This window comes from Eptesicus fuscus, chromosome 10 (assembly GCF_027574615.1).
Source record: "Eptesicus fuscus isolate TK198812 chromosome 10, DD_ASM_mEF_20220401, whole genome shotgun sequence".
NCBI lineage: Eukaryota > Metazoa > Chordata > Mammalia > Chiroptera > Vespertilionidae > Eptesicus > Eptesicus fuscus.
In genome coordinates this window covers 89,655,513-89,899,305 of record NC_072482.1, presented here as the reverse complement: position 1 = coordinate 89,899,305, position 243,793 = coordinate 89,655,513, and the positions used below count along the sequence as shown (strand labels likewise).

Here is a 243,793-nt window from a genome sequence, read left to right as displayed (position 1 = left end):
CGGGACAGCAAGCCTAGAGCTCGGCAGTGGCCAAAAGAAACACAATCTGCTGCCCGTCCCTTGGGCTGTACTGTGGGTGTCGCATGCTCTTCCCTGGAGCGTGAGCTGTCCTTTTAGCAATGGCTGTCAGATAGAGCTAGTTATTTGTGGTTTCCAGGGCAGAAGTCTGAACCCTGGTGCATATCCCAGACAGCAGTATCGATCTGACTCACCGTACTTTCCAGATTCTTATTACTGTCTTTCCCATTCTCCAAATTCCTGAACCCAGTTGCCCACAGTACCCCCTGCCCAGGCCAATCATGTCTTTTAAACTCTAAACTGCCCCGTGGTGAGGGGAAAACACAGCATGTTCCCTGCACCCAACAGCAACAGTAGCTGCAAAGGCTCAGCTGCCCATTAGTGGCACTTCAAATGAGAATAAAAAGAGATTTCTAAAATTATTTGAGACTCCTGGGCCAACATTCCAGCCATCTGGTATTCTCTGCCCATGTCAAATGTAGTAGTACCTTAACATGATTACAAACGACATCTGATGAATAATGTAAAACCCTCCACTGTAGTATTGTTTGGATTTAGCTGGTATTATATCATCTACAGTCCTAATTTTTTTGTTTGTTTTTATTTTTTTAAAAGAAAATCTAAGTATAAACATTAAAAAGAACCCACTGACCCATTAGCTACAGTCCAAAAATATTACTACTAATAGTTTGGTAAAGCAAAATTAGCTGCCCTGAATAAATTTTCCTTTTCAGGCATAATCTCTGCTACATAAGATTGTCTATCATTCAATATCCAACAATAGGCATCTGGATTAGTGCTGTTTTGTCTACTGTGGATACAGAAGTTGATATGAAATGTGATCTTCATTTAAATGAATAATCACCAGGCCTTAGGCATCAATGACTACTTACAAAAAAAAACAAAAAAAAACTGAATATGTTTGTTGGTTTTGCATGTTAACCCAGTCAAATCAAATCCAGAACAGAAGTACTACATTCAGTTGTCTGATAAACAAGCATTGCAATTTCAAAAATATATATATTATACTATATAAGGTGCTTATTAAACAAAACAACAACAAAGGAATTATGTACTAAACATATTCTGAATGATGACACATAAAACTGCCCCCAAATTTAGATGCGCATGTATGGAAACATCTTTTTTCTTTTTTTTTTTCCTGACCCTCCCTGGTTCCCAGTCCTTTGGCGGCCACTGGCTGGGCAATTAGAAACGAGGGAAATCCACTCTGTGGAACAGGCATTCCCGGAGGAGCCCTGGGAGCTTGGCTGGGTCATTGGCCCACACATCACCTCCCGCTGGGGGTGGGGTTCAAATGACAGACAGGGAGGTCACCGGCAGAAACCAAACTTGCTTTTTAGCTGAGAAGAGGAAACCCGTAAGTGCTCTCTACAAGCAAGAGTCCTGGGGAAGGCTGCCCTTGGCTGGTGTGAGACTTCCTTTTCTTCATCTCCAGGTCAGTGGATTCCTGGGGCTCAAGTCTAGTCTCCCTCTCCTGGCTTGTGGAGTTTAAGGACATGAGCTCTAGGGGCAGTTCCCCCCTCCCCAGGCCAAGCCCTTCTGTTTGGATGATCTCTTAGTAAGCAAGGGCAAGTATAGTCTGAGCAAGCCCAGGCGCCTGAAGAGGGGGTGCTCCTCTCCTCGCCCCCCCACCACACACACATACCCACGGCGGCTTCAGAGTGTGCTGGGCTAACTGTAGGCACGCCGCTGCCCACTGCTGCTGCTTCCAATCAGGGCCATGCGGTTAAGTACAGAAAAGGAGGCCAGCCCCCCGAGTCCCAGGGCAGCCACAGCGCAGTGTGGCAAGGCCACTCGGAGCCTCCCAGTGTCATCCAGTGTCCACCCTGCTCTCCTCGCTGTGCTCTGGTCCCGACAATCGTGCACAGGTGCTCATGTAGCCCAGTGCCCCGGGGCTTCAAGTGTCACTAGGGTGCCCACTCCTTTAAAGTGATTTTGGTCAGCGGCTGGGCACTACCCACAACTAGTTCCACCTTCCATGTAAATTACACACCAGGGAGAGCCAAGGAGAGCGCCCTCGGCGGGAAGTGTGAGACCACAGCACAGCAGGTGAGTCCTGCGGGGAGAGGGCTCTCTTTTATAAAACAAAAGGAAAAAAACAAGAATGTACCCCTCACGGGGGCCCTGGAGGTGACTTAGCTGGGAGAACTTGCTGTTTTCCACGGGGCCAGGGGAAGCAAGGATCCACCGGGACCCAGGACTGGACGGAGTGCTCTCGGAAGCCAATGGGAGAGCACTCAGCCAGTACGGAGGTGCGGTGTCTGAAGTGGACAACTAGGGCGTCTTCCTTCCCTGTGCGCATCTTGTATTCCTATAGGGGAAATGAATAGACAACCACGGAACAGGCAGCTACAGCCAAGAAACAGAGCAAAAGCTTGAAGGTGTTTAATAAAAAGATACATGACTATAGGAATACAAGAGGATGCTCTAATAAACCCTCCACCTAGCTCTCGCCAAGTCGGCAGTTACAGGAGCCACTTGCCATTCTCTCCTGTGGCTTAGATTCCTTAGAAAGTGCTTCGCAGAGGCGCCACGTCCACTCCCCAGGCCTGGCTCTTGGTAAGTAGCTTCAATGCACACTCATCTGCGCCCCAGCTCGGAGCCCGAGTTCAGTCACGACCAGCTCCGGGCATCCTCACGCTTAGCCACGTAGCAAAGGGAGAAGGAGAGCTCTCACCAAGAGGTTAGCCCTGGATCCCTTTGGCTGTTCCCAAAAGAAGGCGCGCCACTAAGGACTGAGCAAGCAGACGCGGGCCACTCAGAGTAGGAAGCCGTGGTTCTGGGTGCAAGCCGGAGTGTGTTCAGGAGCAGAATTTTGCTATGGGTGGTGTATGACGTGGGGAGAATGCTGCGGGGATTCTCAGACACTTGGGGGGTGGGGAGCTCTCAGACCGTGTTGGGGAAACCCTCTGCCTCCCCACTGATGTAATACGTTGGCAGGGAATGTGGTAAAGTTGGGCCCGTAGTGGCCATCTGGCCCTGGTGCGGCTCCTCCATGGGGGCGCCCCCGCGGTTGGCCGGGGCGTGCAGGCGGTGGGCATCCAGCATCTCCAGCAGCAGGTCGTAGAGGGGCACCACATTCTTGCACTTCATGTTGTACAGATGCTCCATGCCTTTGTTACTGCAGGGGCCGGGAGGGACACAGAGAGAGGATGCGTCAGACCATCGCAAACCCCAGGCCCTGACACTCCCAGACAGCAACAGTTTGAACACTTCAAACACATGTGCCAATCGTTCTTCCTGTTTAAAGAGCCATTTTAGGGTTTGCTGTGCTGTGCAGGCAGCTTCCTCCCATGGACTCAAATGAGGTTCTATTCCCTTCTAGCTGCAATACAGCTCAACAGAGAACTGATGAGAGAGATATACAGCCCAGTCAGAGGGACTTTTTTTAAATGTGGAAGACAGTTCAAGAAGGTCTCTTGCTTAAAAGGGCTTTCCACTTAACTCAGAATAGCATCTACATGTCTTTTCAAGCTCTACAAGATGTAACTGAAGTGGCTGCCCCCACCTCTCAGCGCACCCCCTGCCTCTCTCCCCGCACTGGGTTCGTGCTGTCCGCTGAAGAAACTAAGCGCGTTTCTTTCCAGACTCAGGGTCTCTGCACTTGCTGTCCTGCTGCCCCAAGTGCACGTACCCGACCTTCCAATCCACCTCCCCAGAAAGGCCACGGCCTCAGCCCCTGCAGCCCAGCCACCCCCTGTGATGTAACTCTATGTTCCTACCTGAAATTCTTCTTTTCGTGTATGTCTGTATTATTTATCCTTGACTCCCCATGCACACACACTCATCAACATACACACTGCAAGTTCCATGAGGGGCAGCAATTTGCCCATCCTATAGGCCTACAACTGTGCCAAGAATGTGGTAAATGTCCGGAAACTAGGGAGTCGATGGACGTAGGGAAATGCAGGTACATAGCATTTCTCCTTTACCACGCTCTCCTCTGTCCTCCTCCACCAGTCCCACTCTGCTCTGTCTCCACCACATTACCAGGAAAAACATAGAACAGCTATTATCTATCTTGAAATTTTAAAAACTAGCATGAGTAGGCAGGACCCAGAGTATGTTCTAGAATATATTTGCATTTTTAGCAGGGGAAAGGTCAGCACCAGTTGGAGACCTGCCCTGCCATGAAAACACAGCACCCAAGCTATTCGGGCCTTACAACACAACCACTGAAATCATGGGTTTAAGTGGCATCTGCTTGTTTTGTTGTTGCTGTTTGTTTTACTTCAAATTCCCTTAAAGTGAAATGTCCTCTAGCCCATGCAACCTAATGAATCACATTTAGAGTTAGATGAAAAATAGTGTCAAATTCTCTGAGTAAAAATATATGGCTGGGTCCAAGCTTAACAATACAGAGTTCTGAGATTTGAATAGATGGTAATAATGAGGAACCAAAATATTAGTGTGCATGTGTGTATGAGAGAGAGAGAGAGAGAGGAGAGAGAGAGAGAGAGAGAGAGAGAGAGAGAGAGAGAACCAGTGAAGGGGAGAAAGAGAATGCTCAAAGCTTTCAGCAGAATAGCAACTTCTCTTCACACAATTCAAACAGCTCTGGAGATCTCTTGCTACTGTTCCCTGATCCTTCCCTCATCCACACCTTTCTAGCAACACCAGCCAAGGCCAGCACATTCAGTGCAGGTTTATCTGGTATTAATTAATTAGGTTTGCTAATGCTGAAAAGCTATCAATAGATTTGAAAATTCAGTAATTCCTACCAATAAATAAAAATCTCCATCTACAATACAGGGTTGCTACAACACCTTTGAAATTCCTAGCTCAGACTGAAAACTAATACATTTCTTCAAGGAGAAGGTAGGAAATTTGGTAGAAGATTATGTTATTCTGGCACATCCCCCCACACACACACTCTATGTAATATTCATCCAAGAAAACAGATGGTCAGAAACCAAGATGGCGACATAGGTAAACACCTAAACTGCTGCCTCGCCCAACAATATCAAAACTACAACTAAAAGACAAAACGGACACCATCCAGAACCACAGGAAAGCTGGCCGAGTGGAAATTCTACAACTAGAAGAAAAGAGGAAAGCTCATTGAGACTCAGAAGACCTGCAAAAGGCTGAGGTATAGAGACATGCACGCGGAGAGGACGGGCGGCTGTGAGCACAGGCGGCTGAGTGTGTGGCTGGCTTTCTAAAGTGGGAGGGAGACGGAAGCTCCTGACTGCACTGAACTCCAGTCCCAGGTGAGACTCTGGGAAACCAGACTCATTCGGGGGGGGGGGGGGGAATCTGGACTGTCAGAAAAAGAGAAAGCACTCTAAGACTCGGGAGCTGTGGAAGGCAGAGGTCCGGAGGCGCGCTCACAGAGAGAGGACTGACTGCTGAGTGCACAGGCGGCTGAGTGCACGGCTGGCTTTCTAAAGCGGGAGGGAGACGGAAGCTCCTGACTGCGCTGAACTCCAGTTCCGGGCAAGTTTCTGGGAAACCTGACTCATTCGGGGAGAAACTGGACTGTCTGGCAGCGGGTGAAACTCGAGGGCGGCTTTCTCTCAGAGGTGCTTGCAGCGATTACCAAGGGACACTGAGACCCAGGGGCCTCATAGGGCAGGGCTGACGGGAAACCAAGGCTGTCTGCTCCACCCTGAAACTCCGCCCCATCCAAGCTGAGCACAGAGGCTTTTGCAATTTTGCAAGTCTTGTCTCATAAGAGTGTCTCCAGCATAGAGTTCTTCCAGCGTAGACATAGCTGATCCTCACAGCCAATTGGCCTGGAGGTCAATTCCTCCCAGTGATACCAACAACAATCAAGACTTAACTACAACAAGGCTGAGCACACAGTCCACAAAGGGGTGCACCAAGAGAGTCCACCTCAGGTAACTGGGGAGGCTGAGCCACTGTGCCCTATAGGACACCTAGCACACAAAGCTACTCTATCAACTCAGGGAAGCAGCGAAAATGAGGAGACAAAGAAACAGATCACAAATAAAAGAAATGGAGGAAAGCAAATGACTGGATATAGAGTTCAAAACCACAGTTGTAAGGTTTTTCAAGAATTTCCTAGAAAAGGCCAATAAATTTAGTGAGACCCTCAAGGATATGAAAAAGGACCAACTAGAAATTAAACATACACTGACTGAAATAAAAAATATTATACAGAGAGAGACCTAACAGCAGACTAGAGGACTGCAAGAATCTAGTCAAAGATTTGAAATACAAAGAAGCAAAAAACACCCAACCGGAAAAGCAAAAAGAAAAAAGAATCCAAAAATTTGAAGATAGTGTAAGGAGCCTCTGGGACAACCTCAAGCATACCAACATCCGAATTATGGGGGTGCCAGAAGAAAAGAGAGAGCAAGATACTGAAAACCTATTTGAAGAAATAATGACCGAAAACTTCTCCCACCTGGTGAAAGAAATAGACTTATAAGTCCAGGAAGCACACAGAACCCCAAACAAAAGGAATCCAAAGAGGACCACACCAAGACACATCATAATTAAAATACCAAGAGCAAAAGACAACGAGAGAATATTAAAAGCAGCAAGAGAAAAACAGTTAATTACCTACAAGGGAGCATCCATACGATAGTCAGCTGATTTCTCAACAGAAACTATGCAGGCCAGATGGGAGTGGCAAGAAATATTCAAAGTGATGAATAGCAAGAACCTACAACCAAGATTACTCTACCCAGCAAAGCTATCATTCAGAATTGAAGGTCAAATAAAGAGCTTCACAGATAAGAAAAAGCTAAAGGAGTTCATCACCACCAAACCAGTATAATATGAAATGCTGAAAGGTATTCTTTAAGAAGAGGAGGAAGAAGAAAAAGGTAAAGATAAAAATTATGAACAACAAATACATGTCTAGCAACAAGTGAATCTAAAATTCAAGTGAATAAAAAATCTGATGAACAGAATAAACTGGTGAATATAATAGGATCAGGGGCATAGAAAGGGAGTGGACTGACAATTCTTGGGGGGAAAGGGGTGAGGGAGGTGCAGGAAGAGACTGGACAAAAAGCGTACACCTATGGATGAGGATAGTGGGGAGGAAGTAAGGGCAGAGGGTGGGGTGGGAACCGGGTGGAGGGGAGCTATGGCGGGGGGGGGGGGGGTAGAGAAAGAGGAACAATTATAATAATCTGAACAATAAAGATTTATTAAATTTTAAAAAAGAAAGAAAGAAAACAGATGGCAAAGGTTTGGAAATGTGTATTCCAAATGCAGTCACCTAGTCTACCTAGCCAAGATGAGTCCTTCACCTGTTACACAGGGATTTGGGGGAAATTCCTGAAAACAGGGACTGCAATCACTCTCTCCCAAACTTCGTCAAGTGGAAGCTATTATTTGGAAATTTCAAATTCATAGAGTAGGGGAAATACTCAAGTAATTTGTTCTTTTATTTATTCACTTAGTAATAATGCTGTGAGCATACACGACATAAAAGACTTCATATAGGGCACTGTGGAGGATACAAAAAAAAGAAAGATATATTTATTTTCTCAAGAAGCTAATAATTTGTAAAGATGTCTCCAGGGAAGTGGCACTCAGGACTTTAATGGACAAACTTCTTGTCATCTGATGCAGTCTCAAGGTTCAAAAGCCCCTTAAAATTTAACCTGTCCCTTTTCAGGCACTCAGCCCTTCCCTCATAGCCACTAAGAAAAGGAATCTCTTTCTCATTCCTGAGGTTCTGCTGTCAGCCCAAGGTCACACATGGCTACTTGTCCCCCTACTGTCATCACTTCACCTCATTTCTATGGAGTGAAAAATCCACCACTTTCTTCATCTCTTCCCTGCAGGCCGAGATGTTGTTGTTGTTGTTTGTTTGTTTGTTTGTTTTTCCATGAGAATAGTATCCAGTAAGCCTCTGGCCAGCCAATTTACATGCCTATTTAGGATGGAAATGAGGCTACTTTCACCTTGTATAACTGAGAGGCCCTTTTTCCTCAGGTAAGACCCTTCCTCAGGTCTAGTAGAAAATATTTATTACATAGTTACAATGGGCCAAGCCCTATGCTAGGTGGTATTGGGTACACAGGGTACGCAAGATGGATAGTGATAGCTGCCTCACAGCATTACAGTCTAATGGGGAAGAAAGATAATACAATGGTCAATGACAACCAGGAAGAACAGATTAAGTCCTACCTAGGCCTTAAGGGTCAGAAGATGGTGGCCAGAGGAGTGATATCTAAGCTATGATAGGTTAGCATTCTCTTTGGAAATATGCACTCCCTGCACCATGTGTCCATGATCTTGACTTTGGGCTCCATCATGTGACTTGCTTGGCCAATAGAATGTTAGTAGGTGTGACTTAATTAAAAGATTAACATGCACTTGTTCAACCTGGCTGGCTTTCTTATGCCTCTGCCATTTCTAAGAAAATAGTATGTCCAGCTAACCTGTGGGAATAGGAGGCTAAGGAACAGAGGCACCTGGCCAACCTGCAGGCCTGAAGCCTGAAGCCATCTCCCAGCTGTGCCCAGCCTCAATCAGCTGCCTCACAGATGCGTGAGCACAGCAGAGATAAACAGAGATGCCCAGACAATATGCAGCCCGAAGTTGACTCCCCCATGACTCACAGACAGTTGTTTATGGCTACAGCTCGGACTGTGAGGACGCCCTACAGAGTGAAGTAAGGACTAGGCAGTGGTTCTCAACCTTTCTAATGCCGCTACCCTTTAATACAGTTCCTCATGTTGTGGTGACCCCCAACCATAAAATTATTTTCGTTGCTACTTCATAACTGTAATTTTGCTACTGTTATGAATCGTAATGTAAATATCTGTAAATAATTTTATGGTTGGGGGTCACCACAACATAAGGAACTGTATTAAAGGGTCGCGGCATTAGAAAGGTTGAGAACCACTGGTAGAGCATAAAAGAGTAGCATAAGTAAAATAAAGAGATTTCTACTTTTATCTAAAAGCAATGGGAAGCCATTGCATGGTTTTAAGTAAGGAAATGACATGACCAGATTTGCTATTAGGATGGTCACTCTCCATCATGGAGAATGAATTTGAAAAGATCAAGAGTGGAGGCGGGGAGAAGTGTGAGGTGGCTGGTGAAGAAACTCAGAAGGAAATGATGGTAGATTGGAATAGGGTAATGGCAGTGGAGGTGACAAGAAGAGATTTGAGAAGGATGGAGGAGTCAACATTGACCCTCCATGACGCATCTGGGCACAGAGTCTCTTGTTTTGGATTTCTCAGTGAAGTAAGGAGAGTATGACGCAGGAACCACAGTGGACATGCCCAGTGCCTTCAGAGGATGGGTGCCCTCAAAGACTTCCCTTGATCAGGTGGGACAACGTGAATGACCAAAATCGCCCTCTTTCCCCGACATGCACACTGCGCACTCTCCCCCTTGTAAGACCTTGCACATGCTTCAGATTGAACGTAAATATCACTCTCTCTGTGAAGCCTTCTCTTACACTTGCCATATGCCCCAAACAGGTTTGAAGCCGCCTTCTTCTATCCTCCCAAAGCATTTATGCTTATTACATGCCAGAAACTGTTCCAAGTGTGCTGTCCACATCCAGGTACCAGGCCTTTGTGGGGAAATCTGTAGTGTATATTTGGGGGTTTGTTTTCTTTATGTCTGTCCTGTGGGGAACCAGGGGTGCCTCACCTCATGTGCCTGATGTGGGAGAGGATGAGGAGGAGCTGGGCCAGGCGCCGGTGCTGCTGCTGCAGAGTCAGGCCTGACTTGGCCATCAGATGGATCAAGGTGTCCGTGATCTTGTCCAGGACTCGGTGGATATGGTCCTTCTCTTCCAGAGACTTCAAAGTGCTGGACAGAAATGTGTACACTCCTGAACGTGCAGAGGGAGAGAGAGAGAGTGAGAAAGAGAGAGAAACTCAAACCAGGATGAAGCCCAGGAGTTTGATGGTGTGCGTGGGATATAATGCTGAGTCAGCACCTTTCCCTCACACAGCCAGGGGGAAGTTTGAACCCATTTGATCCTAGCAACTATATAAAATTCCTACTGTGAGCCAGTTTCCAAGGTTTGTCATTAAGAGTCCCCGGAGAGGCACTATTAGCCTTGGGGACACGATGGTTCCTCTAGCCACCCATCTCTAACAGCTTTGACCCCAACACAAACTATGCCATTCATACTGACCATGACCCTGTGAGAAGGGCATCCCTTTTCTAATGAAGAAACCAAGGGCAGAGAGATGCACTAACCGAGATAACTCAATAGGACAGAGCAAAGCTGAGAATGAAGCCCAACAAGCTGATGCCACTTCTTCTCATTATAATGCAGATGCTCAGGAGACAGGTGACCTTTTGATTTGCTAAGTGATTTACAGATAATATTTCCAGGTACCACCTAACTTACTGTTACATTTCAGGTCAGGTTTAGGGCCCCACTGCTTTTCATCCTCAGATGAAAGGTTTATGATGGGTGGTGTAGAGGACTGTGGCAAATGCTGTTTTTCACTGCCAGGCGTGTTTTTCTTCCCCCTCTCGCCTTTCTTCTGGCACTAGATCCTCCTCCCCGCACATGGACTCATCCAATCAGGCCAATCTAGTCTTTTGGACTCATAGCCCTGCCTCACAACATCCACATACAACTCCAGAATTGTATGTGGATGTTGTGAGACAGAAATTCTTTCCTCTAGGGTTGCTGAACTGTGAGGACGAGAATATGGGACTTTTATGTAGTGGCATCTTCCTATAACACATGGAGCTCCTGTCTGCAGAATAGAACATTCCAACAACATGCAGAGGTGAGAGTTGGAGGAAGGAGAGGGGATCCTGGTTCCAGTTATATAGTCCTGCTTCTTGTATTTTTTTATTTGACCTTGGAGCTTTCATAGTATCCTTTCTAACACATGAATCCATAAAGTCCTTTTATGCTTAAGGCAGTAAATCACTTAGCAAATCAAAAGGTCACCTGTCTCCTGAGCATCTGCATTATAATGAGAAGAAGTGAGTCACCTGCAAAGGAAAGAACCCTGACTATTCAACTAAGTTGTGAGTTCAGCCCACGGACCAGAAGAAGGAGGTTGGTAAAGAGCTGGGATGTATGTGATCGGGAGGAGGTCAGGATGGGTCAGTCTTATCTTGGGACCACAGGATAGATTTTCTATCAAGTAAATAAGCTCCAGAATAAGCTTCATTCTTCATAATGATAGCATCTTGCAAGAAGTAGATGTGCTATTTTCTCCTGATGATATGTAGTTAGCATATTTTTTGGTCTTATTTCTATTCAGCCCCATGGCCTCTCATAAATAGATTTCTTTTTCCCCTCCCCATCCTCCCTAGTACCTTCAAGTTAAGCCTCCCAAATTCATCATCCCCGGACTTTGTACTGATAATGTGGGGATGAGTTATGGCTCACACAGCAGCTGGAGGTTGGGAATGGGAAAAACATTTACACAGAGGAACTCATAGTAAACAGAGTTGTAACTGCCCAGAATGGAAAATGGCTAAGCTTTAAACAAATGCAACAACAACAAAACCAGAATGGTCAGGATCTTGGCTTACATGCAGATGAATAGAATAATGTAGCTTTTGGTACCGAGAGGCACTTTGATCCAAAGCAAAGAGAACACAGAATGAGTAAGCAGCAGACACGCAGTGGGATAGGAAGGAAATTGCTGGATTACTTCACTTATGTTCCATGCAGACTGTTGATAGAGAAAGAATGTGTCCATTAAAAAAAAAAAAAAAAAAAAAAACAGGCAGATGTCCAGTAGCCTTGAGATTGGCCCAGATGTAACGGATGGCAGGGAAAGTGTGTGCCACTGGTTTAGGGGTCCGGGGTGGCCTCCGCTGAGTCCCCATGACCCTGCCTCTCACCCCACTCTATGTCATCACACACATTCTAGCCTTGCACCTCTCAGAGGCCCTATATCTGGCTGGATATCCTGGGAACTTGCCCAGGCCACAGACCTGAGTTAATCCAACTTGGATGATGCATTTTCTACCAATTCCCTTTTTTGTTACCACCCAGGATGCTGGCTTCATTCACCAATAATCCCATTCTTCTTCAAGGAGCAAACTGTTTTGCTGTCCCTACCTGGGAAGGTACAGCACTTGGCCTTCCTACTCATGCACACAGGATTAGAGCAGAATGTGCTAGAAGCTCAGAGGTCTTGAAGCCAGCATTACGCTGTGCCCTTTGCAAGGGAGGTAGGAGCCTTGGCATTCAGACTCCAGGGTGTGAAGTTTCCTCTGGGGCCGTTGGTCCCCACTCTTCCTCAACGTGCATGCATGAACAACACATAGATCCTTTCCTTCAGCGTGCTGTCATAAAGAACCTACTGTGTGCACACTTGTGTTCTACGACAAAGATTCCAAGCCTTATTTTCTTCCAAAAGTTAATGTCTTAAGTACAGATATTGCCTGTGGAGAAAGAATTTTCTTAACAACGACTCTTGGGAAGCAAGCCATTTTCAGAACAAGCCTGTTTTCTAGTAGAGTTTTGGCACCAATACAGCTTGTCGTCAGCAAATGCTTCCTAGCTGAGCAAATACACTTAGAAATAGAAATGCAGTCCTATCAAAATGCCAATAATTGACAACCGCAGCCAACACATCCTTTTTGGGCTACTGTGGCCAAACGTGGACCATGTGTGTTGCGTGTTGCCTGTTGCCCCTAAAGGGCCCTTTGAAAGAAAGAACAGAAATCCAAATTCCCAGAATACTTCAGGCGCTTTGGCAAGGCAAAAAGGAGCTGGTGGTCAATTCCACATCCCAGGTGGTCTCCGCCACCCTGGATGGCTGTGCCACTGTTCCCAGAAGCACAGAGCCAAGGTCAGACACCGAGGACCTTCAGAAACATTCTTTGACAAGGCAAGCTTTTGCAACTCTCGAGGTTGCTCCAAATCCCAAAGATGGAAAAAAACAATCTGTGTGTCATTGTCCAGTCTTCCAGTGCTTTTGGCAGATCTGAGCTACTACATAGTCTGAACCTTGCAGCCAGCATTGGGAGTTACAGGAAGAGTCCGTGGAGAACTCTGGTAGTAGCAAGGAATGGGCAGTGAGACTGTTGGGACATCCCCATGTATGAGATCTCAATTCAATCTTTCTCACTCTCTTAGTCTCCCTGACTCCTCTCACTCTACTTGGACTCTCTTCCTTCTTCCTTTTGCTCTCTACTCTACAGGAACCCGCTCTCCGGCCCTCATCACTCTTCCAGGTAAGAGAGTCTTCCAGAAGTTGGAGGAATGCAGGCATGAGCACTGCGGTGCACAGGTGCACCTGGTGTGTCTGGAAGAAAGCATAACATAGCCAGAGGTGTCCAGCAGGCCCTGCCCTTGACCTCCACTGGGAGGCACATTGAGCTGCTCCTAGAGAGGTGAGGACGGCCAGATGCTTGAGGACAAATTCTTCAAGAAGGCCACATTGGTTCTTTCCAAAAGGAGGAATGTAACTGTGGACCCAGGGGAGTCCTTCAGTCCATGGCAGCTTGACCAAAATAAAAGGAAATGGCTCAAAGGGAAAAATAGCAAAGAAAGCTCAAGCCCACAGCTGTCATCGGTCTGGACCAGAAAGCTGTCACTCAGCTGGGGTAAAAAGGAACTTCTCATCCTGTTCACCCAGTGATTAATGGGCAGGTCTGCCTCTCAGGTTTTCTGCTGCGAATTGCTTCCACAACCAAATAGGGTGTTTGCTCAGAAGGGCCTTCAGGGTTGCCAGTTCAATGAGCAGCATGCTTGTTTTGTGCTTCATATGTGACTGCTGTTCTTCCAGGGGATGGTACTGGTCCTCTAGGGGTTTGAACAGCTCACGGTCGCCATAGCCACTTAGTGAGAGAGGTTGTGCTGGGGTCTTGCAATGTGCAGGACAGTCCCAACCAGTGAAATGAAAGATTTTTTATTGAATGTCCTGGTGAATCAACCCTACTACAAGCAAACATTTGTAGTGAAAAGTTTTGAAAAGCTTTTACAAAGCTGTACACAAAAGGCCCAGCATGCAAGTTGGCTACAGAGAGAGAAGCTTAAATGGAACACATTTGTTCAAAATTCAGTAATTTATTAACTGTCTGCAGTCTGCCAATTGAATGTATTGCACAAGTGTTCCCACTACGCACTTACTTGAAGTGATTTCAGTGCAGCTGTACTACAAAAGCAACACGCACGGTTGCAAATACATAGAAGAGATGTAAGTCTCTTCTAAACAACATTAGAATCAACTGTTACCCAATTGTAGATATCAATGACATACTGTGTTCTTGTCTCCCATGTGCTTTTAAATAATTTTACAGCTTGATAAGAAGTCCACTTTGCAAAAACTACATATTGAAATTGTTTGGGGGTTCTTGTCTTTCTGCCTCATGCTGGCATTGCCTCCAGAGATTTTCCACTTCTTAATCATTCTTATATCATTGTTTCTTTTTTCTAATCCATCATCACTTCTCCAATATTTATCTTAAGGATATGACCTTTATAAGTTCCAGAAAATTAATGTTTGCCTTAAATGTCACGGTTTTAAAATAGAATATATGTTTCTATATACTTGGGCACTTCCTCATCCTATATCACAACAAAGGGAATTAGTTTGACAATACACATACTAAAGCCCAGCTCATGTGCAAAATTATCTTTTTATTTATTTATATTATTCTTTGACAGTCTAGGTTTTATTGACATGTTATTACTAAATAAATCTAATTTCTTTCTTGCCTCTTATCATATATAAATAAGTTTTGGTTAGTTTTTAGTTTTCTTATTCAGGTAATCCATCTCTACCTCAGCTTCCTTATATGCCTGTACTTATTGCACAGAAAAACTCCTGGTCATCTTCTTATATCCAGACATTCACTAGAAATATAAGCATTTTACTATTTTATTATGTTTTATTCTTTTGCCATAGTCAAGCCTGGGCATCTCATTGAAATATACATTTTATTTAAATTCCTTTAATATTATTTCTCCCTTGTATGATAGTTATGAAATTATATTGATTTGAAAAAAACTACGTGCATAGATAAACTATTATATATTTATTTCATGATACTCAAAGGGATATGTAAGTTTTATTAGGCTAGTATTATTTGCTGGCAAATCTACGAGATTTTTCTCTAAGATTTGTGATCCTCAAATGTGGTTGTCTCTTAGAACCTCCTCTGCATTCTAACCAAACCTACTGACTGGCAACCAAACTTACTGACTGGCAGACTAAGTGCTTTCAAAAAAACTCCCCATTGAGGAGTCTGATGCACATCTAGGATCATGAATCACATGACTATTGTGGTTTCTTTACATCTGGCCACTAAAATGTAAACTCTTGAGAACATAGACTGTATTGTCTTTCTGTGAAAAGTGTCTTAGCATGATGCAAAACTACTTTGAGGATGTCTTCTCCATGCATTTCCTCATCTGTGCAGTCCTCCATGCTTTCTCCCCCTTCCTGCTGGTTGGTTAGAATGGAAGACCTGGAAAGCCACCCAATAAGATTCCAGAGCCCTCATCAGCCTGAGTCCCTGAATGACCACATGGAAGAGGCACTGACACTAATCTGTGTATGCACCTGGCATTGTTAAGTAAACAGGAAATAAACCTCTATGTGTTTGAGCTGTTACACATTTTGAAGCTTGCTTGTTATTGAAGCTGTCTTACTTTAATGCAAAATATGAAAGATTTTAAGATTGATTGATTGCATAAATGAATAAATTTGTATAAGGGAAGAGATAGTCACAGGATGTTTGCATGCCTCCTTTGTTGCAATTTTCCACATTTCTAAGGCCTTAGGTTGCATAGTTTACTTAGAAGTTATTTTCCTTACCAAATTTTAATATTGTCACATTTTGATCTAGATTCTAGAACCACCTCACATCCCCTGTCATGTTAACCATTTATTCTAAACACTAACATACTTCATAGCAACCGATAAATTAAAGAACCAGTTAAAGAGCCCAGGATGTGAGAATGTTTAGTCAGTCATGACTTAAAGATGCAGTTCCCATCATACTGAGGATTTCAAAGAGATTGCTCTATGCCATGCAGGAACTGATTTCTCATTTCATGAATCAACATGATCTCACTCATCTAGGGGAAATAATGAACAACATAGACTGATGAACAAGAACAGACCCAGAAACAAGGAGGCATGGATCAGACTGTCAGGCCTCAGAGGGAGGGTAGGGGAGGGTGGAGGTAAAGGGGAGAGATCAACTAAAGGACTTGTGTGCATGCATATGAGCCTAACCAGTGGTTAAGGACAACAGGGGGGTGGGGGCACGCGTGGGGAGGGGGGTGGGATGGGAATGGGGGGATGAGGACAAATATGTGATACCTTAATCAATAAAGAAATTAATTTTTTTTAAAAAAGAACCTGCTAATAAAAAAATGAATCAAATAAAATGAGTATTGCTTTGAGCACTATTTACCCATAGATAGGAAACTTCCATTCTTCTACTGATGCGTGATTATTTATCTGGAAAGTGAAGAACCTGTCCATAACCCAATCCTTGCACATTGTTTACTGTTCCACTAGTATTTGTAAGATCACAAACTCTTCCAAGTCCTCTTCTAAGTGGTCTCAGCAGGAGAGGGATCCCAGAGATGATAAGAGTTCTTGCCAGAACCCTACATGGGAACATGGTGGTCCTGTTTTTTGAGCTTCACTATATACTCATGAGCACCCTCTTGGCACAGATGAGTATGAAATCATATGCTAATGATTCAGTGACATTTATCAATTTAGTATAATTTTTAACGAAATCTGCTGGATGTTCCATGAGATAAATACTTGGTATGTCAATACATTCAAACTGACTCAAAGGGCAAATCTCTTAGTGATGATTTCAGGTCATGAAACTGATGAACTAATTCAACTGACTTGAGAAGAAATTTAAATGGGCACTTTAAGAAAATAAATTAAGTGGCAGCCATCTATCTCACTTTTATATATGAAACTGCAGTTTTTAATTTTTGTAAAAAATAGTATCCTAGCCTTTTACCTTTTAGGATAAAACCATTATGAATGCATATTTTGTTCAGGAGAGTTATTTTTGTTAGTTATATCTGTAACATATTTTTAAAAATCAGCCAGGGTTTTGATTTTCCAAGTAGTAGGGTTCTGAGGTCAAGAAGACATCCTAAAGATACATCGATGGGAAATGTGTGGCTTGTCTATTGCAGAGGAGTCTGTTCACACGTTTTTACGTGTAACTCCTAGTCCCAGGGAGGTGGACTGGTCTCAAGAGGTCTTGAGGGTTGCATTTGTTCCAGAAAAGGCAGGCTGAAACAGCCTGGGCGAGTTTACTTCCCTGAACTTCACTTTGTTTTTGCCTGGCATTTCAAGGACAATAGAGCAACAGCACAGAGCAGGAAGCAGCTCTTACACTTTGGGGCAGGTTGTATTTTTCTGAGATGACAAGATTTCCCATCCAACATGCATCTCTACATCTACACTCCTCCCTAGTGTGTAGGTAGACCTGTGACTTACTTGTAGTTAAAAAAAAAAAAAGAGGCCCGGATGGTGTGACTCCATGGTTGAGTGTCGACCTATGAACCTAGAGGTCACAGTTCCATTACCAGTCAGGGCATATGCCCAGGTTACGGGCTCAATCCCCAGTGTGGGGCGTGCAGGAGGCAGCTGATCAATGATTTTCGCTCATCATTGATGTTTCTATCTCTCCCTCTCCCTTCCTCTCTGAAATCAATAAAAATATATCTATATTTTTAAAAAGGCTGGAAGTGATGCTTCTCAACTTCTAAGGGCCTGCCACACCAAGTCATGCAGCTTCTGCCTTGTCGGCTGGCACTTGTTTCTGGAGCCCTCCATGCCTTCTAAGAGGGAGAGTGTGCCAGGCTGTGTAGAAGCCCAGGGCCATGGATAGGCCACAGACAAGCACCCCAACTGGTGTCCCAGCCAACAGCCAGCATCCATGGCCAACATGTAAATAAAGACGCTTCAAGATGACTCTAGCTCACGGCTATCAAATTACCCCTAATTGGTAAGTCTCCCTATCTGAGGCCCCAGACATTGTGGGGAAGACACAAGCCATCCCCTTATCCCAAATCATGACCAATAGAGTCCAAACCTGTTTGTAAGTGTTGTGGTGATTGATTACACAGCAGCAGTGAGCAGAACACCTGGACGTCGGCACCAGATGCTTAGGGAGGAAAATGATCCAGAACAGGCAGATTGGAGATTAGACTCCTGATCTGGTTCATCATATGGTGAAATCACATTTGTATCCTCCCTGCTCTACATTATGCATCCTACTCATGGTGCCTTTGCCCAGCCCTTGACCTTCACCCTTGGTGATGCAATGGTAAGGGGTTGAGTTCATCCTGCTAATACCTTGAGTAGTTAACAATTCTCATAGAAGGCCTTTAGCCCTAACCACAGCCTAGCTGATCATCAAAACATATGGATCTTCCCCTGACTGGCTACCCAAAATACCTGCACTTTCATTTCTTTCTTTTAAATATGTTTTTATTGATTTCAGAGAGGAAGGGAAAGGGAGAGGAAGAGAGATAGAAACATCAATGATGAGAGAGAATCATCGATCAACTGCCTCCTGCATGCCACCTATTGAGGATGGAGCACACAACCCGGGCATGTGCCCTGACCTGGAATTGAACCCTGATCTCCTGGTTCATAGGTCTATGCTCAACCACCGAGCCACACCGGCCAGGCCTACACTCTCGTTTCTCACTAAAATAAAACATTTTGAATTTTTAGTTGCACAATCCTTATCAAGTCCCAGTTGTGAGGAATAGAATTTGTAGAGATTTCCCTAAGAAAGTTTTCATGTTAAACCATTGGTCTAGTTTATTTTATTTTTATTGCAAGCCTGTGAACTTTATAACAGAATGTGTTTTTCTCTTTACTTTGGCTAAGCAGAGGAAATTTAGAGCCAAATTTGTGGCCCACTCCTAGGAACTGTACAGATGTACTTCTGTGTGCTAATCTGGATTTATTATTTTATTCATATTATTTTCCCTTTTCACAGGTTTTGTCAATTACTAGTTTACTCCCTTTGCATTGCATAAAATTTAGTAAGCCATTTCAAATCTTTATGGAATAGGCAATTATAAACAAAATAATAAAAAAATATATTCTTCTATTCTCTGGCAAGTCACTACACAGTATTAGTGTAAATATAATCTGTATTTACATTATATTTGAATGTCCGTTAGACATTCATCTGATTTAGCCTCACACCCAGAAAAAAAAAATGCCATACTATCTAAGAATATATAATTGGTCTCAATACACATGTTCACATCCTTCTGAATTGAATAACACTGCTTAAATCCCCTGTGATATTCAGCACCTATCTCTAATAAATGAAGATTACACCTTCTTTGTTCTGATTTTCATGTTTATCTGCAGAGCCACAAAGTTTCAGATATATTTCCTCCCTTTTTCCTAGATGTAGAGTTGAAATGGCTGATAGTTCTCTCTAGTTATTTTGAAAAATATAATTAGTGGGCATGTAGGTTATACATATATTCTTTAGACTAGAGGCCCAGTGCACGAAATTCATGCATTGGAGGGTGTCCCTCAGCCCAGGCTGCACCCTCTCCAATCTGGGACCCCTCGGGGAGTGTCTGACTGTACCTTTCACTCCACTTTTCTATGAACCTAAAACTGCTCTTAAAAAAGTACATCTATTAATAGGTAAATAAAATTGGAATAAAAATTTTTAATTAAAAGAAATCCACCCCTCCCTGCTTATCCACTTCAACGACTCATTGGGAAAGAGAGGCTCAGAGAGGTTAAGGAACTGGGAGAGTGGATGCTGGAGCTGGGAGGGGTTTCAGGCGGGGCAGCCTGGCTGGGCTAGCCCGAGGTCACCCCGTGGTCAGTCAATAAGTGGCAGCACTGGAACCAGAACCCAAACAGACCCACTCCTGGCCCGATGTTCAAAAGCTCCAGGAAGAATTTCCCAACTTCAAAGCTTGTGAGAAACTAGAAGTGCCTGCCAATGGACTCGCCTCCCGAGACATTTGAGAAAGCTAATAATTTTCCTGGAATGATTTAGGAGCAATCCAGTTTTCAAAACAGGGTGCAAGATGGTGTGCAGAGCGGGCGTGCTGGGGTACACAGGCCTCTCGGAAGAGTTTCTTTCATTATGAACTTTCACCAAAATATTAACCATGATTACTCTTGTGTGGTGAGATTATGATTCCTTGGAACATTATTTATGTTGGTGTTTTTTCTGTATTTTCCAAGTTCTCTGACTCGGGCATGTCTGCCTTCATAATTTGGTCAAGGAAAATGTTATTAAAAATACAAAGTCGACGTCCCTTTCATTCCTATCATTTCACAAGCTTGTCAATGCTTGGACTGTTCGGGGGAATGTAGTTAGTGAATTGATATTTCAAGGAATAAGGAGCTACACCGCTAAGTACAAAACATCAGCTTCAACGACTGACACACAGTGTTATTTACTAGAAGGTGCTGAGGGCTAGGCTCTCCGTGAAGGTGAAGTTTGCTATCTCACTCAAAGAGTAGCACTTGCTGTGCCAAGAGAAAGGGCAGATGCCGCACCTGTCAGGGTGAAAATGAACTTTACACTCCGGGTGTCACTCATCACTGTTGTTGATGCCAATTTCAAAGAATAAACAAATGGCTCCTGCTCGTCCCCTCCTGAGGTCATGCTCAGCCCTCCCCGGAGCTGATGGCGGCTCCGAGCTGGACCACGAAGCCCATCTCTGTCTGCTCCCCACCGGGGGGTGGGGGAGGGAACTGGAGGTTGGGCTGCACTTGGCCCTGGGGGCCTCTATGGCACCAAACGGGGCACTCTTTGAGCCAGGAGCCCCTTGATCACTGGACAAGAGCCAGGATGGAGCGGTGATGGGGTCACAGGGTACGCTGCTTCTTCCTAGCTCATGATTGACTGGGAAAGGGGTGTCCATCCACACAAAGCCCCAGAACCCAGAGCAAAGGAAACCATTGGAGGGGCCAGGTGTCCTTTTGTAAACACCACTTGAAAAAAAAATCAGTGGCAAAGGGTCTAAAGGCAGAAGGTAAGACATCTAATCTAATAATAGACAAATATGCAAATTGACCGCACCTTCGCTACACCTAAGCCATGCCCACCAGCCAAGCCACGCCCACCAACCAATCAGGACGAGTATGCAAATTGCCCCAACAAAGATGGCGGCTAATTTGCATATCAAGACAGTGTCGAAAGAAGCCAAGAGCTGCAAAGGGGAGTAAAGCTTCGAAGAAGCAAGCAAGCCAGGGGGGGGGGGGCGGGGGGAGGAGAAGGGAGGAGCGAAGTCAGGGCCGTGGGCGAAGGGAAACGAAGGCGGGCTGGAGGAGAAGGCGGGGCCGGCGGCAAGGGCGGAGCGGAGGCGGGGCCGGGGGCGAAGGGGGGGCCGGGGGCGAAGGGAAATGCGGGCGGGCCGGAGGAGAAGGCGGGGCCGGTGACAAGGGCGGGGCGGAGGCGGGGCCGGGGGCGAAGGGAAACGCGGGCGGGCTGGAGGAGAAGGCAGGGCCGGTGACAAGGGTGGGGCGGAGGCGGGGCCGGGGCCGAAGGGAAACGCGGGTGGGCTGGAGGAGAAGGCGAGGCGGGCGGCAAGGGCGGGGCGGAGGCGGGGCCGGGGCCGAAGGGAAACGCGGGCGGGCAGGAGGAGAAGGCGAGGCGGGCGGCAAGGGAGGAACGGAGGCGGGGTAGAGTGCAGCAGGAAATCCCATTGCAGGAATTTTCCTGCAACGGGAAAGCTAGTAAAATCATAAAATGCCAACCCTTTGAGCACCCTGACTGCTTGGAATCAGGGAAGTTCACCAACACAGTGTCTGTACAATTCTTAAAAAGTAAAATTAATATAATAAAATAAAATTCTCAGATGATAATCTGCTTCAAAAAGGTGAGCTTGGGATGTTGATAATATGATGTTTAAAATGTGGCCTGTGTAGAAATTCCTGGCCTTGGATCTTCAGCAGCGGAGAGCCTGGGTGGGGGTGGGGGTGGGGTGGGGTCAGGAGAAGAAGCTCTCTGCTCTCAGGGACTTGCCAGCAGCACCTCCCTCCTCGGCCTTCCGCTCGGCCTGATAAGGTTGCATGCATGTGAAAGAGTAACCGGGTAGAGCTTTCTGGAGCAGTAAGCAATATGTAGCAAGAGCTTTAAAGATATTTACACCCTTTAGGAAACCAAGATGGCGGCATAGGTTAAACACCTAACCTGCAGCCGGGCACAACAATTTCAAAAATACAACTAGAGGTCAGAACGGACATCGTCCAGAACCACAGGAGAGCTGGCGGACTGAAATGCCCACAGCTGGGGGGAAGGAGAAGGCCACGGGGACAGTCGGGGAAGCCGTAAAAGCCTGAGGTATGGAGAAACGGGCGGAGACACGAGCACACTCGCCTGCGGGGAGGATGGAACCGGAGAGGAGGGGGCGGCTGATGACCTGGCCGGAGTTCACTGGCAGGAAGGAGATAAAGGCTCCGGAGTGCGCTGAGCACCGGCTCCGATTGCACTGAACCCCATTCCGGGCGAAACCCTGGGAAACTCACTCACTTTCGCAACTCCGCCGCCCCCGCAGGCTGCCCGGCCCGGGACGCTGGGGACGCCGCCGCAGCGGCGGCGCCCGGAGCCCGGCGGCCTCCCAGCACCCGTCCCCGCCGCGCAGCCCCCGCGCGCCTGGTGCCGCGGGCCGCGCGCCCCCTACACCGGACGGAGGCCCGGGCGCCCTCTCCGTGCACCTCCCGGCGGCGCTAGACTTCAGTAGAGTTGACTGAATTCAAGGGATTAAGAAGTATAAATTGGGGGGACGCCGCGGCGGCGACGTCCAGAACACGGCGATGGCGGTGCCTGGAGCTCGGCGGCCGCCCAGCGCCCGTCCCAGCCGCGCGGCCCTCGCGCGCCTGGTTCCGCGGGACGCGCGCACCGCGCACCGGACGGAGGCCCGGGCGCCCTCTCCGTGCACCTCCCGGCGGCGCTAGACTTCAGTAGAGTTGACTGAATTCAAGGGATTAAGAAGTATAAATTGGGGGGACGCCGCGGCGGCGACGTCCGGAACACGGCGATGGCGGTGCCTGGAGCTCGGCGGCCGCCCAGCGCCCGTCCCAGCCGCGCGGCCCTCGCGCGCCTGGCTCCGCGGGACGCGCGCACTGCGCACCGGACGGAGGCCCGGGCGCCCTTTCCGTGCACCTCCCGGCGGCGCTAGACTTCAGTAGAGTTGACTGAAATGAAGGGATTAAGAAGTACAAATTGAGAAGTTTGAAAAAGATGGCGGCGGAGGTTAAAGGCTGTTCTGTTGCCTCGCACCCAGCGAAATCGGAGGGGATGAGGTGTGGAGGTGCGTGGGCCTGGCTGGTGGCGGGGGAAAGGGGCTTTTGTTCCAAACCTAAGGGAGATTAGCTCTCCATCACCCTGAAACCCATCTTCTGGCGAACCCCGGGAGACCCAGATGCCTGCGGGGAGAGGCGGGACTCTTGCAGAGGTGCGCCCAGCAATCAGTGTTTGCTGCGCTGGAGTGCGGAACGAGGGGACTTAGATACATGGAAGGCAGAAGGACCAGACTCACAGCCATCGAGGCTCGCCGCACCATGGCCTGTTGGCGCCCTGAGACCCCGCCCCGCCCTGGGACCCGCCCCGCACGTTTTGAAGACCTGCCCCGCAAGACTTGCAGGCACACCTGCGCCCCAAGCAACGGCTTATGCATGTGGGTGGCCTGCCCTCTGGCAGCGGACCAGATGATCTGCTGTTCTAGTCGGACTGCTCCAGGGCCACTCAGACAGGAGGAAGAAACTACAGTTTTTGCTGTAATCCTTGCTGAGTGCCTAAGGCAGTAGCTGATCTACACCCCATTGGAGACCCAGAAACGAGGGCATCTAGTGGTCTGTGGGAGATGACACCAGATTTCAACCACGTGCATAAGGGACACATTCAACGGGAATATTCAGTGAGCGCCAAAGCTTTGCTGCACCAAGACCCGGCCCATAAACGTGTCTCCTGCACAGCAACTCTTCCTTTATAGACAAAGAGAGCCCCCCCAGTGACACCAACAACAATCAAGACTTAACTATACAAAGGAGGACCAAGATGGAGGCATAGGGCGGAAGCCTGATTGTTGCCTACCACAACAACTTCGAGACTACGACAAGAGAGCAGAGCAGACACCATCCAAGACCACCATAGGGCCGGCTGAGTAGATGCTCTACAACTAGAATAAAAGAGGGGTATGTGGGATGATGCTGATGCCGGTGACCCAAAGACCACACTTTAAGAACTACAGCTCAGGCGACACAAAAGAACTATGGCTCAGGCGATACAACAGAGGCCTGGAACGTGCTCGGCGCAGTTCCCCCGGCGGTCTCCGGCTGAGGGGACGGCTCCACTGGCAGCCAAGCACGGACAGACGAGCCCCTATGAGACATGGGGTGGGAGACTCCGCGCTTGCTGACCTCTGAGTCCGTCAAGAATCTCAACGCCCCGGAAGCGGCCAGGTGCGCATGCTCGGCGACCGGCCACCGATGCAGACCCAAGGGCCGACGCAGCGACACCAGACTGGCCCACCGCCATGCACCTGGTGCACCGGAGCTTCGCCGAGCCGCCGCCCGACGAGTTCTGCAGCAGCCATACTGGAGCTCCGGAAGGATGGCCAGGGGAATTGCTGAGGGGGGATTGACCGGCAGGAATTGGGATCGGGAAGACGGGGCCCCGCTGAGACTCGGGTGCGGGCGGGGTTGCGCGACTCTGGGCTCGGGTGTGGTCACACGCCTCTGGGTATAAGTGAGGCCTCACGTCCCTGGGTCTAGCTGAGGCCACATGCCCCTGGGTCCAGGTGAGGCCGGACTCCGGGTCCGGGTGAGGCCAAGTGCCCCTGGACCCGGATGACGCTGGATCCCGTGCCCGGGCGAGGCCAAGCGCCCCTGGGTCTGGGAGAGCCCACACACCCCTGGGTCCAGGCAAGACCATGTGTCCCTGGATCCGGGTGAGGCCGCGTGCACCTAGGCCCGGGTGAGCCCAAGTGGCCCTGGGTCTGGGAGAGGCCAAGCGTCCCTGGGTCCGGGCGAGACCATGCGTCCCTGGATCCGGATGAGGCCTCGTGCACCTAGGCCCGGGTGAGCCCAAGTGGCCCTGGGTCTGGGAGAGGCCAAGCGTCCCTGGGTCCGGGTGAGACCATGTGTCCCAGGATCTGGGTGAGGCCTCGTGCACCTAGGCCCGGGTGAGCCCAAGTGGCCCTGGGTCGGGGAGAGGCCAAGCGTCCCTGGGTCCGGGTGAGACCATGTGTCCCTGGATCCGGGTGAGGCCTCGTGCACCTAGGCCCGGGTGAGCCCAAGTGGCCCTGGGTCTGGGAGAGGCCAAGCATCCCTGGGTCCGGGTGAGACCATGTGTCCCAGGATCCGGGTGAGGCCTCGTGCACCTAGGCCCGGGTGAGCCCAAGTGGCCCTGGGTCTGGGAGAGGCCAAGCATCCCTGGGTCCGGGTGAGACCATGTGTCCCTGGATCCGGGTGAGGCCTCGTGCACCTAGGCCCGGGTGAGCCCAAGTGGCCCTGGGTCGGGGAGAGGCCAAGCGTCCCTGGGTCCGGGTGAGACCATGTGTCCCTGGATCCGGGTGAGGCCTCGTGCACCTAGGCCCGGGTGAGCCCAAGTGGCCCTGGGTCTGGGAGAGGCCAAGCATCCCTGGGTCCGGGTGAGACCATGTGTCCCAGGATCCGGGTGAGGCCTCGTGCACCTAGGCCCGGGTGAGCCCAAGTGGCCCGGGGTCTGGGAGAGGCCAAGCATCCCTGGGTCCGGGTGAGACCATGTGTCCCTGGATCCGGGTGAGGCCTCGTGCACCTAGGCCCGGGTGAGCCCAAGTGGCCCTGGGTCGGGGAGAGGCCAAGCGTCCCTGGGTCCGGGTGAGACCATGTGTCCCTGGATCCGGGTGAGGCCTCGTGCACCTAGGCCCGGGTGAGCCCAAGTGGCCCTGGGTCTGGGAGAGGCCAAGCATCCCTGGGTCCGGGTGAGACCATGTGTCCCAGGATCCGGGTGAGGCCTCGTGCACCTAGGCCTGGGTGAGCCCAAGTGGCCCTGGGTCTGGGAGTGGCCAAACGTTCCTGGGTCTGGGTGAGACCATGTGTCCCTGGATCCGGGTGAGGCCTCGTGCACCTAGGCCCGGGTGAGCCCAAGTGGCCCTGGGTCGGGGAGAGGCCAAGCGTCCCTGGGTCCGGGTGAGACCATGTGTCCCTGGATCCGGGTGAGGCCTCGTGCACCTAGGCCCGGGTGAGCCCAAGTGGCCCTGGGTCTGGGAGAGGCCAAGCGTCCCTGGGTCCGGGTGAGACCATGTGTCCCTGGATCCGGGTGAGGCCTCGTGCACCTAGGCCCGGGTGAGCCCAAGTGGCCCTGGGTCTGGGAGAGGCCAAGCATCCCTGGGTCCGGGTGAGACCATGTGTCCCAGGATCCGGGTGAGGCCTCGTGCACCTAGGCCCGGGTGAGCCCAAGTGGCCCTGGGTCTGGGAGAGGCCAAGCGTCCCTGGGTCCGGGTGAGACCATGCGTCCCTGGATCCGGATGAGGCCTCGTGCACCTAGGCCCGGGTGAGCCCAAGTGGCCCTGGGTCTGGGAGAGGCCAAGCGTCCCTGGGTCCGGGTGAGACCATGTGTCCCTGGATCCGGATGAGGCCTCGTGCACCTAGGCCCGGGTGAGCCCAAGTGGCCCTGGGTCTGGGAGTGGCCAAACGTTCCTGGGTCTGGGTGAGACCATGTGTCCCTGGATCCGGGTGAGGCCTCGTGAACCTAGGCCCGGGTGAGGCCACGTGCCCCTGGGTCTGGGAGAGGCCAAGCATCCCTGGGTCCGGGTGAGACCATGTGTCCCAGGATCCGGGTGAGGCCTCGTGCACCTAGGCCCGGGTGAGCCCAAGTGGCCCTGGTTCTGGGAGTGGCCAAACGTTCCTGGGTCTGGGTGAGACCATGTGTCCCTGGATCCGGGTGAGGCCTCGTGCACCTAGGCCCGGGTGAGCCCAAGTGGCCCTGGGTCGGGGAGAGGCCAAGCGTCCCTGGGTCCGGGTGAGACCATGTGTCCCTGGATCCGGGTGAGGCCTCGTGCACCTAGGCCCGGGTGAGCCCAAGTGGCCCTGGGTCTGGGAGAGGCCAAGCGTCCCTGGGTCCGGGTGAGACCATGTGTCCCTGGATCCGGGTGAGGCCTCGTGCACCTAGGCCCGGGTGAGCCCAAGTGGCCCTGGGTCTGGGAGAGGCCAAGCATCCCTGGGTCCGGGTGAGACCATGTGTCCCAGGATCCGGGTGAGGCCTCGTGCACCTAGGCCCGGGTGAGCCCAAGTGGCCCTGGGTCTGGGAGAGGCCAAGCGTCCCTGGGTCCGGGTGAGACCATGCGTCCCTGGATCCGGATGAGGCCTCGTGCACCTAGGCCCGGGTGAGCCCAAGTGGCCCTGGGTCTGGGAGAGGCCAAGCGTCCCTGGGTCCGGGTGAGACCATGTGTCCCTGGATCCGGATGAGGCCTCGTGCACCTAGGCCCGGGTGAGCCCAAGTGGCCCTGGGTCTGGGAGTGGCCAAACGTTCCTGGGTCTGGGTGAGACCATGTGTCCCTGGATCCGGGTGAGGCCTCGTGAACCTAGGCCCGGGTGAGGCCACGTGCCCCTGGGTCTGGGAGAGGCCAAGCGTCCCTGGGTCCGGGTGAGACCATGCGTCCCTGGATCCGGATGAGGCCTCGTGCACTTAGGCCCGGGTGAGCCCAAGTGGCCCTGGGTCTGGGAGAGGCCAAGCGTCCCTGGGTCCGGGAGAGACCATGTGTCCCTGGATCCAGGTGAGGCCTTGTGCAACTAAGCCCGGGTGAGCCCAAGTGGCCCTGGGTCTGGGAGAGGCCAAGCGTCCCTGGGTCCGGGTGAGACCATGCGTCCCTGGATCCGGATGAGGCCTCGTGCACCTAGGCCCGGGTGAGCCCAAGTGGCCCTGGGCCTGGGAGAGGCCAAGCGTCCCTGGGTCCGGGTGAGACCATGTGTCCCTGGATCCGGATGAGGCCTCGTGCACCTAGGCCCGGGTGAGCCCAAGTGGCCCTGGGTCTGGGAGTGGCCAAACGTTCCTGGGTCTGGGTGAGACCATGTGTCCCTGGATCCGGGTGAGGCCTCGTGAACCTAGGCCCGGGTGAGGCCACGTGCCCCTGGGTCTGGGAGAGGCCAAGCGTCCCTGGGTCCGGGTGAGACCATGCGTCCCTGGATCCGGATGAGGCCTCGTGCACTTAGGCCCGGGTGAGCCCAAGTGGCCCTGGGTCTGGGAGAGGCCAAGCGTCCCTGGGTACGGGTGAAGCCAGATCCTGGGTCCGGGTGAGGCCGTGCGCCCCTGGATCCATCCGGGTGAGGCTGGGTCCCAGGCCCGGGTGAGACCACGCGCCCCTTGGGTATGGGTGAGGCCACGTGCCCCTTAGTCCAGGTGACGCCGTGCCCCTGGGTTTGGCCGAGACCAAACCAGAGGGAGTCGGACCTCCATTACCACCATTTGTCCACCATCCAGAGCTGAGGGGTCAGTGTTGACATGTACACATAAGGAACTACTGGACATCGAAATTGGGTCTCAAAAGAACTGTTGGTCCAGGGGGAAGCTCGCTACAGATTGATTCATTTGCCTGTCAGCATAAATATTATTGCTCATCTCACATAAAAAAAAAAAAAAAAAAAAAAAAAAAAAAAAAGATATTTACACCCTTTCACCCAGAAAATCTAGAAACATGTCCAAAGTAATATCATAAGTGAGCAACAGACATAAAAGAATGCAAACCAAGCATTTCTAATAATAAATTTAAAAATCGCTTGTGTTTGACAATGTCAAATTTGTTATATACAAGATGTTATACCCTCAAGAATAATTCTGCAGCCAATTAAAATATAATTTTTAAAGAAGGTATGTGTGTATCATCTTAATTTAAATGCATAAATATAAATATGAATACATGCACACAGCATGCAAGGGAAAAGGAAGTAGTACCTAACACGAATCCAGTGTAGGTCTAAGCAGGCATTGCTGTAAGAGCTAGCTAGTTTAACAGGTAGGCGTCATTACATTCTCCAGTTCATGGACCAGGAAATAGATCACAAAGGGTTTAAGCAACTCAGCCAAAGTCATACAACTCAAAAGTAGCCGGAAGATTTGAACTTGGAACTAGAGACCCTTGCCCTTAACCCTCACACTATATTGCAATAAGATACATCAAAATGTCCACATGGCTGGTTAACTTTGGGTTGTTGCTCATTTCCTTAATAATATATTTTGTATTCGTAGATGACCTAAATTGCTGTTTGAAATCACAGCTTCATTTGTTAAAAGAATAATTTCCTTTTTGTGTCTATGCTTATCTTCAGAGCATGAAGTCCTTGAGGTGGGCTCTTGCCTTCCTAATCACTCCTAATATTATCACTATTAGTGGCCCCGTGCACAAAATTCGTGAAGGGGGGGGGGGGTGGGGGGTGTCCTTCAGCCCAGCTTGCACCCTCTGCAATCTGGGACATCCCTCTCACAACCTGGGACCGCTGGCTCCTAACCACTCACCTGCCTGCCTGCCTGATTGCCCCTAACCACTCTGCCTGCTGGCCTGATCGCCCCCAACTGCCCCCCCACACTGGCCTGATCACCCCCAACTACCCCCCCTGCTGCCTTCTCATTCCCAACTGCCCCCCCCTGCTGGCCTGATTGCCCCCAATTGCCCCCTGCCAGCCTGATCGCCCCCAACTGCCCCCCACAACCTGATCACCCCTAACCGCCTCTGCCTTGGCCCCACCACCATGGCTTGGTCCAGAGGATATCCAGAAGGTCTCCCGGTCTAATTAACATATTACCCTTTTATTAGTATAGATTGGCATGACCCCTGGGTGGCCTGAATGGAGCAGCCCCTGGGCTCCCAGGGGAAGCCCATGTGCCTCACTTCACTAACCCACAACAGGAACTGCTACTGTCGCCCAGTCACAGATAAGGCCTTAAAGGCAACTTTGCATTCCCAGCGCTTACCACAGTGCCTGGAAAGCAGTAAATCCTTACCAAATGTTAGTTAAGCTAACAAATAGTAGCTTGAAAAGCCATGAATGTCACTAAGTTCAGTGGAGTATTATTGTCTTTCTCATCTGCCAGAAGAAAAAATCTAAAAAGTGATATCAAGTAAAAACTCAGAGAAAGCAAGGCTGAGGCAGCCTCAATCTACTGCAACATAAAAAGTCATGTGCGCCCTCTGGGGGAACGTGCTGGAGCTGATGCAGTTTCAAGGACACCCTGGCACGGTCAGGGACAGGAAGATGCTTGTTTGCCCATCTTTCTTTCAATCCAAGAGCAGTCGGACACGGCCACCAGGCCACAAGCGAGAGGCCAGGCCCGGAGGTAGGTCTTGCAACCAAGTGCAGGCGTGTTTGCTTTGGGCTCAAAACCTCCCAGGACAGTTTGATGTTCCCTTTAAATGTTTCAGGAAACCATACATACTCTTTTACTTGTCCAGTGAGTATCTTGTGGAGAAAGACAAACCCATTAGAAAACAGTATTTTCGTTCACACCTGAGCTCAAGAAATTGGTGGTATTCTGTTGTTGTTTTCCTCCTTTGGTTCAAGTGTCAACACACTTTTAAGTGATGGTTTCGGATGCTGGGCTGGAGGGCAGAGGAAGGCACCTAAGGCCCGTCCAAATATAGGGCCTGAGTGGAGTTCCGGTCTTTTTATTGGAACAGGGAGATCTTTTTTTTTTTCTTTTTTTTCAATTTTTTTATTAAGGAATTATATGTGTACATATCTTACCATTGCCACCCCCCACCCCACTCCCATACATGCCCTCACCCCCCAGAGTTTTGCATCCATTGCTTATGCTTATATGCATGCATACAAGTCCTTTGATTGATCTCTTATCTCCCCCACCTCTCCCTAACCTTCCCTCTGTAATTTGACAGTCTGTTTGATGCTTTAGGAACAGGGAGATCTTGACACCAACAACTTGGTAGAATATTAGACCACTAAATATTTTCCCTTAAAAAAAAAGAACATACCCTAATGGAAATGTAATACTAGCTTACGTTTTTAAGCTGCCTTATTATGTCATAAAAAACCTATCCAGTTGACAGGACTATTTAGAATTATGATTTCCATTTGAGGAAACTGGTGGAAAGAAGTCCAGTGGCTTGATGAGACCATGTTAGTTTGGTGATGAAGCAAGAACTTTCTCCCGGACCTGTTTTCTGACTCCAGCTAATTCCCACTCATCCTCAAGACTCAGCTCATGCACCAGTCCTCATACAAGGACCTATTGTCACACCTGTGTGCACGTTTATCACAGCCCTTATCTCATGAAACACTTAGTTCATTGTCTGTGTCCCCTGCCCAACCCAATGTGTGACAGAGCGAGCGGATCTTATTCACCCGTGTGCCTCCAGCGCCAAGCACAGTTCTGAGCATGAGCAGATGTTCCTGCACAGTTTCCAGAATGCTTTGTTTTATAAGGTACTAGAGGACTATTTAATTTAGCTGAAATTTTATCACCTACACCAGTTGTGTTCAAACTAGGTTCCACAGACTCCTGAAAGTTAAAAAGATTCTCAAAGGTCTTTAAATTGTTTTTTAGAATGATAAAATGTGCTTTTAATGATATCCTTAAAATATCATTAAAACATTAAGATCAGAATGTACTGGATCCGTTGAATCATGGTTCTCAATGCTGATGAGATTTGAGTTTTGGTGAAAGCTTTAAACAAATACTGACATTCAAGCGCTGCTCGGAGCCAATTACAGCAGAATCTCTGAAAATGGTCCCCACAGGGGGATTTTTTTTCAAAGACCCCCAGATGATTGAAATGTGTGGGATAGTGAGACACACCCATCTAGATAACTCATATGCCCTTTGTTTCCTATGCAACACATGTTTCACCCATGCTTATGATTGCCTTAGAATATAATGGTTGTATTTTAAGTATCTCAGATAAATAAGCATAGAACAGAAGCAAACGAAACACATAAATGATGTGCTCTTGCCAAAGCCAGATGACGTCACAGCGTGTTGTGCAAGCAAAGTTTTCATGATTGTCCTGAACACAGGCCAGGGGTGGGAGAAGGGAGGCATTCCCAGAGCTCCTGGTAGAGGAGTGGACCAGGCCTGGTGCTAACAGCAACTCAGCTTCTGTCAACACGCTATCACGTTGCTTTTTAGTTTTTAGTATTTAATTTGTGAGTTTGTTTTGTGTTTATATAAGCGCTATAAACTCAGAGATTATGCTCCATTATTCATTTGCATAATAAACATGGTAATTAATATTTAAGCAGCATTATAATACAAAGAACATATTTAGTCAGCATTGGGGGAGCCTGGCAGTTTTTCCTTTCTAAATGGGTCCATACATTATTCAGACTTAAGGATGCCTATTTACATGATTTCTGGACCTTAGAGAAGGCGGGTCAACATAGCCATTGAATCAAGGACATGGGCTTCCTTCCTCCTTGTTCAGTGCTCTTGAAAGCACAAAACGACAAAAATCTGCTTCTCCCCCTGGGGGGTCTCAACAGAAACTAAAAACTGTTTCTAGTATCCAGAATGTTGTAATAATTTGTAGTTTCCAAGTGGCTGCTACCTTTGACCCTCCCAGGAATTCACATTAGGACTCCCAAGCCTTCCCCAGGCTACAGGCACTTGGTTGATTTACCAGTTTCTTAGAAACTCTGACAAGATACAGGAACCAATGTCCCCATCTGGGGCCCAAGACTACTCCATTTATAAGAAGTATGTCTTTGTTGTGAAAATGCAATTTTTCATCCCCCAAAGTGAGGAGTGAAATCCACCCTTAGAATTTCCAGGCAGGGGTGTATTATCTGCTAAGAAGGACATAGCAATTTTTTTTTTCATAGAGTCAAAAGCCAGGGAGGGCTTTGTATGTCAAGAGCATGAATAAAGCATCTATTATGTGCCAGATACTATATGGCCTTTCTCTCAGTAGTCACAACAATTCCATGAGTTGGTATCATTATTTCCATTTCCACCTGAGGCTCAGGAACACAGCTTATCTGAGTACATCACTTCCCCGCCCCCAACCGTAGGTGAGTGGCACAGCTGCCTCCCTGATGACAAAGTCCATGCCACAACCAGTTGTCAGGAAATTAAGGGAGCCCATGAGGTGTGCTCCAGGTTGCCCAGAAGTTAGTAGCAGGGAAAGGTTCCTACAGTTGAGTGACCACCTACAGAATCCAGTCAGCCAGAGAGAAGACAATGAACCACTTAATAACCATGAAGTGCCATTTATCTCAAAATAATAGCAATAAGCAGGCTCCCTGGAGAGGAAGCTTGCATCATAAAGAACTCAAGAGATCAATACAATGAAGTCTCCTTCACTGTGAGGACAATGGGCACACCTATCACTGTGCCTGTTTGCACTTTCCAAGGCCTGCGCCTGCCAGAGACCTTTCACCGCTGAGAATGAATGATCCTGACGGTTTACAGTCAATATGCTTTCAAAATGTTCTTGTATCTAAATATATGGACTCCGAATCACTATCTTATTTCTAAACGTAAACATATAAATGCTCTAAATAATTGTCTAATAAATAAGAGTACAAAGAATTCAGCTCCGAAGAAAGGAAACATCCATTGTGATAAAAGTTTGTTATAACTTTTCATGAAATAAATGCTTCCCTGACCAGAGTGGGGCCTCCAGTGCACACAGGTAAAGCAAATGACATCATCCCCTCCAGCATCGTATGTTTTGGCAAGCCGCCAAGATGACAAGATATGCCATATAAGCAGAGAACCAGAACTAGAGGAGACAACAGCTGGTGCTGTTTGTATGTTGACATTGAATGTACAAGATCCTGTTCGCCATTCCATAGCTCCCTTTCCTCTCATGAACACCAGGGTGTACATTTCAGAGATGTTGCCATAAATCTTTCTGGGATTCTCTTTTCCTTTGACTTTTCACTCTATGACTTTTGGCTCTTTATTCCTCTTCATTACTTCATCAACTGAAAGAGAAATGTCTGTAGATCCGCTTGGGATGAACAGGTAATGAAGAGTACAACATTTCTATAGCATGAGACATTTCAGGAGCAACAGATGCACCTGCTGAAGGGAACACGGGGTTCCAGCAGGCACAGAGAAGACCTCCAGGTATCTGGGGATGATCTGTGAGTCAGGAGAGGAGAGTGGATCTACTAGATAACAGAGATGCTGAATCAGGAGTCCCACGGGCTCTCCAGGGAGCCAGCTGGATAAAGTTACCAGGGAATGAAGTATATGAGAATCTTCGAATTACTGGGAAATATAAAGAATTCTGATCAGAAAGGGGTTCAGAAAAGGGGTAGATGTAAGTATTCAATTCAGTTTGAAGGCCAAATTATTGACTGGAGAGTATAGATTTATACTTATTAAGCTTTGACCTGTGACTTTTTCTGAGTCATGAAAAACACTCACTGAAAGAGTTTTGTCCTAAATGGGAGTGGATTCCCAGGGGTTTATGAGGGTCACATAGGGGAAGAGAAGAAGCAGCCAATTGAGTGCCTGGTGATAGCAAGAGGCTCACCTCAGTTTTCCTTGAGTTCAGCCAATATGAAGGTTCAAATAATAATCAATTATCATCCAGGAGGTAAGTCTTGTGCTAAAATTTCTCTCCATATAATTAAATGCACAATAACAAAGTCTCAGGGAACAGTCGCAATCTGTATTGTTAGTATTACTCCGAAGTCCCTGCACAGTTGTTAAGCCCAGCGGGAAGTCTTTAAACTAAAAGCACTTAATTATATTGAAAAAAGGCATGAACTGACTCCATTTAAGCCAGAGATTTTCAAGAGCGATGACGATATCTGTCCTTGATTGAGGGTCTGCTGTGTTCCATGAACTACATTAGACAGTCTAGACATAATTTTCCCATTAGCTCACAATAACCAGGGAGATGGGCATTGTTTTACCAGTAACTAGTTTGATGTTGCCTCGATCTATAGTGCGCTGAGAAGGATAGGTTTCATAACAGTAGATATAGCCTGGGAACATGGGGACTTGCCAGGTCCTCCTGGTCGTGTCCAGCAAATGAGCATCTATTAAGTGACTGAATGGTGGGATACTTGTTGACCATTTATAGGCTAAAAGCTGTGAGGAATACAGAAAAAGAGATTCATGGCTTGTAGGGAAATTAGGACATCCGTGCATAAAGAACCAATCCAGGTTGAAGTAAAAAAACAAAACTGCCATACATTTTCATATATTTGAAATAAAGTTTGTAGTAGGAATTCAAAAAATGATGAATTATTAAATAAATGAATGAAATCAGACAACCAACTGACCAAATGCTAGATTGTGTGGTACTGACTATAAGAACAATAATAGTCTAGAGAAGAAAAGCTCATTCTGAACGTGGGTGGTAGATTTCCTGAATGAAATGAGATCTGAGAAGGATCAGAAATATTGGAATTATAAAGAGGAACTAAAGTCACATTGTGCAGAAGGAATACCGTGAGCAAGTGCAGAACCTTTGTCCCACGCTCTCTATCGCTCCAGCTCCCCACCTAGCTCCAGCCTTCCATGTTGTGCTCATCTGCTCTATTCTCATTTGCCCTATTCTTGAGCTCTGTCCAGCTGGTTCTTAAGAGTGCCTTGAAGCTGGCATTGACTTTGCTACAGCATCTTCGAATCAACAAGGAATGCCTCTGCCCTTCGGTGGGGAGTAGAAAACAGACAGATTTTGTCCCATGGAAGATTCTAGGCCTTCTCAAGCAAAGTAATAAACTATTCTAAATGAGGCAGAAATCATGAGGAGCATCTCCCGCTCCCAAACAGCTGCAAAAGGGGCTTCTTGGGGAGCTTTTGGCATTTGGGAGACCCTCTCAAGACTTCCAGAAAAACATTCCTAGCAGGTCCGCACAACCACCTTTCAACTCCCTGGTGCCTCTGCCCCAAAGTCAAGGCCAACATAACACACCCTCTTCAGACTTGGGTGACAGGATATCCACGCAAAGCCCAAGGTTCCTTCATTCACTGAGGTCTGGTTCCCAGGGATCACAGAAAGCTTCTAGCTTAGGTTTCCTGAACCGTTTCCAACCATTTCAGCACGGAGTTAGAGCCACTCTGTACTGTCTCTTGAGAGGTGATGGTGGTAACCTCCATCTGACCGACTGCTTTTTTCCCTCTGAAAAAGGATCTAGTACCATATATGATTCTGTTTCAAAGTCCTGTCCTCTTGATTCCATTTCTCAGGAACAACATGCGACACGAGGAGCTATGCCCAGCAGCAGCTCTGCTTTTCGGAAACACAGCTCGCTTTGGGAGTGGAAAAAGTGACCTCACTTTTTCCAGGTTGAGAGACAGCCGCTGTTTTGTTACTGCTCTCGAGCCAGCTGTCGCCCTGCTATCTCACCAAAAAGACAGCTGTTAGACTTTGTCAGTATGCAATGCCTTGCATTTCCAAAATGATATTCCAACCCTTCAAGTGCAGGGGAAGCTCACAGCAGATCCCAAGAAAGAAGGAGAATCCAGTAAGAACATTGAACTAGTGTGTGTGGGGGTGGGAGGGGGTATAGAGGGGTGTAAGGTGGAGGTCCAAATTCTGCAATTCTGCAGTGGGAAATCCTGGCTTGAGATTCTGGTGCTAGTCTTTTTTTTCTTAAATATGTTTTTATTGATTTTAGAGAGAGAGGAAGGGAAAGGGAGAAGAGATAGAAGCATCGATCCGCTGGCTCCTGCACATCCCCTACTGGGGATCAAGCCTGCAACCTGAGCATGTACCCTGACTTTGAATTGAACTTGTAACCTCCTGGTACACAGGTCAATGCTCAACCACTGAGCCACACCAGCCAGGCTCTGGTGCTAGTCTTTAATAAAAGACTTTCTTACAAGGGCTAAAAGTTTGTGTGTTTTTTCCCCTTTGGGACTTAAAAAACATGAGTCTATGAATCCAAAATTTTGATGGCAAAAGTCTTGCCTGTTCTTACATAATATTTTTTAAAAAAAACACCCAATCATAGGAACAGAACAATAATGTTGGAAAAAGCTACATGGATCAGAAGGAAATACTTTTGGTTACCAAGGTCACAGCATCTACTGCGTTGATTATACAGCTCGCCAATTTCACTTCCTGTCTGTGGTATTATTTCCTGGTAAAGTGGGGGAAATGTCCCAGCACGGACAGGCCAGCTTTTCCTGAAGTTAGCCAATTGCCCACATGAAAGCCGTCCGCATGTGCCAGCCCTCCACAGAAGAAGCAGCAGGGTCAGGACCTGGCACCGGGAGCCGAGTGGCCCTGCTCCCAGAACATTCAGCCACTAAAGAGCCATTGAGGGTCTGGACCCTTCAATGTCCAGGACAAATGACTGAAATGAAAAGCACAATGCACGTGAGTGGAACCAGAAACTTGAATGGAGTCATAATCACTTCCTTAGTATAGATGGAATTATTTTTTATGTAAGTTCATTCTGTAATTCAGTCCTTGTCTAGTGTAATAGTATAGATTTCCATTTATCTGTTGATAAGTGAGAATGATTACTATGATGACCATTAAGTGATTTGGTTACTAGCATTGATGGGGAAGAGAAATGAAAAATTGTTAGAGGGGGTGGGTGGGAAGGGACCACCAATCATCAGGAAGAGACAAAACATCTGAAAAGAGAAAGATGTGCTGATTCTCTACCTGTGATCAGTATAGACGGTTAGTTCAGTTACTGGAAAATTTGAGATAGTACCTAATGGTGTAAGAAAGGAAATCTAAATCAGCCCAGGGCTTTAAAATACCTATGATTTCTATGTAAGAATGAGGCCTGGGGCATAAAGGAGGGCCATGGATCAGGGGTAAAGGTCCAGATTAAGGCATCTACACTGCAGCTGACACCCAATTGTTGAGTTTCAGGTCCCACAGACTGGAGATCTAGTGCTTAGGGCCAAATACTGAGGGGCTGGGAGGAGTTAGGGTGCTAGTTCAGGCTGAGCCATGATTTCCATCTGGTGACCTGAAATGACTTTTTATAATACAGCCAACCTTGCTACAAAAAAAAAAAAAAAAAGGGATATGCTCTCAGCTGAGCTCTCTCCAATGAATAAATAGGAGGGGACAGTTGAATTAGATACCAAAGACCAATGAAAAACTCCCTTTCAGCTGGTCCAATTTACTGCATTCCATCTGCCTAGGTTTTAGGACCAGGATTTTATATCTCTGAGCCAGTTATATTTTTCAACTAATCGGTTTTGACCAAAAATATAGTCTCTCTCAAATAAGCTTCTTTCCTTACGATCTGGAGCTTGGAATTGGTCACCATTTCCCAACAGTGTAACTTGAACTACTGGTCAACAGACACATGTCTATACATGAATCACTTTAATAAAAACACCCTCCCATATCTACCAAAAGATGCAACTATTTCAACAAAAAGGTCATTTAATTCAATGCCCAGTTTTTGTTTTTCATTCATCATATTTGACCAGTGAGGTTTCACCTCAGTGAGTAGTCAATAATGCCAATAGGTTGTTTTAAATGTCTGTCAGTGGTTTCCTTCCATTTATGATTATGCCTTTGTAGTGGATAGCTTGCATCTGGTTGAAAATACATATTTCTTTCAGTAACCCGGAATTAAATTCTCACATGTTATCAACTCACCAGAATTAAGCAAAATGATGGATTTGAGGCACACAAACTCCTCTCCCTGGAGATTCATCATACGAAACCGAGATGATGTAGCCAGCAACATGTCAAAGATCTCCACCATGCCCTCTACACATTTTCCCTGGTTCCTATGAAAACACAGAAAAAAAAGTATTAAACATAGAAGTTCCAGAAGGTATGATAAGGTTCACATTCATAAAAATCTGCTGGCTCCAAATCTGTATCAAAAACTGTAGCCATTCTGTTTATGAAGCATGAACATTCATTTGAATTCTAGAAAGCAAGGCAAAAAGATTTCCCATGAATAAACCATTTTTCATTTCAAATATTCATTTCCCAAATATGCATGTTAATTATAGCATTCTTTCACCTATGGGTAATCAAAAATTATTAAGATTGAGGTAAATGATTTTTCTAGTAAATATTTTTGATCTGTTCCTATATTCTAGATATTGTGGTAGTTATGGGAATTAAAACAGGGCCTCCACTCCAGCCAGTGTGGCTCAGTGGTTGAGCATCAACCTGTGAACCAGGAGATCACAATTCAATTCTGGTCAAGACACATGCCCAGGTTGTGGGCTCGATCCCCAGTGGGGGGCATGCAGGAGGCAGCCAATCAATGATTCTCTCTCATCATTGATGTTTCTATCTCTCTCTCCCTCTCCCTTCTTCTGTGAAATCAACAATTAAAAAAAAAACACAAAAAACAGCGCCTCCAGTTTTAATATGTTTATGGCCTTGAAATAACATAATCAAGTATAACAGACTGGTATAGAGTGCTTTTGAAGCAGAAAAGAAACTCTAAAAACAATGGGCTCTAGATGAACTGGAACTATTGATGTTGTTGAGAATGACAGGTGAGAATTTGCTTAGTAGGTGGCATTGAGTTAACACTTTAAGAGAATGTAGGATTTCACTGAAAACATCACTGCAAGAAGGTCCTAAATGTGGAAAAGAGGAACAAATGAAAGAATATTGAGCAGTGTGCTAGAAAGATATAGATTAATGTGAGAAAGAAGGAAATGGTCAGGTGAGGAAGAAGGTCCTACATCATTATAGGAAGTTTAGGCTTTTCCCTATGAACAGAGCCTTGGCATCAAGAATTTAACACTCATAATACATCACATGTAATATTTTAAAAATAAATTACTATCTTAGTATCATTTGTATACAGTTGTTGCAGAAATTAAATGAAATGATATATGTGAAAGGAACTCATTCATCTTTTTGTTCACAGGCTCAATTTGGGGCATGTTGTAATCAAAAAGGACAGGAAGAAGTTAAAATAGTCTATGCATGTACAAAGATATATTTGTGAAATATATACAAATTTAAAACATAAACACTAAACACATTGCCCAGTATCTTTTTTGTTTTGTTTTCAATTAATATATCTTGAAGTTCTTCATCAACTCTTTTTAAAAACTGCATAGTTTTTCACTGAAATAAAAAAAAAAACTTGTGATTTCTTTAACCACTTTTTTATTGGCAGACATTTAGTTTGATTTCAAGTATTTTGCCATTACAAACAGCTCCTGCAATGATTACCCTTATGCTTATGTCTTTGGGCACATCTATGGATAGTTATAGAATAAATTCCTAGAAGTAGAATCACTATATCAGAAGACCTATGTATTTTTAAAACTTTGATAAGTAGTTCAAAAATTGCTTCCAAAGAGCTGGTACCAATAGGCTGTTGGTAGGAGAATATATTGGTATAAGCTCTCTCTCTGAGAGGTCTCCTCTTTCTCTTGGGTGTTAATCATGTTCACTTTGATTCTTAAGAGCTCTTTATATATTGTACTAGTTATCAGTTTGTCCTATGTGCTCTCAATGATTTTCTAATGGTTTGTCATGTTTTCTTTTGACTTGGTTTCTGGTATTTTCTTCTGCAAAACATTTAATCATTACATAAACATATTTATCAAACTGTTCATTTATGGCTTTAGAATAGTATGTCTTGCTTGAAAAGGTCATTCTCCCTTCCAATAACATAAAAAAATATATTTCTATCTCATGTTTCTTTCTAGTATAGTTCTAGTATATATTTTTATGTTTAAATATTTGCTCTTCTGGATTTTATTTTTTATAAATACTTTATTAAGATATCATTAGTTATCATAGAATCCTTTTTAAGTGTACCATACCATAGATTTTAGTAAATTCCTACAGTCGTGCAACTATCATTTGATACTTTGATGTAAGATGTGAGACAGGGACTCAACTTACTATTTTTCCCAGGCAGCTAGTTAGTTTTCTTAATACCTTTATGGAATAAACCATCTTTTAACACACTAACTTGAAATATGCTAGTACTTTTAATAAATTAATTTACTTCTTACAGTTGCCCCCTAAAGTTGGTATTATTATTCCCATTTTCCAAATAAGGGAATTAGGTCTCAAAACTGTTAAGTCAAACCACACCACTACACCAGAAGAAAGAATTCCAACAATAACATTTTCTTTGTCTTCCTGTCTTGCTTCACTTTAAGTCACTCAAAAAGACTGATAGAGGGTCCATTACATACCAGGCTTTGAGCTAGGCATTCGGCACAGAGAATAAAGGCACGGGCCTCGTTAATACGGAGACCCAGAACAGAGACAAAATAGACCAGGAGAAAGACAGGTGCAACACAACAGGATGCATTCCCCAGAAAAGGCCTAGAAAGTCACTTACAAATAATGCCAATCTCCCCAAGCTGAACCCACACCAATATGGAAGCAACTATTACAATATTCTTAGATAAAGGTAAATGAGGTTTTATGTAAAGTGCTTAGAATGGTATGTGGCACACAGCAGGGTCTATATTTAACTATTAGTTATGGATTGATAAATCGATCCATAGATGTCAAGGGAGAGGTTGGCCTTTTTACCTGAAGCACCAAGAAAACAATTGCTGTGGTAGATTTTGCTTTGACGGTGGAAATCCAGGTGTGTGAAACCTCTACATCGGCGGAGGAAAACCTCAAAGGCTATGTTCCACAAGAGGGGGGTGATAAGGTGGTCACACCCAGGGGTGAGTTGGCCTTAACCAGACAGAGAATAATAGAAGTGAGTTTTTCTTGTCCTGTAGTTGAATTTTTTTTTTTTTTAAGAAGCACATTTTCTTTCTAGTGAAAAAATAAACAAGGATAGGGGGAAAGGTTTGGAGGATAAAGCTTTAAAAATAACAACTCATAGCCAAAATAGAGAAATGTTCCTTTCTCAGTATAAAGTCTCTGTTTACTTCACAGACTGCACATCGGCAGGGGAGCAGCTCCCAGGGTGGGAGGGAGCCTGCGCTCACCTGCTGTGAGCAAAAGTTCAGCTCAGCAACGGAGAGTGGAGTCTTCACTGTTCTCTGTGCTTTGGTTCCTTTTCAATAGTCTCCCACACTTTCTCCTGAGAAGCTTGTTCTTAACCCTTTCAGCAAGAGTGCATTCTTCTCGGCCTCTTCGCACGGCATAGCCTGTTATTTCTCACCAATCATACCTGTCCACACACAATGCTTGCTCTTCAGCACAAACTGGGAGCCACAGACTGCGCCCTCGGGTGTGGCGCATCCCTAAAGGTTCTGTGTGGTGTGTGTGTGTGTGTGTGTGTGTGTGTGTGGGGGGGTCCTTTAGAGGGTGCAGAGGGCAAACACCTTAAATATAAATCACTGAGACATTATGGGGACCTGTGGCTTGCTTCCATGCAGAGCGAAGTGTTTCATGTTCGCTGCTGGGAGTCTCAACGTTGAGGGCGCCTGGGAGAATATTCCACTGAGGTCGCATTTTCTAAGGGTGCTCTAAACGTCTACAAGAACTTTATGCTGATGTCTCCATAAGACTAAATCCACTCTTCTTTCCATGGGAAAAACTCCCTGGGTCTAAACACTTCAGCCCATCCACTATTGATGTGATAAGTAAGTGCTATGTTCTGTGTTGACCCTGATGATCTTTTTGGTAAATTAGATGTTGCCTACATGGAAATGACTGAGTGATGACATGGTATCCGTAGGTCCCTCATTAGCAGCGTCACAGGTGAAAGAACTTGCTTGCCATGTGAGCCAGTGAACAGGTGACTGGGCACCCTAAGATCACGAACAAATCTATGTGGACCTTGCCGGGTGTTCAGACACTTGATACCTACCCAACACAGAGGAACCCTTTTCTATCTGTCCACTAAGGTCATTACACCTTGAGGTCAGGGCTTTCTTGTCAAAGTGCTGCCAAAATATTCTATCCTAACCTCAGGGAGCCATTCCGACCAGAGCGTTCACTCAATTTCAGATGGAACCGATGAATCAACAGCATCAGACATGGGTTGACTACTGAGAATCTGGTGGTAACATTACTAAGTAATGTTAAAATTGGTCTAAATCCATGAGGTGCTCCTGAGGCTGAGAAACACATGGGGTATGGAAGAACAGGATTTATTTTTGAAGAAAGAACAGCTTTAGTCATAGATCAGAAGTAGTTTAACAAGCAGCCCAGCCCTGGACTCCAACTGTGAGACGTGACAGCCTGCAAGGATGAAGCCCTCCACCAATTACATCTGGTGTTCAGAGCATCTTAGAATCCCCTAGTGGGGAAACCATGTCATCAGTCAGTTCTGCAGTCCATTTGCACTTAAGCAAGGGGGGCAGGGTTTGCAAGAGCATTTGTTTATGCAATATCCTGCAAGTTTCTCCTCTATAGAAATGAAAGCCTGTTTATCAGAAGCCCTTAGGTACCTTTGCCTCCACCTGGGAAATAAAGAGCTCTAATGAGGGTGTGCAGATCAAACCTGCCTTATATAGCTTCAAAAATAATCTCACAAAATGTAAAGCTACCACTTAGCCTCTCTTTATGGACACGAACAAATGAACAGACATACAGAAAGCCCAGGAGATCGACATTTAACTTAGCTGTCCTGAGAAAAGTACAGTATGGTTAGAAAAAGAAAGTTTACAAATTAAGATGGTGTTTAAAATCAATAGTGGCATGTTTAGTTGTATTTAAAGAGCTTCTATATTTTTGTGGCTACAAAATCTCTCAGCACATACTCTGCAATGCTGTGGATCCATAAATCGTTGTATAATCAAGAGGTTTACAAATCCAACTCTTTGACGTGTGAAATTAAATGGCAAATTTCTGTTCTACACATCATCACCATTTACAATGGCAACATATTTTGAAAAAATGCAAAATTTCACTGGCTGCATCTCAAAGCTGATTACTTGCGATAAAAGTGGTTCAGAGTTTGGCATCCAACTGCCTGGGTTCAAACCTTGATGCATCCATTTACCAAGTATGTGACCTTGAACCAATTACTTAACTCTGTGCCTGAATGAGCATAAGAATGACATGAAAAATGGAATAAAATAAAAACCAATAAGAGAAATTTTAAGAATATGATCAGAAGATCATCTTATTAGAATTATTCTGACAAAAGGGAGATAAAAACCATGTTGTATGATTCATCTAGAAGGATTTGACTTCAAGTGGAAATGACTTTTAGTCCATTACCTTGAGAAGAGATGCTATGAAATGAAAGCCAGTCCTATCTTCACTGAGAGGCTGAGGAATAAATGCCTGGAGCAATTTAGAGCATTTTAGAAATGTAAAATTCTCAGAAGACACATCCCAAGTCAAGCAGACCTTGCTGAAGAAGTTGGGAAGCGTGACTGCAGGGAGAAAGTTTTCAGCTCTCTGCTTTTCTCAACTTCAATTCATGTGTAGTTTTATTATTGTTGTCGTCATTTGATACATAAGGGACTCTACCAAGAGAAGCCAATCAATATCAGTGGCCAGTAAATAGAATTCCAATGCAAGGAGAAAATAGCTAAAAAGATTGTTTTCATATAAGAAGTCCATGCTCATTGAAATCGAAGAAAGGAGCGAACACTTCCCTCAGGCAGTATCCTCAGGATATTTTCAGCTCTAGAAAAATGAAATTCTCCTTCAGAGACTTACCTTGCTAAAGCACTAACTCGCTGACTACTAAAGTGTGGAAGTGGCTGCCACAGGTCACAAGGCCATCACACATACTGGTAAAGTCCATACTCAACCCCTTCCAGAATGAAGGCCCTACCCGTGCCCACAAATCATGTCCCAGCACAAAGCCATGAGGACTCTCATTCCCTCTTTCCCTCTCTATTGCAATCTCTAGCGGTGGACTTCAGCTTTGCAAAAGTCATTGTAAGCCTACTTCCAATCCTAGCGACAGAGTATAGATAATTGATACACCTCTTACTCACCCAGAGGATTTAGACCCTCTTTGTTCATGCTGATGCAAAAAGAATTACACAGGAAATGTTAGATTAACCTGCATGAAAGATGTATCTGGATATTAGTGCCAAACACTTAGTCATCTAATGTTCAATTACTTTTATTAAGCTACCTGCCATATAGGAGTTAAGACTCTAAGGAACTCTCTGCTATTTACTTTTCTCACAGCAGATGGCTGATAATCAGAACTGTTTTAAGTCAAAAGATATTTTACAATAAATAGAAACAAGCCTTAACATGCACTCTTTTCATATACTTCTGGGTGCTAAAGTGGGAAAAAGAAAAAGAAAAAGGAGGTTAGAGTTGGTTATTACAGACACTTCTGTCAGAATCTATAAAACACACTCTAGGTTTGAATGGCTTTGCCAAAGGAGATGGAATTCTGCACTTCTATAGATAATGTTCCACTTGAGGTTGCTTGTACAGTGTATAGTTTAAGGGTTAAAGTAAGTCACTAGAGGAAAATTGTCTAATGGTTGTGTCTACTCAAATATCCACCTAGAAGGAGATTTGATTGATCTTTTAAGATACATCAAATATATAAGACATAAGGAAGAATGTCTCAGTTATTTGCTTTTCATTTGGATGTTTTGGAATTACACACATAAAGCAATTAAGTAGTTTTTCCTCCATTCTACTAAAATGACCTGATTCTGTTAACTGGAATGAAGATGACTAAACAAAGAGAGTGCTGTGTTTGTATGTGAGAGCTGGGTTTCTACTTTTAATAAATAATCATTGTTTCCCTATAAAAGACATGATCAACACTTTATTGATTTAACTCAATTTTCATTGAACACTATTTTTTGAGTCAATTATATATGCCAGACTCTGTACTAGATACACTAGAAACTCAAAGATCAATTTTATTTGTTCATTCCAATATTCATTCAGTAAATATTTACCTAGTCAGAATCCACTGTGCTCCAACCACTGAGTTAAGTGTTTGGAGTACAACAATGAGCAAAACATTGACTCCTACGATATACAGTTTAGTAAGACAGACAGACATTAAATGCACATTATCACCCACAAACACACACACCAATAAAATGAAGTAAAACTATTAATTACAACCAATGTCAAGAAGGAAGTGTACAGGTATTGGAGTAAAGTACATCAAGGGGAATCTTTTAGATATGGGGGAAGATGGGTATCAGAAAAGACCAATTTGGAGAGGTGGCATTTAATCTGAAATCTAAAGAAGTAAGAATTAGCAGGGACTGGAAAGAGTTTACCACGCATAAAGACTAATGTAGGTTTTGGAAGCAAAAAACTGGTCGATGAGTTTGAGAAAGCAAAAGAAGGTCAACATCCTGGACCTCTGGCCCTTGCTAACCAAAGCACAAGGGGTCTGAGGAAGTAGCAGCCGAAACAAGGCCCCAAGGCTGTGATCTGGAAGGTGAACTTCATCCCCAATCCAAGAGACGCCACTAGAGTTTTAAGAGAATTCCTAGGAAAATTTAAGGGAAGAGTGATCAAGATTTATGTTTTTCAAAGATCAGACTCACAGGGGGAGTATTTCCTCAAGTCTCTACAGCAGGAAGAAAAAAAATTCACATTTCTTAACCTGGCCATTCCAATTGCAAAAGTTCTTATGCACACAAAGTCCAGAACAAAATGCACCACAAAATTTGGTTTTATGGTACAAAAACAAAATGAACCATAACTAATCAAGGCCATTGAAATGCCACCCCCCCCAAAAAAAAAAAAAAAAAAAACTACACACCCCATAATGCCTTTATTTCCCTCTTCCTTTTACATAAAATCTTAATTCAGTCACTATCCTTTGAGAGGATTGACGCACATTCATACAGCGTGTTGGAAGTCTAATAACTAAGCTAAAGACCTAGTATTCTTGCAGGGATTCTAGAGTTACTCATTCAACCAGGACTTTTCAGACTTTTATTAGATCCCAAGCACTTTGCAAGTTAGTCAAGGTCCTACTCTTCTGGTGACAAAGCCAGATAAAGCCAGACAAGTAATACGGGAACAAGATCGTCCCCGGCTGTGATAAGTGCTTTTAGGAAATAAAACTGAGCAGCAGGCAAGTCAGTAGAAGGGCAACTTCAGCTAGCTTGTCCTTGAGGAGGTGACACTTGAACTGAGGTCTGAGTGACAAGATATTTTGAGGTCATCTGGACTCCATTTTTAGAAGAGACATTTTTTAAGTGTGTGTGTGTGTGTGTGTGTGTGTGTGTGTGTTTCTAACTAGTATAAGAAATTGAACGAAGTAGTTATTTTAATGGTTAGTGTAAGGCTAGCAAAGAGTGTTCTGGCTTTGAAATCCAGTGAGGGAAACCAACAAATTCATAGCTTTGAGCCCAGAAATCCAAGACACTTGAGTTGAAAATTAGAAGTGACCTGAACTGCCTTCCTCTTAGAATCTCCAGGCTTTTTATGCTGAAGTTGGAACACAGCCATTATGAGAATGACACTTTTCCCTGGAAGCGAGTTCACAAACAAGGCTTGAGAATAGAGCCAACAGAATATGGCAGGTCTTGTGTGAAACAATGCTGTTTCATTGAGTACATCTTTCGGTAATGTGTACAACTCTTCTAGAGCTCTGTATCCTTCACTCTTTTGGTCTTTTCTTTGATTATGGACAATCTTTGCCTTGAATCCACCATACAATGTTTGCTAACTTCATTGCATGCTTCTCAATCTAGGTTTTAATCAGATAAAACTATGGATACAAAGCAAACATATTTATTTGAAGATGGGAGAATGATACTAAAGCTGCTTCCAAGAGGTGGGGGGAGTGGATGTGTATCTGCTGAATTATTGGCAGTTGTTTTCTTGTAGCTCTTGTATTTAGGTGCTGATATAGAAGTGTAATTTTAAATGTTTATTTTGATTATGCTAGCATCGGAAACGTGCAGTAATCTTAGGTTGTGTAGCAATAGGTAGTAAAGGACCGTGTAGCAGAAAGAGAGGACTTGTCTTCTTGGCCCCATTCTGTCAGCAGACAGCTGTGCAACCTTGGGCAAATCACTTAACCTTTCTGGAACTCCATTTTCACATCTATAAACAAGGAGTCTGGGCCAAACCAATGGTACTGTTTGAAGTGGTGTTATTAAATAAAGTGATATGTGAACAAGGTACATCTGCTTCAGAAGGACTGTGAGGGTGTCCCAAAGACCCACACACCCTCCTTCCTTCAAGACAACCACTAGGTCACCTTCTTGGAAGGACCCACAGAAGACATTTTTAAAGTCACTGCCCTAAGTCTTAAATGCTATTTCAGCTCTAAAATAATGACGCTGTGACTTTTAAGTACAAAAAGGCTAAGTATCCAAAATAATACCTCACACACTCAACATTTTGTAGACTTACTAACATCTACAAGAAGGCAAATAAGAGGATAATCCATTACCTTGAATTACTAAGCTCCACTTTTGGTGAACAAACTCCTTAAAATACTGTTACTCTTTTATTAGCACCAACAAAATCTCCTAGCAACTTACCCCATGACCAGCCCCAACAATATACTATAATAACAATGAGAGCTAACATTTATACAGTTCTCACCGTGTGCTTATAACTATGGTCTAAGCACTTGACACCTAAACTTCAAAGTCTGTTCAATGGTCAAATACACTGTGCCAGTCCTGGGACCAGATTGATACAATGAATGAATATTCCACTGCACTACCTTCTGTCTTCTTCCTGTGCTCTGGGAGTAAACCATTCATCTGTCACAGTAGTCATCCCTCCTGCTTCTCCATCCACCTTTCCCCACTGCTGCTTCTAAGATTAGGTCTACACTAAATATGTCCCCATAAACAGCACTTACAACCCCTACCCATAAGCACTTACACATAAGCATGTGTCACTTATCTACTTTTATTGACATAGTAAGCCTTTACATTCATGTAACTGTCTTCTCAATACCGCCCCCCCCCCCAATATATTACATGCTCTCAGAGGACAGGGCTGTCTGTATCTGATTTTTTCCTATGTTCCTACTGCCTAGGAAAACGTTGATAATAATCACTTATTAATGGTGGAATTATTAAGCATTAAAATTGGAGTGCAGAGTCTCAATCCTGCCACTTACTACCTCTGTGATTATAAGCCAGTATTTTAAAGTTTAACAGCAGTAAACTTTATTTTCTCAGAGGAAATATGAGCATTATAATATTTTAATATCCTCAAAAAGCTGTTCCAGGGATAAATGTAAGAGTGTGTAGGGTAGTGCATGACACATATAATCAAATTCTCATCATCACTTAAGACTCGCCTTTATACTATAGAAGTTTTGACTGTAAGGCTTTTTAAAAGCAAGCCCATCTAATAGATGGAAAAGCAAGAATAGCTCATAAATGCTTATTAGAAACTGAAATAAAACTTAAGAAAAATTCACTGTTCCATTAACCTCAAAGGCCACATGAATGTGTTCTACTCCAACCAGAATCATGCATACTGTCATTTTCAGGAAAGAAATAAGAGATTACCTATGTATACTTTATGGATAAATGTATCTTTCTCATCACCCTTACTATAAAGGGCAATGTTTTGATTTTGGTTTTCTTATTCATTTGGTTTCATCAGATCTCTCTCTCTCTCTCTCTCTCTCTCTCTCTCTCTCTCTCTCTCTCTCTCTCTCTCTTCCTCCTCCCTACCTCTCTCTCCCCTAAATATTTCCAAGGCTTCAGGCCACAGTAAGTACCTGTAGAAATTATATGTTTAGTCTAACACTACACTGGGCAAATGCCATTGCTCTAATTTACCAGAAACATCTTTAAGAAACTAAAGCAGGGATCGAAGTATAATCCTACCATTTCATCAGTGATTGGCACTACAACATATTGTTCTGGAAACAACTAATAAACAAAATTTGAACCCATTTCTTGGCTTTTAGAAAAACATTTTTATCCTTTCTTTCCGTACCCAGTGATTTCCCAAGGACTTGATGCTGCACTCTGACCCCCAGGCCTCAATGATGGTTCAAACTGATTGTGAACCAAGGTAAGCAGGGTTCTTCCCAACGACCTGGAGGGCTACAGCCTGCAGAAAGCTAATGAAGCTCTTGAAGCAGCATGTTCCTCTTCCACCCACACTTTATTGAAATGCTTTTGAGTCTTATTGTGTTGTAATTACATACTACAAAAAACTCAACCAACATCTATTTCAAGGATTGGGCCCATGACTCTTACTAAAACATTTCAGTTCCATTTTCCTGAACATACAAACTCTAAATGCATCTGTGAGAGCCCTCCACAAGTATTTCCATTTCGCATTTCAGAAAACGCAAAGTGATGTAGGTTCCTGACTTAGCTGATGATGGATGCGAAGGGAAAGCCATTGTGAGCTAAGTTGTTCTCTCTCTCCTTACTGTGTTTTCAGTATAATATTTGGCTCATACAAAAGAATTTTGATAAAATATATGTTCTTTATAAAGCATAATAAATAACCACTTCTCCAGCAACTTGCCTTCTTTTTATTTTCTTTATAAATATTTTTAATTTTAGAGAGAAAAAAGTTAGGTTTTTGTGTTTCTTTAAGACGTAATTCCTGACCCTGAGATACATTTTCCTATAAAAGTTGTAGCTTTGCCTCTCAAGTAAGTCTGTAATTCACCTGGAATTAATTTTTTTCCCATGCTAGGAAGTAGGATCAGACTTTTTTTCTATATAGATAACCAGTTGTTTCAGGACCAGTCATGCAATGGTTCTTCCTTCCCCTCGAAATCTCAGTGCTCTCTCTACCATAAGTCAGTTCCTAAAAGTCAGTTCCTGATCTCTCTTTTCTCTGTCATTAGTCAATTTGCTTATTTCTAGGCCAATAAGACAACGTTGTCTTATTTATAATAGCTTTATGCCCATATAACTTCATTATTATAGTTTCTTTACCCAATCTTCCTACCTTAATTTTAGTTTTGAGAAGCATTTGGCTATACTTGAATTTTTACCTCTACCATATCTCTATATATATAAAAGCCTAAGTGGCCATCACAACCAAAACAACCAAACGGACAACCCAACAGGCTGCGTGGGGCGACCAGGCCAGCAGGGGGGGTTAGTGAGGGCTGACCAAACGACTGAACAGAGTCTGGCAGGGGGGACAGTGAGGGTTGACCAGGCCAGCAGGGGGGGCAGTGAGGGACGACCAGACTGGCGGGGGGGGGGGCAGTAAGGGGCAACCAGGCCAGCGGGGGGGCCAGGGGGAGTTAGGGGCAACCAGGCCAGCAGGGGGGGGCAGTTGAGGGTGATCAGGCTGGCAGGGGGGGCAGTTGGGGGTGACCAGGTCATCAGGGGGGCAGTTAGGGGTGATCAGGCAGGCAGGCAGGTAAGCAGTTAGGAGCCAGTGGCCCAGATTGTGAGAGGGTGCAGGCTAGGCTGAGGGGGAACCCCCCCCCCATGCGTGAATTTCGTGCACTGGGCCTCTAGTAAATTTTATAATGAACTCAAGATTTTGATTAGAAATGCACTGAATTTACAGATAAATTTGTGGAGAACTGATATATTTTGAATAATGAATCTTCCTAGCCATAAACATGGCCTAGCTTTCTTTTTAATGTTTTATGTTCTTAATGTCTTTTGATAAAGGTTTCTAGTTGTCCCTATAGAGCTCCTGCAGTTTCTTTATTAAATTTATTCCAAAATACATTATAATTTTTGTTACTACTGTAAAACGTATGTATAATTATAAAGGTATATATAATTACATATGTATTTATTTATGTTCTATATTTGTTGCTAGTGTAAAGACATATTTGGCTTTTGTATATTGATTAATTAGAACTTGTAAACATTCAGTGAGATTGAATATCAGAAAGATAATAAGGGAAGTTCTTACCTAAAAATGTTTTTAAATATTTTTTTATATTTCAATTATGGTTGACATACAATACTTCATGTTTCAGGTGCACATCGTAGCAATGAGACATCTATAGAACTTACAAAGTCATCACCTATAAGTCTAGTACCCATCCCATCTGACACTACAGATTGTTATTACAATATTATTGACTATATTCCCTATGCTGAACATTATATCCCCATGACTTTTTATGACAATTTGCACCTCTTAATCCCTTCCCATTTGTCATACATCCCCCAAACTCCCCTTCCATCTGGCAACCATTGAAATGGTCTCTGTAGCTATGAATTTGTTTCTGTTCTGCTTCATTTATTTATTTGATTTTTAGGTTTCTCATATAAGTGAAATCATATATATCTGTCTTACTCTGTCTGACCTGCTTCACTCAGCCTAACACTCCCTATGTCCACCCATGCTGCCACAGATGGCAAGATTCCATTCCTTTCCATGGCTGAGCAATATTCCATTGTGTATATGTCCCACCTCTTATCTAGCCATTTGTTTATCGATGGACACATAGGTTGCTTTCATTTCTTGGCTACTGCAAATAATGCTGCATAAACATAGGGATGCATATGTCCATTCCAATGAGTGTTTTGGGTTTCTTTGGATAATACCCAGAAGTGGATTTGCTGGGTCCTTCTTTGTTTCCTGTTATACCTTGCTTTAAGGTCTATTGTGTCTAATACAAGTACGGCTACCTCCATTTCCATGAAATATCGCTTCCCATCCAGTTACTTGTCGTCTGTGTGTCTTTTGATCTGAAGTGGCTCTCTTGCAGGCAGCATATCTATGGGTCTTGTTTTCTTATCTATTCAGCCACCCTATGTCTTTTGATTGGAGCATTTAATCTATTTACATTTAAAGTAATTATTGATAGGTATGTAGTTATTGCCATTTTACCTTTCATGTTTTTTATATTTTTTCTTCTCTTAAGTCCCTTTCACATTTCTTATAATACTGTTTTGTTTGTTTTGTTGCTGGTGAACTCCTTTAGCTCTTACTTGTCTGGGATCTAAAAGTATTTTTAACTGGTTATATCAATCTGTCTAAATTGCTATGGTAAAAAACAAAACAAAAAATCCTGGAATTTTTTATTTTATTGAACACAGCTGCCAAAGAATGAAAGTTAATCTGATAGGCTTTCTATGTGCATGTCTAACAAAATATAAAAACTGCTTCTTCTGAGTGAACATTTATCACATATATAGTTAGCAATCGTCTATAGCTCAAAAAATCAAAATGCATTTTAGTGAAGAGAAAGGGTCTTTTACAAGTTCCATCCAATGGTTTAGTCCTTCCAGTGAGGAAGGCGGTATGTTTATTTGTGGCCATTCTTAGTTTTATTCTTTTCCTAGTCGTTAGTAAAAACTTGGTGTGGCTGAGATCTGTGATTTATTTGGGTCTGCTCTGACAATTCAGCTCTTCGAGGTACTGCTCTCTACAAAGCAGATGGGAGCTATAGCCTAATATTTCCAAATGAATTATAAAGCTTTGGAAGATTTGAACATTTCAGAAAAAGAATTTTCAGAAATGACATGGTCAGGCAACAGAAAAGAATAAAATAGAAACTGAGACTTTTAGAAATAAATTTGAAAATTAAGGAAAAACATTCAGAAACATGGACTGAAATAGACAGGCTCTAACACCAAATACTAGTAGACTCAATGGACGACCTGGTGAGAGGGATAAAGGATGGAAGAAAAAAGTATAAAGGAAAAGAACAAAAGGATTTCAGAAAAAGTCATAAATACAGAGTACAGGTAAAAGGTGTCCTTTGTACATGTAAGTGGGCACCTAAAGAATAAAATCACAGAAATGTGGACAAATAATTATTTAAAACTATAAATCAAGGTATTTCAATCTATGCATTCAAAAGATATACCATGTACCTGAAAAAACTGACCTAAAATGGTCAACACAGAGACATAGCTTAATAACATCACTGAAATTTAAGTCTAAGAAGAAAATAAATTGTAGGCACTCATACAAAAATCACTAGTAAGAGAAAGAAAACCAGACTGCCATCCAAGTTCTTGACAGCAACATTTCATGCTAAAAAAAAAAGTGGAGCAATCATTTAAAAATACTTGAGAAAAAATGTGAGCCAATGATTTTGTATACAGGCAAACTTTCCACATAAGGACACAGGCACATTTAAAAACATTTAGGCTAAAAAAATAAAGTGTCCTCATGAACCTCTTCTGCTAAAAGAAGCTCCAGCTGAGAGAGAGAGAGAGAGAGAGAGAGAGAGAGAGAGAGAGAGAGAGAGAGAGAGAGAGAGAGAGAGGAAGATCAGCATATGGCTGAGCAGGCAGACATTAAACATATTTAATGATAGAGTTAACACTAAAAATGGAACTAGGGGTGACAAACTTTCTTATGAATTTTGATGCAAAAAATAAAGATAATCTTCATTCTCAATAAAAAAAAATCAAAAACCTAGTAATACAGACATCCATAGAAATCTTGGTAACATGAGTATATAGAAACAATGGTGCCCACTATTTGTGACTTTTTAAATAATGTATGAGAGGTATTATTCAATACAATTAGGTTAAAAAATACATTTAGATGCTTAGGAATAGAAAGGAAGAAGTAAAACAACCTCTATTTGCAAATTATATGACTGTGTATTAAGGAACACCAAAATTAATGAGAAAACTAAGTAATAAGGATCTAGTAAAGTAGTTGTCTATAAAAATGACATGCAAACATCAATTATTACATATAAGATATATATTTATACTATATATATAATATGTATGCATAATCTTAAAAATACATGCAATATATACTATTTAAGGATACTTGGAAAAACTTCTAAAAGACAAAGAAAGATTTGAACAAATGAAAAGGCACACCCTGTTCTTGGATACAAAGATTCAACATAATAAAATCATTAATAGTCCCTAAGTCAATACATATTTAACAAAATTACCAACAATTTTTTTTTTCTTCTGGAGTTAATACTAAGGATCACAAGGCAAAAGAAAAAAAGAACCTATTTAACCCTAAAAAATAAAAAAGCAACCCGGCCCATGTGGCTCAGTAGTTGAGTGTCAACCATGAACCAGGAAGTCCTGGTTCAATTCCCAGTGAGGGCACATGCCCAGTTGTCTGGCTCAATCCCTAGTAGGATGATTCTCTCTCATCATTGATGTTTCTATCTCTCTCTTCCCCTCTCCCCTCCTTTCTGAAATCAATAAAAATATATTTTTTAAAAATAAATAAAGCTATGTTATATTGATTTGGTAGATAAATCTTAGCAGATAATTGAAATTTCATAAAAAGATTTAAGGTTATAAAGAAATTTAGTATATGATTAAGGATACATCTTAAGTCATTTGAGAAAATATTGATTTTTTATAAATGGTTTTGGAAAACAGAAAAGCCACCTAGGAAAATATAAAAGTCAATCTTTATTGTACACTGTATATCCGGATAAATTTCAAATATACCCAAAATATAAGAATAAAAAGTAGTAGAAGCAAGCAGAAGTGACTATTAATTATAACTTGAGGGCAAAACAACCTTCTAATAAAAGGTTAATATATTTCTGCTATAAAACTTAATTTACAAAAGCTTTCTACAAGGCAAAAATACCTCCATAAACAGTTTAATGCAAATGAGAAATTGAGAAAAGATATCGGCAATTTATATTGAAAAAAGTGAGTCTACACAGAGCCCCTAAAAATCAAAGGGGAGAGAGATTTCAAAATTTGACAATATGTTTTGTTGTTGTTTATAAGACAAGACTGAAAAAAACCCACATGCCCATCAATAAGGAATTCTCCCCAATGGAATATAAAATAATCATGAAAAGGAATAAGGGATATCTTTATACACATGCATGTAATAACCTTCAAAACAATATGTAGAATATTATATATAATATATTACTTTTGTATATGGGGTGGGGGAATATGACTACATACAAATATTCACACATACTTATCTACCATATATAGCCAATCTTCATTCAAATTTGACAATATAAGGGGCATCCAGTGGAGAGGATAGTAATGAAAGTTAGACTCCTTGAATATGACTGGTTATAAAGTTTTGACTTTGGAAACAAACGTTTTACACATTGAAAAAATTTAAATGAAAAGTATAACAATGGAAAGCAAGTTAGAAAGAATGATTCTTATTCTATATCAAGTTGGTGACATAACCACAGAAAGAAGGGTTATTTCAAGTGTCTGAAGAACACAATATTTTGATTTTCCATTCTCAGTGGAATAGAATTGAAAGACAAATAGAGCTACTTAAGTTTTCAACTATATTCAATGGTCTACTTTTTATTGTTTAAATGTTTTTACACAATGTAAGATAATCTAATGAGTAATTATATTGTTAAAAACCAAGGTTTGAACTGGAAATGTCAGCATGAAATAATATATGCCTTTTTGTGTTTGTTTGTTTATTTGTTTTGAATATATTTTTATTGACATCAGAGAGGAAAGGAGAAGGAGAGAGAGATACTGAGAATCATTGATTGGCTGCCTCCTGCACACCCCCTACTGGGGATCAAGACCGCAACCCAGGCATGTGCCCTTGACCAGAATCAAAGTCGGGACCCTTCAGTCTGCAGGCCAACGCTCTATCCCCTGAGCCAAACCGGCTAGGGCTACCTTTTTGTTTTAAAGGTGTTTATATCCTAATTTACCCCATCAAAAAAGCCAAGAAACTATGGCAACTCTACAATAGTGAACACACCAAGTGCCAAGACTGAGTTCTAAATACCAATTTCTCTGACAGGAATGTGTGCCCCTTGTACAATGGTTAGTTCCAGCTCTGGGGCAGGACATTTACAGTCTGAGGGTGGGAGATGTCCCTGTGCTCTTCAGCAAGGAGGCATCAAACGCTACTGGCTTACATCCAAATGACAGGGGAGTCGGCATGAAGGCACTCTCATTAGTCAAAGATGGAACAACACAAGCATCTAAAAAGGAGAGCAAATCATTGATTGGTGCACACTGAATCGACAAAGATCCACAGCTCATAGAGCCACTACACATATTCCCCCTGGATAGCACGGATGGACGAGGGCTGCCCTTCCCCTTGATGCTGCTGCTCTCAGAGACCAGAACTCCACTGCTTTTTTGCTGCCGAACATCTCAGAAAGCTACTTCATATTTCCTTTCTCAGGTGTTCCCTGCCTATTTTCTTTCTCATACATGATGCTTTCATTTAACACATTTACACTCTCCCCCCCCCCCGCCCCCACCTATTACTAAAAATGTTCTCTTTAGGGACAACAATAATCCCCTTATTAACAAATCCATTCCTTCCTACTCCTGCCCCCTCTCCACAGTATTCGGCATAATTCACTAATTTTTTTCTTTTGAAAGTTAACCCTTCCTTGGAATCAGATATTTTGTGCTTCTATGTCTCAAACAAACTCTGCCTAAACCCCAGGCTGGGATTCATTTCTACTTATAACTCCTACAGGTCAACCATCTAAGGGGTCTTTTCTCAACCCATCAGGTGCCTCTTTCTCCACTGCCTATTTATCACATTTATTTCACACTTTTAAACTACGGAGATGATTCAAATCTTTTCTTTCCAGATTTTATCTACATCTCTTTTCTGAGCTCCAGCTTTCTGCTGGACATAGTGTTCAATATATTCTCCCTGTACCGTAAGCCCATCTTATATAAGGAAAAACTCATCAGATTTCCCCAACACCTGGTCTTTCTCCTGTCTTCCCAATTCCTATCTGTATCTTTGCAATCCTTTCAAAACCACAGATCTTGAAACCTGAAGTCCACCCCGCATCCACACTGACTGAAGTGCTCCTTCAGGCTCGGCTCTCCTCAGAGGCGCAGGTGGAGCCAGGTGCAGTCTCCCTGCACGTGGCATTAAGTCTGTTCTGATCAAATTTGGAGACACAAGAGAAGCCCTTTCCTTCTCAGGGGTATGCAGCAATCTCTTCTCATCATAACAGGTTTGGTCCTATAAAGTCACGATGGGTCTTAGAATCTGTGTCAATGGTGGATAGTAAATGTTTACAGGAATTAAAAAAAACAACAACAATCCTGTTTTGGCATAAAACCAAAAATAAACTGAAAGTGTGCTTTTTACATCTCCTTTCAGTTTGATAAAATAAAAACACAAGTAAAAATATAAAGCAGACTATATTAGTGACTTCAAAATGCCTATAGAATTATCAGAATTCCAATGGCATTTTTCACAGACGTAGAAGAAATAACACTGAAATTTATATTGAACCACAAAACACACTGAATGGCCAAAGCATGCTTAGAAAGAAGAGCAAAGCTGGAGGCACCATGCTTAGGGAGACATTACACTCAAAACCAATAGCTTTGATTACTATTACAAAGCTATAATACACAAAATAGTGTAGTATTAGCATAAAAATGGACACACAGGTCAATGAAACAGAATAGAGAGCGCAAAAATAAACCCTCCTCTGGTCAATTAATTTACTCCAAAGGAGCCAAGAATATACAATGGAGAAAGAATAACCTCTTTAATAAATGGTGTTTGGACAACTGGACAGCCATATGCAAAAAAGAAAGAAAGAAAAGAAAAGAAAAAGAAACCTAGACCACTATCTAATACAATTCACGAAACTTACTCAAAATTGATTAAAGACTAGACCAGTGGTCGGCAAACTCATTAGTCAACAGAGTCAAATATCAACAGTACAACGATTGAAATTTCTTTTGAGAGCCAAATTTTTTAAACTTAAACTTCTTCTAACGCCACTTCTTCAAAATAGACTCGCCCAGGCCGTGGTATTTTGTGGAAGAGCCACACTCAAGGGGCCAAAGAGCCGCATGTGGCTCGCGAGCCGTGGTTTGCCGACCACTGGACTAGACCATAAGGCTCCTAGAAGCAAACATAGGCAATGAGCTCCTTGACATTGACCTTGGCAATTATGTTTTGAGCTTGACATCAGAAGCAAAGGCCACACAAGCAGAAATAAACAAGTGGATCTACATGAAACTAGAAAGCATCTGCACAACAAAGAATACCATCAACAAAATGAAAAGGCATTTTCACCTATTTCGTCCACCCCCTGTCTCTTTCAAGCACCCATCTGTTCTCTGTGTTTATGAGTTCATTTTGTTTTGTTTTGTTTTCAGATTCCACATACTGTATAAGTGAGGTCCTAATGGTATTTGCCTTTCTCTGTCTGACTTATTTCACTAGCATTGTTGTATCGCAAATCAGCGAGCTGGACAAGACGCCTTAATGAGTCAATTAATAGGAGTCGTTTATTGCGCAGGGCCCAGAGGGAGGTGTCTCTTCCAAATCTCTGAGCAACACATACAGGAAGTCTCCTGTATTATACTTTTCGAGCTGCTTTGTTTGCAGAATTTACAAAGAGCTCTGTGTGAAAGAGACTGTCTAAAAATGAGAGTTTACAGAACAAGGGACTATGTAACAATAGCAGAGGATTTCAAACAGTAGTTTTTATACAAGATGGAGGTTATTATGCTTCAGCATAATGCCCTCAAGGTTCATCCATGTTGTTGCAAATGGCTGGATTTCCTTTATACTGATGTTATACACCTGAAACTAATATGATGTTGTATATCAATTATATCTCATTTTATTTTATTATTATTATTTTTTTTTAGATTTTGTTAATCCTCATCCAAGGATATTTTTTCCATTGATTTTTAGAGATTGTGAAAGGAAGGGAGGAAAAAGGGAGGGAGAGAGATACATCCATTGGTTGCCTCCCACATGTGCCCTGACAGGCCGGGGTTGGGGATCGAACCTGCAACCCAGGTACATGCCCTTGACCAGTAATCAAACCCAAAACCCTTTGGTCTATGGGCCAATGCTCTAACCACTGAGAACACTGGCCAGGGCTATATCTCAATTTAAAAAAGTAAGTGATAGAGGAAGATAAACCAGACATGAATGGATATAGGTATGGTGCAGGCTTGCTTTTGTTTGCATTCATTTGTATACTAAGGTTTGCATCCATTTGTATACTTTACCACTAGACAGTAAATTCCCTGAGGACAGGTCTGTCTCTTACACATCTCTTTTTCCATATCCTTCAGTATCACGCAGGATCCTAGAGACTATCGTATTCAATACTATTGAGTTGACTTAAACTGAACCCTAACTAGCACAGACTTGAAGGTGGCCATCTCCCTTTATCATTGGATTTTGATGGCCCTCAATAAAACAAAGGAGGATATTTATAATGCCAATGTGGACAAATAGCTCTGATTAAAGCAGATACAAGGGGGTGGGTTATTTGATTATCCCTGTGTAGCATGTGTGACTGGAAAAAAAATTAAGATATTTTAGAATTAAACTGTCAAAATATTATTTTGATTATATTTTAAATTAATCTGTTGGCTCATTGTGAATAACATAGGGCAAACACAAAAATAATGTGGTGTATAAAAATGTAAGAAAGTCAAATTAACCTCCTACATAGGATTAATTCTTTGGTTGGAATTATGCCTTTTCCTCGATTTTGTATTGAGTGGATCCTTACTGTTTACAGGCTTATTCCTCTTGAGGAGTTAAAGACTTGTGGCTTAACAAGCTTTACAAAATAATGCTACCTAATCGCATTTGTTTTTAGGGAGAAACCTTGGTTTGAATGTTTTGTTTTGTTTTAGTTTTTCCAGTAAAAAGGCGCTTTCATGATTGATGGTCTTTTTGTTAAAATTGATTTCTGCTGATATTCCAATGTGTGTGTGTGTGTGTGTGTGTGTGTGTGTGTGTGTGTGTGTGTGTTTAATAGCTTAATATAATTCACATAGCACATAATTCACCCATTTAAAGTATACAATATAATTGGTTTTCAGTCCAATAGATATTTTGATTCTTTTTCAATCAGAAGAAGCAGTAATGACAGTTTGGCTAATTTCTTACTTCTCTTGGCCTCAATTTTTCCTACAGTTTATAATTTCGTATTCCAAAGATTTGTCAGAATGCTAAGAATCAATCAACTGGCATCTACCATTGAGTAATTAAGGTCTCAGAACTGTAAAGAACCAATGGAATATAAACTAATAACACTCTTTGCTATCTGTATTCTCATGCAATGGATGCAATATAGAAAGAATAGACGATAACCCAGCATTATAGAAGTTAAATAAATGTTGGCTTCCTTATTTTTCTTTTTCTATCCATTTCTATGAGGTAGAATGAAAAGAGGTTATGAACAAGGTTCTTGAGATATGAATGGGCAAACTGAAGCACTTCCGGAGAGTTATGGAGGGACTCCAGCAAAGCTACTGAAGTAACTAAAGTATCTTCTACCCAGGACTGAATGGGATAAACACTCACTCCCCCACCACCTGCTCCCTCCGCTACTGCAATGCTCCCTTCGGGGGTAGCACACAGTTTTCAAAATGGGGAAACCGGAAAAGGGAATATACAGGGCGGCCCTTCTCTTCCTGTCTGAGAAACCTGTGCATGGATCACAGTCTGAATTCATCAATTTACTTCGGCACTTTATTTTTTTACTCTTCCAAGTAAAGAAATCTGCAAAGAATTTCCATCAAGTTTTCCACAGGAAAAAAAAAAAAAGAGTCAATTAAAAAAGAAAAACCGCCAGGCCAAGGTGGTTCAGTGGTTGAGCATCGACCCATGAACCAAGAGGTCACTGGTCCAATTCGTGGTCAGGGCACATGCCGGGGTTGCAGGCTCTATCCCCTGTAGGTGATGTGCAAGAGGCAGCAGATCGATGTCTCTCTCTCATGGGTTTCTATCTCTCTATCCCTCTCCTCTCCCCTCCCCCACCCCATATATTTAAAAAAGAAAAACCAAGCCTGGCCGGTGTGGCTCAGTTGGTTGTGCATCATCCTGCAGTTGAGTGGTTGCTGGTTTGATTCCAGGTCAGGACACATGCCCAGGTTATGGGCTCGATCCCCAGTTGGGGGTGTGCAGGCAGAAGCCTAATCAATGCGCCACTCTTGCATCAATGTTTCTCTCTCTCTCCCTCTCCCTTCTTCTCTCTCTAAAAACAAACAAACAAAAAACAACAACAACAAAGAAAAGCCAATAAAAGCACTGCTGGAACTTGGTTTTTATTTGAAAATTCTTATTCACAATTTTTCCGAAATACTAACAATAAATAACAGAAAATGAAAATGCTCTTTCTTCTAGAAAGTGACTTTTTTTTAATGTAAAATGAATTTATCATCTGAAAACAGTCTGCTATGTAGTAGAAGAAGAAAAATAGTCCTTGCAGTGCAGCAACCTGTTTTTCTCTCCGGGGAAACTTGTTCCTCCTCCGCGCCTACAAAGAACTTCTGTTGTCCAATTCTATTCCCACAGGCAGAGCCTCCCGGTGCTCGAGTGATGACAAGAGCTAGATCAACAACCGTCTGGCCAGACGAGGTGCAGGGAATATTCTGCTTGTTGAATTAAGCCTGCTTTTCAAATGGGTAGGGTTTTTTTTATTTTTTTCCTCCTCTGAGAGTGAATGGGGTCCAGAGTGCTTTGCCTTTACTGAGAAATCCACAAATATTTCTCAGAATTCATTAGCCCTGATGGTGCCTGCAGAACAGAATTAGACAGTCCCCTGGAAACAGGATGGTCTTACCAGCCCGGCAATTTCCATTATTTCCCCTAACATCACATCTGCCTCCCAGCGATAGCAAACTTTGCTCCCGAAAAAAAACAGAGACCCCCCCAGGAGCAACTATTTTAAGTTGAGCATTTTTGCTTGTGTTTTCCGTCTACGCCTTTCCAGTGTGAGCACTCAAGCAGGACCAAATGCAGAGCTGCATTCGGAGCCGCCACAGAGGACAGATTTTGGTTTTCTGTGCCAAAACACACCAAAGAATTAGGTGCTAGGATGGAAAAATAAGTTTTCTCCATTTCCTGATTGCTTTCACAGGCCTTCTTATTATCTTGAACTTTCCTCTTGTAAAATACACACACTCACATTAAGAGAAATCACTGGGTTCTTTATTTATGCCTTTTAATAACCGTAAATTCTTGGTTTTCACAGGAAGAGATGACAACATGGAGTGTTTAGAACTCGCCGCTGCAGGACACAGGGGAGAACTGGAAATCATGGGTAGACGAAGCATGGCGCAGATAAAATCAGCTTTCAAGCATATGACTAACAGGAAAGTTATAAGCTACCTGAATCAAGATATCATGGGTTGTCATCAGAGAGTACATCAAGCAATAATTCTTCCTAAATGGACTCAAGCTAGAAAATATGGCTTCTGCGCACCAATGTGGAATAGCAACCCAGTAGGCTTTTATGTTCCTATAATCACTAACCCCACTTGCCAATACTAACATTTGAGTAATTACAAGGAAAGACTGGGGTAAATGCTATCCTTCTGACAGCCTTGGAAGGCACAAATACCTGGATTTGCAAAGGTTTGTGAAAACAGGAATTTTGAGAGAGAAAGAGAGAGAGAGAGAGAGAGAGAGAGAGAGAGAGAGAGAGAGAGAGAGAGAGAAGAAAGAAAGAAAGAAAGAAAGAAAGAAAGAAAGAAAGAAAGAAAGAAAGAAAGAAAGAAAGAAAGAAAGATTTGTTGTTCCACTTATTTATGCACCATTGGTTGATTCTTGTATGTGCCCTGACTGAGGATTGAACCTGGAACCTTGGCATATTGGATGACATACCAATCAACTGAGCTACCCTGCCAGGGCCGAACAGGACATCATAATAATTAATCATGGATAAAGCATAAAACCCTCGTTGGCAACATCAGTAATCCATGGCTGACAAAACTATCTGACTTCTGGCTTTCTCTTTCCCCTACTTCTCTGCAGATGTCAACATATACAGTTCTCCGGTCCTTAAATCAATGTTGCTGTAAGTCTTCTCCACAGGGCTTGGCAGTGTCGGGAAGCCCAGAGAGGGACAGGGCATGGGGAGGCGGTGTGGCACTCTGAAGGGAAGGAATGCACAATGTCTCCAGACATGTGGTTGGGCCACCAGGCAGTCTTGGACTGCTGAGCAGAGGGGGGAGAAGTTAGCAGGAAACAAGGAGAAGATGGTCCTTTCCCATTCCAATGGCCATGTGCCCCACAAAGTCAAGGTCCACCTGGAAACAAAAGGCTGCAGCAGCAAACCAAAGGAGGCATGGCTGGACAGGAAAAGATGTGGAGGTCATGTGCATGGGACAGGATGCAATATGAGCAAGCCAGCGCCAGGCAGAGCTCGGATTCCAACCCTGCTCCACCATTCGTTGACTTGATGCTTTTTTTTTTTTTTAATATATTTTATTGATTTTTTACAGAGAGGAAGGGAGAAGGATAGAGAGTTAGAAACATCGATGAGAGAGAAACATCGATCAGCTGCCTCTTGCACACCCCCCACTGGCGATGTGCCCACAACCAAGGTACATGCCCTTGACCAGAATCGAACCTGGGACCCTTGAGTCCGCAGGCCGACGCTCTATCCACTGAGCCAAACCGGTTTCGGCTGACTTGATGCTTTTTGCAAGATGCAGAAACTTAGCTTCCGTTCTGGTAAATTGTGAATGACAGCTTCCTAGAAGTGCCATGATCATCAAATGAGCTCATGTATGTAAAGCATTTAGCACGGCAGCTGGTGCTGGGTAGGGACTCGGCCAGTGGGAGCTGCTGGTGAATAGTGTGTAATTCTATTACTCTGAGCAGTGGTTGAACAATGAAGAACAATGGGACTCACAACCCAAGTCAACCCAAATGGGACATAAATACGGCAGCACATTTGAAAAGCGAATTCATTTTCTAAAATAAACAAGTAACTTTTATGAATTGGCAGAACTGGAAGAGGCCTTCAGAACTCTGGTCAGACTTCCTCATTTACTGATGGGAAAATTGGAGAAGGAAATGGAAAGGCTATTGTGGTTTGGATGTCCATGGGCCAAAAATGTATTTTAATTAAAGGAAGGTTAGTCATCCTTTCTTTTATATAACAAACAAGGTGAAGGTGGAGTTAGAAAATTATGGTTCATAGTTTTATCAGTACACACATTATACATACACATACATATATACATATACATATGAACGGGTTCTAGGTATATTTGCCATGAAAATACTGGACACTGTATAAATATATAAGTGCAAATACACATATAGTTTAGAAATAACAGAGCTAATCTAGGAAGACGCCTAGCAGAAAGTTATTCATAGACCTCTGTGACCTTGATTGGCCTCCATCACCCAGATTTGCCCATTTGCAGAGTAAACGTACCTGATCAAATTCTTGGAAGCTTCCCGGAGGACTGAGTGAAAGCGCTTCAGGAATAACCTGGGGATTACACAGGATGTGCTTCCCCCAAGCTACAGCCAGGTCACTCACCTGTCCAACAGCAAGTTAGGAGCAAACAGGAGCTTCCCTGGGTGCTCCATGGAGCGCCAGACGAGTCCAATCATCAGGATCTCTAGCCATGCACATTCCAAAAGGTGGACCTGATCATGGAGGGTCAAATCCACAAAGCCTGAAACAAGACAAGGAAAACCCTGCTGACTTAACATAAAAAGTAGTCGTTGCTGGTAAGAGGAATGCAACCAAGGAGGGGTCTGAACGAATAGGGACTGTTCTCTATGAGCCCTTACTATGGATTAGAAGCAATGCTAAACACTTCTTGTGCACAATTTCTTTTAATCTCTTATTAATACAACAACTCTAAGAGGTAGGAACTGATGGGAGATACCATTGTACAGATGAGGAAACAGATGTTCGGAGAGCTTATATGGTGTTAAGGTCAGAGATGGAATATAATCTCCAGAAACTATGCCCTGGAGCACAACTGACACTACCTGTTATGAGCTGCAATTAATTATAGACTTTGGATCAAGTGACCAAGTAAATCCAACCACACAAATTAAGATATGACAGAATCACAGAGGCATTCAATTAACAAGATGTCCATAAAGCTGGCTGCTTTCCAAATCAGTTTCCTGTTCTTTTCCCCTGAGGCATCCCATAGATTCTATTTCCTTCTTTGGTCTCTCTGCCCTCAACCCTCTGCTCTCTCTTGTCCATGAGACTGGCTCTAGCAATGCCATTTTTCTGTGAGCTTTTCTTCATTTTACTTCCCCAATATTATACTTTTTTTTTCCTTTTAAATTTTATTTTATTGTTGAGAGTATTACAGATGTCCCTTATTTTCCTCCTATGTCCCCCACCCATGTCTCACGCACCCTCAGTCTTCACCTGTCTATTGTGTGTGTCCATGGCTTATGTATATAGGCTTATTTGATTAATCTCTACCCACCCTCCTTCCCATCTTCCCTCTGAGATCTGTCAGTCTGTTTTATGCTTCTATCCATGTCTGTGATCCTATCTTGTTTGTCAATTTATTTTCTTCTTTAGATTCCACGTATAAGTGAGATATTTGTCTTTCTCTAACTGGCTTATTTTGCTTAGCATGATATTCTCCAGGTCCATCCATGCTGTCTCAAAGGGTAAGAGATATTTCTTTTTTACAGCTACGTAATGTTTCATTATATAAATGTACTACAGCTTTTTTTATCCACTCATCTACTGATGGGCACTTGGGCTGTTTCCAGATCTTAGCTATTATATATTGCACTGCTATGAACATAGAGGTGCATGTATTCTTTCTGATTGGTGTTTCAGGATTCTTAGGATATATTTCTAGAAGTGAGACCACTGGATCAAATGGGAGTTCCATAGTTAATGTTTTGAGGAAACTCCATACTGTTTTCCACAGTGGCTGCACCAGTCTGCATTCCCACCAGCAGTGTGCAAGGCTCCCTTTTCTCCACATCCTTACCACCGTTTTTCATTTGTTGATTTGTTCATACTACCCAAAGCAATCTGTAGATTCAACACTAGTCCTATTAAAATTCCAACAGAACTAGAAAAATATTCCAAAATTGTATATGGAACCTAAAAAGACTTCAAAGAGCCACAGCAATCTTGAGAAAGAGGAACAAAGTTGGAGGGATCATAGTGATACCAAACTATACTCCAAAGCCATTGCATTCAAAACAGCCTGATATTGGCACAAGAACAGGCATGAAGTTCAATGGAACAGAACAGAGATCCCAGAAATCAACCCACACCATTATGGTCATTTAATATTTGACAAAGGAGGCAAGAGCATGCAATGGAGTAAAGACAGTCTCTTTAATAAATGGTGTAGGGAAAATTGGACAGATACATGCAAAAAAAAAAAAAAAAAAGAAGAAGCTAAACCACCAGCTTACACCACACACAAGAATAAACTCAAAATGGATAAAAGACTTAAATATAAACATGAAACCATAAAAATCCTACAAGAAAACATAGGCAGTAAAATCACAGACATCTCACATAGCAGAATTTTCACTGATACAAAGGGAAAAATAAACAAATGGGATTACATCAAACTCAAAAGCTTCTGCACAGCAAAAGAAACCATCTTCAAAATGCAAAGAGAACTCAAGGTATGGGAGAACATATTTGCTAATGATACAGCTGATAAAGTTTAATTTCCAAAATATACAAAGAACTCATACAACTCAACAAGAGGAAGACAAACAATCCAATTAAAAAAATGGGCAAAAGACCTAAATAGACATTTCTCCAAAGAGGACATACAGATGACACTTGACATGAAAAAATGCTTAAGGTCACTAATCATCAGAGAGATGCAAATTAAAACCACAATGAGGTATCACCTAATACTACACTTTTATTAGCTATCTATACTTGTTTCATTAGAAAGCCAAAATATAAGTTTGTTTTCCCTAAGCAAGCAAGTATTGATAGTTTGCCTACTGGATGTTTCTTTTGGGGGGAGGGGGAGTACTGGAGCTATCACAGGATCAGTATTAAACAATTAGCTCATCATCCTATCTAATAAAAGAGAACATGCAAATTGACCGTACCTCTGCTACACCCACAAGCCACGCCCACCAGCCATTCAGGAGCGAGTATGCAAATTAACCCAACCAAGATGGCTGCGGCCACAGAGCGAGCAGGAGGCTTGGGTTTCCCTGGCAATGGAGGAAGCCAAGCTTCCTGCAGACCCTGGCCGGCCCTGGACTCCACTAGAGGCTACAAAGTTTCAATTATAGAAGACAAATAAATCCCAGATACCAGGGCCTCTGCTTGGGTCACCAGGGGGTTGTGGCCAGCCTGCAAACCACCACAGGCCCCTCGCCAAGGCCTCCCCATGCCCCAAGGGAACCCCCACCCTGATCCGGGACACCCTTCAGGGCAAAACAGCCGGCCCCCACCAGTGCCCCAGGCCTGTATCCTATCTAATAAAAGAGTAATATGCAAATTGACTGTCACTCCAACACATAAGATGGCTACCCACATGTGGTCAAAGATGGCTGCCCCCATGTGGACACAAGATGGCCGCCACAAGATGGCCGCCACAAGATGGTCAGCAGGGGAGGGAAGTTGGGGGGGACCAGACCTTCAGGGTAGGGCAGTTAGGGGTGACCAGGCTAGCAGGGGAGGGCAGTTAGGGGCAATCAGGCTAGCAGGGGAGCAGTAAGGCATCAATCAGGCTGGCAGGGGAGTGGTTATGGAGTGATCAGGCTGGCAGGCAGAAGCAGTTAGGGGCAATCAGGAAGGCAGGCAGGCAAGCAGTTGGGAGCCAGCAGTCCTGGATTGTGAGAGGGATGTCCGACTGCCCGTTTAGGCCCGATCGATGTCCGACTGCCCGTTTAGGCCCGATCCTATCGGGATCGGGCCTAAATGGGCAGTAGGACATCCCTTGAGGGGTTCCAGATTGGAGAGGGTGCAGGCTGGGCTGAGGGACACACCCCCTCATGCACGAATTTCGTGCACTGGGCCTCTAGTTTATTATATACTTAATCATCATCTTTTATGTAATCCTTACTGCAAACTAGGTGATGTTCCACATAGACAAACATATTTAACATAAGCTAGAGAAAGACCGCAAAGTCTATGACCCCTCCAGCTCTTATGCCATAATCAAATTTCATCAATTCTATTTTTAAAGTAATGCAAAAGTTCTTCCTCTCCTTCCTATATCCCCACTGTTACCATGTTAATTCAATTCACAAGTCTTGCACTTTTTTATTCAACTTCTTTAACTCAGCAAAATTCTCTTGAGATTTATCTATGTCATTGCATATATTAATATTGATTCTTTCAATTGCTGAGTGGTATTTCATTGTATGGACATAGCCAATAAATAAATACAATTGTTTATCTTTTCATTGGACATTTGGGTTGTTTCCAGTTTGGGGTTACCTATACTAATAATAGGGTAATATGCTAATTAGACCAGATAGAGCAGACCTCCTTCCTGACAAAGCCACGGTGGCAGGGCTGAGGCAGAGGCAGTCAGGGGCGATCAGGCAGGCAGGCAAAGTGGTTAGGGGTGATCAGGCCAGCAGGGGAGAGTGGTTAGAGGTGATCAGGATGGCAGGGGAGAGTGGTTAGGGGCGATCAGGCAGGCAGGCAGGTGAGTGGTTAGGAGCCAGCGGTCCTAGATTGCGAGAGGTATGTCCAACTGTCAGTTTAGGCCCGATCCCACAACCAGCAGTCAGACATCCCCCAAGGGGTCCCAGATTGGAGAAGGTGCAGGCTGGGCTGAGGGATTCCCCCCCACCCCCGTGCATAAATTTCATGCACTGGGCCTCTAGTGTATATATATAAAAGGCTAATATGCAAAGTGTCCCCGCAGGAGTTCTATCAGGAGACTGGGAGTCAATGGCTCACTATGATGTGCGCTGACCACCAGGGAGTGGCACAAAATGAAGGAAGGCCCCAGCTAGCAGCCAGAAGGCCCAGATCGGCCCTGACTGCTGGCCAGGCCTAGGGATCCCCCTCCCTCACCCCCGTGCACAAATTTCATGCACCGGGCCTCTAGTTACAAATAAAGCTCCTAGGAGCAATCCTTGTACAACTTTTTGTATGGACATGCTGTCATGCCTTGAGTAAGTACAGGCTAGGGCAAAAGTAGGTTTACAGTTGTAAGTACGTGAAACGAGTTTATTCTTCTATTAGTATTTATTAATTATTGTATTAATTTCCATATGAACAACTGAAAACCTACTTTTGCCCCACCTTCAATTTAAGAGTATGATGGCTCAAGCATACAGTAGGTGTTTTTTAATGTTTTAAGAAACTGCCAAACTGTTTTCAAAAGTGACTGTTTCATTAGCATTTCCACCAGCTGTCCTCACCAATACTTGGTATGGTCAGTTTCTTCAATTTTAGATGTTCTGGTACATGCCCAGAAGTATCACACTGACACTGTGCATTTCCCTAATAACTAATGATGTTGAGTATCTGTTCATGTGCTTCCAACAGATTATTCTACATGACATTCACATTAATTAGGCATGTTCCTGCAAATCCTGCTAGACTTGTACCCATGGGAAGCATAAAATTCATGATTCTATCAAATCCTGCTTTTTTAAAGCCCAAATTATTGCAACTTCTGCTCCATCACGCAGCCATCCTAAGGCCCAAAACAGAGCCTTTACCATTGGAAACACTGGGTTTTGCTCACATAAAGCAGGACTGGTAACTGAAGAGAACGTGGGCAGCTTTGTTTACAAGAAAAACTAAAGAATCAAACAACAGCGATTGCCAGTCATAAAAATAGTCACTGGGATGTAAATGGCAGCCCGGGGAATAAAGTCAATAATACTGTAATAACTGTGTATGGTGTCAGATGGGACTAGATTTATCCGGGTGATCACTTTTAAGTTATAGAAATGTTAAATCACTATGTTGTACACTTGAAACTAATATAACATTGTACGCGACTGCAATTGAAAATTTTTTTATAAATGAAAGGATTAAAAGACAGTGATTGGGTTTCAGGCCTCCCAGGGAGAAAAGGAGCATGTATCCCAACAGCCTGCAGCTCTCTGCCTCCGGAGTATGTTGGATCGAAATGGACTAGCCTTGCTCTGGGAGAACACTGCTGGAGGCAGCAGGAGATGCTCCCATTTCTCAGTGCCCAACGTCTACTCCGGGGAGCAGTACTGATCAGGAAAGCTCTCAGGGAAGTTCCAGTTCTCTAAGATTTCACCCCAGTCTTCTGAATGAAGTCTCATAACGACAATGTCAAGTCATCCTGTAAATTAAACTCACTTTCAGAAATGTTAACATTCAAAAGTGAGATCTTGGATTAACCGGGGAACTTGTATGCATATATGCATAGCTCATGGACACAGACAATAGTGGGGTGAAGGCCTGGGAGGGGCGGGTGCAGGGTGGAGGGGGTCAATGGGGATAAAGGGAGGGACATCTGTAATACTTTCAACAATAAAGATAAATTTAAAATAATAAATAAAAACAACAGCAATAAAAAAAAGTGAGTTATTTTCTTTCATGAATTCACTATTTTATGTGGAAAAAAATGTAATCAGGTGATAATGTCACTCCTTATCAAACCCACCCTGTGTCATTCAATACATTCCCTCAACCTCAAGTAATCATATAGGATGAGATTTGGGGGTGTCTCTCGAGAGAACGGCAGCTGGCCATGGAGCCAATCGATTTTGGAAAACCCAAGAAGCACTTTCTGGTGGCAACCTTAATATTAAAGTGAATCATTCTTTTTAATTCCAACTTCAAAACGTCAGTACTGCTTAAGCCAAACAGTTTTAGTGGTCTTTTGGGAACCTCAGAAGCTCACCATAACCATACCACACACGTCTGGTGATTATGAAATCTGTCTGAAGTGTGTCTGTTAGTAATATGGTTTCAGTCTGATTCCGTCCTTCCGTTGAAATGATGTAGATCTCTCAAAAAGAAACAGTCTGATCATCTTTCCCATCTGTGCATAGTGCCTGCAGATAAGGGTTATTGTAGATCTTACAACTGTGTCCTCTGCAAGTTCCTTGAGGCAGCATGGAAAGAAGGCTGTCAATTAACCTCAATGAATGTGAGGGCGATGGAAGGAAGTTAATAGGGGAGTGTCTCCTTCCTTTGGATACACTGTTCTCAATATTATTTAGCCACACGGGAGCTTAAAGGGTATTTAAGAAATATCCATTAATACTCTCAATTTATAACCAATGGAGAAAAATAATGCAATAAATATCAAACAAAATGATATGGGGCCAACTATCTATTGACATCAAGCTTCAATCACTTGACCTATTTTCCTCACAAACAGAAAGAATGATCCAATATGCAATTTCAACTGATCTGCTATAAGAACCCAGAAGCATTCAACAATGCCTTTCTCGAACACTTGAAAGTGTTGCCAGTATGAGGATGGGAGGTAGCAGCATCTATGGGGTGTGAATAGAGGCATCAGTGACAGGTGAGACAGCGAGAGGTGACTCGCCTCCTATCGCTTAGGGATTCCCATCTTAGTGACAGTGACAGGGGGGCTGTGGGGCTGTGGAATCCACACCAGTGGGACAGAGCACATACCTAAAAAGTAGTAACAATAGTTGATTGAAACCAAGTGAAATCACCTACAAGGAAATCTCATTTTGTAAAATAAAATTTTTTAAGTGAACAGAGTGTTTATTGTTTTCCAGTCGGCATTTACAGGTCCAGTAGAGTATCCAGAGATAGAATAATCTGGAAACAACAGACATGCCTCAAATCCTACTCCCCACCCCTGTGTGGGCAGGGGTCGTTCACGGAAAAGACCACCGTGTATGTACAACCACTCATTCCAAGCCTCATCACCAAGGAAAGACATTCCTGCTTCTGTCCTCCATAAAAAAATAACCTTTTCCTCCAAAATTTTTAACTAAGTTTTACTTGAAAGGAGCTCATGGTGTGTCTTCCCCATTCCCTCTGTCCTCTTTCTCACTCTGCCAGGGACTGCCATGCAATTGTTCAGTTGGCCTGAGCCCACAGGAGATTCTTAAAGCCTTACTGTCTCTTACTGGGTATGGTAAGGCTCTTAGAAACCATATTGAAAGGTGCAGAGATCCTTAGGCAAAGTAGTTAGTGTAATACATATCAGTGTAAAGCTCTGCACTGCTATGGAGTAGCAGATAAATCAGAGTGGCTCTTCAGTAAAGGCATGAGAAAAATAAGCTCTACGGTAATGATATTTCTTATTTGCGTGAGATACAATCCACAGAGATGCAAAGCAAAGTAAAAACCCTGTAAATAAAAAGAGCAACTTTTCTCAGGGAGTGCCATCTACAAAATAAGGCCAGGTGGTTGGTTCCCTTGGTAAATCCACTGGGAGAAAAATATTAGTTTCTTGACCTTCAAAAAAAAATCGTGTTCTGTCAAAAGATGACCCCAATGTTCTCAAAAATGTCACTTATGAAATTGCCTGTTGCATTCTTTCTGCATTGCCTTAGCTCAAGACTTACATAATTCAACTCTTTTCCCTGATGCCTAAGATTTAATGCAAAAGTAGAACAAGTTTAAAAGAAAGAAAAAAGAAATGGAAGGAGGGAGGGGGAAATAGAAGGAGGGAGAGAAAGAGAGAGAGAAAGGAAAGAAAGGAAGGAAAGAAAAAAGGGAGGGAGGGACGGAGGGAGGGAGGGAGGGAGGGAGGGAGGGAGGGCGGAGATTACACCACAATGTCAGCTGCAAGTGGAATAAAACTTTGGATCTCTGGGAGAAAGCCTATAGAGCAGATAATGTCAGAAGAACCTAGAACCCAGTTCAAATGCTAAGCTTCTTATCCTCCATTTGTTTTGTTTTTTCCCTTTATCTACAGAAAACAGAAACATAATGCCATACTATGGACCATCTATTCCTCGGTGTAGTTGAGTATGACCTTCCCCCTTCAAATAAAATTTTGGATTTCCTATTCTTTTCTTTTCTTTTTTAAACTTTATTGTTGAGAAAATTACAGATATTCCCCTTTCTCCCCCATTACCCTCTCCACCAGTTCCTGCCCCACCCCAGGCCTTCATCATCCTATTGTCTGTGTCCATGGGTTATATAATAAAAGGCCAGCCACCATAAGTGTAACAACCAGAGACCAGAACCACCACGGCCCCTCGCCAGGCTGGCCCCGTCCCCAAACAAGCAGTTAGGGGCATCAGGCAGGCAGGCAGAGTGGTTAGGGGTGATCAGGCAGGCAGGCCAGCAGTTAGGGGTGATCAGGTAGGCAGATGGCCCCTTGCTGGACTAGTCCCACCCCCCAACAAAGAAAGAGGGAGGTCCAGGCCATCAACAACGAATCTGTGGCAATTGTGCCACTGGCCAGCAATCACCCTGCAGAGGGAGGCCCAGGCCAGCCAAGCCATCACACCCCATACCTGTCACCTGCAGAGGGAGGCCACTGGTGGCAGGGGAGGGGGGGGGGGCAGCGCTGCACAGATGGCAAGCAGTGGCAGTGGCGGGGGGTGGGGCCAGCTGCCTGCAGCCAGGGGAAGGAAAGCCCCAATAGGCCCTGTTCTCAGGCCAAGCCTAGGGACCCTACCTGAGGGGTATTGGACTGTGAGAGGGTGCATTCCGGGCTGAGGGACTCACCCCTCCCCGCCCCCCGCCCGCCACCCCCCCCCCCCCCCCCCAGTGCACGAATTTTCATGCCCCGGGCCTCTAGTATACATATAAGTTCTTTGGTTAATCTCTTCCATCCCCCTTCCCTCTGAGATTACCTTTTATATGCACGTCCCATTATAGAGAGACCCATTAGAACCGTGATTTCCACTCTATACTACTTTAAGATGTTTCCAATAACATATAAGCATTGAAATATTCTTCTTTAAGAAATGAGTTTAAGCCATTTAAACAAATAATGTCATATACTACTCTTGCCAACTATGTACCACTGTTACAAAATAAAATAAATGGTAATGGGGTATCCCTAGTTGAGACATACTGTGAGTCACAGTGCAAGAGCCGGGCGCTGTGCCGCCATCCCTGTGTCTCTTCTGGCTTCCCTCTGCTGTACGGATGGACAATGCGGTACAATACCGCCTATCCAATGCGCTTAAGCAGCTACCATACTAAATAGCCACCTCGTCAACACCACGCTGATGCTTTCTGGAGGCTACAGCAGTCCTCATCCTCAGGCCTGATTACAGGTATTTCCAAGTCACTTCTCTCAACACAGGACTTTTTGATTGTCTACAGGGCACCTCCCTCCCCCACCAAAAAAAATAAGAGAATGAGGAAGGAAAAAATGAAAAGACTCTGAACCAATACATCAAGTAGACCTGTCTTGAAATTATTCTGTGGCCTGTGGCCAAGATACTTAAGATTTCTGAAAGCCCTTCCTATCTGTACGATGCAGATGGACTGACCTCTCATTAGGGTTGCTGTAAAAATTAAGCAGTGGGCAGATGTCCCAGAGTACCAGAGTCACTGCTCAATGAATGTTAGTTCTCAGCTCTCCTTCATCCAAACAGCCTCCCTTCTGCCCAATAGGAGGGAGCCCTGCTTTTGCAAAGCAAAAAGGGAAACGTTTTGTTTGAAAATATTTTCGATCTAGAACTTCAGACTGAAATGGGGCACACCGTGTTTGCCCTGATTGAGTCATGATCCCATGTTGTTTTCTGTTTATTGTTTTCTCTTTTATTTATACATGAGAAGAACCTAATAAAAAGGATAAAAGGCTTCCTGGACATCAAACAGCTCTTACAAAACAACATTTTAATGATTTAAAAGTGGAGGAACGAGAGCATGTGGATTATATTTCTCCTAAAATAGGGACGTGGAAAAATGAGGAAAAGAGGCACGTTTGGGGTTTTATTGCACTCAAAGCATTTCAAGATGTTTAGCAAATCCAGAAGGCAGCTGTATTCTTACACCCCCCGGGGTAAATGATCAATTGTTTTCTACTGAACTCAGCAGAATTTCACACTGTGTTTGCGGCTTCTCATTGCCTTGGGGTAGAGAGAGGAAACTTGCCCTGAGACTACCTGCCTTGGGAAATAAAACTGAGTTCTCAAGACCAATGTTGAGCAATAAAAACCAGTGGCAAGTGAAGAACTGAATGTGACAAATGTGATATTTTAAGAAGGCATCACATCCTACCTAATAATAGACAAATATGCAAATTGACTGCACCTTCGCTACACCCAAGCCATGCCCACCAGCCAAGCCATGCCCACCAACCAATCAGGACGAGTATGCAAATTACCCCAACAAAGATGGCGGCTAATTTGCTTATCAAGGCAGCGTAGAAAGAAGCCTAGAGCTGCAGAAGGGAGCAAAGCTTCGGAGAAGCAAGCAAGCCAGCAGGGAGGAGAAGGGAGGAGCGGAGACGGGGCCAGGGGAGAAGGGAGGAGCGGAGGCGGGGCTGGGGGAGAAGGGAAAAGCAGGTGGGCTGGCGGAGAAGGCGGGCCGGGGGACAAGGGAGGAGAGCAGGCAGGGCGGGGTAGAGTGCAACAGGAAACCCTATTGCAGGATTTTTCCTGCAACGGGAATGCTAGTTTAGTATAGTTGACAGCCAATTGCTTGAGTAAAGACTGAAGAATTCCATTTAAAGGTTTTTAAAATAAATAAAGATACTGCTTTTTACAATTAATGGTGCACACCACCAATACCTCTTAGAAAGATGACCATATGTTGACACAATTACAGATTATGGAAGTCCTGATATCTATACAAATCCATCAACTTTCTAATCTTGACTATGCAGCCTGAGCAGGATACCATGTTTTGTTTGTCATAATATTACAGAGACACTTGTGTCATCATTATTACCACTTCCTTCAGAGCAAGGCAACAGAGCATCACCCATCTTACTCTGAGAATTATTTTTGCCTGGACAGATTCAAAGGTGGTGTTTCTATGGCACATCCAAAATAAAAACTAGCACTTTCTACTTCTGCTTTTATTCAAATGAAAGAGAAAAACCAACAGAGAGCTTTCTTGGAAGGGGCTGAAGTAGACCCCGTGTCTCTCTTATAATGCATACATGAGGTATAAACTAAATGCAGACAATTGTCTTTCCTCTGAAAAGGTCTTGGGACAATGAATGGTCTATTCACTATAGGCTTACTCACAGGAAGGAAATCCAAAGACAAACTGGTTTCAAGTTTACTCAACTTTGCTTGGTTTTAAAACCCTTCCCAGAACTGCATTCAAAGATCCTTATAATGTTCCTGTGAAAAAATTATTATATAGACCCCCATAAATGTATTCAGACTCCACTTCATAAATTTTCCAGCAGTTTTCCCTGCTCTAGACATCAGCCCAGTATTGTTTAGTCATTGTTCCTGCTTCTGGGTCTGTATTTGTGTGTGTGATATATTGCCCATCCATCAGCACATAATCATGTTTATACATCAATATATAGGACATAAGAAGAGGGAATGGAAATAAATTTTCTCTGATTTACAGAGGTAATTATAGAACTTCTCTGACAAAAACTAAAAATTTGTTAAAGCATTTTGAGATTTTAAGGTTTAGAATTATAGATTACTAAAGGCCCGGTGCACAAAATTCATGGACAGGTAGGGTCCATAGGCCTGGCCAGCGATCAAGGCCAATCAGGGCCTTCCAGTGGCCTGCTGGGGCCTTCCTTCTGGCTGCCGGCTGTCGACCCGGGCCTTCCTTCATTCCTCACCACCCCCTGGTGGTCAGTGCACATCATAGCAAGCGGTCAAACTCCTGGTCTCCCAGTCGAACTCCCGAGGGGACACTTTGCCTATTAGCCTTTTATATATAGAGACAGCATATGTAAAATAATTATAATAAGAAGGAGGAAATTATTCTTCACTTTAAATATGAAATATTTCCTTAACCTTTATTCAGTGATTTAGTGATTTAATTTACCACACACCTTTAAATTGCTAGATATGCATTTTCTTATTTTTCAAAGTCTGAATATATCTTAATTCTGATCACAGCATATATGAACTTTTGAAATTATAAATAACTTTCTTTAAAAAATATGTTCTCAGCCCTGACCAGGTGGCTCAGTTGGTTGGAGCATTGGCCCATGCACTGAAGAGTTGGGGGGTTCAATTCCCAGTCAGGGCACATACCTGGGTTGCATGTTCAATCCCAGGTCAGGGCAAGTACAGGAGACAACCATTCGATGTCTTTCTCTCTCTCTCTCTCTCTCTCTCTCTCTCTCTCTCTCTCTCTCTCTCTCTCTCAAGTCAATGAACATATCCTCAGGTGAGGATGAAAAAGAAAAAATACATATGTTCTCAGTTTATGTAGTAAATTAATGAGACGATGTCATTGCATCTTTTGTAAAGGGCCAGATGAGGCGTTAGGCTTCCTCTCTCATATAAGCATTCATTTAGTTGGCAAATTTCTCTCCAAATTCAGTAACGGGAAAAGGTTTTCCTCTCCTAAAGAATGGAGGTGCTCCTTTTTGTTGGAAAGTAAAAACAGAGATTATTACAAATTGCAGGAAGCACAGATATTAATACAATGTTCAAAAGGAATGACCATTTTACTTTTTTCTTGAAAAATTACTGCCTTACTCCAACTTTTTCCCAAGCTCACTTTTGACTGTACTACTGAAATACAAAGCACCTCAAATGAGACTCTGCAAAGTAGATATGGGAATAAATTATTAAAACATATCTGTTTGTATGCATGCAAATTATTCTTTCCCCCCTCCATTTAACAATAAGTAAGGTATGTGATGACAGATAGGGAAGTATTTTATCAGGAGAATGAAAGATGAGTCAAGACTTTCATATATGAGGATCGAACTTAGGGATAAAAAAAAAAAAAAGTCCCTCAGAGAAAACAAAGCAGATGGCAACTCTATCTTGTTACCAGCCCCATCTGTATTACACTCAGAGCCTGGGTTTATGAAAGACATGGTTGTCATGACAATAAGCATTTGAGAAGAGTTCTGGAGAAGCTGATGATTTAAGAGTGTCTCCCAGCTTCCCAATTTTCCAAACACACACACAAAAGCCAACACTCCTATCCATCAAATAAGTAATTCTATTACTTCTCGTATTGGCTACAATTACTCTATATTGATATTATAAAAGTTGCACACTCTCTCATGTCAAAATCCTCCTTTATTCCAATGCAGCCAGCTTGAGGGTAAACTACTTTTTTTTATTTTTAATCAGCAAAGGCAATTTTTTGTGTGTGCAAGCTCAGAAAGAAATCCATTTCAGCCTAAATAAGAAAGGGGGGGGAAGTAAAAAATAGGTTTTTTTCAGTTTCTGAGATTAGATTGCAAACTGAAGAAGGAAAATAAAATTATTAGACTATAAAGTACTTAAGATCGTCCTTTGACGTGCTCATCAAATGGACAGGAAGGCCGGCACTGCCGTTCCGAGTCCCTGATGGAGCGGTGACTGGCTGCATTTGAAAAGTCAACAAGCACTTGTACCTTGGAACATACATTTTCCCATCTACCTAGAAGCAGACCTACAGGAGCATCTCAAATACCATTGTCATCAGTCTGAATTTTCCAGATAACTGTATGCTCCCAGTAAACACTACAAATCTCATTGACACAAAGACCAAGAGGACAGCAGACAATCCCCTTTCAGAGCATGTCCCCCAGACAAATGGACACGATGCTTTGCTTGCCTCCTACTTCCACCCGCTCAAGGCCCTCAATGCAAGCAAAATCCATGACTATCTTGCAGTTTTAAGGAGTGTTGCCTGAAACACAGACACACACATTTTAGTTAAAAGCTACGGGAACACCCAGCATTGCCAATGACCCAGGGACGTCTAGTTCCAGAATGAATTAGGAGCTGTTAAAAGAGAGGCTCATTCTCCCATCGCTCTGTTTAAATTCAGATGTTAACGTGTGCGACTTACAAGGCAAAAATCACCAAGAAGTAAAAGAAATGCCGAGTTTTCAAATCACATAACACTTGAGAGGACAAGCTCCTGGCCCGAGAGCAAAATGGGGTAGGGCAGCCAGTCTGGGGCTGGTGGGGCTTGAGGGTCTCACAAGCGCGTGGGAGGTTTATTTAGAAAAGTGGGTGCCCTCTCTTCTGGTCTGCCCACAGCTCCCCACCTCCCACACTCTTTCCTTGTCCACCTGAGATCTGAAGTCAATGAACACTGACTTTCTAGACACCATTGTAGAGAGAGGCCATGGGAGTTAGAGAGCCAGAGTGTTTTCCCTTAACTCCTGGTAGAACCTTTAGTAAGCACAGTTGATTGTGCCAGGACATTAAATAACCACTCTAAAAATAAAGTAGCTTGGTGCGCCTAGAAGAGAGATCTCTAAATGCCAATTACCTTCTAAACAAGAATGATCCCACTTCTTGCCTGCTCAACTTGGCTTGGGCCCCTCAGTAATGTCACTTCCTAAGGATTACAACAAGAACTACAAAAATGCTTCTTAATAAAAATAAAAAGTAACTATATTGGTTTTGTAGGGCTACTATAACAAAGAACCACAAATTGGGTGGCTTTAAAAAAACACAAAAAAAGAAAAAGTAGAAGTTGAGAGGGCAGAAGTCTGAAATCAAAGTGTCAGGGGACCACGCTCTCTCAGAAGATGCCAGAGGAGAGTCTGTTCCATGGCATTCTCTCAGTTTCTGGTGCTGCTGGCAACCCTTGGCATTTCTTGGCTTAGATATGCATCATTCTAATTTCTGCCTCCATCGTCACATGATGTTCTCCATGGATCTCTGTGTCTCTTCTTTTTTTGTAAGGATACCAGTCATATCAGATTAGCACCCACACTAATTGAGTATGACCTCATCTTAACTTGATTATACCTGCAAAGCCTCACAGTCACAGGTACTAGGGGTGAGGACTTCAAGGTAACTTTTGGGGGAGGGGATGCAACTCAATCCACCACAGTAAGTAACTGTAAACATTTTAGTTTGTATATTGTCATGTTTAATATCCATCAAATATTTATTGAGCATCTTCAATATTTATATAAATCTGTCCTGAGGCTGGGTACTGTAGGTACAGAGATGGGGCAACATTCTGATTCCCAAAAAACTCATGACCCATTAGGGAAGACAGTGAAATGAAAATATGATGATAATGACGTGTTGAGTGTCAAAACACAGGGAAGTCTCTGAGGAGCAGACACTTAAGAAAAGGTTATTCCTTGGGTACCCATATGCTTTTCCTTCTTCCCAATACACTCTTCCAAAGACTTCAACTCTCGGCATCAAGATCAAGTTCTTATTCCCATGGTAGCTCTTATCTGTAAATGCCTTTTTGTTTATTAGTATCTCTCACCAGATTGGGCTGATAAAAGGCCCTTAGTAAATACTTGTCTGATGAATGGGGGTTATTGATAAATGAATTGAAGGTGGTGTAAATAAGTTATCATCTAGTGTTAGGTACAGCAGTTTGAAGAACTCCCTATAAGGTCTCTAGTTTCTCAGTGAAGGAGGTAAAACCCTCTACTGAGAAGGATAAGGAGGTGATAAGATAGGGTGTTAGAATAGGATAAGGAGGTGATAAGATGGAGTGTTAGAGTAGCATAGTGCAGGATTAAAATAGTTGCTGTGGGAATAGGAAGAAAGCAGGAGTGAGAGAGAAACTGAGAGTCTCAATGAAAACATAGCTAATCTGAGTGGGAAGAATTCCTCAGATTTCTAATCTGAGTCATTTCCCACCCCCCTCTCTTTTTAAAAAAAAAAATATTTTTATTAATTTCAGAGAGAGAGAGAGAAATATAGAAATATCAATGATGAGAGAGAATCATTGATCAGCTGCCTCCTGCACACCCCCTACTGGAGATCGAGCCCACAACCCTGGCATGTGCCCTGACCAGAAATCAAACCATGACCTCCTGGTTCATAGGGTCAACACTCAACCACTGAGCACACTGGCTGGGCTCTAATCTGAGTCTTGATAAGAAGCTTAGACTTCATCCTTGAGGCAAAGAGAAGCCATTGAAGGATTTTAAAGATATGAATCTTAACTAGAGTGAAGGCAAAGAGAATGAAGAGAAAGAGACTCCTGGCTGAGGTATTAACCTTTTGCACTCGGATGTTGAGTGTGACTCGACACGGTTAGCATTAGAATAAAGGAATCGAGAAAAAAGCAAGCGAGTGCAAAGGGTTAAGGAAGGTGAATTAATCACATTTCGCAATCGATGAGATGAAAAGAGGGGGAGAAGAAGTCACAGATCTCAGAAGGGTCTGGGTGGTGGGACTGGCCGCTGTGATGAGCACCCAGCAGAAGAGAAGGCTCATGGAGGAAGGCAGTGAGCGCTGGGTTGAATATGTTTAGTCTCAGATTCCTACAGTGTAAATATATAGAGCAGTATAGGCAATGCTAGATTGCTGAAATAAGGTATGAAGCTGAGCAGCTCTGGGCATTATAAGGAAGTAGGTAAGAATGACATCATGGGGTGGCTGGTATCAATTAGAAGGGTATACAGACAGAAAAGAGACAAAAATGTTATGAAAAATGCCATTGTATCAAAACAATAACCAGTTTTTACATACTGAAAGCAATGACTTGATAACAGAAACATGCACACACACAAACCAAAACACAACGCTTTCTTCCCAAAGACACTGTTTCTAAAATTTAAAAAAATACAGCCTGCAGCTGGCATATGCTTTTCTTTCCTTGTACTCATTATGTCCAAAGTTGTTAAACAGATGTCCAGAAAGGGAAAAGTAAACATCTGTTATTTACTATTCTGAAAAAGAGCAACTCTGACCATGTATGTGACTTAAGAAACACAGAAAACAAAACAAAACACAAAACAAAACAAAACAAACAACCCTTTCAACAGTAAGAATTGATAAGCGGCATAAAACACACCACTTCCTGGTCGTTCCTGACTGAGGTGACGCAACCCTCCACTGTCTCACATTCAGAGATGAGCATGAAAAAGTCACTTATGTTCCTTCTCTATAACCCAAGAGGGCTGTTGAGGGGAGAAAAGGTCCCAGCCCCCAGAAGCCTTCTGGGTTAGCATTCCCCCTCCCCCCCCCTCACTGGCCTTTCAGGGTGCCAACTTGGAGCTGTCCACTGCTCACCCTTGAGGGGACCTGGCAGGGCCATTGGGACAGTTTTCCCACAAAACTGGTAATCCAGGTGTCAGCCCGAAATGCAATTCGAAGAAAATAAAACTCAACATTGCTTTGTCCATTTTGAGTTTCCGGAAGTAAAAGAATTCTGAACACATTTTTTCTTCTTTATTTTTATAAATTAAAATTAAAAAGAATATCCATGCACACTAATTTTGAGTTAGTCTTGATTTCCAACCTACGTTCTACTGTCATAAACCCACAGGGAGTAGTTTTTGTTGTCGTTGTTGTTTAGTGTTTCTCTTCCTATTACCTATGAAGCAGTTAGGAAATTCATCAGGGAACAATGGGCCAACATTCCTCATCACACTTTCAACTTCTCTTAGTGTCATGGTCAGCTTCTCCAGTCAGCCTCCAATCCAGAAAGAGGGGTTAAACCAGAAGGAGGGGTTAAGCCAGAAGGAGGGGTTAAGCCAGAAGGAGGGGTTAAGCCAGAACTAGAGATGGGCACGTAAGTGGCTCTTTTGGTTCCAATAAATCATACTTATATTTAGTAATGAAAATATAATCTACATTCAAGATTGCAAAGTCTCTTGTTCTAAATATTTCCAATCACAAATGAGAAATTTTGGGGATCACTATCAAAAACAAAACAAACCCTCTCACACTGCCCCCTCCCCCACCAATGGCGCATACACCAAATTAGATGCAAGGCAGAGGAGTAGCTATCTTTTCCTGGATGCAAGGACATACAGATGCCATCACTAAAGTGGACACGTATTCTTACTCTGTCCTTGATGACATGACTAGTGATGGTCCTAGAAGAGGATGGGCTGATTCCAGGAAATCACTGATTGGGCTCTGTTTTGCTCAGGCAATGCTAGAATGAAGAAAAGCATGAGCAGAATTACTACTTTTGAGGGAGACCTACTTATAGCTCATGTTTATATAAAAAATACTTGTTGGCTACCTTCTCAGCATTCCACACGCCTCAATAGGACTCTTAACCTTTAGAAGGTAGATTGAGATATGATGAAGATGCAGTGCATGGTAGAAGGGATGATGGGTTTAGTTGAGGCCAGCTTTGCTACTTAGAAGCTATAATGACGTGAGTGAATTATTTCATCTCTGGTCCCTAACACAGTGCCTGCTCTTAATGTATCTAAGAATATTTTTGAATGATTGAGTAAATTTCTCTGGGCTTCAGTTATTTCATCTGCAAGATAAAAGTGATAATAATATCCTTGCAGCATGTTTATGGTGAAAACTAAAAAGTATATAAAACTAAAAAGTACATAAATAACCTATTGTATTGCCTGGAAAATATTGGAGGTCAACAAATAAATGGTAGCCATCATTGCTTTAGTTCCTTTTTCATGCCCAGTATTACGCAGATGATAAATTTTCTTCTCACACCCTGACCATGAATTTCACCATCTAAAATTTACGGGTTGAAATACATTTATGACAGGGTTCTGTTCCATTTGGAAGTCGGGTTAAATCTATGGACCCCTTCTCAGAATAAGAATCTAAGCACATGAAATAAAATATTTTTTTAAATGACACACCAATTATACTGAAAACCCGTTCCCAAATGTATGTTCGCAAATCCCAGATTAAGGACCCCTGATAGGGGAAGAAGGATAGAAGCCAGAGACTTCCCGATGATCAAAGGCGCTGGTAATTTCACGTACACCACGTTACAATCAGGAAATCCTCTCTGCTCCCCCCGCTTCTTTTGGAGAGCTTTCCTAAAGTTACTGAAGAACAAAGAGAATATTGTTAACTGTTGGAATGCTTTGTACATGTGAGACAAAGAGATCTGGGGGCTATGGGGGAAGGTTGTAATTCACATCTAGTAAAACAACTGCTATTTAAGAGCATGTATAAGAGTTGGCCTTAATGATTCACAGTCAATGACTCACTTCATAAGCTATTAAGGAAAATGGTTAATATCCTTACTTAAATAAAGAAGTCTGTGAAAATCCACCAGGATTTGAAGACGAATGGTAAATGGTAAGTCTTAAAATAAAGAGATTATTAATTTCATGAATTATAAAATGACTTGAAGATATCAAAAACCATTTTATTTACCTTTAAGAGATTGCAAAATCTGTAAATAAGAAATTATGTATGAGTTTTTTCTTGAGGGCCTGGGGGGTGGGGAGGATGGGAGTGGGCTGGAAGAAGTTAATGGGGGAAAAGTGAGGCTTTTGTAATACTTTCAACAATAAAGATTAAAAAAATAATAAAAGTGGTTAATTTTATATTATGTGAAAAAGAAATTATACATGAAATAGATAGGTAAAACCTCAAATATGTATGCTCTTATCTTTCAAATTTCTCATAAAGATTTGTCAGATGTGTGAGGTTGGCTCCAGTGCCTGAGAACTGGTCCCGGGGACCAGGGCATCCACTCGGTCATTCACTTTGACATTATGAACGGTGGTCAGAATGGATGAGGTAAGAACTGTCTACCCAGCCCACTTCTAAGAACTTCTATACATTCTGACCAAGGCATCCTAGGCATCAATAAAAGTCAAATTTGAAGACTAGAAATTGATAACAGAACCAAATCATCTGAAAGGCACGCAGCTGTGTGAAAGGATCTTGCTTTGGATATAAGAATGTAAAGAATATCTAAACTTCAGAACGTAAGCTGATAGGAAGAAAAGAGACTTTAGTCCTAAATACATGAAAAATCTTCGCTCTTATAAGAATTGATTGTACTTGGTTAGGTAGAACAATGATACAGTATCTATCTGGAATCTGCAAGTCTGTGCATGATTAATGACATGCTTTCAGGAAAAAAAAAATGTAATTGGTAGACTGAACAAGGGTTCTGACCCTTTTTCAGACTTCCCCTAGTTCTAGAAGATACTAGATGTCCAGTGCATGACTCGCTAGGTCATCTCTAATTCTGGACTTACTGGAGAGGAGAATACAGGTTCACTCATCTTTGCTTTCCTCTAAGAAGCCAGAAACTATGCTTTCCACAAAAATGATATTCAAAAAGATTCTGAGTGCACATACTATAAGTTCTTTGGTTAATCTCTTCCCGCCCCCCTTCTCTCTGAGATTCATCAGTCTGTTCCATTCTTCTATGTCTTTGGATCTATTTTGTTCATTGGTTTATTTTGTTCATTAGATTCCGCATATGAGTGAGATCATGTGATACTTGTCTTTCTCTGACTGGCTTATTTCTCTTGGACACAGACAATAGTGCGGTGAAGGTCTGGGGGTGGGGTTGAATGAATCTATGGGGGAAACAGGGGAGATCTGTAATACTTTCAACAATAAAGATAACTTTAAAAAATAAATAAAAGCCATTTACATTTTTTTAAAAAGATTCTGAGGGAATATTTGCAAGGAGCTAAGAATAAATAGGAAAAAAAGAAGCAAATTAATACTGATTATATTGGCAACTATAATATCCTAAGGATATAGCTTGCTAGACTTGGCTCATTACCTTTGTGGCCATGTGTAAATGGTATGTTTATATATAAATGTTATCTAACTATTTAATATCCCCCCAAATTGGGATGCCTCGGAGAAATAATAAAGGTAAAGATGACATAAATAGCCCTACCCAAAAATTTTTAAAAGAAAGACATCTTAAAGTAAGACATTTTCCTAACAAAATACTAACAAGTAACAAGAAAAGCTGGGAATTCTCTCCACTTCCGGAAGACCTCAGGGCCACCTCCAAGTGCTCTTGCCTCCCTTGGTTTTCTGTGGTGCGTTTCCTAACCTCTCAGGTGACTGGCACCTCTACAATCTTTCCATTCTCTGTTACTGCTTTTGTTTCTCTGGTTTGCTCTTCTGCTACTCCATCCAATGTAGTTTTAGCAAAGTGAACCTGATTTAAATTTTGAACTCTAACAAAAATTTCAAATCACTTTAGCCCTGCTAAAAGCACAATCCATGTCAAGAGAGAGGCCATAAATGGAACAATAGTTTGTTGAAAAATAACAGCTTCTTGGATCTATCAGCTTCTAGCAATCATAGTTATTCTGCACATTATTTCTCGGTGCATTATTCTCCTGATGCATCAGTATTAACCGTCGTAATGGGTCAGACTTGTCCTTTTGAACTGAGGTCGGGAAAAAAACATTTTTTATATCAGAGTGTAAAAAGCATTCTAAATTTTCTAAGGTTGCCACAAAGAAAATATCATATAACTTGAGCACAACAGTTTGCGGTTACCTAAATGGCTCAATTTCTCTTTCTTGAATGATCTACCACAGATCCTGTCATTGATTAGTAAAGTTACATGGTACTTGAATGAGTGAAAAATAAATAAATAAATAAATACGTTGTGAGAAAATTCAGAAGCCAGATATACAGCAGTCCTCCTTATCCATGGGGAATACGTTCCAGGACCCCAGTGGATGCCTGAAACCATGGATGGTACCAAAGCCTATACATACTATGTGTTTTCCTATATATACACACCTATGATAAAGTCCAATTTATAAATTAGGCACAATAAGTGGTTAACAACAGCAACTCATAATAAAATAGACCCATTATAACAATTTACTGTAATAAAAGTTTTGTGACTGTATTCGCTGGTTTCAGGGAATCCCTTGCCGAAGCCTTTGTTTAGGCTCAATGCTTTCTGGACCACCACGTTGTTGTCAATAAGATGTTCCCGTTGATGTTTTCCACCCACAAACTGACTGCCTTTTCCAGCTTCACTAAGCACTTATCACACACTGGGACCATCACTAGCAGTTTGAGGTGTGACAGAAAAACTGGCACGAATTTCTTTTTCCTTCTTCACAATTTCATGGGTAGAAGATTCGTTCTCACCATTGAGCTTAGAAATCTCGGCATATGATTTTTTTTCTTTTCTATGAAGTTGAAAACTTTCACCTTTTCACCAAAGAAGCATTTTAGGCTTTTCTGTGGCCGGTCCAAGTTGTAGCATCACTACTCTTGGGCTTTGGGACGATTAGTAAGTAGAATAAGGGTGACTTGAACGCAAGCACTGAGGTCCTGCCATTCTCCATCTGATAACCAAGATGACTATTACGTGATGAAGGGGTGGGAGTGTCCATAGCCTGGATACGCTGGACAAAGGGATGATTCACATCCTGGGTGGGGACGGAGCTGGATGGCTCAATACTTCACCATGCTAATCAGAATAGCACACAGTTTAAAACTTATGAGTAGTTTATTTATAGAATTTTCAATTTCAGACCATGGTTGACCATGGGTAACTGAAATTGCGGAAAGCAAAACTGCAGATAAGAGAGATACTGTATATCAATACTGATTACCCCCCGAAGACTGATCAAATGCAGTCCTACCAACTAGGTTTGGACAAAACAATAAACAGTGAGATGCTCTTTACATTGCATAGTTGTTTTATTTTGCCATTTCATTTTCATTTTGGCAAGGGCTGGGAAGGGCATTTATATAGAGAGATAATACTTGCTTGTCAAAATTTCTTATAACCCCATTTTGCCAGCTGGGATCAAGTATTAGAATAATGCCTTTTGATGGGATGGAAACCTTTTTCACTTTCATCTCCTTTGTGCTTAAAAAGTCGTGAATGACTCCCTACCTATTTGAAATGACCCCAAAAGGTCAGCTTTTCTGGACTTTAGTCTGAGTGTGTCACTTAGGGATTTGTTCAGACAAACCAATAGAACAAAAATGTCATCCATCAAATATTTATTGAAGGGATATTCAAGGCACTCTGTGAAGAACTAAAATTAATGCACTTTAGTTCATGTATTTTGTATGTTGAGATGGACCTCAAAGTTCTAAATTTCCCTTCTATGTGCATGTGTTTTACTCTATTGCTAAAAAGTAAATGATATATAAAGAGTTATATAACATAATCTCATATTATAGGTATCAAAATAAGACACTATAAGACTTGGCACCCCATCCATGGGCACAACCTACAAGCTTAAAGAGTTTTGGAGGAGAGAAAAATCAGTGGGGGAACAGGTCTATAAGATAGAGGGGCTTGGCGCAGTCTATCAGACATGGTGAAGACATAAATGAAAACATAAGGTCATAAATGAAGACAGCAGGGCAGAGGAGGGGTGCATTTTCTGCAGAGAAAGCAACAAGGAAACCACAGAAGTAGAGACAAGTGTCTGGGCACAAACAGAACACATCTAGAGGACAGAGGGTGGTTGCTCTGGCTGAAGAATAGATTGTGTGTCGAGAAAAGGAAATAGTTGCCCAGGTGGAGTGGAGTCCTGTTAAGTGGAGTCCTGTTAGGGAGAGTCTCACTGCCTCGCTGAGAAGTTTGAATGTGACTCCATGGTCACCACTGTGGTAACCACAGGAGGAGGTCATGAAATCCTTGTCCTTCAGAGGCAAATAAGGACTTTGGTTCATACACACTGTAAAGACGAAGGAAATGAGGTGTTTATGAAAAGATATTAATGTTCTCGAGAGGTAAGGTCTTTCTTCAAAGGAAACTGCAGTGGAGGTAGATAGTACAGTGTGACATGGTGTGTGACCTCTGGAACATGTGGCCTTGGCTGAATCCCAGCTTAGCCATTTCATAGTGAGGAAACTCTAGGAAAGTTATGCAACTTCTCCATGCTTCAGTTTCCTCATCTCAAAGGGATATTTAAAAAGCACCTTTCTCATAGGGTTACTATGATGAATAAATAACCAATAAACATGACACTTTTAGAACAGTGCCTGATACCTGGTAATCAATCACTCATCATTAGCTCATTAATAGTAAGTGGTAGTCATTATATTACAAGGTGATAATATGTTTGGCATAAATATATTTTGCCTCTAGGATACTCGATTTCCTCCAAAACTCTTGCCATTCATGTGAAATAAATAGCAATAATTCTGATAATTCAATTTTTAGAGGTTTGACCAAGCAAAATATAAATTGAAAAAAGAAATTAAGTACACAATGTATTTAGAATTTCAATGTTGAACTTAAAAATATCCTCAATAAATATTAGACATCTATTTTAAGTCATAATATTACTTTAAGCATTACTTCCCATATAAAATTTTTCTTAACCATGAGTTCATGCTCCTCAATGAATGATGTACAATTCTCTTGTATCTCCAGCATACTTCCTGGTACATAAGTGCTCAATACATTTGGATGGATGGATGAATGGATGAGTGAGCAGATGGATAAGTGGGTGGATGGGTGAGTGTATGGATAGGTAGAAAAAGGAAGAAAAGTGAGCAGTTAAGCAGATCAATAAGCCAGACTCAGTCATTTGCTCTTCCAGAATGGTATGCCAAATCCTTTATGGATGCAGGAGTTTGGTTTCCAGGGCCACCACCCCTGTGGTAGAATCAGGGGCTGATTTTCACATATACTGGTCAGCTTCAGAACATAGAACGGCGATCGATCCATGAGTTAACTGAATTACTGAGTTGTGTCCCCACCTAGCTCTTGCTCTACCTGTGTCTTCGCTACACAGGATTCTACCCTGGATTTCGGGAAACACTGAAATATATGTGAGGGCACATGAAAGGCATAAATCTTCCTCTTTGCTCCTGGGAAAACAGCATTATTTATAAAGACTGACTTTGAAATCAAGATAAGAAACCTGTCTTAGAAACTGGGGAAATTGATCCCTCCCATGATAAAATTTCAAATGAACATACCCTAAACAAATACAGGCAGGCTTACATAGTCTCTCATGCATTATCACATTCTCTCTCTCATAAGCATCTCTTTACCAGTTGTCAACATTTCTTAAATGTGGATTAGTAGGCTATTTGCTCACCTGTAAATATGCACTGGATTTTGTAAAGAGAAAGAACCCAAAAGCCTCCTTACTTCCTTCAACATCGTTTCCTGGACTCGCTTTTGAGGAGGGGATTTTGGATACTGCCTACTGGCATGAAGTGACAAAGGGCAAAGGCCGTCCACCCACGGGTCCTGAGTCAGCAGCGTGAAAAGCATGTTAGGACATCAGCGGGCCCTGATGCTTTGGTTTCAGTTTATTTGGAGAAGTAATTTGCACCTTAACTTAACAAGTTACTATTCAGCATATACTTGCCTAAGGGCTGCTCATGCTCATCAGGAAATACAAAGTAGAGACAGATATTTGGAAAGTTTAAGCAATATTTGGAAAGTTTAAGCCTTAGTCGAGGCTATTTTTTTAAATGCCATGGTTCCGGTCACAAGGATTCAGGATGAACATCTTCCATATTATGTGGGAAGAAGAGCATCCAGTTCTCAGGCTGGAAAGGACCCCAGACTTCTACAGTGAAGGTCACTTGTCCCATAGATGAGGAAACTGAGGCTTGGACAGAGGAAGGTATTTGGCATGAACCGTATCCCATAGAACAGTGGTCGGCAAACTCATTAGTCAACAGAGCCAAATAGCAACAGTACAACGATTGAAATTTCTTTTGAGAGCCAAATTTTTTAAACTAAACTATATAAGTAGGTACATTGTTATTAACATAATTAGGGTCCTCCTAAGCTGGCCTTTGCTAAAAACTCAAGGGGCCAAAGAGTCACATGTGGCTCGCGAGCCGCGGTTTGCCGACCACTGCCATAGAACATTTGCATTCAAACTGAACAGTCTCAGACATTGGCCACCAATTGAAATTGCTCCTGTGACCTCCAGAACCTTATTCAAAACTCTGGGTCTCAGTGTTCCCATTCGTAAAAATGGTGATAACAACAGAAATGAGCTCACAGGGCTATTGGAAGGATTAAATGAGTAACTACACATGAAGCATTTAAAATAATGCCTGCCCTAGCTAGCACTCTGGAAGTTACTTGCTGTGATCATTTTGTAGTATTAAAAATACAGAGAGCCTCTAGTACAGGGTTTATGGTACTATTTAAATCTAGACATAAAAACTAAGTACCCAAGGCAATTACAGTGTGGACTACTGTAAGGCATGGGTACACATTCTAACTGTTCCATTAAGAAGCTGTGTGGCCTTAGGTAAGTCACAACTTTTCTAAACATCAGTGTCCGCTTCCTGCCAGACTGTGGCTATGTCGGTGGCACTTTGGCAGCTGAGTGTAGTCTTATCATCTCTATGGCGTTCAAGATGCTAGTCTCACTTCTAGACGGGCAGTTGTCCAGGACAACTTTGTTTAAAATGTCAGATTGTAGAAGAGCCAGATGATCTAATTTCTAAATTAACTACCTAAACACATGCTAACTCATTTAACATCGTGGAGTATGGTTTATCTCATTAAAAAGTTCCTTTTTGCTTCATAATTGCACTTTAAGAAAATTTTTTATTACTTTTTTTAGAGAGAAAGGAAAGGAGAGGGAGGGAGAGAAGTATATTGATGTGAGAGGAAACATTGATGGGCTATATCCTGAAAGTCTTCCTACCAGGGATGGAGCCCACAACCCAGGCATGTGCCCTGACCATGCCCTGCCTGGGAATCAACCTTTCGGTGCAAGGACAATGTCCAACCAACTGAGCCACACCGGTCAGGGCCATGATTTAACTTAAAAAAACGTGTGAATGAGGGGAAACTCCTCTTCTCCCTCACCGACAATTTAAGCAAAAAGTCAATGAAATTACCAAGCTAGATATGCATGACTGCACAATACAGTGTGCCCTCATGCAAGGCATTACAGATACCAAATCATATATTCTCTGGCTCTCATCCCGTTTCAATCTGCTTCTCTCCTCTACCTCTGGAGTGAAGAACTAAAACAGTGTCCATCACTCAAGTCACAAGGACAATCCTTCTTAAAAGAGACAAGTGCATTCAGGAAAACGACATCGACCTCCTCAAAAATATTCAGCACTGCACCACTGCTTACAGAATCAAACTCCACACTTCCAGAAATTCAACATCTTTCATTCTCGCCCTGCCCACATCGCCAGCTTCATCTCCTCCAGTCTTCTTCTAAACGCTTTGCTGCAGTGTCGCTGCCACCAGGTAAGCCTCTTGAATATCCCTGGAATATGACATGCTACTTATTTTTGCTCTTATGCTGTTATTCAAAAAACGTTTCTTTTACCTTCTGTATGCAAAGCACTGTCAACGATATAAGGGTGTAAAAATGAATAAACAGCATGGGTGATCCTTGAAAACATTATGCCAAGTGAAATAAGCCAGGCACAAAAGGATAAATACTGTGTGATTATGAGCTACCTAGAATAATCAAATTCACAGAAACACAAAGTCAATTAGCGGTAGCCAGGGATTATAGAGGGAAGGAGGGGAGGATGGAGAGTTATTGTTTATGGGTACAGAGTTTGTTTGGGATGAAGAAAAGTTCTGCAAATGGACAGCTGTAATGGTCGCACAACCATGTGAATGTACTTATTGCCACTAAATTGTATACTTACAATGGTTGAAATGGTAAATTGGATGTTATGTATATTTTATAACAATAACACATTTAAGCATAATGGGAAAAATGAATAAGACATGATTTCAGCCTTCAATGAGCTCTCTGTGTAGTTGGGGTGACTAGATAACCATAAAAAAAATGAAAGATGCTCTAATTGGAGTAAAAAAATATAGATAAATCAAAATGCTGGACATTTACATGGTAGATGATATTTCTGTGTACATGGAAAAAACACACAAATCTGAGGAGAAAATGTGTGCAATGTCACACATACAAATATGCTAACATAATAGATGTGTATCCTCCCCCATTCTTAACACATGTACACAAAGCATGAGTGGAAAACAATTATTTCCAACAGAAACAATACAGTTTCTCAGTATTAATGTCGTACATTTTTATCAAAGTATATTGAAACTAATGTAGATATTGGGAATATGCACAAAATAATCCCTTTACTAAATTGTCATGCAAAGCCAATTATCTGAGAACAATAAGGTCATAATACAATAATTGAATCTAGGTAGAAAGTAATAGGATTCAATAGTTTCAGTGATATAGACCCCTAGTTGGTCCACATATATTTTGGCTCCTACTTCAATCTTAGAAAAATATTGGTGACCAAGTCTCATTCCATGTTAACACTGGTTTGTTTGTTTTTTTCACTGCCCTGTACAAACTATTTAAACCTGTAACAGCTTTAAATATAATCCTATATAATAAAAGGGTAATATGCAAATCAACTGAACCAGGGAATGACCAGTCGCTGTGATGTGCACTGACCACCAGGGGGCAGATGCTCAGCACAGGAGCTGCCCACAGCCTGCAGGCCCTGATCACCCAATCTGGGCCTGCTGGCCAACCCCTTGGTCCCTTCCCCCAGGCGGCAAGCTCTGATCACCTGAGGGCTAAGGGGACCTGGGGATGGGATGGGGTGAGGGAGGAGGGGAACAGGGCCAGCTGCTGGCAGCTGGCAGCTGGGGAAGATGGCCCTGATTTCAGGCCAGGTGTAGGGACCTTATCCGTGCGGGAATTTTGTCCACCAGGCCTCTAGTAATTTTATAATGCTTCAGAAGTTAAATACTTCTTAGGTGTAGAGGTAACTAGCAATGCCATAATGTGATCACTATTATATTTTTAAATTAATTTTGGGAGAAAACATTATAAAACAATAGTAATAAATATTGAATAGGCTATATTAATGAAAGCATTTATTAAACTTGAACTAGATAATTTTGGTTTTGATTAGAAAAGACTTTCAAATATTTTTATCAAGTAGATAATATTTATAATTGAGTAAACTAATATACTGTTAATGCCACCAGGTCTGTTTATAGGCCTTAAACTTTATTTTTAAGAGTGTTAGGAGGACAAGATCTAGATAAATTAGTAATCAAATAAAAATATTTCCACTTAATTTGCATTGACTGGATAATCTCTCTACATTGACCTAATGAATTAAGGAATGCATTCTAATTCAAGAATCTCATTTTATGAATGTTTCTGGAGCTGAAGACACAGGTAGAAGATTCATCAGATTACTCCGGAAGAGAGAAGATACTATTGTTATAGAGGAGGTGTTTACCAAGCCACTATATAATCTTTAAAAACGTGCCTTTGTCATACAGGGCCTCAGTTTTATAAAAAGTATTGGTAACATTTCTGAGTAATATACTTTATTTGATTGTTATGAAAATAAAATGAAGAAAGAAAGATCGATTTTGATTTCTTGGAAACTCATATATAAATACAGACACATTATTTAAAACTATCTTAAGTTTAAGTTCTTAATTCCATTGATCCCATAATTAAACCTAAACAACAGACAAAACAGATATTTATTTGTACTCTCAATCTTATTTGGGGAAGAAATTATACATATTTATGAGACACCCAAGTAACAAAGCAATAGATGCCTACAAGATAAACATGGTCTACTCCTTATAATTAATACTGATAATCCAAGAGTCTATTAAAAATAATTACAAAATACAAAAGGGACAGATCCTAAAAGTGCTATCAACTGGTGGGACATGAGAGCAACCAACCAAAAAGGCTGGTGAATTCCTGGAAGAGAGAAAATGATGGATGAATGACTGAAGCAGAGCAGAGGGCTGATGTGTGAGAGCCATTGCTCACAACCACGCCCATTCACACCCAAGCTGAAGGATGAGAAGCAGTCTCAGCGGAAATGTAAGTGATCTGCATGGAAAAGGAAAAGGCTCCAGGGTGCAAATCCTTCCCTGTGGGGGAGATGGGCCAGGCAGCTACCCTAACCTATCTTCCTGACCTAAAGCCTGCCAGGCAAGATGGACACAAGAGCATGCACAAGCATGGACACCTGTGCGTGAAACAAAAACCAAAAGGTGGAGAAGTGGAAGAGGGAAAGAATAGAGCATACGATCCCTACTCTTTATCTTTCACAGCAAGATATTCTGCCTGAAGTTGATAACCAAGAATGAGAGACACGGGCAAATCAATTAAAATATGCCTGTGGCCACAGGTAGAACTGGCCAAAAGTGGTTTCCATTAACGAAAAGATGAAGGGAAGCTAGCAGGGAGGGACCCTGCATTTTTTTTTCATTTCATACCCATTTGCATTTTAATTTTTTGCTTTGTTCATACACCTAATGAGTTTTGTAAAAGTAGGTCTTCTAAAGAATAAAAACTAGTTTTTCCACAAAATGTGCTGTATACCTATTTAAGTCCACTTTTATAATCCTGTTGATACCAACCCTTCCCCGCACCTTTATGCCTAAGGTAAACCCATAGGCATAGAAGATCTAGAGATTTAAATAAACACAAATGATTATATGCAGGGAGGGGAAGCGCAAGGGCTTGTTGGTCCACTGAGCTGTTGTATATTCCAATACATAGGAAAAAAGGAGAAAAATGGCATTTCTTTAAATTTTGACATTTTGTTCATCATGGAGTTTTGCATTACTTTTGATTTTTAAACATGCACTACCATATTACTTGTCTCAGATTTTGTGCCCAAGGTGAGTGCTTCCCGCATCTCTCCCCAGTCCCGCCCTGTAATGGAGGTAAACAATGGGCACCCCACACATTCTCACCTGCATCTGAGGGCAATGCTTGCCCTCCTCTTCCCACCATACCACACACATAAATAACACGCTTGAAAATTAAGAAAAGAGTAACTTGACCAACAGAATTAACTTCTTAGTATATTTAATATCCAAGGGTAGATAGATGCCCCATTAAAAGATTATAATTGTTGCCCCACTCCACATAGCATAAGGCCAATATCTGAACCTGACAGCTCCTTCAGAAGATCCATTGATAGTATCTGTAGATCATGCTGGTTTTCCAAGAGAGATTCCCTGATGACAATCCGTCAGCACCGTCCTCCACAGACACAGAAACAGACGGGAGTGCAATCCAGGCACAGTGAGCCGCACATATGCTTATGTGAACTAATAGGTTTCATTTTTTAGTGCTTAATGGTGTGGTGTTTATAGATACAATGATATACTATTTCATATCAACCTCTGAGGTAGGAGTTATCATCTCCCATTACAATGATGAAGAAATGAAAGACGAGCAAGCTTACATTACTTTTGCAAAATCACATGAGGAACCAGGCCTTGAATTCAGGTTTCAGGGTCCATGTTGTTTCCTCAACAATTGTCTCAAAATATCCAAGTATGGTGAGTTAATGTAAGATTAAAGACACGAGGACTTAAACTTCTCTAAATATTTGTTTAAAATGTCTGAAATCTTAGCATGAGTATGTAATAATTTGTAGAAACAAGGGTGATACAAACACAGCATATTTCTGTAAGAAATGAAGTGGGTTATTTAATAAAGAAAAGCATCCCAATTCTTGGATAAAGAAGCAGAACCATGGAAATACTCCTTGTAAAGGGTAACCCACTAGTGCTCAGATAATACTACCAAGGGTAGACTGCAGACTGTCTACTCAGCACTGATAGAGTATAATTACAGAGGTAAATGTCATTTTGTATAAAAATTCTGCATTTCTACATACAGATTTTAGCCTAGCTTCAAGTCAAAATTGATTACCAAATTCATTATTTCTAGTGTTTTGGTTCTCAAATTGAATTCTGCTTAGATATATTACTTATTTCCTAGTAGTTGAGTTTGAAGGCCTTGTTAGCTTTCTATGAAAAGTTTTTTTATTTCATCTTAACTCATATTTCTCAGAAAGAGAATTTTATGACTGAGGATAATTAGCCATGTTAAAGACATCCAATGAGGAAACAGACATACATATTATATTTAGGAAAACCTTCCTATAACTAGAAGGATGATGAGATACTAAAAAACGCAATCGAGGGTGGCAGCAAAAATCTCCTTTACTGAGTATTTTAAAGAGTAGACAATTATCTTATAGAGAAGAGTCTTGAGAATCTTTTTAAATATACCAAGCTGTTCTTGTCTGTGTTTTGGTTCTATTTTTTTGTTTGTTTGATTGATTGCTTCTTTTTCTTTGATTTTTCCCCCCTAATTTTTAGAGAGAGTTGGTGAAAACAAAGCAGTAGGCAAAATTTAAATAGAGTCAATTGAACAGAAATCTATAAATTTGGGAGTTTACTTAATCCTTTGTAGGGATTCATAACTGCAACAGAAGCAGCATGCTGAGGACTCTAGAAGGGTCTCAGCCAGAAGTGGGAATGCGTCACCTGAATGTAAATCATCTTCTGTTTGTCTCAGGTGGACAGGTCTAACATCCCAGGAGGTGACAAAACATCAGCCACGCCCACCTTTACCTAAGGTGTTGCAGGAAAAGAACCAAAGGCAGAAATAGGATCTGGGTCAATCCTGATTGACAGATGACCGGATGCCAAAGGAAACCTTGTATAGGCCATGCTATCTTTGCCAACCACAGGCAATAATAAACAAAACAACAGCAAATAACAGTTGTTGTTGTTGTTTTTCACTGAAAATGAACAAGCAAAGCAAATTTGCCTATAGCTCAAAAAAGTCTTATTCATAGGAAATCTTGAAGCTGAAAAGCTGAAATCTGAGCTACAGAAGCAACAGCATTTGGCACACCCAGGAGCACACCCATATCCACCTCTGAAAAATGGGCGCACGAATAATACTAACACTCTAAGCTACTTGAAGTCCCAGCACATACCCCATGCACCTCACATAATGTGCATTCAGAAAGTGGCTGTTACATGACTAAATGAGTCTACTCTTGCTATTTCACATACTTTCAAGAGATCAAATTGGAGTGTTCTCCTTCTGCCTCTTTAGTAAGTTCCTACTGGTTTTTTAAGGTCTACTTCAATGATATCTTTCTTTCCCAGCCATTGTGATTCAGTGTTTGAGCATCACCTATAAACCAGGATGTCAGGATTCAACTCCCTGACAAGGCACATGCCCGGGTTGCGGGCTGGATCCCCAGTGTGGGGCATACAGGAGGCAGCCGATCAATGATTCTCTCTCATCATTTATATTTCTATCTCTCCCTTTCCTTTCCTCTCTAAAAAATCAATTAAAATATTTTTAATTCCTTTCTTAACTCCCTGAGCTCTCTGCTCATGCCTGCATTACAACATTGATCATACTGAGCTGTCATTCTAGAGCAGTGCTATCCGATAGGCTAGCCACTGGCCACCTACCTGGTTAGTGTGATAATGAACAGAATTTTAAATTTTATTTAATTTCCATTAATTTAAACTTTAAAAAAAACCACTCAGCTCAGTTACCAAAATAATTTTAAGTGTATTTGGAAAAACTTGGGAATGTAAATCTTCTTTTTCAATCCTAAAATGTGTGAAATCTAAATACAAATCAAATATCCTCCATGAAAATTTAACATCCAAATTGAGAAGCTGTAAGAGTAAACTACAAACCAGATTTCAACCACTTAGTACAAGACAGAGAATGAAAAATAGCCGATTGTTTATACATGTTGAAATGTTGATATTTTGGATATAACATTAAATAAATCATTAAATTTAATTCTACTTGTTTCTTTTTACTTTTATAACATGGCTCCTATATAATTTTAAGTTATACATGTGGCCTGAATTTTATTTCTATTGGGTAATCATTGTTCTAGACATTCTATGAACACTCTCTAAATGCTACTCATGGCCCTAGCTGGTTTGGCTCTGTGTATAGAGCTTTGGCCTGTGGACTTATGGGTCCCAGGTTCAAGTCCAGTCACAGGCACATGCCGGGGTTGCGGGCTCAAGGGGGCATGAAGGAGGCAGCCAATCAATTATTCTCTCTCATAATTGATGTTTCTGTCTCTCCTCCCTTCCTCTCTGAAATCAATAAAAAATAGATATTTAAATAAAAAGAAGTAAATAAATAATAAGAATAAATGCTACTCATGGGGTTAAGCATTTTATGTTAAACATGTTTTACCAGTAAGGAAACAGAGAAGCCTTTAAAAATAAAAACGGTCATGTAACATGCCTAGGAGGACAGGTAAAGTGGGTTCGAACCAGGTCTCCATGGCTTCCTAGTCGCCGCTCTCACCCCCTCTTTTTCTCCGGTGCCTCCGTGTTAGCTTGCCCATCAGACTGTGAGCTCCTGCAGAGCACAGACCCTGCCGTAATCATATTTGCTAGTATGTCTTTACCAACTTTGACCTGGTAAGCAGCCCATGAATTCTTATTTAATGAATTAGACACAGTGAATGGATGAAACAGGGTTACCCATGTAAATATATTTATAACTATAAAGGAATTCATATAATGTTAAGTTCAAGTTCAAAAATACACAGAGGATGAAAACACATCTGATTTGTTGAGAAAGACTACAGAACTCCTTAGCTGTGGTATTTACATTTGATCAAAGACATAAGATCCTTTTTTAAGAAGACATGTTCATTATGACCATGAAGACTTTAGCCTAATGACAAATGGTCAGGCTCCTGGGAAACCAGGTGGGGAAAAGAACAGTGTCTACTGAAGGAGCAAAGGATATCAATTAATTAATTAGTCAATTAATTAATTCAGATATTGCACACATCTGAATTTTTAGAGTTTAATATTATTGAAGCTGCTCAAATTAGAGCAGCAATAACTTTGTGTGAACAGCTAGAATGATTTTATATCCTTAGGTTTATATTTCACAGCAGACTTTTTAATGGACACATAGACACATATTTCTCAGCTCCATTCTATTGCCCTTGGTCTGTCACTAAGGAATGCCTTATGTTGAAACATGGATTTGTTTTATGAGAAAAATAACAACTCAGGATATGAATATAAAAATGATAGTCTTGATATTTCTCTTAGATTAAAAGTTTCTAAAATACTATTTTCTTTATTGTCATTTAATTCTATCCTTAATGGCCATCCCTAAGAATAAATTCAATTCAGCTCCACCAAAACTGGCCAAATGCCTGCTAGGTGATGCTTGTGGAGCTAGATGATGGTTATTAAGAAGTGAGTAAGACAATCATTACTTTATAAAGTGTCCCCTTTGATATTTCCAGTACCCAACTGACACCATCCATAGTTATTAGAATATATAACTATTATTATCTAACCATGATGCTGTACACCTGAAACTAATATGAAATAATAATGAATATAAACTGTAATTAAAATATTTAATTTTTAAAAATAAATTAATTAATTTTCTAAAAAATAATAAGAAACTCCTCCAGATCACTGTTTAATCATTTCTTACCCACTCCTGAAAATGAGTCATTTCTTTTGGAATGGCAATATGAGGGGAAAAAACAAGTTTGTAAAGAAGCAACCTTAAAATGCAAGTATAAAGTGAACAAGAAGACTAGAATCACTGTACAGCCACAAATAGAAACTAGAACAAACTGTGCAGGACATGAGAAATGAAGCATAATTCTAGAGTTCATGGTCTGGTCATTCTTTCTAAAAACTAAAAAGTAAAATTAGTCTCCTACAAAGACACCTGCAGCCATTTTAAAACTTCAGATGGTTCCAGTTTGCAATGCTCATCTATCTGAATTTCTTTTGGGCAAGATAACCTAGACATGTTGAATGTACAGACTGCTGGTCTAATTCTGTCCTTAATGGCTATCCCAAAGAGAAAAGATCTCAGTAGCAGTTAACTGTGCCAATTAGTTATCTATTTATGTCATCTATTTAGAAAAATGTCTTAAATTATTTAGACAAAAAGAGTTTTTGTCTCCTATTTAAGAAAAAATATATAGTCTTTCCTTCATTGCTTCTCACCCTCCTCCAAGGCAAGAAATTGTCCTTGAACAGGGGCCAGACTGAAACCTATTCAAAGCATTATATAGTGACACATCAAAGCGAGAAGAGACTGGGAAATTAATTGCAACATTTTCTTTTGAACCCTCTAACAAGTGTTTTAACTGGTGCGTAGGAGTGTCGAAATCCAAGATGCAAAAGGGGAGGACTTTGAAGGAAGAATATAAATTGGAATGTGGCTGACCATTTGGATTTATTTTCTTGTCTAGTAAAATTAGCAAGCAGTGTATTCCAGGAAAACACATCACTTACCAACCAACTAAAGGGCTATTCCCCCTACCCCCAAGAACTCTTTTTAAATGTGAGAGCTAAAAGTACAGTATTGGAATCTTTCAACTTCAGACAAGCAATATTGAATAAAATAGCTGTCGTAAAAAGAATTATGTGCCATTAACTAGGCAATAGAATTACACAAATTGGGAAATGTGTCCTTCTGATTATTTTTAAAGCTCTTATGTTATCCACTCTATAATAGAAAAAAAATATTTCTTATAAAAAAGAAGTAAGAAAATATAACCTCATTTTCAATTTCATTAAAAACAAAATAGCCCTAGCCATTTTAGCTCAGTGGATAGAGCATCATCCTGTAGATGGAAGGGTCCTGGGTTCGATTCTGGTCAAGGACACATACCTCGATTGCAGGCTCCTCCCTGGTGGGGGCTCATGCAGGAGGCAACCAATCTATGTGTTTCTCTCACATCGATATTTTTCTCTGTCTTTCCTCTCTCCTCCACTTTCTCTAAAAATCAATGGAAAAATACCTTCAGGTGAGGATTAGACAGATAGGTGATAGATAGATAGATAGATAGATAGATAGATAGATAGATAGATAGATAGATAGATAGATAGATAGATAGATAGATAGATAGATAGATAGATACTAGGTAAATAAGCAAATAAACAAACATAAAATACTTAGAAATAAATTTGATCAAGGAGGTTAAAGATCTCTATACTGAAAACTATAAGACAATGGTTAAAAAGATTGAAGAAGTTAACAGATAAGTGGAAATACATCCCATGTTCATAAATTAGAACTAATATTGTTTAAATGTCCATACTACCTGAGCCATATGCATATACAACCACAAAAGATCCTAAATAGTCAAACAATCTTGAGAAAGAAAAACAAAGCTGGAGATATTCCTGATTTTATTTCCTAATTTCAAACTATAATACAAATCAAAACAGTATTTAAAATAGTATGGTGCTGGCATAAAAATATACACATAGACTTATGTAAAAGAATCAAGAGCCAGAAATAAACCCAGGCATATCTGAGCAACTAATATTTGACAAGAAAGCTAAGAATACTAAATGATAAAAGACAGTCTCTAATAGTTCTGGGAAAACTAGATATTCATATACAAAAGGATGAAACTGGACCACTGTCTTATATTACTCCCAAAAGAAGTTAACTCAAAATGGCTTACTGACAAACATAATATGTGTTTATACATACACAATGTGTATGTGTGTGTGTCTCTGTGTATGGATGTATAATTGAATATTACTCATACTATAAAAGAAGAAAATCTCAACATTTGAACAACATGGATGAATTTTAAGGCATTATGTTAAGTGAAAGAACTCAGCCAGAAAAATGCAAATACTATATAATCTGACTTATATGTGGAATCTAAAAGAGTTGAATAAAACAAAGAATATAATGTTGGTTAGCAGGGGTTGAGGAGTGGGGAAAAGGAGGAAATATTGACCAAAGAATACAACCTTCCAGTTCTAAGTTCTGGAGATCTAATGTGCAGTGTGCTGACTATAGTATACTTGAAAGTTGCTAAGACAGTAAAACTTAAATGTGCTCACCAGAAAAAAAAAGGTAATTATATAAAGTGATAGAAGTGTCAACTAACCTTATTATGGTAATCATTTCACAATATTTCAAATCATCACATTGTACACCTTAAACTTACACAAGGTTATGTTATTTATATCTCAACTAGTAGCCCGTTTGCACGAAGATTCGTGCAATAGACCTTCATTCACCTGGCTGCCTGCACCAGTTTTCTGCCGGCACCGGGGACCCAGGCCTTGGCTGTGGCCACCGCCTTCTGCCTTCTTTCAGGGTCGGGGCTTGGCCCCGGGCGGTGGCCTTGGGCTCGGCCGCACCCCAACATCCCTGCAACGGTTTCCTGGTGGGCGTGGTTGGTGGACGTGGCTTGGTTGGTAGGCGTGGCTTGGGCATAGCGAAGGTTCGGTCAATTTGAATATTTGTCTATTATAAGTAAGATAATGCTGGAGGGGGATTCAATTTTTAAAAGATGGATAGGTTTTATCATTTTCTGAAGTTATATAAAAGGGAGAAAATTTCATTCACATAAAAATAATTTAAAACAGTTTTGTAATTTTGTATCTCAAACTACTGCCTTTTATTTAATGCTCAGTTATGTATTTGAACAGATAAACCTTTAGTTAATATTCTTAGAGTTATCATGCATATAGAAGTATGCATTCAAATAGTGTAGAAAGTATAAATAAAAAGCTAATATCTCCTAGTCCTACTCCTCAAAGATATCATATTTGATAGTGTCTATTTTTAGTTCTGGGGGTTATTCACACTGCAGCTAAATTGTTTATTTACCTCAGAAAGGGTGTAAATTTTTAATGCTTATTAAAAGCTGGAATCTATATAGATATAAAAGCCTAAGTGACCATTACGACTGGATGACCAGATGACTGGCCAGTAGCTATGACACACACTGACCAGTAGGGGGCAGACACTCAACACAGGAGCTGCACCCTGGTGGTTAGTGCACTCCCACAGCCAACCTCCTGCGGCTGGCTAACCTCCCTCAGTCCCTACCCCTGGCCAGCCCCAAGCAGCCCTGATTGCCCGCCAGGCTGAGGGACCCCACCCATGCACGAATTCGTGCACCAGGCCTCTAGTTGTGTATAAAATGCTGTAGTAAATTGTGTTACCTTTTCTAAGAGGAATTGCCCCATCAAACCTTTTAGAAATAGATTTTATTGAAATTTTTACAGAGAGCTGTAAAATATCGATATTTATATAAAAGTTGTTTTTAGTACCTAACACAACCATGAATAGCTTCACTATAACCATTATTAAACATACTAGAGGCCCAATGCACGAAATTCATGCAAGAGTAGGCCTTCCTTCTCCCAGCTGCCAGCACCGGCTTCCCTCTAGCACCTGGGACAGCCTTCTCTCCAGCCGCCAGTAGGCACCCAGGACCCGGGCTTCCCTCACAGCCCCGGCTTTGTCTAGAAGGATAGAAGGATGTCCAGAAGGACATCCAGTCTAATTAGCATACTACACTTTTATTATTATAGATATTAGAATATTCATGCCCAGCTGATGTTTCTCAGTGGTTGAGCATCGACCCATGAACCAAGAGGTACCCTGGTTAGATTCCTGGTGAAGGCACATGCCCAGGTTGCGGGCTCAATCCTTGGCAGGGGGTGTGCAGGAGGCAGCAGATCAATGTGTCTCTCTCATTGATGTTTCTATCTACCTCTCTCCCTTTCTCTCTCTCTAAAATCAATAAAAATATATTTTTAAAATATTCATGTAAATCTATTTGAATAAATTTCATGCCTTGTAAAACCTGAAGTACCTTAAAATTGATGTGCTGTTAGACTATTTTAAAAAATAAATTTGCATTAAGACGAGCTTTATCAGAATTCACGAAGATTAGATTGTGGCATAAATGTACATACTATAAATGCTGCAGGAACACAAAGAAAAACAATCTCGGAATGGATAAATTCCTGTTGGATGTACTGATACCAGTTCATATTCTGGGATCATCATGAAAGCATTCATTAGCATTATCTCCTCTTACCTTTCAAGCACATAATTGAACTCAATCAGAGCATGTTCTCCAGTCATTAAAAGTAAGAATTCAAATAAGAAAGAAAACAGTTCTGAGTATGGATGCCAATTTTTTTTTTAAATGAGCAATTGATTAAATTAATCTACTGTGAAATTTTTAAGTTGAATAGCTGGTTTAGTGTTGTATTAAACTCCCCTTCCCCACTAAAATATAACTGATTGGATGACTTACTGTTTTACTTTTTAATTAATACAGATAGTAATCTAACTTGGCCGAAGATCTCACAGCAGAACAGAATTTCTTAGCTTTAGGTGAAAACAAGGTTATGATACTATCAAATAACAGACCATCACTCTTCTGTAGGCTACCCTCTGATTCCCATTTTTTTAAATAATAGAATGAAGCTTATTTTATTGAGCATTAAAAAAAATTAAAATCTTTAAAAAAAGGAAAGAGCCCTTTATAATTCTTAGGCTGGTAAAAATAATATACACATCATCTCCATCCTTGACAACAACATTGTTTGAAATTAATCAGTGTGATATGATAGCCCTAAGGCCAAGACGTGGGAGAATATACTAGTGAGTGAATTGTAGAGCCAAGCACACTCTTCTTAACTCCTCTTCTTCGGAGTTAAGAAGAGGCTCATTGGTCTCTGCATTATTCAGAAAGACCAGCATTTTTGTCTACTTCGGATTATAGAATGGATATATAATGACAGGTTATCAACATCAAGTGTCACAGCTCATTTTATGTGTCAACTGACTTAGACCATGGTGCCTAGTTGTATGGTCAGACACTCCTGGTGAAGTCGCTGGGACACTATTTGTTAGATGTGATTTATATTTACAGTCAGTAAACTGAATAAAGCAGATCTCACTTCATAATGTGGATGGACTTGGTCCAATCAGTGGAAGGCCTTCTGAGCAAAGACTGAGGTTTTCCTAAGAAGGAAGTCTTCCGAAACACAGAATAGAAACCCTCTCTGAGCCTCCAGTCTGCTGGCCTGCCCTACAGATTCTGGAGTTCCAGCCCCAACACTCCTGTGGCCCAAATTCCTTAAAAATAAGTATTGCTTAGTAGATAACTATATAAATGATAGATGATAGATATATAGATAGATGATAAATGATAGGTTGATGACAGATCCCATTGGTTCATTTATGTGGGGAATTCTAACTAATATACCAAATTGGTATAGACTTTTATTATCTCTTTAGATCAGGGGTGGGGAACCTTTTTTCTGCCAAGGGCCATTTGGGTATTTATAACATCATTTGAGGGCCATCCAACATTATCAACTTAAAAATTAGCCTGCTATATTGGGTCAAACATTTAATTAACTCACCTCTAATGCCTTGTAAGGGCCAGACCAAATGATTTCGAGGGCCTTATACAGCTCAAGAGCTGGACGTCCCCCACTCCTGCTTTAGATAAAGACTTGTATTATCTAAGGAGATAATCAAAGAGACCTGAGGGAAAAGTAAAGGGGGAATTTACTAAGCACGATGATGTAAAGGAATTTCCTGGGAGGAAAGAAGCAGCATTCGGAGTTGCCTCCATACTTTGACTGTGGGCTCCTTTCAGACGGGGAGATGTGTGCTACTCATGCCCAGTGAGTAAGCTGCTCACACTTAGCAGAGGCTGTGCTGAGGGATGGAAGAGATCAGGGATGGGTGCCTCACAACTGTGCCAGACAAGTCAATGTTTGACAAGACTTGGTTAAATTAGGATCATACATTTGAACTTTGTAAAAACCTAACTATGTTTTATATGCCCTTTGGCTGTCCACCCAGCCTAAGCAATCTAGGAAAAGCCCTTTTAAAAATCTCACTCTCCTGGCTGATATGGCTCAATGTTTGAGCATCAACCCATGAACCAGTAGGTCACAGTTCGATTCCAGGTCAGGACACATGCCCAGGTTGCAGGCTCAATTCCCAGTAGCGGGCATGTAGGATGCAGCCTATTAATGATTCTCTCTGATCACTGATCTCTCTCTCTCTCTCTCTCTCTCTCTCTCTCTCTCTCTCTCTCTCTCTCTGTCTCTCTCTCTCTGTCTCTCTCTGTCTCCTCTTTTCTGAATATATATATAATTTTTAAAAATCTCACTCAGCAGAGCAAAGGAGATTATGACTGGTACATTGTTCCTTTACAGAAGAAATGGGCCTAGATTCAGTTATAACAACCAACCAGAAAAGGTTGGTGCCCCAGCACAGGGAGAGAGCAAGGAGAAAACCAGTGAAGCTGGCTTCAGGTGTCAACACCCTTCCAAAACCTCTTAGAGTTTCACACACTCACTGTTTCTCTTAAAATCATTCATTTCCCATGGAAACAGACTAAGATGTATCCCAATGTCAAACTAATAACTAACAACTGTACAGTGATTCCAGTTCGTAAAGCACATGCAGACAGCCTTTTATCCACACAGCAGTCACTAAGGTTGACAGGCCAAGTCTTGTAATTAGTCCTGTTATCAGTGGGAAAACTGAGGCTCAGTGTTCATTTAATTTGCCACACAATGGAGTTGGGATGTGAGCCTAGACTTCTGAGTGTAAGTCCGGGGCTTTTCCCTCTTAGTATAATATGGTTATTATCAATATTGCTGTTCGTGAATTCTGTGATAAGACCACTGGTATCAGTTTCACCTGAACTCTGGCAGGCTAAGCTCTCTGTGACTCAGTTCCCTCTGCTTAAATGGAGATAAGAACAGTTCTTGCTTTATAAATAATATAAAGCATGCAAATCGCTCAGCAAAATGCCTGCCACATAGAAAACACTCAATAAGTGTTAGCCATCATTATCTCAGGGACTAAATTAGATGGTTGCGCCATCCAATTTAGTCATTTCCTGCCCAAAATGCTTTAGACAAATATAGAAAACAGAATCAAACACGATAGCATCTAACAGGCACAGCACATTTGTTTTTGCTTAACATCAGAACTCAGAAAACTACAGCTCAGGCCCCTCACTTTTTCAATAAAGTTGATTTGAACACAGGTACCCCCATTCATGGACACATCATCCCTGGCTGCTGGTGTGTCCACGGCAGAACTGAGCAGGTCCAACAGAGGCTGGGTGGTCTAAAATATTTAGTGTATGCCCCTTACAGAAAAAGTTTGCCAACCTCTGCTTTAACCCTTTGCACTCGCTTCCTTTTTTCTCGAGCTGCTACCGATGCTAACCGTGTCGAGTCACACTCGACATCCGAGTTCAAAAGGTTTAATCAGTGATGAAAAGGGAAACAAAACAAACAACTGAGCAAGGTATGTGATGTGAAGTTGAACTGGGGGAACAGGAAGGGCCTATGAGACCTCAGGGAATCAAGACAGCCATGGAGCTGCTTTTCCAGTTCTTTTATCCCATCAGGAAACATTTGCTGAGTGTTTACAGGGTGCAAAGCTCCACTTTCCACCATCAAGATGCACTCATGGACCCTCCTACAAAATTGTGTTTTGTTTCTAAAAGCATTTGGAAAATTATGGAAACGTACACTATGATTTTCTCAGCACCTGCTTTTGACATCGTTGAAAAGAAAAGACCAGAGGACCTGTGAGGCTGATATTGGAACATAGTAGGTCCTCAGGAAATGATGACATTGGCAACATAGTAAGAGCTTTGTGTATCCTAAACACTCAGTACAGGGAGCCACTCAGGGGAATTCCCTGATATCCCCCAGAGAAAGCTCATGCACCCTTGTTGACCCTGCAGAGTGGTAAGCCAAGTTATCAAAATGAGAGTAGTCTGAAAAGCCAGATGTATTCTTTAGCTTGTTTACAATCCAGGAAATAATAAACCAGCATACACTCAAACACAGACAGAACACAGTGGCTCTATGATCTACCAGCTGTGTATTCTTGGCAAATTATTCAACTTCTCTAGCCTGTTTCCTTTTGAGTAAAATGAAAATAAATACCTACCTCATAGAGTTGTTGAAAGATTAAATGAGATAATCTTATGGTTGTTATTACCATCTGTTTTTCCATGAAGACTATAAACCACATTTACAACTTCACTATCAATATTCTCCCCCAGATTAGTCTCTACAGGACAAACAAATGATGCTAATTCAATATAAATCTAGTCAACAAGCATCTATTGATTATCTATGGTGTACAAGGTACTATGCTAGGCACTACATGGAGTACAAAAATGAATGAAAAACACTGAATCAGGATTAAATAAGGCATATCCACACAGACAAAAAAATCTGGTATAAGTAAAATATATTATAATAAAAATATAAACAAATAGCTAAATTCAACCAAAGATTTTTATCAGGATGAGGTTGAGGAATGTCATAGAAAAAGTTGCATTTAAGCTTGCTTTGGAGGATCTGAAAAGCAGAGATGGACACTCTAGGGGGAGAGACTGGTGAGGGAAAAGACAGAAAAAGGAAAACAGAGTGAGTTCTCCAGAACAGGAAGTCGTACCACTGGGAGGGACCTAGGGTGTGAGGAGAAAAAAGAAGCATCACTAAACCAACACAAGAAGCTGGCTGCCTTTGAAGTGCAGAAGTGCAGCGTTGCAGGGTTTCTGGTCAGCTGGTCATGTTGCCCTGTGTGATCTATTACTAATAGTAAACTGTGAATAATTCCCTTTAAAGTAAATCAGAGGAGATCCAAGGCACTTCCAACACAACATGTCTTCCATTAGCTTGGGTCTGCCTTCTAGAGAGAGAAAAGGCCAACTTCCTGTCAGGACCAGGGATGTGCCTGCCCCATCCCCTGGAAGCCCAGAAAGAAAAAGCCTTGAAGGGATTTGCTTTCCCACAAATTTTGGTCTGTTTTCACAAAATTTAAGTATGCATATGGGAGTATTTTTTACACACGAGTGTCCTGGGCCATGCATGTCATGACCGGAAGCCTGAGAGATGCTGAAGGACAGTGGTGGACAAAGTGCGGAAAGAGAGTAGAGACAGAAGCAAGCAAGCCTTCATTAACCCCCACCTCCTATTAGCGACCTATCACTGACCTGTCTTAACCTTACTTACTTACTGAATGCCAAGCGTGGTGATGAACATGTAGAGGACAGAGAGGGAATCAAACAGGGATTCACCTTGGAAAAGTGTCTAATCTAGTCATCATCAGACCCATGTATTGGATCGGTCTTTCAGGTAGAACTAATGAGAAGCAGAAGCAACCAGAAGGTAGAAGGCCAGCAAAGAGACCCATCCAAGAGTCCGGTACGGTGAGGATTGAACAATAGCCATGTGACTAGAAAGAGGGGAACTATAATAACAGGAGGGGAACAAAAAATAAATTAACTCAAAATTAGGGAAAACAATTAGGTATTTTTAAAAAAGAAAAGCCAAATAAGGAGGAAAAGTGCCACTAACAACGAAGCAGAGAACGGGATTGGAATAGGGGGAAGAGACAATGAGTTTAGTTCAATTTCATTGAGCCCAGCATCCTGAAATGGCACAAAATGTCTAAGGAGTTTGTGGCTCACAGTGGAAACAGGCTAAGAAAGTCAGCAGAGCTGTCTAGGGGAACTGTCTGCTGCAAGAGAAGAGGTAAGTGGAAGGAAAGTCACTTCCTGCTGACTCAACATTGTAGTGCTATTGTTGACAAGGCTGGCTCCTGCACAGAATCCTACCACGGCCACTGGCACTGCAAATGGCAAAATTACTGCCCACCACTTTGCTGCCTGAGTCTGCTGGAATAGTTAGATGAGGGGAGACATGGAGAAATCTGTGTGTGTGTGTGTGTGTGTGTGTGTGTGTGTGTGTGTGTGAGAGAGAGAGAGAGAGAGAGAGAGAGAGAGAAAGAGAGAGAGAGAGAGAGAGAGAGAGAGAGAGAGAGAGAGAGAGAAATTCCCCATTCTCTTGCATGGGCTCATGCCTGCTGTGTATCTGAACAGCTCATTTAAAAAAAATTTCAAAGCATCTTGAAATATAGAGCTTCATTTTGTTCCTTCTTTCCACATGAAAATAAACTCTGGTTTTTTATGATAGTTTTATAAGAGCTTGACTCTAGACCCCAACACTAATTATGTAGAATAATAAAGTTCATGAATCTGTATAAATATCAAATGTTATTTAAAATGGAGATGGAGAGCATTATGCTAAGTGAAATAAGCCAGGCAGAGAAAGATAAATATCACATGATCTCACTCATTTGTGGAATATAATGAACAACATAAACTGATGAACAAAAATAGATCCAGAGACAGAGAAACATCAATCAGAACGTCAAACCTCAGGGAAGGTAGGGGAGTGTGGGGGTAAAGGGGAGAGATCAATCAAAGGACTTATATGCATGCATATAAGCCTAATCAATGGACACAGACAACAGGGGGGTGGGGGCATGAATGGGAAGTGGGGGGTAGTGGGGGGATAAGGACACATATGTAATACCTTAATCAATAAAGAAATTTAAAAAAATAAAAGTAAATAAAATAAATCATAGGGGCTCTGGTTTAAGAAGAGAAACAGAGCATGCCCATGTGCCCTGGTAGATAACAGATTGGATGGGCTGGCACACAAATTAGAGGACAGGAAACCACAACCCAACACACCAGAGGAACCGGGTTCTTCCAAGAAGCCAGAAATTCATACACACAAAATGCACTGGAGTGGTTACCAGGGCTTTTGTTAAGGAACTGCATTCAGAACAGCTTGGAAAACTGTGTCTTTTGCCTTCTCACTCAATAAACCTGGGCCTGAGCTTTTCTTGCTCTAATGTGGGTGATCTGAATGAAAGAGCTTCCTGCCAAGAATTTTGATGCCAGAGAGAGATGAAACTCTATATCTCAACAGTAGGCAGAAAAAAGAAGAAATAAGTCAAGGAGGCAGCTCTGACCAGAACCTCACACCAAGGAAATCTTCACTAACATAACCTGGCACCAGCCCATCCCCTTAAATACTCCCACCCATCAGCCTGGAGGTTTGCTGGAGGAAGAATGATCCATCCGCTGACCCAGAACCACATACGGTGGCCCAGGAAGGAAACAGATTCCCACAACCACAGTAAAATCACTGACCAGCTGCCTGCTCCAACCCTGACTCATGTTAATAAATGTGAATACTACAAACAGACCACAGTGGACCACATGGATGTATGAGGAAAACCGAGAGCAAGAAAGAGAAGACAAAAGATGACTAAACAGAATTAATGAGCCATGAAAAACTAAAATAGAAATCATTCTGAGACTAGAAGAGTACTTTAAAAATTCTCTGCTCTCAAAGAGATCTATATCCATAAAACAGGAGAAGATTGCAAGGAAAAGGGAGTATAATGTGATTTGATCCCTCCCCCTGACCCCCCGACAGCCTTTATTTTTCTCACCACACTCTAAATATGGGAATACAAAACAAGACTAAAAATGTGGGTGACCTGAAGGAAAAAGGTTTCTGCCAGGAACTTTGATGCCAGAGAGAGACTAAGCATGAGATGACTATGAAATACATTAGAGCGTTGTGGATCCCACTATAAATAGTGATAGCAAAACGAAGCTGGAACTTGGGAGTGCTGATGAGGGCAATGATTCTGGGCATCTAAGATACCTGAGGAGGACAGTAACAAAATGTTGGCCCCATCACATTCTGCACTTATTTTATTCATAATCAGCTATGGATGAGAACATTCTTTCTAGGTATAGTGGGATATAAAAGTAGGATTTTTTTAAAGTAGAATAAAAACAACAAATTCGTAGAAAATAAAAATATGGTTCCCAAATTGAAAATTAAAAATTAAACAAATATAATAATAAAGTTGACATGACTGAAGATCTAAGAAGTGGTGTCCTTATGTGCAAAAGTACTCTAAATGTAGTGTAAAAAGAAAACAAAGATAAAATATGAGATAATCTCAAAGACATGGAAGGCAGAGATAGGGAATCCAATATCTATCAAAAAATTTCAAGAAGGAGAGACTAGAGACAATAAGGGGAAGAAGAAAACGAAAACGTAACAGAAGAAAAAGTTGCCAAGCTAAAGAATGATGAGACTTTAATGGAAAGGCCAACTGAAGACCTACAGGATTAAACAAAAGAAACACACCAAGAGACATGATAGAGAAGTCTTATCATTCAGAGGATAAATAATAGAACAAAAATCTAGGTGACCTCAAAGAACTAAAACACATCAGAATTTCTCATTAGCAGCAACTAATTCTAAAACACAGTAGGGTAGTATCCTCAAACTTCTGAGGTGAGGGGGAATCATTCAAATCATTCAAATTTTATACTTAGCCAAACCATTAGCAAATATAATGGCAAACTTTTGGGACATATAAGAGATGGGAAAATTTAGACACCTCCTACCCATTCAGAAAAATTACCTAAGGATATTCTCCAATCAAAAGAAAAAAAAATCCAAGAAAGATTAATCCAAAATAAAAGTCCTCTATGCTTCATAATTCTTCTTTGAGCTTCATTGTGTAATTCTAGTAACCAGTATTTTACACAATTGTTGTGCATGCTAGTTGTTTAATCAACTTTATATAAAACATGAATACATTTTATAACTATAGAATAGTAACTTTAAATCTTAACAATCTTAAATAAGATAGCGAAAAAACTAGAAGGTGGAAGAAATAAAGAAATAAGTAATCAATTTACACACACATATATTTAAAGAAATAAAAATGTTTAAAAACTAGCAGTTTAGAAAATTTCTTAGAGATATATATCATGGCTTGTAAAGACAGTCACAGTTAGATTATGTGAAAAGTAGCAAGTTGCAGATCAGATGATATATGATCCCAATTGCATAAAAATAAATTATGTGTACATGTGGTCTGTCTGGGTGTGGCTCAGTGGGTGAGCATCGACCCATGAACCAGAAGGTCAGGGTTCAATTCCCGGTCAGGGCACATGCCTGGGTTGCTTGCTCAAACCCCAATCAATGATTCTCTCTCATCATTGATGTTTCTATCCCTCTTTCTCTCTCCTTTCTCTCTCTGAAATAAAAAAGAAACATATATTTTTTTAAAATTATGTGTGTATGTGAACATCCTTAGAATATATCTAGAAAAATTCATAAAACTCTTCAACAATATTTATCTACTGGGGAGTAGTGTTAAAGAAGTAAAACAACATAGTTTTGCTTCTTAATTTGTAAACTTCTTTATCAATTAGATTTTTTTAACAAGCCTGTATTTACCACAAAGTTAAGAAAATAGTTAGAAACTATGATCTATTACTCCTAAACAATGAGAGTCCAGTCTCTACATCTTTATAAAAAGTCCTACAACAGTGTATGATTTACTTATTAGGTTGACTTTTACAGAGTGCTTGCCAAAACAATATTTATCTCTAAACGGAGGTATCTATTCCACACTATCAAGCACCTTAACAATTTCATAATTAAGGAGCTACTCCCTTTATTATAGGAAAAAAATTAAACTGTATCTGTAAAGGAATTGTCTTCTTTGCAGATTATTTACACGTTTCTTGCCCTATCTAAGATTCCTAACCTCACTTAACATACCCATTGGTTTAATGGGTTGGGGGTTGAAAGAGAATGTGTCTAATTTATTTCATATTGATTTCCAAATGAGCTATAAATGATTAGAGGACCCCGTCTATATCATAATGAGTAAAATCAAGAGATCATCATAAAACTAGAGAGACTATCAGGTGCCACAACTTTGATTTCTGAAAATCAAAACTCAGGGGCCTGCCTGAAAAGAAAATGGCAATATGCTGATTTCAAAATTTGTCTTGCACAAAAGGAATTATGATAAAATTTTATGTTCAGTATTACACAAATTGGCTAGGGTGGGGAGAAGTGTAGCAGAAATGGAATTAGTGTTAATTCAACTAAAAATGCCTCAAAAGAACCTTGAACAAATAACCACAATGAGTTGCTTTAAATATCACTCAACTATAATGAATTACCCTAAAAAACATTCAAGACAAAAAGATTCTCCGCATTGACTAATTCAGAATTCTCCACAGGTTCTATTTGCTTAAACTCACTTAGGTTATTGGCTACTAAGTCATGTGGTAAAATATATATATATATATATATATATATATATATATATATATACACACACACATATATATAGCTTAAACTTAAAGTAGTTATAAAAATCACTTACTTATACACAGTAGAACAAAAAATGGACAAAATATGTTATCTTGGTCAATTATTATGCAAATGAAAATCTGGTTAACTGGATCCCTTATACCACTTTGAGGATCATAAAAAAAAGCAACATAAGGATGTGTGAGGCTCCCAAGCTGGAGCTGAGAGAAGTTTTAGAATGTCTTCGACAATATTTTGAGAAAGGCAGCATTATTAATACAGGTATAGAGACGCTCAAGTAGAGTGGAAGGATAACTTTCATTGGCAAGCATACTTTTGACGTTTGTGGGAGTTTTTTAATGGAAATTTCTTCACTTTGTTGTAAGTGCAATGTAGGAAAGCAAGCACGTAAAACTTAAAGTTTACTCTGACAATGAAAAGCATCGTCAGGTAGAGCCACTTTGGCACATAATATTATACTTGGAACTTGTAGCATTTTTAAATTTGAAGACAGAAACCAAAAGGATTGGGAAACCCTGTGGCCAGTGCCTCTGCTGTGGGACCAGTCATAAGAGAACTCTTCCAGCAGGAAGTGGTAGCTGGACAGCCTGCTCCAGAGAGAGGAGTTTCTAAAGGAAAGGTGGAGAGTGCTGTAGTCAGAGGGAAAAATATCTAAAAGGAAATTATGTTTCTTTTATGTATGGTGGAAGAGACTAAAATTCAGCTTCCAAAATAGTTTCATCCTTTTAAGGACAACACAAGGGGTTGAAGGCAGAAAGGAGTATTAGTGAGAACCAAGGCAATTGCCCCTCCGAATCCCAGAATGGCTCAGAGGGATCAAGTACCACACAGACATTGGCTATGATGTCAGAGCGATGATCCAGGTACTGTTCTAGACACTGGGGATACAACAGTAAACAATATTGATCAAAATGTCTGCCCGAAAGAACTTAAAGTCTGTTGGCTCCAAGGATTTTCAAACATTTGAAAACATAGTTCATACATGTGTAAGACATATGCTTCAATGTTTTGTGCTCATAAAAGTAGTGGACAGCTTATATTATGCATGTATTCTAATCAGGGGCAATCATTATCTCTTGGGGGCAAAACCTAGTTCTGGAGGATCAAGAAAGCTTATATAGTAGATGGTTTGTGGTCTTCCAAAGTTCAAGCTACCAGATGAAATCTTATCCTTAGTATTTAATTATTTCTCACCAAATTGAATTAAATTAAAATTTTCTACTGGGAAGCAATAATAAAAAAATGTTGAGACACAGTGTGATATTGTGCCAAGACTCACTACCCATGTTCCAGGAATACCCCAGCCCAATTTTGCAACCGCTGCGGGTTGCAAGTCCCTCAAATGCTGGTCGCTAGATAGGAACCACCCACAGCACAGCACTGCCATGGGAAAATGTCTGAGAAAAGATAAGCTGAGGAGGGAGGGAAGAGCCTGGAGAAGAGGCTGTGATTGTTTAGCCTAAGACACATTTTTCACAAAAAGAAAAACCATGAGAAATCAGCATTTGACTTCATTGGTGGGTGGGGAAAAGGTGTGTGCTGCACCAGTGATTCCTAACAATTGAGAGTTTATGCTTTCACAGATGACTAAGTGATCGTTCACTAAGGTTGATTAATGGAGTGATCCAAACAAAGATGGAAGCAACAAGCCAAGCTCTACACCCAAGGTGAGGGTTGAAGAGGGGGCATTTCCTGCTGAACATTTCAGTCCCAGGATGACCAGTTCAGACGTTGCGGGGGAGGGTGTTTACATTGACTTACTTAGAGGAATGATTCTGGAGCTTGTGAGAGACACCAGTCTGGTCCCACAAGCCCTGCTCACTCTCCTCTCTACCCCATTCCACTCTTCTTGCTAAAGGAGCATCCCCTACAGAAGCATGGAAATTCTCTAACCACACACACACACACACACACACACACACACATACACATACACATACTCTCTCTCACACACACACACACACACACACACACACACTCTCACACACACACAAACACACTCACACACTCACACTCACATACACAGATACCTTGCAGAAAATTTGTACTCTCAATAAATAGTACCTTTTATTCCCCGATATGGATTTTGATTGAGTTTTGTTTTCTGAGATTCTGATTCTTTTTTAAAATGATGATCTATCTATGATATATGTTGGCATTCGTTAAGTCAGAATATTCATTCAAGAGAGTATTCAATTATCGAATTATGATTTAAAGCTTACTATTGTAGCAGAGACTCTTATTTGTCCATCAAATTTCTATTCAACTGTTATTGTTGTTGTTGTTATTATTATTATTAGAACTCAGATTCTATATTAGGTACAAAGTACACAGATTATAGACTTTATTTCCCAGCGCCCCTTGCAGCCAGATGGAGCCAGTTCTGACCTTGGAGATATAAAAGGAAGTGCTGAGTAAGGATCTTTACAGGAAGCTGCTGTGTCAGCAAAGGGTATCCTTCCTGACTTTCCCTTCTTCCACTTCCTTGTGGCCTGTAATGCAGCTGCAACTACTGAAGCTCCAGTAGCCACACTGGACCAGGAGTTGACCTTGAGAATGGAAGCCTTGGGCTAGGATAGGGGACAGAAAGTCAGAAGGAGTTCAGGTCATTTTGACTGTGGAGCTGCTCTACTGCTACACAAATTTATTTTATGTGAGAGAAAAATAAACTTAGCTTTGTGTAAACCACTACTATTTGGGGGTTTGTGGTTATATGTAGTTGATTCTAATCCTAAAATAGTTGTAATTATAATCGAATTTCTTCACAACAGATACTATTTCTTTCTTTTTTGTTAATCCTCACCAGAGGATATTTTTCCTTTGATTTTTAGAGAGAGTGGAAGGGAAGGGAGAAGAGAGAGAGAGAAACATCAATGTGAGAGAGATACATCAATTGGTAGCCTCCTGCATGTACCCCGGCCGGGGATCGAGCCTGCAACCAAGGTACGTGCCTTGACCAGAATCAAAACCGGGACCCTTCAGTCTCCATCCATTGAACCAAACCTGCTAGGGCCAGATACTATTTCTTATATTCTTTCTTATTTCATTAAAATACTTGATGTATAAATACTTTAAACTTATAGAATAGCTCAAAACATTTAAATGTAGCCAAAATCTCTAGGTTTTTTTTTATTTAGAAAAATTGACCAGAGCTGATATAACTCAGAAATGATTTTTCTTGATTATAATAAAATATAAAGGCAAAGAAACAACAATCAAATCTCAGCTAGTTTTGGTTAGTTGGCAATAAGATTATTTGAGGAAAAAAAGGCATAAAAGCATAAAGACAGATCATGTAACACAAATAAAAAGAAACACATGTGCTGAATATTTAAAATGCATTTTAAAAAGTGGTTTCTAGCCTAAATTTGCAAAATGCCAGGTTATCTCATGCTTTTGTTGGATAGTTACATAATGGTCTTAAAAGTAAGACTCAAGTTAATTATGTCAATAACTTTAAACTAAAAATGTATTAAACCAAATATAAAACAAATAATATTAGCCAATATTTATGGAATGCTTACCATGGCCAAAGTTGTCCAAAGACAGGCCATGTTCTTAAATCATTGTAATATACAGACCTTCTTGATATCTATGTCATATGGCAGAGGAGGGAGAGGAGAGGTTTTTTTAAAAAAAAAAACAAAAAAACTCAAACAATGATAAAATAATACAACTCTTTAAAAAATGTGCAATCACTTATTTAGCCTATTTTAAGAGCTTCCTACAGGAAAGTGTTCTGGAATTGAACATTTCCCTGATACTAAACTACTCTACTATTAACTTCTTTCTGTCTCCATTTACTCATCCACAAAAGGGGACAAAAAGGCACTCAGGTGAGTCAATATAGGTAAAATGCTTACAACAGAGTCTGACATAGTTAGTTACTGCTTGTAAAGTGGGTAAACCATAATAACTGCACTCCCTCTCCTCTCGTGATAACTAGGCTAGTACAATGGAAGTTCCTTGAAGGCAGGGATTCTGCCAGCTTTGTTCCCCAGTATATTCCCACACATGGAACAGTACCTTGCATGTAGGAAGAACTCATTAAATAACTGTTAAACAATCAAAATCTTTGTGCTCTTAATAACAAGAATTATAGGAGCCCAAGGTATAACCTGTTTCTATTTCATTATTTCACCCCACTTCATCTTCTTGCAATATGTTTATATTTATATTCCTATCTATAAATCAAATTTAAAGTTTTTGATAAGAGTATTGGCCTCTGAATTTAGACATCTTATCTATTACTTTATTTTTTTGCCATGTGTTGCCTAGTTCCTTTTCATATTTCTTACATAAAACATTGCACTCCTTTTATTGTGGTAAAATATACATAACATAGAATTACCCTTTTAACCATGTTTATTTATTTATTTATTTATTTTCTGGAAATGGATCTTTTTTTTTTTAATTTTTTTAATGAATCTTTATTGTTCAGATTACAATTGTTTCTCCTTTTTCCCCACATATCTCCCCACCACCCAGTTCCTACCCCCCCCTTCCCTTACCTCCCCCCCCCCCCGCTGTCCTTATCCATAGGTGTATGATTTTTGTCCAGTCTCTTCCCATACTCCCCACACAGACACCCCTTTCCCCCTGAGAATTATCAATCCACTCCCATTCTATGCCTGATTCTATTAAGTTCACCAGTTTATTCTGTTCCTCAGATTTTTAATTCACTTGACTTTTAGATTCACTTGTTGATAGATATGTATTTGTTGTTCATAATTTTTATCTTTCTTCTTCTTTTTCCTCTTTTTAAAGAATACCTTTCAGCATTTCATATAATGCTGGTTTGGTGGTGATGAACTCCTTTAGCTTTTTCTTATCTGTGAAGCTCTTTATCTGCCCTTCAATTCTGAATGATAACTTTGCTGGGTAGAGTAGTCTTGGTTGTAGGTTCCTGCTATTCATCACTTTGAATATTTCTTGCCACTCCCGTCTGGCCTGCATGGTTTCTGTTGAGAAATTAGCTGATAATCGTATGGGAGCTCCCTTGTAGGTAACTAACTGTTTTTCTCTTGCTGCTTGTAAGATTCTCTCTTTGTCTTTTGCTCTTGGCATTTTAATTATGATGTGTCTTGGTGTGGTCCTCTTTGGATTCCTTTTGTTTGGGGTTCTATATGCTTCCTGGACTTGTAAGTCTATTTCTTTCATCAGGTGCGGGAAGTTTTCGTTCATTATTTCTTCAAATAGGTTTTCAGCATCTTGCTCTCTCTCTTCTTCTGGTACCCCCATAATTCTGATGTTGGTTCGCTTGAAGTTGTCCCAGAGGCTTCTTACACTATCTTCAACTTTCTGAATTCTCTTCTCTTCATGCTTCTCTGGAAGAGTGTCCTTGGCCTCTTTGTATTCCAAATCTTTGAGTTGATTCTTGCAATCCTCTAGTCTGCTTTTGGGTCTCTGTATAATATTTTTTATCTCAGTCAGTGTATGTTTAATTTCTAGTTGGTCCTCATTGAATTTATCGGCCTTTTCAGGAAGAGTGTCCTTGGCCTCTTTGTATTCAAAATCTTTGAGTTGATTCTTGCAATCCTCTAGTCTGCTTTTGGGTCTCTGTATAATAGTTTTTATCTCAGTCAGTGTATGTTTAATTTCTAGTTGGTCCTCATTGAATTTATCGGCCTTTTCCATGAAATTCTTGAAAAACCTTATAACCGTGGTTTTGAACTCTATGTCCAGTCGCTTGTTCTCCTCCATTTCTTTGGTTTGTGATCTGTTTCCTTGCCTTCTCATATTCTCTGCTTCCCTAAGTTGGTAGGGTAGTTTTGTGTACTAGGTGTCCTATTGGTTCAACGGGTCAGCCTCCCAGTTACTTGAGGTGGACACTCTTGGTGTACCCTTGTGTACTGTGTGTCCCCCAGCAGGAGCTACAGCAAGGGCTAGTTTTCTCCTCCTTTGCTTGGGCGGTTTTGGAGCAGTCTGACTGGAGCTGCAGTTGGTTAAGCTGCTCCAGAACAGGCCATTTATATGCAAAAGCCGCTGTGTGGAACCGGGGCGGGTTTGTAGGATGTGCGGGGCGGGGCCTCAGGGCGGGGCGGGGTCTCAGGGCGTCACTAGGCTGGGGCGTGGCCAACGGCAATGGCTGCCGTCAGCCGTCTCTGCCTTTCCACGTTTCCAAGTCCCTGCGCCCCGCGCTCCAGCGCAGTAAACAATGATTGCTGGGCGCACCACTGCAAAAAAGTCACTCTCACTTTCCGACCCGATGGCCGAGAGTCCAGCTTCTCCCCGTAGGTGTCTGGGTCCCCCGAGTGTCCCCAGAAACTGGATTTCAGAGTGATCGGGAGTTTGTCTCCCTGCGGGTTGAAGAAAAGCCACGCACCCAGCCGCCCGCCGCCGGCCCGATTCGCGTGCCTCCGTACCTCAGCTTTTCAGCGATTGTGCTTCTTTCTCTTCTTAGTTGTAAATCTTCCACTCAGCCAGCTTTCCCGTGGTTCTGGGTGGTAGACGTTTTTGTCTTTTAGTTGTATTTTTGAAATTGTTGTGTGAGGCAGCAGATTAGTTGTTTAACTATGCCGCCATCTTGGTTCCTCTAACCATGTTTAAATGTACAGTACAATAGCAATAAATATATTCATATTGTTGGGCAACCATCACTACTCTCCATCTCCAGCATATACATCCTTTATAAAAGTGTGGCTTCTCGGTAGATCTTTAAGTTCCAATTATTAAAAATAACCAAGACAAATCAGAAATCAGTTAACTGAGTTAATAATAACCATTGTTCCAGTTTTTACAATCACTTACATACTAAAGATTTTTTTTAAACTTTATTTTCTGACAAGCCAATGAATAAGTGTTGGAGGGGAAAAGTGTAAAAGTTATTTTTGCATATTAAGGAACAGCAAGCACTTAATATGAGAAAACAAGAACTCAAAATAGCTGAATCAAAGGCAGTACCCTGAAATTTGGGAAAAAGAGAGAAGGGAAGCCTGATATTTTCTTTTTCTGTCCTGGGAAGAATTGTTTTTGTCCCATTATGTTGAATGGTAAATCACTCTTATCAGCACTAATTTTTTAGATCTTAGAAATAAGAAGCAAAAGTACATGATACTCATACATATATATGTATACACACACACACACACACACACACACACAAACATACACAGGACAGGCTAATCACATTAAATATTCATTAATATAAATCAGGAAAATGTTATAACTTGAGAATAAATTACTAATTTTCTTTTTGGTTTCAGAACTGGGAAGAATAATCAAACATGTCATCAATGGGTCATACCTATCACTCTATATAAAAGCTCTCACTAGGTAGTAAACGCAGAGGGTGAACTGTACAAGAAGGCTTAACAACACTTCTGCAGGATGCTGCTCGGTGAAAGGCGTTGAAACAACTGTGCAGTCATCTGTACAAGAACAACATTGGAGCCACACCCCCTACTATCCAGCAAGAGGAATTCAAATGGATCAAAGATATAAATGGGAAAGGGGAATCTATTAAAGTGCCAGATGAAAACATTCCTCGGTGAGTTAATTTTTTTATAAGGTATTTGCCAGGTAGATGTGTGGAACTGCTGAAGTTCTAAATCAACTTCAAGGCCAGAAGTTCAGTGAACCACTTGGGCGGGCAATGGAGAGAATATCCAGGAGTAAATGATTAGCCAAACCTGTACTAGGTGAGCCAAACATTCCTCTTTAAATCAAAAGCTGCTGATTTCTTTTGCCTCGAAATTCCAACACCTTTTCTTTGGGGTATGATTTGTATTCATTTCCTGGGGCTGTCATACGAAGTGCAAACACTGGGTGCTTTAACACAACAGACGTGTGTTTTCTCTCAGTTCTGGAGGCCAGAGTCCGAGATCAAGGTGCCGGCAGACCCATGCTCTCTCTGAAGGCTTTAGGGAGGTTCCTTCCTTCTCTCCTCCAGCTGCTGGTGTTCGAAAGCAATCCTTATCTTTGGCTTAGAGGTGGGTCACTCCAACCCCATGGCCATCCTCTCCCTGTGTCATCACATCGTCTTCCCCCTGGGTGTGTCTATCTTTGTGTCCAAATCTCCCCTTTTTGTAAGGATTAGGTTCCACCTTAATGACCTCATTTGAACTTGCTTACCCCTATAAAGACCCTATGTCCAAAGAAGAACACATTCGGAAGTACTAGGGTTAGGATTCCAACACATTTGGGGGGCTCACAATTCAACCCACTTCAACACACTCCAATAGTAGTATGTCTAACACATACATACATAGCTACAGCATCGCTGGCATTCTCCATGCCAAATTCCCCAGGAACGTAGCAGAACCACAGGCCAACGCTCCCCACAGGTTGCCCTGGGGACACCCAGCACCACACATTGTCCACTGCACTCATGCTAAACATGCAGATTCTGGACCCGAACCCAGACTCACTGAAACAGACACAGAAAGAGGGGGCGCAGGGCAAAGAAGCCTAGATGGGGCATTTTTTCTCAAATACCCTCAAGATTAGAAAAGAATTAGTAGCCTTCAGGCCAAGAAGCATCTACAGGGCTTCAAAGTTTCATGGGAAAGAAAACTCAAGTATGTATCACATTCCTTGGGTTCCAACTAGAGTCTCCCCAGGAGCAGGAAAAGCCAGGCAGCGGTGACTTGGAAATGGAACTCCCCAAAGACACTCTGTGTTGCCAGCTCTGAGGGCCTGCCACCAATGATGTAGGGTAACTCGACCCCAGTCTCAAGGCTCTTATTATAAAACGGAGGCAAAATCTAAACTGCAAATCTGACCCTTAAACAATATGTATCTGTCATCTCTTCAGGATGCCCCCCATGTTTTCATGTCACATTCTCTTTCATCACTGTACCGCACTGAAACAGGCTGGGACACCACCACAATAGCCTGAGAGCAGGGTTCACTGGGCTCATTACAGGTTGGGAATTAGAGTACTGGGTAGGCTTGCCAAGTCCCTGAAATCTGCAGGAACCTCCCAGAATAGAATGTGTCCCTTGAAGATGCTCCCAATTCCCACATTGAGAAATTGTGCCCTCTCTCTGGTCCCTTGTCCCTACCCATTCTAAGTTTTAAATTACACTTGCTAAGTGAAACTAACTAACTTGCTGCAAGGAAGCTAAAACCTTTAAAAGTCCTCAGAACTCAAGTTCCATACATGCCTCTGGATATTGCTCTGCTCCTTACAAAGGAAAGGTTGGAAAGAAGCCCCCTAAGACAACTGCTGGAGAGGTCAGAACAGCAGATAGGGAAAAGAGGGTAATACTAAAGCCTTGAAGATTACTTTTTCTTTATGGAAAAACTGAGTTCTAACCGAGCTCAGAGATTTCATAACATCAGAAGTATCAAAAGTCACCCTTCATTCATTCATTTATTCATTCATTCAACAAGCATTTCCTGTGCTTGGCTCACTGTTAATTTGGATAATGAGGGTGAGTATTAGAGTCAGGAAGCTAATTACTGGATTCCTGGGGAACATGGGAGCAGAAGAAGCCTTGAGCCCTGGAATGGCTAAGACAAACTTGCATCCTCAAATCAATGCAAGAAGCTTCTGAGCAACCTGGGCTCGGGCATAGTAGGAGGCACGTCCAGCCAAAAGGGATCCTCTCCTCCTGGGGCCAAAACTGAACAAGGAAGGAATCCAAAGTAACATAGTGGGGAGTCGGGGTAAAGAAAAGGGGCTCTTCTGGTGTTGAGTAGAGAGGGACATAGGCAGGAGAAGGGAAGGAAAGATCATCTCGTTTGCCACTAAAAGATGAGGAAGTGGTTAAAGTAGCATGCTTCCCATGACAATGAGCTCAACTGTCATGTGTCATTTATCCCTCTTCCTAGGCCAGCAGCTCCAGCGTACCCTTCCAAATCTGTACCCAGTGCCAATGAGGCTATCAAGCTTCTACTTATCTATTTTTTAAGAAGCAATATAGAGCCCAGGGCTAGCTATTTATCCAAATATGTACTAAAATATATAGACCTAGAACACAAACTTGAAGTATGAAATCGACTTTGAGGTATGTACAAATATGGTGATTTTTGGAAAAGACATAATTTTTCATAAGTCAAAGTAATGGTTTTGTGACAATTCAAACTTCTGAGAGATAAATAAGAAAGCAAATGTACTTTCATTGCCACTGAAACTAAGTATCAGCTAGTTAATGATACAATTGAGTATGATGCAGAAGTTAAAAATATAATAACTTTTGTCATATATTTTTCCTCTTTTGACCTTCAGCTAAATTATGCTGATTTATTGATGAGTTTCACCATGTATATTTTAATAATAAATTAAAATGTAAGACTCTAACTCTTTGAAAACTAAATCCCTATTAATGGATAGATTATGTATTTTTGCACACCTTCAACTACTGGGAGCTATGAAAAGCAAAGAAGACAACTTGCACAATCACAAAGACTTGAAAGATAACTAAGAGCTTGGGTCAAATGGAGTGATTAGGTTTACGACTTACATAAGACGACTTCATCAAGACTAGCAGTGGCTCTTTTATCTAATGTGCAGAAACCAAACCAACACAGAGAGCCAAAGATGAAGAAACAAAGACATATGTTCCAAACAAAAGAACAAGACAAAACTCCAAAAACAGGCCTTAATAAAACAGAGATGAGTGATTTATATCACAAAGAGTTCAAAATAATGGGTCATAAATATGTTCACCAAAGTCAAGAGAACAATGAATGAACAAAGTGAAAATTTCACTGAAGAACTATTGAGAGCATATCAAACACATCAAGAGCTGACGATTACAATCAGTAAACTGAGAAAGTTGAATAGAAGTGTTCAATATCAGACTAGATCAAATAGGAAAAAAGGATCAGTAAACTCAAAGACAGAGTAGTGGAATTCATCCAAATCAGAGGAACAATAACAAAAAAGAATAGAAGTGAGCTAAAAGAGCTTAAGGGACTTATGAGACACCATCAAACAAACAAATATTTATTTTACAGAGTCACAGAAGGAGAAGAGAGAGATAAAGCCTATTCAGAGAAAAATGAGTGAAAACTTTGAAACCTACGGAAAGAAACAGATATCCAAATCCAGGGGGCCCAAAGAGTTCCATAGAAGATGAATCCAAAGTGACCTGCATTGATACTTATAATTAAATTGTCAAAAGTTAAAAACAAGATCATCTTGAAAGCATCACGAGAAAAGCAACTTGTTACTAAAATTACTAGCAGATTCTTCGTTAGAAACTGCAGGCTGGAAGGGAGTGGATGGAATACTATATTCAAAGCACTGAAAGAAACAATAAGCCAACCAAGAATACTCTACCTGCAAAAGTATCCTTCAGAATTGAAGGAGGATAAAAAGTTTTCCAGGCAAACAATGTTGAAGGAATGTATAACAAGGCCAGCCTTATAAGAAATGCTAAAGTGAGTTTTTTAAGATGAAAAGAAAGAATGCTAATTGGTAACAGGAAAACATACATATGCAAACATAAAGCTCACTGGTAAAGGTAAATGTGTAGTTAAAGTCAGAATACTCTACTGTTGTAATTGTGATGGGGAAATCACTTATAAAAGTGGGGCAGATGTAACTAAAAGTCATATATAAAACATTCCATCCAACAGCAGCAGAATACACAGTCTTCTGAGGCACACAGGGAACCTTCTACAAAATGTTGGTAAGAAAATGGAATAGACAAAATGCATATTATCAAGAGATAACAAGTGTTGGTGAGGATTTGGAGAAAAGGTAACCTTGTACACTGTTGGTAGGAATGTAACCTGATTCTACTATAGAAAAGAGTATAGAGGTTCCTCAAAAAGTAAAAATAGAATTACCATATTACTCAGAAATCCCACTTTTGGGTATATATCCAAAGGAAATGAAAATGAGATATCAAAAAGATATCTGCATTCCCATGTTCATTGCAGCATATTCACAATATCTAAGACATGGAATCAAACTTAGGGTCCATCAAAGAGTGAGTGGATAAGAAAGATATGGTATATATATCTCCAATGGAATATTATTAAGTCATGAAAAAGAAGGAAATCCTGCCATTTGTGACAACATAGATGGGCCTTGGGGGCAATATATGGAGTGACATAGTCCAGAGAAAGATAAATACTGCATGGTATCACTTATATATAAAATCTTCCAAAAAAAAAAAGCCCAACTTATAGAAACAAAAAGTAGAAACGTGGTTGCCAGGATTCAGGGATGGGGCAAATAGAGATTGGTAAAAGAGTACAAACTTTCAGCTGTAAGATGAAAGCAGGCTGAGGATCTAATGCAAACCATCATGATTATAGTTGATAAGACTGTAGAGTATCACTGAAATTTGCTAAAAGAGTAGAACTTAACTGTACACACACACACACACACACACACACACACACACACACAGAGATAAATAGGTTAATTACCTAGACAGAGGAATTTTTTTTTACAATGTACACTCTCAATATCTCACAATTTTGTCAATTTTATCTCAATATAGCTGAATTTTTCAAAAACAAAGTTAATTCACAATTTCTGTTATATTGATAGACATTCTGAGGATTATCCAAATATCTTTTGCAGGTTTTTGTATCCTATGGCTAATTCCAGGTTCTTCTAGAATTCACTTTCTTACTACTCTTTTTACTAATGACACTTTCTATTCCTTCTTTTTAAAATTACTATTATTATTCTCAAACTATTATGACATAAATGTAATATTGTCTATATTAGAGTTCCAATATGAGCTATTTTTTAAATGACAGATGGTATCTGAATATAAGCTTTTCAAAATGTGCTTTCTTGATTTTTCTAAAAAGCTTGACAATCATCTTCAATTTTTTTCAGAATACATTTTTTCTCTCATTTTTCATCCTTTTAAAATTAATGACTATTTTTATTCTGCTCGGTCAGACAAATAGGCTTACAGCTGTAATCTAATAGTACACATACACACATGTACACTTATTCCTATAACTACTCTTTGCCTTCATAATTTTTTAAAAACCATTAAGTAACAAGATATAGTGTGGTCTAAGGATTTTGAAATTATTCCGGCCTTTTAAGCTAATATAATTAAGGTATAGAATGGTTTAGCTATGCATCTCATTACTATAAATTTGTTTAGTTCTAGGTTTAACAATGAGATGGCTAAGCATGTACATAATATTTTCCTTCCCTTTATTTCTGTCTCCATTTTATTTTTAAATTCAGAAGGTTATTGTCATGAATTCTTTATCCACTAGTAATGTATTTGAATTTAATTTCAGTTGTTCCAAATACCTTTCAAATTTTTATAATTATAAAAATGTCATGATGGAAATCAACTAATAACTATTATAATGTATATTTGAGTTCAGCAGTGCTATGGAACTAATACTGCTAAGAGTTTATGAGGGAAAATATGTACCTATAGTACAATAAAGCTTAATAGCAACCAAAAGTTGGCTCTCAGGGATATGGTCATTATTATTATTTCTTAGTTTTTCTCTTCTCCCAAAACATGTAAAAAGGCAAGAACAAATATTAAGATAAAAATCTATACCCACATTATATTTAGATTCCAATATTTGCTTATTATAGATCTGCTTCACATGAGAATGCTAAAGTAAGTAGGTGCTAAATAAAACTCTTTTTCTTTTAATCCTCACCCGAGGATATTTTTTTCCATTGATTCTAGAGAGAGTGTGGAGGAGAGGGAGAGACAGAGAGAAACACCGATATGAGAGAGACACATCAGTTGGTTGCCTCCCGCAAGCCCCTGACCAGGGCTGGGAGTATACAACCAAGGTACATGCCCTTAACCAGAATCAAACCCAGGACCCTCCAGTCAGCAGGCCAACGCTCTATCCACTGAGCCAAACTGGCTAGGGCTCAATAAAACTCTTAATTCAAAGGTGGCTGAGAGTTTTTATTTGCCATTAGGACTGACCCTAGATATCTAAATATGCCTGTTAATCTCCACACTTCTATATAGTCCAGACTCTACCACCTGCATGGGTGCCCTCTATCAAGTTTGGATCACAACATTGCTGGCTTCTTACTCAAAGAACCACATGTTAATATGCTAATATATGCAAATACTCTCGAAGGCCAGACATGTGTTCACTTGGCCTATAACAGATCAGTGAACTCTAAAACGCAAGTACAAAACTCCACATTTATTTAGTTTAATCAAAAGCATCCCATGCTTCAGAGGTAATAATTGATTTCATCAATTCAAAGAACCCAAATGAGACAATCTGTCTAAATCCATTAGTCATTTGAACTATATGCCAGAAAGAAGATTTAACTTCCTCTTGCCTTGATTCATCTATGTTAGCTCCTGAATGGATATGATGGACCATGGAGGATGTCTAGTCATGTTTCCTTAAAACTAGAGTTCTTCTCGCTGAACAAGAGCGGCAGTCAAGGTTCACAGCCATGCCACCTCTGAGGGAATCAGTGAAGGACCAATGTCACTCAGCCACTGCATCCTTCTACAGGCTCCTCCCAGGGGCTGGGTGAGAACCTAATCGGTCTATTGTGTTACCTTTCCCCTAAAATATTAAGAATGGAGAGTCCAATAAATAATGGGCATTCAGTAAAGAAACCTATTATTCTGCCTTTAGTCCACAAAGATCTTAAGAGAAAAAAAATTAAGGTTAAATTATTTATTAATAATTGAGGTTTTCTGAACAAAAGTCCTCAATACTAAAAATGTATATATTGTATATCATTTAATGTTAAACATTTTGACACTGTGAACATACAGTATAATATTAACTGCATTTATTATGTGTCCACTCCACATTTTTTGGTAAATTTTAACATGGGTTAAATATAATGTCAGGTTAAGTACTCTAACCTTCCATATTTTTTATTTTAAAACATTAGTTCATAATTTCCAGCAGAATTACAGTGTACTGACACTAAAAATTAACAAATTCGGACGTAACCTTGAAACAAATTAGACAACAAGCTATTGTTTCCTATTATTGCTCTCTCCTATGACATCGCAGCTGGTTCATGAATACGGAGTGATTGACTTGCACAAATAAAAAGCCCAGCTCAGTGTTCTTACCTGGCACCCTCTTTGCCCAGTTGATCATGTGAACCAGCTCCCTGTCGGCGAGGTTGGTCAGCAAGCCCATCATGGAAGCCTCACTGAAGGGTCTGCTAGGATCGTACTCGGAATAGATTATGGGGGGCTCAGCCTCCATCAAGGCACTGACCATCTGGTCGGCTGTCAGAGATAAGGCAGGGCTGTTCTTCTTCGTGTGCTTAATCAAGAGAGGGCTCGGCCAAAGGCTGGCGGCTCTCATGTCTCCAGAGGACCCCGCGTCACTCCTGCTCTCCCCATCATCCCTTTGGCGCTTGTGTTTCAACATTCTCCCTCCTCTTCGGTCTTTCCGTAACCCTGAGAACACAGAAATATACAACAGCTTATTCTTTTTATCATGTAAACTTTCGCACTATGCTCATAACCCTTAATTCTATTGGAAGAAATACCTTGAGGCACAGATAGGCTGGTGTTTGACAACCAGCTGTTCAGGAAAAAACTTTAAAGGCTTTGATTTGTAGCATTCACTAGTTTCCATTGTGTAAATACTCCTACCATGGCAAATTTCAAGCTACTTGTCTGACATCAAGCAGCTTACAAAACTCCTGAAAACTGAGCAATAGGCTTTTGTGAACTGACAAACCGTGTGTGTGTGTGTGTGTGTGTGTGTGTGTGTGTGTGTGACAGATGCTATGAAAAGAACAGAATTATAGCCCTAGCCGGTTTGGCTCAGTAGATAGAACATCGGCCTGTGGACCAAAGGGTCCTGGGTTCGATTCCAGTCAAAGGCACCTACCTTGGTTGCAGGCTCCTCCCCGGCCCGGGGCCATGGCTGGGGCCATGGCTGGGGCTCATGCAGGAGGCAACCGATCGATGTGTTTTTCTCACATCGATGTTCTCTCTGTCTTTCCCTCTCTCTTCTACTCTCCCTAAAAATCAATAGAAAAATATCCTGGAGTGAAGATTAACAAAAATAAATGTAGTAAAATTATAATTAAGTTATCCTTGTAATATAGCTTAGCATCAAACACTGCTTCTACTATGAATAATCTTTAATAATAAATTAATGCAACAAAGACTAGTTGAAATGATTAATAAAAATTAACAAACCTCTGGCTAGACTCACTAAGGGAAAAAGAGGAAAGACTCAAACACGATCAGAAATGAAAGAGGAGAAGTTACCACAGACAACACAGATATACAAAGGATCATACAAGAATTCTATGTAAGACTATAGGCCACCAAATTCAATAACCTAGAAGAAATGGGTAAGTTCCTAGAAATATATAACCTTCCTAGACTGAATCATGAAGAACTGGAAAATCTAAATAGACCAATCAACTGTGAGAAAATTGAAACAATTATCCAAAACCTCCCAAAAAGTGAAAATACAAGAGCAACTGGCTTCACTACTGAATTCTACCAAACATTCAAAGAAGACTTAATACTTATCTTTCTCAAATTTTTCCAAGAAAACTAAAGAAGAGGCTCTAATTGCTAACACATTTTATGAGGCCAACCAACATAACGCTGATACCAAAACCTGGCAGAGACCACACACATGCGCACACACCCACCAGACCAATATCTCTGAGGAATACAGATGCAAAAATACTAAACAAAATACTAACAAATTGAATACAGCAACACATTAAAAAGATAATACATCACAATCAACTGGATTCACTCCAGGGGTACAAGAATGGTTCAACATACATAAATCAATCACATGAACAAAATGAAGGGTAAAACTCGTATCATTATACCGACAAATGCAGCAACATACCAGTGTCATTATTGCACAAATATTTTATAGTAGTTCAAAGCAAATCGAACTGGAATTGAGGAGAAGGTGAAAGATGACCCAACTTCTATGTTAGCCCAGGCTAAATGAGAGTGGCTGATCAGAACCTATGATTATAGGCTGTGCCTTAGTTCTTAGTTCTATATAGAGATGGGACATAAAAATGGCACGCATAATTAAAATCCAAAGATAAAATTAAAAAGTCATTCTCTGCTCCCTACCAGACATTTTCCAGTATTATTTGTAGAGCAGGGACACAAATTGATATGTATTTTACTTGAGGTCACTCCCCTTTATCTAACTCACTTTACCTAACAGTGAAAAAAAAACAACAACAACAAAAAACACCAAAACACCAAACTACCAGTTCACAGAGCAAAGGGGAAAAAATATTAGCTTAAATGAGGCAAACATTAAACAGGCAGCCTCTTGACAGTCAAGACGTTTATTTGTAGCAAACAGCATTTTTTGGCTTACATAATGCCATATAACCAAGATGTATTGTCATTCAGCACATGAAAATGTCACTTTCTAGAAGAGTTGAGTAAACTATTCAGCAACACAACACAGCTGCCATGCAACAGATATGCTAGTGTACACACATTATTAGTTCTCAAGTTGTATCACTGAGTAAATACTGGCGTCAAAGCAAATTTCTTTTAAAACTTTAAGCTTATGATAATTCAAGGATCACCCACTGGTTTCCTTTGAGAGATTTTTTTTAAAAAACCCAACAACAACAACAACAATCTGTCATCCAGCAAGCCCAACATAAGTGTGAAATGCCACCAGTTTTCCTCGTATCCCCTTGGGTTAAGCCTTCTCTAATATCCTTGTCACACTGTTGCAAGGATTTGGAGAAGCTGAGGATAGAACCTCTATTTAGGAGCATCTGTGTGAACCTGCATGATTCTAATCCACTGGGAAGTGTCAGATTAAGGGAATTTTATTAAACTAATAAACACAGGCAATTGGACTGAGAATGGAAGGGAGACAGGTGATGCACAAGGCGCTTTCTGTAATTTAACACCAGAATTATTATAATATTATAAATTAATACCACTATTATTATATTATTCCCAATCTGTCTGGAATTTGGGAGTCATGCCAGGGACTGAGTCCTGGCAAGGATAAAGGAGATGAAGACATATCAACTGCTTAAACAATTATGTTCTGAGCCGTGTAAATCCAGCTATTTTGAAACACAACTTGAGAGTTCATCTCATCACTCCTTTTTTTTTTTTTTAATTCTTTAAATTCTCTGGCTTGGCTATTGTATCTCAAGAAAAATTAATATACTATCTAAATATTCATTACTTAATAGAATTCATTGGATGATTTGTTTCTAACACCTTCTACTTTTTAAATTTTCTTTTTTCAGGAATGATCTTTTTTTCTTCTTCATACTCTGTGCCTCTACAAAATGCTAGTACAACTTCAGTAGTTATTTTTCCAGTTCCCAAGACTACTTTAATGTAGTGTTAAATATTTTAAACATTTGCATAATAACCTTTGTTTTGTTTTTCCATAATTCCACATTATTCACGGGGTATTAAAAAACCAAAGTGATACACTAGAAGCCTTTAATTCAACATGTTGAAGGAAACAGGAGTGCTGATTAGTTAAGAATTAAATAAAGACAAGAACTAATAAAACTTGCTTCAAGGAAATTCCGCTGCATCTGTTCCCAATGTTACCTCTTCAAACACTAGTGAATCCTATAAGGCAGGAACTGTTATAGTCCCCTACTTAGCCGAGTAAAGAAGTTTAGAATAACTACCAAGCCCAAGGTCACACCAAGGACAGCAAAAGAAATTTGAAGGTGAAATATGTCACTATAGATTACTATTAATATTCTCATTGCCTCCAAGTGTATCAGGTCAAGAGGACTGTGAATTATCCAGTTCATTTTACTTAATGCTCTTTCCCTTCCTCTTTCAATCCCAACAAATCAACACAATCTAGGATTTCCTCACATGTCCATTCCTGCCACCCTCCTAGTTCTCACCCCTAACCCTTCTTGCCAGCATCAGTGCAACAGCCCCTAATTTGTCTCCTTGCCTACCTTTGATCTCCCTTCCAATCCAATTAACTGACAATTGATTAATCTCCATTACACACTGTTTTATCCTGTATAGTCTAAATCCCTTCAAGACTTTCTTAACCTATAGCAGGAGTTGTTTAGCAAGGTCTGAAGATGATTAGTGCCCTATGGGGATATCAGAGGTGGTGTGGTTAAGGCTATGTTTTTATATATGTGGGTTTGTATTAGGATTGGGGAATAAGTAGAATTTACTAATAATATAAGGAAGCAGGGTTGTTTTTTTGTTTGTTTTTGTGGGTTTTTTAAATATATTTTTTTACTAATTTCAGAGAGAAGGGAGAGAGAAAGAGAGATAGAAACATCAATGATGAGAGAGAATCATTGATCGGCTTGCCTCCTGCACACTCCCTCACCAGGGATCAAGGCTGCAACCCAGGCATGTGCCCTGACTGGAAATTGAACTGAAACCTCGTGGTTCATGGGTCAATGCTCAACCACTGAGCCACACTAACTGGGCCAGAAACAGTTTTTAATAGTCAACTCCAGTCATTCCAAGGCCCACCATCGTGGCCAATCACGTTATGCAAGCCCAGTTGGGGCTCTCCTTCATCTCAGGCCCCAGAGCTAAGTTTTCCTTTGCTGTGACAATGAGGACTCAGCAATGATGGAAGGGAACACTTGCAGCAGTACAACTGAAGAAAGCTTAATTAATATGCTGTCAGCCCTGCCTGGTCATGTGCATTCTATCACAGAGCATGTACCCACATGTTCACAACAACCCAAGTCTCCATCTGCCCTGTTGAGCTGATGCTGTCTGACCAAAAAGCACTTGAAAAACACAACTGCAAAATAACATAACAATTCTTCTCTGCAGTTAGCATATATTTTATAATCAGGAAAACAAGACCCATAAAAGTTACTGGTTTTTAGATTAATTCTTCTGCAAGTGCGTAGACCGCATTAATCTCTCTCTTTTCCAAATCACATTGGAAAATTATAATTTACCAGAGGCCTGGTGCGTGGATTCATGCACCGGTGGGGTCCCTTGGCCTGGCCTGGCCTGTTTTGGGGAGGGGAGGGACCGAGGGAGGGCTCCAGGGCATTTCTGGCCCATCTCGCCCAGTCACAATGGGCCAGACCCCAGCAGCAAGCTAACCTACCGGTTGGAGTGTCTGCCCCCTGGTGGTCAGTGCATGTCATAGCATCTGGTTGAACGGTCGAATGAACTGTCAAACACTTAGCATATTAGGCTTTTATTATATAGGATTTTAATGATATTTGCCTCAAATTTATTTTTAAAAGGGACTGCATTGTTTCTATTCTGACTTGTTGCTCTACTGTTTATTTGTTTTTTAGTGTCCCTTGTGGAAGCTAAAGCAACCAAAGAGATAGCCTTCATATAAGAGCACAGTGTTTTGTAATTTTCCCAGAAGTCTAGGCAGGGAGGGGAAAGCAATCACAGATTACCACACCTTTAGCTACATGTCCAATCACACTGCCTTATCCCAGCAACAAAAAGCCAAGAGTCAAGGTCCAAATCAAGTAAGGAGGTAAGTCACAACCCACATGTGTTCTCAATGACATACTTTTTGATTTAAAAGTATAACATTCACTCTTAAAACTACTGTGCATTTAAATAAAAACTGCTAATAAAACCTTGCTTCTGGAGACAGCTGCGGCAGATTGTTCCATCAGAATCTCATTTATTAATAACAAAATTTATGGGGTGAGGAGAAAAGCAATCCTTATTTTTCTTGCCTGGCTCAATTCCCCTGTAATATCTTAGTGATGAGTCTCCTGCTGGCAGGCATTCTGTAGTCAAAGGAATAAATAAGACACCAGGGCTCGGCCTGGGACGCTCTCTCTCTTTTCTCCATTCCTTAGCAGCTCTGCAACCCAGATTCTTTGGTTTCCTTCTCTAACCTGAAAAAGAAATGGTCTCCTCGCCTCCCCAGGGGTCTCTTCTTTGCCGCACGCTGCTCGGTGCAGAGTTGGAGACAAATAAAGTGCCTGTTGTCTCTGATGTGGATACAGAAGAGTCCTCCCACCCTCGCTTGAGTCACCCGCACCCAATTACATGCTCTTGGACAGAAGTGCCTGCCAGTGGGACAGTCATCATCCAACAGTCCCAAAATTGGGTCACAGGCAAGTTCAACCCAGCAGGAGCTTTAGCAAATCCTCAAGTGGGTGCCTGTCCTGTTTCTCAAGGCTTACAAGGGGGTATTCCTTTTTATAGACACTCCTTTGTGAACTTTGTCACCTTAACTATATTAGAGACCTCCGACTATGCCCTATAACCCCAAAACCCAGTGCTGGGCGAGTGAGAGGCTCAATAAATACATGTTACATGATGAATTTATCCTGGTGGCTAGTACAAATCACCGGGGCTCCTTTCTTAAAATATCACTCTGAACAAGTTCTGAGACTAGAGAATGACAAAATTAAGAATTATCGAAAGCTTCAATGATGACAAAGTTTGACCACCCTATTTTAAGGGAGCTCAGCAAAAGGAAATAGCTCATTCTTATCACTGATACTTCAGGAGCAATTCTATCTCACCATACTACACCTAAGGAGTTCCCTGTTGCCCCGATCCAGAAAATTTCTCTCTGAAACCTGCCACAATTTCGTTTCTCAATGATAAGGGCTGCGCCTAGTTCTTTGTATTTCCCCCTAGACTTAATGCTGTGCCTTGTAAATAAATCCGCTTTCTGAAGTAATGATCAATGAATGTTTTATGAAGTGAATTGAATCAGGGCCTTTCAAAGAAGACAGCACTCCACTGAGGGCAGCAGCATTATCCCAGGGCCAGCCTCTCTACAGAATCTCCATTTTCCTTTTCTCTGACTAGATCTCAGTGTTAGCAACTCCTCATTCAATCCAAACAAAGTAGCAGATATATTATGCTGTGATTTATTCCTGAATATCAAATCTCTCGCCCCATCTCATTTGAATTCCATTACTCGGTCTTTCCAGTTCTTATCCACTTTAAAAAAATTAATGCCCCTGATGCAGGTGGCCTGCCCACATCTGTTGTCTTCACCAAGTACCCACTGGGTCCTCTGCTTACAGTTGCTGGAGCTGAAATTGTATTGCAAATATCTTAAGCAAGCCGGGTTATCAAATGTCAAATGCTAAGTTTATGCTGCTCCAGAGCACATGTCCTTCAGTGAGCAGACACTTAGCAACCTGACCTAGCTTCTGGTTTTCTATAAAAACCTGGATTTTACTGCTGGAGAGAGGGAAAGAGTGAGACAGAGAAAGAAAGAAGCCTGGGGTCAAAATACAAAAGTTGATGTCAGTGATGGCTAACATAGGGGAGCAGAAGAATCTCCAAAGTAAGTGGCCAGAACACTCTCAAACCTAGATGAACTGCATGGGTCGCCTTTTAAAAATCTGTGAAAACAGTTCAAGACTTAGCAATGCATCAGGCTGGGCTAATAGTCCAATCATAAGTCAACTTTACAGAATGAGGTCCATGTCATCATTTGACTTTTTGAAGTCCTAGTACCTTCTAAAGGTAAGTATGTGGTACATTTACACAATGGAATACTACTTGGCTGTTTAAAAAAAAAAAATCTTCCCCTTTGTGACAGCATGGAGGGACCTAGAAAGTATTCTGCTAAGTTAAATACTAACTTAAATAAGCTAGTCAGAGAAAGACAAGTACCATATGAGTTCACTTGATATGTGAAATCTAATGAAAATAAACTAACAAACTAAATAGAAACGGACTCAAATTCAGAGAACAGACTAACAGCTGTCAGAGGGGAGAGAGGTTGAATGAAAAAGGTGAAGGGATTAAGGAAAAAAAAACCTCATCAACACAGAAAAGATGATTATGTGCCTTCCTGGCCTTGCCCTTATTGCACCTGCATTCATTTTTAAAAGCCATTCATTCTGTTCATGTTTAGTCAGTGTCAGAAGTTAGGATAAAGGATTGAGAATCAGAATGAAGACTGCAGCCCAAATGGAAAAAAAAATGCTCCTATGGCTATAATTTCAGGAAAACTTCTTAGACTTTATTTACAGGTCACAAAATTATAACTAGTGTATGCCCCCCAGGGAGATCCAGATGAAACACTGAATCCAAGCTTTCTTGGTGGAAGGACTTCCCCAGAGCTTGCAGGCAGGCTTTTGCCCTTTTTCACAAAGGCTAGTGCCACATACATACCAACCTCATTATTTTTTAAAATTCTTGACAATTGCCTAGCCGCAGTGGCTCAGTGGTTGAGCATTGACCTATGAACCAGGAGGTCACAGTTCAATTCCCGATTAGGAGACATGCCCAGGTTGCAGGTTCCATCCCCAGTGTGGGGTGTGCAGGAGGCAGCCGATCAATAATTCTCTCTCATCACTGATGTTTCTCTCTCTCTTCTCTCCCTTCCTTTCTGAAATAAATAAAAATATATTTTAAAAAGTAAATAAAATTCTTGACAATTGATAAGTGTCTATCTCTTTCAATATGACTACATTTTTGGAAATGGTGATGTCTATAAAGTATATTGTTATTGTGATGATAGGTCTCCAATAAACAATCTGAAAATATCTGTTTCAATGGGCAGGGCTTTGATCCAATTCAGAAAGAAGCTATGAGAGCTGAACACATGGGGTTTTAGGTTTATTCATAGGGATCCCCCAGTTTCTCAGGCCTCCAGCCTTCAGGAAAAGGCTTGTGTAATCATTACGTTCATAAAAACTGCCTGAACTGCCTGATGAGGAAAGGGTAGAAGTCATTACAAGCAAGGGGATGGACTTTCTTTGTAACTGAATTAAAAATCTTTTTAAAAATAGAAAGAATATTTAGTTGAGAGTTTATTCAATGGGATATTCAATCCAATATGTTCCTTAGAGATGATACTGAGGTTTTCGTTAGTAGATGATGTGAAGGCAAGCTTAGCTACCTGGGTAGCATATTTATGCAACAGTAATAAAAAAAAAACCTGACAAAAGAGAAACAGAGGCTTAGATACATAGAACAGACTGACAGCTGTCAGAGGGGAGGGAGTAGTGGGGACTGGAAGAAAGAAAGTGAAGGGATTAGGCAAAGAACCTACTGTATATGCATGACACACAGACACAGTCAACAGTGCGGTGATGGCGAGAGGGAAGGGGGTGGGGGCTTGGAGGAGGTGGGCAAAGAGGGGGAAGGGAGAGTAATAATAAAACTTTGGGGGGGGTTAAATATATATTTTATTGATTTCAAAGAGGAAGGGAGAGGGAGAGAGAGATAGAAACATCAATGATGAGAAAGAATCATTGATCAGCTATCTCGTGCATGCTCCACACTGGGGATCAATCCCACAACCCAGGCATGTGACCTGACTGGGAATCGAACCATGACCTCCAGGTCCATAGGTTGATGCTCAACCACCGAGCCACTCCAGCTGGTGTATTATAAAGTTTTTTAAAATAAATACCCATCACCCCCTGCAAAAGAGGAAAGAGTTCTCTTGTTGAAATGGCTATATTTAGGCTAAAGTTCACCTGTCCTACCCTGAATGCAGAGCAGTATCGCTGTGGAGGCCTATTGTACTGTATAATGTGGAGAATGATTTGCACATCATTTCATTGAAACATCTGAGATATTAAATCCTATTTTATAAATGAAAGGCTGGAGGAGGTAACATGGCTTAGCTCAGAGGCACACAATTGGGGACTGACAAAAATTAGAACTCAACACTGCTAATCCCAATGCCCATGCCCTTTTCCCTGCTATACTATCCCCAAATACTAGCGTGATTTGTCAAATTTCTAACAAAATGGTGAGTTGCCTTATGGGCTTGTTGACCCAGTGCATAGGATATGCAGGATCCTGTTATTATTTCTTGATATTATGTTCATTATGAGCTATTTCGCATCAGCTTCATTGTACATAACACAGTAACCTGAACATGCTAGCAAATTCTTTCACCATGCGTGATGATTTTTTTACTCATTCAGAAGTTACACATTTGGCATCATTAAGCAGGATGGATAGTTCATTTTAGTCAATAGGCAGATGGGTTTCAAATACGGCAATATATAGATGATAACGTCAAAAGAAGACTGAAGTCTTCTTTTAATGAAAAAGTAGACACGAGTACAAAGGATAACCTGAGAACCTCAAAGAAATTGTAAACCCTAAATTGCAGGGAATGGAGCAGAGTAAAAAGTTTCTTAGAGTAGACAGGAGAAAAAGAAGAAAATTGGCCCACTAAAAATGATGAGAGAATTGGAGACGGGGTAAGAAAATAACAATTATTTTCTCCATGATTTTAAAGTGAATGAATAGAACACAGAGCTGCTGAAACTTGAGGTTTTATTTTTCAGGGAGAAAGAACATAAAGACAACATGTAGTAGAGGAAAGAAAAATTTAAGTTTGATGAAAGGTCCTAAATGGAAATAAGAAAAATGATGGGGCAAGGCAGTTAAAAATGCTACTTTGAAAATTATAAGATTGTCCCAACTTTTTAAAGGAATCATTTTTGAACTAAGGACCTCATTGCTAAAATAATGTTCTGGTAATTTAGTGATATGTATCATTTTAGGGTTAGTAAGTAAAAAGAAGACCTAATATATGTTATTCTATTTCATAATATTACAAAATCTGAAATATCACAGCCATATTTGGGAGAACATAATTAAAACTAAAGATATATAGACTACAATGAAAGGGGGGGAAAAGATAATTTTGGTTACCAGGTCCCATCAGAATAAGTTGTTCTATTTAATCTTCTTAGGATTTCTAATAGAATAAGCTTCCTAAAGTTATTAGCTCTATATTATGAATTAATCATTGTAATTATTAAATGCAATAACTAGCTTATATGTCAAAGATATTAGTTATCTTAATAATTTTTCTTTGTAATTGTCATTTGAAATAGGTGAAACTTAACAGAATGAACATGTTAAAAATAAAGTGTATGCATCTATGAAATCTTAATTATAATTACATAGTCATTTATAATCATTTTCAGTAGTTCTTGGCAAAAATAAATGAGCATAATGAGTCCCATTAATGGGCTGATGGATTCTGTTTACATGTGGAGGCAGGACTTAATAAAACTATTTAAAATAGCAGGAGAGCAAGTGAAGTGAAATACTAGGTACCAGTGAAAATCCACACCATTGTGTGCATAGAGGCAGAGTGTAATGAATGACATTATAAATTATTTGAGAACGTAACTCTCACCAAAAGTCAGTAAATACTCAGCTAGTAAAATGGCTACTTTTAGCTTTTTATCAGTAATCTAGAGGCCCAGTGGACGGATTCATGCACTAGTGGTGCACCAGTGGGGTCCCTCAGCCTGGCCTGTGGGGATCGGGCCGAAACCAGCTCTCCAGCATCCCCCCCAGGGATCCTGGATTGTGAGGGTGGGTCTTGGGTGACACACCCTGGAATCAGGCTCCCTCCTCTCTGGTTCCAGGTGCATCACCAGAGAACCGCCGCTGCCAAGTCACCACAGCTCGGCAGCTCCTGCGTTGAGCGTCTGCCTCCTGGTGGTCAGTGCGCGTCATAGCTACGGCTCGGACAGTCAGACTGTCAGACAGTGGCTTAGGCTTTTATATATATCGATACTCAGCTAGTAAAATGGCTACTTTTAGCTTTTTAGTAAGTGCAAATGACATTAAGATCAATTTTCTCCCACTCCTAACATCCCTGTTCTCATAAGGCTCTGCGAGGATGTTTATATGGACGTGTTATTAGCGCATGAGATCTGTCCCTCCCTGGATTTCTCAAATGTCATGTGCAAGGCAGTGACCTACACCATGTTTTCCTTTGTGGGATTAGAAACCTTGGGACTATTTTCACCAGCTGTTCACCTCTTCCATAAAATAATATAGATTTCAGAGGGGATAATCTCTACGATTACATTGTTTTTAAATGGTTCACACGACAAAACACTACGGATTGAGTGAGACGCTCAACACTCTAACAAGGGATATAACTTAAACACAGGTAGGCTGAGCAAATCATATAAAATTAAATCAGTCCACTGAAATTAACCAAAGCTCATTTCAACTGAATTTAAAAATTAAGGGATTCATAAAGGAATTTTCAAATGCTATAGGGGATACAGTGTAGCATCTACCAACCGCACAGAATGCTTTGGATTTGCCTTTCCAACGTGATGTTTCCTGATTGTTAACAGAGCTCAGTGGAATTCTCTGGTGATGGAAATGTTCCCTAGCTGGGCTGTCCAATATGTGAGCTACCAGCCCTTGTAGTATGTGGCTGGAGCAACTGAGGAGTTGTAGTTATAATATTATTTAATTTTAATTCAAGTTTAAATGGCCACAGTGGCTAGTGGCTACCTATTGGGCCATGCAGTAGACTAATGTGCAATGACTAAGTAACATCGGATGACGTGTAACAGTGCTCTGGGGTGACAGGTAGCAGCCATCGGGGCAGGGCTCAACTCTGGGTGCACATTAGAATGAGCTAGGGCGTTTGGAAACAATTCAGGGAGTCTAACCTAATTGATTTGGGGAAGGGCAATACAAGCAGTATTGCTCTCTCTAAATCATCTCTCTAAATCAGAACAATAAATGAGCCTGAGGAGAGATGTTCCCAGGACGGGTTTCTAGCCCCATATTCATTTTACTTCACTCGTGGAGGCAGCCGTGAGTGGGGATGGAGGCCCTGCCAGAGTCGGAGCAGGTGACCAAGGGAGACCACCCAGTGTGGAGGCCTCTGGTGGATTTTTAGAGACCGTTAGCGGGAGCTATACAAATACAGGAGAGTGAAACATGGGATAGGTACAGACAAAGGGGGCAGGGGAAAGCTTCCCGAGTGTAAGAAAGAAGTATGACACCCATAGCAAGTGAACTGGCTAATACAGTTACTGAAAAAACAGTAAAGAAAAGCCTGATAGGCTGATACCCTGACACTGGCTCATGCAGTCACTCCATCTAAAAACCGTCCTGGTGGCTGAACCCAGTCTTCCTTGCTACACCCCTCGGATGCACTGTCTTGAATTGACACCCACTTCCTGAAACCCGTTTAAATGTCCTTGTCTTCCGCTGTGTCTGGTCTTGGGTATTCCAGGGTCTCTCTCCCAGCTTCAGTTGACCCTCTCCCTTGGTCCCACAACCAGCTCAAGTTGGAGACTCCCTAAGTTATCATGTGATTCACCTGAATGGCTAGCAGATGCCCCGGGGAGTCTGCGCCAAAGCCGTGGGGTTTTTCCTTTGCGTTTCACTGCCCTGTAATGGGAGAGAACCCATGACCTTGGTGTCATTAGCACCAAGCTCTCACCAGCTGTGCTAACCCGTCTCTAAGTTTCAGGGGAAGTTTAAGGTCACAGAGATTAGGCTGCCTTTTTCCATTGTGTTCTCTGAAGATAGGGTGAATTACCTTGATTGCAGAAGTTGCCTAAATAAAAAATATTTCAACTTTGCAATTTTGGGGGGGAACAGTGTGTACTCCCAGTGGATGAGGAGCAAGCAATCAGAATGGGTGACCATGGATCAGTTACAAAATCCTTGTGAAAAGAAACCTGATGGTCGTGGGATGTCTTGCTGAGAAAAAAAAAATTACTTTATACATAAAATCATCAAACTCTTTGTCCGTCATCACCTTAAGAAAACACATTCAAATAAAAGAATGGGACATAATTCATTGTTTCAGAACAATTTTTTCTCAATTGTTTGGAAAGCTTTCATTGTTGGTGAAATCTTTGTTCCTTATTTATCTCCACTGACCTTCAAGAGGGATTGAAAGCATTCTGATAGGGATAAAAAAAAAAGTTAACTTCTTCCCTACAGCTTCATGAAGTACCTCCTGAGTGAATCACACTAGCCTTTTGGGCATAGGTTTTAACCATGGAGGGGAAAGAGGACATAGTTAGTGGCTTTCATGTATTTTTGCCATTTGCAATGAAGGCTACCTCCCATCATCAAAAAACACACATATACAAAACAAGCATTTTCATTACCAAGAAATCTGTCATTTAATAATGATATTTCAACATCATGATGTTAATATTAAACAGGCTCACTCCCGTGGTATTTCTGAGTTCACCTAAAATATAGTTAAGTACCAAATGAGGAATAAAATAATTACCAGTTGTAAAATGTGTCAGCTAAGTACAATGATAACAATGTACACGGTTGCATTGCAAGGTAGCTGGTCAATCTCACTTCTAAAAGACAGGAAGAAACATATAAAAAGAAAAATAATTACCATAAAGGAAGTTTCCTAAAAATGGAAGAAATGAAGGAGACTCTTAACTTAAATAAGAATATCAAAGTTGGGCCCTAGTTGGTTTGGCTTGGTGGATAGAGCATTGGCCTGAGGACTGAAGGGTCCTTGGTTCAATTCCTGGTCGGGTTACATGCCCGGGTTGCAGGCTCGATCCCCAGTAGGGGGTGGTGCAGGAGGCAGCTGATCAATGATTCTCTCTCATCATTGATGTTTCTATCTCTTTCTCCCTCTCTCTTCCTCTCTGAAATCAATAAAAATATATATTTTTTTAAAAGAATATCTAAGTTGGGTTTTTTATGGTATTCATAAATAATTCATGTATATATTGAAAACAGAAAATACAGAGAAGAAAAAAAAGCAGAAAATAAAAACTATCCATAATTGCCTTACCCCTCTGTTGCCTATCCTGCCAGAATCATTCATCCATTCATTCATTTATTCACTCTCTTCTTTATGGCTCAAGATAAGTCTATATAAATTAAAGTGCTTAAGAACTATTTGTAATCTGTATAATATACATTTTTATATATCATAATTTATAATATTTACAGTGTCTTAATTTATATATATATATAATGATATCTGAACCAAGCCAACCATCATTGGATTGATTTTGACAATGTATATCAAAAGTCATAGAAAAAAATGCTTACCTTTTGATTCAGTAATTCAAGTTCTAGAAATAAATCCTAAATAAATAATTATCATTTGCAAAGATTTAGTGAGAAAGTCACTCATAATCTTATTTAAAATTTTGAAAATCAGAAACAATGTAAATACTTCAGAGCTAACAAGAGAGATACCCTGTTGGGGGTAAGTGATGGTGAGGGCTGATCGCTAACAGGATGGCATGTTGATGAACTCATTCAGGGTTATAGATTTAAAAGAGAAATATATTTAAGATTATTTTATTTCCCTGAAGCATAAAAAATCTATATTACACAGAGAAAATAAATACGCTAGCCATTAAAAAAGAAAGAATGAATGTAAATACCAATAACTAAGGAAAGAATTAAGTAAATTATGATTTGTCCTTACTGGAATATTAATGTAGCTACCCTAAAAATCATGTTTTGAAGGCTTAATGGCATGGGAAAATATTAAATGAGTAGGCAATGTAATCCCAAAGTTGTAAGCTTTAAAAAATATTTGACATCTGAAACAATCAGATCATGTAATATTTAAAAGATATGTCTTTCAAATATCAGTAAAATGAGATAACTATGAATAATTTTTAAATATGCAAGACCTTTTAGAGAAAATGAAAAATGTTACTGAAAGTCATTTAAAAAGACAAAATAAATGACAAGTTCTATAAGGTTAATGGGCTGGAAGGCTATCATAATGATGTCAGTCCTTCTTAAATTAATTTATAAATTCAATGAAATTTCATTAAAAATTGATTTTAAAATTCCTTGGAAGCAAAAATTGCCATAAATAGCAAAACAATTTTGAAGACGAACAAATTCTCTTTTAAGAAGGATTATAAAGTCAAAGTAATTACCAAGTTATGAAAATTAAAACTGGTATTAGTGAAGGCATTAACCCATAGAGGAAAGAAACAGCAGAGAGAGCTCAGAATCCAATTCACTCATTTAGAGGAACCTCATGTTTAATAGAGGTAGCGTTACAGATCAATGGGGGAGACTGTACCATTCCATTAATGGCTCTGGGACACTTTGTTTATGTCGATGGAAACATAAAATTATATTCATACCTCATGTCATACCCCAAACCCCCTTTCAGCTGGAATAAGTAGTAAAATGTGAAAAAGAAAAGCCATAAGACTTTTAAAACAGAATATAAATACATCACTTTATGGTGTCCAAGCAGGGAAGGATTTATGAAACAGAACTCAAAGCACAAATGAGTTCTGATAAAGAAAAAGTATGATAAATTCCAAAAATTAAGATTTTCCATGAAACACAGGATAGCATAAGCAAAGCAAAGACAAGCTATATACTAATCTATTTAAAATACATAAATTAAAATTAGAAGATATAAAGAATTCTGAAAAATCAGTAAGAAAAAGAAAACCAATGTTTCTGTACATTTTGCCTGCTGGCATTCTGTTGCTATAGTATTGGGACATAAAAATTCAGAGCTGTTCTTTGTGTCTCCTTAAGGATTTTTTTTTAATCCAGTACATTTGACTAGTTCATTTTCATTAAATATTAAAAATGTTTCATGAGTCCTAGATAAAATTCACTAGCAATTTATTTTTAATGGTAATTATGTATTTTTCATTTCAATTGTAGGATTTTAAATTATTTTCTTTCCTAAGTCAAAATTAACATTTATTAATACACTGTCTTTAAAACAGTCATCTGTTTATAAAAAAGCTTATGCTTTTAATTTCCTCAATTGACTAAGTAAACTCTGATTGTCATGTAGAGTTGATTGGGTTTATTCTTCTCTGCTTGTTTTACCAACATAGAACATTTTTGAAATATCCCATAGTCCTCAATTTCTTTTTCTTTCCCTAAAATCTTCCCTTTAGGAATGTTTTATAATTAAACACACACACACTTTTCAAAATTCACTATAAAAAAGTAATGGTATTGAGCTATTTTACACATGGCTCACTCCTGGAGGGAAGCTACATGCCTGGAGGAGAAAGAATAATTAGATTTCTTATGATTTTTAAAATATGGTGTCTAGTTTAATAATTTATTTTTATTTGGATTATCTAATTGGATAGATATGAGATAAACGGATATTTAAAAAACAATACTAAGCTACTAGTTTGACTAAACTCTATCTGGCACATAGCTAAATCCTTCACCTCATTTATTTAAATGTTTAGTAAACAATGACACATTAAACGCAACACCAGGCTGTTGGCCGCATGCTGGTGGAACAGCACAACCAGGCATGGGCACTCTACCACTCAAGAGGCCATGCTGGGGATGGGATCAGGTGACAGAATGGAGGCCACAGCTAAGTGGTTGGTATAGCTATGGGTAGGTGACAGCAAAGTCAGTACACAATTAAGATTCTAGCAATAAGAAAATGAGCAATCAGATAAATAGCCTAAACGTCAAAAATTAAAACTTCGTATAGATGGGGACATGCCAAAGATTGGAAGTGGAAGTGAGGCAGAGAACAGACTTGAAGGCTATGTCTGTCCTTCAAGGGAGCTAAGGTCCAGCAGCCAAGATAAGCCCTGGCTGAGTAGCTCAATTGGTTAGAGCATCGTCCAATACACCAAGGTTTCAGGTTCGATCCCTGGTCAGGGAACAAGCAAGAATCAACCAATTAATGTATAAATAAGTAGAACAACAAATCAATGCTTCTCTTTCTCCCTTCCTCTCTCTCTAAAAAAAATAATAATAAAAAAAAAAAATCAATCAATAAAGTAAATTAAATATAATGTTTAAAAAAGAGCCAAGATGGCAGAAACTGCTCTCTCAAAGCTGGAATTGACCACACACCCATGCACACAGTTTGTCCTCAAGCTCGCGGGGTTCAAAAAGCTCAGAAGCTGCTGGATGAACACGGAGGCTCCCACAGTGACTCACCTGCCTTTCCGATTAACACCAGAAAAGAATATCATAGTATTCAGGGGGAAATGTGATGACTTCCAGGGAGTCTAAATGAGTAAAAGACACCGGCTTTTAGTAAACAGAACAATGAAGCTTCAGGTTGAAGATGACATAAAGTGACAAGGTGTGTTCTGTAGTCAGTGAGCAGACCTGCCTGCTACAGCCAAAGGTTTCTTAGGAAAAAGACCCTGAAGAAGTAAGAGGCTCAGAAGGTGAAGTTCCAATGCCAGGGATAGCAGGAGACTAAGTTGTAGGTTCCTCGGGGCTAGGTACTACATCCTATCTAATAAAAATGTAATATGCAAATTGACCTATCTCCGCTACATACACAAGCCACACCCACCAGCCAATCAGGAGCGAGTATGCAAATTAACCCAACCAAGATGGCTGCGGCCACAGAGTGAGCAGGAGACTTGGGTTTCCCTGGCAATGGAGGAAGCCAAGCTTTCTGCAAACCCTGGCCAGCCCTGGACTCCACTCAAGGCTACAAAGTTTCAATTATAGAAGATAAATAAATCCCAGATACCAGGGCCTCCGCTTGGGTCACCAGGGGTCGTGGCTGGTCTGCAAACCACCACAGGCCCCTCACCCAGGCCGCCCCACGCCCCAAGAGAACTTCCACCCTGATCCCAGACACCCTTCAGGGCAAACCACCCAGCCCCCACCCATGCACCAGGCCTCTATCCTATCTAATAAAAAAGTAATATGCAAATTGACCATCACTCCAACACATAAGATGGCTGCCCCCATGTGGATATAAGATGGCCACCACAAGATGGCCAGCAGGGGAGGGCAGTTGGGAGGGACCAGGCCTGCAAGAGTGGGCAATTGGTGCAATCAAGCCTGCAGGGGAGGGCAGTTAGGGGTGACCAGCCTGGCAGAGGAGGGAAGTTGGGGGTGACTGGGCCTGCAGGGAAGGGCAGTTGGTGGGGATCCAGGCCTGCAGGGGAGAGCAGATGGGGGGACCAGGCCTGCAGGGGAGGGCAGTTAGGGATGACCAGGCCTGCAGGGGAGGGCAGTTAGGGGCAATCAGGCTGGCAGGGGAGCAATTAGGCATCAATCAGGCTGGCAGGGGAGTGGTTTGGGGTGATCAGGCTGGCAGGCAGAAGCTGTTAGGGGCAATCAGGAAGGCAGGCAGGCAAGCAGTTGGGAGCCATCAGTCCTGGATTGTGAGAGGGATGTCCTACTGCCCATGTCTGACTGCCCATTTAGGCCCAATCCTACTGGGATCGGGCCTAAATGGGCAGTCAGACATCCCTCAAAGGGTCCCAGATTGGAGAGGGTGCAGGCTGGGCTGAGGGACACACACCCCTGTGCACGAATTTCATGCACCGGGCCTCTAGTTTTATACATAACTGATTATCCAAACTGAATTTAAAACATAACTAATTACCTAATAATTCTGGACTAATTGTGATGATGACAATACTACAATGAAATTGAACTTATTAGATAAAGTACATAAGGCCAAAATTGAGTGTACTCTTATTTTTAATTTTTTATTTTTCAATTACAGTTGGCATATTATATTAATTAGTTTCAGGTGTACAACATAGTGATCAGACATTTTATAAATCTACTCTTTATTACCCATTATAACCAACTTTTATGGAGGATTTACTGCAAGCTAAGTATAATACTGAAAGCTATACATTAATTCTTATTAGGTAGGTGTTTATACGTGCTATAATAACCCTCATTTGATAAATTCAAAACAGGGATCTGGAGAGATTAAGTATCTTGTGCAAGGTTACACACAGGCATCTCTAGCCGGAGCTAAAATTTGAACCCAGGTGGTCTGAGTCCTAAAGCTAAAGTCAACCACAATGCTCCACTGTATATGAATAATAACTAGAGGCCCAGTGCATGAAATCTGTGCACGGGGTGGGGTCCCTCAGCCCAGCCTGCACCCTCTCCAATCAGGGACCCCTCGGGGAATGTCTGACTGCCGGTTTAGGCCCTGTGGGATCGGGCCTAAACCAGAAGTCAGACATCACTCTCGCAATCCGGGACTGCTGGCTCCTAACCACTCGCCTGCCTGCCTGCCTGATCTCCCCTAACTGCCTTTGCTTACCGGCCTGATCGCTCCCTAACTGGTCCCCTGCCGGCCTGGTCGCCCCCTAACTGCCCCCCTGCCAGCCTGCTTGTCCCCTAATCGCCCCCCTGCCAGCCTGGTCGACCCCTAACTACCTCCCTGCCAGCTTGGTCACCCCCTAACTGCCCCTCTGTTGGCCTGGCTGCCCCCTAACTGCCCCCCTGCTGGCCTGGTCGCCCCCTAACTGTCCAGAAAAAAGTCGGACATCCAGAAGATGTCCAGTCAACCGGGTCTAATTAGCACATTACCCTTTTATTAGTATAGATACCTAACATCTGTGTACCAATATGTAATGATCCAAATATAACTCATGTCTTTGCTTCTCAGAATAGCCTGGTGAGGCAGTTGGTGTTTTCACACAGGTATGTATTCTATGAGATGGGAGCCATAAAGAGAGGGAAATAAATCTAGGATGGGTAGGACTTCACTTGTCGACAAGACGTATCCTCAACAAACTAGCCAGAAGTTGAAACCACAAAGTACGAAGGGCCAGCTGGCGAACTTGAGCTTGCTCGATCCCTGAGAGCACTGATATCAGCAAGGTTAAAAAGGGGGGAGGGTGAGCTGAGACAGCGGGAATCACTAGGCCAACTCTAACCCTAGGTCTCTTGAGGGAACAAAGGGACGTGGTCATCTTTTTAAGTGAATGGCCTCTTTCCACCATTAGGTAGTTTGCACTTTGTGGTCAGCCAGTGACCACGTTTGACCTGTCTCTCCAACACCTTCACGTGGTAAATGCTCAAGAAAAGTACTTTCTAAATGATTTAGGTGAAGTTTGGACTTGGCCTGGCATTTATTAAGTAAAATTTTCTAAATAACACTGCTAAAATGTTAATACAAAAGAAATGTAATAATAACTGGTCTTTCAAAGCAAGCTTTTAAAGATCTAAATACCGAAGGATAATTGTGTATGTTTCTCTTAAATTTTTATTTGTTCAGTCCCCCTTAAACTAAAGCACATGTTGCATCTAGGTGTAACCAGAACATTTCTCCACATATAACTCCATGCTTTACCTTAGGATTTCTCTTAGGGCTGGAGTATATTTCTGTGATTTCCAAAAAGTCTGGCCACAAGTGTGTTGGATAAGTTTTAAGCAAACATCACCAGACTGGCTTTTGTGTTATTTATTCAGGAACCTGTCCAAATTCACACTATCTTTTTAGCTTCTTTCTTTCTTTCTTGGTGCCACACTGCAGAAATTAGCAAGTTTCCCCAGCTCCTGGGACTCAAATCTTAGGCATGACTATGACATTTCTAATAACAGAAAGCTTAGTTATCTTCTCAAAGTCAGATCTCAACAAACTTTTTTTTGAATTCTTTCTTTTATATGGCTAAATAATTTATAATGATATTATAGCCATCTGCTCATATCACTATTAACATCAAATTACTTTTTTGTGACACTCCCCCCTCAGAAGAAATTCCTTTTCCATGCTAATTAATGCAGAGAATAGATTTATAGTTGTCCATTCCAACAGGTGTTTGCAGTTGCTAGCTGCTCTACAAATTTGGCTGGAAATATAAGTATGAAACTGCTGAGGTTGTTTCTTATGTTCAGAAACTACCTTTAACTTTAGATTCTGATCTTTCCCTAAGTAGTCTGAACTTAGATCATAAAACATAATTTTTTTAAAAAAATATCAACCTTATACAATACTCTGATGAAAAAAGTTTGAATTAAAAAAAAAACATAAAATTTAAGATTTGAAAGATGCTTTTGAAACCATTGAATTCTAAACTCATATTTTTCAGATGTGAAAAGACAGTTCACAAAAATTGAGTCCTCTGCCCAAGGGTCCTTGGAAGAGCCAGACTCATACACTTGACCGTTAGCCAGGATTCCTTCAACTTGACAAAGTTACCTTTTTTTTTAATACCAGAATAGTCTAAACAATTAAAAAAGAAAACAGACTTTACAACATTATTGAAATTATTATCTAAAGATAATGAAAACCTTTGGCTTAAAGAAGAAAAAACTGGGTTTTTTTAATATTAAATATTAAGCAATATAAAGCAATTAAATATTCAGCAGTTCTTTTTAAAATATCCATCACCCTTTCCATATAAATGTTTTTTGGTACTTCTGCTGAGTAACTAAGCCAAGTGTGTTGCTTTGTGTTTTTGTTAAATAGTCATATTTTGTGTCCATAGTAATTGTTCCTAAGTCATAATTTGGGTCTATGTGATATGAATATCTTATTTGCGCATGTTGCTATCTTTCGTGATGATCTAAATCACTTAGGTCATACAATACAATGAAAAGAACACTGAACCAAGAGTTAGGAGTCTTGGCTTCTTGTCTGAGCTGCTAACTAGCTGCATAAGTTGGACAAGAACAATGAGCTGAAAAACAAAGAGGTGACCTTTATGTTCTTTTCAGCTCTAGACACCATTTATTATCCCAACCACAATCATTGAAACAAAAATCAAATACATGAGAATTCATAAAGTCTCAGGATTACAGAATTCAAAAGCCACAATTCATTCATACAATTACTGCTACCAAAGTTCTGCTTTTGTTGTTGTTGTTGTTAATCCTCAATCGAGGATATTTTTCCATTGACTTTCAGAGAGAGTGGAAGGGAGGGGAAGAGACAGACAGAAACATTGATGGGAGAGAGACACATCAATTGGTTGCCTCCTGCACATGCCCTGACCAAGGCCAGGGATGGAGCCTGCAACCAAGGTGCATGCCCTTGACTGGAACTGAACCTGGGACCCTTCAATCCTCGGCCCACTGAGCCTCACTGGCAAGGGCAAAGTTCTGCATTTTTTTAAGTTCTATTCACAGAAATGGTCCTTATGTCATTTCAAGAACAGTTTACTTTCGCAAAAGCAAATGATAGGAACAAGAAAGACCCTTTCTGAAATGTTTGCCAGGCCTTAAGAAACTGTCATCATTCAATGTGAGGCATGGCCATTCTTGGAAAAGTAAGTGGACAAGAACAACGAGCTGAAAAACAAAGAGGCAGACAAGAACCAAAGTGACCTCTCCATAAGCAATCAAATTACTTCAGTATAAAAAATTAAATCAGGACTCTAACTATAACAAATAAAAAGAAAAGCATGATTATCAATGTCTGTTGGTTAAGTTTGTATATGCAGTGAACGTAAAGTAGCCTTACATGTGATTGTGTTTTAATCTGCATTCGTAAGCCATTGCAACATACACGTGCATACACAAAACCTACATCTGGATAGCTCAGTGAAATCCAGCATCTCTGAAACCAGCCTGTATTTTTCCAGAAGTACTGGCCCACATCTACTCCTGGGTTTTCCCGCCTTATTGTGTCCACTCATCATAATTATGAGAGAGGCATGAAAATAAAAACACATATTTGTATTCAGCACTCCAACAAAAGCTGCTGGAATGCTACGTAGAAGATTCCTACAGTGACAGGGACAAGAGTAAATGAAGCCAGAGGTCCCTTCTACATGTAAGAGCCTATGGCACTCTGTCTATAAACTTTTTATTCCAAAACCTGAAAAGCAGATATTTCAGGTTGTGATAGATTATAAAAATGGCCCCAATTTTCCAACCTTTGCCACCTACCTCTGAAGCCCCCTCTCACACAGACTGAGAGCTCAGCCACTTGGCCTGTTCTGGCCCATTGCATATCACCAGATCATGTGAGCAATGGCTTGTTTCAAATGGGCTTGTGACTCGGGGATTGCTCTCTTGGTGCCTCTGCCATTATCATGGGAACATGCCTGGACTAGTCTGCTGGATGAGAGGTATGAGAAGCCAAACCAAGTCATCCCAGCCGCTCTGGCCGAACCAGCCAGCTGACCTCAGACATGTGAGCGAGCCCCGCCAATCTCAGCAGCCTCCTAGCTGACCCCCGGACATATGAATACTGTCCTTATTAACTGTTGTATACCATTAAGATTTTGAGGTGAGGCTCTGTTATGCAGTGAAAGCTAACTGCTATACAAGTTTTAACTCCCAAGCACATATTTTCCCTTAATCAGAACAACAGGACTCGTGATTCTCAACCTATTATTCACAGTTTAGCACTTACAGTGTACTTTCACTCTTGCTCTCTCGTTCTGTTAGTTCATGCCACATCTGGTATCGACTGCCTATTACACGCAGGCACTGATCTAAGGGCTTGCAGTACATCACTGAACAAAATGTGGGAGCATGTTTTATTTGTGTGTAAACTCCCATCTGGAGCTTACAGACCTTAAACTATAAACATAATCTAAAAATTAATGATACAATGTTTTGGAGGGTGGAAATGCAATAGAAAAATAAAGAAGTAGAGAAGGGCTGAGAGCTTGAGAGTGCTGTGGGATGTGTGTATGAAACAAATTGCACTATTAAAAGGGATTGTCAGAGTAAGGCTCTTTGGTAGGCATCCTAACAGATTAAAATAATGTCTTCGTGTAAGTAAATCAGGCACTCTAACAAACCCTTCGGGCACTTCAATGAATTTATTCAGCCTTGCCATTAAGTTGGGGGTAGGTACGTAGTTTTTTCTTTTATCTGAAACTAAAGATTTGATGTCATGGGTAGAGATTCAGTATTTTTATTGATGTTTAGAAAAAATTAATTTCTGTGTTTAAGCTGCCCAGATGATAGACCAAGTGGACTAAAATGGTAGCAAACTAATACAGATAGATATTTTACAGATATAAAATACATGTACAATTATATGTATAGACACACAGACTGGCTTTCTGCAGTTAAATTATCTAGAGTTCTATTTAAAAACAGTGGGAAGACTTTTATTATGTCTTTGCATATTAAAAATTTTGTTAAATTAAAAATGAGTATTCATAATTTATACTTATGCAGCCAGGCTGTATCAGGGTATTAATTAGGATAAACAGAATTTTTTATGAAGTGGAGTCAATGTATGGGTACCCTAAAAGAAAAAATGTTTTGGACATATTCACACATTGATTATTTCAGCTTTCAAAGAGAATACACCAGACTGGGCTTAATCTACCTACTAGCACCAAAGAATATTCAACCTGGACCCCACTGTTTCAAATTAAACTTTTTACGAGTAGCTGTTATATTCCTGTCACTTATCAAGTTACCTTAAAAAGCTATTTGTGAGTTTAATTAAGCCTGACTAATTCTCCAGCCATACAAAGAAAGATGAATTCCTTAAATGTTTAATCCATTTATGAGTCAAAGTATCATTTTCTTAATGGGGCTGTTAAATTCTTGAGATTAATTACCCTTTAAATCCAAGCTGCTTTCTCAGACATTCAAGACATATAGTCACACCTCACACAAGACGTGACTTCAACGTTTCATCTGTTCCTCAAGAGAACTGGTTGCAAATGCTGTATTCACAACCTCAACCTGGCCGGTTTCTGACAATGGAACTCAAGAATCTTTGAGGATAAGTTTCTTAACAATCAGGCACACCTTCTTCCTGATTTCCACCCTTGGTTTTTGTTCTCCTTCCAAGTAATAATGAGCTAACGGTTAGCTGCCCTCTATCTGCATAGTCACTATTATTTTTCATTGCAACTTTGTTGTCCTTAACTCATCCCAAGTCTAGTCTCCTTCAGAGAGCTTTTCCCCATTGTGATCAGCAGGGAGCCCATCATCCATCCGCCACCCTTGGTATCATCCTGAAACGCTAGATGCACCCATGACTTTATTTTAATTTACAAACTTCCTATTTGTTCTTTCCCTGTATTTTGAAGGCTATGCAAGACTAGAAGCACTGTTCTTCAAGACTAGATTCCTAAAATGCAAGGTCAATCAGCATTGGATTCCTGTTAAAAATAAAACAACAAAACACTGGAAGATTGGAGACAGGAGGGGACAGAAAACCACACATACACAACACCCACAGCCACAAAGACACAAGCACACAGGTGCAGATCCTGAGGGCCTTGTGTTCGGTCAGTGCTCAGTACTCATTTCAAGGCTCCCAACTCTAGATGCTGAGGTTATGGAAGTTGGTGAATGACTCAACTTCTAAAGGAAAAAGCTGCCTTTTGATTGAAATTCAAATTCCCTAAGACATGTTAAGATTTTAAATTAGCTATTTAGCTTTCACATTTACAAGTCTCAGTTTACAAAAGTTTATTCTCCAATATAATTTTCTAGCATTAGCGATATAAACAGTATGGAAAGAATCTTTCTAGAATAATTCCCTGAGCAGCCTTTCTTTCCTTCTACCACCACCTCCCATACACCTTTCTTTAAAATATTAATTATTTACATTTAAACTATAAAACACAAAATGGTTTTATAAAACACAGCATTTCCAGTTCCAACTGTTCCCTATTTTTTAAATAAAATGTATTATAGAAATACTTTTGTTGCAAAGAAAAATAAGAATAGGAAAAAAAAAATCATTAAAAGAGAAAACACTAAACTCCCATGGTTATTGGAATAGAAAGAGCCAGCACTGGGTGGCAGACGCAGACATCCATTGGGAGTGGGCACCCTGTGTCGAAGGTACCTACCACCTTTCATCATGCCGACTTCGTAGCACTTGCGTAGTCGGCAGGCCTGACAGCTCTTCCTCCTGTTTTTATCAATTGTGCATTGGTTGGTAGCCGGACACATGTAGTCATTATGTCCTATTAAAAGCAAGAGGATAGAATTAATATTTTTTTAGGAAACGTAGCCAGTCAGAATCTACAAGTGAAGCTGTCTGGAGGATGTTTTCATATAACTTGCTTGGCCTTACTATGTTGTTACCTCAGTCCATCATCCTTTTTCAGTCCTTTTGTAAGTGTTAAAAAAAACAAATCCAAAAACCTCCTAGACTTAATTTCTGCCTCAGCCAAGTACTTTGGGAGTTCTTTGGGCAAATCACCTTTAGGTCACACAGTTTGTATTTGGGGGCATGATGTTTTACATACACTCACAAGGTTAGATAGTCTCAGCAGATAAAGTCTTTTTTTTTTGTTTTTGTTTTTGTTTTTAGTTTAATTTAGTTGTTTTTTTTTTTTAACCATGTCCACTAGATTAAATTATTATCAAAATAAAACTTAGAACTTTCAAAGAGTTTCAAAGTGGCATTCTTAAACACAACTTAAAGAATCTTTAAGTAGGTATTCAAATGCAGCCTGGACACCTAAATTCAAGTTGGGGTGGTGAGCTGGGTGTTGGCAAAGTTCAGTCCTTCAGTTGGAAAGTTAGTCCAACTGGTAGGAGGACACTGAACAAGCCAGTAACCATGTCCAGGTCTCCTTTTCCTTTTCTTTAACCTACAGAAAAGAATGGCACCCACCACATAACATTATTCTAAGAATTCAATGTCAGAACACATAACACAGTGTCCCAGATATGGTGAAAACTCAATAAATACTATTTTGTTATTACTATTACTTTATTATTAATCCTCTTTATTTTCTCTCTTGGTTTTTGAATCTCTCTTGCTCAAATGCTTCTTTCTCATTGGCTTTATCACATGCAAGTCTGTCCCACAAAAAGGTCTCCCTCGATCCCACATCACTGTCGAACTTCCATCTTATATTCTGCCCCTCATTGATAGTTCAAATCCTCAGAGATGTCTACACTCCAGGAATCCTGTTTCCTCCCCTCTCCTGCACAGCTCAACCTATGCCAATCTGTTTTCCACCTTAGCTGGTCCACAAAAGCAGCTTCTCTGTTATCACCAATGACTGTCATTGCTTAATTAAAAAGATATTATCAGTCAACTTTATACTTGATCAGAAGCATCAAATGGTTCCTCCCTTCCTCCTGAAACATGTTTTTTTTTTTTCTTTTCCTTTGGCTTCCATCACACAAAAAAACAAAAACAAAACAAAACAAAACAAAAACTCTCCCAGTGTTTCTCTACCCCTCAAGCTGTGGCTTCCCCCATGTTGTTTGCAGATTCACCACCCAACGTGAAGCCGAACTTGCACAAGGCTCAGTGTCAGGCCCCCTTCTCCTTTTACTACTTAATATTCTCCCATGAAATAATCTATTCCACACCTATGGTTTCCACTGTCATTAAAGGCAGATGACTCACAAGTATATACTCCCAGTCCAGCCCTCTTTTTGGAGCTCTGGGTGCATTATCTAATTGCCTACATGAAGTTTCTGTTCCAAAATTTAGAAATCACTTCTATTTCTTTATCCATAAAAAAAAATCTGGTGCATAGCATGCAGAATATTAAACTTCACAAATGACAAAACACTGGCATGTTTTTACAAAGAAGTCCATTTATATAAGTCTAAATCCTTATACCGCTTGGGAACATATCCTGAATTTAGACTAAGCAGATGATAAGTTACTATTTTTAAATGTGTTTCCCATTCGAAAAAAAAAGGGGGGGATATATATTCCACCCTCTAAATGAGTCTCTCCTTAAGTCTCTATTTTCCTGTTTACAAAGGGCAACATGTAGTGAAATGTTTGAACCACAGAACTCTTTGTTCTTTATTCAGCATAAGGGTCCAACCCAATTAGAATAGAGTGAACTGGAGACTTTCTAAGAAGTGTTTGTCTCGTTAAACTTGGTTCTCCATCTTTAAATATATGATAAAAGTCATTGTATAAACAGGCACCTGATCAGATTAACATCTCATTCTTCAAATGCTTACCAGGAACCAGCCAACTACAGCAGGGTTATAAACTTGTAACTTTAGTAAGAGACCACACACTGCCTCAAATATCCAGGCATTTGATTGTCCTTATCAAGAGGACCAAATTGAGGAAATAATAGAACCAGAAACAAATTTACCAGATGTAAACACTAAGCAAAAAATGTATTCTTCTGACACCTGAAAGAAACTTAGTGTTTGGTCTCCGATAGTGTTATATGCAGTATATGTTGATTTACATAAACTCTAAGAAAATGAGTTTATATTAAGCTTCAGAAGAAAATAGTTAATAATCACTTGAACCAAAAATTACTTTGATTCACTCTCTCTCCCAAAGCCAGCTGTTTTGCAGAACTAAATTGGGTCCAAGGCCACCTGGCTATAGAACCACATGGAATTCCCAAGCTAACATAAATTCTCTGGATTTGTGCAACTGAAAAAAGAAATCCCTTAACAAAATGAACAACAGAATCATGTTCCTAATATAAACTTTTTGTGACAAAGCTAAGTTTTCTCCTGCCTGAATCACAATAAAATTTATAATTTATAAATTGGCAACAAGAAAAATTAATAGCTACATATTTGACATATACCATTAAAACAAAGTCTTCTTACTCAAACACCATTAACAACTATTTGAAAGTCTTCAACTTACATCAGAAGAAGGAAAACAACAAACATCTTTGTCTCCTAATGAGCATAACTTGGTAAAGGTATGTTATTAAAGCAATTGATTTAAGTGCGTTCAAGAAGAAATTTCTTTTTAAATTTCATTATTTGGTTTCGTGAAAACAATGCACGAGGAAATCCTTCTATGGAAATGGAGTTAATTTTACACTGGGGGGTGAGGGCATGTATGGGAGTGGGGGGGGCAATGGTAAGATATGTACACATATAATACCTTAATTTAAAAAAATGGAAAAAAAGAATGAAAATAATACAAAATTTTGAAAATAACACATCTATCCCTATCATCTGTAATAATAAAAGCATAATATGCTAATTAGACTGGATGTCCTTCCAGATGACCTTCCGGATGAAGCTGGGGCTGCAAGGGAACCCTGGGTCCTGGGTGCCAGAGGGAAGCCAATGCCAGCAGCCAGGAGAAGGAAAGCTTACTCTTGCACGAATTTCATGCATTGGGCCTCTTGTCCTATATAATAAAAACCTAATATGCTGGGGGGGGGGAAAGCAATGGTATTAATGAAACATATAGCACTTTTACTGAAGAGACTGAAGAACTCTGGGTGCCTGTGACCAGGTTGGCCCAAAAGTTCCTTTTGCAGAGGCCTGGATGAAGCATAAAAGCTGGGAGTAAAGATGTGAGGTTCAGGTGAAGTTTTGGAGAAATCATCACTATTTTCTCATCCACCAAAAATTAAATATAGAAAGCCTTTGGGCCAGTGTAGGGTTTGAATAATAGGAAGTGGAGAGCAAAGAGATTGAAACATGCAGGAAGCTTGAAGGGTAGGGAGAGAAGACCTCTGGGAACAGAAATTAGCAGGTAACCCACAGCTCCTGGGGCAACAGCTCTTTCCCAAGCTTCCCTGGGATTCTTTCTCTTGACTTTAGGTCCCTCCTTTTCTTCTTACTTTTCCTCTTTCAGTAGCAGCTATTTTTGCATTGTTATCATCCCAGAGGAAGTCTATATTTGTTAGTTACAAAAATAAGCAATGACCCATATTCGGAGATTCAAAAGAAATATGAAGACAGCAAATTAAAACGAACAGGTGAGGATGTGGAGAAAGGGGAACACTTGTGCACTGCTGGTTGGGATGCCATCTGATGCTGCAACCCTTATTTTTTAAAATGAGCTCAATAAAGGTAGGCATAGTACTCTGGGGGATTGGGGAGGTATGCATCAAAATGAAGGAGACTTTCATGAGCTTAGACCAAAAGCCAAGAATGAAAAATAATAAAAGGTTTTGCACCATCTATACTAATAAAAGGGTAATATGCTAATTAGACTGGGTCAACTGGACATGTTCTAGATGTCCGACTTCCTTCAGGACAAAGCCATGGTGGCGCGGGCCGAGGCAGAGGCAGTTAGGGGCGATCAGGCCATCAGGGGAGCAAGCAGTTAGGGGCAATCAAGCTGTCAGGGGAGGGCAGTTGGGGACAATCAGGCCAGCAGGGGGGCAGTTAGACGGCAATTGGGCCAGCAGGGGAGCGGTTAGGGGGCAATCAGGCCAGCAGACAGAGGTGGTTAGGGGCGATCAGTCAGATAGAAGCGGTTAGGGGTGATCAGGCAGGCAGGCAGGTGAGCGGTTAGGAGCCAGCAGTCCCGGATTGTGAGAGGGATGTCCGACTACCAGGGGAGGGGGATGTCCCACAGGGATTGGTCCTAAACCGGCAGTCAGACATCCCCTGAAGGGTCCCAGATTGGAGAGGACGCAGGCCAGGCTGAGGGACACCTCCCCTGCACGAATTTTGTGCACCAGTCCTCTAGTTAGGGAATAAACACTTACCATTTCTTAAAGCACATATGAGCATATAGCTAACTGTTCAGATTTTTAAGGCATGGAAATGAAAATGAATTCTCAAATTAAAGATAAATTAACTCTCCAATGTTTAAGCACCTACAAATCAAATAAAAGCCAATTTTACTTAATCTATGTAAAAGCTTCATTGGAAGTTTCCAACAAAAATATTTTGTTTTCAGAGTCCTATTCTTTTATACCTGCTTGACTACTTTCACAGTCTCTTATTAAGGGTTCTCATTGAATATTTGCATAAAATTAACTCCTGTTTGAGTTCAAAGTATGCAGGAGCTATATGCAAATAGTTTAAGGTGCCAAAAAATATGTCAAAATCTGTATTTCCTTCTGCTTTTAAGTATCAATACGTATTTATATGGAGTATGAAATGCAGCTTGAGGTTGAATATGAAATCACAGGACCCTACACAAATTTGCTCAAAATGAAATCAGTGACTCTTTAGTTTGATTGGAAAGGTTATATTTTTCTTCAGGTATTAAGGTCTAGAAAACATGTCAAAACATAGTTTTGAGCCTAAGCAATGAGATGATAATGAGGATCTGCTCATGAACTTTCAAAGCACTGGTCTATAAACTACTAACCACCCCGACCTGAGTGGGAGCTCCCAGCAGACGTTTCTCCTCAGCTTGTTCATTTCACACTTATGCTTACTTCCTGTCTGGGAGGCAAGTGCATGAGAGAGTCTGACCAACATTCTCTCTGCTAAGAAAACCGACCCTGTGGGCTACTAAATGTACTGTGTTATGTGTGGATTCTTTCATTTAATCCAGCAACTTTTTGAGGAAGAAATTATATTAATCTCCATCTTACAGATGCAAAACTATGATAAAAGCTATAACCCCTGTCCAAAGCCACACAGCAAGCAAGTGGCAGAGAAGGATTTTGAAGCAAGGTCTCCCTCATTGCAGCGGTCAAACTCTTATGCATCCTAACAACCTTCATACATGGAAGGCCCAACTTGCCCAAAGGGAACTGTTACCTACTTTCCAGAGGCAATAATTGTCTACAATTGCTTGTCCACTGAGTATTCTGCTTCTTAAGAAGCCCATGCATAAGGAAATAAAAAGTGAATTAATAGAGCCAATGTCATTGTTTTCTATCTAGCATATCTATAAGATAAATACTGTGTAAGGCCAAATCAATATTGAATTCTGTGGGCAATAAATGTTGACTTAGATCACAGGGATGAAATGGAAGGTCCAACTCTCTTGGACATGATTGTACAGAGGAACAGAAGTCTTGCTCTCCCTTGCACACTGAGAAACAAGTTGGCTTCCTGCATGAGCTCCATCTAAATCCAACCCCCAATTTAAGAGGGATGCTTTATCTTGGTCATGCCATACATGTTTATTTACCATGGCCCAAGGGAAGAGTGTTATGGGAGTTGTCTGGTAAAACTGAAGAACTGGTCCAAACAGTAATGTTGTTGGGATCCAATAGCAAAAAGGAAAAGAAGACTCGTAGAGAATCTGTTATAGAAATGAGAATTCAAAAGATTTTTTTAATGAAAATGGGAGTGTATTATTTTCATTAAAAATGAAGGATTAAAAGTATTCAAAGTTAAGCCAACAACAAAAAAAATTCATACCAAAATATGCACTAATCATCTCTGAGTAGTAGTAAAGTAGGCGAGGCAGAGAGAAGATGTGAAAAAGCTTTAAATAGCTTTGCCAAATTTTCAGGGCTAGTGGAGGAGGAGGAAGTCAAAAATTCTGGTGGTTTGTACCAGGGTGTCTTAAAAATTGTTCTTAATATTCATCAGAAAAAGGATCTGATTTGAGAGGAGTGGAAAGAAGAGGTGGAACAATGTTAAGCATGCTGTGTTGGGGATTTTAGTAGCACGCCAACAAACAAGTACCCCGTAAGTTATTCTGAAGCGTGGGAGTCATGTCAAAATGAAGTTGGAGATCATATGATCCAGAAATTCCACTTTTGGCTATATGCCCAAAAGAATTAAAGGCAGAGGCTCAAACAGATATCTGCACACCCATGTACATAACTCCACTATTCACTATAGTCAACAATATAGATGATAACATGTGGTACATACATCAAATGGAATTTTATTCAGCCTTAAAAAGAAATCAAATTATGACACATGCTAAAACTTGGATGAACTTTAAGATATTATCCTAAGTAAAATAAGTCAGACACAAAAGGACAAATGCCACATGTTCCACTTACCGTATTTTCCGGCATATAAGACGACTTTTTAATCCAGGAAAACCTTCTATACACCCAATCGTCTTATACACCGGAAAATACGGTATATGAAATACCCAGAGTGGCCAAATTCATAGAGGAAGAGAGTAGAATAGCAGTTACCGAGCGGTGTGGGGAAGAGGAACTTGGAAACTATGGTTCAATGAGTACAGATCCCATTTGGAATGATAAAAAAGATCTGGAAATGGACAGTGATGATGGTTATCCAACAATGTGAATGTACTTAATGCCATTGAACTGTACACTTTAAAATGATAAATTTTTGTATGTCTATTTTACCACAATTTTTAAAAAATGAAGTGGGAGGTCTAAGAAGCACCTACATGAGGAAGGGCAGGAAAAGGAATCCGGGGGTAACTTTGCAATTGGCCTGTGCAGGTTATGTGAGTGGGCCCAGGACTGGCTAGCAGTATTGGCCAGGTGTTTCTATGGGCTGGGATCATGCTAGGTGATGTCAGCCCTTGATCTCATCTCAGCATCACACCGGTTAGGTTACAGTTAGATTCCTGTAATTCCCACATTGTAGAAGCTCAAGGCCACTCGGATAGTAGATGGCAGAGCCGCCATTAAAATCCAGGTCTGCCTGGGTCTGGGAGAGGCCAAGCATCCCTGGGTCCGGGTGAGACCATGTGTCCCAGGATCCGGGTGAGGCCTCGTGCACCTAGGTCCGGGTGAGCCCAAGTGGCCCTGGGTCTGGGAGAGGCCAAGCATCCCTGGGTCCGGGTGAGACCATGTGTCCCTGGATCCGGGTGAGGCCTCGTGCACCTAGGCCCGGGTGAGCCCAAGTGGCCCTGGGTCGGGGAGTGGCCAAACGTTCCTGGGTCTGGGTGAGACCATGTGTCCCTGGATCCGGGTGAGGCCTCGTGCACCTAGGCCCGGGTGAGCCCAAGTGGCCCTGGGTCTGGGAGAGGCCAAGCGTCCCTGGGTCCGGGTGAGACCATGTGTCCCTGGATCCGGGTGAGGCCTCGTGCACCTAGGCCCGGGTGAGCCCAAGTGGCCCTGGGTCTGGGAGAGGCCAAGTATCCCTGGGTCCGGGTGAGACCATGTGTCCCAGGATCCGGGTGAGGCCTCGTGCACCTAGGCCCGGGTGAGCCCAAGTGGCCCTGGGTCTGGGAGAGGCCAAGCGTCCCTGGGTCCGGGTGAGACAATGCGTCCCTGGATCCGGATGAGGCCTCGTGCACCTAGGCCCGGGTGAGCCCAAGTGGCCCTGGGTCTGGGAGAGGCCAAGCGTCCCTGGGTCCGGGTGAGACCATGTGTCCCTGGATCTGGGTGAGGCCTCGTGCACCTAGGCCCGGGTGAGCCCAAGTGGCCCTGGGTCTGGGAGTGGCCAAACGTTCCTGGGTCTGGGTGAGACCTTGTGTCCCTGGATCCGGGTGAGGCCTCGTGAACCTAGGCCCGGGTGAGGCCACGTGCCCCTGGGTCTGGGAGAGGCCAAGCGTCCCTGGGTCCGGGTGAGACCATGTGTCCCTGGATCAGGATGAGGCCTCGTGCATCTAGGCCCGGGTGAGCCCAAGTGGCCCTGGGTCTGGGAGAGGCCAAGCGTCCCTGGGTCCGGGAAAGACCATGTGTCCCTGGATCCAGGTGAGGCCTTGTGCAACTAAGCCCGGGTGAGGCCACGTGCCCCTGGGTCTGGGAGAGGCCAAGCGTCCCTGGGTACGGGTGTAGCCAGATCCTGGGTCCGGGTGAGGCCGTGCGCCCCTGGATCCATCCGGGTGAGGCTGGGTCCCAGGCCCGGGTGAGACCACGCGCCCCTTGGGTATGGGTGAGGCCACGTGCCCCTTAGTCTAGGTGACGCCGTGCCCCTGGGTTCGGCCGAGACCAAACCAGAGGGAGTCGGACCTCCGTTACCACCATTTGTCCACCATCCAGAGCTGAGGGGTCAGTGCTGACATGTACACATAAGGAACTACTGGACATCGAAATTGGGTCTCAAAAGAACTGTTGGTCCAGGGGGAAGCTCGCTACAGATTGATTCATTTGCCTGTCAGCATAAATATTATTGCTCGTCTCACATTCAGTTCTTATTAGTATATATCTAGTGACATATGATCTCGTTCATCTAGAGGAAATGATGAACAACATAGACTGAGGAACAAGAACAGAACCAGAAGCAAGGAGGCATCGATCGGACTATCAGGCCTCAGAGGGAGGATAGGGGAGGGTAGGGGGAGGGTGGGGGGGAGGGGGAGAGTTCAACCAAAGGACCTGTATGCATGCATATAAGCCTATCCAACGGTTAAGTTCAACAGGGGATTGGGGCATGCGTGGGGAGAGGGGTGGGATGGGAATGGGGGGATGAGGACAAATATGTGACACCTTAATCAATAAAGAAATTGAAATAGGAAAAAAAAAAAAATAAAATAAAAAAAAAATAAAAAAAAAATAAAATAAAAAAAAAATAAAATCCAGGTCTGTGTCATTCCTCTAGGAACACAACAGTAGGGTTGGTGAAGTAGAAAGAACTCCATAACTACAGAACCAAAATGTGTAAACAGTATTATACTTGGAACTATAATACAAAGAGAATTCCCTAATGCAATTACTATATCATATCATTGGAAGGCCATTTCAGAAGCAGCAATAAAATTATTTCCAGAATCTGACACTCCCATATATGAGAAATGAACCACATGAAATATATTCATCAGTAGAGTGTGACATAACATTATCAAAACCTTCCTGAAAAACAATTCAGCACATTCCAGCATAAAACAGAGAAAAGAAAGTAGAGAGCAAGGTATTGGTGAAATAAAAATAAGGAAGTTGTATTCTGTGAAGGAACAATATGGTTTCTATTTGGAAATAAATTTGATTCGAATATTAAAGTGAATATTCTTTTATTTACAGCTGATGTAATGAGCCAAACAAAATGAAACAGAATTTGGCTGTCTCATCGAACACATTCCTAACACTCCAGTGAGGACTTTCAGTGTGTCATGGTTTGAACTATTTCACAACCACATCTGTACGTAATGAGGTACAAATAAAAACGGCATGACAATAATGCACCCCAAATTGTTTTCCACATCTTGTCAGTTCTAGTATATCTTATCGGTGAACACTACCTTCCTTCCATTGGCATTTTACCCCAATTTTTAAGTGAAACAAAAACATTTCTTGCATCCAAGAATATTTTTAAAGGAAAACCAGGTCCAGGAATTCCAGGAAGGATAATTGTCCTGGAGAGCGTCTTTTTCTAAGTGAAAATGAAGTCAAGAGGAAATCCTCTATCCATTTGCCCTGGGCAGACCCCAGTCTGCTAAACGTCTGGGCCAGGGCAATAGTCCTTCTCCTGTCCTGCCTCACTTGCCAGCTGCAAAACCACAGTTGGTTTAAGCACCTGGCACAGGATCAGACCAACAGCTGCCATAAAGGAAAAGATAATGCAATCAGTGGCCACCAACTCATTGTAATACCTGAGACAATAAGCCAGTTTAAAGAATGCCTCTTGGGGCTCAACAAGTAGCAAGTGCTGTTCCACAGCCCAAGAAAGGACTTCCTGAAATTGTCCCTCTGAGACAATAGGTAAGCGTCAGACAAAGGAGAACAGTGTGACAATGGGTGAGATTAGCTCATTTCTAGGCCCCTCTCCTTTCCTCTGTTTGCAGGGTTTTTTCCAAGCTTGCTTTCTTCCCCCCATTCCCGCAAGCTTTCTTTCTACCTGGAATCATTTCACGCCTGAACACTGGTATCCAACAGCAGTAGAAAAAGTTTCAAACTGTCCTTGTCCAAAGCTGAAGAATCAAGTAGGAGGAAAATGGCCTGGCGATCAGACAAGAGGGTAAAGCTCAGAGACCCTGAGCAGAGCTGTGCTTCTGCCCTGGATCTTAAGAACAGCTAATAAGTAGAGTCCCACCTCCCACTGCTGCAGGAGAGAGTGGAAGATCGTGTTTATTAAGACCGTGTTTATTAAGACCTGTGTGAATGCCCCTCAAGCTGCCACCCCTGAATGCTCCCTTGTAGGCTTTTGACCACCTAACTGCTAAATAAGGGTTTCGTCCATCTGCAGGAGCCCTCCAAAATGAACGCCCTCGGCAAAGTTCCTCCCAGGCATCCTGGAAGAGTAATGAAAGAAGCTGCAGGAGCTTTTGTTCTTGTTGTTGTTAATTCTCACCTGAGGATATGTTTTCATGGATTTTTAGAGAGTGGAAGGGAGAGACAGAGAGAGAAACATCGATGTGAGAGACACACACATGCCTGCACATGCCCAACCAGGGCCAGGGATCGAGCCTGCAACAGAGGTATGTGCCCGGGGCCGGAATCGAACCCAGGACCCTTCAGTCCACAGGCAGATGCTCTAACCACTGAGCGAACCTGCTAGGGCAGGAGTTTCTGATTCAATGGTCTTCCAGCACATTTAACACATGACCCTGGTCATTCTTCTTTTTTAAGTCCGTTTTAAAAGTGAGGAAACCCAACGACAGTCTGTCAGGCTTAGAAAGAACTACTAGTGCATTTTCTCGGCTTGAATAACAATTTCTCTTAACAAGTAAAAATAAATGGAGGCGGGTTTCATTCATGTATTGTCGATGAACCTTTACAGGATGAGGTTGCTTGATAAAATAAAACCCATGCTAGGGAGATCTGTTTTGCATTTATTTGACTTATTTGCACGGTAAATTTAAGCCAAGTAGAATAGATAATTTTGTGTAGTTTCTGGTCCTCGTGGTTGGGGACCATCTCTTTGACACAGGCAGTAGTAGCCCCGCAGCCTGGAGACGAGCTGTGTGAACATTAGATGCTCAGGAAATGAAGGGGTGCGAGGCAGAGTGGCCTTAAAACCCGCATTGCCTGGGCATCCAGACAGCTCGAGTCTGGGTGGTCATACTGCCCCGTGGGAGAACTCTCAGCCGGGCCACTTCACAGTGCTTGGAAGGAGTCTCCTCGTGTCTCAAGGGTGCTTGGGCTTCTCAGTCTACACGCTTGTCCACACCGCATTCTAATGAGGAGAACAAGAGAGCCTGGGAAAATCTAGAGTCTCCTTTTCCTCCCCGCCCCAGAACTAGCCTCGGGAATGAACATGACCTAACTGCTTGGCCTGAACATGACCTAACTGCTTGGATGTCTTGGCCCCGGGTCCTCAGCTGTAAGAGGGACAGGAAGGATCTGCTGATCACTAGGATCCATTCCAGTTCTAAACGTCAATTATTCTCTCTTCTCACTTCCCTGAGGTCCGTTTCCTCTTCACCTGGCTCCTCGGGGTGCGACCTTGGCATTTTCTTTTCTGCTTCCAGAGCGTCTGCCTCCGCCTGAGGTCACTGCACCCAGGGGAAGGAACACGGGCACACTGAGGAAATGTCGTGGCACCAGGAGCACTGACTGGTCTTTGAGTCCCTGGCTCCATGTGATCCCCAGTGGCTACTATGAAGCCCAGAGAGACAATACATATAAATGCTTGGTCAACCATAAAACTTGGTGCCCGTAGAAGGCGTTACTCTGGACTAACAGACAGCTGTTAAAAATGAGACCTGTAGATACTGATATGGAAAAATCTCCAATATATATTATTCAGTGAGAAAAGCAAGACACAGAATAATGTATACAGTATATTGCCACTTATGTTGCCAGATATAGATATAGATAGATATAGATGTAGATATAGATATAGATAGATATAGATATAGATATAGATATAGATATATAATTTTTGGAAGGAACTATTAATAGTGCTTATCTCTCGAAAAAAGAAGTGTGGATTTTGGCATGGGACGAGAAATCCTAAACTTTTCATCCTGTGCCATCTTGTACTGTTTAACATTTAGCCATGTGTATTAGCTTTATTTTTTTTGAATAATCAAAAAATTTCTAACCGACATGAACCCAGCATCAACAATGTCCATTTCTTCTCTGGTTCTGCTTCCATTATCCCACCCTGTGGTTATTTCTCTCCACCCTGCAATCCACAGACTGGGCAATAAACCTAACCACCCGGACCCTGGCCAGCCAGAGAAAGGGCTGCATTTCTCTCACAGAGACTAGGACAGAGGTTGAGAGTGAGCTGTGTTTCGATCTTCAGATACTGGAGCGAAGAACAAGTAGCAGAGACCCCAACAGCAGACAGAGGCTCCAGTCCGCTCCTGCTCCTGTCACAGAGCCATCCTGTGCACCTGTGACTCTCCTCCCGGCCGGCACCCCTTGCTTTCCGGTGACCCAAACCTGCATCCCAGAGGGGCCGTCATCACCCTTCATCCTGGGCCTGCTGGGCTGAAACAGGCACGTGGGCTCTCTGGGCCCTGCCCGGTGCTTGGGGACAGCTCGTTTCCCCTCAGCAAGCAGGACTAACCCCAGGAAAGTCTGTCCGCTTTTCTTGCCTGTAAACCTGCAGGACAAGGAGCCAGCTCTGGTCAGGTGGCAGCCCTCACTTCCAGGCTCCCTTTGAGGAGCATCCCTCCCCTGAGGGAAGGCAAGAGAAGACAATGGCTCACAGAACACATGGGTTCTGTTGTCTCACCAGCTGGTTCCACGCTGGTTTTGTCCTCGGTTTCCTCATCTGTCTGAGAGTAATTATCATGCTAACTTCTTAGACTTTTGTGGAGGATTAAATGAGAGGATGCATTAAAACCCCTTCACATGGAGTCTGGTACAGGGTGAGGACTCATTAAACATTAACCGCCTTTATTGTTAGATCTCCAGGACAGCAGAGCTCAAATTTGTAGGGACAGCACCTAAACGACAATGCCCTCAAACCAACCTATAATAACCTGTCATTTTCTTTTTCTTTTTTTTTAATAAATCTTTATTGTTCAGATTATTACAATTGTTTCTCCTTTTCCCCCCTCATATCTCCCCATTACCCGGTTCCCTCCCTCCCCCCCCCCCCCCGTTGTCCTTATCCATAGGTGTATGATTTTTGTTCAGTTTCTTCCCATACCCCCCACACGGACACCCCTTTCCCCCTGAGAATTATCAATCCACTCCCATTCTATGCCTCTGATTCTATGTTCACCAGTTTATTCTGTTCCTCAGATTTTTAATTCACTTGATTTTTAGAATCACTTATTGATAGATATTTGTTGTTCATAATTTTTATCTTTACTTTTTTCTTCTTTTTCCTCTTTTTAAAGAATACCTTTCAGCATTTCATATAATAACCTGTCATTTTCTTAGTAGTTAGGCAATCCTTTTCTACCCTTAACCAATTCTCTTCAAATCACATAACTTGTGAGGCTACATTTATGCAGTCAAGTGTAAATCATCCGAAACATTTCATCTTATCCAAAAAAATTGACTCCAATCAGCATAAGCCCAGCTGTCAGACCTGGGAATTATTTGAATTCTTGAAAAATCAAGCAAAAAATGTAAGAAAAATAGCCATGAATCAAGCCTCTTGACAAAATACATTTGAACACCTTTTTAAACAACCAAGAATCCCAGCCTAACTGTCCAGTAATGTGGGAAAGTTGTAACATGCCTCTCTGACAAGAGCTAAAAACTAGACTAATAATTTACTGCTGGGCTTTTTTTTTTTTTCTTTTTATAATCCTCACCCGAAAATATATTTCCATTGATTTTGAGAGAGGGTGGAAGGGACAAGGAGAGAGAAAGAGAGAGAGAAACATCGATGTAAGAGACACATCAATTGGTTGCCTGCCGCACATGTCCTAACCGAGGTACATGCCCTTGACTGGAATCAAACCTGCAAACCTTCAGTCCACAGGCTGACTCTCTAACCACAGAGCCAAACTGGCTAGGGCCACTGCTGGACTTTAAAGTGACACAGCTGCCTCTCCTATCAAGAAGATAAAGGGCCAAAGTCATTTACAGCCAGAAGTAAGCCCAAAACTATTAAGGGGATCTGAACTCCAAATCCTGATCCAGTTACCTGAATTATCCCAACTGCTTACAAGGGAGAACAGGAAAGAGGAACTATATTTTATTTAACAGAATACGTTCCAAGTGTTACATTTGGTATAATTACCTTTTTGAAATCTACTCTCTATTGATGAATAATTTTGTGCCAGTCCAAATGCCCATTTTGAAGTGGCAATTATAAAGGTTATTATAAAGTATGGTGCGTTTTTTCTGATTTACTACAAATGCTAGGCTAGCTTAGAAGCAGGGCCCACTCATTGGAAATGCTCTCCTAAGGAGATTAAATTCTTTGGTACTACCCTCAGAGCACAGCAAGAGATGGACTCTTTGGACTCACCCTACCATAAGGAAAAGTCTACTTCAGTAATTTTTACATCCAACAAGTTTTCATTTAAAAAGTGTTTGCCATGGTGTACATAGATTGGAGGAACCAAGATGGCGGCATAGTTAAACAACTAATCTGCTGCCTCACACAACAATTTCAAAAATACAACTAAAAGACAAAAACGTCTACCACCCAGAACCACGGGAAAGCTGGCTGAGTGGAAGATTTACAACTAAGAAGAGAAAGAAGCACAATCGCTGAAAAGCTGAGGTACGGAGGCACGCGAATCGGGCCGGCAGCGGGCGGCTGGGTGCGCGGCTTTTCTTCAACCCGCAGGGAGACAAGCTCCCGATCACTCTGAAATCCAGTTTCTGGGGACACTCGGGGGACCCAGGCACCTACGGGGAGAAGCTGGACTCTCGGCCATCGGGTCGGAAAGTGAGAGTGACTTTTTTGCAGTGGTGCGCCCAGCAATCATTGTTTACTGCGCTGGAGCGCGGGGCGCAGGGACTTGGAAACGTGGAAAGGCAGAGAGGGCTGACGGCAGCCATTGCCGTTGGCCACGCCCCAGCCTAGTGACGCCCTGAGACCTCGCCCAGCCCTGAGGCCCCGCCCTGAGGCCCCGCCCCGCACATTCTACAAACCTGCCCCGGCTCCACACAGCGGCTTTTGCATATAAATGGCCTGTTCTGGAGCAGCTTAACCAACTGCAGCTCCAGTCAGACTGCTCCAAAACCGCCCAAGCAAAGGAGGAGAAAACTAGCCCTTGCTGTAGCTCCTGCTAGGGGACACACAGTACACAAGGGTACACCAAGAGTGTCCACCTCAAGTAACTGGGAGGCTGACCCGTTGAACCAATAGGACACCTAGTACACAAAACTACCCTACCAACTTAGGGAAGCAGAGAATATGAGAAGGCAAGGAAACAGATCACAAACCAAAGAAATGGAGGAGAACAAGCGACTGGACATAGAGTTCAAAACCACGGTTATAAGGTTTTTCAAGAATTTCATGGAAAAGGCCGATAAATTCCATGAGGACCAACTAGAAATTAAACATACACTGACTGAGATAAAAAATATTATACAGAGACCCAAAAGCAGACTAGAGGATTGCAAGAATCAACTCAAAGATTTGGAATACAAAGAGGCCAAGGACACTCCTCCAGAGAAGCATGAAGAGAAGAGAATTCAGAAAGTTGAAGATAGTGTAAGAAGCCTCTGGGACAACTTCAAACGTACCAACATCAGAATTATGGGGGTACCAGAAGAAGAGAGAGAGCAAGATGCTGAAAACCTATTTGAAGAAATAATGAACGAAAACTTCCCCCACCTGATGAAAGAAATAGACTTACAAGTCCAGGAAGCGCACAGAACCCCAAACAAAAGGAATCCAAAGAGGACCACACCAAGACACATCATAATTAAAATGCCAAGAGCAAAAGACAAAGAGAGAATCTTACAAGCAGCAAGAGAAAAACAGTTAGTTACCTACAAGGGAGTTCCCATACGATTATCAGCTAATTTCTCAACAGAAACCATGCAGGCCAGACGGGAGTGGCAAGAAATATTCAAAGTGATGAATAGCAGGAACCTACAACCAAGACTACTCTACCCAGCAAAGTTATCATTCAGAATTGAAGGGCAGATAAAGAGCTTCGCAGATAAGAAAAAGCTAAAGGAGTTCATCACCACCAAACCAGCATTATATGAAATGCTGAAAGGTATTATTTAAAAAGAGGAAAAAGAAGAAGAAAGATAAAAATTATGAACAACAAATACATATCTATCAACAAGTGAATCTAAAAGTCAAGTGAATTAAAAATCTGAGGAACAGAATAAACTGGTGAACTTAATAGAATCAGGCATAGAATGGGAGTGGATTGATAATTCTCAGGGGGAAAGGGGTGTGGGGAGTATGGGAAGAGACTGGACAAAAATCATACACCTATGGATAAGGACAGCGGGGGGGGGAGGTAAGGGAAAAGGGGGGGTTCGGAACTGGGTGGTGGGGAGATATGTGGGGAAAAAGGAGAAACAATTGTAATCTGAACAATAAAGATTCATTTAAAAAAAAAAAAAAAGTGTTTGCCTTGCCCTAACCAGTTTGGCTCAGTGGATAGAGCGTCAGCCTACGGACTGAAGGGTCCCAGGTTCGATTCCGGTCAAGGGCATGTACCTTGGTTGCGGGCACATCCCCAGTAGGGGGTGTGCAAGAGGCAGCTGATCGATGTTTCTCTCTCATCGATGTTTCTAACTCTCTGTCCCTCTCCCTCTCTGTAAAAAATCAATAAATATATTTTTTAAAATAAAATAAAAAGTGTTTGCCTCTAATTCCATACTGTGGAAGTTAAACACTATTTTTCCTTTTTTGAAGTATATTTTAAGTAAGGGAAGTCTAGTTAACATTTTTACAAAAACAAGTGATATAGTTCAGCCAGTGTGGCTCAGTGGTTGAGCATTGACCTATGAACCAAGAGGTCATGGGTTCAATTCCCAGTCCTGAGCACATGCCTGGGTTGCAGGCTCAATCCCCAGTGTGGGATGTGCGGGAGGCAGCTGAACAATGATTCTCTCTCATCATTGGTATTTCTATCTCTCCCTCTCCCTTCCTCTCTGAAATCAATAAAAATATATTTAAAAAAGAAGAAGTGCTATAGCAGTAACAACAATGAAGAAACTTTATTTATTCAAGGAAGTTTAATTCTCTGCTAGATGCAAGAAGCTATATGCCTAATATATTAAGAGACCCATGGATACACTGTCTCTGCTCTCTGAAGCTTGACATTCTTCATAAACTAAAGAAGCAAAAGTAAGAGGTAAATGTCCACAGAAAAGTTGACAAAACTCTGAATTTCTTCTTTTGGTTTTGTAGTAGAAATGTTAACTAATTTTAAGGTGTAGATATGAGGAAAAAATCCATATTTAAGAAGTAAGGGGTACAGATCAATTTAGAAGCAAAATAATGAAACATTAAGGCATTTGCTCTACTTAGCTTCAGAGCAGAGAACTCTCCTAGGGAACCCTGATAGAGCCAATGGAGGTGATGATAATGACTTCACAGAGCACCCGCAGTAGGTTAAGCATGATCTCTCACCACTACATCAACCTCGCCAGTAGGAATCACTGTGCCATTTCTCATTGAGGAAATGGGAGATTGGAGACATCGGATACAGTAGACGCAATGGGGTGTATGGCTCAGAATGCTGTTTTCTTCTGTGGAACAGCCCCCTACATGGGCTGAGCCTCCAGGATCGCCTCTAAAATGTGGCTCTGCTTATGATGGTGGCCAACTGGCAAGCAGGACCAGTTGGTTCATGGGGGGTGTATCTGACCAAAGTTGAGCCAGAGTCCTACCCTGGTATTTGCTACTGGAAGAATGTCACTGATTGAGCTGTGGCAACTGTTGCCAGCTCTGCTTCCCACCTTTGGGAAAATGCAGTTTTACAGTTTTACAAGCATGGAGCTGGCACACAGAGAGAAACTGAGGCAAGGCTGGGATCCCGACAGGCTCTGGGTCCCTGGGCCTGGGGCACTGAGATCTGGCTGCACCCCTAGCTAAGACACTCAAGAGTGCTTCCACCAGTCTGGCTGGCATAGGTCAGTGGTTGAGCATCAACCTATGAACCAGGAGGTCATAGTTTGATTTCCAATTAAGGCACATGCCTGGGTTTCGGGCTCAGTCCCCAGTGTGGGGTGCGTAGGAGGCAGCCAATCAATGATTCTCTCTCATCATTGATGTTTCTCTCTCTCTCTCCCTCTCCCTTCTTCTCTGAAATAAAAAAAATATATATAATAATAAAGGAGTACTTTCACCAAAACTCATTCCCAGCCCACCCCATCCCTCCCCCAAAGCTAGTTTGAATTGTAGTTTGGTCACTTAAAATGAGAAGTCCAAATACATGAAATAATTTTTCTAAGACTACATAGTTGATAAGCATAATAATGATAATTAATATTTCTATAACAATTTATAGCTTGTAAAGCAAGTTATCATGTAATAATTATTTAATAGTTATATTTTATAAATTGGGACAGAATATGATCCAGATTAAAAATACAAAAACACATTGCGGGTAAAGAATAATTGTTCTATTGTCTATATTGTAAGTCAGGAAAGTTGAAAAAAACAGGTGAAAGAAAGAAAAACGAAAATGTTAATGAATATGACCCCTTCTGGACCTACTGATACATATGGACCTACTGGACCCCACCTAATGGCTGCTCCTGTGAAGATTTTCATAGAAGAATGTTACAGCAATCTGATTCATATTCCTTTTTATAATAGTTCACCCCACTTAATTGGTAACTGAAACAAAGCCAGTTTTGAAAAAAGGAACAAATCCCCAAGTCTTGCAGAAATAAATCAATCTGTTATTATTTCTTGGTAAATGATTCAGTCTTTCATTTCTATTCCTTTCTTTTCAAATATACTATTAAGAATTTAAATTACTTAATTCCATGAACTATAAATCACAGCAATCCCTAATCCCGTTATGGTCTTAAGCAAAAGGGTGGTCTTTAGCAGGTCGGCTCCAGACAAGGTGTGATTGTGGTCTTGTTTCGATTTAAAATTCAAAGCTAAACTCCTCAGAGAGGAAAAAAATAAAAAATTGAAAGTAATGTATTAATTCACAAATTAAAGACTAAAAACAGACAGGAGTGGATCAAGATGGTCCAGAACACTTCTCAAATTCAACACCCAGTCCTATTGTTCAAAGGTCCAAATATATCATTAAAATATATTATTTAAAATATTTTTTCAAGCATCAGCCTCACTATTCTTCCAGTCATTCTTATTCAACATCTCAGGATCACCCCCTCCCTCTCCCTCAAAACCCAGTCTGGTGTGAACCACTGCCAGTTCTACTTCTGAATCGGCTACTGGCTCTTCTTGGGCAAAACAGTCCTTCCATGTGGTGCTGGCATGCCCCCCATCAGCTGCCGGGATGCACACCGGTGACCCTTTATTGGTCCCCAGTTCCACCCAGCTTTCTTTACTTCTCACCTTGTCTACTTCAATGGTTTCACGATTCCAGCATATTTCACCACACACACGCAAACTACACAAGAACAAAGGGGCTCAGTAGTAGTAACAGTAATAGTAGCATTTTTAAAAGAGCTCTCTTATCAAAGAGGTGAGAAAATTTAATATCTCTAAAAAGAAAATCACTAAGTCACTCTTTGGATATTTCTAAGAGTTAATGCAATAAAATATTCTGTTTCTGCCCTGAGGCAAGAAGAAACAGCTCTTCACAGGGACACATTATCACAGGAGATGCCCTACACCATTGTCTGACCTGGGGCAGCCACGAGCCACCAATACCAACACAGAGCACAGAGCTCCCTGGGACTTCAGACAGTTCATCCCAGAAGACCAGAGAGTCAGCTCCTTATCTCTGAGAAATTTTCTATCCTAAGGCCTTCTGTAAAAAAAATAATAATAATAATAACATCAATAATAATAATAGAACCATTACAGTGATTTAATCCATTATGGACAAAGATAACTCTTGATAACTCAAGAGGACTTTTCTTCCCTTTACCTGACTATTTTCAGAAGAAAAAATACAAAATTTCTATATGAAGAAACAGGAGCAAAATGAATTGCTAGAGTTCATGTCATCAGTCGCTTTTGGTGCGATTGGCACAGGGAGTTCTGGCAAAGGGCAGACAATCAAGGTGAAGATACAGTAGTGCACAGTCTGCTCAACTAATGCATGCAGTCCCCATGTGCAGCATGCTCTTCATATGTGTGCAGCCCTCATGGCAAACATAAGATGCAATGCATAGGAAAGCAACACTCCTTTAATGAAAGCTTGTCAGGACGCGTTTTCTCAATCGGGGGACACTGAGGACGAGTGTGACCATTGTCATGCCCTCAGATTGTATCCCCTTTCAAAGTGATCCTTTTTCTTGAAAGGTCTGGGAAATGCTGACTGCATAGTCCAAAAGGATAAGACACCAAGGGAAGAAAACCACATTCCAACTCACAGCTTCAGAAATGTCAGTAGTTATCCATCCCTATTCAGATCAAAGCTGGAAATCCTCTTACTAATAATAGTTCTCTTAAATAACTAAATGTGAAGATTTTGATCCATTGGGGACATCCTTTAGGAACATAAAGGAGACTTTTTTAGGTTGTGGGACTTCAGAAATATGGAAAGGAAGTAGAGAGCTGCTGCCTCTGGACATCAGGATTGCAATTCTTCATTTCAACAGGGTTTCAGGTCTGCTACCATGCAACTGTGCTCAAACACCCAAGTCCCTCCCACAAGGCTGGCTCTTCCCCCTGGGGACATGCAGTTAGGATACACAATCACTGGTTGGCCTCATGATGGAAATACCTTATCCTTGCTGGTTTGGCCAGCTGCTCTAAGGACCTGGACTCCTGGTGGTTTCATTAACACAAGGCCTTTCACCTCCTCTGCTATAGTTTTTCAACAACTCAGAAGGCATAACACTTTACTGGCCTCAGCTACGTAATGTCCACCTGACTCAATTTCACTTGGGCTCATGAATAAGAAAATAAAAGCTGCACTTGTCCTGGATGTTTTGAAAATAAGGTATGAAGATGTGCTAGGCAGGCAACAATCTTTCTCTACTGAGGAAAGAAGAGAGAAAATACTAGTGGAACATTAATGAATTGCAACATGAATTTTAAAATAGTGTTTTTACTACACAAGTAAAAGATGCTTATTGTGAAAAAATAGAAATGTAAATAAGCAAAAAATAAAATTTAATCATAGTCCTATCACTCACAGATAGTCACTGTTGATATTTTGCAGTGCATATCTCCAAAGTTTATACATACTTCTTTCCCTCTCTATATGTGTGTGAATATGTATATTTATGTATGCACTTATGTGTGTGTGTGTGTATTCACATGCACATGTAAACACACACATAAAAGAAAATGTTTACAAGAAACCCTTGACTCCTACTCAAACTCTTTCTCCTCTCTTGCATTCAGAAAAAGTGGCTCCCTAAAAAGCACTTTATGAGCAGTGTATGGTATACACGGCCCTTAACAGTACTGGTATTTCTACGAAAAATGGATCCAAGATTAGGGTTGTGACTCGGCTGCCCTTGATTGGTTTGTAAGCTGACATGAGAACAAAGGAGGCAGGGGCTCCTCAGCCCAAAAGTGAACTCGCACACACCTTGCCCCTGTGGCTCCTCTCCTTGCCCCTCTGGCTCCTCCCTGACTGTGTTCCTTGCAGTAAGTCAGCAGGGCACACAGCCAGACCAGGTGGCAGAGTGAAAGAACCCATGACTGGGATCTGAACTCATATATTGCTGTTATCTCATATGTTTACACCAATTGCATCAATAGTATCAACCTGAAGATGAAGTATTGTAGAGAGAAAGTAGGGGAGAGGAGTTGAAATCCTTCAAAAACCCTGTTTCTAGTTGATAAAAGCTCATCAAACCACTTTCTTCCTTCTCTGAGATCAAGTTTACTGCCACAATTTTAAAAATTAAAGGATGTACCTAAGTTTATATTCCACTAATGGTCCACATTATGGGAAAGTTTACATCAACTCTTGGAGACAAAAGTCTCTAGTCATTTTTTATTTTTTTTAAATATATATTTTATTGATTTTTTACAGAGAGGAAGAGAGAGGGATAGAGAGCTAGAAACATTGATGAGAGAGAAACATTGATCAGCTGCCTCCTGCACACCCCCCACTGGGGATGTGCCCGCAACCAAGGTACATGCCCTTGACCGGAATCGAACCCGGGACCCTTGAGTCCGCAGGCCGATGCTCTATCCACTGAGCCAAACCGGTTTCGGCTCTAGTCATTTTTTAAATAACATCCTTTCATACATATCTCATAAAACTAAAAACAGAAGATAAAATATCAAGAAAACTGCAAACATAAAAATTGTGGAGTGTAAGATGAGCCTACTTAAACATGTCTCAGCTTGGGACCAACTATTTTCTTCCACATCAAGTATCAAATACATCTGAAAATAAGGTATTGTCAGCTTACTGAACCAATCAAGGGCAGCCGAGTCACAATCCTAATCTTGGATCCATTTTTCGTAGAAATACCAGTACTGTTAAGGGCCGTATATACCATACACTGCTCATAAAGTGCTTTTCAGGGAGCCACTTTTTCTGAATACAATGATGAGAGAGAATCATTGATCGGCTGCCTCCTGCACACCCCACACTGGGGATCAAGCCTGCAACCTAGGCATGTGCCCTGACCAAGAATTAAACAGTGACCTCCTGGGTTCATAGGTCCACACTCAACCACTGAGCCATGCCAGCCAGAATAGGTTTTTAAAATATCACAAATGGTAAAGAAAATCACACTCTTTTACAATGCTATATGATGTGCTACCATATTAAACATGCATAAGTGAGCAGCAACCACTAACAACAAATCACAGGATGCTCATGATGAAATGGAACTGTCTGCTAGGTCCACTGGACAGACACCAATTTACACACTGCCTCCCCCGTAACGTCTTCGAGTTTACTCCAGAACACTGTACCTGCTCCCTCCTGTCAACACAGAGTGTTATCTTTGTCCCTTTAGACTGTGTGGAGGCATCTCTTGTAGTGCTGAGCTTACCTCTTCTATGGCTTCATGTGTATTCACAACCTTTCCAGCTGTGTGCAAGCTGAGTCCTGAATTGGATTTGGGGATTTGCATTTCTCCCAGGACTAAAATACAATGGCCATTCAATCAATATCCATTGCATGAAAAACCCTGTTTTCAGTGCCTGAGTTCAGAGAGTTGGACCTCTTGGGAGGGTGGAGGAGAGGCTGCCACTGGGACAGGGAGGTCTGCAGGTGTGTACACAAGTGCTAAGTAGAGTGCAACAAGGAAAACAAAAATGGAGAGAGAGACCACCCCTTAGAAGTTAGGTTGGATGGTGAGAAGGGGAAAGAATGGGATGTACCAGAACACACAGGCAGAGGACTAGCAAGTCCACAAGGGGTGGGTGAGGACGTGGAGCAAATTAGCTTGGTAAGAAGGGAGACCAGCACAAGGGATGGCGAACAATGAGGTAGGGAGGACAGGCGAGCGCGGGGCTGGTCTGCAGGAAAAGGAAGGGTGTGCTCAGAGTAATGAGCGTGCTAGCAATCAGAAAAAAATAAAAATAGAGGAAAACCATCTCCACGGTGACTGTAATATACCACTGTGGCATCGGTTAACAGGAGTGGCACAGGCACTTCTCTATACCTTTATGCAACCTGAAGAGAAACCAGAGTATTGCATTTACCTTTAAATGAATTCCTTTATTAGTAACTCTGCGGTGTCAAAGGAACAAAATAATTATGAATTCTGATTATCCTAAGAACTGTAATTTATCTTCTCTGGTGGGTAAAGAAAACATCCTGCACATCACTTAATGAATTACACTGACATGGTGCAGCCATCCGTTCAAATCATTGTGCTTATATTTCCATCACACACAAAAATCATACTGATCAATGCAATCGAGCAACCCAGCCCTGGGGGGTGACTTAAGAATTTCTCTACTCATTCACTCTGCACTTCCTGGTCCATGATTTTTGAAACTGCCAAATAGACCAAGTAAAGATGGTATTTTTTGTATGAAATTGAAAATCCATATATTCTTCCTCAAAGAAAATAGGGGGAATAGTATCTATTACACAGCAAAATTATGACTTCGTAATTAAACTGTATATTTTGTTCCTTTATTTCTAAGCAGCTGAAAGGATAAAATCTTTTTATTTCAGCTAAAGGAAGATGAACATGTGGGGAAAATAATAGGAACACTTTCCCACTGTATGCTCTTCTCAAGGCATTTCTCTCCTTTAAACATATCAAATCTGCTCCATCACTCACACATAGATGGAGAATTAACATCACAGCAAGAAAAAAGTTGTATGAAGTAGATGGTGAATTTTTTAAATAGGTTTTTCTTGCACATAGTGATTTTTCGGTCCAAAAAGTCAGGCGATCAGGTTATAGCATAGCCTGCATACATAGCTCTGAAAGAGTGAAGCATAACATAGAGTTCAGAAGTGACTTTTCCTTGAATGAGTACCAGGGAAACAGGCCATTCTCTTCTAAAAAGATGCAGCACTTTCAAGGTATTGACAGCAGCTTTCCACGAAGGAGAGAGCCACTTAGGCAGGATCAGGGCATGGGGTAAGTTTTGTGAAAACAGAGTCAGCACATTATTCTGAGGGCTAGTCGGTGCCCTTTGAAAATGTGCCCATTAAAGGCTACCTATAATTTTTGTGCAAAATTATTGCCACTCATAAGTAAGGCTTTCTAATGGAATTGTTGATGAGCTTAAGCACTCTATATGGGCTCATACTCTACCACTTTAATGGAAATCGTCAATTCCATGAGAGGGACAGTGCCACTTAGTTGGGAAATTGGAAATTTAATTTCAATCAGATGAACAAAAAATGATGAAGAATGCTTGAAGTGGTAGCATGAAAACAGCAGCGATTAAAAACGTTTGGAACCTTTGCTTACCCTTCAAAGGCATTTGTTGCCATGGTTTTTAAAGACCTCTGAAAGCTTCAGCTGTGTCCACAGGAGCTGCCAAGAAATGGGGGTTCTATACTGATTTTATTTGTTAAATGCATTTTGTCTTAATTATCCCCAAGATAAAGATTACTTGGCCAAAGGCAAGAAGAAGAGGGAGGAGAAGGAGGAGGAGGGGAGGAGGAGGAGGAGGAAGAAGAGGAGGAGGGGGAGGAGAAGGAGGGTTATTTCTTAGGTGGAAAGAACATGATTTGTTTTTCTGAGCCCTTTCTCAAATGCAAACATGCATGTGTGCACTCATAGCTGAGTCCCGTAGCATTAAAGAGTAAGAAACATACCTGGGTTGCAGGTTTGCTCCCGACTCCCGTCAAGGCACATCATGCAGGAGGCAATCAATCCATGTGTCTCTCTCAAGATGTTTCTCTGTTTCTTTCTCTCTCTCTCTCTCTCTCTCTCTCTCTCTCTCTCTCTCTCTCTCTCTTTTCCCTCCCCATCTCCATTTCTCCCTTCTACTCTCTCTGAAAAGCAGTGGGGAAAAATCCTCAGGTGAAGATTAATAAAAAATAAGAAAATAAAAAGTTTTATTATAAATGCTTTCTTGTGAAAATTACATGAGAGCTCATGTGTATACACATGAAAACTCTTCTGTCCTTCAGCCTCAATAGTCTTACTTCTCTGTTGCACAACATGCGTGTTCTCACAGGATGGGGAGTAAAAAATAATAGGAGAAATAATGGAAGGATTAGGCCAGCTCTGGGTCAGAAAAGATGTCTATGGACTTCCACAGTATGAATAATTTGGGGGGGAAATCTTGGTTTTTTTGTGCGTGTTTTTTTTATGAAAATGCTTATAATTGCTCCTGCCGTTTACTATTTGTGCAGCTTAATATGTTGGTATCAGCATGTTCTCTCTCAAATCGGTAAGTTCCTGGAGACCAGTGTTTGGTCCTATTGGGCTAATTTGTGATTTTCCTGTTTAGAAGGGAATTGAATGTACACTTTTAATAACAGCAGAATTTTGTTAAGATCCAGGGAACTGTTATTATTATGAAAAGCAAGGGGAAGTCTGGGGAGTTACTTCTCCATTATTAATAATGGACAACCTCTGGGTAGTATTTAAGCCATTCTTTGTACTGTGTCTTTAAAATTAATTGAGGAAACTGATTCAACTCCTCCCATCCCCACCCCCAACTGTTTGCAGAGTACTGATTCTGTCTCTGTACCTGCTGGATAATTCGATCTCCATAGCCAACTATCATGTCAAACTCAGTATGTCTAGAATTGAACTCATCCTATCCCGCCTCTAACTGACCTTCCTCTTGATCTTCCCAGTTCAGAGTATGATATCATCATTCTCCCTCTGTTTTTGAACCTCTTTAACTCCTTTGTTTTCCAGATATCCCATACTGAATTATGTTCAAGTACTGTAGATTCTTTCTTTATAATGCCCTTCATCTTACTCCCTTTTCACCCAGTTCACAAATACCAAAAGTCCAGATTTTTAGTATCTCTAAGATATTTGAACATTAGCCAAATTAGTCTTCATGCTTCTATTCTCTCCCTTCTCTGGTCTTTCCTATATGCCCCTGGCAAGATATGTTAATTAAAGACTGTCTTGTTGTCTATCTTCATGACTGAATAAACATAATGGTTTTGTGTTGACTAAAGCAAATGGATCCTCACATTCCTTTCATCCTGTTATTTATTCATTGAGTGATGCTTATAAGGCTTTGATTTGGGCCTTACCTTTGAGGCACTCCCAGTTAGTAAAGACGATATATGAGTACCTGCTATGCTAAGCAATGGGAGCAAAGTAATATGGACCACGGGAGAGAAAGACTCCAGCATTGACATCAGAGAAGGCTTGCGGACAGTTGCTTTTGACTGGGAAAGAAGAAATTGTATAGGTAGATCTGGAAAGAAATTCCCAGCAAAGAAGTGGAATGGTCATATTTGGGTAACAGCAAGTAGTCCAGTCTAAAGAAAGAGTTTACTTCAGAAGTTGAAACAGTTACTTTAAAACAATTGGAAAGACCGTCTAAAGCGAGATTGAGGAACTCTTTGAACAGCGGTCTAAGGATCATTCCATGGGTCATGGAAGCCATGAAAGGACTCTGTACAAAGTATTGACATGATTAGAGATTTGCTTAAGAATGTTAATAGACTGACAGTGAGCAGAGTGGCATTGAAAAAGGAAAAACAAAGAAGCAAATGGCTTAAATCAGGGATGGGGAACCTTTTTTCTGCCAAGGGCCATTTGGATATTTATAATATCATTCATGCACCATACAAAATTATCAACTTAAAAATTAGCCTGCTAGATTTGGTCGAACATTTTATTAGCTCCCCCTAATGCCTTGGCAGGGCCAGACGAAAGTTAATGGGGTTAACTCTGAGGAATGGGAATTGGATAGATAGACATTTAAGAGATAGACTCAACAGAACTACACAGTGGTCCCAATGGGAAACAGCAGGGCTGCCAAAGTGCAAAGATAAAAATACTGACTCCAAGTGTTAAGTGTGGGTGCCTGAGGGAATGGTGTGGGAACTGATATAAGCAGAGGGGGAGGGGGAGGAATAAGCACAAGTAGCCAGGAGAAGTAGCTAGTGTCCGCTGAAGACACACAGGACTCACTACAAAGCAAGGTTGGAGCAGGAGCTAGATCTGAGAGATGTTTGCATAGCCCTAACACTTTAGGTCGTAAATATTGCTCCCTAGGGCTGTCATTACAAAGTACCACAAATGAGTAACTTGAACAGCATCAAGTGTTGACACACAGTGCTGGAGGCTAAAAGTCTGAAATTAAGGCATCAGCAGGGCCCACTCCTTCTAAAACCTGTAGGAAATAACCCTTCCTTGCCTCTTTCTGGCTTCTGGTGGTTGACCAGCAATCCTTGGGGTTCCTTGGCCTCCTGCTACAGCATTCCAGTCTCCCTCTCCGTCATCTTAGGGCATCCTTCTCCCAATCTCTGTGCCCAAATTTCCCTCTTCATATAAGGATATTATTAGTCATATTTAATTATGACTTCATATGAACTAATTACATCTGCAATTACTCTATTTCCACATTCTGAGTCCTGGGAGTTAAGACTTCAATATATTTGGGTATGGGAGGGGAGACAATTCAATCCATAAACATATATGTATGAGATAGCCTAGGACAGTGGTCGGCAAACTCATTAGTCAACAGAGCCAAATATCAACAGTACAACAATTGAAATTTCTTTTGAGAGCCAAATTTTTTAAACTTAAACTTCTTCTAACGCCACTTCTTCAAAATAGACTCGCCCAAGCTGTGGTATTTTGTGGAAAAGCCACACTCAAGGGGCCAAAGAGCCACATGTGGCTCGCGAGCCGCAGTTTGCCAACCACAGGCCTAGGACACTAGGCGGAGGAGAAAATGAGAAAGTGATAGGAGCAGAGATTACAGATGCTGGAGAATGCCTACAGTGGAGAGCTGAAGAGGGAACATAAAGAGGCAGAGAGAGGACAGTTAAGTCCCTTCTTCTCTCGTGGATAATTTACTCAATTTCCACTGAATGTATCTTGGTTTATGCTACTTCACATTTCTGGAATTCTTTTCCAGACTTCTTATTGCCTATGAAATAGAAGGGAAATAGAAGTTTTAGGGAAAACTTCTCCGAGAAAGTGATCTTGGGCAGAGATCTGAATGACAAGAAGTCAGCCAAGATGCACGTGTTGCAAGCAAAGGGAAAAGGAGAACCACATGTGTGAAGGTCTCAAGGAAGGAACGGGTTGGTGCACTGGGGGACGAGGAAGGCCAGTGTGGCTGGAGTGGGAGGAGGAGTAGTAAGCACAAGTAGGATCAGGTGTAGTATTTTAAACCATAGAAAACAATCTGGACTTTAAGTGCAGTGAGAGTTTCAACTGCAAGACCTAATGACTGGAATAACATCTCTCAAAGATCTCTCCCATCATTGCATGGAGACCAGACTATAGGGGGCACGTGTGGAATGTGGAGACCAAAGATTTCGTATTTTTGTGTGCATATATTACCAGGCTCTCCATTTTGAGCCATATCTCTGAAAGGACTTCTGAGATAAAATAGTTCTGTAACGGCAGGGCAGCCTCCACTTCTCCCTATCCTCTGGCCTCTTCCATTCATGAGCGCGCATGTCAATCCAGAAGGTGACTAGAAATGGGAAACTAAACATAAAATCTAAAATCCATCATGGCTGAGCAAAGGTGAGTCCTTAAGCATAAAGGAGCTAAATTCTCTTTTAATAATGCTCGGCAAAGTGAATGAAGCTAGCTGAACGGCCTAAATGTCTTCAGAAATAAGTCTCTGCTTACCCTGGGCAGCTGTTGAAGGAGCTATCCAGGGTGCTGGATTGTCTCACCCTGATGCCTTCGAAGGCCCAGCAGATCAGGCTGACATTTATCTTTGTTGGATTTAAGGCCCCTACTACATTGAACCATAACCAGACCCCACCCTGAAACCATGTCCTCCTGAACTTAGCTAACCTTTAAGCCAACACCTGTCTTTGACCATGTCTGTTTGATCTAAGCATCTTCTATATACATCTTAGAGAGAGATTATATGAAGTGGCAGCATAGTGAGGGATAGTTTGAGCCTGCACTGTGCCTCATGACCATTTGAAATAATATGCAATAAGCAGTGTGCTCAGTGGAGTCCTTTTTCTTGGAATAATACTCAAAGTTGTACCTGGCCACTGAACCAAATCTGCTTATATAACTCTTCCAAGAGTCTCTGCCCACAACACATCTTAACAGACGCAGCTTCTCCACCTGCAATGATTAATACAGTCATAGACTATCCAATTTCACCCCCTCCCTTAAGCAGTATCCTTGACATTTAAGGGGGGGGGAAGCATGTTCCATTGGAGGCCATTACTCAATTTCTTGAGTAATCAGGTTTGTACACCAAGTAGTGGATGAAAATTTGTATGCTTTCAAGTCAAACACTTTACCTCTTCAGCTGAAACACTTAGAGCACTAGAGTAATCTGATGGATACTCACTTCTAAGCTCTTTTCTTAAGTAACAAGAAAAACAGGGAGAGCTATTGCATCTCCAGAACTTCCTACCTGCATGCCAGACCCTTCACTGTCCTTGACTAGGCTTGAGGGGCAATGTAATTTATAAAGAGCCAGGGAAGTTCAGAAAAACTTTTTAGTTGCAAGTTTTCAAGGCTCTGATGAGAAAATGGGACTAAAACCCATCAAACTCGCTCTGGTATGTCCCTCTTATATGCACAAAGAAAGCAAATACATGGACAAATCATTTAAGTAAAAAGGAAATAAATTACTTTGTTCTTACATAGTGTAAGACTAAACACATGGCCCAGAAATGTCTTTGTTTAATCTAATGGTAAAAATTTTTTTGTTAATTTTTATTCACAGAACTCCCCAAACTCTATCTCACCTCCTGGACTTTGTTCCTCTGCTCATTCCTGTGACTGAACACTCATCCCCTCCTTCACTTTCCTCACTTGGCTCATCCCTCAGGTCTCATTTTAAATCAGGACACCTTCTCCGAGCTTGACTCCACCCCCGCGAGGACCGAGTGAAGTTTGGACTCCTGGAAGAACCTGCACTCACCCTCACCCTGGCACTTGTTACACTGCAAGCTAATTGCCAGTTTCTTTGTAAGCTCTATGAGGGTAAGGACCATGTCTGTCCTATAATTGTCTCTACAAGGCCTTGCACAGTGCTTTGCCAAATAGAGGCAACTGATGAACAACTAAATGAGTGAGTGAACATCATCTTTAAGGTCCCTCCATATCTCTAAAAGCTAAAAACTCTGCCTTATTTCTAGGCTTCGTCCAGAATTTTGGACTCATATTCATCTCATTTAAAACAACTTAAAACTCATTTAAATTTGAGTTAATGCCATACCATAAGCTATTATTTTCATAAGCTATTATTTCCTTCATTGATTTTTTAAGTTATTTTTCCTGTGTTTTCTGTTCTCATGTCTTAATTCTTGGAGACAATATTAATTTTGATGTGAAGTTACATAGTTCATTCCTAAATGATGATAATTATGACAAAAATAATCTGTAAGAATATTGGTATTGTTACTTGGAGGAGGGTCATTTCTACTTTCAATCTCGGTAATGTTACATATATAACTGACAATATTTTCTCTTCTTATTTTCATCTATTGCTTTCCTTATCGTTATAATACAGTAGCACTTTATCTATACTGAGTTATTCTCTGCTTACCTCATGAGAACAAGTACCTTTGCCTTCCTAGTAAATTTCCCAAATAAATTCTAAATTTTGTGGGATGATAGATTGTGTGTCACACATATTTTTATTTCACTCAGAACATCTAGCACAAATGCAGAGTAAGTTCTCAATAAACATGAATAATCAACATTAGACTTAGAAACCATCTATTCCCTTTCATTCATTAAATCAGGAGTCAGTAAGCTGTGGCCCACAGGATAGGTCTGATCAGTTAGTTAAGTGACTTTGTATATAAAGTTTTATTGCCACACACCATTTATTTACATACTGTCTATGGCTTCTTGCAGGCCACAGTGCCAGAGCTGAGTAGCTGCAACAGAGACTGTATGGCTTGCAAAGCCTAAAACAGTTACATCCAGTCCTTTAACAGAAAAACTTTGCTGACTGATGCGCTAAACCATTTCTCCTGCTGAGGGAACTCAGCCTCAGATAAATGACTTGTCCAATTTTATAGTTGAACCTACCCACCTACCCTACTTCTGTCAAATGATTTTTCACTACCAGATTAAATACTTGGAGAACATAATGGTATTTTAGATTATATTAAATCAAATGAACAGTAAAACATCAGTGGCAAAAGACTTTAAAGGGCTTATACTAACCTAAACCAAAATATAAATGTATTTTTTCTAAATCAAGATAGTAACAGCTAAATAATATGTTGTTATTTACACATATGTATACATGTTTTTGTATATATAAATATACATGCATACATATGTATTTCTAAATATATGTATAGATATTTATGTATGTATATACTAGTATACTTGTTTATATATGTAAAACAAAAACTATCAGAAAATATCAGTGATTTTATTAAAATCCAAGAAAAAAGCCCAAGACTTACAGTATTTTCTAAGATATTGAAAGTAATAATTGTCCAAAAAAAATGCTTTTAAAAGGGACCAACTTGACCTCACATACTACTCTATTAGATATGAACAGCTTTAAAAATAAATAAATAAATAAATAAATAATAAATAAATAAATAAATAAATAAATAAAAAGTCCATCCTACTAGCAATGGAAGGGAAAATAGTGTGTCCCACCCCCCGGCTTTCATCCAAATCAGGGCAACAGAGAAACTACAGCAGATGAGGAACTCCAACTGAAATATTCCTAGTATTTATATACTAAACTTGCTTAAGCTGGAAAGGTAAAGGAGGCAGAACAGAGAAAAATGCTCCACTGTTAAGACACAAAGCGATGCAGTGAGCCTACACTGCTGTCAGAGCCCTGTTCCTGGTAAAGAAAGGATCTTTAGTATGGCTAGTTTATGTAGTAAAAGTGATCGTGGCTTCCCCCAGGGTACCCTCTAAATGCAAATAAACACTACCGGAGTCGAGATAAAATGCAGCGGGCAGCACATCCGAGAAGCTGTATTTGGGAAACTACACACAAGAAAAGGACCAAGGCACACAGGCAAAGGAAATGTTATGGGGAGAAACTTAATAACTGTTGGGTACAGCATGATAGGTGCTTGACCCTATGGCAAGTCACCAGTTACTGGTTCTTCTTGTTTTAGCAAAAGGTCATTTTATCTATTGAGATAACAAAGATGGAAGAAGAGCCTTAAAAGGCTTATACTAACTTAAACCAAAACATAAATATAATTTTTCTAAGTTAAGTTAGTATCAGCTAAATAATATGTTGTTATGTTAGCATTGGTCTGGAGCAAAGATCAGAACAGACTACTCATCAGGACCGAGCCCAAGTGGAGAGGTATCTATGGACAGCCGATTAATATCACACTGTATCCTATCAGCCTAGTTGCCAGCAACCCATAGACCTCTACCAGCCATCCCCCAATCACTCTGAGCCCCAGTTACTGAAACCCTCTGCCTGTAAAGTTGGTCAAGACTCTCTGGATCTTGCCAAATGGAAGAAGCATAAGAACTCAATGGCAGCTTCCCTGAGCTCCTATCTCTTCTCCATATTTCTAATAAAGATTCCAGGGGATCTACTGGGTTTTAGGGTTTTGTGCAAGTGGCTGGTCATATGTCTTCCTTCCTCTGTTGCTTCCCATCTTAGGATTCAAAATGGAATTTGTTGTTTTCAACACACTATTACCTTGAATACTTCTCTTGAAGAAGGCCTTACAGCCCTCGCAGGACCAGACTCCATAATGGTAGCCTGAAGCATAGTCATTGCAGACAGCACAGTAGCGCGTCTCCTTGGCAGACTCCACGGCCAAGCTGCCCTTGTCACCGCTGCTGGCCAATCTCTCTCTGCCACCCTGGCGCCGATTATCTGAATTTGGCCTGTGAGAGAGAGAGAGAGAGAGAGAGAGAGAGAGAGAGAGAGAAGAGTGAATCCATTAACATTATAAAAGCAAAACATGTACTCTCTCCTCTAAAGTATGAGAGGCTAAGGTGATGCAGCAGATCCACTTTATTCTGACATTTTGAAATAATGAATCATAATGTAAGCTAATCTTTCTTATCTCTTGCCGTCTGTCGCAGCAAAAGGTGTTTGCCTATTATATTAACCTTGAGGGGAAATTGTCTATTGCAAACTTGTTTAAAAAATGAGCTGCCTGCACCGGAATATATTATCCAGAAAAATGACAAAATGAATTAGCTGGTTTCTAATAGACTTATTCATTGGGGTTTTTTCAGGGATTCACAATTAACTCAGCACCATTAGAGACCAAAGCTTATTCCAATTCCAGATCACACGAAGGGTCTTTAGGAAATAGAGACAAAGCATCAAACAACTGAGACATCTGCAACTCCAATGAACTGATGCAAACATAGCACATGTGTAGAAAGATAAACCAGATTTTATGCCATTGTTACCATGTAACCCTAGATATCAGCTTTTATAACTTGACTATTATTGAGGATACTATTCAATATTTCTCTGTAAGAACATGCAGAATGAAGAAAGCAGAACATGGATGATTGCATCAACCTTCAAAGGTTTTGTGAAGAAAGCATATCCCAGAAAGAAAAGTGAGAACCAAGGAAATCGAGGAGTAAAAAGTTTTAAGGAAGTAGAAAACTTAAGGAGAGAGTGATCAATAGCGCCAAATGGGGCAGAAAATCCAATAAAACGAGGACTGATAGAGGGAAGTTGGATTTGACAAAGAGGACACTTAGCAAGAAGTTTTGGTAGATAGTGTGGGCACAAGCGAAAATCCAGTGGGTGGAAAAGTGGATGGAGTATAAGGAAACGAAAAGGAGTGAAGGCCATTCCTTTGAGAACTCAATGAGAGTGGGAAGGGAAAGATAGGGTGGTCACTAAAGAATATAAAAACAAGCAAGGAATTTTAGGATGCAAGAGACCTGAGAAAGTCTCATGTAGATTGAAGGAATGGGTCCGCAGAGAGGAAATGGTTGAGGGTACACAGAGGGGAAAAGTAGAGCAGATGAGATTGAAAGCACAGGTAGAAGGAACAACCCCAATGAAGATACCTTGAAGACTGAGAGAAAAAGGTAAGAGAATTAGTAGGTGAAACTAACTTTGCATTAACCAGTATAGGAGCAGAAATTACAGCAATCCAGGACTTGTTATGTGCAACCAAATGTGGCATAGGAAAACTGAGAGCATAATGTCTAGAGCCCAGCATAGTGCCTGTTATATAATTGTTACTCAATAGATATTTAAATGAATAAATAGAATGTTCCAGGGTGTGTGTGTGGGGGGGGGGGGGTAGGAAAGAGAGTGAGAGAAATAGAAAGATGTTGGAAGAATAGGTGGAGTAAAGGTTCCTGTAAAATAAAATAAAAAAAGAAAAGAAACCTAGGATGAGATAGAGTGAATTAAAGATAGAGCTTCCAGGGTCTTTCGGTTAAGGAAGCTCATGCTTCCTGCTTCCAGCCCGCACCCAAATAAACAGACCACACTGTCTTTCACTGGCCCTCCCCTTTGTAAGTCCTGCCTTCCCTTTCAGCTCGAATTGTATAACCCTTCCCTGCCCTTCGCACTTGTTGATATTGTCCACAATTTTGTGCCGATGGTTCTCAAACTACCCTTGCCATAAAATTCACCAAGTACCGGCTTCTTGGGTTGAGTGTGTCTGACTTTGCCATTTTTTTCCCCATTCTAAATGACTTAGCTCTTAGGTTGGCAGCCTCAAATAGGAGTCCTTTACTTCTTAATATCCTTAGAGAGCACTGACTTGCCATTTTCAAGTCTAGTTCAGATTCTGTGGCCCGTGTCTCCCCATTTCATCACCATGCTGTCCAACTCCTTCCTATTCCCAAGAACTTCAAATCTTTTTACTGTTTGTTTACTAATTTCTCATGCATGATTCAGGACAGTAGAAAGCAGCTGTGAATATTTAACTATACAAGTTTAGTGCTTTGGGGGGTGAAGAGGGTGGTTAGCAAGCATGACATTGACAGATTCAGTGCTTTATAAATTTTAGTAAGTATTGTAACCCCAGTATGCAGCTCAGAGTCCAGCACATAACAGGTATTTAATACATGATTATTGAATGAATGAATGAATGAATGAATGAATGAATAGTATATGCATTGGCAAAATTTCCAAGATGTCAGGTATCTTTCACCCACTCCCGCATGATAAAATACTGCATTTTCTAAAATGGTGGTTAAGATTAACATAACATAAAATTTATCATTTTTACCATTTTTAAGTGTATGTATAGTTCAGTAACATTAAGTATATTCACATCAGAGCACAACCAATCTTTATAACTTTTCCATCTAACAAAACTGAAATTCTATACCCATTAAAAACTGCTCATTTTCTTCATTTCCTCCACCCACAAGGCCCTGGCAACCACCATTGTACTTTCTGTCTCTATGCAGTTGTCTAGACTAGATAAGTACTCATGTAAGTGGAATCACATAGTATTTGTCTTCTTGTGACTGACTTATTTCACTTAGTATAATGTCCTCAAGGTCATTCCATGTTGCAATACATTTCAGAATTTCCTTTCATTTTAAGGCTGAATAATATTCCAATGTATGCACATACCACATTTTGTTTGTCCGTTCATCCAGCTATGGACTTGGGTTGCTTCTATCTTTGGCTTTCGTGATTAATGTTGCTATGAACATGGATGTTCAAATATCTCTATGAGACCCAGCTTTCAATTTTTGTGGCTATATAGACCCAAAAGTGGAACAGCTAGATTATAAGGTAAATTATATTTTTAATTTTTTGAGAACTGCCATATTGTTTGCCATAATGGCTGCACTATTTTACTCCCCCATTTCCAAGGGGTCCAATTTCTCTGCATCCATTGTTTTTTTGGTTTTATTCTGTTTTTTAATAGTAGCCATCCTAATGGGTGTGAGGTGACTGCTGTAATTTAAGGTCACCTTTTGCATAAATTCCTCTCTTCCAGCCAGTCCCAATCCCCACACACTTGAAATAATTTAGCCCTGTTCTGAACCCAATAGAAGGTTTGTGTTCACTTTCTGCAACTTGCTACCCTACTCCTTCAATTGTACATGCTAAGTTCCTTGTGCTTTATTCATCTTTAGAACCCCCAGTGTTCACAGCATAGTGCCTCGTCCACAATAGGTCCCAATAAATATTGATATCAAATGAATTAATCAACAACTGAACCAATAAAATAATAATGTCACAGTATAAATGGAATAAGGAAATATTATCCTTTAAAGTATTAGTGAGAGATATAATAGAAAAGACCATGTTCCCCAGATCTAGTGGAGATGTTTGCACTACACTTTTGTCTACACTATATCTTTGAGATGGCCCTGGAATACTAAAACTCCACTGCAGACATAGGGCCTAAAACCAGAAGGCATCCAAAAAGGGAAGAGAAATTACACAGGTCATATTTCCTCTCCATAAAGCAACTTTTTAATCCCACTTGGAAATTCATGTATCTAACATTGCCGGTTGTCACGTTAGCCAAGCCCTTCTCTATGAAGACTCCCAAGGTGCAATGTCACCAAGATGACTATCATCCAGATCAAGCTGAAAGGCAGTGAGATATCTCATTGGTTGCAGAGCCCTGTGGGACCTTGAAATATGTTCAGATTGTCTTGAGTAACCATTAGGCCAAGCTAATTTGGCACAACTGCCTCTAGACAGAGAACTGTGTCCTCACAATGCAGACTAACTTGGCCTAATATCTGTCCTGGAAAGGAACAAAGTGTGAGGTGTCCATATCTGGACTCAGAGCAAGCCACCTGTGGTTAGATCAGTCCCCAGCCATAAGCCTTTAGGGGTCCTGGACTCATCTCTTCCTGCTGCCCTCTACCTACCCTGGCCTGAGTGCACCTGTCCTAGACCTGCCATTTCGGGCTTCACGTCTCTTTGGTAGAAAGTGCTTATATCATATTAGGGCAATCTTTCTTTCTCACACCCAGCCTCAGAGGCCCTTTGCTTTCTCCTGATTTTTATAGGGCCAAATTAACTACTTTCATTTTCATGTTCTTAAGGTCTTCAGGACCCGCCTTCCCAATAAGAGGCTTCAGAAACCCTAACCATACCCCTAGTCCTTTATTCTAAGTGCAGATTTAACTAATTCTTTAGCCATATTGCTATAACATCTCCCTCTTTGCAAAATTCTCATCACTTTCTCACTGAATCTTTATAGGTGTTCATCCTGGGTAGTTTCTCATAAGACTCAGACAAGAAGTCAACTAGTTTACCAAGCTACATATTAAGAGATTAAATGTTCTTCAGCCTTACAGATACCTTTAAAGATTCTCTAAAAAGAACTAGAGCAGAAATTTAAGCAAGAAATGGAGAGATGTTTTGCATCAATGAATTAACACATCATTACTCTGAGGCACACAGTGGCAAAGAACAGAGCAATGGTAGAGAAAAAGATGACAGAACGTGAAAGATCAGACAAAATACAACATCACTGCCCCTATGGGAACTGGAAACTCAAGTGGCTCAATTTAGTTCCATTTTCATTACATCAATGGACTACTAAACATTTCCAAATGGATGCCCCACAGATATCACAGACTTAATATGATTAAGAGATGTCTGAAGGCATTCGAATTGAATCCTGAGAGTGAACACTCTTGGACCAAGTAAAAGCAGACCATAATAAAAACTATTTTCCAGAAAGATTTCCATTAATCAAAGGGTAAGTTTGAAGCTCAACGTAATCAAATACTGTTGTTTTTCCAACCATAAATCATAGTACCAGCCATCCAAAAGCATATTCTCCTGATTGGCCAAGCATTTTTAAAAATTTTAAGAGCCTTAGTTTCTAGAGGAAACATTTTTTTATAAAATCAAATTAAAAGAACCAACAGATGTCCAGCCCCTAGAAATGCAGTATAATTACTAGCTGGTGGACAACTTCAAGAGGCTCCCTCTCCAAAGGCAGTCCTCAAAGTTATGTGCACGCAAAGTTTCCTACACCTTCTTTTCATGACACTTACCACATTTTCTAGTCCTCTATTTGAGTGATTATTGACAAATATATTCCCTCTAATAAACAGTAAATTCCACAAAGTCAGGGACCATGCCTCATTTGTTTCCAATTTTAACCAAAACACAGTAGATCCTTGATAAATATTTGCTAAATGTACCTCCTACATCTAACCCATCATCAAATTTAGTCAATTATTTCTTCAAAACACCATGCCTATTCTTCTTTGAATCCATTATTTTCATCATTTTTGCCTGAGAGATCAATACGCCACATCTGAATTACTAGAATTAGTCTCCTGCCCCCCATCATTCCTCAAACCCATCTTGCCAGCCACTGCCAAGAGAGTCATCATAAAATACAATATTGGTCATTCAATTACTTCTTATTGTCTTTATCTGTGGATCATTATCTTTGGCAGGGGGTGGGGGGTAGAATTATGGACCAGTTTGAGAATACTGTGAAACACTGAAACTATATTTTCTAGAAAACACACATAAAACACACTCTCAAACTTCTGCCTACAATTTTAGGGGAGTTCTAAACCAGGAGAACTCAAGTTTTTTAAAAAAAAAAACATGAACATAGAAAGAATTAAGCCCAAATTCTTGAATTCCTTGCTCCGATCAGTATTAGTCTCTTTGTAGCTCCCTAAGCAAAATTTTAACAAATCCACCCTGAGAATTGCTTGCACTATGCTCCCAAGATAGTCACTGCCTCCCATCACCCATACACATCTCATTTATCGTATATAACCAAGCTTCAGCTCCCCATCACCCACAGGCTTAAGTATATCAACTCATACTGGCTCAACTTTGAATTCTTACACCACTTAAAAGTCTTCACCACTCCTCCTGACACTTAGTTAGACCCTGGCTTATATTTATCTGGCAACTACTCACCCCGGTTTCCTTTGCAATGTTTTCTTCCTCCACCAGGTTCCCAAATGACTCTGTTCCCCAGGGTTCTTCCCTCGGCCCTCTGCCATCCTCAGCGGACATTTTCTCTTTGCAGGAAGCCCAGCCCTGTGTGTGGCCACAACCAACTGCCATCCAACTCCCCTCTCCTGGACCTCAGACCTAGATGTAATTACCCACTCTGGAATACCTCTAGAATAACCCAAAGAAACCTCAAACTGAATGTGTGCCAAACCAAACTCAGTATCTTTCCCCAGAAGCCTGCCTCCACTCCTGCATACCCATTTGGGTCCTATGGCCCTATAGTTCACCTGAGGCATTCAAGCATACTCTTCCCTCTGCCTGGAACACCCTTTCTCACATCTGAATAATTCCTATTAATCTTCCAGTTTGAAACTGAAACTTCAGCTGATGATGCCTTGCCATACTAGCAGTCAGCAGATATGCGTCACTGCAGATTGCCCAGGACCAAACCAGAGAGGGTTGGGCCTGCAATACCACCATTTGTCCACCATCCAGAACTGAAATATCATTGCTGTTATGAACACATAAACAACTGTTGGACATAGAAACCGGGACTCAAAAGAACTGTTGGCCCAGAAAGAATCTCACTATAGACTGATTCATTTGCCTCTCAGCATAACTATTATTGCTTGTCTCATTTTAAGTTCCTATAAGTGTATTCCTAGTATCACATGAGCTCACTCATCTAGGGGAAAAGATGAACAACATAGACTGATGAACAAGAACAGCATTGATCAGACTGTCAGACCTCAGAGGGAAGGTAGGGGAGGGTGGGGACAAGGGAGATAGATCAACCAAAGGACTTGTGTGCTTGCATATGAGCCTAACCAGTGATCATGGACAACAGGGGGCGGGGGACATGCGTGTGGGGGGTTTGGGAAGGGAACGGGGGAAGGGGGTTGATGACAAATATGTGATACCTTAATCAATAAAGTAATTAAAAAATAAAAAAATAAAAAATAAAAAGAAACTGAAACTTCATTTCATCCAGGGAGCTTTGCTGACCTCCCTGAACTAGGTTAGATACACCCTGAACTGCCTCTATTGAAGCAGAGGTCTTTTACTCCCTGCGGTACTGTGATGTATAATAAGACACATATATTTGGTCTTTATCCCTGTTTCTTACACAGAGCTCCTCAGACCCTTAGAATTTCCTAAGTTATGAGACAGAGAAAAGTGTTTCTCTCTCTTTTAAAAAAAAAAAAAATCCTCACCCTCTTATACTGGTTAGTGTTTTGTTTTTTCTTTATAGCATTCACTTCTCCCTGACATTGAACCACATTTTAATTGTTTTATTGTGTGTCTTCCCCACTAGAGTGTAAGCTTCATTTCCCCAGCACCCTGAAGAAAGCCTGGCATAGAAATAATGGTTAAATAAACAAGTGCATAAATAAATGATGGATGCAATGGACTAACATTTTGCTGTGCTCTGTTTAAGTATCTATCTGACCCCATACACCACAACCTCCACCACGGCTGGGACTGTGGTCTCCCAGCTCTTTACAAAGCACAGTCGGATGCATAGTTAAGTGATGAATAAATATTTGCCATCTGAATAACTACACAGACATGGTGAATCTTCTCAAAAGTCTTCCCTACTCCATGCCTTCCCACATCACAAACCCATCCCCCACCCTAAAGCAAGAGCAGAAAGGACTCCTGCGTGCAATCCTTCGTGTCTCCTCAACATCTATGATAGAGCTTCTGGTCATCTTTGACCTCAAGAAAATACATTATTAAAGATGTACAGATTTTGCTTTAAATCTTTAAGGTACTCTTGTGCCTCCTGAAGTCCATGAATGGTCCCCCTAAATGACTTTCAGACTAAGACCCTCCAGCTTAGAGGAGAAAAGCAGACTCCCGTAAGCCACTGTGACCCAGCTTCTGTCCCATCCCCAGCCCTATCTCTCTCTGCGATGGTTGATTTTTATGTGTCACCCTTCCCTAGCCAAGCTAGTACATCCTTGGGCCTTTGCCCACACTGTTTCCTATCATGGCCTAAAAGCAAAATCTCCTACCGTGAAAATGCCCCCTTCCCAAGTAGCAGCCACTGACTTTCTCAATAGAATCCACAAATGTTCCTAGGACATCAAATATGTAACTATCCTGAAGTCCTCCTCCTCATTGTGTGTTCACAGTGAGTCCCCAGAAAGAGATCCTGTTATAGTCACCTCTGCTTCCCAGTTTGCAGCACAGTACTGACAAATGGTAAGTATTCCATAGCCAATTTTTAAGTGAGTAAAATTATATGTTCCAGCCCTAACTGGTTTGGCTCAGTGGATAAAGCATCGGCCTGTGGACTCAAGGGTCCCAGGTTCGATTCCGGTCAAGGGCATGTACCTTGGTTGCAGGCATATACTGAGTGGGGAGTGTGCAGGAGGCAGCTGATGGATGTTTCTCTCTCATCGATGTTTCTAACTCTCTATCCCTCTCCCTTCCTCTCTGTAAAATACATTTTTAAAAAGTATATGTTCTATATTGTATGTCTTGTTCGCCCAACTAGGATGTAAACTCTTCAAGAGTATTGAAACTATATTTTAAGCATTTTTTATCACCCCCAAGGCACCTGGTGGCCAATAAATACTTACTGGATAAATTAATCAATAAAGAATTAATAATAACTTTGCAAGAGGCATAGCTGAATCTATTGCAATAAAAGAATACTGTATCAAGCTGCAAAGTCAACTGATGATGGCTGTGTATGTACCAATGTCCAAGCCAATCTGAGTGTATTCTTTTGTGTACCTCTCTCTGCTTTAAATATCAATGTGGGGGGTATTTTTTTTAATCCTTACCAGATGATATTTTTCCATTGATCTCTAGAGAATGGAAGGGAGGGAGAAGGGGAAGAGAGAGAGAGAGAGAGAGAGAGAGAGAGAGAGAGAGATCAATATGAGAGAGACACATTAATTGGGTGCTTCCCACACGAGCCTCAACCAGGACTGGTGATTGAACCTGCAACTGAGGTACATGTCCTTGACTGGGAATTAAACCCATGGTCTACGGGCTGATGGTATAACCATTGAGCAAACTGGCCAGGGCTAAATATCAATGTTTAAGTGGGCTTTATAAAGCTATAAGTGGTTCATGGCTATGCCAGTATTTATCTGTGGGGATTTCTATTCTCTATGTAATTTTGTGTTTGGATTTTAATATAATTTCCATTTATGTTCCAGGCAGTAAATAGATGTTCATAAAAAGAGTAGACAAGTTGACCTAAAATGGTAGAGTCTAGAAAGGAAAAACCCTGAATCTCATTCTTAGAATAGCTCAAGTTAAATGACTCCTGGGCCAGTTTGAGGCAACCCTGTAAAGCATGTTATAGTTAGATTCTGCTTGGCAAGTTAAAAATTATTTCTGAATGACAAAAAAAGTCCTTTCAGCTCTTTTGGAAATTAAAGACTATAGCTCCTTTACACTGCTTATCTGAAAACTTTATTTATGGCTTGCCTCATTTTATCTGTTCAGTGGGTCTAATTTTTTTTTCTCCTACTCAATACCGAGAGGCAGGCAATGTTCTTCTCTGAGAGGTGCAAAAGAAAACTTCCTCCAAAAAAATGATGATAGATGCAGCTCAACACAGTGTCACAAAATTACCCCGGGAGAGAGTTATAGCTGCTATTTCAGCTTCTGCCAAAGTTCAGACCACAACCCTGGACTTCTGGAAAACCCAGCATGACCTTTGGTCTAACGAGATAAAAGGAGCTGAGGGAGTAGGCAAGCAAACTTTCACACTAAATTGATGGTTGTGGCAGCACTATTTTAAGTGCTTTATATGTAATTAACTCATCTAATCCTCAAAATGACTCTAAGCAGTACTATGATTACTGCAGTTATTCGAGAAATGAGGTAACCAAGGTACATAAAGATTAGATAACTCAACAAACTCAACAATCAAGAAACTGTGAACTTAAGGACTCAGACAGTCTGGCCCCGAGCCCACGCTCTCATCAGAACATGAAATCCTCAGAAACTCCACCCAAAGGCATCCCAGGTCAAGGGCAGAGTATGTCACATCTGGGAACAGAGACATTGAGACTTTATTCCCTCATCAATAGTAATCCCATCAGAAACTGCCTACAGTTATTTATTACAAGGCCAATAATACTTTTTGGAGGGGGGAAATGGTAATTCAATTTCTAGTGCAAAGGATGAGAATGCTGTTTAGTTCCAGGAAATGGACTTAATGGAGCTGACAGTCATACTGGAAAATGGCTTGATGAAAGTTTGAATAAATCCTAAAAATATGATTATAGAACTTACCTATTGTAACTTCACAAACCAATAGAAAATGATGTGTCATTAATGTTCCTCTTTGAGAATTCTGTAATTCTTCATGCACAAAGAACATCAGCATTCCTCATTGAAAACTCAAGGCTCCCCTTAAATGTCAAGAGGTTTTCCCACCCACTTAACAAAACTATCTTCACCCCAAAATACAAGCAAGTATTGAATCTCTACACTAATGAGAAACAAGAAGAGCCTGGCATCAAGCTCCCTAAACAATGCCATTGAGTCAACATCTTTTTACCTCTTATCAGTTACTAATGTGTAACCAAATGACCTGATTGGAGTTTCATCACCTTCCCTTTCTCTACAAACCAATCTGTTACAAGTGCTAATGGGCGGTGAGGACAAGAAGCCCAGAAACCAGGAGGCACATGGATTACACAAAAGAGGGAGCTGTGGTTTGACACCACACCTTCGTGAAACAAGTATCATTTCTAGTCTAATTCCCACAGAAAATATGACACGAGGACAGGAGAATAATGATTGACTCCTATGCAGAAATGTTAAGAAATGCATTCATTCGCTCAACAGCATTGCATAAGCATCTACTTACTAGCATCCTAGAACAAAGGACAGATGGGGAAGGAATAAAAAGGGGGCGAGGGGGGGCGGACAGAACAAGGAGGGTAGCCTCTACCCCAAGCAAACAGAACTCAAGGAGGAAGACTTGAGCGTTTTGGAAAGAGCACTGCAGGCTGAACTCCAAATACCAAAACCACTCCTGCTCCAACACTGGCCTCTGGTCTGCTTTTAAGTGCGATTCATAAATCACCCCGTTTATGATCCCACTCGAGAGATAAGGACAACATGTCATCACATAAAAGCTCCACACAAACACATCCAGATTTGCAAATGGAAATTTTTACTTGCAAAAAGCATTTGGGAACCTGTAGGCCATTAGGGATCACACTGCTGCAGATGTAACAGGCTGCGGGATCAAACAAGGGAGGCAGGGCACTGTGGTGGGAAAGTTCTAGAGTGAGTCAGAACTCCAGGGTTCTGGGCAAAAAGCTGCCAATAACAGCTGCATGGCTTAAGTAAGTCACCCAAACTCTGGGTCTCAGTTTCTTCTCTGCAAAAGTGCAAAAGTCTCAACTAAGTTTTCTAAATTCCTTTCCAGCTCTGCGGATGTGTGACCCCCCAACCCACAATAACATCTGTAGCCAGCTGGGTCTCGTGAGAGCACCGCCAATTTTTTAAAAACTCTTTCCCAAGAGTAATAAAATGCATAAAGGATGAGTGGGGAAGAGGTGGCATTTGCTCTACAGCATGTAAGTCTGTCATCATAACCAGTTCAAGATGACGAGCACCCTCCGTCAGCGGGAGCCGTCGGTGCTAAAGTGACTTGCCACCCAAGTACCACTTCTCTGACATGAGGCACGAGAAAACCTGAAGAAAAAGAAAACTAGAAGGAAGGGAGGCAAGAAACGGAGAGACAAAGAAAAGAGGGAAGGTACTTCTGCATGCTTGGCATTTCCTTTAGTTCACTGAGCTCTATCAACAATGATTGAGGTGGGAACTTGAATAGAAGAAAATACAGCTGAGGTATCAAAAGCAAAGTAAGCTGAACTCATGGACCGCGGCACTGCCCAAGAAGCATACATGGCTGGACAGAGTTTCAGAGCAGATGAGCAATTCTGGATAGGAAACAATCTGGATCAGGTTTTAAAAAGTTCTTTTGCACAGAACTACTTCATCTATGATAAGGCCAATTTTTCAAACATACTCAGTGACCAGAAATGTTAATACCTCTGGGTATGTACTAAGGGTTCATTTAGATGTGGAAGTTAAAACTTAACCTTCGGAGTTACTTTTATTTTATTTTATTTTTCTTATCCACCCGACAGAAAACAAGCTCAAAAGCAACCAATTCTTTTGCTGCTGATGCAATAAAGAAAAAGTCTTGCTAACTTCTCAGAAGACCCCGTAAATCACCCTGGGGTGTAGAAATGACAAAGAAGATTGTGTCGCTGGAACACGTGGGATACGCACACTGTGTGGATTTCATGGAGAGACCATTGGGTTGGTGTGTGATACCCCCCATCACGGGCAGCGCTTCTATATCATGCAGGGAGTTTGGGAGTTTGATGTGCTAATAGTATCCCTTTGGCTGAGGGTAACATATACAAAGTGCTCTCTGGAGCTTCTTGACCACTTTCTCCAAACTCATCTCCTGCTTCTCCTTCAATCACCTTCCAGGTACTTTGTACTCCAGCAGCCAGTTCTGTGCACATCCCATACCTGCCCTGCCTTTGCTGCCTTCCTGCCTTTGCTCAAGCTGTGTCCTGCCAACAATGCCCTTGCCCAGCCACTGGGAGCCTGGAGAAATCCTAATTGCTCTCAGGCTCAACTTCTCCACTTTGCTACCTCTACATCTTGTACCACAAGTTCTCGCAACCCCTGCCCCCTGCTTCACACTGCATTGCAAAGAATGGTCACACAGGTTTCTTGCCTGTTAGACTGTGAAACCCTGTGAACAACATCTAATATATCGGAGGCAGCCAATAAATCTTTCGAATTTATTTAAATTGCATTCCATTCAGTTGAATTGTATGAAACTAGCGCTATGATAGTCTTTGGAATAATTAAAGTACCTTGAGAGGTTGGTACATCAGCCCTGACATGTACCCAACTGCCTGCCCAGATTTCCCATAGACAAGAAGAGACAATAGAGCAAAAGAAGTCTCAAGTGTGGGTAAGTCACTCCCAGTTTGCCAGAATTTTCCCAACCACTATCTAAGGGACTCTAGAATAAGTTACTTAACATGTCAGCAACTCTATGCCACTTAGCCTCATTTGAAAATAGAAATAACAATACTTTATTTAGCTGGAGAATTGGTGGCATTGAATAATGTTTCTGGAAAGAAACTAAAAATCCTGAAGCCAGATGCTAATGTTAGTCTTTAAAGAGTATTTTGAAGTGTGTATGAGTAATCTTCCAATGAATGTATGACAGTGAAAAGGAGTTTAATTATTGTCCAATCCTTGACTCCTCTCTCGCATGCTACATCACAACTGTCAGGAAATCCATCACTTCACCTTCAAAGTACCTATCAAATTCTTGATATTTTTTTAAAAGTCTTAACTTTTAAAATATGGTAGTAATAATGTGGTTGTGTTTTTAAAAGTCTTCATCCTTTAGAATTGAACATGGAAACATCTACAAATAAAAATAATCATCATCAAAACTGGGTGATAAGTACATGAAGGGTCATTATACCACTTCATTTCTGTTAAGATTTGAAAACTTTCACAATAAAAAGTCAGATTAGGTCATTTCTCTCTTCAAAACCCTCTACTGGGTCTCCAACTCCTTTGAAGTAAAAGCCAGCATCCTGATCATGGCCTTCAAGGGCCCCACTCATTCTGACCCCTACACTCCTCTCCATACTCACCTCCACCTTCTTACTTCACTCCAGTCAGTCAGGCCTCACTGTCATACACACACTCCAGGCATGCCCCTGCCTCAGGGCCTTTTCACTGCTGTGAGCACATCCTGAAATTCTTTTCACTGGCATACCCTCATGGGACCCTTCTCTGTTTCAAATCTTTTCTTAAAGATCACCTTAGCAATGAGACCTTTACCCATTTGTCTGATTTGATCATAGGTCTATTCACAGTGCCTAGAACAGTGCCTGACATAGAGAAACTGGCCAATAAATATTTGTTGAATGAATGAATGAATGAATGAATGAACGAATGAACGAACAGGGTCAGCCATCCAGTGAACCTAGGTGGCCATTTTACAACATCAATAGAATAAGGTAACAGCACATCAATAGGCTGCATTGATCTCAAAACCATATTGCCAAACAGTGATTTCAATTATTTCTTAGATCAATGGTCCAATGTGGTGACCAGGAAGTCATCAGTTTTCTAAAGCCAGAGTCTCAAGTACCCGGGACACCTACCAGATCCTGAGCTGACCCCATACTCCACCGGCATCAACGACCTCATCATCCAGTGTGATGAATGCCCTAGCCTGCAGCCACCCTCACCCTCTAAAACATAGTGACACTCTTGAAGACCAAATCCAAGGATTACAGACAGCTCAGTAAAAGCCTGGCCCATCGCCTCATTATTGCAGTGGCCCCCATACAGAGTTCGAACTACTGGTACCCCAGCCCCTCAGAAGAACATCAGGGCTAGGGTTCCAGGGTCACAGCAACTTTCCAGAATGAATTTGTCCTAAAATCTGCCAGGGCCCTGGACAGTGTGGCTCAGTTGGTTGGGCAGTGTCTCGTGCACTGAAAGGTTGCCTGTTTGATTCCTGGTCGGGGCATGTGCCCAGGTTTGGAGCTGGATCCCTTGTAGGCAGTGTGTGGAAAGTGGTCAATCAATGTTTCGCTCTCCCATCAATGTTTCTCCCTATCCCTTTCTCTCTCTGTAAAAATCACACACAAAAATATTTTTTAAAATCTTCCCAGGATTGGTATATTAGCACAATCAAAAAAAGGTTGTAGCCCTAACCGGTTTGGCTCAGTGGATAGAGAGTCGGCCTGCAGACTCAAGGGTCCCAGGTTCGATTCGGTCAAGGGCATGTACCTTGGTTGTGGGCACATCCCCAGTGGGGAGTGTGCAGGAGGCAGCTGATCAATGTTTCTCTCTCATCGATGTTTCTAACTATCCCGCTCCCTTCCTCTCTGTGAAAAAAATCAATAAAGTATATTTTTAAAAAGGTTGTAAATTGTAGGTATATTATGACATTTTCAGATGATTTTTAAAACTAGCTAATATTGAGAGTGGAATTAATAAAAACTGAGAAATGAAAATAAACAGACAGAAACAGGTGCTCGCTACTCTTTGGAAACATCCGTGCCCCAGGCAGGCCTCCCTGCACAGACTGGCGAGTTCCAGCCTCTGCATTTGCACGGCTTCTTCTCATTTCTGGGCAGCAGCCTCCACAGCTTCCTCCCATTTCCAGACAGTATCCTCCGACGGTTGTGTCTAGACAGTGGAGTCAGAGGCAACCTGAAATCTCTGGGGATAAGGGCTCAGATTCCCAGTCTCTATTCCACTTACTCTATCTTCCTACAAGAGTCGGCCTTGGTGGTATTCACAACTTTTTATATTTAGCTCTGAAATACTCTTCCTGATTCTTCTGATGTAGATGTGCAGGGTGTAAGGATGGTATGAAGCCAAAAACAATCAACCAAACTGACCCCCGATTCACTACCTTCCCATCGCCAGTGCTCTGCTCACACCTGGCTCACATCCAACTGGGGCAAAATCACTCTGCTGTCAGCCAGGGGCCTCCGCTGAAACAACCAGCTTCCTAAGAGGCTGAGAACCCTGGAGAACACACTTCTAGCCTTGCTCCAACTCACCCCTCCCACTGGGTCTTGGAGTTCAACTCGGAATTCTTCACTGTCCTGGGGTTAGAACTGAGTAAAAGGAAATATTTCCCCTGACTTGGGAATTCTCGCTCACACTTCATTTGCCATGGCCTCACCAAGAAGACCTCGGAGTGTTTCTTACACGTGTATAGCTATCTGGCCCACCCATACTCAGAAGATTAGAGCATCTCCTTATCCCACTGACTGCTGGGCATCTCCTTTTTCACACCTTGATTTCTGTTCGTTTGTTTGTTTGTTTGTTTTCTAATTCTCATCCAAGGATATTTTTCCATTGATTTTTAGAGAGAGAGGGAAAGACAGAGAGAAATATCGATGTGAGAGAAACACATCAATTGGTTGCCTCCTATACGTGCCCCAACCAGGGCCTGGGCCTAGGCCAGGGAGGAGCCTACAACCAAGGTGCGTGCCCTTGACCAGAATCGAACGTGGGACCCTACGGTCCATAGGCCAACGCTCTAGCCACTGAGCCAAACCAGCTAGGGCTCACACCTTGATTTCTTTACAAACCCCCTGTGTCCATGCAGTGGAGATCCCCCATGATACACACCCTCCCCACTAGCCCATCTGTAGCCATGCATCCTGGCCCCTCATGTGAAACGCTGTCTCCCAAGCCATCATGGCCAAGCTCAGGTTCTCCCGCTCTCAGCTCCGCCAAGCCAATGTGCTGCAAACTCAAGGTAGAAGGAGTGTAGATCTGTTTAATGTTTTACCAGGGGAGGAGTTGTACTTTTCTTCTAAATCATTTACACTTTAGGAAGCATTTCAGAGAAGCATTTTTCGAAACTATTTTCTGAAATCCAATAATGCCTCAAAAATAAGAGAATTCCCCCAAAACAACCAAGAAACGTGTAATTTCTGTAGCACTCACTATGTTACATAGAAAAGCTACCTAATTAATAGTTCTGAGGCCCAGGTCTTTGACTAGATTTGACTCCTGAATTTTCTCCTCATGCAGAATTGTTATATTGTAATATTCCATTATAATATTTCCCCTTGTACTTCAATTGCCTGTCTTTTCAGATAATAGAATGAACAGCTAGGTCTTTCTGTGCTTCCTTTAAAGCTAGATCCTGAATTGTAATCAATAATGATGGCAAAAATAAACATGCAAACTCTACAGTGGCATGTTCCCTTTCCTAGTAGGAAAAGACAGGCAGGCATCTGTATACTAGCTGGAGGGGGAAGCCATAAAAGATAACCTTCAGGCCCCAAAAATAAAAACACAGTAAAAAAAAAAAAGAAAAAAAAAAACCCTGATAAAGAAAGAAACAGTTAACAGTGATGTAACATAGTTAGGGCTGCCAGATTTAACCAATAAAAATATAAGATGCCCAGTTAAATTGAATTTCAGATAAACAACAAATAATTTTTTAGTATTATATCACATGGGACATACTTATACTAAAAAAAAAAAATGTTTTGCTTTTTACCTAAAATTCAAATTTGCCTGGGCAACCTGTATTTTACTTGGCAATCTGAAACATGGTGCCTTTAAGAGAAGGCTCCGAGATACCTCAGGCCTGCAGAGATCTCAGAGTTGAGCTCAGGACAGTGGGGAAGGTTAATGATCACAAGCTTAACCATGTTTTTCTCATCAAGAGATAAATGTCTGTATTGGACAAAAGCAGGCAATTTTGAAGGTGCGTTAACTCTTGGGCCAAGGAGATATCGCATTAAACACCCATTTACTGAAATGACCTGGGCGTTTAAAGACGACGCACCTTCTGATTCACATCGTTTTGGTCACGGGTAAGTACTACCTGGCACAGTACCAGGAAGCCTGTGACTTTAACTGGTCTTTTTCACTTTCTGTCTACTGCTGAGGCTCTCCTTCATGTAGTGCCAATTAGAAAGTTTTAGCCTAAACCCTGAGGTGGTTAAAATGATCATCTTCCAAGAGAAATATTGACTTAGAAAAAGCTGCCACTGACCTAATCCCCCTTTCTGTGTTTTTGCACCACCTGCCTGCCAAGTGCCACCAGAATGCGGGTGGCGGGGCAAAAGCTCCTACAACATCCCTGGGTTACTACAGTGTTATCGACTGTGTTTCCTCTGCTGTGCTTTGATCCCCAGGACTATTTCTGTGCCAGGTGGGCACTGGAAATATCACGGGGAACACTCTGTACAGTATGTGATTGTCTAACACTAGGCTGTACCCCTGGAACTAATACAAAATAATATCGAATGTAAACCATCATTTTTTTAATTAAAAAAAAATTTTTTAATAAATACATGATGGAGTAAAAGTAGGTTTACACTTGTTCCTATGGAAGATAATAACTTGATACAATAATTAATAAGTAATATGATACAATAATTAATAAATAATAATAATACAAGAATAAACTGTTTCGGGTACTCACAACTATAAACCTACTTTACCCCGCCCTGTAAATAAATAAAAGTAATGGCAAGAGGAAAAGAAATCATGATGGTAGTTTTGTTTCCACCTTCTTAGTGGAAGTCATTTTGCTGAGAGGATATTGATATTATTGTTGCCACCAGAAGAAAATACATTTGGGGCTACAATTTTTTTTAAATATATTTTATTGATTTTTTACAGAGAGGAAGAGAGAGGGATAGAGAGTTATAAACACCAATGAGAGAGAAACATTGATCAGCTGCCTCTTGCACACCCCCCACTGGGTATGTGCCCCCAACCAAGGTACATGCCCTTGACCGGAATCGAACCTGGGACCTCTCAGTCCGCAGGCTGATGCTCTATCCACTGAGCCAAACCAGTTTCGGCTGGGGCTACAATTTTTGACAAGAGAGAAAATAAGTGGGAAGGCCACCTCAAGAGTCTATACTGAGTTCTACCACCCCAATTGTCTTTCTTTCACACATATAAAAGTCATAGAACGTTAATAAAAGCATATTTCATTCCTACATGCTCTCCTTGTGTTGCAAACTATGAAGTTATTACTACCTCCTTTTCATTGTCAATTTAATATTTTGACAATTCTATCAGTTCTTTAACTCATTAGTAAAAATGAAAGTGAAAAAAATATTATAGTTTTGTTTCATTTTAAATCTTATCCTGATAAATATAAATTTCTACAGAAGAAATGGTGTCAAATCAACTTGGCTTAGTACAATTATAACCATCAGCCATGTCCTGATTTAATACATTTATCAGGAACATTAATTATACTTATGACATATGGTTCCATTAATTGCCATTCTTATTAAACTTACATTTCATTTCCTGGAACAATATTAAACTACAAGAGGAAAAATTTAATAGTAAACAGCATATAACCAACATAATTAGCCTCAACGAAGACACATGCTTTTCAGCTTAAGGACCATGTTACAAAAAAGTGTCTATTGTAACCTGGCTGCTGGATCAAGCACAGATTGAATTATTATTTTTTTTTAATTTTGCCAATACTCAGGTGAAATATCTATTATGAAATCATGCAAGTTCCATTTTCACATTGGAAATTGTGGAATAAAAATAGCACCTAACTGCTTCAGAAATCTGAAAGTAGTCTTCGTAAGTCTCAAGAAAAACCTGGTTAAGTAATCCCTAACCTTTAAGCCCTGGAAACGGAAAAGAAGAAAAGAAAAACAAGAAAAGAAATCTTTAATCACGAAGGAAACCAGATATAGTTATTAGAACTGAAAGAAAACAATGTAAGTGGTATAAGAAATAAGTTTCCACTAGATCCTTAAAGCTGAAGTGGCACACCAAGTTAAAAAATTCACAGGGACCATATGCCAATTAAGCAGATGGCCTATGTAGACAGGCATGGCCAGTACATTCACTTTGACTATCACTATAATATAATAGTGATCAGCACCAAGCATCATCCTTTATTCCACTTTGCTTAAGCTTTAGGTCCACATAGCAGAACTACAGCAATGAGTCCAGCATGGCTTCTGTGTCCTCGGTGAACAGAGGCCGGTCATGCCTCCATCTGTTAAGTGCGAAGTAGTGGGCTGGAGGCAGACAAGGTTCTAGTCCTGTCTCTGCCTGCCCTAGCTGGGAAACCATGAGCAAGTCCCTCACCTCTCTAGACTTCAGTTGCTTCATTTGGAAAATACAGAGATCGAAGCACACCATGCCTAAGGTCTCTCCTAGATTTAAAATACTGTGATTTTATTACCTTTTTCTGCAAAAAAAAAAGGGGGGGGTGGGGGGTTGAACCAAAATAACACTATAATTCTGTCCAGATTTAAAATTCTTGGGTGGGTTTCACATGCATAAGGTTGCTATCAGGAAGTCTTTGTGGGATTTTATTTAATGGTTCTTTCTGATATTAGAAGGGAAAACATCCCCCTACTTAATGGAAAATTGTTTAAACATGCTTTTAGCAAGAATCTTAAAAATAGCCATTTTCCATAAAACTAAAAGAAGTAGCTTCGGGACATAGCCTAAGATTAAATCACTGTCACAACTGGCTCTCATCAATAATAAATCAACAACAATTGCTGTCATGGATGCAGAGAAAAGGGAACCCTCGTGTACTGTTGGTGGGAATGCGGAATGGAAAACAGTATGAAGATTCCTCGAAAATAAAAAATGGAACTGCCTTATGACCCAGTGATTCCACTTCTGGGAATATATCTGAAGAAACCCAAAATACTAGTTCGAAAGAATATATGCACCCTATGTTCATTGCAGCATTATTTACAAGGGCCAAGATATAGAAGCAACCCAAGTGTCCATCAATAGACAAGTGGGTAAAATGCTGTGGTACATATATACAATGGAAGATTACTCAGCCATAAAAAAAATGAAATCTTAACATTTGTGACAACATTGATGGACCTAGAGGGTATTATACTAAGTGAAATTAGTCAGAGAAAGACAGCTACCATATTATTTCATGTATATGTGAAATCTAAAGAACAATATAAACAAACAAAATAGAAACAGACTCATAGATACAGAAAACAGACTGATGACTGCTGGAGGAGAGGAGGCTTGGGGGACTGGGTGAAAAGATAAAGGAATTGGAAAGTACAGATTGTTAGTTACAAAGTCATCATGGGGATATAAAGTAGAGCATAGGAAATATATATATATACATATATACATAAATATATATACATATATATATATATATATATATATATATATATATGGCTAATATGCAAAGTGTCCCCTCGGAAGTTTGAGACAGGGAGTTTGATCGCTCACTATGACATGCGCTGACCACCAGGGGGCAGTGCAAAACGAAGGAAGACCCTGGCCAGGAGCCGGCAGCCAGGGAGGGAAGGCCCTGGCCAGCAGCTGAAAGGCCTCAAGCAGCCCTGATTGCCTGCCAGGCCTAGGGACGCTACCCATGCATGAATTTCGTGCACCAGGCCTCTAGTATCCTATATAATAAAAAGCTAATATACAAATGACCAAATGGTGGAATGACCAGTCACTATGATGTGCACTGACCACCAGGGGGCAGACACTCAATGCAGGAGCTGCCCCCTGGTGGTCAGTATGCTCCCACAGGGGGAGCGCTGCTCAGTCAGAAGCTGGGCTCACAGCTGGCGAGCACAGCGGCAGTGGTGGGAGCCTCTCCTGCCTCCGTGGCAATGCTAAGGATGTCCAACTGATGGCTTAGTGGGCCTAAGCCGTCAGTCAGACATCCCCCCAGGGCTCCTGGACTGCAAGAGGGCACAGGCCAGGCTGAGGGACTGCCCTCCCCCCGCAAGTGCATGAATTTTGTGCACCGGGCTTCTAGTAGTCAATAATATTGCAATAACTATGTATGGTGGGTAATGAAAATATTGGGGGGGAACACTTTGTAAGGTATATGATTGTCTAACCACTATGCTGTACACCTGAAACAAATACAAAATAATATTGAATGTAAATTGTAATTTTTAAAAATTTAATTTAAAAAGTAATAAATCATTGTCACAACAGAATATAAAGATATCAAAAGGAATTAACACACCAACTGCTGAGTAAGTCTATCAGTGAGACATCTTGCCAGTTTTCTTGCATAATTAGTGGTTTAGAACTTGAGCTCCAGAGTCAACTTCTAGATTTAGAATCCCCAGTCCTCCATTATTAGCTGTGTGACCTTGAACAAGTCACTTCCCCTCTCTCAGTTTTAGTTTCTTCTCCAATAAAATGAGAATAATAACAGTGCCAGCCTCTTACGGTTGGGGTAAGGATTCAGCAAGATGATCATTTAAGGCTTTCAGCACAGTGCCTTGTGCACTATACTCAAAAAAAAATACTAACAACTGCTATTATCAAGTTATTTCTCTGATTCTTAGCAATTATCCCTTATTTTGTTATTTCAACAATGTGGCTGTATAAATTACTAAACATGTATTCTATCCAAAGAACTGGACTGGAACCATAGGGAATACCAGGAACTAAGACTCAGCCTCTCTTCATACCCTTGCCTTGCCCTTCTTTGCCTGGCCACATCCTTCCATAAAACCATTTTGGACTTTGGCATCCATACATGGGGGCCCGTTCTTCCTCTGTGTCCCCAATGGTCCCTTCTTTATCACAATTCTTATAACAAGTGTATGACAAGTCTATACACTTGACATCTCCCTCATTAGACTATGAGTGACTTCACGATAGATGAAGTGTCTAATCTCTGTATCTACAATACAAGTCAGTACATGATTCAATAAAGTTTTCTGAGTAAGTAAATAGATATATTAATTAACAAAAATCTATTAAATCAATATATATAACCAATAAAATCTATTAAACAAACAAGGGAGACAAATCTACCTACAACCATAATGAAAGGCATTCTGTGGGGATTTCCAAGGTAGAGGTGGCATTTGAGTTGAGCCTTGACTTCTGGGTAGAATCAGCCTAACAGAGATGGGAATAAATGGTACACGTTAGGGATGAAAGTAACTATGAATAGCAGGAGTGGGAAAGTGCCATTTAAGTATGGTTTGAACAAAAGCTTCATGGAGTGACAGGAGGAGGTTAGCTGGAATTAAACTCCAAGGGCTTTGAATGCCACACTCTGGAATGTGCATATGACCTATGACTAGTGAGAAGCCACTGCAGCCTTCTTTAAAAAGCAGAGGAAAGACCAGCTCAAACATACACTCTGGTATGTCAACTATGCTCTGGGAGGAAACCGAAAAATTCGAGTCTGAAAGCTCACAACCCGAAAACCCAGTAAGGAACCTATTGCAGCAATAATAGGGAGTTGGCCATGTGTAGAGAAAGGAGAGAATAGTAGGAGAGATATCTGAGAAGAAACTTCTTGTCTGTGTTAAGGCTTGCTAGAAAATGATTAATATTGCATCTCTGTGAACTCCAGTGTTCAACATAAAAACTCTAGAACCTGTGACTGCTTCTACAAATTCCCTGATGACTCTGCTAGCTATTCCCTCGTGTCAAACACAGACTTCTTAGAAGACCCTTGGATTCCGTCTAGAAAAGCAACTTTGGTTTCATCTATCGTAATTGCTGAGCATCAGAAACAAAGAACAAAGAACCAAGGAGCCCTGGGCCGGTGAGTTGATAGCCCCCCATTGTGTGCGGCCTGGAACCTGGACTTCTAGTCCTGCGAGCATTGGGGGAGACCCATGTTCACCCATGTCTTCCTCGAGAAGTTGCGTTTATACATGTTTATACATGTTTATACATGTTTATACATGTTTCTAAAACTTCAAAGACTTGCTTTCAGCTGCTGATTCTGGGCAGAGTGACATGACGAAAAGAGCAGCCTTGAGAATTGAGCCATGTTGGGAAAGCCTCACCAAACCCTGCCCTGGGCTTGGGTGCCAAGGTGGGGCGCCTGGATGCCTGCTTCCCTTATCAATAAATGAGTCTTCTAAAATGCAAAGTGGGGCAGGGGCAATAAAAAGAGAACACATTCTATTTGCGGGCAGAATTGTGTAAATACTTCATGATGGAAAGAAGCACACAAGGAGAGCTTTAATGACGTCCTCCACATTAAAGACTTCAACGAACTTGCCAAGCACACAACTGGAAATTCTGTGCCATCCATCAAGTGTTCTGATATTTAAGATTTTAAAGTTTCATAAACAATAATAGAGTCTGGCCACTATCTGAAAAACTAAAGGAAAGAGAACGCTGTTGGGGGCGAGTTCGAGGGCATCAATTACCAGCAATTATCTCAACACGTAACAAAAACCTAAACGGAACAAGCTGATTGGCCTAGGGGTATATCTGCACTGTGTTTCAGGTTGTCTCCTACTTTCATCTTCATATTCCATGGCAAAGTCTGCAGTCTCATATTCTTCATTGTGTCTTCTTGGTATCTAGTCAATATCCATTGCAACGCCCTACTTCAAATCGTATATTGGAAAGATAAGTAGAAATCAATGTTACTGTCATCTGTCCCTTCGGTGCGCCTTTTACCCTCTGATTCTGATACCCAAGTGGCTCAATAAAATGAAGACTTGCAGTCAGGCAGATCTGGGCTCGAACACTCCTCCTCAGGGTAAAAGCACAGCAAAACCCTGAGCACCCTCTCAGACCTCTCCAAACTGCACAACCTCATCTTTAAAAATGAGATACATGTTTGGAGGGAGATTAAATATGACCCCACTTAGAGAATGCTGTCAGGCTGCAAATCAGAGGACTACACGGCGAGGGGGGGAGGGGGGGCGCGGTGGAAAGCCCAAGGAGTTTTTTGCTTTGTTTTGTTTTTCTAAATTGCTTATTCCCACTGCAACCCCAGAGCAATTATCAGAACCACTCAGATGTGGCCCAGATCCCAGTAGTTTTTTAATCATCTGGATGATTCTGAAATCATCCTTGATTCTACTGCACAGCCAAGATTGAAAATTCATCATTGTAGATGCTCTGTAATTGTTAGCTTTCGTCCCTCATCCTTCCCCAGTTCCTTTTCCTCAAAGTACACACAAGTTCCCTCTTTGCCCTCTGCACATCCGAGGGGCTTTATAAACTGCTACATCAGTTTCAACAACTTCCCTCTCTGGGGTCACTTCAGTCCACCGTCCTTAATGCGCCTTCCTCTTTTTATTGATTGATTTTTTTTTCCTTATTTGGAGTTTATTACAGTTGCTTTGTTTTGGTTTTCTAGCATAGTACCTCGCATATTTTAAGCATTTCAAGAAATAGCAGCTTCCTGCTTTTTTTAGGAAAAGCTTAACTTCTCATCACAATAGGATATTAGGGTTGTCTCTTAAAGGCAAACGAAGCAAACACAGGGAAATTACAAATTTTCCAGATTTATATTCACCTTCTTTGATGTGTGGTTGCCAATTCCTGTCTGAAGAAGTAATGACAAAATAATGACTGCTATGCCCTGGGCATATTTTCAGCTCTTGACAGCTATAAACTTCTTTAATCCTCACAACAACCAAAAGATGTGGGCCCTATTTGGATTGGCATTTTACAGATAAGTAAACTGAGGCACATTGAGCCAGAGGTCACAACTAGTCAGGAGTCACCCAGAAACCTAAGCTGCCTGGCTTCCCACCCCGTGCTTTAGTCACCTATTACATACATCAGTTCTCATGGTTGGCGGTAGTTATGGTCTATAGAGTGGTCACAAATACTGAATTAGGGAATACGGGACCATTGCCCCTAGGAGGAATACAGTGTTCAAAGCTCTGGTCGTAACATTTTCATCACCAATCAATGCATGGCCTTGCTGTGTGTGGTTCTGTTTAAAGACACCTTACTCATCATACATTGTTGATTCATGAGCATTGAACTCATGGCCAACAGCACTCATGTGTGAATGAAGCTGACCTAACACTTGTATTTGCTCAATAAGACATCACAGCCTTCCTGTGCTTAGAAATACTGGACAGCACTTCAGGGCTATACCAGGGGGTCATTTTTGAACAGCAAAATCACCAACAAAAAGCACAAGATATTTTTTTTTAAGTGGCACTAAATAGACCTCGAACCGGACACTTGTTTACAGGAGGAGCTGAAACCAGAAGGCAGAGTGTCGCCTCGTTTGACCTCAGCCGGGGATGTGCATGCCGGCCGATGACTCAGATTTTTCACCACTCTGTGCATGTCAGCGAATGACCCAGAAAGTATCATGAATATTGATTTGGGGGTTGCAAATACATTTTAGACAGCAGGCAAATTTGTAAATACAGAATCCGGAAATAATGGGGGTGAGCTGGACTTGGAATTTCCTGGGGAATCCTTTCTCCTTTTAAGAAGGAAGGGGGGGTCACAGAGTCCCCACATTCTTACAATCACAGCTGAGGACCCCTCCTGAATGGCCTCTCTCCCAGACAGGAGACCAGAGCGGATCACTGTAACTGCGCTCCCTGCCCACCTCCAGCAGCCAGTCACCCAACTCACAGCCCTCCGGACTTGCACGGGCCATGCACTTTGCTGAGGGCGGAGAGAAGAGAGGCACTGAGAGTGACCATCTCTGGGCCACTGCTCAGGGCCCCTCCTCTCAGAAACCAAAGAGGCCTCCGACAGCCCCACACGTTCTCTTCAGACAACTAAAGAAAATAACTTCTCAATGCAACCAAATTGCCTCTTGTACTCAAATTGGAATGTACATCCTTTCTCGCTGAATTGCTTGAAATATTCCAACAGAAATAAACCCAACCATTTGTGAGGTCTTCAAAACAACAAAAGCAGAAGTCAAAGTTAGCATGCGGGACCCTTAAGGACTCTTGAAATCAGTTATGCTGATACCAGTGTTGCCTTGCAAAAGCTTGACAAAGGGAATAATACCACTTCAAATACCTTCATGAAATAAGTAAAACAGATCACGGGCACACCTACAACATTTCAAAAACGAGTGGTTTTGTTAGCAGAGCAGGGAACTGCCGTCAGCTTTAAGCGCCATGACAAGTTCTCCTGGACCTGAGACCCAGGGGGCAGCAGCCAAGAAACTACTTGATCTCCACACCAAATCCGCACGCGGGAGGATGAGGCCCTCGGACCTCACCATTCATGCCGTCGCATTGCCTGGCTGCTAAATGCTAACACTGACATAGGAACTGCTTGGCATATACAAATGCATTTTATTTCATCTATGCCATGGATGAGCTATGCAATTTGGACCAAGGTAACCAAATGAATGGTGAATGAGATGTCAAAGCATCTCTACTAAGTGAAGATTTCTTTCTGATTTTGTGTGTGTGTGTGTGTGTGTGTGTGTGTGTGTGTGTGTGTGTGTGTTTTAATATTTTTATTGTTTTCAGAAAGGACGGAGTGGGAGAGAGAGATAGAAACATCAATGATGAGAGAGAATCATTGCTTGGCTGCCTCCTGCACACCCCACACTGGGGATTGAGCCTGCAACCTGGTATATGCCCTGACCAGGAATCGAACCGTGACCTCCTGGCTCATAGGTCAATGCTCAATCAGTGAGCCACATTGGCCAGGCTCTGATTTTGTTTGTTTTATGCTTCTATGCTTAGGGATGAAAAAAAAAAATTCATTTTCTAAAACTTTCCATCTAATTAATGCCACTCTAGAACGTTAAGGCATAGTCTTATAACACTGGCTTACCAGTGCTGGATAGGCAATCTATTGAGTCCTATTTCAAATTTCATTAAAATTAAAAAAGAAATTAAATGGGTTAATAAAAAAAATAAACCCAGAAAAGATGGAAGGAAAAAACTAGGAATATACAGATGGAGTGTTTAAAAAAAAAAAAAAAAAAAAAAAGGAAGCTTGATACAGAAAACGAGGCCTAAAAGAATGTAAAGGGTCTTAGAAAAAATCCAGAACCTTTATGTCAGAAAGTGAGTCCGGTTGCCTAGAAAACTGCTCAGAAAGCAGTGCCTGGCATGCACACACATGGGCTGCAGGGCCCTACGCACGCTGCATACCACTGTTTGGGAAGAGGCGGAATGAGCCTGGCCAGCCAGGCGGCGCAGGCTGGGTTGCAACCAGGGAATGTGGGAAGCGGGGAGCTGGGGGGCAGCTTTTGGGCCAGACAACCCTGCAGCCTCAGAGCTGGAGGTGAGAATCTGAGCTTCAATGGCAGAGGCCCTTCGTTCTTGTTGTAGCTGACAACATTTGGAGATCTCTCTAAAAAAAATAACCACATGTGAGTGTATTGAGGGCTCATTTATAAATGTCCAGCCCTTGACCTGTCTTAATTAACTTGACTAACTTTAAGTGGACTGTAATTTTCCCAAGTGTAATTCATAGGAGCTCCAGAAAGTAGAAAATGACCAAAGTAGCCTACTGTCTCACTGAAGACAACACTTTTGATGGAAGTAGAGGATGTTATGGAAGCAAACTGAGGACACAGTTTATCCCTCTAAAATGTTCAGAGGAAACATGAAAAGAACCCAGGCTTGTTTGGGTTTTTCTTTTTTAATTTTCTGTGTAGCAATTAGAATTACTTATTTAATTTATGGTATAAAATTATTGATAATATCATTATTGGAACTTTTGACAATTTACTTAAATTATAACTTCACAAAAATGTGAAGTACACTAAATGATTCTATTTCTGTACAGGATAAACTTCTCTGGCTATATAATAGGCATCCAGAAATCCTACCCACCAACACTTCATTGCTTCCATCATCATCATCCCATCATCATCACCCCACTACCACCACTACCTCTACCACCATCATCATCATCACCCCATAATCATCATCATCACCATCATCCTCACTACCACCACCATCATCGATTCCACTGTCACACCTTCATGTCATTTATAAGTTTCAGGCATACCCTTTCTTATTTAACCTAGCTTCTTAAAATTATTACTTTATTGAACTACCTAAGATGTTGTTGTTTGGGACCAAAACAGTTTCCTTCCTATTCTTCAAATCTTCAATAGGGTCTAGGCATATACACTTAATTGAAAGCATTGTTGATTAAGGCAAAATTTCCCCCATAATTCTTCCTGCTATTCTCTAAGGTACAGAACTTGGGAATTATGGTTTCTCCCTTCTGAAATCGAGAATCTTATAAAGGCGCTTCCCTACCCCTCCAGCCACTGAAGTCCTCAGCTTTCAGAGGACAGGGTATGTTTCGGGGATGAAGTAGGGGACAGCTCGGGCACACTGTTTTTAAAATGACATTCTTCGTCAATTCACCGGCAGAGTTCAAAATATAAAAGAAAACTCCTCGATGAGTTTGGTGGAATGGCTCTTCTCTCTGAAATCCCTCACACTTTCACTTTGGTTGCCTGGTTTCAAGTGGCCGTGTTTGGGGGATTATAGAGCCTCTTTTTCTGGCACATGCCTTTGGGTTCCAAACAGTTGTGGCCACTATGTTTTCCATTCTTCGGTAAGCAAACTGGGACTTGGAATTAAACGAAATGGCTTACTTGCCTCTATCCATCCAATGTATCATGAGAAAGAAGGGAACACAGCATGCTGCGCTCTCGACTATGTTCCTCTAAAGTTACATTAAAAATAATACTGAAGTCGCAGGCAGGCATTCCATGTGTTATTTTTGTACTGAGTATGCATTTTAGAAAAAATACAATTAAAGCTCTTAAAATTCCTTGTGTACAACTCTTCACATAATCAGGGTCTGGACTTTTTAAAAATGTATCTATAAGAAAAATGTTCTTTTTAATTTTTTTATTTATTGATTTTAGAGAGAAAGGAAAGGAGAGAGAGAAACATGGATTTATGGTTCCACTTATCTGTGCATTCATTGGTTGATTCTTGTGTGTGCCCTGACAGGGGATCAAACCCGCAAGCAACCTTGGTGGCTCGAGATGATGCTTTTCTTTTTTAAAGGTGCACTACCTTTATTTACTTATTTTTAATCCTCTCTTGAGGATATGTTTATTGATTTTTTTTTTAAGAGAGAGAGGAAGGGAAAGAGAGATAAATATCAATGTGAGAGAGAAACATCAATCGGTTGCCTCCTGTTTGGGGATCAAATCCCAACCTAGGTATGTGTCCTGACTGGGAATTGAACCTGCAACCTTTTTGGTGTATGGGACAACACTCCAACCAAATGAACTACCCAGCCAGGGAAGATAAATATTCTTTATGATAGCCCTGGCTGCAAGCAATGGGTGCAGATGGTGATGAAGATTTTACTTAAATTTGGCTGCCAAAGAAAATGATTTCATATTATCATCAATCTCTATTTGTAGTGAAGCTCCTGACCACTTTCAATCTAATCTTCCCTACTATCTTTTAGCTTACAAAAGTACAAGAACAATTATTAATGTGTGAACAAAATATTGAATGCATGGACAGCTAATGTATCACTTTCACACATACTATCTCACTTGACAAAATTACCAATGTCTTATCATTAACAGAAAGTTTGACATCTTTGTCGTTTTTCCTGATATCTATTATTCCTGCCATTTCTTGCCCCTGTCTTTTAAACCCATAAAACAATAAGAAACCAAAATACCAAACCTGAATATTCCCTGGATATGAACGTCATATCCTAAATATATTCACAAAAATAATCTGAGCACCCAAATTAACTGACTGTGAGAAAAAAAAATTAGAATAAGTGCCAATTATCCTTCAGGAGCTTTCTAGCGAACAGGTATAAGCCACATGGAGTAGGTGAAAATGAAATGGGGATTGAAGACATGATTCCATTCTCAACCGAAAATACACTCATTCTCGAGGCAAAATGCGGCTCCTTGAACTATTCTTAGACCAACACGACATGTCATGTCGGGTGAACAGTAACAATTTAAGTAAATGAAAAAAAGTAAGAAAAGAAAGGGTGCTAAAATATCACCAAAATAGAAGGACAGAATTATTGGAAACTTGAAAATTAGCCATTAAAATCTCTTCCTGGAGATGAGCCTTGTTCAAAGTTAAGAAATAGTTTTAAGTGGTCACCAGTGGACAGAAGAGTCATTCAAAGCACGCAGCCAGTGTAATAGTATACAAATTACCAGGGCACTGACTTTGATGCAAAGGGCTTGTGTAATTGTCAAGTAATTTGGAGCAGTGGGCAATATTTAGCCTTTAGGAATATTGAGTAATACAACTGAAATAATCATGGAACATTAAATACCTCATTAGAATTTTAACAATCAGAGTGGATATGATTAAGTTTCATCTTCAGTTTGGTCCAGCTTTCCTAAGTTGTTTGAACTCTGAAAAGAAACCCAGGATAAGATGTGTCCCAGTTGCCTTCATCATGAAATGGTAGGTCAGGCACATCTTGCGAAGGAAGTCACAGCTTGCCTCTTTATACATGTATTCCTCTTAATAACAATTGGCTGGGATATGTGACAATGTTTCTCACATTAGTATATGCCCAGGGCAGTTTTAGCTGTCACATTGCTTCATGCATAGATATGGCTGCATATTGTGGCCAATAGAAGAAAGTAACCATAGCATCCTTATGCTAAATAATGTGCCCTTCATATAAACTCTCAAAAATAGTAAAGCTTAATCTAACTGATCTAAAGTCACCAACTAATTAATGGGGGTTGGGGGAGAGATAAAATAAAGAGAATCAAAACAGCTTTTTGGTTTATGCCGATGAAACCACCAAGCACTTACCTGAATTTTTTGTTTTCTAACTGAACATAACATTTTAGGCCAATAGCTTTCAAATTTCTTTGGCCTCAACCCACAGTAAGAAATACATTTTACATCACAGTCGGCACACACAGCAGGTATAATTAAAACAATTTTTCAGGAAACAAAACCCACCCTACCAAATATTATGCACTGTGATATTTTCTATTATGTTCTTTTCCATTTTATTCCCCTAAAAAAATGTTCTAGACTCACTAAACTGATGTCATGACTCTCTGGGTCATAACAAGTACTTTGAAAACACTGCTTTTGGCCCCCAAAACTTTTGATCACTACTGAAGAAAGTTAAAGTTCCCTAAACGGTTTTCATTCATTCTTTTATTGTACCCTGTGTTATTCAAAGGGGGGAAATATTAACTAATATTTTAAAGAATATTAAACAAACACTCGCATAGACCTCTCTCTTCCTCCCTGGGTAATAAGAGGCAGGATTCAAACAAAAGAGGAAGGATGTTATGGGAAATACACTACGAAGGAAAAATCACTCTAAAACTAAATTTCCACAAAGAATCCTACTTGCGTGAAATTTTTAATTTTTAAAAAAAGTTGTCTTTTTTTTTTATAATACTCTAAAAGTATCTGAATATCATCCGTTGTAAAAAGTTTAAGATGGGGCCCATTATAGGGATATTATTTGCCTCTGGGATGATGAACAATTTTGAATAAAGTGTGACCCCCTTTTATTTGACCATGCTCACTTTGCAATTATTAGCAAGGCAGTAAATAATCCACGGAGGAGCAGTCTCATTAGCGCCCATTGAAATTCGGCAGCATTAATTTGCAATAAAAGAACTGAAAATTAATGGAAAAGAAAATAGTTTCTGGAGTCCATCCTAAGGTTATGGAATTCACACCCTTAGCAGAGCCTTCCTTCGCATCCAGGAGTTTTAAAATGTGTGTGAATTAGATGTAATCGCTGTATTTTGTTCTAACACTTTTTTTTTTTATAAAGTGGGCAGAATAACTTATTTTTCCCTTTTCATTTTAACCCTGAAATAAAACAAAGGGGAATGAGTTTGCCATCGGCTTTGTCAAGTCTGGTTCTTTTTAAAGTTTTGAAAGTGTTGCCTGCTTGTCTCTGAAGTAATAACTCAGGCCGGACTTGTCTGGCTGTGAGGTGCTTGAGCATCCTTGGAGGGGGCTGAAGGATAGGGGGTAAGTTCAGACACCCCAAAAACCTGCCCTCGGCATCCTCTGGACCAGTGTGCACCCTCCTCCTGGTTCCTCCGCTATAGATTTCTCTGGAGACAGAGCCCTGCATAGAAAGGGCCACAGCTTGCATGCAGAAGGCTCGGGGTGAGGGAGGAGGCGCACCTGACAGCCGGGGACAGTCAGGCCCTGCCTAGCTCAGCACCAGCCACCACGTGGGCCCTGAGGCTTCCCAACCCCATTCCAGGGCATCCCCGTCCTGTGTGGCCCAGCGCAGCGAGTCACCAGAAACACCCACCCAACCCCTCTCCAGGGCCATCGGGAAGGGAAGGGAGAAACTATCAAAGCGAAAATGGGAGGGAGGGGCAGGAGGAACGTATATTCGCTACTAGAGGGGAAAATAAGGACACTACACATTTGCTACTTGAGCCACAAGCCTGCCTGTGAGCCCTGACCGTCCAGGCTTCTCCCACAGAGACGGAGGGACAGACAGGGCAGCAGCGAACGCGCGCTCGGCTCCCGGCTCCCGGGCCTTCTTGCCCGGTGGGCCTGAAATACGATTTCCCTGGCAGAGGGGTGTTTCCAAAACACTCCTGCTTCCAGAAGGCATGTTTCAAACTCACAGGATGCCTGCAGAGTCCTGGCTGTCCTGAGTCAGATTCCAGCAACCTGCTCCAACAGGACCCAGCTAGAGAACTCAGAACCCAGAAACTTAAGACCCATTCAGCTCCTCCACTGCTGTCTGAGGTCCAGTTCAGTCAAGCCCTGAACTCAGGGCCCGGAGGAGGACAGAAGCTGCTAGGAATCGCTGCCCCCAAAACCATCACCACCACCATCATCATCATCATCATCATCATCATCATCACCTTTCCAATCCGAGATTCTAGATGAAAGGGAGTTTTCCGAGCACATTCAAATGCTGAAATCACCATAAACACATGACACGGAGCTCCCCTGACCCCAGCCGCCTCCAGCCTGAAACACCAAAGCGGGACTTGGACTGGGGACTCAAAGCGCCTTGTGTTCGCTCGCTTTGGGGTGTTTCTCCCCACAAATGACTGCTGCTTTGTAAGGTTTTCCAATATTTGTTTGGTTAGGAGGCACACGGGGTTTCGGATCTGACTCTCGGGCAGACAGTAGCGGGGTGGAGAAGGAAAAAAAAAAGGATTTTTTTAAAAGCTGCCAAGCTCGGGAACTTGCCTCTCCAAAGCAAGATCCACGGAGAAGCCCGGGCGGGGCCGCGCGCTAGCCCTCGGGGCGCAAGTCCTGGGCTCCGCGCCGCAGGTTGCACGGTGCCTGCCCGGCTCCCCCCCGGCCCCCCCCACCCTCCCCGGCTCCCTCGCTCCCTCCCTCCCGCCCCGGGGGCGCGTGGCAGCCACCCCACGCGGGCGCGGCGCTGCGGGGCGCGGGTACCTGTAGAAGGCGGGAGGGCCGGCCTCGCGCACCGCGTAGCCGCTCGGCTCGTTCTCCAGGTAATAGGGCACCTGCTGGCCGTGCGGGTGCAGGAAGGGCGAGAGCTGCGGCGGCGGGTGCAGCAGCACCAGCGGGCTCGGAGACACGCTGTTGAGTGGCGGGTAGCCCCCCAGGCCGTTGGCACCGAACGCCGCCGCCGCCGCCGCCGCCGCCTCGGACCCGGGGCCGTAGGCGAGACCCGACTGGCTGTAGACGGGCGCGGAGGCGGCGGCCGCGGCGGCGGCGTTGAAGTCGTAGGCGGCGCCCTCCGGGTAGTTGTAGACGGCGGGCTTGCCGCCGCCGCCGTCCACGTACACCTCGCCCAGGGGCCGCTCCAGAGGGATCTTGAGCTGCGGGCGGTTCAGGGGCTCCAGTTCGTTCCCTTGGATCTGGTGCAGCAGGGCCATTCCGGACGCTTTGGTGTGGAGGGTCATGGTCATGGTCAGCGGCGGCCGCGGGCAAGGTGCAGAGCGGCTCCCCGCTGCGCAGAGGGCTCAGCAGCCGGCGGGCCACCTGGAAGAAGAGCACAGCCCGCGGGTTAGAGGCGGGGGCGGCGCAGCGCAGGTCCCGCCGGGAGGGGAGCGCAGCCCGGCTCTGTCCCGAGCCCCCGGGTCTCCCGGATCCCACCCTCCCGGGGCCACACACCAGCGAGCGCAGCCAACTTCCTGGCTCCCCGTCTTCAACTTTTTAAGGACGGGTCTCCCCGGCTCATGTGCATTACAAAGGGGCTGGACGCCGGCCAAGGACTGTTACCTTGCACTGACATTGGCTTAAACATCACTCCGGGCGCAACTGGTTTTGGAGCGACCCCAAAGAGCCGCCTCCCTGAACTTGACTTGTTACCGCTGGATGGGGGCTGGATTGTACTGCGGGGAGGAGACGGGGGGCCGGGGTGGGGGCCGGAGGCGCAGAGGAATCTCCTAAAGGTGGCCCAGGCCAGACGGTGTTTCCAATGAACTGCGAAGGCTGAGCCAGGCACCGGCTTTCTCTAATGTGCTGCCTTATGTGCCCGGTGCCAGACTCCCATCTATCTCTGTTTGTCTCTCTCACTGCTTGACTCGCTCTCCTTGTTGGCTGGAAGTGTGTCGTGTGTACATAGAATGACCCTGGGGAGGACCACTGTGTAACGGAGATAGGGCGTTCGGATGGGGGGTGCGGTGGCCGATGCAGGCAGCCACAGACAGCTATATTTAGCAGCAGCGGCAGGGACAGATAGGAGGCATCTGGGGCAAGGGGGTAGGGGGGTGGGGAGCGGGGAGTGGGATGGAGATTCAAGGTGTTCCTATGGAAAGGGTTGCATCTGGCCATCAGGAGAATGCTGAGGAACCTCAGTTTCCTCGTGAAAAATTCTCCCCACGTGGCCCCTTCCAGCCACAACTTTCTGTGATCCTCCCAGCCGGACTTGTAAGTTTGGGTTGGACCAGGGTGTTGCATTTGCTCCCGTTAGGAATTCTCATGTGTAGGAAGATTTTACAAAAGCCTCTGGATAGGCGCGCATGAGTGTTGCTGCCTTCCACGGGTTATGCAAGTAAAACTTCAGAAAACTGAAGGTGAAATGTGACCTTTTTATACGAAAGGTAACCCCGGGTCATTAGCTACATCTTTGGCAATTATGTCACACTGTTGGTCTAACTGACAGATTTTAAAATGCAAGGATACATTTCTGTTCTTTAATCCTACAAATGGACCTTCTCAGCTCACATGGGCTAGGACATGCAGAATCAAATACCCAGAAGAAGAAAAAAAGAGTGAAAAGTTTTGAACTGAATTAAAAGCTAAGCACACCCACTATATATACACACACATATATATATACATATATATACATATATATGTATATATATGATATTGTGCACCCATAATCTTGGATAGTTTATACTTTTATAAAACTTCCTTTGCCCCAGCCTAATAGATTGATACAACTATTAATACTTTGCTTTAATTGCCATCCCAAACACTCAACATAGTACCTAACAAAATATTCATGACATATATTATAAATGTCAAGTTTGCTGTTACTAATAGTAATAATTTTGGATATCTGTATACTAATAAGTGCACATTTTGCATAATTCTTATAAGAACAAACAGATCATGTGAAGACAATATGCAGATATAGCTGATTTAATGTGAAGCCAAAATTGAACTTGGCATCAATAACTATAGATTGTAAGCAAAGAAAGGGTTAAAACCACATTAGGTGAATCACAGATATTTCTCTTTATGGCCAGCAACCATTACTTTCCAAAGCAATTTTTTCTTTGCAGATGATTTCGTTTCAGGAAATCACACTTTCAATTTCCCAATGTCTTTTATAAACCCATGCAAAAGCGCTTCGGAGGGCTCTTTACAAACCCGAACCTGCCAAATTATATAGAAATCACACAAAGAATCCTACAAGTCCTGAAAGCAAAAGGAGACGCACACACACACACACACACACACACACACACACACAAAACCATGGCAAACAGCAAATCCTCGTCTCCCTGCTAGGATACAGACACTGGCCAGAAAGGTAAGTTGCTTTCTCAACATGCTAAAGCTGCGAAGAGAGAAATCAGAACAATCCTACCCTGCTGGATTAAGAGCGTCTTCCCAGAAAGGTTCCATGGGCTCGCAGGAGTCAAGAGCTGAGGACAGCGAGGATGAGGGGAGGAATGTGCGCGCGTGTGCGTGAGGCTCCTGTGTGAGCGAGGCGGAGCGCGTGTGGATGTGTTTGTGTGTGGAATGGCAGGGATTCGGGAAGCAGCCAGTAGGCAGGGCACTTGGCAGCCCCTCCCGGCAGACACAGAAGCGGGGCTGCTGCACAGAGCTGGCTGGATGAATGGCAGGGAGGACTGGGGAGAAGCCTGCTGACTGCTCACGGAGAGCAGGGGGTGGCACAGCCCGACTCAGCATTCTTGGGGGGAAGCAACACTCCAGCCCCCTTTGCTCCTCATCCTCGGAGCCTGGAAAGTGAGCCAGGTTCCCGCTGCCATCCTAAGCAAGAGAGAAAACAGGCTTGCTGTAAATCATAGGCTTACGGCTAAAATAGAATGCCCGTCAAAAGTGTATGGATATCAAGTTTACAAAATGTGACATGGGCGGTTTTTCCTAAAGAATATAATTTAACGATAAAGGCCTCTGGGGTCCACTTGGATCAAGTGCCTGGCTGGCCCCAGCCCCCGAGTCTCTGAACAGACACACTATTGCCGTGCCTCCGATTGCACCAGGAAGCCAGACTTTGGATAAACGTTTTGGCAATCCAGGGATGTGTTTCCAGCTGAAATGGAACACTCCTCCACCTCGTTAACTAAACCCGCAAAACCTTTCCACGAAATAGCTCAGTTGATGGCTTTCGGTAAACATATGAAAAAGATATATTACAAGCTGGGGTCTGAAGATAAGACAAAGGTGGGTACCTTTGCTTCAAACTGATTGTAAGCTCTGTGATTGTACTGGCATTGATCCTGGGGAGGGGAGTCTCCCCTTTTCTGATGGTGCCCACATGGATCTAACCGATCCTCTTGACCATGGTACGAAGACCCAACAATAAGGTATTCCCAGTGAGCCTTTGCCCGGGCTCCCAGGACACATGACTCCTAATGGAGATTTGGTTGCCAGGCATTAGTCATTGTCTTGGGTATTAAATGACTAATCACAGTGCCAGGAGGGGCCAGGCTCTGGCCCTGGGACCCTACGCAGTTCCAGAGAGATTTATGAGTGGCTCTTGAGACCAGTACAAAGAAACAAGTAAGAAGTTATATTTTAAAAGTTACAAAAATGTTAATGATGTCATATTGCAAATATACATATAATTTCCTGCTATGAAAGACCTAAAGCATTGCAATGTCAGAGCACAGAAGACCTCCCTCCTCGATCCGCACTACAGACAAATATTGAACGGAAAGGCAGTTACTCGTTGTAGGTGACAGTGGCCACCCATGCTCAAGGTCAATCCAAATAAAAAGAATGTGCAAGGAAGGGAGGAGAGGAGAGGAGAGGAGAGGAGAGGAGAGGAGAGGAGAGGAGAGGAGAGGAGAGGAGAAGAGAGGAAAGGGAAGGGAAGAGAGCACAGGAAAGAAGGAAGGTAAGAGAGGAAAAGAAGGGAGAAAGAAAGGAGAGAAGGAGAATCACCAAATATTCTCCTGCAACATAGGCAAGACAAAAAGCCTGTTTTCTCTTTATAGAATTTTGAGTATTTTGAGACTAACAAAATTAATCCAATAAAGGCAGTTTTCACGACATTTTCTCTCCATCGGTCTCTTTCCTCTTCTTGGTAAGGTTTGTCCCCCAGGTTTGGTGACAGTGGGGGTCAGGGGGAACACTGCACCTTACCAGTTTTCTTCTAGTGCTTCTGGCATCAACCTCTCAGTCTGCCTCCTAGCTCTCTCCTGGCTTCCTTCTCTGCACTGTCATGCCCATACGCTCATTCCTGCTGCGACCTAACAGTACTCACAGGTGAAGAAAGGTCAAGTCTACTTCTCTAGCTCCACCGCTGAGGGCATCTCCAGACCCACTTTCCTAGTGGCCTCCTATGCATTGCCGGCTTGTTCAAAATATGAGTCATCCTTCCCCACCCGCCCCCAAAACACGGTGTTCCTCTCAACAAACCCGGCCTGTGAACAGCGTCCCTGCAGTCGCCCAGGTTCAAGTCTCACAGTCTTCTTTGAGGGCTTCCCAATTCCTGAGCATTCTAGCTTTGCCATCTGTCCCTTTTTTCTTCCCTTTCTATCACCCTCCTCCGGGTTCTCATGGTCCTCTTCCCAGTCTGCCTCTTCCCTCCCCACCCCCATCCCCCCACACTCATTCCTAGATCCTGCTGCCTTTTATTTCCTTGGTTTTTTCTGCTTCGGGATCCATCTTCTTTGACCTGCTCCACCCTTGACCCAGATCATACGTCCCCAGGAGTCTGGGTCCTTCTTTCTTTCCATGAATGTATCCTGTCTAGTGTATCTGCTCCGTGTGTAGTTTGTCTTTCAACCAAATGAAAACTTGAGACTCCCAGCACTCGATGATTTCCTGGTGACATTCTCTATGCCTCTGACCCCCACTTTGCTGGCTCGTCAGGGGAAAGCATACCATTTTTGAAGTTCTAGCCAAAATGCCACCACATCTATAATGCCTTTCTTATTCACCCGGAATTTCCTCTCTTCCGAACTCCCATGGAATTTCTCATGCATGTATTACATTCTTCCTTGAATTATTTATTATTATACAGGGTGGGGCAAAAGTACATGTACAGTTGTGAATATGTGAAACAGGGCTTATTCTTGCGTTGTTAATTATTTGTTAATTGCTGTATTATTGTCCATACAAACAACTGTAAACCTTCTTTTGTCCAGCCCTGCATTTGTCATCCCCCCCCCCGCCCCCCGCCATTTCTGCTCAGAAGCTCCCTGAGAACAGGGCTTGCAGAGAATGATTTGAGGATTCTTTGAGTGCCTAACACTGTGCCCGGACATATTAGGTCATTCAAGATTAGCTCATGTATTAATCCAAATACTTAAAAAGAATAAAATAATATTACATCTATCTACATAACCATCTCCAAAAGCTAACTTTCCATGTAGCATTCTACCATTCTCAAAATTGTTTTTTCTCAAAGATTATCTTTGTATCCTCATAATGATGCAGGCCATAAAGTCAAAATTCAAATTCAAGCAATCTCAAGGATTAAGCCTGCAATTCTTGGCAGCGTGGTTCACAAGAGAGCCCTGAATTTTTAGCTCAGAACCAGATAATACTATGACCAAACATAGTTTCTGCTCTAGCTCCATTAAAAGCTTTTTACATTTCCAAAAACATTATTCCTCCAACAGAAACATGAAAAAAAAAATGTTTCCAAAATAGCTTATACTCCTAGAAATGGTTCCCTCACTCTGAGGCATGAAGGTCTAGCTATTACTTTTATTATAAATGCTCTGTTTGGAAGCCTGTCCTAGTGCATTTATTTGACACCATCTATTTCTCCCTAAAGTAGAATGAAAATGAAGAATTTCCTTTTAAGTTTCTGCTCATTTTAAAAATAGTTCAGCCTCCTTATTTGAAGAGCTTTCGATTAGCTCAAATACTTTTTTCAAATGACCTTTGATTTTTGTTTTCTGAGGTAACTTTTATATGCCGTGAAATGCACATATCTTACAAGTAGAGTCTGATACATTTGGATACATGGATATGCCCATATGACAACCATCTCAGTGAAATCAGAGCATCCCTGTCACCTCGAGAAAAGTTCCCTCATGCCCGTTCTAGTCAACTTCCTGCCCCTAGAGGCACCCACTGTTCTCATCTCTATCACCGTAAATGTATTTTGCATCCTAGTCCAGAGTGTGGACCTCATAGACCCCATGTCCAACCAATGGCACCAACAGCCAGGTGCTGGGTTTGTGGCTTTGCCAGGGCATCAAGGTACAGAGCTATCCTTCTCTCAGTCAGACCCTTCTCCTGGGAACGGCTCCCTCAAGGCCACAGAATTATTCCAACACTCTATTCATGAACCTTTTTAATAATAACAGGCTTTACATGATCGCATGTTTCCTAAGTCAGCAATGATGCAAGTAAATGAGAAGCCAAATGGACTGAGATTCTTAAACAGCCTTTTTCTTCCCACCACCACTCCAAAATTTTTTAATCCTATATAATAAAAAGCTAATATGCAAATCGACCAAACGGTGGAATGACCGATCGCTATGACGTGCACTGACCACCAGGGGGCAGATGCTCAACACAGGAGCTGCTCCCTAGTGGTCAGTGTGCTCCCACAGGGGGAGCACTGCTCAGCCAGAACCTGGGCTCACAGCTGGCAAGCACAGTGGTGGTGGTGCGAATTCTCCCACCTCTGCGGCAGCGCTAAGGACCCTTCGGGGGTCCCGGGCTGTGAGAGGACGGAGGCCGGGCTGAGGGAACCACCCCCCACCCCCGCCAGTGCACGAATGTCATGCACCGGGCCTCTAGTGATTTATAAGTCAAGAATCAAACCCAAGATCCTTCCTTTCACAAAACCTGGGACCTTGGTGTTATTTCTTGGCTTCCTCCCAGGACTTGATGAAGAGAGCTTGAATTTTCAGTTGTCAAGCCGAATTGCTATTCTTCATTGTGAAGCAATGAGTGACTCAGATTTAATTTACCCGCTTAATAGAATTTAGTAAATTTCATCTTACATTTTCTTAACTTTTTTAATATTGTGGAATCTTTTTATATAACCTACCTATATTGCATGTGGCCGAAGACAATTTAGAAAGTACTTTCACTATAAGTGCCATTCATGGTGAAAGAATTTCAATTATTTTAATTATTATTACACTGTGTCCCTTTTCCTCCCTTTATCTCTTTTTTACTTGAGGAATTTCATTGCCAGCTTTGGTATTATTTCTCTGTAGAGAGCAATATCCAGATTGTACCTAAAATTTATGTTAACTTAAATAGTCCTATCTAATATTAAGGAGGGTATTTACACACACACACACACACACACACACACACACACACAGTAATCAACCAAGAACTTATCTTGTCAAATTTCAGAACCAACTCTAGTCAAATGATTTAAAAAAAGAGAGAGAGAGAGAATTGCATATTTTGAACCTTTTCGGGCCTTTCTTCCTACTTTGTCACCACACTCACATAGATAATTGGCTCCCTCCCACTCTCTCTAAGTACCCAGGACCCCCACACCAAGTTCCTCTCTTCTCCCACCCCCTCAGTTACAATCATACTGTCTCAAGGAAGTGGTATACTTATGAGCATGCCAAGGAATGACTCATTTATTCAATTCACTCCAAAAATACTGATTACCTTATTTACCATGACTATCTCTTTTTTTCCCCCCCTTTTTTCCTTAGTATATTAGTATTCTACTGCCACTTCACAAATCGCCACATCTGCAGCAGTTTAAAGGAACATATATTTATTAGCTCATAGTTTTGGTGGGTCAGGAGTCTAGGCACAGCTCAGCTCAATTTCTGCTCAGGGTCTCACAAGGCAGCAGCCAAGCTGTCAACCAGTCTCAATGCAGCTTCTTCTTTAATTCCCTAGTGGTAGGACTTCTATTCAGCCAGATTCTGGTAGTTCTGACTGATGATTGTTCTGTTCCCCAGACCCATGTCTCCTGTTTTTCCTATCTTAGCAAATGGCATTGCTGTTCATGTAATTGTGCAAGCAAAAAAAAAAATCCAGCCTTAAGCCTTGGCCCTTTTTCTCACTCCCAAATTGGATCTATCACAAATCTTTTTTATTTCTGTTTCCTTGATCTCATTAGAGTATACTCCCCTTTTTCATCACCATTATTATATCAGGCCACTATCTTCTCTTCCAAAATGTGCCTCTAGCCTTTTCCTCCCACTATTTATTCTCCATCTTGCAGGAAGAGTAATCTATCTGAAGAGCAAAGAATTTGAATTATTGTTCTCATTTCTACAGAGTTCCCATCCACTCTCCCACAGGTACGTATTCCTGACATATTGAATTACTTTCAGGTTCCTCAAACCCTGAGTCTAATTTACATATGTGATTCACTCTGCCTGGAAATGTCCTCTCCTCCCTTCTGATCTGACTTACTTCTTCCTATTCTTCAGGTCTCCTTTGACACATCACAGCCAACAGGAAGCTTTCCTTGATTTCCTATTGGGTTTCTCTCCTATGAATGCGTATAGCTTTTTTAAAATCCTCAGCAATAGTTCTTATTATGCTGTTGGAATTTCCTGTGTATTTCTCTATATCCTGCCACTAACCTATAAAATTTTAAAAGGCACACAGGGACTGCTTTTTCCCAAGTCATGAGTCCATTACTTAATACAATGCCTGATGCATAGTTGGCCCCCAGTAAATACTATTCAAATAATGAATGTTTAAACCACTCTACAATATCACATTTGCATTTTAACTGACTTCCTCAATAAATTAACACAAAAAGGGTGAATATAATGGCTAGAATTCAAAACCAGAACTTAAAGAAAAATTTGGAAGTAGATTCATATTTTCTAGAACAACCCAGATTTCTTACCTCATAAGAAGCTATTAGAATTGGTGTCCTTTTATTGTAAAGTCCAATATTTTTTATTGTATTTATAAAGAAACTGAAGCCCAGAAAGGCATAGGTGACTTGTCAAATGTTATACTTGCTGAAGGTCTAGTTCAGAGGACCTGGACTATAATCTGGGTCTTCAAATATAGAGTGCAGCCATTCTGTCTACCCACCCCTAGTGTCTTCATGTGATACTACATTCTGTCTTCTTTTAGTATGAGCCATGATCAGCATAATCAAGATATAATATTGGTGCCTCAGAGGGCTATTTTTAGTCTTGAAAATCCCCAGATCTTGTCCAGCAGGTGTGACGCAGTGATTGAGCGTCAACCTATGAAGCAGGAGGTCACAGTTCAATTCTCAAGGTACATGCCAGGGTTGCAGGCTCAATCCCCAGTGTAGGCATGCAGGAGGCAGCCAATCAACGATTCTCTCTCATTGATGTTTCTATCTCTCTCTCCCTCTCCCTTCCTCTCTGAAATCAATAAAAATATTTTTTAAATCCCCAGATCTTTGGGAAACACAAAAGACTTTCACATTCTCAAATCACTAATAAAGAAAAGGGGAGAAGAGTTTGAGAGCATAAGTTAAAACTTCCAAACAACTGTGTTCAGAGAAATGACTTGCCTTAAAAAACATGGAGAAATGAGCTATCTACCTCCCATTCATCAGTCCTTGGAAGAAAGTTCATTAAGGTCTGATTTTTATATCCATATCATTTGAACTTAACTTTCTAGCTAAAGAAGAACATTAAAACCTTTATGCACGTGTTAATTGTGCAGAGTTTCAAACAGAATGCCTTTACCCAGAAATTCAATTACTTCACTTTATTTGACGTATTTCCATTTCCAAGAGAATCTACTTTGAAAGACATTAAGTGCCTTCCTAGTTTGCTAACATACTCTTTAAGGAAACCACCTTATAATCAAAAAGTGCTAGTCTTCCTAAACACCATAGCCTTTTATAAAAAAAAAAACAAAAAAAAACACACACAAACTGGAAATATTACCGAGGATCACATTCTAAACACTCAGAAGAACTCAGTGGCAAACCTTTGGTCAATTCTCAGATAAAGACAGTACTTTCAGTGACATTTCCCAGAAGTTTTTTTTTTTTCTTTTTACCATAAATACAAAGAAAGGAAGTAATTCCACAAACTTTTATGCCAAATGCTAATAAATGGCTAAATTGTACACAATGTAACTTTTTCCCCCTTTCTCCACCCTGTCCTCAAGTTCCTGTCCTTGGTTTTCTCTACCTCTTCTTGTCTGCTCTCAAGCCTGTTTCTTCTCTGAGGTCTTTGCAGGCCAGCCCTAATCAACATAGCTCATAGAATTGAGACCCACAATTCTAATCAAACTTGCAGCAGAAAAAAATACCTGCCTAGATCATTTATATACTAGTATGCATCCTCAATTCCCCTGGTCTCCTTTTCAACAGCTCCAGTCACTGACATCTCATCTCATTCTTCAATTTTGATGAGGTGCTCAGATTTCTAGTTGGGTTGGTAGGGATAATTATTTGTGTGCACTCTGAGCTAGTTCGGTATGAGCATGATCATCAGTTTGGGAAACTTTTTTTCAGATAGGTTTGACAACAACAAAGCATCCAAAAAACATACTTTTCTTACAGTTAATTTTTTAAATATATTTTATTGACTTACAGATAGGAAGGAAGAGGGATAGAAAGTTAAAAACATCGATGAGAGAGAAACATCTATCAGCTGCCTCCTGCACATCCCCTACTGGGGATGTGCCCGCAACCAAGGTACATGCCCTTGACTGGAATCGAACCTGGGACCCTTCAGTCCACAGGCCGATGCTCTATCCACTGAGCCAAACCAGCTAGAGCTAGAGTTCATTTTTTAATTGATATCTCTAAACCTTACCAGAGGCTTAAGATAAATGCAGTTGGCTGTTACTTGAGCATCTACCATGTGCTTTACAGATTTTATTTCATTAAAAAAATTATTTTATTTATTTTTAAATATATAATGCAGTTTGTGTTTTAAACATCAAAAGATATTTCTGAAGCCATATTGAGAAAATCATCTCCCACCTCTCTCTGCTACCCACCAATTTCTCTCTCTAGATGCAACAGATGTTACCAGTTTATAAAAGTTTTCTTCCAAAGATATTCTATGCATATAGCTTCTCTCTCTCTCTCTCTCTCTCTCTCTCTCTCTCTCTCTCTCTCTCTTCACATCCCCTTTAAAATAGTAACATGTGTAAGGAAAACTATCCTGTAAATAAATTACATCTAGAAAATTAATACTTTAGAAAATTAATTATAATGCTAACAGCAAGACACCCATGAAAAACACACCTGGTGTCAAAACAAGCCAGAGGAAAATCATTTGGGCAAAAAATGAAAAAGGGTCCCAAGTCAAATTTATAGAAAATATTCCTTTATTAACTTTTGGTCGAGAATATGTTTGTATATTTTCAGAAAACAACTCCGAGACCATGTGGATTCCGGCAACAGAGAGGAATTGACAGGACTACTCCAGCCATGAAGACAGAAGAGAAGCAGTCCAGACATGGAAGATGCTGACGTCACCTTGCCATACTAGCAATCAGCAGCTGTGCATCACTGCAGGTTGCCCAGGACCAAACCAGAGAGGGTCAGACCTGCATTACCACCATTTGTCCACCATCCAGAACTGAAATATCATTGCTTACATGTACACATAAGGAGCTGTTTGACATTGAAATTGGGTCTCAAAAAAACTGTTGGCCCAGAAAGAAACTCACTACAGACTGATTCATTTGCCTGTCAGCATAACCATTATTGCTTGTCTCATTTTCGGTTCTTATAAGTGTATTTCTAATAGCACATGATCTCACTCATCTAGGGGAAATAATGAACAACATAGACTGATGAACAAGAACAGACCCAGAAACAAGGAGGCATGGATCAGACTGTCGGGCCTCAGAGGGAGGGTAGGGGACGGTGGGGGTAAAGGGGAGAGATCAACCAAAGGACTTGTGTGCATGCATATGAGCCTAACCAGTGGTTAAGGACAACAGGGGGGTGGAGGTATGCGTGGGGAGGGATGTGGGATGGGAATGGGGGGATGAGGACAAATATGTGATACCTTAATCAATAAAGAAATTAATTTTTTTAAAAAGAAAATTCTCACAGGAGTAAATAAGGACAAGATTAATTTTAGTAGATATTGCCAACATGCCCTCTATAGCAGCTATATAATTTGAACACCCATCGTCCATGCACTTTTTTTATTTTTTTTATTTTTTTTTTTTTTTATTTTTATTTTTTAATTTCTTTATTGATTAACGTGTCACATATTTTTCCTCATCCCCCCATTCCCATCCCACCCCTCTCCCCACGCATGCCCCAATCCCCTGTTGAACCCAACCGTTGGATATGCTTATATGCATGCACACAGGTCCTTTGGTTGAACTCTCCCCCTCCCCCCACCCTCCCCCTACCCTGCCCTATCCTCCCTCTGAGGCCCGATAGTCCGATCGATGCCTACTTGCTTCTGGTTCTGTTCTTGTTCCTCAGTCTATGTTGTTCATCATTTCCCCTAGATGAGCGAGATCATATGTCACTAGATATATACTAATAAGAACTGAATGTGAGACGAGCAATAATAGTTATGCTGACAGGCAAATGAATCAGTCTGTAGCGAGCTTCCCCCTGGACCAACAGTTCTTTTGAGACCCAATTTCACTGTCCAGTAGTTCCTTATGTGTACATGTCAGCACTGACCCCTCAGCTCTGGATGGTGGACAAATGGTGGTAATGGAGGTCCGACTCCCTCTGGTTTGGTCTCGGCCGAACCCAGGGGCACGGCGTCACCCGGACTAAGGGGCACATGGCCTCACCCATACCCAAGAGGCGCGTGGTCTCACCCGGGCCTGGGACCCAGCCTCACCCGGATGGATCCAGGTGCACGGCCTCACCCGGACCCAGGATCTGGCTTCACCTGTACCCAGGGACGCTTGGCCTCTCCCAGACCCAGGGGCACGTGGCCTCACCCGGGCCTAGGTGCACGAGGCCTCATCCGGATCCAGGGACACATGGTCGCACCCCGGACCCAGGGACGTTTGGCCACTCCCAGACCCAGGGCCACTTGGGCTCACCCGGGCCTAGGTGTACGAGGCCTCACCCGGACCCAGGGACACATGGTCTCACCCGGACCCAGGGACGCTTGGCCTCTCCCAGACCCAGGGCCACTTGGGCTCACCCGGGCCTAGGTGCACGAGGCCTCATCCGGATCCAGGGACACATGGTCGCACCCGGACCCAGGGACGCTTGGCCTCTCCCAGACCCAGGGCCACTTGGGCTCACCCGGGCCTAGGTGCACGAGGCCTCATCCAGATCCAGGGACACATGGTCGCACCCGGACCCAGGGACGCTTGGCCTCTCCCAGACCCAGGGCCACTTGGGCTCACCCGGGCCTAGGTGCACGCGGCCTCACCCGGATCCAGGGACACATGGTCTCACCCGGACCCAGGGACGCTTGGCCTCTCCCAGACCCAGGGCCACTTGGGCTCACCCGGGCCTAGGTGCACGAGGCCTCACCCGGCTCCAGGGACACATGGTCTCACCCGGACCGAGGGACGCTTGGCCTCTCCCAGACCCAGGGCCACTTGGGCTCACCCGGGCCTAGGTGCACGAGGCCTCACCCGGATCCAGGGACACATGGTCTCACCCGGACCCAGGGACGCTTGGCCTCTCCCAGACCCAGGGCCACTTGGGCTCACCCGGGCCTAGGTGCACGAGGCCTCATCCGGATCCAGGGACACATGGTCGCACCCGGACCCAGGGACGCTTGGCCTCTCCCAGACCCAGGGCCACTTGGGCTCACCCGGGCCTAGGTGCACGCGGCCTCACCCGGATCCAGGGACACATGGTCTCACCCGGACCCAGGGACGCTTGGCCTCTCCCAGACCCAGGGCCACTTGGGCTCACCCGGGCCTAGGTGCACGAGGCCTCACCCGGATCCAGGGACACATGGTCTCACCCGGACCGAGGGACGCTTGGCCTCTCCCAGACCCAGGGCCACTTGGGCTCACCCGGGCCTAGGTGCACGAGGCCTCATCCGGATCCAGGGACACATGGTCGCACCCGGACCCAGGGACGCTTGGCCTCTCCCAGACCCAGGGCCACTTGGGCTCACCCGGGCCTAGGTGCACGCGGCCTCACCCGGATCCAGGGACACATGGTCTGACCCGGACCCAGGGACGCTTGGCCTCTCCCAAACCCAGGGCCACTTGGGCTCACCCGGGCCTAGGTGCACGAGGCCTCACCCGGATCCAGGGACACATGGTCTCACCCGGACCGAGGGACGCTTGGCCTCTCCCAGACCCAGGGCCACTTGGGCTCACCCGGGCCTAGGTGCACGAGGCCTCATCCGGATCCAGGGACACATGGTCGCACCCGGACCCAGGGACGCTTGGCCTCTCCCAGACCCAGGGCCACTTGGGCTCACCCGGGCCTAGGTGCACGCGGCCTAACCCGGATCCAGGGACACATGGTCTCACCCGGACCCAGGGACGCTTGGCCTCTCCCAGACCCAGGGCCACTTGGGCTCACCCGGGCCTAGGTGCACGAGGCCTCACCCGGATCCAGGGACACATGGTCTCATCCGGACCCAGGGACGCTTGGCCTCTCCCAGACCCAGGGCCACTTGGGCTCACCCGGGCCTAGGTGCACGAGGCCTCACCCGGATCCTGGGACACATGGTCTCACCCGGACCCAGGGACGCTTGGCCTCTCCCAGACCCAGGGCCACTTGGGCTCACCCGGGCCTAGGTGCACGAGGCCTCACCTGGATCCAGGGACACATGGTCTCACCCTGACCCAGGGACGCTTGGCCTCTCCCAGACCCAGGGCCACTTGGGCTCACCCGGGCCTAGGTGCACGAGGCCTCATCCGGATCCAGGGACACATGGTCGCACCCGGACCCAGGGACGCTTGGCCTCTCCCAGACCCAGGGCCACTTGGGCTCACCCGGGTCTAGGTGCACGCGGCCTCACCCGGATCCAGGGACACATGGTCTCACCCGGACCCAGGGACGCTTGGCTTCTCAGACCCCGGGGCACGTGACCTCACCCATGCCTAGTGCACGAGGTCTCACCCGGATCCAGGGACACACGATCTCACCCGGACCCAGGGACGCCTGGCCTCCCCCAGACCCAGGGGCACGCGGCCCCACCCGGGCCTAGGTGCACGAGGCCCCACCCGGATCCAGGGACACATGGTCTCGCCTGGACCTAGGGGTGCGTGGCCTCTCTCAGACCCAGGGGCACGTGGCCTCACCTGGGCCTAGGTGCACGAAGCCACCCGGACCCAGTGGCGCGTTACCTCTCTCAGACCCCTGGTCGCGTGGTCTCACCCGGATTCAGGGGCTCACGGCCTCACCCGTACTCGGGATCCAGCCTTACCCGGATCCAGGGGCCCACGGCCTTACCCGGACCCAGGGTTCAGATTCGCCCGGACCCAGGGGCACATGGCCTCACCTGAACCCGGAATCCAGCTTCACCTGGACCCAGGGGCGTGTGGCCTCACCCAAACCCAGGGGCGTGAGGCCTCACCTAGACCCAGAGGCGTGTGTCCACATCTGAGCCCAGAGGCTCGCAGGCTCGCCTGGACTCGGGTCTCAGCGGGGTTTCGTCTTCTTGATCCCAATTCCTGTTGGTCAATTCCCTCTCAGCAATTCCTTCGGTCATTTTCTCAGAGCTCCAGGGCGGCTGCCGCAGAACTCGTTGGGCGGCGGGCTCGGCAAGGCTCCGGTGTGCCCGGTGCCCGGCGGTGGGCTGGTCCGGTGTCGCTGCGTCGGCCCTTGGGTCTGCAACGGTGGCCAGTCGCTGAGCGTGCGCACCTGGCCACTTCGGGGCATTGAGATTCTTGAAGGACTCGGAGGTCAGCAAGCACGGAGTCTCCCACCCCATGTCTCCCATGGGCTCGTCTGTCCGTGCTCGGCAGCGAGTGGAGCCGTCCCCTCAGCCGGAGACCGCCGGGGGAACTGCGCCGAGCACGTTCCAGGCCACCATTGTGTCGCCTGAGCCATAGTTCTTAAAGTGTGGACTTTGGGTCACCGGCATCAGCATCATCCTGCGTACCCCTCTCTTTTATTCTAGTTGTAGAGCATCTGCTCAGCCAGCCCCCCGGTCTTTCTGGCTGGTGTCTGCTCTGCTCTCCCGTCGTAGTCTCAATATTGTTGTGGTAGGCAACGATCAGGCTGCCGCCCTATGTCTCCATCTTGGTCCTCCTTTGTACAGTTAAGTCTTGATTGTTGTTGGTGTCACTGGGAGGAATTGTCGTCCAGGCCAATTGGCCGTGAGGACCCTCTTTGTCCATATAGGAAGAGTTGCTGTGCAGGAGACATGTTTGTGGGCCGGGTCTTGATGCAGCAATGCCTTGGCGCTCACTGAGTCTGCCTCTAGAATGCCTCCCTTATGCAAGTGATTGAAATCTGGTGTCATCTCCCACCAACCACTAGATGCCCTCGTTTCTTGGTCTCCAATGCAGTGTGGGTCAGCCACTACCTGAGGCACTCAGCAGGAAAAAGCTTCTGCTCAGCTTGGCTGGGGCGGAGCTACAGGGTGGAGCCTACAACCTTGGCTTCCTGTCAGCCCCGCCCTATGAGGCTCCTGTGTCTGTGTCCCTCTGTATTCCTTGCAAACACCTCTGAGAGAAACGCGCCCTGGAATTTCGCCCACTGCCAAACAGTCCAGTCCCTCCCCTAATGAATCTGGACTCCCAGATTCTCGCCTGGAACTGGGTTTCAGTGCAGTTGGAACTGGGTCTCAGCGCAGTCTGGTGTCCCTGTCTCCTTCCCAATAGGGCCACCCAGTGGCGCAGGCAAAAGTCCGTCCTCTGCGCACCTTCCAGTGCGCGCGTCTGGGGCCGCCGCTTCTCTGTGCCTCCGCCACCACAGCCCAAATTCATTCCCCCAGCGTGCGCCTGGCTTCCCAGGGTTTCGCCCGGAACTGGGGTTCAGTGCAGTCGGAACTGGGGTTCAGCACGGTCCTGAGCTTATGTCTCCTTCCCGCTAGGGCAGTTCAGTGGCGCAGGCAACAGTCCGTCCTTTGCACCCCTTCCCGTGCGCGCCTCTGGAGCTCTGCCTTCCCCCGCTCCTCTGTGCCTGCGCCCCACAGCCCAGATTCATTCCCCCAGCCTGCGCCTGGCTTCCCAGGGTTTCGCCCGGAACTGGCGCTCAGTGCAGTCGGAGCCGGCGCTTAGCGCACTCCGGAGCCTTTATCTCCTTCCTGCCAGTGAACGCCGGCCAGGCCGTCAGCCGCCCCCTCCTCTCCGGCTCCATCTTCCCCGCAGGCGCGCGCGCTCGTGTCTCCGCCAGTTTCTCCATACCTCAGGCTTTTACGGCTCCCCCGATTGTCCCCGTGGCCCTCTCCTTCCCCCCAGCTGTGGGCGTTTCAGTCCGCCAGCTCTCCTGTGGTTCTGGACGATGTCCGTTCTGACCTCTAGTTGTGCCTTTGAAATTGTTGTGCCCGGCTGCAGGTTAGGTGTTTCACCTATGCCGCCATCTTGGTTTTCCCGTCCATGCACTTTTAATTTGAGCTTTCTTACTGTGATAGAGGATGAGCATCTTTTCATGTTGAGTTTGAGTATTAGTTCTGCAAACTAGAGGTTGTGGGAATTTGGACAAATTAAAGTCTTTGAGATCTATAAAGTTGGGACAATTCCTAACCCAAAGATTGTTGCAAAGATTAAATGCAATAATGTGAGAAATGCACATTCCTCTTGCCCATTTCCACCATTATTTTTCCAGAAGCAAAGCTAATAATCCACTAAAGGTAACAAAAATTTTGATAAAGGGAAGAGTTATATGGCCCAAAGGTTTTAGATGAAATAAAGAGCTATTGTTGAAGGCTTGCTTACTTTCTTCCATTCCAAAATAACAGTTTGCTTAACACAACATCATTGAAATTCAGTAAAAATCAGGACTTTTTTCCCCAGGATAAAAAATAACCATGCACCGTAGGTGTGGAGTAGAACATTAAAACCAGAAGCAATCCATGTACACTTGGAAAACAGAAACTTACTATGACTCCAGTGTGTTTTTGGAACGAATTGTTGAAATACCAGTTTTTACTACTTTACAATGTTTTCAGACCCATTGCAAACCACCTTCCATGGCTCCCACTGAGGCATTGTACAGCTCAGTAAATATCCAACAGCAGGCCTTAAAACTCTGTAAATAAGTGGTAGATTGTTGACAAAATCCTGGCTGTCACATCAGGAAAAGTGCTGCAGCTTTCATAAAAATAAAGAGAAATATTTTGAAGCAGACTGTCAAATATCGGGAATTGAGATGCTTTGATACAATTAAAATGTTTGGGACTCAAACGGCAAATGTGTCTACAGTCTAATTTGAAGTCCCTTTATGAACAAAATCATCAGTAAAGTTGAAATCACCAATCACCCAATTTTCCTTAGCCATATCTTTTAGTCTTTCCCTTTATATCATATCAATAAATATAACCACTGGATTTAGTGATTGTGAGTTCCAGTTACAGACAGGGAAACAATGATTATGATCTGCAAGTTATTTTCAATGGAAAAAAAGAGGTTTTCTATTTTTGACTAATTTTTCATTTTTACAAAAGAAGCCAAATAGTTGTTTTTATATTAGAAGAAAGCCCTATTGTTATATATTTGTAAGTTTTCTGATCCATATCATAGGCATCAAAGGAGGTTTTATACAAAGTCCTTTTCACCGTTAAACATACTCTATTGCAAATTTTTATAAATCAACTAAGAGAAAATGAAATAGCCTATCATTAAAGATAACACCTTGTTCCCCTAACATTTTTTTCTTTGTTAACTAAGGTATTACATATGTGTCCTTATTCCCCCATTACCTTACCATCCCCCCAACTCATGCCCTCACCTCCCTGTTGTCTGTGTCCATTGGTTAGGCTTATATGCATGCATAAAGTCCTTTGGTTGATCTCTTCCCCTTACCCCCACCCTCCCCTACCTTCCCTCTGAGGTTTGATGTTTTGAAAGATGCTTCTCTGTCTCTGGATCTGTTTTTGTTCATCAGTTTATGTTGTTCATTATATTCCATAAATGAGTGAGATCATGTGATATTTATCTTTCTCTGACTGGCTTATTTCACTTAGCATAATGCTCTCCAGTTCCATCCATGCTGTTGCAAATGGTAAGAATTCCTTTTTTACCTCAGCATAGTATTCTCCATAGGGAGTGGGTAGGCAGCTTGCTATTAGAGGACTTCTCTTTGAATTACATGTAATGTTTTAGAGTTGTGTTTCTTGCTCGCTTTTGAGATCTTTGTGGACCTCGGGCACATATTTTGTGCTCAGTAAATATACTGGAAGAGAATGAATGAATGAATGAATGAATGAATATGTGAGTGAATGGATGAAATTGCTCCAACTTGGTGTCTGCCTTGATGTAAATAAAAAGTCTTTACAATGTTTTGTCTGTTGCTTTGAGTTAACTAGTATTTACCAGGTGTTCATTACTATCAGAAATATAAAATAATCCATCCCTCAAGGGCAAGAAGACATGTTCTGAACAGTAGCTGCCCTGAAAGCCACATGTTTCCATTGTCTTAGTCTTGCCCAAACAGATCAAGATAGGCTCTTGGTGCTGGTTACACTGAGATTCTTGAGTCCCAACTCCATTCACAGTATGGACTTCTCTAAATGACCCCCAAGAACTCTGTAACACGTGGCCCCATAACCACAGATTCACAAAGTCAAGAGATATGAACAGAGTGAATTCAATGCGCCCCAATACCACACAAAAAGCAGTGGGTGACGTAGCTTGGAGGTACTCTCTCCATTCGTAACCAGATGTAATAGTTCTACTCAATTACCATCAACTCCTTGTGATCATTCATAGCATTTACTACTTATATTGATACTTTTGGGAAATCTCCTGATATTCAACTTTATACAGTCTTTTATTCATGGCCAGAAATTTCCATTATAAAACCAATTTTCCAAGTAATATTACAAACTCCTTGAAGAGGAAGACTAGTTGAGGAATCAATTCAGGATGACACAGTGGAAATGCCTGGTGGTAGAGAGACTGACCTCATCATTTCAGTCATTTTATTAACTGAGTTAAGTGATTTGATGGTCAATAGGTTAAAAAACTAAACCATGTTTATTTGGTCAAGTGTGTGTGTGTGTGTGTGTGTGTGTGTGTGTGTGTGTGTGTGTACACTTAATTTGTGATTTAATCTAATACTTGGAGATCTCAGCCTATCACTGGAACTAAATGGCTCCATTTTAACATTCTGTTTGTGTATGTGTGTGTGTGTGTGTGTGTGTGTGTATGTATATATATATATATATATATATATATATATATATGTATATATTTGGTCAAATGTATGTCTGACCATACATATTTGGTCAAATGTATGTCTGTGTGTGTGTCTCTGTGTGTGTGTGTATGTGTGTGTATGTGTATGTGTATATATATGTGTGTGTATATATATATGTGTGTGTATATATATGTATATATATGTATATATATATATATGTGTGTATATATATGTGTGTATATATGTATACACATA

At 41.9% G+C, this 243,793-nt stretch overlaps 1 protein-coding gene across 1 annotated transcript; it reads right to left on the bottom strand.

Moving 5' to 3' along the window:
• Nucleotides 1-2,409: 2,409 nt before the first annotated feature.
• Nucleotides 2,410-224,425, bottom strand: ESR1 (estrogen receptor 1). The gene is made up of 8 exons (XM_008158585.3): nt 223,198-224,425; nt 189,347-189,537; nt 155,599-155,715; nt 129,500-129,835; nt 64,788-64,926; nt 38,450-38,583; nt 9,640-9,823; nt 2,410-3,163 (listed from the first exon to the last, which is right to left on the bottom strand). The coding sequence occupies exons 1-8, from the start codon at nt 223,674-223,676 to the stop codon at nt 2,929-2,931; spliced, it is 1,815 nt and encodes a 604-aa protein (XP_008156807.2). The 5' UTR covers nt 223,677-224,425; the 3' UTR covers nt 2,410-2,928.
• Nucleotides 224,426-243,793: the final 19,368 nt, after the last annotated feature.

Bases quoted from the DNA above. Each gene is read 5' to 3' on its own strand.
- ESR1 (XM_008158585.3), bottom strand. From the start codon at position 223,676: ATGACCATGACCCTCCACACCAAAGCGTCCGGAATGGCCCTGCTGCAC. The intron at 189,538-223,197 runs GTACCCGCGCCC...TCTCTCTCACAG, and splicing joins GGCCCTCCCGCCTTCTACAG to GCCAAATTCAGATAATCGGC. The intron at 129,836-155,598 runs GTAGGTACCTTC...CTGTGTTCTCAG, and splicing joins AGTCGGCATGATGAAAGGTG to GGTTACGGAAAGACCGAAGA.